The sequence below is a fragment of the Corythoichthys intestinalis genome, chromosome 1 (assembly GCF_030265065.1).
Source record: "Corythoichthys intestinalis isolate RoL2023-P3 chromosome 1, ASM3026506v1, whole genome shotgun sequence".
NCBI lineage: Eukaryota > Metazoa > Chordata > Actinopteri > Syngnathiformes > Syngnathidae > Corythoichthys > Corythoichthys intestinalis.
The window spans coordinates 55,371,811-55,660,168 of NC_080395.1; the positions used below are offsets into that span (position 1 = coordinate 55,371,811).

Sequence of the window (288,358 nt, forward strand, 5' to 3'; positions counted from 1 at the left end):
AAAATGCTCCTGTTTAATTCAGGTTTGAAGTACAGTAGATGGCAGAGAAAATCTAAGTAAGAATGAATGATTGAATGAGCATGCTTGTGGACTTTTTGTTCTTATAAATTTTTATTATATATATATATATATATATATATATATATTAGGGCTGTCAAACGATTAAAATTTTTAAGCGAGTTAATTACAGCTTAAAAATTTATTAATCGTAATTAATCGCAATTCAAACCATCTATAAAATATGCCATATTTTTCTGTAAATTATATATATAGTCAGTAAAATAAATTGTTGGAATGGAAAGATAAGACACAATATGGATACATACATTCAACATACGGTACATAAGGACTGTAGTGGGCATTTCACTCTACTGTCATTTAAATCTGTCAATGCTGTCCTCACTCCGAAGCGTCTACTTTTTCCAAAGCTAAACAGCTAGTGAACGACGCCTTAATAATCAGACTTCTTCCTTTTTCATCTGATTTATTAATAAAATAGCCTCAAACCATTGTCCTCTTTAGACCGTCGTAAAACTACAAGAAAAAGTACACAAGCATTGCATTAGCAACAACGTTAGCTTAGCACGCTATACAGGTTCACTAGACATAAACAAAAAGCGTCTCATACAAAAAATATAACATTTCGCTTACTAACACATTATGTACATTCTTTACAACAACCATACTTACGGACAAATCTTGTCCAAGGATCATATAAGCACAACATTACAACGTAGGCGTCAGCCCGAGACGTCGTGCAGCCATATTGAACTGGCAAGAAAACAATAAACCATGTCGCAAAGCGACTACAAGTGTTCGCTGTTAGACAGCACAAAAAGCCTTGCTGTAAAACTTACCAAAAGGCAGAATACTGTCTGAGCGGGGACATGTGTGTTAATTGCGTAAAATATTTTAACGTGATGAATTTAAAAAATTAATTACCGCGCGTTAACGCGATAATTTTGACAGCCCTAATATATACATACATATATATATAAAAAAATCAGTTGGTTCCTCTCTCATTGTCAGATATGCACACAGACGCACATACAAACACACACACATGTGATCAAGGTGGGGCACCCAGGAGAGAAGTGCCAGGGCCATTTTTTGGTTCCAGTCCACCTCTGGTACTGGTTACAGTGGTATGAAAAAGTATCTGAACCACCACCACCAAAGATGACGCCTAGAGTTCAGCGCAGAATACTCAGAGGTAAAAAGAACCCTACAGTGTCTGCTAAAGACTTACAGAAATTACTGGCACAGTCCATTATCTATGTGCACACATAAACTATATGTAAAACTATGGCCAAGAATGGTGTTCATGGGAGGACTCCACGGAGGAAGCCACTGCTGTCTAAAAAAAAAACATTGTCCCCCGTTTATTGTTCGCAAAAAGGCACTTGGACACTCCAAGTTTTGGCAAAATATTTTGTGGACTGATGAAACCAAAGTTGGATTGTTTGGGACGAACACACAACGTCATGTGTGGAGGAAAAATGGAACAGGTCACCAACATCAACACCTCATCCCCACCGTGAAGCCTCGTGGAGGGAGCATCATGATTTGGGGCTGTTTTTGCTCCCTCAGGGCCTGGACAACTTGCAAACATTAATGGAAGAATAAATTCAAAAGTTTATCAGGATGTTTTGCAAGAAAACCCGAGGCCATCTGTCAGACAGTTGAAGCTAAAAAGAAGATGGAAGCATAAAAAAGACAATGATCTAAAACAGAAGTAAATCAAACTTCAGAATAGTTTCAGAAGAACAAAATACACGTACTGGAGTGGCCAAGTCAAAGTCCAGACTTGAACCCCATTGAGATGCTGTGGCATGACCTAAATACAGCGATTCATGCCAAACATCCCAGGAATCTGACTAAACTACAGCAGTTTTGTAGAGAAGAATGGGCCAAGATTAGTCCTGATCAATGTGCCAGACTGATATGCAGCTGCAGGAAGCGTCTCGTTGAAGATATTGCAGCCAGAGGGGGGGCCACAAAGTATCAAATGTGATGGTTCACTTACTTATTTTTCCCTTTTCTGTCATTGTTTCCAAGCTATCCTCATTAAAATATGAAAACCTATAAATGCTCGGGTGGCTTTAGTTAAAGAAGAGTTGGTTTTTTTTCATCTGTTTGATTTTGATTTTGAGTTCAGATCACATTTGATGGTGATTTTATGCAGAAATGTGAGAAATTCCAAAAAGTTCAGATACTTTTTCATACCGCTGTACGTGCATATACTTGTCTCAACCACCGATCACTGCTCCTCTCGCAGTGTTGAGGACTCTAACTTAAAAACAGAAAAGTCATGTTTCTGAGGCTGCTGCAAGTCATTTGGCAATGCATTAATGAAATTTAGATATTGGTGTTTTCATTGAGCAGGAAGCCAAAAGAGATCCCTGTTGCTGCTAAGCACAAATGTATTTAACCAACTAAAATAATTTAATTCTGCGCAAGATTCGATGTGATAAAAATCAATAGCCTGCTTAATAAGCCATGTCATAAAATTTTATAACCTTGAATAGGCTTATCACATTTAAACCTTCCTTGTCAAGACTAGAAGAGAAGCATCCAAAGGTAAGGGAGTGCTGGCTATTTTCATGATTCTGAAAAGTAAAATGGTGAATTGAAATACATGAATTCAATCATTTTTAGGAAACTTTCAGCCACATCTTATCTTTTTTTTTTTTTTTTTTTTTTTTTAAACCCAGGTTAAAACATTATTTCATCATCTATAGTTGCTATGTGCATCCGAAATATATTCCTGAAGTATATTCCCAAATTTCGCTATTCAGTTGTGAGCTAGTTTGGTGTTGTCACAGCAACTTGGCAACGGTTCACTCTTTTACCCAATGAAATGGTGCTTTTATCATAATAAGTAACATTTTATTGAAGTTTTTATCCATTTTGGTCAAACGGTAGGTCAGCTTTAGCCAGTATTATAACTTTGTGGGCAAAGCCTCCTGTCCCTATTGTAAATAAAATGAATCCATCTATCACGTAGGTTCTGCCTCTGGAGTTATGTGCGAAGAAGAAAAAAAGTCGATTTTCTCTTTTAACAGTTTCTGTAATCCTCTTAAATGAACAGGATATGACGACACACAATTCAGGAGCAAAAATAAAACACATTTTCAGCTAAGCCAAATACATTTAGTAATTAATGAACAATTAAAAGCAGGTTGGCCTGGACCTCGTTTCATGAGCGCACCATAATGCCCTCGATAAGATTCAATCCAGACCTTCCTACGCAAACACTTTTTGTTATTTCAAATGCGAATAGGCAGGCTGACGCCAGCCCATATGTTGACCATGTAAGTGGCTCACAAGTGTAAATTTCACTATCCAATTGCACTCGGGTCACAATAACGTTATCTGCTTATGACCTTGATACAGAGAGGAAGCTGAGAGCTCCCATTCATAGCTTATCCGAATAGAGTCATAGGTTACAGACACTGAGTATGACTAACAATTTGGAAATGAAAAGACCAAGTAAAACTAGGCCTGCAAGCAGGACTGAACGGGCCCTCGCAGTTTGGCGCAACTCGGACGCCACGCAAACTCGGACGGCATGCAGGTCGGGGTGGTGGCAGACAGCCCCCCTCTACATCTCCCAAGTTATCACTGTTCAAAATATGTGGAGAGAGAAAATGATGACAGTCATAATCACTTTCCTTTTGGACCCTTCTGCTTTACCCAAACCTCAATAATTTTCATCAGCCATCTCAACACGTCTTAAGGCTTCCCTTATGCAGGTTTGAGGTTGATTGATTTTTTTTTTTCCCTTAGAGGAGGAGTGTGTCCCGTAAAAAAGTGTGTTTCCTGTTCCCACTAGGAGGCGCCAGGCACAATTGGTAATATTTCAATCCAGTCCTGTTCAGGCTGGGATACCTCACACACATGCCAGATTTAAAAGAGATTGAACGTTGTATGAGGGAGTTATCAGTCATTATCCGAATTTGGCGTTTAGCCGAAAAAATGAACGACTTTGGCACCTCGCCTAGGTCAGGCCCGTGAATGAAAACACACCATTTTGATAAATTAAGATTTCATTTGTCTCATGAACAGTCTCGCCAATTTTGAGGATGATCAAACTAATTCCCTCCGTGCCAAGGTCTTAAATGTGCACACTGTAAATCGATAAAAATTTCTCATTCAATCCCAAATACCCGATTTCCTGTAGGATTTGGAATGTGTGTGCAAGAGACTTTGTGGAGCAGTTTTGCACAAGGTTTTGACTCTCCGAATTTCATCACTCTATGTTAAAAAAACCTAAATGGAGAGGCCTTTTTGAAAAATTCAAGGGGGCGCCACTGAGCCATTTTGTTACATTTTTCCGTAACATTGCAAGATTATCGAACGTTATCCAAAGCCGCATGTATGTGCAAATTTTGGTGAGTTTTTGTGCATATTCAAGCCTCCAAATGTAAACTCCTACTGTGAACCCATGAAAATTTCACATTCGATCCAAAATACCTGATTTCCTGTAGGATTTGGAATATGGGTGCAAGAGACTTTTTGGAGCAGTTTTGCATAAGGTACCTACTCCCCAAATTTCCTTGCTCTATGTTGAAAAAACCCAATAGGAAAGGCCTTTTTTAAAACTTATTTCTGTCGCCACTAGTTGGCACTGTAGAGTTGATGCAAATGACCCCTACAAGAACCTTCAGGGTATGACTCTCAACAAACACGGGACGTTTGGCGCAGATATGTTGTATATCTGCCGAGTTATGACTGTTCAAAGTTTTTGGCGAGACAAATTGTTGACGGTCATTTTCACTTCCAGTTTGGACCTCACCGCTTCAACAAAACCTCAATATTTTTCATCAGGCACCTGAACACATGTCTTGAGGCTCCCCTGAAACAGGTTTGAGGTCAACAGAATTTTTTTCCCTTGGAGGAGGAACCTGTCTCGTAAAAAAAGGCATTTCCTATTCTCACTAGGGGGCGCTAGGCCTAATGGGTAATATTTCAATGCACTCGTGTTAAGGGTGGGATACCGCACATACATGCCAGATATGAAAAAGATTGAACGTTGTGTCAAGGAACTATTAGTCATTTACTGAATTTGTCATTTTGCCGAAAAAATGGACGACTTTGGCACCACGCCCAGGTCAAACCCGTGAATGAAAACGCACCATTTTAAAAATTTCAGATCTCATATGTCTCCTGAACAGTCTCACCAATTTTGAAGTTCATTCAACTAACTCCCTCGACGAAAAGGTCTCAAATGTGCACCCTGTAAATCAATAAAAATTTCATATTCGATCCAAAATAACCGATTTCCTGTTGGGTTTGGAATATGGGTGTAAATGCTTTTTTGGAGCGGTTTTGGACAAGGTATAGACTCCCCAAATTTCATTGCTCTACGCTGACAGACCCTAATGTTATAGGCCAATTTTAAAATTTCAAGGGGGCGCCACTGAGCCATCTTGTTACATTTTTTTGCAACGTTGCAAAATTATCGAAATTTACAAGTTTCCGCACGTATGTGCAAATTTTGGTGACTTTTCGTGCATGTTCAGGCCTCCAAATTGGCCGTTTTCATTTGCCCTGAAAAAAAAATAAATAAAAAAAAATAATCCTTTGCAAAACAATAGGGCCTTCGCACGCTTAGTGCTCGGGCCCTAATGAACAAATATGTGGGAATAAATATATTCATGTGTTACAATGAAAAAACACTGGTTGTGGGACGCACAAGATGTTTTGGACACACACTACTGAAGCCGATGCCCCTGATGGCTTTAGCCCACAACACTGATTAGCATCAAGACTGGCTCGGAGGAGGTGGTAACGCATCATTTGGCCAACTACCACTGACCCTCGAATAAAGACACACTGAAGAAGATTCAACCACTCAGAAGAAAGCAACTGTGAACAAAGTTCAACATGTCTGTGCTGGGTTAGAGGAAGAATGAGGGATAATAGGTCAAGGGAGCGAAGGTAGGACCTTTAGTTTGGAAGTGGGAGCTCAGTCTTTGTGTTGTAGAAAAGTTACAGAGGTACAAAATCGTTCATTTTAAGTTACAGGGTCAGACACCAAAATTAATGGACTTTTTTGGGGGAGCAAATAAAGGGTTCCTCTTTGTCAACAGTTCCATATACTTAAGTTAAATAGTGTGAGAAAGAATCATCTTTAACTTGAGCAACCGCACTGCAGACAGTCACCAGACACTCATGTTTTGCTCTCAAGGCTGGGCACTATTTCGCAACTGGTTTCCATGATCTACATCACTATTGGCAACTAAGTAGAGTGGTATAATTTGATTTTGAGTGCAAAAATGCTCCAGGTTTGATTCCCATGACTGGCATAGAAATATGGGTTGATGGAGGAAATGTCTGTTCTCCTCCTGGACAGCCACAATGTCACAGCGAAGGTGCCCATGTCCTTAAAACTCTGTTAATCTCTCCCTGTTTATATACATTTTAGTTGCTATGCGCTGACTGTATTCCGCCATTATATTTTGTGGCTATATTTGAAACGTGAATATTTAGTGTTAATGGATGGATGGTTAGTTTGGGTACACTGTAAATTAGAAAAATCTAGTTAAAAAAAACAAGAAAACATTAGATTTATTGTAAAATACTGGAAGCTGTGGTTGCCAGAATTGTACTGTTTAAAAAAACAAACAAAAAAATCTTAATGTCATGTTAACAACAAGCTAACAAAAAAGAACTACATTTTGCCTGTTGTTGTACTGTACCATGTTGTAGCCATGTTGCCGCTGTGTTGTGGAAGGTATGTTCTTCTTGTCCCTGCATTTTCATGTGTCCGGTGCGCAAAAAATACTAAAGCTAAAATCTTGCACATGAAACGACTTGTTGCCTTTGATATTGTGTATTAAGATGATGAATGTAATTATGATGATTCTTAATATTAATTACGACAACTACTGTGGTGGCAACAAATGCTATCTGCTGCTAGCCTGTTGCTAATCAGTACGTGTAGAATGGCTCAATTATGTCAACACAGAAATGCAAGTATTAGCAGTTTTTTGTTTGTTCGTTTAGAGGTGGAAAACGCTGTTGGGCAAGCAAAGACAAGTTAATGTGCCTCACAACAACACTTACTGTACGTTGGACATATATCAAGACTACCTGTGTTCTACTCGGGGGCTGCCGAGAGGCTGGGGCTGGGAGACTTTGGCTAGCCTTGTGGTCGGCCGCCAGCTCGATCCCGAGATCCAACTACGAGCTCTTTAACTGCAACTTTAAGGTACGCTTTTGGAGCTGGAATTGCTGGGGACAGCGGGAGAAAGCCCGTCTGGAGGCCGCCGAGGGTCTCCGTAATGTCGGGTGAAAGTTTGACGAGGCTCCGTCTGTATGCGCCGCCTCCGCAATGTTCTTTTTAATAATTTTAAAAATGTTGATTTATAGACCTGTTTTACACATGCAACAATTGGTTTAAATAAAACAAGAAATTGAATCATGTTGTCCAAATGTTTTATTGCGATCAATATCTGCAATAAAAAAGAGTGACACACTATTTTGTTTATATGTACATACCTTGTAGTATTTCCTTGTAACAACAAAATTTGTGTCAGCTCTTCTGCATTCGGCATTTGTAATATTTGTAATTTGACCTCATTTTGTTCACTCAAGTGGCCGGCTTATCAATCTACACCTCACTTCAACACAGGCTGACAGGTTGTTATAATTTTGTACACGAATGATCAACGAAGTGATAAGAACAATCCTACAATCTTTTAGGTTTTTCATTAGGTTGAAATCACATTGCAGCTGGTTTCGATTTAAGGCGTATGGTGAGGTAGATCCACACTGGCGCTTTGAAGCTGGACGCTGTTCAAAACATTCCACTTCAAACCATATGTACAGTGGGGAGAACAAGTATTTGATACACAGTCAATGGGAAAACCCATTGGCAGTGTATCAAATACTTGTTCTCCCCACTGTATAGGTGCTTCCAGGAGTTCACACAAAGCAGAGAAAGTCTCGGAGTCTCATCTACGTCGTGCTGAATCCATTTTTGGATATTCCGTGGGTTCCTTTGGTTTGATTTTGCAGTTTTAACTTTGTCAACACACTGCTTACTTCAACCGAAATTCATGTTGTTCTTTGTAAACCGGAGGTTCGGAGCAGAAATTTTCCAAGATGGCACCGCCCATGTTTCGCTCAGGAAACTTGTCTATAATTTTTTTTTTTTTAATAGTGAAAGATAAGAGAAAGTGAACGATAAAAGAAACGGGTTGATGACTCCCCCCATTATAGCTGATTGTACAGATACTTTGTGTGAAAAAGAATATTAAGTTCTTACCCCCGTGATTTTCAGTTTTTTTAAAAAAAATATTCAAAGAGCTACCATAAGTTTCAATTACTGAAGCACTGTACCTTTCTCATGGTTTTCTTGTTATTTTAACGGTAAAAGTTTTACCGTTATTTTCAGTTTTTAAAGAAATCTACATAAAGCTACCATAAATTTCAATTACTGAAGCACTATACCCGGGGTCCTAAATTAGTGGACCGCGGTCCACGACAGGACCACTGCATACCTCTCTGCGGACCCAGAGCAAATGTCACTTAAAAAAAAAAAAATTCTAAACATATATTATTTGTATGAATCGGTGATCTATTGCTATGCACTACTATTCTATCGCTAAATTCTGTTTAATTTTTAGTCAAATATCTTCCATGTTCCCACTTCTGTTGTCATCTCTATGACAATGATGTGCTGATTGGTTGAGAGAGGCTGCATGCTACTAGCTAGAGTGGACGGACCGCGGCAGTGTGAAACACGGGTCGCTCCCTGCACTTTGCAATCTGTTTGTTTACATGCCAACTGTGGCAAACTGAATCTAACAAAATGTCATGCTGAAAGTTGGCCACGAGACGAAAAGTGGACAACGAAAATCGCTGTTTCAATGAGGAATGGAGCTACAAATATGCGTCCATTTTACTAACTGCAAGTTCCAAAACCTATGTACTTAATATGCTTAAAGACAATTGTGCATTTATGCTGTGAAAATGTGAAACGCCATTATGTTAAAGAGCACAGCTCTTTTGAAGTTTCTTCCTAAATCAGAATTGAGAAGGCAAGAAATTAACAGGTTGAAGCAGTCATAGCAAGAGTCTGTCAGGGAAACCGGGCAGGCAGGTGGTGTGGACCCAAATGCAGGGAAACAAAAGGCAGGTGGTGGTGAACTCAAAAAACGTTTTAATAATAACTAACAAAAGCACAAAGTACAACCAAAAGTACTGGGGATAAAAAATGCAAGGTTTAAACAAAACTTACTTTATCGGAGGAACCAATACACGAGGGCTTGGACAGGACTTCGACATCGACGTTGACATAGACAATGACGCAACAAGGAGTGAAAAGAAACTGGTAGCTTATACACACACACACACACACACACACAGCCTTGTTTTTCTGTCATTGTAGGGACACCTGACAAGACCGTGCATTATGGGGACCACCCTTTCTGAATGTCGTAGAGAGCTGAAAAAAATCAGGGAGCATCCTCGAAAATTGTACAATGCAAAAATCACTTTAAATTTCCATTTAGACAAAGTATAGAGGCATCGACCTGACTACAGACCGACTTATGGGGACATTTTTTCGTTTTCGTCACTTATGGGGTCAATAACGATACACAATACCTGTTTTTTATCCCTTCCTGGGTACCGCTTACACAAACCTCAGATCATACTTACTTCTGGGGTCAGTAACTTTACACACTGACCGGTTTTTCCTCTCTTCTTGGTACCGCTTACACAAACGTCAGATCATACCTTCTTCTGGGGTCAGTAACTATGCACACCATCTGTTTTTCTCCCTTTCTGGGTACCAGTTAGAAAAACGTCAGATCATGCCTACTTCTGGGGACGGTAATAATGCACACCACCCACACAAATGTCAGATCATTGTGACTTTGTGGAACCACTCTATGTCACCCGAAGAACATGCCGTAAAACTACTAATTGACCAGGTAGTATTAAGTTTTTTTTATATGTGCATTTTCTTCAGTGACCATTGATGTGTCAAAACTGACACATAATATTTTAATGGAATGTGCCTTAAAACTTTTTTTTTTTCCTCTTGGCATTAAGTTATTCTTTGTCTTGGACTTCTGATATTCAATTTCTGTAGTAACTTTGCACAGGTTGTTCTAGCATTGCTCAAATAAATCACTGCATAGCCATATAAGAACTACAGTGATCCCTCGCTACATTGCGCCCTCAGTCCATCGCTGATATTTCCTTGCTAAACAGCAAGTTGATTTGAGAGGACTCAGTCAATGAAGAATTTAAAGAATTATACTGTTATAGTAAACTATACTCTTTCCAATGCTAAATCTGAGTAAAAGCATTGAACACACACAAAAAAGAATTTTTTTTTTTTTTTAATGTAAATAAGCTACACATCTACTTCGCCGATTTCGATTATAATGGGGGGATCCCCTTTAACCACGAAAAACGAGGGATCATTGTATATCACTGCATTAATTACGATACATTTGCAGTTTAAATTCTACCTTATGTTGGATAAAAATTTACTGGAATTTCAGACTGTACACTACGGTTCAAAAGTTTGGGGTTCAAACAATCAGCAATATTTACAAATAATTGGTTGTTTACATAGGCTGCACTCGACTTTTAGCCGCAGGAGTGCACTTTAGGTTCTAAAAATCCATAGATAGGCAACACTTGACCGTAAACCGCAAGTCGAAGGGGGGGTTATAGTTCGAAAAGTTTTAGCCAGTAACAGTGAAGTGCAACATGCACAAGGTAAGTCATCGTCTTTATTCTCTCTTAACTGCTGTATCGCTTCAAAACAGACGAAACAAGTGCAAACAGTTATACACAAACTTAACTATCAATGGCATATGCAAAAGACCAAACACTTTGCAAAAGAAAAGCACGAATGCAACCTGCCACAACACGATCCCCAATTTCTAAAGCGCGATTGCAAACTGGCAAAAGCAAGAACCCCAATTGCCACAGCACAACTTCAAAAGGATGACACAGAAGTTAAAAAAAAAAAAGGACGACACTTCGTGTATTGCTATATGTGCTTTGTGACCATCTGTACAGACCTCCGTGAAGTCCCTCCACCCCATCAGTCGCAAATTTATATGAAAATGTCAATCATTTGTGCTGTAAAAAATGTTGTTTATGCTGGTATCATTTTATATATATTTAGATATGAATTTCCAGTGAGGATGTCATAACTCCCATGGCTCACGGAGCGTATCAAGTCTCAATAACGAGGGTGTCAATAACGAGCAGAAACGAATTCGGGTCCATTTTGTAGTGAATGGGGGGGCTTGAGATTTGAATTACGAGTGATGACGTCACCCTCAGCTCCTCATTAACCGCAAAATGGACCAGAAGTGCCATTCGTTCCTGATACGTTCGTGCTAGTTGTTTGGACAGCCCTCTGTTATTGAGAGTTGATAAGCTCCGTCAGCCATGGGAGTTATGACGTCTTCACTCGAAATTAATATCTCAATATCTATAAAACGATCGCAGCACAAACGACAATTTTTTACAGCACAAACAATTGACACCATTTTTTAAATCAAAATGGGAGGTTGATTGACCTCAAACCTATAAGAGAAATATTGCAACAATAGCAGGACACAAAAAAAAAAAAAAAACGCACAAACTATTGCCATCATTTTTATATAAATTTTCATCTGATGGGGCAACTTCACGGAGGTCTGTAGAGATGGTCACAAAGCACATATAGCAATATAAAAAGGGTCACCATATATAACCCCTACATCCCCCTAAACTCTCCTTTTGAGATCTGTGATCTTGTTTTTAATGTAAAATTTTACTGCTGACCAATGCCTGTTTTTGAGTGCTACTTGTTCCTTTTTAAGGCAGTCATCGCAGTCGCTCTTCCGTGGAACACGGCAGGTAGTGATGAATGACATCATATGCTTCTCAACAGCCAAGACCTCTTTCTTCCATGGCTTCTTTTTAACCGGTTGTCGACCTTTACAAAAACAAACATTCATCATTAAATTTGTTTCAAATTAGTCAAGTCATTTAGTCCATGACACGCTGTTCTAAATATGGCTGTTGCGTAGTGCACAGTCAACTAGCCCAAGCACTGTAAATGTACTAGCACATCACAATATCATTTCCAAAATAAATGAAAATATATATACAGTATATCTGAAAAGTTAATTAGAGAAATAAACATTGAAATCAACATTAAAAACATCTCAGGAAACTTACCTTTTCCTTTTTTGGGTGACTTTTGTTTCCGTTTGGTGGACTGACGTTTGGGTATATGCTGAGGAGATGGTCCATCAACGTGCATAACAGATGGCATCGAGGAGGCTTTTGAGGTATTTGTAAGGTGAAACAAATCTTTGATGATATCCTTCTTAACGAGAGAGTCGACACATTGCAAACCTTCACTCTCATCTGATTCCTCACTTGTGCCTGGAATATATTCATCTCCACTGTCCTCTGAGGTGGAGTAAAGAAGCTCTCCATTACCGTCAATTTCATTTCCCACCTAGAAAAAAAAACTTATAAAGGAAAGAAGGCAGACGACCAATGAAAAGACTCAACACAATTCCTAATACTAGAGCTGGGAATCTTTGGGCACCTAACGATTTGATTACGATTCAGAGGCTCAGATTCGATTATAAAACGATTATTGATGCACCCCACTCTTTTTTTTTTTTTTTTTTTAAATTACTTTTGTACATTAGTTCCAAAATTGTTCAAAAATCCTCTCAGGCTAAACCAAACTACTGTTTCAATATCAAGTTAACATATAGCAGTAAACAAATATACAAAAATAACAGTAAATTAAAAAACTCCAGTCCCCATTCTATATCAGCAGCTTTAAACTACTTTCAATTAATTTAATGTTGTGAATCAACCGTTAAAGTTGTTAAAATTGCTCCTGTTATTCCATAATTTCTCTTTTGTCTACTTTCAACATGTAAAAGTTTTAAAACTATTTTAAAGATAGATTCAAGTCAATATTTTACCGATTTAGGAGTATTTTAGATAAAAAGTTAATTAGGTTCGCTTGGAAGGTTCGCAACAACAGCCTTGCAGGGAAGTGTACTGCTTTAAGATGGCGGCCGTTACTAACGCCCGCATCTAGTTTTTTTTTAGATGTGCTGGTAACGATACCGAAGCTATAATGCATCTAGTCCTATATAAATGATATCTACCGTAACATAATGTGGCTTGTAGCAGCTTTTCGGCAGCAGTCAGGTATGTTGTTGTTGTTTTTTTTATCTCGTAGCATGAGTTGAGCTAGAGCCGTGAGTTGAGCATTGGCGTTACCCGAGGGGCCGGGTAATGAGAGGCATTATGTTTAGCTACTCTCGCTCCGTCCCTAATTGCGTACCGAAGACCGCGCGGCGCGCTGAGTGTGTCGTACTTCTGCTTTACTTGGCATATTTCAATAATCGGAATTTGGATGTTTGTGAATCGTTCTCGAATCTTCCACGGCCGAATCGCGAATAATCTAAGAATCGGAAATTTTGCACACTTCTACCTAATACATACCTGATAACGACTAAGTGTGCTGTTGACCTGCATACATTTAGTTCTCCTGAGCTTTGGGATAGTACTTTGGTAAAGATTTATGGATAGCTCCTGGGATTCATCAGAATCAGTGTAGTTAACCAAACCCATATTGTGCAGGTTTTTTTTGTCCATGGGAAAAGAATGGTTTGAATCCAATTTCTAAAGAACAAAGAAACCATGAATTGCTGAATACCGTCACAGAGGAAAGAGGTCTACACACAAATATCAAAAACGGTATATATCCAACATTGAAAAACAAAAAGTACCTTCACTTCTGACTTCGTAGGTCCTAGAGAGGAATGCTCGGTGGTGCTTGACATCTCAAATTCCGGAGATTCACTTAAATTCAACTGTACGTCCTGTCAACAAGTTGAGATTTAGGTTGACAATATTTACAATGAGGAGCAGAAGTATTTGCATCCACTTACAAAATAGGTAGAGGTCTGATATTTCAATCATAGATGCATTTCCACTTATACAGACAATCTAAAAAAATCCGGAACTCACATTGTGTAATTTTTTAAATTTATTTGTAATTTATTGAGGTTCATAAGTATTTGTACCCCTGAGAATCAGCAATAGTTATAACTAGAGCCGTCCCGACTAGTCGATGTCATCGATGACGTAATTGCGTCGACGGGTAATGACGGGTTAAAATTTTTTTTAATGCGGATAAAGTTTAGAATGGCGGGCGCTCGCGATGCAAGCGGTTGTTACTGGCACCTCCAAGGGGGCCGCTGTTATTTCAATGTGACCGCCAATGTCAGATTGAGCAAATAGGAAGAAAGTGGACGAGCGAGAGAGAGGGAGCGAGAGAGAGGGAGTTGGAAAAGTTTGTGGGTATCGCGGAGTTGAGTGGCTGCATCCCCCACATTTTTGTTTTGGTCAATAAAAGTATCTAAAGAGCTATCCGACGCCTCTCGGTGTTTTTATGCACGCCGCCGCCTTCCGGAGGAGGAAATCAGACGAACAGACGACAACGAACCAAGTGAATCACTGGTTCACTTGTCAGTACGGCGAGGAGTTAAAAACACCGCCAATTACCAAAAGGGCAGAATTGGTAACACCTGAAAGTGGCAAAAAGCCCAAAAACCGGACCAGAATAGCCAGAGCCTGGAATTATTTCAAGGAAAATATGGAGGGTGCCACCGTGTGTACTCTTTGCTAAGCTGGGCTCACATACCATGGTAGCACATCGGCTATGAACGAACACTTGAAGCGCAGTCACTAGTGGTGCAACGGTTTGCGGTTCAAAGCCGAACCGTATGGTTCGGCCAGTACGGTTCAATACGCCTTTATGAACCGCGCCTTTTCGGTTTTGCAATTAATGTATTCTGAACGCTTGTGGAATGAATTGATCGGCCTCTGTGTGCCTGTGTGTGACATGAAGCACCGCTGTGGAGAAATTCCCGCCCCGCAAGTAAATGTCGGATCGCTGTCAAGCACCTGTGTAATAGAAGCAGAGAGCGGGGCAAATACTTATGAACCCCAGTAAATTATAATTGAATTATAGAAAAATCATACAATGCCAGTTGCGTTTTTTTAATTTATTTTTTTAAACTATATCTCCATAAGTGGAAATGCATCTATGAATGACATTTTAATCCTCTATTTACTTAAGGGGTGAACTCACAAGGAGTGCAAATACTTCTGCACCTCACTGTACTTGCTACAGATTTTCTACCAATTTTTAAGCATTAGCAATCCATGAGAACATTTATTTTATCAGTTTGACTGTCTCAGTATAGCTGATGCCAAGTCGCTTTATCTTGATGTATTTTATCCATTTTGTTTGCTAACAATATAGTGTGCAATGGACCCCAGGAGAGCCAGGAAGTACTGAAAGTCCCCCAAATAAAAAGCTGCAGTGGATGGTAATGTTGTAGATTATTTCAGACTAAGAGTTTATACAACTTCTGTTATTATTTCAATAAACTCATGATGAAACAGGTTATCAAATAGTATTTAAAAAAAAAAAAAAAAAATACTTTACGGGGTCCCCACAAACATTGTGAAACCTGACACACACCCACTAAGCTGGGCTGGGCTGTACTGTATTTCAAGTCTCGAACAATTGGCTGAAGTCAGATAAACTGCAGCTTTAAAGCACAAGCGATACATACCTCCATTGCAGCGTCTGTAGATTTCGGAGACTGTTGCTCTCTGGTTCTGGAGATCCCAACCTCAAAATATTCAGTCACAGTGGAATGGCTTCCTCCATCCTGATCAACAAGTTGAGAATTCATTAACAAACATCAAATGTATATCTCTATGCATTTTAAGATTTAGCCATATACAACAACAAAATTCCATAACTCAGTTGAATCCACTCACTATGGCCGATTCAAAATCACTTTTATCGTGATGCATTTGTTCTTTTTTTGACTAGCATTTTATCCATTTGAGTATTAATGAAAACAATAATGTGTTAGGGACCACATCAGTGCCCGACATGTCCTAAACGTCTCCCAAATTAACAGCTGCAGTGGCTGGTAATGTTGTAGATTATTTAAGACTAAGGGTATATACAACTTCTGTTATTATTTCAATAAACTCATGATGAAACAGGTTATTAAATACTATTTTTAAAAACAAAATAAATAACTTTACGGGGTCCCCACAATCATTGTAAAACCTGACACACACCCACTAAGCTGGGCTTGGGTGTACTATATTTCAAGACTCGAACAATTGGCTGAAGTCAGACAAACTTTAGCTTTAAAGCACAAGCGATGCATACCTCCATTGCAGCGTCTGTAGATTTCGGAGACTGTTGCTCTCTGGTTCTGGAGATCCCAACTTCAGAATATTCAGTCACAGTGGAATGGCTTCCTCCATCCTGATCAACAAGTTGAGAATATAATTCATTAACAAACATCAAATGTATATCTCTATGCATTTTAAGATTTAGCCATATACAACAACAAAATTCCATAACTCAGTTGAATCCACTCACTATGGCCGATTCAAAATCACTTTTATCGTGATGCATTTGTTCTTTTTTTGACTAGCATTTTATTCATTTGAGGTTTAATGAAAACAATAATGTGTTAGGGACCACATCAGTGCCCGACATGTCCTAAACGTCTCCCAAATTAACAGCTGCAGTGGCTTGTAATGTTGTAGATTATTTCAGACTAAGGGTATATACAACTTCTGTTATTATTTCAATAAACTCATGATGAAAAAGGTTATTAAATAGTATTTTTAAAAACAAAATAAATAACTTTACGGGGTCCCCACAAACATTGTAAAACCTGACACACACCCACTAAGCTGGGCTGGGCTGTACTGTATTTCAAGTCTCGAACAATTGGCTGAAGTTAGATAAACTGCAGCTTTAAAGCACAAGCGATGCATACCTCCTTTGCAGCGTCTGTAGATTTCGGAGACTGTTGCTCTCTGTTTCTGGAGATCCCAACCTCAGAATATTCAGTCACAGTGGAATGGCTTCCTCCATCCTGATCAACAAGTTGAGAATATAATTCATTAACAAACATCAAATGTATATCTCTATGCATTTTAAGATTTAGCCATATACAACAACAACATTCCATAACTCAGTTGAATCCACTCACTATGGCCGATTCAAAATCACTTTTATCGTGATGCATTTGTTCTTTTTTTGACTAGCATTTTATTCATTTGAGGATTAATGAAAACAATAATGTGTTAGGGACCACATCAGTGCCCGACATGTCCTAAACGTCTCCCAAATTAACAGCTGCAGTGGCTGGTAATGTTGTAGATTATTTAAGACTAAGGGTATAAACAACTTCTGTTATTATTTCAATAAACTCATGATGAAACAGGTTATTAAATAGTATTTTTAAAAACAAAATAAATAACTTTACGGGGTCCCCACAATCATTGTAAAACCTGACACACACCCACTAAGCTGGGCTTGGGTGTACTATATTTCAAGACTCGAACAATTGGCTGAAGTCAGACAAACTGTAGCTTTAAAGCACAAGCGATGCATACCTCCATTGCAGCGTCTGTAGATTTCGGAGACTGTTGCTCTCTGGTTCTGGAGATCCCAACCTCAGAATATTCAGTCACAGTGGAATGGCTTCCTCCATCCTGATCAACAAGTTGAGAATATAATTCATTAACAAACATCAAATGTATATCTCTATGCATTTTAAGATTTAGCCATATACAACAACAAAATTCCATAACTCAGTTGAATCCACTCACTATGGCCGATTCAAAATCACTTTTATCGTGATGCATTTGCTCTTTTTTTGACTAGCATTTTATTCATTTGAGGTTTAATGAAAACAATAATGTGTTAGGGACCACATCAGTGCCCGACATGTCCTAAACGTCTCCCAAATTAACAGCTGCAGTGGCTGGTAATGTTGTAGATTATTTAAGACTAAGGGTATATACAACTTCTGTTATTATTGCAATAAACTCATGATGAAACAGGTTATTAAATAGTATTTTTAAAAACAAAATAAATAACTTTACGGGGTCCCCACAAACATTGTAAAACCTGACACACACACACACTAAGCTGGGCTGGGCTGGACTGTATTTCAAGTCTCGAACAATTGGCTGAAGTCAGATAAACTGCAGCTTTAAAGCACAAGCGATGCATACCTCCATTGCAGCGTGTGTAGATTTCGGAGACTGTTGCTCTCTGTTTCTGGAGATCCCAACCTCAGAATATTCAGTCACAGTGGAATGGCTTCCTCCATCCTGATCAACAAGTTGAGAATATAATTCATTAACAAACATCAAATGTATATCTCTATGCATTTTAAGATTTAGCCATATACAACAACAAAATTCCATAACTCAGTTGAATCCACTCACTATGGCAGATTCAAAATCACTTTTATTGTGATGCATTTGTTCTCTTTTTGACTAGCATTTTATTCATTTGAGGTTTAATGAAAACAATAATGTGTTAGGGATCACATCAGTGCCCGACATGTCCTAAACGTCTCCCAAATTAACAGCTGCAGTGGCTGGTAATGTTGAAGATTATTTCAGACTAAGGGTATATACAACTTCTGTTATTATTTCAATAAACTCATGATGAAACAGGTTATTAAATAGTATTTTTAAAAACAAAATAAATAACTTTACGGGGTCCCCACAATCATTGTAAAACCTGACACACACCCACTAAGCTGGGCTTGGGTGTACTATATTTCAAGACTCGAACAATTGGCTGAAGTCAGACAAACTGTAGCTTTAAAGCACAAGCGATGCATACCTCCATTGCAGCGTCTGTAGATTTCGGAGACTGTTGCTCTCTGGTTCTGGAGATCCCAACCTCAGAATATTCAGTCACAGTGGAATGGCTTCCTCCATCCTGATCAACAAGTTGAGAATATAATTCATTAACAAACATCAAATGTATATCTCTATGCATTTTAAGATTTAGCCATATACAACAACAAAATTCCATAACTCAGTTGAATCCACTCACTATGGCCGATTCAAAATCACTTTTATCGTGATGCATTTGCTCTTTTTTTGACTAGCATTTTATTCATTTGAGGTTTAATGAAAACAATAATGTGTTAGGGACCACATCAGTGCCCGACATGTCCTAAACGTCTCCCAAATTAACAGCTGCAGTGGCTGGTAATGTAGATTATTTAAGACTAAGGGTATATACAACTTCTGTTATTATTGCAATAAACTCATGATGAAACAGGTTATTAAATAGTATTTTTAAAAACAAAATAAATAACTTTACGGGGTCCCCACAAACATTGTAAAACCTGACACACACACACACTAAGCTGGGCTGGGCTGGACTGTATTTCAAGTCTCGAACAATTGGCTGAAGTCAGATAAACTGCAGCTTTAAAGCACAAGCGATGCATACCTCCATTGCAGCGTGTGTAGATTTCGGAGACTGTTGCTCTCTGTTTCTGGAGATCCCAACCTCAGAATATTCAGTCACAGTGGAATGGCTTCCTCCATCCTGATCAACAAGTTGAGAATATAATTCATTAACAAACATCAAATGTATATCTCTATGCATTTTAAGATTTAGCCATATACAACAACAAAATTCCATAACTCAGTTGAATCCACTCACTATGGCAGATTCAAAATCACTTTTATCGTGATGCGTTTGTTCTCTTTTTGACTAGCATTTTATTCATTTGAGGTTTAATGAAAACAATAATGTGTTAGGGATCACATCAGTGCCCGACATGTCCTAAACGTCTCCCAAATTAACAGCTGCAGTGGCTGGTAATGTTGAAGATTATTTCAGACTAAGGGTATATACAACTTCTGTTATTATTTCAATAAACTCATGATGAAACAGGTTATTAAATAGTATTTTTAAAAACAAAATAAATAACTTTACGGGGTCCCCACAATCATTGTAAAACCTGACACACACCCACTAAGCTGGGCTTGGGTGTACTATATTTCAAGACTCGAACAATTGGCTGAAGTCAGACAAACTGTAGCTTTAAAGCACAAGCGATGCATACCTCCATTGCAGCGTCTGTAGATTTCGGAGACTGTTGCTCTCTGGTTCTGGAGATCCCAACCTCAGAATATTCAGTCACAGTGGAATGGCTTCCTCCATCCTGATCAACAAGTTGAGAATATAATTCATTAACAAACATCAAATGTATATCTCTATGCATTTTAAGATTTAGCCATATACAACAACAAAATTCCATAACTCAGTTGAATCCACTCACTATGGCCGATTCAAAATCACTTTTATCGTGATGCATTTGTTCTTTTTTTGACTAGCATTTTATTCATTTGAGGTTTAATGAAAACAATAATGTGTTAGGGACCACATCAGTGCCCGACATGTCCTAAACGTCTCCCAAATTAACAGCTGCAGTGGCTGGTAATGTTGTAGATTATTTAAGACTAAGGGTATATACAACTTCTGTTATTATTGCAATAAACTCATGATGAAACAGGTTATTAAATTGTATTTTTAAAAACAAAATAAATAACTTTACGGGGTCCCCACAAACATTGTAAAACCTGACACACACACACACTAAGCTGGGCTGGGCTGGACTGTATTTCAAGTCTCGAACAATTGGCTGAAGTCAGATAAACTGCAGCTTTAAAGCACAAGCGATGCATACCTCCATTGCAGCGTGTGTAGATTTCGGAGACTGTTGCTCTCTGTTTCTGGAGATCCCAACCTCAGAATATTCAGTCACAGTGGAATGGCTTCCTCCATCCTGATCAACAAGTTGAGAATATAATTCATTAACAAACATCAAATGTATATCTCTATGCATTTTAAGATTTAGCCATATACAACAACAAAATTCCATAACTCAGTTGAATCCACTCACTATGGCAGATTCAAAATCACTTTTATCGTGATGCATTTGTTCTCTTTTTGACTAGCATTTTATTCATTTGAGGTTTAATGAAAACAATAATGTGTTAGGGATCACATCAGTGCCCGACATGTCCTAAACGTCTCCCAAATTAACAGCTGCAGTGGCTGGTAATGTTGAAGATTATTTCAGACTAAGGGTATATACAACTTCTGTTATTATTTCAATAAACTCATGATGAAACAGGTTATTAAATAGTATTTTTAAAAACAAAATAAATAACTTTACGGGGTCCCCACAATCATTGTAAAACCTGACACACACCCACTAAGCTGGGCTTGGGTGTACTATATTTCAAGACTCGAACAATTGGCTGAAGTCAGACAAACTGTAGCTTTAAAGCACAAGCGATGCATACCTCCATTGCAGCGTCTGTAGATTTCGGAGACTGTTGCTCTCTGGTTCTGGAGATCCCAACCTCAGAATATTCAGTCACAGTGGAATGGCTTCCTCCATCCTGATCAACAAGTTGAGAATATAATTCATTAACAAACATCAAATGTATATCTCTATGCATTTTAAGATTTAGCCATATACAACAACAAAATTCCATAACTCAGTTGAATCCACTCACTATGGCCGATTCAAAATCACTTTTATCGTGATGCATTTGTTCTTTTTTTGACTAGCATTTTATTCATTTGAGGTTTAATGAAAACAATAATGTGTTAGGGACCACATCAGTGCCCGACATGTCCTAAACGTCTCCCAAATTAACAGCTGCAGTGGCTGGTAATGTTGAAGATTATTTCAGACTAAGGGTATATACAACTTCTGTTATTATTTCAATAAACTCATGATGAAACAGGTTATTAAATAGTATTTTTAAAAACAAAATAAATAACTTCACGGGGTCCCCACAATCATTGTAAAACCTGACACACACCCACTAAGCTGGGCTTGAGTGTACTATATTTCAAGACTCGAACAATTGGCTGAAGTCAGACAAACTGTAGTTTTAAAGCACAAGCGATGCATACCTCCATTGCAGCGTCTGTAGATTTCGGAGACTGTTGCTCTCTGGTTCTGGAGATCCCAACCTCAGAATATTCAGTCACAGTGGAATGGCTTCCTCCATCCTGATCAACAAGTTGAGAATATAATTCATTAACAAACATCAAATGTATATCTCTATGCATTTTAAGATTTAGCCATATACAACAACAAAATTCCATAACTCAGTTGAATCCACTCACTATGGCCGATTCAAAATCACTTTTATGGTGATGCATTTGTTCTTTTTTTGACTAGCATTTTATTCATTTGAGGTTTAATGAAAACAATAATGTGTTAGGGACCACATCAGTGCCCGACATATCCTAAACGTCTCCCAAATTAACAGCTGCAGTGGCTGGTAATGTTGTAGATTATTTAAGACTAAGGGTATATACAACTTCTGTTATTATTTCAATAAACTCATGATGAAACAGGTTATTAAATAGTATTTTTAAAAACAAAATAAATAACTTTACGGGGTCCCCACAATCATTGTAAAACCTGACACACACCCACTAAGCTGGGCTTGGGTGTACTATATTTCAAGACTCGAACAATTGGCTGAAGTCAGACAAACTTTAGCTTTAAAGCACAAGCGATGCATACCTCCATTGCAGCGTCTGTAGATTTCGGAGACTGTTGCTCTCTGGTTCTGGAGATCCCAACCTCAGAATATTCAGTCACAGTGGAATGGCTTCCTCCATCCTGATCAACAAGTTGAGAATATAACTCATTAACAAACATCAAATGTATATCTCTATGCATTTTAAGATTTAGCCATATACAACAACAAAAATCCATAACTCAGTTGAATCCACTCACTATGGCCGATTCAAAATCACTTTTATCGTGATGCATTTGTTCTCTTTTTGACTAGCATTTTATTCATTTGAGGTTTAATGAAAACAATAACGTGTTAGGGACCACATCAGTGCCCGACATGTCCTAAACGTCTCCCAAATTAACAGCTGCAGTGGCTGGTAATGTTGTAGATTATTTAAGACTAAGGGTATATACAACTTCTGTTATTATTTCAATAAACTCATGATGAAACAGGTTATTAAATAGTATTTTTAAAAACAAAATAAATAACTTTACGGGGTCCCCACAAACATTGTAAAACCTGACACACACCCACTAAGCTGGGCTGGGCTGGACTGTATTTCAAGTCTCGAACAATTGGCTGAAGTCAGATAAACTGCAGCTTTAAAGCACAAGCGATGCATACCTCCATTGCAGCGTGTGTAGATTTCGGAGACTGTTGCTCTCTGGTTCTGGAGACCCCAACCTCAGAATATTCAGTCACAGTGGAATGGCTTCCTCCAACCTAATCAACAAGTGGAGAAGTAATATAAACCATTAACCAATATGAGACAAACTGCAGCTTTAAAGCACATGCTATGCATACCTCCATATCCGAGTCTTTAGATTGTGGAGGCTGCTCTCTGGTCCTGGAAATTTCACTCTCAGCAGTTTTCGTCACAGTCGATTGTCCTTTGTCCTGATCCGCAAATGGAGACATACAATTTCTATTAATGTGATCATGCGATAAGGAGGAAAACAACTTTTAAATTAGTTTGTGGTTAGCCTACAAACAGTCAACCTGTTTACCATAAAATGAAAACAAACTGGAAACCCCAACATTTGAGGGACCAAAGCTCTGTTGCAAGTTATTTTTATGTCTGATACTTATTTGACAAACCTTTTTCCTCCAAGGCCAGTCCGCTGGTCCGTAGTCATAAGTTATCTCTTCACCAATGTCAAGGTCTCTTTGTGCAAATAAACACAGGTGAGGCTTGCCCTCTGTCACAATCATCTTCATTTTACAATTTGGGTGCTTGTGGTCATCATTGACCAGTCTTCCGAGACTGCCATCTTCTTTGGCAGCATCAATGCTTAAAAGACAATATGAAAAAAAATATATATAAAATATATAGAATATACAGTATATACACATTTAAAAGGGGAAGGGAAATGCACAATTGGGTCATATTATAATATATATATAATAACATATATATCCTCAGAGATCAAGTGATTTTTCTCAAGACAATTTATGTCTTATGGCATTGATTTTCACCTGAACAGTTAAAACACTGAATGCATGAAAAAATAAAAATCTGATAACTGCAATCTTAGCCTCACCACCAAGTTTTTTCTTGCCAGCGGAAATCAAAGACAAAGACTCTTCCTGTTCCATAGTCCATCTTTCTCTTTTGGGATTCATCCCAATCTATTAAATCTCCTCTGTACTCCACCACAAAATCTTCTTTCCTGAAAGGGGCTTTGGTAAATACTCCTCGACCTTGTATGAACAAAAACAAAGGTTTGTAGCTTCATCTTCATAATTTTGACACAATTACTATGGAAAAAAAAAAAAAAAAAAAAAAAAAAAAAAAAAAGAGTAGCAAGATCATCATTTGTACCACCATTTACTCTACAATGCCCTGATCACATTTTTGCACCTAAATCGGAGTCACCCCATTTTGAGGATTTGACAATTCCTGGTCACGATACAATAACAGGGCAATGTATTAAGATTAAGCCTGAACGATATATCATTTAAACATCTCCATCGCGAAGTGCATATGAGCGATAGTTTTATTTTTTTTTAATCCACAAATTTATGTTGGTTCATGCTTTCTCGGTCCCGAGCTGATCGCTTTAGTGTCACTCGTGCTCCCTCCATCCCTCTCCCAGCTCTATGTTCCTCTGCACAGTTGCTTATTAAAGTTAACGATGGTTGTGTTTGATCTTGCCACTGAAGCGGACTTCAAATGCACCAGATGTTTCAGTCATTGTTTAACTTGTTAAGCACTTCTTGCAAGAAGGAAGCGTGCGTTGGAATGAATGTGTGTGTGTGGAAACGTTCGAGGTAGCCGGTCTTCTAAGGGGTTTTCTTTGTACACCTGTTGTGTCTTGGAAATGAACGCCAATAGTGATTCTGCAGCCAAGGTAGATAAACAGAAGCATTTACTAAAGCACTTTATTCTTGTTTAAAAATGATTAGGTGGGACAGTTACATTTAAAACTGATCATCATTATTTCATTTGAAATGCTTAAAACCCATTTTTTAAAATATTTAGATACATTTTTTAAAGCATACTTTGGGGAAAAAAGTGAAAAACATGTCTAATATCTCTTTCCAATGCTAAAAAAATAGGTATAAATAAGTATTTTTAATATCACAATATATTGCAATCCCCCCAAAAATCGCAGCAATGTTTCTTCCAATATCGTTCAGGCCTAATTAAGATTAAAAAAAAAAAAAAAGGTAGAACTAGTTAATGTAAAAAAATTTCATATTCCAGATATCACTCTTGTATGATGATCTTATCATTAACGTCCTGCAACAGCCAGCAGAACATTCTATTTGTGGTACATATGCTTCTGCTGTTTCTGGATTTGTTGAAATATATACTTTTGTTTTTGTAATATCTGTGTACAACTGGATTGGTTTGTTATCAAGTTGTTTAGTGCAAACCGTTGTTTGGAAAATTAGGAAAATTAGTGAAAAAATAATTTGTTTACCTGAATAGCCTGGTGTTTGGGAAAAAAAAAAAAAAAAAAAAATAGAATTAAGATTGAACATTTGACGATACATCGCAGTATAGGAGATAAATGTGGACAAAATTGTTACTACCCTTTATATTAAAAAAAAAACAAAAAAAAACATATTCAGACATGGGCTGATAACTAGTTTCAAAGGATACCAAGGTTTTAAAATGTCTAATTATCCGATTGTTAGATGAGCTATTTCAATATTATTGGCTGCTTTTAAACCCTAACAAACGTTCTCGCTGAGCTTATGGTGTTGACAGTTCGCAGGAATCAAATCAGCTTCTCAAAGCCGAAGGACATGCTGTTTTGTTAATACGAATCTTAGGCACACAACACAGTTGTTCAATGTAATTGCGTATAGAGCCGTCCCAAGTAGTCGATGACATTGATGACGTACTGTAAATGGGTCGGTTAGCACAACATACTGTTGAATGTTGATAATGTGAATACATCGACACGAGCATACAGTCAATTGTTAACAAATATGCACTGCTAAAATGGCATAAGCTTGGGATCCCAGTGTTTCGGGCAGGGGATAAGAGTTACGTTTGTTATAGTGGTTTTTAGTTTTTATGTTTGTAGAACAGCGGTAACCAATATGGTGCCCGTCGTCATCAGGTGCCCTGCCCCCCAAAAAACAAATAAGTAGTCGACACTTTTAAAAATAGCTCACCAGTGATGCAATATTGTTAGTTCTCGATTCAACAATTTAAACTTGGTCTGAGCATTTTTTTTCAGTACAAAATATTCTACATATTGTTTGAGAAAACATGAATAATGTAAACAAATTATCAAAATAATGCATTTTAGATTTCTATTTTGATACCGTAATATTTGTACTCAAGGTTATCATACGGTAAGAAACTGATTTTGGCCCATGCCTGTACCCAATGGTCATTTAAAGTTAACCATATACGGATTTCCAATTTTTGGCACTGTTACATGCATAGGGTTAGCCAGCAATACAGTCAGCCACCATGAGAATTTGGCTGTTTTCAGGAGCATGAAGTTACTACATAAAGTTGCTTGAAAAGGTAAATTTTAAGCAATTTCCACAAAAATTGCCTTGCGCACCTCATAAAATGACATAAGGCAGGGGTTGGCAACCCAAAATGTTGACTCATGAAGACTCATATTGAACCAAAAAAAAAAAACCATGTCTGGAACCGCAAAAAATTACATATTAGCCTTATAATGAAGGCAACACATGCTGTACGAATCTATATTAGATATGTTAGCCAATGACCAAAATGACAAAGTTGGCTACAAATAGATCATGAGCCTTCATCATGAAATGTTTATTTTTCCTGCAGTGCATCCTATTGAGAATGACGCACCACGTGACTACTCTGTTGTACGATGCTACCTCAACTTTGAACTTCATCACAATATTAATGAATTGAATAAATGTTTGTGTCATGATTTTCCTACTACAGAAACCATATTAAAACAAAAAATATATTTACCTCCCCCATCTTTTTCAGACATTTTTCAAGAAGCTCCACGGAGCCACTAGGACAGTGCTAAAGAACCGCATGCAGCTCTAGAGCCGCGGGTTGCCGACCGCTGACATAAGGCGATTAAAAAATATATATATCACCGAAAAAAATAATGCAAGGCCACATTTAAATAATTTGAAAAAAATCTAAATAAATACTCTTTGAGATTTAGACACGTCTGACTTGAACTAAAACGCTAAGAAGTCAACTCGGATACAGTAAAACAAAAACAATAACTTACAGTATATCTCAGTGAACATTTTAATACCATACAGTACCTTTAAAAGAACTGATGTACTTCTTCTCCAACTCGAGAGTCTTATCCAGACCCATTAAAGCATGTTCAATGGCATCCTGTTTTGGTGATTTCCTGCTTCTCAGGGAAGGCATTGCCAATTCTGAAAAATAAAATATAATGATTTTACACATTATTGGTATTATAGGCTAAATTTCTGCCTGCTGCCACACCAATTTGTAATTTTCTTTAAACAATGTAGCTGCATTACATAGCTTTCTTAGCGCTTTTATAAAAGAGTTACACTATAATGCAAAACTATCTTGTTAAATTTGTCCACGCAAGAGGGTATACGTTAATGTCCTACATAGCATATTGCTAGTTTGCATAGAGGTGCTTCAATAAAAACGTTTTGGCTACTATGCTAAGCTAGCTCACTAAAGTAAGTCCTTGCAGCACATACATACCGGCACTGAATTTCTGCACTAACTGCATAGCATAGTTGTCTTATATGCTTATATAAATCGTTATCGCTACAATGCTAAATTAGTTGGTTAAATTACGTGCGCCTCAGAGCAAGGCCAATTATGTGCTAAATGCTACCATCACAACGAAGCTGCTTATTTTAAACGTTTTATTTTTAACTATACCATCACTCCAATCAAGGAGAGTGTATATTGGGTCAAAATAACACTTACCTCTGCGTTAAAACAGGTAGTATATGTACTTTAATCAGGGTGACTTTCCAAAAGTTGCACTTCCTCCTCTCATTCAATTGTTCTCATCTGCAATGCATTGGGCGGTGCTTAATCAGTCTTCCCGCGCCAGCTGTGAACGTCAATATGTTTTAACCCCTTCAGACTTGCTGCGGGAGGACATGATGCGTGCGCATCTCTAAACCAATAAATACAGTGAATTCAGTTGCAATTGTCACTTCTGGGAGATGATTGTATGAAACTTTACCCATTGAAATCAAATCATGAGTAGTGAGAAGCCCTCTTTGCTATTTTTGGCTCTTTCAAAACGAATAACGTAAAGTGCCCGTTTGTCATCAAAAACACATTAACATAAAAAATGACCAATAAAAACTTTAAATAACCAAACCAAAAAATTGCACTTTGTTGTGGTGTTTGAGTAAAAATCAGGGCAGATTGTATTATTTTTTTCCCATCAGTAAAACTGCGGGTCTGAAGGGGTCTCACTGTAACTTTAATTAATGTGTGGTTGTTAATAATTATATTTGAGTGACCTTTTTCAGGAAACACAATTTACATAAGAAGAGTTCATTTCCAAAAGCACGTCTTAAAATACACACACACACACACATATATATATATATATATATATATATATATATATATATAAATTCAAAAAATTGTTTGCTTTTACTCAAATTTCTGGTAAAACCTGTAATAACACTGAATAAAAAAGGGTATGTTGGGTAAAGCACAAAAATCAAGGTTATCACTCATAGCAGTCGCATGCTAAGAGTTAATTGCAATAAGTCGTGACAGACAGACAGATAGTGTGGTGACCCTTTGTTGTTTGACATAATTCACCCATCGTACTGGTGTGTCCATTTGGCCGAGCGCGTTACCGGCTACGTCACAGTCACGGACAGATACTTTAGAGCTGCGCGCGTTCTGGCTGAGTTCAGAGTTCACAGAAAGCAGCAGAGTTCCTAGCGAGTTACAAGAGACACATGAGCCGCCGAGCACGGCAAATAAGACTCCATCCAACGTCTTACCGCTTACCCTGGTGACCCCGACGAGCCTCGCTGAAGTCTCAGAGGCATTTTTGAACACTTTAAGCAATGGCGGACGCTAGCTTTTTCGAGCTGGCGACGTTTAATGAGTCTTCTGCGGCCGCGTTGTTCGCGTTCGCGGAGGAGCAGTTCGTCCTCCGTGGTATTTCCAACGACACCATCCGCTTCTACCACGTGGTAGCCGCGCTCGGGTACTCGACGGCGGTCAGAGCACAGCACTTCATAGTCTTTCCGCCGAGACGTCGCACGTCTCGACCTCTTCCTCGACCGCAGCTGAGCAACGCGTGCCGCCTCTCTTGGCGTCCGCTTCTCCGGCCTCGCCTGGGCGGAGCTGCGCGACGCGCTCCTCGTCCTGGACGGGCGCCCGATCGTCCTGCTCGGTCGTCCACCGCCTTGCATCCTGGTCGTCGCTTTTGGTCGCCCGCCGCCTGGCATCCTGGGCGTCCTCCAGACTGTTCTGCTCAGACTTCCCGCGTCCGGCGTCCTGGACGGCCGCCTGACCGTCTGTTCGGTCGTTTTCCACTGACGCCCCGGCAGAGCAACTCATGCATTCCGTTCTTTTGATTCGGGTTGCGCCTGGCGTCCTGTGTGGGTGAATTCTGGGGGGACCTGTGGGGTGACCCTTTGTTGTTTGACATAATTCACCCATCGTACTTGTGTGTCCATTTGGCCGAGCGCGTTACCGGCTACGTCACAGTCACGTGACAGACACTTTAGAGCCGTGCGCGTTCCGGCTGAGTTCAGAGTTCACAGAGAGCAGCAGAGTTCCTAGCGAGTTACAAGAAACACATGAGCCGCCGAGCACAGGAAATAAGACTCCATCCAACGTCTTACCGCTACGATAGATAGATAGATAGATAGATAGATAGATAGATAGATAGATAGATAGATAGATAGATAGATAGATAGATAGATAGATAGATAGATAGATAGATAGATAGATAGATAGATAGATAGATAGATAGATAGATAGATAGATAGATAGATAGATGATGTGTTTTTCCCGTCAACATAGTATACATACATAACATACTGCCCGATTAAGATTACTTTAAGATTTTTTTTCAAAAGCAGTTCTATTCTTTCTCCACGTGGTTATTCTGGTTGACTTGGCAAGGTAGGCAGACTTTTGTGGAGGGTATGAAAACCATATAGTGTTTATCTGAATGTTTTGGGGGAAAACAGCCACTTTCCCATTCATCTTCACTGTATTTCAAATAAATACAACAACTCATTTGGCAATTAGCCCCAGAAATTGGACTGAGCTCTGTGGCTGCCATTGATAAGAAAAATAAATTATTATTTTTAACTGTAAGGGTGAGAAGCAAACGATCATGTTTCTGTGCCATTAACAGCAGCAGATGTCCAATCAATTTTGACAGGCAGGGCAACCATTGGCTGCTAACTCACTCAATCAAATATATATGTATATATATATAACACCATTATAACACTATGGTGTTAAATACAAATCATATCAGCCATCCATCGGTCTTCTTTGAGGTCGGGTCACAGGGACAGCAGCTTCAGCATCCCATACCATACTGTTTCCTCTGCTAGTTTGTCGGTCATCCCAAGGCCAGCTACAGTAGATCCACCTGCAATTCGCACCCACATCTTTTGTTTTCTCACTAGTAAAGGAGACCTAGTTTTAGACTGGCGGTCCAATCGGGCTGGAAGGGCTGTGGCGGGCCCTGCCACCGGAGCCTCGGGGAGTGGGGTTTGCACCCCCACCCTATTAAATTCTCGCCGCAAAGCCTTTCGGACCCCCGCCGGCTGATGAGGGGGCCAGTAACCAGGTTGGTGAGGGCACGCCTCGCGTCGCAGTGGCGCTGAGGAGTCATCCACTGGACCTCGACGCTCTCGGCTGATTCTGAGGCGTTCGGTACGGGTGGACGCTGGATGGACGCCTGGAACAAGCTCTCACTCCAAGATGATGCCAGCGTGTCTGCCTTGTCTTTTGAGCTTGCCAGGTTGGGCATCGCTGTAGTCGCCTTCATCGACCAGGCAGTGGCCAGATCAAGGTAGGTGGTTACACCTATGACTGGTCGGGTCGAGCCGAAGGTCGGCGCACCGAGGGTTTGGCCATTGTGGTGGCCAACAGGGGGGCTTCGCAGGTCAGGGAGGTCATGCTGGTCTCAGAGCGTACCATGAGGGTGCGACCCGCTCACTCGGTGGGCGTTATGTTGTTTGTTGCAGTGTACGCTCCAACCAGGGAAAGTGAGCTTCCAAAGAAGGGAGCCTTCTACACTGAGCTTGAATCGGCGATGGATGCTGTTCCAAAGAGAGACACAAGGATCGTGCTTGGCGACTTCAACACTGTCACTCGTACGTCATGGGACGGCTAGGAGTCATGTCTCGGTCCTCACAGCTCTGGAACGTGTCCCCAAGGGAATCTGTGACGACAACTCCGAGAGGCTGCTCGACTTTGCAGTAAGTCGCGGTCTTCGGGTTGGAGGGTCGTGGTTCACGAGGCCGAATTTACGGACCTGGTATTCTAATACTGGCCGAACTGCGAAGGAGCTCGATCATGTACTCGTGGACGGAACTGTCGTCTCTTCCAGAGTGGCCAGTTCTTCAGCACTGACCATCAGTTGCTGGTAGCGACACTGAAGCTACAGCTATGGGCATGCCGCATTGCGCGACGGCCAGCCAAATTCGGCTGGATGTCGGAAGCCTGCGCGACCCCCGGGTGGCAGACGCGCACTCCAAAAACCTGACAGAATGGCTTGGGCGACTGGGCGTTGTGGGGGAGGCGCAGGATATGTGGACTGGCTTCAGGGACTGTGTCCGGGCGACAGCTAGTGACAGCATCCCAAAGTTGCCCGGGGCCATCGGAGTGGGCTTTCGGAAGCGACGTTAAACATCATCGACGAGAGCCGCAAGGCAAGACTTGACCACAATTCCGAGCCCTACAGGCAGCTGAGGAGAAAGCCCATCTGCACAGTTCATGGGGAGCAGGAGGACACACATTCCGGCGACGCTCGTCTGGTTTTCTAAGTCATCCACGAGCTGCGTTCCTCTGCCTCCCGTCCAAGCTGCACGGTGGTTCTAGCTGCTGATGGCACAGTCCTGTCGGAAGAGGACGCCCCGTGGCGCTGGGTTTAGTACTTTGAGGAGCTGCGTGGGGCCGAGCCTCCCAGCTGAGAGCTCCCCGCCAAGGGCATTGCATGCCTGACGCCTGACCCACTGGTCAACATTGTTGTGCCAACCCTTGAGGATGTCCGAAAGGCTGTTGGCCAGTTGGGGGATGGGAGTGCACCAGGCAACTGCGGTGTCTACGGATAGACGCTTAAAGCTGGGCCGACGCCGCCCTGCGGGAGTTGCAGGCACTCATCTGCTCCGTTTGGAGCTCGGGTGACATTCGAGAGTGCAGCAACCACCACAGGGTCACCCGCCTCTCAGTGCCCGGCAAAGCCTTCACACATGTACTTCTGAACAGGATACGTCAGCAGCTACTCGATCACCAGCGTCCTGAATAGTCTGGGCTCACACCAAAGAAGTCCACTGTCGACCGCATCCTAGCACTTCGCGTTTTTTCAGAGCGACTTCTTGAATATGAGAAGGAAGTATTAGCTGCCTATGTCGATTTCAGGAAGGCGTTGGAGTCAGTGAGTAGAGACGCTTTGTGGAGACTTTTGGAGCTCCGCAGCATTCCACTGCACCTTGTTCTCATCCCGGCTCTGTACTCTGGAACAGAGGGTGCTGTGTAGTAGCTGGAAGAGAATCTTGCGAATGTAAGGGTACCGGGCCGGGAAGGCGCCCGGACCTACGCTAGGAGATCAGCCGCTGAGTGGAGCGCGAGGGTGAACGCAGCGAAGCGTCTTCCTTGCACGTGTCCCCACACCTGACCTCACCTGAATGACAGCAAGACCCGGAGGGGCATGATTGAGAGTAACCCCAAACACCCCCAGATCAGCTCCTGAGTGGTTTTTAATGCCTGGAAATCTGCGCTCATTGCATATCAATATTTATACAATGTCTAAGCATAAAGAAGTCCATATGTCCATTTGGCACCTGGACACCTTAGGCCGCAGCTCAATTAATGACTTTGTAGTCGTGTCATTAGGCCTGCGGCTGAATGTCATGGACGCTCGGGTGAAGAGAGAGGTGGAGCTGTCAACTGATCACATTATGAGTTGGCTCCAGTGGTAGGAAAAGATGCCAGTCTGGAAAATCTGAATGTTTTGTGAGGTAGGGCTCCACACGTTTTGCATTGCTTGCATTGGTGTGCCTAACTTTTTTTTTGGATGCACCAGCACAAAATCTAGGACCCATATTTTTCATTGCATCGCATTTGATGCCATACTTTGTAGAAATTGCTTGTCGTAATGAAGTGCTTCAGTGAGTTTAGATTGAACATTTTAATTTAAGACATTGAAAAACAACAAAATCCAAATAAGTGCTTCTGCTTAAAGTCCGTCACTGAACAGAATTTGAGAATTTCAAACTTCCTAAAACTTCTAAAATCCTAGATGGTTAGCAAATTTAGGATAAAGGAAACATTGTTTTTCCGATTGTTTACGCTTTCAGTTTCCAAAAAGGATCAGTTTTCATTCAGAATTAAAGGTAAACTCCAAACATGGTAAAACTGACTAGTTATTTGAATAAACGTTGAGATGTGCATGAAACATTTTCGAGATATCATCTCGTGTATTCATAAGCATAAAATGGTAATGAACCACCTACACCTTTCACCCATGGCTTGAAAAATTGGATCATTTTACGCTTTCATCTGTTGGGAAAGATCCGCAAAAGTTTGTTAAAAAACGCGAAGGTGTCTTGTGAATGAATGTATAAGTTTTAATACACATAATTTATATAACTCAAAGTGTTGTATATATTAAAGCTTTTACCTGAGAGGGATTTTTGTATTATTGTAGTTGCGCAATGTGTCCCCACAACAGATCAAAAACTGGGTGATCTGTGTGTGCCCACAATGACATAAAAACAAGACAAGTTTGTTCTGTGTATGTCCACACAATGGCATAAAAACAAGACAAGTGTGTGAAAGTGTGCGTAACTGTGTGTAGATGCAGTACCATGTTCTGTCTACAGGGGCAGCACTGAGCACACACACTTCACACAAAAAAGTTGGTTTTCGTGTATTGTGGGTAAAGCGCTGAAATTTTGACAGAACGTCTATCTAGTCATTTTATCACTATATCAATGATAAAAATTGTGGGGTCCAGGGTTTTGGTCCCCACAAGTTTTTTGGTCCCCACACTATGACTGGGCTGTCAGGTGTTGGTCCCCACAATGTAGCAAAGACAAACACACACACACACACACACACACACACACACACACACACACACACAGACAAGGGGTAACGACAACGAGGAACAGGTGAGCACAGGAGGATGCAGATTGGAGGATACACTAGGAGGCACAACAGGTGAAATCAATGGTCAATCACAGGGACAAGTCACACTCGGAGAAAACCAACACAAAACCTAACAGAACCCCCTCCCCCCCAAGGGAAGGATCCCAGACGTCCCGAAGAAAACAAAGTCCCAAACACGGCGAGAAGAAGGATGCTGGGAGGAGGCAGCAACATTAGCCCGTCAGGGCTAGTCAGGCGGGCGTCCAGGACGCCAACCGTGGGCCGATCGCACGGGTTGATCAGGCGGGCGCCCGGGCGAGGTAGGACTGTCGTTCATGCCACCAAGCTGTGGCAGGAAGCAGGAAGCAACGTCGTCGTCGTCGTGAGGATAGTCAGGCACGCAGTCGTCGTCGGAGTTGGGCGGACCAGGCACGGAGTCGTCGTCGGAGTCGGGCGGACCAGGAACTGCGTCGTCGGAGTCGGGCGGACCAGGAACTGAGTCGTCGTCGTCGTCGGAGTCGGGCGGACCAGGAACTGAGTCGTCGTCGTCATCGTCGGGCGGACCAGGAACCGAGTCGTCGTCGTCGGGCGGACCAGGAACCGAGTCGTCGTCATCAGGCGGACCAGGAATCGAGTCGTCGTCATCGGAGTCGGTCGGACCAGGAACCGAGTTGTTGTCGTCGGAGTCGGTCGGACCAGGAACCGAGTCGTCGGCGGCGGAGTCGGGCAGACCAGGAACCGAGTCGTCGGCGGTGGAGTCGGGCGGACCAGGAACTGAGTCGTCGTCGTCGGAGTCGGGCGGACCAGGAACTGAGTCGTTGTCGTCGGAGTCGGGCGGACCAGGAACTGAGTCGTCGTAGTCGGGCGGACCAGGAACTGAGTCGTCGTCGCCAGCAGCGGAGTCGTCGGAGTCTGCTGGCGGGACAGCAGCGGAGTCACAGGAGAAAACAGGAGTGGTCGGCGCGGGCAGCACTTGACTGCGGGGAGTCGGCGCGGGAGGCACATGACTGCGGGGAGTCGGCGCGGAAGGCACTTGACTGCGGGGAGTTGGCGCGGGAGGCACTTGACTGCGGGGAGTCGGCTCGGGCACCGGAACAGAGGCAGACGGCGAGGCGCTGGGATGGGGACTAGGCGATGAGGTGCCGGGATGGGCACCTCGGGCAGCTTTGACATCGGCGCAGGAGACACGGGAGCTTCGGGAAGCCACGACGTCGGCACCGCCATACGCCGTCGGCATTGACGACCACGCCAAGGCCTTTGGCAAATGCCTTCTGGTGGCAGGGGTGGCAGAACAGCCTCATTAGGCCACAATGAGCCTGGGCGACCCCGCAGACCACCACGGGGGGGTCCCCGATAGATGGCCCAACGGGATCCCAGGTAGGAGTCTTTGGCTCGGAGCTCTGAACAAGACACAGAGTGTGGAGAGTGGAAGGAAAAACAACCAGGGGAAACAGAGGGCGTAAAATCAAAATCCGGGTCAGAGTCAGAATCAGAATATAGGAGAGTCTAACAAAATGTGCTGTGGTCGGCAGGTGGGCTGAGTTTGGCCTGATGGCCGTCGGCGTGCCTCCCGAAAATGGATCTTTCCCGCTGGGTCCACAATTGTTTGCGTCATTCTGTCAGGGAAACCGGGCAGGCAGGTGGTGTGGACCCAAATGCAGGGAAACAAAAGGCAGCAAGGCAGGTGGTGGTGAACTCAAAAAACGTTTTAATAATACCTAACAAAAGCACAAAGTACAACCAAAAGTACTGGGGATCAAAAATGCAAGGTTCAAACAAAACTTACTTTATCGGAGGAACTAATACACGAGGGCTTGGACAGGACTTCGACATCAACGTTGACATAGACAATGACGCAACAAGGAGTGAAAAGAAACTGGGAGCTTTGATACACACACACAGACAAGGGGAAACGACACAACGAGGAACAGGTGAGCACAGGAGGATGCAGATTGGAGGATACACTAGGAGGCACAACAGATGAACTCAATGGGCAATCACAGGGGCAAGTCACACTAGGCGAAAACCAACACAAAACCTAACAGAGTCAAGCAAGGTTATTGTTAAATCTATGACACAACAACAAATTGCAACGGAGTGCTCACTCAAAGTGTCGTGGGTGTTGGCCAAACATAAGAAGTCTTTCTCTGAAGGAGAAATAATAAAAGGTTGCATGACTGAAGTGATGACAGCAATGTTCGAAGGAAAATAAAAGGAGGAAATGACTATGGGGTTATAATGCTGACACTATAACAAATCTCGCTCCCAGATTCATCAACCACAAGACGCACTGAAGTACTGGCTGATGATGTGAGTAAACAGCTTTGTGACCCCCAAATGCCATTTGTCTCATCGAGCAGTGTTTTACAGTTAAAGTTACTGTCAATAATTATTATGTTTGCACCTTAATGACAGAGCTTGTTATTTATGTTCAGTACATGTACTGTACTACTTGCACGTTTTCTTTTTTGTCCAGCAATGTTTTACAGTTACAAAATTTACTGTCAATAGTTATTTTTTGCACCTTAATGACAGATCTTGTCAATTATTTAGTGTACATGTGTAAACATTGTACTTGCATGTTTTTTTTGTATTTTTATTCTCAGTCAAGAAAATGTTTTGTCAGTTTATTTTATTTTAATCAGAATGTGCATTGTATTTTTGTTTGGTCAAAAGAAAACCACCTTTACCACCTTCGACCTGCCTTGTACTTGACCGACATTAATAAATGGACCCATGCTTGTATGAAAAAAAAACAAACAATTGTGGACCTTCAAGATTTTGATTTAAGGACCCCTGCACTATACCCTTTCCTCGGTTTTCTTGTTATTTTAACGGTAAAAGTCTAGCAACCACAGCTGCCAGTATTTTACAAAAACTTTAATGTCTGATTGTCTGTCTGTCAATCATACAGTATTTTGTCTTTAGAACATACTGGTCCTTCTCAAAAAATTAGCATATTGTGATAAAGTACATTATTTTGTGTAATGTACTGATAAACATTAGACTTTCATACATTTTAGATTCAAGCCTTTTATTGGTTTAATATTGATGATTTTGGCAAAAATCCCTGTCTCGAAAAATTAGCAAATCATGAAAAGGTACTCTAAAGAAGCTACTAGCCTAATCATCTGAATCAACAAATTACCTCAAAACCCCTGCGAAAGATTTATGAGGCTTTTTAAAACTCCCAGCCTGGTTCATTACTCAAAACCGCAATCATGGGCAAGACTGCCGACCTGACTGCTGTCCAGAAGGCCATCATTGACACTCTCAAGCAAGAGGCTAAGACACAGAAAGACATTTCTGAGCGAATAGGCTGTTCCCAGAGTGCTGTATCAAGGCACCTCAGTGGGAAGTCTGTGGGAAGGAAAAAGTGTGGCAGGTAATGCTGCACAACAAGAAGAGGTGACCGCACCCTGAGAAAGATTGTGGAGAACGGCCGATTCCAGACCTTGGGTGACCTGCAGAAACAGTGGACTGAGTCTGGAGTAGAAACATCCAGAGCCACCTTGCACAGATGTGTGCTGGAAATGGGCTACAGGTGCCGCATTCCCCAGGTCAAGCCACTTTTGAACCTGAAACAGCGGCAGAAGCGCCTGACCTGGGCTACAGAGAAGCAGCACTGGACTTTTGCTCAGTGGTCCAAAGTACTTTTTTCAGATGAAAGCAAATTTTGTATGTCATTCGGAAATCAAGGCGCCAGAGTTTGGAGGAAGACTGGGGAGAAGGAAATGCCAGCATGCCTGAAGTCCAGTGTCAAGCACCCACGGTCAGTGATGGTCTGGGGTGCCATTTCAGCTGCTGGTGTTGGTTGCCTGTGTTTTATCAAGGGCAGGGTCAATGCAGCTAGCTGGAGCACTTCATGCTTCCATCTGCTGAAAAGCTTTATGTAGATGAAGATTTGATTTTTCAGCATGACCCAGCACCTGCTCACAGTGCCAAAAACACTGGTAAATGGTTTACTGACCATGGCATTACTGTGCTCAATTGGCCTGCCAACTCTCCTGACCTGAACTCTATAGAGAATCTGTGGGATATTGTGAAGAGGGAGTTGAGAGACACCAGACCCAACACTGTGGATGAGTTTAAGGCCGCTATCGAAGCATCATGGGCCTCCATAACACCTCAGCAGTGCCACAGGCTGATTGCCTCCATGCCACGCCGCACTGAAGCAGTCATTTCTGTTAAAGGATTCCCGACCAAGTATTGAGTGCATAGCTGATATAATTAAATGAAGGTTGATTTTTTTTTTTTTTTTAAATTAAAAAACACCTTTTTGTATTGGTCGAATGAATTATGCAAATTTTAGAGATAGGGACTTTTGGTTTTTCTTGACTTTTTTTTGCCAAAATCATCAATATTAAAACAATAAAAGGCTCGAACTACTTCAGTTCCTTGTAATGAATCTAAAATATATGAAAGTCTAATGTTTATCAGTACATTACAGAAAATAATGAACTTGATCACAATATGCAATTTTTTTTTAGAAGGACTAGTACATTCAAACTGCCGACGATGAATGAAGGCAGCACGGTGACTTCCTCGAGCGCCCTTCTCCGCGCTCTCCCTCCCACCCGCGCAACTCACCACGCGTGTGCCCGCCGGTGAGGGCGCGCGCACGGGAGGTGGCTGGGGGTTGTGCTCGCTCCTGCTCTCTGACCCCAGTGGCAACTCCGATTCACTACACTCTGCGCCGTCGGTGGGAGGCTTCTCTCTCTCTCCCCTCCCGCTTGTCTGTCAGAGTCTCTCGTCCGCCACCCCCTCGCTCTCCTTGTCTGGTTTCTTTGCACAGAAGCCAGCCGAGGTCCCACCGGGTCGAAGGTTCTGCCCTACCTGCACAATACCTCTGCCACTCCGGACCGCCGCCGAGCTCTACCCCGCCTGCTCTCCTCTGCTGCCGCATGGACTCTTGTCTCTCAACCGCGTAGAGGGCGACCCCGACCCGACGCTCTTCCTCCGGCTTGACTAAAATAAAAAATAAAAAACCTGCAAGACGAAGGTATAGGATCCTTTCCTCTCGAATATGAAAGCAACGGAAGAGGGACTAAGGGTAGAAAGGGGAGACGAACGACAACGTTCGCTGATAGCGTTACAAAGCCATCGTTTTGAGGTGGCTTGTCATTTCCGTGGAGGAACAAGAGATTAGCGCGGGGCTGTCTTGACACTGACCACCTTCGGGGGCTTTTTAGGAGACCCGGGACCAGAGTTCAGGACTAAACGGACCTTTCTGTTTGTGTAGCAGGCGGTAGTGTTTAGCCGCACATAGCACACACATCGCCAGCGTGCCTGATCGAAAGGGTCAATTTATCCGCCGTCACCCCCGTTTTGTTGCTTTACCGGGGTGCTTTCCAAGCGGAAAGTTGAAGCCTATGCGGTTTGCGGTGCACACTACACGGACACCAAATGTGTGCGCACCGGCGTCACAGCCAATCGGTTCGAGTGAGGAGCTGCGAGGCAACAGAAATCAGATTAGAAAAAAGGAACTGTCGGGGAAGGTTTAGCACGCTAGGCTAGAGGGCTAGTCGCTGCTACTGTAGCCATAATGTAGAGATAGTTTGAGTAGCAACGCGCGTATACGTACAGTACGTACACGCGCGCACATGTATCGAAGCATAGACAGTTTGGAGCACAAATGCTTAGCTTGCGTTTTCAAAAAAAGTCTAGTTTTGTTTTTAGGTGTCATATTGTAGGAGTGTAGAAATACTGTTAAAGTACTGCATCTAATTGTATTTTGATCAGTTGAAATAATTCAGCGAAGACAGGATTTTTTTTGCATAATTTGCTATATTGTTATTGAAGATCTAATGGAAAATAGCCTAGGTGCAGCTTTGTAAGAAGCCGTCCTCAGATTGTCCTCTCAGTTCTGGGACATTCACAAGGAACTGCAACCACACAAAATACCCTTTTGATCATAGGAATTTTTTGTTGAACATTCATGCTTTATCTCTAAGTGGGAAAACTTATTGGCATTAAATAGCTACTGGGGGAAAAAGGAAATATTGACACCCCCCACACACTGTATTTTCAAGGAATGAGTTGCAGTTAGATATATTGATAAGGCACATTCTCAGCTGACCCAGGATTAGGGATATAGATTGTTTAGGATGGTTTCTTGTTGCTGTAATTGACATGCATTTTAACAAATTCAGTAAATGCATGCAACCATTAAATCAGCCAAGAGCTGTTGATTTCCCTCCAAAAAGATGACAGACTGTAAATTGAGGGCAGTCTTCTTTTTATATTCCCCAACCCCTCTAATACGGTTGTGTATGCATCAGGGGCCGTCGTATAAAACACTTGTCAAACCCTTCACTTCAGTGGGCACTTTACGACCAGTCAGGGAGGTCAGGCAGGAGGGAGGCTCAGGGTCCAAGCAGACACAACTGTCGCGGTGAGTGAGTTCTGGAGATGCATGGCCACACTTCTTTTAGCTGCGTTATCCTCAAAGACGTTAATAATTTATTTTGGCTTCTTTAAAAACAGTTACGGTTATGCAAGAATATTTTAGAGGTTCCCACATGGGATTCAGTGCAACAGGGCAATTTTAGAAGGTAGGGAAAACAAAAGTTTAATTTTTGTGGGGTGTGCAAATTCAGACGTGCCGTGTTTCTTGATTTCATTTTTTTATGATGACGTTTTGCAACTGCTATACCGGACCCAGTAGCTTTTGTTTCATTAAATGTCAACAGGCTGATACCTGAATATGAAGTGTTCTTATTTCAATCCTTTTCTTAAAAGCAAAGCAGTTATTGACGGATGATAAGTAATGATGTGTAGTTTACTGAGCATTTTGTTTATTCTTTTTGCTTTGATTTTTTTAAAGTATGCTTAGACATGCAATAAGATGTTCTTTACAATTGTGTTTATAAATGTTTGTAGTTAAATAGTTAGTTGCAAATGCAGTCTTTGACCAATTATAATTAGTTGAACATAATGGCTTGTGTTTAGTTTTAGTTCATTTTTCTCCCTTGCCTTTGACATCTTTTCGTTTATTCGTACAGCCGGCAAAGTGCTGGGTCGGTGAGCCGGGTGTTTGCTGTCGCAGCTGCTGTGGGTGACTTCCTGGGCTTTTTCTGAGCCGCTCCAAAGGATGTCCGCTGCACGCATTGCTGCTGAATCCCGGTGAACAAACGGCGTCTCATGTCCTCACGTTGGAAGGATGGCTCATGGCAAAGTGACCATCACAGTGGATGAGTACAGCTCCAACCCAACACAGGCCTTCACACACTACAATATCAACCAGAGCCGCTTCCAGCCTCCACACGTCCACATGTAAGTGCACGCCTGACACACATCATAGCACACCTGTCAAGTGCCTGAAAACAAAACTTGTTCCAAGTGTTTCCTGCATAATATTTGGAAAAAAAAATGTTGACTCTTAAAAGCACAGTAGATTTAATAATGGTTATATTTTGTAAAACAACAGCCTTCTACTGCAATTTTTTTTAAAAAACTGTAACAACTACGAAAAACTAGTGCTAAGTCAAATGTAAAGCACATAGAGAAATTGCACTTAATCACAATTGAAATCTAAATCTAAATTTGATTTTCTCTTAATTTTTTTGTTTTACACAACACACTCAATAAAACGTGTTTAGTTTTTGTGTTGATACATTTGATTTGCGGTTTATTATCATATTATTTTGCAGATCATTTGTATTTTTTAGATTCACTTCTTATGGGTTTAAGATGAAAATAAATGCTGTACTGTTGTACAACTTGGATGCGTAAAAAATGTGTCACATAGATGTGGCCAGTTTAGCAAGATCAAGGTGTCTAGAATTTGGGATTGAAAATAGGACAGTTGCCTTCTGCTTGTTGCTGGCAGTGTTGACATACTGCTCCCACAGTATTGTTTTGGAATTTCTGTGAACTGTGAGAAGGGCTGGCGGCAGAGCAAGTGTTGGTCCCTCCAATGTGGAAAAGGAGACAAGGTCACCTAGCAGTTTATGTTATGTCAGTCCGTTTTAATGGTTGGCGCAGGGGGAAATAAATCAAGCCAAATACCTCAATTTGAATTAAGGGTAACCATGCCGGACAGCACAAGACACATTCTGGTGGGATGTCTGAGCCTGCTCACTGAATTTATCTCCCGCTAGAGTTTAGTTTCATACCTCTCTGATTCAAACTGACAGGTTTCGTCGCAGTTTCTTTATGGTGTCGTGGTGTGTTTCATCTCAGCCTTTTAATGGCAGTGTTGCACCAATTGACTGTGCTTTTCAATGGGTTTGAGAAGACGCAAGGAAAAATGGTATGGCATATGTTAAAGACCCAAACGAAGGTGAAAGTGTGGATGTTTCCTGTGAAGGTGGAGGAAAAATAAAAGTGTTCTGCATTGTCACCTCACCACCTCGAATTGAAATTGAAACAGAGTACGGTGATGCACATATTTCAGACATTAGCCTTGCTGGTGAAAGACCAATTTGGCTAATCAAAACTGTCCTCTTCAAACGCCTTGCCTGATTAAAGTTAACTTAGCCTCAGTTCGGCCGAAACAAACACCTGCATGGGGGCCGTCCACATCAACTCAACAATTGTGCTTCAAATTTGTAGTTCAATTTCAACAAAAAGTAAGTTTAGTCATATAGGCCACTTTGTCTGGCTTTTGAAATCAGTTACAATTATCCGAGATCTCAAGTTAGCCTGCTAATATTTAACAACAAAGATTTTGGATATTATTGTTTCTTATCAAATTCTCCTATTTATTAAGCTAAATAAAGCCGACTATTTCCTTCCTGATAATTATTAACAATTAACAGCTGATGCAAACAAAATTATAGCTTTACCATTTCAATCTATTTTGTAATCATGCATTTGAGATAAAAACAGTCATTCGTGTCACTCCAAGATTTCAGGACCCAGCGCCAACCTTACAATCTTATATCTTTTACTGATTTGACGTTGTAAATATTTTGGAAATTTTATTTATTTTAAATGTTTATTCCGGTTTCTTTGCTGTAATTTGATTAAAGTAGAGGACCCTGTTAGGAAGGGATGGGATAGGGCACGGGGCCTCTCTCTAGATACGCGTTTGGATAAATGCATTAGACTGTTTCCTGGCTTTCACAGAGGCAGCAGTGTTTTATGCTGTCATTCTAAAACTCAGACTGGGAACCCCATGATCACAGGCATACACACTGAGCCCATCCCCCCCGCTATGTTTAAATGCTTATAGAATACACACTCTGCACTAGAAAAGGAAAGGCTTATTTATATGTGAGTGATAATGATTCGACTTGCTCGAGGTTCCTCTCTTGGTGCATCCAAAGTATTTGTGAATTAAAGAAAAAAGGAGGGAAAACAAAAACTCAAGTGAGACAGTTGCTTCGCTTTTGAAATACAATCCCTCTTTCTGCCCCCCACTCCTTTCCTAGAGGGAGTATTTAGATTTTGTTTTAGAGTACAGCAGTACCTTTTGTGAAGCCCAAAAGGTATCTCTCTATGAAATACATACGTATGAAAACATGCATGTCACAGTGGCAGTAATGCTTTGTAATGTGACCCTGAAGTCCATGGTCATTCCAGGCATCATGGGACGTCTGTCTGTGCCTGGAAGTGAGCGACAGACCGAGTCCAGGTCTGGTTTATTTTTCTGTGCAGACTCAGTGTGTGAGTGTGTGTGTGTTTTCTTCTTGCTTCAGCCCCCTCGCCATCGTCTCGTGAAATGAAATGCTCAACAACTTGGAACATATGCTTCGAGTTGGGACACTAATGGCTTCCAATCCAATTTAAGTAGAATGTGGGCCAGACTGCAAGCCTAAAATACAAACAGACACAAAAAAAAGCAAAGAAGAACTTGATGTCTGATAGCACAAGTCTTAAATCGAAACTATGACAGCCAATGGACAAAGCTTTACCTGAAATTCTACCGAGGCTCAATGTTTTTAGATAAGACAGTTGCAATTTTTTAGGTAGAAAATGCGTTTTCATTTTAATTCACAATTTTATTCAACCCAAGCTTCATTGCAAAATTCACTATGTACGGTATATATGTATGTGCACTATTTACATATGGCACAGAAATTGCACAATACTATCAAAACATTTCCATCTTTCACAGTAGCTGTGTAACAGGGGTCCCCAAATTACGGTATCCGGCCCGCGGCCACAAAAAAAAAAAAAAAAAAAAAAAATTCTTCAATAGTGTTATTAATTTCCTGGCTTTTTTCTGTGAAGACCCCAGAGAGGGTTATTTGGTTATTATCTATTTAATTAATAGTGTTATATATATATATATATATATATATATATATATATATATATATATATATATATATATGTTATATTATATTATTTTTATTTTATTCACTTTTGTTCCGTGAAGAATCCAGAAAGGGTTATTTGATTGTGGCTTTCTGAAAAACAATACATTTTTACATTTAGGCACTCCTACAATCATCACACCTTTTCTGTTACAAACTGAACCCAGCCCCTCATCAGAGAAGGGAAAAGTTATGTGGACCTCACAGGAAAAAGTTTGAGGACCCCTGCTGTGTGAGGTAGTCCTCAAAATGTTTTTTCATTGGTCACATTGGTTTACATTGTAAACATGCATTCAATAGACCTACTGAATGCAGACAAAAAAAAGAAACATGAAATGCAATATATTGCATTAAACGAAACTAGTGCTGCAACGATTAATCGATTTAACTCGAGTATTGGATTAGAAAAAAATATTTGAATTAAATTTTGTTGCTTCGAGTATTCGTTTAATTAAAGTGGCGTTTTAATGGTTTGTTTTGAAAGTGTTTGCATTCGGTTTTCTTGATTAAGGTGGATACGCTGCCCTCTTTTCTGCCTCTTTTCTTATGGCTGAACAAAAGAGCCAACTGCTCCCTGTTAAGACCAAAGTAAGCTAAGTTTTTGTTTGAGCTAATGTTTTTGATTGCGTTCATAATTTAGTTTATAGGTATATTGAACCGTTTTTTGTGGGAATATGTGTCTGAAAAATTTGTTAAGAGCACTGTAAAAAAAAACAACTTTTTATAGCATTTAAGCTAACGAACTTTTTCTATGTAAATTAGCCAATTTTTTTTTTCTTGTACGTAGATCCTCATTTAAAAAAACAAAATTATACTGTTTGAGGCTCAGCTCATGTATTTGAATTTGTCATGTTCCTTATCCGATTACTCGATTATTCGAACTAACTAGTCCATCGATTAATCGACTACTAAAATATTCGATAGCTGCAGCCCTAAACGAAACAATTAAAACTGAATACAGATTATCCACTTGTTTTAAACGTTACTGCTGACTGCCGAGAAAATATAAACATTCTGTCAGGCAATTGAATGCAATTTCTTTTCTTATTTTAAACGCAATAAAATATGTGATATGATTTTGCTCTTTTAGAAGCAAAGTGCTTTTGTTTGAAAAGCTTACAACGGAAGTAACCGCACATTCACGTCTGGCTGACTAACTCAGTGCTACATTAATCTTTACTGGATGTAGACATGTGGCGATTACTGGTTTCAAGGTATACCGTGGTATGAAAACATCAAGGTTTCAAAATCGCAAAAATCTTCCATCATACCGTCCCTAAGGTATTAGCAATTTTTATGTCCCAAAAATGCATGGAGAAATCCCTCGCTTGCAGCTGCAAGGCTCAACCACCCCCACCCCACCGGTTGTTGCTCAGTGGCAGTGAGTCAGCTGTGCTAGATGATGGCTGGAGGAGGTGAAACTCCTGAATGTTTTTCCCCCCATCGAAGAAAACAAAATCGATGTTATGGAAATACTTTGGCTACAGAAAAGTTACAGACAGCCGCCGCTTAGAGGATGAGGGCCAACCGACATGTAAAACATGTTTGCGAAGGGTGGCGGCTGATACAAAATTAAACAAAAATTAACGATTGTTGCTCAGTGTCAGTGAGTCAGCAGTGCTGCACAATGGCTGGAGGAGATGTAACTCATGAACTTTTTCCCCCATCGAAGAAAATGAAATCGCTGGTATGGCAATACTTCAGCAACAGAAATGTTACAGACGGCTGCGGCTTGAGAGCCAACCGACATGTTGGTGGCTGCCGAGGAGGCAATAACTCCAATATGATTTCGCATAATACAAAATTTAAGGTTAGTAAACACAGTCATGAATGTTTCCCAACAGCTATGAGCGTTACTCCAGCGTCTTTAGAGTGTCTAGCGGTGGTAAAACGTGTTTTTTTTCTCTCTGACAACTGTCTGTGTTGAGAGAGTGTGCGTATAATGTAAACATGATACAAGTCATACACACGTTGTTTTTATGGAAAATAATTCAATTATTTTTGTTGTGATGAATGTAGAGCTGTGGGTTTAGGCTCACCTAAAGGACTGCATTTATTTTAATTTTATTTAGAATAATTTGTTATTTATTTTTATTTATTTTACCTTAACATTACACTTATGTTCCAATTTGCTAATGTTTTGAAAAATAAAAATCCTGTTCAATGGAAAAAAGTTTTTTTTTTGTTTTTTTTTAAACCCCAGATATCTCGGAATACGTTTTAGAGCTGTAATTGCAATACTGGGATACCGTGAAACCGTGATATTTTGGCTTAAGGTTATCATTCCATCAGAATATCATACTATATCATACAAATGCCTAACGTTAGAGGCTTACGACATACAAAAGTACCTGTATACAGGGTATGCACGGGTCCTTGAAATCCTTGAAAATGTTTGGATGTTCATGTCATGTTTTCAAGGTTTGAAAAATGCTTGAATTTTGCGTCGTCCTTGAAAATGCTTGGAAGTGTTAGGCACACAATATATTTTTGGACCCCTCCCAGAAATATGAGTTATTAAATGAGGTAAAATGAAATAAATTTGCTTCATTGCTGCTACACGCTTGTTCTGAAGTTGCTTTCCTTTGATGTCCTGCGTCACATCGAGTACAGTGCGTTTGAGTCCGTGCGTGAGTAGTTTCAAGTTTAATCAAGCAAACAGTATACATTAGGGATGGCCCTGATCCGATCACATGATCGGAAATTGGGCATTTTTCAGAGGATCAGAATCAGGTGAAAAAGATCAGGGTTTTTAATTTAAAAAAAAAAAAAGAAGATTAAAAAAAATTTAAGAGCTAAAAAGTAAAATAATCCATAAAATACAATGACATTGCGAAAAGATCAAGAAACAACAAGGCTGCCCAAATTTATGCACTTTGCTTCTTTTGTTTGAATTATTATTGCAAACTTTCTGTAACTCCTACAAACATTTTTTTTCTTCCTCTCAAATATTACTGAATTTGTATGCTATAATATTTAACTGAAATTGTTGATACATACAACCAATGATTTTTGTAAAGGAAAATCTGGCAAATAATCAGGGATGCCCAAACTGTTTCATACCAATTTAGCTGCCAAGTCATGGGCAGAGAAACAAGGTGTGGAGTTGTTGTAATGTATATCACAATTAGATTCCCCAAACCTTTTCAAAAATAGTCAGACACCATCAAATTTATTTGGTTGTTAAATTTCACACATGATGGTTGGTAAAGAATACAAGAGAGGCAACTTTTTTTTTTTTTTTTTTTGTGCGACCAACTTAACAGTTTTCCTTATGTCTACTTTAATACCCTTTTTACAGTAGCAAAAGTGTCTTCATAAAAATACAATTTTACATTCCCCTTTTATCTTAAGATTGTGCAAATGTATCTATCATTATGTTGATTCAAGTGTTGACTTTACATGAGGATCTCCTTAACGTACCTGTATGTTCAGTCAGACGTGTTTAGTTTCATTTTTTATTTTTCTAAGAGAATTATGCCCTCTGTAATTTTTTTTTTAACTAATAGGGGATCTCACTTGCTTTTTGAAGACCTACAGTATTGCCAATAGAGTAGAAACAGACAATGAACAGAGAAAAAAGGCTAAATAATCTCGATGTAAGTGATTAAGAAGACGATAATTTTTTTTCACTTATAGACAAAGTAACAGTCATAGAATAAATTGTACATGCATTAATGCAGCACATTGATTAAATTAGTCGTTCCCTGATTCATTCCTGCATTAGTACAATACCAACACAACCTTATCTGTACTGGTCAGCTTGTTAAAATATTTGTACCTCAACCAATAGAGGCGTGCGAAATTTCCGATTTTTAGATTATTCGCGATTCGGCCGTGGAAGATTAGAGAACGATTCACAAATATCCAAATTCCGATTATTGAATTATACCAGGTAAAGCGGAAATAAAACACAGTCAGCGCGGTCTTTGGGACGCAATTAGGAACGGACCAAGAGTAAATATCATGTTCAACTCATGCCGCTAAATAAAAAAACAATCATACCTGACTGCGGCTGACAGCCGCTACAAACAACACCCAGTTGCTACGAACATACGGCTACAGTAGATATCATATATATGTAGAACTAGATGCAAATGACAGACGACGTCGGTGTTACAACATGTATTATTGAACAGAGATGCGAAATGACAGACTGGCGTAAGTAAACATCGCCATCTTAAAGTAGTAGACCTCTCTAGAAGGCTCTGTTGTAGCGAACCTAATTAACTTTTTATCTAAAATACTCCTAAATCGGCAGAATCTTGTGTTGGATCTATCTTTAAATGATGAAATAGTTTTAAAACTTTGACAAAAGTAGACAGAAGGGAAATTATGGAATAACGGGAACAATTTTAACAACTGTAACAGTTGATTCACAACATTAAATAAATTGAATGTAGTTTAAAGCTGCTGATACAGAATGGGGACTGGAGTTTTTTTATTTACTGTTATTTTTGTATATTTGTTTACTATGTTAACTTGATACTGAAATAGTAGTTTGGTTTAGCCTGAGAGGATTTTTGAACAAAACATTTAACAAAAAAAAAAAAAAAAAAGGAGGGGGGGTACATCAATAATCGTTTTATAATCAAATCGGAGCCTCTGAATCGTAATCGAATCGTTAGTTGCCCAAAGATTCCCAGCTCTATCAACCAACATCCCAGCATACATTGTTTACCATCCTGTATGACTGGATTCCTCCCTAACTCTATTATGACATGTAGGCTATGCATTGTTGGGACTGGTTTGATCCACTGCAGCTAACATTTTTCTATTTCTTACACTGGAGTGCTACCACTACTTTGTTCACGTTACCCAATCTGTGAAAGTATAACACTGCACTCACACGTCAGCTTGCGCTACTGTATTCACATTCCACATAATTACAATGAATGGACTATGTTAACTTGATTCATTGCACATTCACAATTTCTCAAAGGGCTAAAGAGAAACGGGTTTTTGATTGAACAGTTACATGAATAATTTTTCTAACGGAAATACTCTTCTACTCTTCATGGCTGCCTCTGATAAGAAATATACACTGTATTAAAACTGCCATTTGTCACCCTCAGCAGGGCCGAGAGAGAGACCGAGAGAAATGTTACGTTATTCACCTGAACTGAATCCAATTGGGCATGCATTTTACTGACTGAATATAACACAGAAGGGCAAGCACCCTAAGAATAGAGTGTTTGATGATGTCCATGCATTCCTGACTTCAGGCCGGATGAGATTGTTTCAATGTCCCAATGAATGGCCATGTGACGAGCTGATTTGCTGTTTTGCTATACTCATAGCATTTTGTTTAATACTAATACACATTGGAAAATAGGGATGGGAATTGATAGGATTTTTACGATTCTGATTCCATTATCGATATTGCTTAACGACTGAATTCTTTATCGATTCTCTTATCGATTGTAATTTGGGGAAAAAGAAGAACAAACGTTTTGATTGGCATCGAGTTTGTTGAATCAGAAGTCACAAACTCACAACGAGGTCAAAAGAGGCCCAAATCCTCAACGTTAACTGTGGCAATAAGTGGCAAATACACAAGAATGTGTAACATTTTACTAAAACATTTTTCTAATAGAAATAAAAAATATTGGTATATATTGGCATATAGGTCATTGTTCTGCCTTTGGCTATATGTGTTAAAGTGTATTATTTACCATTATATTGAAATGCATACCTTTTAGTTTTTATGGTGCTTTCACACTCAAGTAGGGGCGCCCTTGCACTTCCTCACGCGAAGAAGAACGCGCTCATGTGAAGAAGAGCGCGCTTACACGCGAAGAAAAAGTGCCGCATTCAAGCGAGTGAGAGAGTTAGTGAGAGAGGGAAACATAACTACGAGCCTACATTTTTTGTTAATGTTTGTAAAATATCTACAGAGGCAACGCCTGTATGTATCATTTTTTTGTGTTGTTGTTGTGTGTTTCCACTCGTGAACGGACACTTAAATCCACTTGTGTAGTGGTTTGAACAATGTGCTAATGTTAGCGAATGCATGCTAACCAATTGTGTTATTACTGTATTAGCAGCTAATCATCGCTGATTTACGTTGATGCGAACCTTTTTGTTATTGGGGACGAAATTGATTTGTTTCATTTCTATTTTTAGTTTCACTCTTCAAGTAATGGTTGAATAAAGTCAGCAAATTATACCAACGTCTTCTGCATCGTCATTTGGGAGTTTAGCTAGCTGTATAGCCAGGACTGAGCCTTAGCGTCTTGGTGAGGACAGTGCAGTCGTATTCCCTCCCGATGCAGTTATCTCCACCTTGCAATGACTGCAAGTTGCTTTGTTGTAATTTTTCCTCTTGAAGTGAAGACACACTATCGAGTGTTTGAACCTACATGCTGTCATTGTTAAGTTTACGCTGCAATGCTCGTGCTAAACCATCGTAACCTTTCATTTTCACCCTCTTTCCTGGTGAAGTGTAGCCACACTTTGGAGCGAGTGGTTCTTGGCGCCATGCTAGTTTGATGCGTCTGGACACCAAGACACGTCACGACGCAATACGCGTCTTTAGGAATCGTTAAAGGGATCGTTAAGGCTTTTTCATTTTGATGTCGAGGCATCGAAACACTAGGAACCGGTTCGGAATTGGAATCGGATTTCGATTCCCATCCATATTGGAAAAGGCTGTTTATGCACAAACCAAAACTAGTACTAATTTTAGTATTTTTTAGGGCTGTCAAACGATTAAAATTTTTAATCGAGTTAATTACAGCTTAAAAATTAATTAATCGTAATTAATCGCAATTAATCGCAATTCAAACCATCTATAAAATATGCCATATTTTTCTGTAAATTATATATACATTCTGTAAAATAATTTGTTGGAATGGAAAGATAAGACACAAGATGGATATATACATTCAACATACGGTACATAAGGACTGTAGTGGGCATTTCACTCTACTGTCATTTAAATCTGTCTATGCTGTCCTCACTCCGAAGCGTCTACTTTTTCCAAAGCTAGACAGCTAGTGAACGACGCCTTAATAATCAGACTTCTTCCTTTTTCATCTGATTCATTAATAAAATGGCCTCAAACCACTGTCCTCTTTAGACCGTAGTGAAACTACAAAAAAAAAAGTACACAAGCATTGCATTAGCAACAACGTTAGCTTAGCACGCTATACAGGTTCACTAAACATAAACAAAAAGCGTGTCATACAAAAAATATAACATTTCGCTTACTAACATAATATGTACATTCTTTACAACAACCATACTTACGGACAAATCTTGTCCAAGGGTCGCAAAGCGACCACAAGAGTTCGCTGTTAGACAGCATAAAAAACCTTGCTGTAAAACTTACCAAAAGGCAGAATACTGTCTGAGCGGGACATGTGCGTTAATTGCGTCAAATATTTTAACGTGATTAATTTAAAAAATTAATTACCGCGCGTTAACGCGATAATTTTGACAGCCCTAGTATTTTTATCAATCATAATGGATATTTACACACAAACCCTGGGGGAGCAGTTACAGACAAACAATACAACAATGCTGACTGGCATTTGCTGCTTGCTACCAAAATAAGTTATATTACTGATGCTCTAGCTCTGTATGTCAATTAATATTAGGTAAAAAATGGGTAGACAGAGTCAAATTTTTCACTTATACAGTGGTATGACAAAGTATCTGAACCTTTTGGAATTTCTCACATTTCTGTATAAAATATCCATCAAATGATATCTGATGTTTGTCAAAATCACACAGATGTAAAAAAGTGTCTGCTTTAACCAGAGGTGAAAGTGGCTAGAATTTCTTGCCAGAACTCCCTGACGTGAAGGTCGCCACGGAGCCAGAATTTATTTTGTATGTATTTATTTTTTTTATTTTTTTCGGGGGTGGGGGGGTGGGGGTGGGGTTAAAACCTCTTGAACTACTGAAATGCAAAGAAAACTGTTTTAGCACAGTTATTTCTATAACACTTACAAAAACTGATTTTCATTCAAAATTGTATTTTTTCAATGATTTGCAAAATAAAAGTTAACAAAGACAGCAATAACCCCAACAATCTCCTAATTTTTATTTTCCCTCATTTCCTCACATACTAAATGCCAAATCTCAATTTGAACTATTTAAGAACAAAAATTGAACTTAATGTAAACATTTTTTTAATAAGATATAAGTAACATACATTCAGAAAAATAATTACAAAGACTTATTATGCAGAGTGAAATGGAATACAGTGGTACCTCTACATACGATCGCTTCGACACACAAACTTTTCGACATCCGACGTAAAATTTGACTCGCCATTTGTTTTTACATCCGACGACATGCTCGAAATACGACGACAATGGCAGCACCGCAGACGAATGCACGGCGGATTTTCTTGTGTGACAAATCAACACAGGTTTCAGAAAAGGTTGGTACAGGTGGTGAAACAAGGAAAAAGTTGACGCTTACCTTCTAAATGAAGATGCAAATGACAGAAAAATATGAGCGTGGGGTGAAATGGCTCAACAATACATCTCCACGGTCCTCCTCCGACCATCGTTCGCCATTCTTTATAAGTTAAGCTGACAATTCTTATTGTGGTAACATCTCCAGAGAAATCGCCAGCTTCGCCACGTTTTCATCATTTCTTTCACAACTTATTCAACACAAAAAGCCTGCTGTCTGCCGCAATTGACGATGTTCTCAAGAAAGCATTGAAAGCGAAAGTAAACTCTCACCCGCTCCCCTCCCTCTTTGTCACGTCAGCCCCGCGGTGCCTTCAGGTACAGAAAAAAAGTCCGCCTTATTAGAACCCGTTTCGTTACACTATTACAGGAATTATTATTATTATATTATTAATCCGATTTTTATTTATTATTTATTTGTTTTGCTATATGTAATTGCCATTTGTAATAGTACCAGCAGTATTTTTTAAGGATTTAGTGCAGGTTTTTGGGCTGTGGAACGAATTAATGGAATTATAATGTATTCCTATGGGAAAATCCTGCTCGACATACGACCATTTCGACTTACAAACAAGGTCCTGGAACGGATTAACTTCGTATGTAGAGGTACCACTGTATATTTTAAAGATCACGCAAACATTGACATTCCTCATAAGGAAATGAATCAATAGCCTAACATCAATGACCAAATTAGGGCTGTCAAACGATTAAAAATTTTAATCGAGTTAATCACAGCTTAAAAATTAATTAATCGTAATTAATCGCAATTCAAACCATCTATAAAATATGCCATATTTTTATGTAAATTATTGTTAGTATGGAAAGATAAGACACAAGACGGATATACTGTATATATATATATTCAACATACTGTACATAAGTACTGTATTTGTTTATTATAACAATAAATCAAAAAGATGGCATTAACATTATTAACATTCTGTTAAAGCGATCCATGGATAGAAAGACTTGTTGTTCTTAAAAGATAAATGTTAGTACAAGTTATACTAATTTTATAATGAAACCTCTCTTAATGTTTTCGTTTAATAAAATTTGTAAAATTTTCTATCAAAAAATAAACTAGTAGCTCGCCATTGTTGTCAGTAATTACACAATGATCATGGTGCTGAAACCTATAAAATCAGTCACACCCAAGCGCCAGCAGAGGGCAACAAAACACCAAAAAACACAAGTAACAAGTGGACATGACACTGTGCTGTCATTTTAATCTGTTTGGGCGGGGCATATGCGTTAAATGCGTCAAATATTTTAACTTGATTAATTTAAAAAATTAATTACCACCCATTAATGCGATAATTTTGACAGCCCTAGAACAAATATAAGTCCAAAGTGCACATTGACAGCCAAGATGTACTGAACCTCCCCATCAGAGCAAATAAAACTAAATATGATAAATATGCCTCCTCAACTCTTTCGTTGCTCTTAAAGATTTGATCTATTTTATGTTGCATTGCCCTTTTTTGTCGCATCAATTCAACAACTTTTTTTTTTTTTTGCTGTTCCAGAAAACATGCACAGCCTCTCTGCTGATCACATGTCAGTATGTCAGCCAATTGAACGGATAAATGAGTCCAGGCGTTTTGCTTTGCTGTGTGCATTCGCACATTGACGTGACTCATCATTGTCAGAAATCGGTGGAAACGGATTACGCTACAGAAGCACTGTATAATGCTAGTTGTTAACACTCGTGTATGTAAATCTGATGTTGGTAGATTGTTTTCTTCTTGGAGATGAAATGCATGTGTGGCAGCTTAGCATTTTTTTTTTTTTTTTTTTTTTAAACATAGCATTTTGACAGTTGCCGTCATATTTTCAGAAACAAAGCACCGTGTACTGGAACAGCATTCCGGCCCTGAATCTTATACCGGAACTGCGTTCTGGCCCTGAATCTTATACCGGAACTGCGTTCCTGACCGTTCTGGCCCACTTTCACCCCTGGCTTTAACTAAACCCACCCAAACATGTATAGGTTTTCATATTTTTGTTGAGGATTTTTAAATTTATTAATTTAATAGGGACAGTGTACATTGATGAACATCTAAAAGATATAAATATGGCAGATTGTAGCAACAAAAAAAAAAAAAATGCCAATTTACATCCGCAGTCCCTAAGCAGGTAACACAAAAAGACAAAGAACAAAAGATTACAATAAAACTGTACAGTACAATAGATTACTAAGAACTTAAAAGTCAGTGATTGCAGGACTGGTTTACTTTCAACCACTGCTTGAGCTGAGTTTTAAAAGTTCGTATCGTGGGATAGCATAAATCTGTATGTATAAATCTGGGAAAGGAAACAAAACCATCTCTAAAAGTCTGGAAGTTCATCAATTGACAGTCATAGAAGTTGTCTAAAAATGGAGAGAGTTTGGCACTGTTGCACCTTTCCCAAGGGGTGGCCGTCCACCAAAGATGACACCAAGAGTTCAGTGCAGAATACTCAGAGAGGTAAAAAAAGAACCCTGAAGTCTCTACTTCAGACTTACAGAAATCACTGGCACAGTCCAATATCTCTGGGCACACATCAACTATGTGTAAAATTGTGGCCAAGAATGGTGTTCATGGGAGGACTCGATGGAGGAAACCACTGCTGTCTAAAAAAAAACATTGTTGCTCGTTTAATGTTCGCAAAAAGGCACCTGGACACGACAGAGAAATTTTGGCTAAATATTTTGTGGACTGATTAAATCAAAGTTGAATTGTTTGGGAGTAACACACAACGTCATGTGTGGAGGAAAAATGGAACAGCTCACCAACATCAACACCTCATCCCTACCGTGAAGCATGGTGGAGGGAGCATCATGATTTGGGGCTGTTTTGCTGCCTCAGGGCCTGAAGAATTTGCATTCATTAATGGAAGAATGAATTCAAAAGTTTATCAGGATGTTTTGCAGGAAAACCTGAGGCCGCCTGTCAGACAGTTGAAACTAAAGAGAGGATGGTTGTGCAACAAGACAATGATCCAAAACAAAGAAGTAAATCAACTTCAGAATGGTTTCAGAAGAACAATATACACGTTCCGGAGTGGCCAAGTCAAAGTCAAGACTTGAACCCCATTGAGATGCTGTGGCATGACGTAAAGAGAGCGATTCATGCCAGGCATCCCAGGAATCTGACTGAATTGCAGCTACAGGAAGCGTCTGGTTGAAGTTATTGCTGCTTAAGGGGGTGCCACAAAATATTAAATGTGATGGTTCTCTTACTTATTTTTCCCCCTTCTGTCATTGTTTGCATAATATTCTCATTAAAATATGAAACCTATAAATGTTTGGGTGGTTTTAGTTAAAGCAGACACGTTTTTTTTTTAATCTGTGTGATTTTGATAAAGATTAGATCACATTTGATGGGGATTTTATGCAGAAATGTGAGAAATTCCAAAAGGTTCAGATACTTTTCCATACCACTGTATGGCTCATTAGCCACGTTTACATGCTGACTTTTATTCATACCGATTCAAATCATTCCGAATGGAAATTTCAGATCAGCTGTTTACATGTCACTTCATCTATTCCGATCCAGCGTTTACATGTGACTGCCTTTATTCCGAAAGGACGTTTGACAACTGCTGTCTGACATGCGCAGATTAATCAAAACAAAGCGTTACGTTGCAAAACATGGAGATCGATCGTCGGAGTGCTGCTGTTTTAACTTTAACCCACTTGTTGTGTTTGTGGGGTCGTATCCGCTTCTGCTGTTTTGCTCTTTTGCCTTGTAGTAGCCGGTTTTCCACCGGTTTCTAATCTGGTCAACGCTCCGGTCTATTCGGGCTTCGTGTAACCTCTCGTGAACTTTTTTAAATAGTTCACTGTTCCTCATTTTACGCCCGTCTAAGCGAGCAATTATATTCAATTCTTTTAAAGTTTGAATTAAATACAATCTTTCCGCCGGACTCCAATTAGGTGCGCTGTGCTTGGAAGCCATGTTGCAAGTGACGTTACTTAGGTCACAAAGTGACGTCACCACGTCAGTACGGAGCATGTGCAGAAAGAACGCAACCAGACACCATTCCGCTTCCCTGTTTACATGATATAATTTTACTTCTAATCGGTTTGGGAAAAGGAATATTCCACCCGTGTGAATCGGAATGAAATTCCATTTGGTTTGGGCCTGTTCATTCCGAATGAGGTGTTTATATGGAACACATTTATTCGGTTTGAACAAATATTCCGATTGTAATTGGAATATTTGGCTCCATGTAAACGTGGCAATTGTTTTGCCTAGCATGTGCCGTTAATTGTCGTTAAATATCATTAATGTGGAGGAGCTTTTGTAACTGCAACTCTTGACCCACTTCACTCTCCAAAAATGGTTGGGAATGGTGATATGTAGTGTTAAGTGATGGTTGATATTGTGCAGTTCTGTGTTTTGTGAGCATTTTTGGGAGACTTTTGGGGATTTTGTTTGGTGCTTGCCTGGCATTATGGCGCACATTTCTGACCAAATCATCTCCCCCTAAAATTGCAATGGAGATAAAGTGCCCCAAGGCTTGCCCATTGCTTTCAATTTGATAAGTTATGAAAATGTTTACTTTGTTATCGTTAGTATGTTTTATGGACATGTCATTAATGGAAGGCACCGTGCAGTGGAACAAGTATTTCAAACCTGTAATTTTATTTACCCTAACAAAAAAGGATTGAGTCATAACTAGCAATCAAGGACACATAAAAGGGTTGTGACAACAATATGAACTAATGCTATGTTCACACGGCAGGTCAATTGCAATTTTTTTTTTTTTGCCCATATGCTCCATGTACCTGACATTTTCATGCAGTATGAACAGTCCAATTCTGATGTTTTCAAATCCAACCTGGGCCTTTTTCATATGTGGGTATAAATTGGATCTGTATCCCATGTCTATCCACTATTAACACTAATCCATACACATACATTTATATGTTATGAACAAGTGAAATAAGTCACCACTGTTCACCAAACAAACAGCAGCTGTTATTGAGAGCTGGTGGACAAAAGACACAAAAAATAACATAATGCATGTGATGTTATCAGGTAATAAAAAAAAGTTGGTTCCGGTAGCAGGAAATCCTCAAAAATTGCCACAAAAGTGTGACAGCTGAGCCTTCCCAAAGGGACCATATCTACTTCTGTAAACACTGCAATACACGACGATGTGTCACACGTGTCGCGGTGCGCCTGCGTGTGGCATCATGGACGCGTTTCCTTCGCACTGCAAGTCACATATGTTTGTGGGTACACAACGATATTGGAATTAACCACAAAAAAAAAAAAAGTCTGACTTGGGCATCATGCCCCGGGGTGTAAACATAGCTTTAATTATAATTTGGTGTGTTTCAGATCCTCACATTTTACACAATTTTCATGGAGGCCTACATGTTAATTTTGGAGTAAAAATGTAAGATTTTTTTATATTCTGTATGCTTCTGTAAAAATGTAAAAAAAAATAAAAAAAAAAAAATAAAAAAAAAAAACTTATTTTGTTGTCTCTTCACACAGTATATGGACAATTAGTCCGCAATCATGGAAAGAATGCAAGACCTTGTAGTTAAAATATTGCCATATGTGAAGCCTGATGAATATTAAGGTTTACTTAATTACAAGTGTCGAAGAGAAGTATTTGTTTGTCATAATGCCACTTTCACGCCACATATCAATACAAACTATAGGTGTGTGTGAAATAAAAATGCCTGATTAACTAACCTTACCTTGATAATATTTTATGTATTGAGTAATCTATATATATTTCAATTGGATAACGTCTACCATTTTATTCGTGCAAGTCTGTATCTATATACAACGTACTTAGCGGTGGTGTTCACATCATGCTTGTCTTTACAATATTCCTCCCACCAGCCCTGCAGCTATGCAGACTGTCAGTAGCACAATTAAGGCCTCAGCCATAATGAAAGGGGCATTAGCAGGAGCAATTTATTTCCCAATGTAGTGCCAGAAGGTTTTCCTGGTTTTGATTTTCCAACATGGGGCTCTTTGTGTGCTACACTTCTCCATAATGGCAAGAATAACGGGAGGCATGAGGACAACTCATGCTGGCTGAACAAATGAAAAATAGAAAGGGGTCCTCAAAGCGGAGCGGAATATTCTAATCATTAGAATATTTTTGCAGTTTATTTGTCTGTTATTGTGCCATTTTTGTAATCAATCTACAGCTACTTTATTCATGTGCTTTTGCACTAAGGTCTATTTGGGGATTCTTGTTTTGCTTGTTTTTGTCCGCCACCTTCGCCGCTTTCACTTCCCTTGTGCATACCCACCTCCAGTTGCCATCCCCCATCCCTTATTCCTGTGTTCATTTTGTTCTTCTGAAGTTTATTGAATTAGCTCAGACAGCTGAAACGCACAAGATAAGAGAGGCGTGCTCTGTGCTTCTCCCTGAGAAATGCTTTTGCACCAAGGATGAGTGAGTGGCATGTTTGGGGCTGAGTCAATTGGATGGGGAGGGGGACTGATGCTGAGGTTGTAGAAGCAGGAAATGGGCAACATTGTTATTAGACATTTCCACTAAGTGATGATGAAAATATAAGGTCAGTAAGAGAGTTCATCGTATTGTACAGAGCCAGCGACTGGTGTACACATATACTAGTACAGCAGTACATACATTTTTATGATGACTAAATACAAGCACTTGCATGAAACCAGGATCGAAGTGATTAAGTGTCCTTTTCTCGTTTATTTAGGAAATTAACTTCAGAAGTTCTATTTTTTTATTTATTTATTCATTTTTTAAATCAATTACTGTAGTTTATATTTTATGTATAGGATGCTGATTTTTTTTTTTTTTAACACAATGGACTCTATTTGTGCGCACGCTACTATACATAATCAGAATATGAATAATATAGTTACAATACTGCATATAATTATCAGAATAATTCCAGTGCAAACATAATGATGAATCACAGATTTGTACATCAAATCTGTGTATGCGTGATTGAAGCACAAATCTGATCGCATGCACTGTTGGTGTAAGCAGGCCAGTGCTATTTTAACTGCACTTACATTCTTGTTACTTAAGGCCACAAAATAGTTTCAGATTTGTAATTCTCTTGACCTCAATTTCTATTCATTTGTTGTTAGAAATGCGTAGAATATATATATTAAAAAAAAAAAAAAAAAAAAAAAGCTTTTAAGTGGATTGCATGTGTTGAAACATGGCAAACAACATTAATATTGCTACATGCGTGTCTAGCTGTGATGGCCTGTGAACAAGTCAATGCACAACTTGATCCTCTTTATCACGTATGAACAGGTCATCTTTAGTTGACTACTAGTCTATTTTCACATCCCCTTTTGACCCAAGAGGTATTAAGGGTCTGCTTGGTTTATTGATGACAAATCATTAGCAGGATAACTCCATTAGCATGAAAGTGCTGCGAGTGTGAAGATTAGAAGTGCAGGAGGTAAATCACAAAACACTGGAGAGCAGCTGGTTGAGATGGAAAGTTTGCGAAGATTCTGCTAGGCAGGTGTTTTTGTGTTTTTTTGGTTTTTTTTTCAGAGAAGTTGGCTGTTTTGGGTAGTGAGTAGGCAGTTACGAAACCCGTTAAACCAGAATCGACACACTGGAGGTACCAAAAGCCATCCTGTCCAAACCAAAAGCCTGCTTGAATGATTAGAAACTGCAAACAAATGTGCAGAATCCCAAAATAATATTGGACTTCAGTTCGGTTTCCCTACTGGTAATAACACCTTGAACCGCGTAGTGTTTCATTACTTTGCTAATGTTTCTCGAAGATAGACTTATATAAAGAAAAAAAACTTTCATACTTTCACACAGAATTTCCTACATGAAATATTCTATAAATGTGACCATTGCTAAATCCTTAAAATAGTTTCAACAACAATTTTACATGTATATAAACTGTACCTAAAGAGTGAGTTAGTGTGTAACTATTTTTCCTCATGACCTCCATTAAAATTGTAGATTTGAAAACAAATGCACAATATGTAGTCAGTGAGCAAGCAGCACTATCTAGTGCCTGAAGACGCTGGAGACTTATCTGCAAAACTTATGCATTGGCAAAGCAGTGCAATCAATCATAGTGCTTATGTGGCTTCTTACCGAGCTCAGTGAGTCAGCGAGTGACAGAGATGTTGACCTCCTTATCTGCTGCCAGTTTAATGTCACATTTTAAGGAGCGAGCTCATGCTGAACTTTGACATTGTTTGCTTGTGTATTTTTCTAAAGGCCACAAAGCCAAGTGTTCTGGTCAAATTAAATATCCTCCTGTAGACAGCAGAAGGCTCCCCTCTACCAAGTACTGATTGATACAGTACTGTACAAGGAATCCAACCAATGGCCCAACTTTATTTTAGTTTCCATGACTTTGTTGAGACATTTTACAGTTTTTGATATTATGAAAATTATTGGTTCCTACTCAATGATAGAAGTGAAAGTTTTTCTCACCTGACAAATTAAATAGGAAGATAAAATGGACCATTACCTATATAGCTCTTCATATAAGCGTCGGACAGTTTAAAAATTTTAAAACTTTTTTTTTTTTTCACATATTTATTTATTTGCACATGATATGTATATTTCATGATAAATTCTTTGTAAAAGTAATGCAAGTTTTTTTGTGGGAAAACGTTTTTGGCAGGGGTTACGTTTCAAAATTGGTTTTAGATACTTCCTTTTTCTACTTTTACTACTCCTTTTTAGAGCTGTCCCGACTAGTCGACATAGTCGACGTCATCGATGACGTAAATCCGTCGACGAGCACAACATCCCGTCGACGGTTAATGAAGGGTTAAAAAAATATATGCGTGGAAAGTTAGAATGTCGGATGCTCTGTTTGTAAGCGGGGAAAGCGGCACAAAGCCAAAAAAAGCGCACCAGAGTGTCCAAAACATTGACTTATTTCAAAGAAACTAAGGAGAGTACACTCTTCTGTCCTGTCTCTTCAGTGCCAAGCTTGGCTGCACGTCGGCCGTGAATAAACACCTCAAGCGCCTTCACGCAGTTTGTAATTTTTTTTTTATTCTCCATTTTTTGTACACCAGAGAGTGCTGTCGCCTTACTAAATAATAATGTTTCATTGACAATGGGCCTGTAAGTGCTATTAGTATTGTTCTTAATGCTAATTGAAAGATTTATTTCATGTTATGGTTTATTTTATGGTATAGAAAATTATATAAGGTTAAAAGGTCATAAATATATACAGTATACACAGTGATTGCACTCAAGGGAGAGATTGTCAATGATAAGGTAATAAGGTAAAGGCAATTCATATAGGCAATTCATTGATATATAAATAAGGTTTAAAAGGAAAAAGGTGAAAAGTTTTTGTTAATTTCTAATTGTGTTGCTTTATTTGTGTTCACCGTAGCTCTTACACTGTGTTTACATCAAGGATGGAATAAAAGTTGTAAACCATCAGTTTAAGAGACCATCTTTTCAATCGGGATGCTACACTAGTTAATTCTATCAGCGTTTGAACTCATTGTTTATTTGTGATTTATTATTGTTATTTACGTGTTTATTTGTACTTTAATAAATGATTTGAGTGTTCCAATATGTTTTTTGTGAATTGATAAGCGTCAACAAAAATTTCATTGCTAAATTAGTAAAAAAAAAATTTTTTTTTTTAATTATTAGATTAGTCGATTAATCGTAAAACTAGTCGGCTGACTAATCAGGAGAAAATTAGTCGTTTGGGACAGCCCTACTCCTTTTACTACTCCTTTTTAGATAGTTTACTCTCTGCCTGTTTTTATGTAATGTTTGTATACCGATTCAAAAGTTTTATTAATAAAGGTTTGTTGTGTACTGTATTTTTCGGACTATAAGTCCGAAAATATAAGTCGCACCAGCCCAAAAATGGGCAATGAAGAGGAGAAAAAACCATCCGAGATAGCAGACCGACATTGAATAAACAATGATTTTTCCATCAAAATCATCAGTATGGTTGACACTATCGTTGAAAAAATGTTGTTCTATGGTATGTCAGGCCATGGTTGGGTTAACATTGGTTTATAGTTGATGAACGAATGTTGACAAATAGTTGATTTATGATTGACCGGGAAATATGATTGAAAAGTCATTGAATTATGGATAAGCGGATGTTTTGGTCGAAAACATAACATTGATTCAGCGTTGTTCCAACATTATTAATAAACGAAATGACGTTTAGGTTTTGTAAGGATTTCAACATTAAAACAATATTAATTGAGGGTGCAAAAGTGACGTTGGTTCAACGATATAAGATCGACAGCGGAATGTTGATCCAACAGCTTTTCAACGTCAGTCTGCTATCTGGGATATACTGTGAGTCGCACCGGAGTATAAGTCGCATTTTTGGGGGAAATTTACCTGCTAAATCCAACACATAGAACAGATAGGTCCTCTTGAAAGGTAATTTGAAATAAAAATACAATAGAGAAAAACATGCTGAATAAGTGTACAGTATGATAATGTTACATGATGCATGAACAACGAAATGCGAACGTGGCTGGTATGTTAACATAACATAGCTTTTAAGAGTTATTCAGATAACTATAGCATAAAGAACATGCAAACAAGTTTACCAAACCATCAGTGTCACTCCAAAACACCAAAATAACATGTGAAATGATATAATAATGTGTTACTAATTCCACACACAAATCACTCCAGAGTATAAGTCGCACCCCCAGCCAAACTATGGAAAAAAAAAAAAAAAAACCTGCGACTTAGTCCGAAAAATATGGTAGTTGTTTTTTTTTGGTTGTTTTTTTTTTGTTTTTTGTTTTTTTTGCCTGCTCCAATGTCCTACTGGATTTGAGAGTGTGCTTCTCCCCTAGAAAGCAGTCTCATACCTCCTCTTTCCAGCTCTTTACCCTCTGCAGCCTTTTCTCTAAAGCCATGCTGATGTACAGACGTAAACACAAATCGTAATGCTAATAACCTTCCGATAATCTTGCACAGCTTTATTGTTTTACCCCCTGCTCCAGAACATCAATTCTTTATTCTGAGTTTCTCAGTTTATCGTCGATCAGACATTAATATTGAACCTCTGGATTGTCATATTATAATATAATGGATGCCTCCCTTTGTGAGTGTGAAACAATCCCAGTACTATTATGGCTCAGACCTGCTCGAGTTGATATGGGCTGGTGGTATTTACTTACGTTCACTGAATGGATTGTTTTTCAAAGGAAAAGGAAAAGAGAATGTGTGTTTGTCTGGTTGTTTTAATATGTATATGCAGGTTGTGGAAATACTGTTTGTGTGTAGGTTTCATCATCCTGTACAGTTCTGCATGTCTTTTTTTTCCCATGACACTGTCAATACCTGTAAAATTGCATGACGTTCATGCATCACAGACTACCAAACTTAATCAGTAGCTACACTCCAATATTCCTTGCTGCTCTGCCGGCTTGGCATTTCTTTAGGTGTGTATTTGCGATTACACCCACTCATTTAGCTGCAAAGTCTATTGCACGTACTATTATCTTTGAGTTCTTTTTCTTACTCTGCTCCCAGATGTTCAATACACACTTGACCCTGTAAAGTCATATTCATGATTTATTTCTAAATACAAATGTGTTTGATAATGATAAGTGCTGAAAACATTTGCAAAAATTGAGAACTGTTAAGTAGTTTTCTGAGATATAGCGTTGAACACTTTTTCCATCTCCTCAGTCGTTTTTTTTTTTTTGGGGGGGGGGCTTGTCTAAATTGGAGCTTGATGACACAAACAGAACTGGCACAAGTAGGCTCTCCCCCACTGTCTCAGGGCTAAGCGCCATTATTGGTTGCTTGGCACAATTACCACTTTATTACTGACATTAACTTGGCCCATTTATACTTGTACAATGTTCAGTTAGTCATCGTGCGATGCCTAAAACCCCCTTACCCCGCCATCCCCCCCAAAATAATAAACATCTAAAGTTTCTTGTGTTATTTGGGCAACTGTTTCTTTGCCGTGTTTTGCCATGGGCAGTGAAACGGATGGATGTGCGGCGTCAGTGGTTACTAGCTGGCCATTTGCATGTCGTTGCATAAAGATTCATAAATAGTAGGGGGGAATTTAACTAGAGCGTGCGGGGCATCACAAACTTAGCAACTCTGGGTGTACCAGAGTTGTTTACAGTTTTGCCAAAGGTTGCCTGACTAGATCAGACTTCTGCATTTCCAAGAAGAAAATCTGGGCGTTCCAAAATCTGCAACACCTGATGGGAAAACATGGCTAAACTCAATGAGTCACTCAACTGAGTCTTTTTTTCGGGCCAGAACCATCTAAATGACATGAGGGCAGCTATCAAATCCATCTTGGTGTCCATTACATGTATGCAGTGCCACAGGTTGACCCCCTCAATGCCAGTGTGCATTAATGCAGTAATTAATGCAAAAGGCCCAACCAAGTATTTTAAAGTGCCTGTGACACGATAAAAAAATCTTTAAATAGCAATTATTGGAATTGAAATCATATTTTGAGACGGTTCGACTATATACAACAATTTGGCAAAGCGCAGATGATGAGAAATGAGTCTTTTCATCTGCTGTATACCTCCTCCTGTCATTATAACGCAATGGCGACTCCATCTGGGTGATGACATCGGCGGAGTAGCCATTTCAGCGGATTTGGAATTCAGCCCAATGGAGGAGGAAGCATTTTTTAGCGATTCTGGTTTAAGTGTGGATCTTTCAAGTGATATTGTCGATCCAGAGGAAGCCTGTGGCATACAGCTATACAGTATATGTTTGAGTCGTATTTGGAGGAGGAGAAGGATTAAGAACGACAACAAACACAAGGCTGATGGTCAGCGCATACTGTTAAAATGTCATCATTTTTTTCTCTCTACTCCAATATTTTTACAGGATATCCTTTGTATCTAAGTATTTTTCCCCGATTGCTAAATAAATTGTATGGTCATGACAAATGAGTCTTGTGCTAAACGGAATATGGAATATTAAAAATGCATTCATTCAGTATGACAGGGAAAAATTACTGCATGATGGTCAAAACTGCCGATTTCTTAAACCTCCAAAATGTTATTTTATGCCAACGGAGTTAGTCCGGCATTTGTCATTTCCCAGCGGGGACTTTGAGACAAAGGAAGAGTGTTAATAAAAGAGGAGTGTGAGAGGTAGGCTACATGCTATCCTGAACCGAGTGGCTCTTCCAAGTCTCTTCCTCGCCTTTCGAAAACGAAAAATCACACAAAACTACCCCGACTCATGTCCCACAAGGCAGCAAGGGTGATAGCCTTCACCGATCGGCCAGCCCCTGGCGGTGAGCAAGTTTCGGCTTATCGTTCCCTTGCTGCGGCCCCGGCAGGAGTGCTCATGGCCGGGGACGTAGCTGGGGAATGAACGCCGAAAATGGCGCATTCTCGGTGGACAAACTGGCCGACATCGGAGTGCGTCGGCTGCCCGAGCCCAAGCCGAGGATAGCGCTCTCTCGGCGAGCACACGAAGAGGGCCGAGAGGGTTGGAAGTCTCTACACGGTCGCAGATGAGAGCATCGGCTGAGGGAGGTGGCCCCTCTCGCCTTCTCAGTGGTTAGGGAGCATTGCCACCCACAAAATGCAAGCCACTTCCTTATTAAAACGGGTGCCATGATCCAAGTATTTGCGATAATAAATAATATAACACGTAGCTTACTCACTTCCTCGTCCGTCCAATGATCGCTCCATTGTCATGCTTGTTTTGCCCATTCTTCGCGGTGAACAGGGATCTTTTTGAAACCCAGAAAGGCTCACCCCACTCTCCCTGGTGCAGCAACAGAAGCCTGCAGCACATTGGGCTGCTGTGACGCGAAAAATAAACAAAATAACCTGCGAAATCAGCTGGATTCACAGTCCTTTTGCATAGCCATACCATTTATCGCTGCATTATGAAGATGATGTCTCCCTTTAAAGCAGTACTTCTCAAATAGTGCCCCCCCCAGGGGGGCGCAGAGCAATGCTAGGGGTGGCGCATGTGACCTCGAGGATTTTTGATTTTGATTGATTCTTTTTCACCGAAAACGTGCCGAATATTGCCAACAATCGTCCCGCTTTGTCAGTGTTATATCAGTAAACCAGTGAGCACTGTTAGCATGCTCGGTGAAAATAAACCCACACCATTAGAAAGGAAGTGAAACTGTGAGCAGCGAAAATAAAAACTGTCCTTCTGTCCAAAGACACTTTTCTTCTATTCAGTTTTGTTTTTTCGGTCAAATATTTTGGGATATTGTCCTCATGAGTTAATGTTTCTAATCAACTTGAATTTGTTATTATTTACTGATTTTATTATATTTTATCTTTCAGTATCAAATGGTCAATAATGTTTTTACAGTTTGGATGTGACTTTTAAATTCAGGCAAATTGATGCGCGTTAAGGCGGCACGGTGGCTGAGTGGTTAGCACGTCTGCCTCACAGTTCTGAGATCAAGGGTTCAATCCCGGGCTTCGGCCTTCCTGTGTGGAGTTTACATGTTCTCCCCGTGCCTGCGTGGGTTTCCTCCGGGAACTCCGGTTTCCTCCCACATCCCAAAAACATGCATGGTAGGCTGATTGAACACTCTAAATTGTCCGTAGGTGTGAGTGTGTGCGAGAATGGTTGTATGTCTCCTTGTGCCCTGCGATTGGCTGGCAACCAGTTCAGGGTGTCCCCTGCCTACTGCCCGTAGTTAGCTGGGATAGGCTCCAGCACCTCCGCGACCCTCGTGAGGAATGAGCGGCATGGAAAATGAATGAATGATGCGCTTTAAGTCTTCTGTTACATACAAAACAATGTTAATAAAGTTAGACTTTATTATGAGTTGATCTATGTTACTTTTTTTCTTTAATAGAAAAAAAGAACACAATGTTTGGCAGAGGCGTACTTATAATAGTAATATTATTGACAAATGATACTATTTACATTGGCGGCAGAGAGTTTGGGAGGGTGTGAAACATTTACATCTTCCTTGGGGGGGGGGGGGGGGGGGTAACAGAAAATAATTGAGAAACACTGGTTTAAAGTAACATTCGCTTTATTCCTCAATCCGAAACCATGGCCAGAGAGCTATCCTTTTTGTAGTGCAGGATTCAAAAAATTGAATAAATATATAGATTGCTTCTGCACACATCCAAGTGGTCCATTTTATTCAGGAGCATAAAAAAATGAATGTAATATGAAATAAACATGCTTTTTGTGTCACAGGCACTTTAAGCATTTGTCCTTAAAACATACATTTTTGAGTGGTCTTTTATGATATCTAAGTTTTTCGAGATACTGAATCTTAGCTTTTCATGAACTCAAAGCCATAATATATATATATTTTTTTTAAACTACAAGAGTAGGTTTGAAATCATTCACTGTGTGTAATGAATTCATATAAAATAACAACTTCACTCTGAATAAATGACAACTAATGTTGATGTATCCGCTACATCCTAATTGGATGGGATGCTCTTGTACTGTATGTCTCAAGTCACCTGATCTCAACCAGATTTAGATCGTAATTTTAAAGAAACAGAATGCGATCTCTAACACCCCAAATACGGTACTCATGTAAACTTAAAAAAAAAAAAATCTGTGAAGCATTGGAACTGATAACTTAGTTTTCTTTTGTTGTTATTAATAACTTTGTCACAATAATCCAGTGCTCGCGATGTGGTTTGTGCATATAAACAAACACTGATAACAGATGGTGGTTGCAGACTGTATGATTGCTTCATACTGCAGACAGTGGCCAGTTTGTCTGCGGTTTGACTATTATTGACATGACCTAGCGGATGACAGAAAAACAGAACTACAGATTCCAGGCAATTTGGGATACCCTTTATCATGTTGTATTCTCTGCACCACACAAAACAGTACCTCCGATTTGCTTTTACGAATGCTGTCACCTTTTTCCTGCAAAAATTATTTTGTGTATCTGCGTTTGTTTTCCATCTCTGCTAATCATCTCTCCCCCAGCCCTTTGATTCCATCAGCCTCTTTTGCCAATAGTCATGCCATTTTTGTGCTTGCATGCATGGTAACTGTCTGTATGCACACACATGCGTTTGTCAGCTTGAAGATTGCAGCGTTGATTATATGTCTGATGTTGTCAACCGAGTGACATCCCTTCTAATGAAATAATGGTCTCGTGGCGGAGTGGTGGAGCATTGCGCATTGTAGATGTCAATTACACTCTCTGTGATTTTCTTTCCATTTGAAAAGGAAAAAATGTTTTTCTTTCTTTTTAACCAGCATGCCCACATTGAACAAAAAATTCTGAATAAAAGCATAGTTTCCAGGCACATTTCAGGCTAAGTGGTTTTTTTTTTTCTTAGAAAATGGATAGAAAAGACATTAATGCACCAGCACTTTAGCCGTCCTACCACAAAGCAGCCATTGCCCTCCTTTTGTGCTCCAATCAACACAACGGTTGGTTGTCTTCCATGGCAAATGACACTTCTTTCACTGTTTTAATAGCTCCTTTCTTTCAAATGGCTTTTGCTGGAGTGTGTGTATTATTCTGTAGCCCAGTAGTATATTTTGTACATCACGTTCTTTTTTAAAGTTTTCAAATTAGCACACATACAGAATGTTTCCATCAAATGTTGTGCTGAAAAATATGAGCAATGCTACTAGTAGCATGTTTTGCATCTCGCAAAGATGAATTGTGTAACCATGGTAGGACAGTAGGACTAAAGAATCTATGCCAAATGATATTCTAAATAGAAGTAAAGGCATTATTTGATAAAATGTGCTGCATCTAAACACCAATGGAACTGGGTTGAATATTATATTACATTATATATTCTGTTCCTCTTTTTTTTTTTTTTTTTTGGCTGGTGTCTTACTGGCAATTTTCAAGTAACATTCTTGGACATTCACAATTGTTTGTGCTTTCAGGGTGGATCCAATTCCCTATGACACTCCAAAACCAGCCGGCCACACCAGATTTGTGTGCGTATCAGACACACACTCGCGTACAGATGGCATTCAGATGCCCTATGGCGATGTGCTGCTGCATATGGGTGACTTCACGGAGCTTGGCCTGCCCTCCGAGGTCAAGAAGTTTAACGACTGGCTAGGTACTAAGTTGCTTAAACACCCTCAATCATAACCATATACTGCATACATTGTTTTAGCTTGCTGACATGCACAGGTTTTTATGTCTACTTTATGGCTATAGAAACACTGCTGTGATACAGACACAAGTCACATTGCACACATAACAAGCATGGACCACACAATGAACCCCTGCCCCGCCTGCATGACCTCACAACTGGTACGCTTAAGTGTCTAGTTTAACCTTTGCGACCCAACACCCTGGATCAGTTAACATTTGACCTTTATCACCGACCACATGCTGTGGAAGGGAGTGGGTCTGTGTTTGACTGCGCACACAAAACTTAAGCATTTATCTTTGGCTTGTTTTTGAACTAACACAAAATATGAGTTTTCACCTCATCAGATAAAGAATTGAGCAAGTTCAAATATTGCTAAAGCTTTTATTTATTTCATTCTTCAAACATTAATATTTGTTGTTTTGTTTTGTGTGTTTCAGTACAAATTGAAGACATCATGCAGGATTTACTGTAATTTCCGCACTTTAGAGCTCACCTGACTATAAAATAACACTTCCCAGATTTCACTAAATTTAAGAAGAAAATCCACATGTCCGCCATACCTGGCTATAAATTGCAGGTATCCCTGTCTTAATATGAGTTATTTAAATGGAGAGATGCCATACTGAGACATTTGATTGGTTAACAAAATATTTTTGCTCAAATGAACATCAACACGCGGAGTTGCATCCTTCTCATTCATATGTAGCGCCCTGTCAGCGGAGCCAGACACAAGTCCCACTCATGTTCTCTGAGGCACTGAAACCAGGAAAACACACAACTTTAAAAATAAAACAAAACAGGTTATTACATCGATGAAATAAAATCCTATAGAACCCAAGGCTAAAGGCTGTTTGCGCTAGCCTTAGCATGGCAGCTTTGTTGTAGCACAGTGGTGCTATCCATCATCTTTAAATCTCTCTAACCCCCCACAGCTAGCCTTAAATGGTTCATCTATAATGGCATCAAGCATCGGAGGGAGCCTTCGTCGGCAGCAAAGTCCTCTGAGTGCTGGTTGAAAATTGATATTTGGAACTAGCAAAGCATCGTTTCTTCATAGCGAACAATGGCAGCTAAGAAATCTAACCATCAATTCAGTCAGGATGTCCTAACATTCACTGTGCACCTTAAGTGTCTCTTCTTTAGTGGCACCAAGCATATTCTCTTCACAACAAGTCAGCAGATAGCCTAACGTAACCCTTCTCACAAACAGAGTTTTTGAAAGTATGGAGACAATCTACTCGTTGGGTGCGTTGCACAATAACCACCGAGCGCGCTGAGATACACACAGCAACTCAAAAATGTTTTCAAACACTCATGCAAGATGGTAGAGACTTTGATCGCATCCCAAATGACAATGTCATCATGACGCTAGACTTAAAAAAATAAACAAATTACGAGAAAACATGAAGCGTGTTTATCAAAAAATAAATAAATAAATAAACCATTAGACACTTTGTTGTTAAAACTGCAGGTTTCAAATGGAGGGAAAATGTAGCAGCATGAAAGGGTTAAAAATCTCAATGAAGGTATATTGTATGCCCAGTGTTACTAAGGCTATTAATAACATTTTAACCAATAAATACACTAACAATCAATAGTAGCTAAACGGCAACAGTAAAACAAACTGGTTTTCATAGACAATAAAAGATTTTATATTGTGCAGCTCTCATAATACTGGTGTATTGTTTCAGGGGGAAAGAAGCACTTTTTCCCCAAAACATTCTTTCTCAGACCATAAGAATAATCCACAATAGGCATGTGCAGGTATGAGATTCTGACAGTATGATAACCTTAAGCCAAATATCACGGTTTCAAGGTATCACGGTATTGCAATTACAGCTCTAAAATTTGTGACTTTGAGATATCTGGGTTAAAAAATATAATAATTAAAATAAAACCTGTTTTTTTATTTTCAAAATATATTAGCAAATTGGAACATAAATATGTTAAACTTAAAAAATAAAATAATTACTAAAATATTCTAAATGGAATTAAAAGAAATGCAGTCCTTTAGGTGAGCCTAAACCCACAGCCATAGCTCAATATTATTACCTTTCAGAACAAAAATAATTTATTTCCATGAAAAAAAAACTTGTGTATGACTCGTATCATGTTAAAATTATACACACACTTTTTCTCAACAAAGACAGTTGCCAGAGAGAAGAAAAAAAACACATGTTTTACCACCACTAGACACCCTAAAGACGCTGTAGTTAACTCTTGTAGATGGTGGGAAACATTCATGACAGTGTTCACTAACCTTAAATTTTGTATAATGCGAAGTCATATTAAAGTAGACGTAGAACGTTAGTAGTAGACGTAGTAGTAGAAGTATTGCCTCCTCGGCAGCCACCCTCCCCAAACATGTTCTACATGTCGGTTGGCCCTCTTCTTCTAAGCCGCAACCGTCTGTAAGTTTTCTTTAGCCGAACTATTGCCATACCAGCGATTGCATTTTCTTTGATGGGGAAAAAGTTCAGGAGTTACACCTTCCCCAGCCATTGTGTACCACAGCTGACTCACTGACACTGAGCAACAATCGGTGGGGGACAGGTGAGCCTTACAGCTGCAAGGGGAGATTTCTCCATGCATTTTTGGGGCATAAAAATTAGCTGATACCTTAGGGACGGTATGACGGCAAATTTTTGCGGTTTTGAAACCTTGACGTTGTCATACCACGGTATAACTTGAAACCGGTAATCGGCACATGTCTAGGTGTGACTGAGTGCTTTGACTTTTTGTTCTGCTTCAGTATTTATTATATGTAAATCACATGCATAACATCTGTACATACTTCAAGAGCATGCTAAAAAATGAGGAAGAGTGGAAGAAAAGAAAAGGGGAAAGACTGGTGGAAAAAGAAACTTAAAGAAGGAGAACAGAAGGGTGATAAAGGCCAGACCTTTCGGTTGAGTGCTCAATCGGCTAGAATAAAGTAGTAAGTTAGTTTTGTGCTGCCGAGAGGGAGCAGGGACAAATCACCCAGACAGAGAAGCACAAAAAGGTCACTGGAGACATTGAATGATGAGGGGATGAGAATAGTAATAGATGTTCATCGCTATAAAGTTCAGGTTCACATGTTTCCAGCCGCCCAGTGTCTGCTGAGATGGATAGTGGTCTGCTGTGGTCAAGCAGAACTATTAGATGTTCTTGTAACCTCTATGACTGTGTGTTAGAGCTATCACGGACAGACAGCCCATTCACAAGAGTTGCATTCTATTTAAACTGTTAATTTTACTATTGTACGATTCCCCCTTTAATTGCATCAAAAATTTCTCTGCTACACAACACTGGAAACAGTACATGACCAAAATGCAGGTATGCAATGACAAGAAGGTTTTCCTCTGCGTAAATTCTTTAATTATGTGATTTGTAAATACTGGTATTTGCCCTTTGTATACTAGTATATTTTGAAAAGTTCCTAGAAAAGTTAATTGGAATGTACAAAATTAGGAACTTCGTAAAAAAACAACAAAAAAACAACATCATAAATTCAGACTAGAAGATGCGTGTCAGTTCGACATTGCCACTTAAGTTGTGTTCAAAGTCTCTAAAGAAATGCACAAGTGTTCCCTAATAACAACACTCTTGAGCTCCTCTGTATATCCAAGCTTGATTGGTCTTCAAAGCACCCTCGGAAGAGATTGTCCAAGTTGCCTCCTTAATTTATGGTCGCATTCCAAAAACCCAATAATCAGGTGTGGTGTACATACAGTATATGGATTTTTTTTTTTCAAATTTAATTTCTTTTCGGTTTACAGTCAGGTGTAGTATAAGTGCAAGTGCGGAAATTACCATAATTAAAATTTTCATCTACCACATTACTGTAAAACACATTACATGACAGTATTTCTTATGAGACGAGTTGCTTAGTGACACTGTACTACGCTAAAGATTTGGGGCTGTGCCTCATCAATTTGTTTGTTTTTGTCCCAGGTGGCCTTCCATATGAGTTTAAGGTGGTAATCGCGGGTAACCATGAGCTGACCTTTGATAAGGACTTTATGGCTGAACTGGTCAAGCAGGATTACTACCGTTTCCCTTCAGTCTCCAAACTCAAACCAGAGGACTTTGACAATGTCCAGTCGCTACTCACAAACTGTGTGTACCTGCAGGATTCTGACGTCACCATAAAGGGATTCCGGATATACGGCACACCATGGTAAGACCAAAGACTCTAAACCTTTTATTAGTAGACCAAAGGCATCCTTGCTGCTTCTTCTTTTAATCTTTGCTGAGTCACATTTACTTCCCATAGTGTTCAAAATCCCCAAGTGGTGGAAGGGTGCTCTACTGTCTGTCTGTGTTTGGCTGTCTTCCAGCTCCCCTCCCTACTTTTCACTTCTGTACGCTCTAACAAGGGCCTCACTTACATGGAAGATGCTATTCCCAGCTCGTGCATTCCTTTATGAGCTCAGGACCCTCGCCTGCCCCGGCTTACATTACACCTGTGTAATGACACATACTTAGGTGATATGCATGGTACGGTCAATCGGCTCTCATATGGAAACAACTTTGGAAGGCAGTCTGATTGTTGGTGGAATGTTGGAAGCAGCATTCAACAAACTTGGCTATGAGGTGTGTGTTAAAATAAGAAGTGTTTGTGACGAGAAAGTGTTTACTGTTTTGATGGATGAGATCACTGCTACATTGAGGGTATGGCAATATAACCCAAATAAAAGCATTGCAAGGTTTACTCCATGATTTCTGTTTAATTTCACTGTTCATAATGCTGAAAATAATTCTCCTAGCTCCTTACAACTCCATAAAACAGGCATTGCTAAATAAATCAGATAAGAAGCATGTCCTAGCATGGCAGATTGACAAAAATGTAAAAAATAAATAAATAAATAAATGAATAAATAAAAACTGTCATTGGATAGGATATGCATCTAATTCAGCCACTTCAACATGTTCTTGGGTTTTGAAATTATTTTACTTGCATTTTGTTACAATTCTAAATTGGACCAAATAAATCGGTTTTATATTGTTTACCTGTTTACAACATAAGTTTACAGTATATGTGATTGGCTCATTATTATCCAGATGAAAGAAACTTCCGTTTGAACCTGCATGGCTGCTTGTTTGTTATTGTGTTCAAGGATTTGGTACTGTCTGCTCAGTGGTTCTCACAAGTCTGGTCCAGGCTTAAAATAAACATGTAGGTCATCCTTTTGCAGTTATAATTAGCCAGGCTGGCGCCTTGCCTGAGAAATAGTGGAGTATTTAGTTAAAGAGTAGGTCATATCCTAATGTTTTACTAACATCACAGCGACAGGAAAACGAGATTACTCTAGTTTTGTCCATCCTTCCACCTTTCCTTCCTTGTGTTTGAAAGGCAGGATGCTGCCTTTCCTCCCTTGTGGGTGTTTAGTGTGAGGGCTGGTAAGTGTCTGTTGTGACAGCTGGGAGTCTCATGAGAGGCGCCGTGGACAGCTTGGCCACCCCCTGTTACCCCTCCTTGCCATCTACACCTCCTTCACACCCATATGCCACTGTGGCCTGAGGTCTGGCCCGCTTGTCCGATGTGAGGTCTCACTTAGCCACGTAGTGACCCTTCACTTCATCAGTAGCTCACCATATCACCGCCTGGGTGGTCGCACACCCTCTGAGGTCCTCATCTTCCAACATAAAGTATAGTGTCAATCAAGCCCTTTTTGATTAAAGTCTACTCAGCTGCTGCTACATTTTTAAATTTACTCATTGCATTTTTATGTTGGATGAAAGCCTACATTTTATTTAAACAAATACAAAATAGTTTTACAGTATTCAATAAATTAAAGTAAGAACACTCCTAAATAAACATCTGTGAATTTGACGTGATGAGGCCGATGGTTTTGAGGGTTGGGGCCTTTTGGGGTCCTGTGCAATAATACGCGCTTTGCGTGTAACCACCTGTTTTAGGTGTGAGTGATTGGAGCTGGGGAGGTTTCTCATTTTGGAGGCATTGTGTGCAGAGCGTGTACCCAGCCTCCTAATCAATCCTTGAAGAATTAAAAGAGACAATGAAAAATACATCTTTGAATCAGAAAGAAATGGAGGAGAATAAAAGATGTTTTGATTCTGAGGATAGTAGGGACTGCTAGCCTTCGTTTTTGTGAATTTCAGTCATGCAGTCAGTTCAAAACTCAGTTTATTATCTAACTGTATAGTTGTGGGTTGTGTTCTAGCAGCAATAAGTAGTAAATTTTTGATATTATCATAAGATTTGAAGAAGTGTATAGCCATAATAAACACCTAGATATTAAGGGATTCTAGACTTGTGAATGTGGATATTATATAGTGCTCCACATTAATAAAGCACAGAGCAAAATCCATTTGGAGTTTAGCAAGTTCTAGTGTTTAAGTAGTCGATTGAAGTCATTAGGAACTTTGACAGGAGGGGGAAATACTTTCCTACACAAGAATATATGGTGTCTTCCATTTTCCTCTGAAGTCAGAGCTAGAAATAATGTCACTGTCGAGTTAGAAGCCTTCCGGTTACTAAGTCTGAAATAAGATGGTGATCTCCACAAATGTTATTCTCGTACCTGCCTTGCCCGAATAAAAATACTTCTAAAGAAAAGACGGGACGCCAGGAAGAGGTTGTGACCATAGATACAGTATGAAAACGCGATACGCCTGAGCAGTATAGTAGTAGCATTGCGTGGCTATGTGAGGGGCATTTTGGGGAGGTTGGCGATGACGTTTGCATCAGATGTATGATGAATGATACACACCTGGACAAAATTGTTAACAAAAGGAAAACCCTCAATGGTTATTGAAATCACTTGAAATGTACCTACTATAAGAAACAACACATTTTAAAACATTGTAAAGACAAGAACAATAGACATCAGCCACTAGAGGTACACAATAATTATCGGTCCGATAATAGGAATTATGACGTCATCCCAATAAATCCGATAACACTATTAATAGGCCTGATAATATATATTTTTGGCACAGTGTCAGTTGATTGGGATGTGTGCGTTTGTTTCCGCTTATGTTTTGCCAGTATGCAAAGTTGTGTTACTGTTCAAGAGGCCGTATTTTTCCATCACTGAGTGATAAACCTTACTATGGCAATTAGCAAATGTTTGCAGTTTACAGTGTTATGTTTACAAGTTATTGAGAGGCCTTTTGGTTATTGATAGGCTTGCAGTCCTAGAATTTCCAGGTTAAGAAAGTCTCCTCTCCTGTTGCACCAATTGTTTTATCTGCGGACAAAGCACAATGCCTGTTGGGTTTATGTTTGTTTTAGTTCAGTGCTCATTGTTCAGGGAACACATCTTCGATGATATTGACTAATTGATTGTGATTTACTCAAATTATATTTATTTTAAAAAATAAAAATGGCCACTTTATTTAAAGTTAAAACTGTTCTTGTCTTTGTTTTTTTTCCCCATTATAATAATGTTCATGTCATCATGAAAATTCTGGTCAGGTCAAAGGCAAATCTATGCTGAATCCACCGCTTGTATTTTTGACCTACAGGTGTTCAAAAACTCAGGTGAATATACTAGTATATTTAATAATTATATGGATATCGTGCACCCCTATCAGCCACTCAAAAGAATTATAAAATGGCCTGGGGAGAGAACACATGATATTTTGTTTCCTTTTGAGGCAATCAAAATTAGACTACAAGATTGTTAACAGGTATTTTGACCCATTCCTAGTGAGCAGGCAAACTGTTCCATTTGTGTCAGGTTTGAAGGGTTTCTTCTCCAGATGGTATGTTTTATCTCCTGTCACAGGTAATCAATGGGATTTAGGGCCGTTTAGATAGTGACTCTCCGGGAATACGAAAAATTTCAAATTTGCATTTACATGGTTCCGTCTCCATTCGAACAATGCCGTAATTCCACATGAAAACGATGTACTTTTCATGCCAGGCCGTTGGTGGCAGTGCAGATTTTCAAGGCGAGCGCCAATGATGCACTTTGATCTAGAGGTGCACGATAATTATCGGTCCGATAATAGGAATTATGACGTCATCCCAATAAATTTGATAACAATATATGTTATCGGGCCTATTAATAATATTTTTGGCACGGTGTCGGATTGGGATGTGTGCGTTTGTTTCCACTCCTGTTTTACCAGTATACAAAGTTTTGTTACTGTTCTAGAGGCTGTATTTTTCCTTAACTGAGTTATAAACCTTAATATGGCAATTAGCAATTGTTTGCATTTTACAGTGTTATATTTACAAGTTCTTGAGAGGCCTTTTGGTTTTTGATAGGCTTGCTTTTCTATAATTGCCAGGTTAAGAAAGTTGTTGCATGGACCAAGACGACAAAAGTCTCCTTTCCTGTTGCACTGAATGTTTTGCTGACAAAGCACAATACCTGTTGTCGTTAGTTTTTGGTCAGTGCTCATTGATCAGGGGAACACATAGTCAATGATATTGACTGATTGATTGTGATTGACTCAAATTATATTTATTTGAAAAAATTTATATGGGCACTTTATTTGAAGTCAGAACTGTTCTTGTCTTTGTTTTGTTCATTATAACAATGTTCATGTCATCATGAAAATTCTGGTTCGGTCAAAGGCAAATCTATGCTAATTCAACCACTAGTATTTTTGACCTACAGGTGTTCAGGTGAATATGCATGAAAAATTACATATATATGTTATCGGTTATCGTATCGGTATCGGCCTTGAGGAGCAGGAAGTTATCGATATCAGTATCGGTTTCAAAAAATGGATATCGTGCACCCCTACAAGCTCCTCAGCCTAAAAGACAACATACCCACCCTCTCTTAACAGTGGCATTTTTCTTATGCTCCAAAAGGCACAAAAATGGAAACATTCAACATATTTAAATTAAAAATATTATAAAAACAGTAAATTAGAAACCGACGATCCGCCATTTGTTGTTTTTAATGTTTAATAGCACCGCTGCGCACGCCCAATGTGACGTGTGCGAGTGCTTACGTCATCGAAGCGAAGGGTGTTTCCATTCATATGAATTTGCTGCGACCCCCCCCGAATCGAATCGTTCCACTTTGGAGGCAGGATTTGGAGATTTGTGTCTTTGCCAACACCATATGAACGCGAGGCCATTCCGCTACTCAGTCATTGTGTCTTCGTGTCGCAGAGTCCCCATGTAAACTGCCCCTTAGATTGGGCCTCATAGTAGGGAACTTCAGAGTTGTCCATTGCTTTTCTCCTTGCCATTTTTGAGTGTTTTTGGCCATGTTTTGGGTTGTTATACCGTTAGAAGACTGGCAATTGAGACCAAGCTTTCTAACACGAGGCTACATATTTTCTCCAGAATGCCTTGGTAGTCTTGAGATTTTATTTTACAGTACCTTTCACAGATGTTCCAGATGGAGCAGGTAGCCCCATTACCAATATTCCCTCTAAACTGCGCGCATGCGTAATCGCGCACTGCTTGCACACTCAGAGCACAAGAAAATCTATGCCGCGCACAAAATGAAATTCAACAGAAATGTATTAATTAAAATCTGATTTTAGAACTGATATAATCTAGTCAATTAGACCAATAATACTGTTTTCTGGACCATTTCGCAGCATAACTCAATGAGCGACAGGTGTCTAGCCAATAATATGATACAATTAACTTACTCTACATAGCCAATCATAGCATTGACAGTGTTTGCATATGTGCGCACCGTATAAGTTAGCTGGCATCCACTCATCAAGCAAAAAAAAAAAAAGAAATGTTCTTTTACGATGGTGTGTGGCCACAGTGTACACATCTGATGTTGCTCACAGTGGTCCACGGTGTGCTCAGGGAATTTGTGTGTCTGCTCAGACACAAAAGAAAAAAAATTGAGGGAACATTGCCCATAACAAAACCATGTTTCACAGCACGTATTCTGTTCTTTTCTTGGTATGCTTAATTATTGCATCCATCAGCTGAATCCTTTTCACCTGATTCAGATCCTCTGAAAAATGGCCCTGTCGGCCCGATTTCCGATCACGTGATAGGATTGGGGGCATCCCTTATAATAATATAAAGCTTAACTTTAATAGCATACCTGATCTAATAGTTGAGGAAACAATAAATAATATATTGTCTAGGCTACTTCAAGACAATTTGCAAGTGCACATAATGAAGTCGGTACTCGTTTTGGCTTGATTATGTATCTCCTCAGAAACTAGACTGGCTTAAATAGAAGCAGTCTGCCATGAAAGACACAACACACTGTTTAATGACAGATGCATAACAGACCAAATACCTCAACCTTCTTTTTCCAGACTTTACAGACACGCACCCTTACACAGAAAAGATGAGCAGGTCTCTGCACCTTGTCAGTCAAACCTCTTAAAGGTAAACTGAAGATCTGTTTGTGTTGGAAAGTTGATGGTTTTGTTTAAATACAACTGTTTCCTTGCTCAGGCAATGACCTTGAGGACCAAGCTTGTTTATTTGGTGAAAATTTAAAATCATGTCACATTTTCTGTCCTATAAAATCCTGTTTTTCAGAGGATCGGAATCAGGTGAAAAGGATAGGGTTTTTAATTATTTTTTTTAAGGGCTACAAAGTAACAAAATCAGAAATACAATGGCATTGCCAAAAGAAACAAAAACTATATACGTTTTATACACAACACTTCCAGAAAAAGCAGGAAATACTGTGAACACTACAGTATTGTAACATGTTCGGAACTTTTAAGGAAAAAAAACGGGTATCCGACCGGGTCTCTGTGTCAAAATCAAGTGACCTGTACTCAGGTGCAAATATATGCGATCGGGACATCCCTACTTTTTACTCATTACCAGGATGAGACACAAATAAAATCTATATGGCGGAAAACACAGACAAGACTGAAAAAGCAGTTTCTGCTCTTGCACTCCTCTTTAAAAGAAACTGCAGTATTTCAAGCCAAAACAACTGTTGTGTTTGATAGAACAATATGTCTATTAGTGGTGTGCAAAATTTCCGATTCTTAGATTATTCGCGATTCGGCCGTGGAAGATTCGAGAACGATTCACAAGCATCCAAATTCCGATTATTGAAATATGCGAAGTAAAGTGGAAGTACACAACACTCAGCGCGCCGCGGGGTCTTCGGGACGGAACGGAGCGAGAGTAGCTAAACATCATGCTTCCCATTACCCGGCCCCTCGGGTAATGCCAATGTTCAACTCACGGCTCTAGCTCAACTCATGCAACGAGATAAAAAAACACAACAACATACCTGACTGCTGCTGAAAAGCTGCTCGAAAGTACATCCATATAATGTTACGGTGGATATCATTTATATAGGACTAGATGCAATATAGATTTGGTAGTGTTAGCAGCACATCTACAAAAAGCTAGATGCGGGCGTTATAAACGGCCGCCATCTTGAAGCAGTACACTTTCCTGCAAGGCTGTTGTAGCGAACCTTCCAAACAAACCTAATTAACTTTTTATCTAAAATACTCCTAAATCGGTAAAATATTGACTTGAATCTATCTTTAAAATAGTTTTAAAACTTTCAGATGTCGAAAGTAGACAAAAGGGAAATTATGGAATAACGGGAGCAATTTTAACAAATTTAATGGTTGATTCACAACATTAAATTAATTGAATGTAGTTTAAAGCTGCTGATACAGAATGGGGACTGGAGTTTTTTATTTAATGTTATTTTTGTATATTTGTTTACTGCTGTATGTTAACTTGATACTGAAATAGTAGTGTGGTTTAGCCTGAGAGTATTTTTGAACAATTTTGGAACTAATGTACAAAACATTAAAAAAAAGAGAGAAAAAAGGAGGGGGGTGCATCAATAATCGTTTTATAATCGAATCAGAGCCTCTGAATCGTAATCGTAATCGAATCGTTAGGTGTCCAAAGATTCCCAGCTCTAATGTCTATATACTGCCATAGCAGATTCATGGCGCATTAAGGCCCCAAACTATTTTTAATTTGTCCGTTTTACCCTGAAAACCCCCGTTTACAGACGTCGCGCAACCGCTTTTGTTTCAACCCAGCCATAAAACGAAGATAATTAATTATATTTATTATTCAAAATGTCTGTCGTTTTTAGCTTAGAATCATTTTTTGATGTCACATATTTCATTAAAAAAAAAAAAACGACTTTAAAGAACTATTCACTCACATATTTTAAACTTTTAAACAAATTATGTCACAATGAAAAAAATGGAGTCTGTAAAAAAGTCATGAATAACGACCTCATAACTATCGCTTAATCGTATTTTTTTCGTTACTGTCGCATGTCCCCCAATATTTTAGATGATAAATAATTGATCCAAACAAAGAAAAATTGGGGGGGGGGGGGAACTGTTTAAAAGGGTAATTATACGAAAAAGAACATCTCGACCACTTCTTGATGTGTGCGATTTCTGCATCGCGACCCTTGTTATATTACCATGTTTCACCCGTAAAATAAAATTTTTAAAAATCCAGCTGTGTCCATTCACAGCTCTGACATGACACTCAGTGATACATGCTTCGTGGAGTTTTTGGATCGAAACAAGGTAAGTACGCGATAATATCTCGTTAAAGTCATGGCGTCTGTAATTCTGCTCTCGCGTGCTCTCACCTCCAGATAGGGTTTTGCTGTTTAAAAAACGTTTTTTTTTTTAAATGCCCTCCTTTTCAAAATTTTTCTTCCCCCAGAAAATTGAGATTTTAAGCTTTCAAATGATGTATCACACATGCATATGGCACAATTTTGAAAGTTGGCTAAATTGGGGGTCTCAGAGCGGAACTTCGAGTCACAAGTGTTTTCCGCCATATATCAACATTTTAAAATGGAGTGCACGCCTATAGTGCTTTTCTGCAATACATCCTGCGTTATACGGTGCCAAACCTGCTTTATACGCGGCATGTTTTGCCTGCAACTTTATCCCCAGATTTAATTTTGTTAAGATTGGAATGACATACATTTGACAAGATCCCTTGCTGTGGTTGATGGTAGAACATGGGTTGGGGTGGTTGCAAATTTTGAGTCATTGTAACGTCATCCTCGATAGTGTAAACTGAGCTAGCCTGACAAAGGTGTCTACTTTAATTTCCATAATAACATAGACAACTTTTTTTTTTTTTAAGATCCGTACATTGCAGGAATGGGCTACTTGCCTTTCCTCCCTGAAAAAAAGCAGATTTTATATCACTTTAGCTGAAAAAAACAGTCTAATTAGTCAGCATTCCTAGTTCAATATTGCTACTATCATGACTTTTAATATGTCATATTTCTGGGATCTGTGGCACTATTTAGATCTGCATTCAATCAGAACACAGAAAAGTAAAGAAACAATTTAAAATACATGTAGAATTTGTAGTCTGGTTTTACATCCCTCAAGATATCGATTGGAAGTTGTCTGACATTATTGTAAAAATGGACGATTGTGTTTGTGGGTGTGCGTATGTGCATGTGCTTGTGCATGCGCACATGCCAAAGGCAGCAGATAAAATCCAACTTCCCTTATTTGCTCTCTGAAGCGCACCTCGGGGGATACTAGAGGGCCAAATGCAGATTTGTCATTTGCAGATTTTAGTGTTATTCATGTATTCATTTTTTGCTGTAAAGGTCAACTGTGTGTGTGTGTGTGTGTGTGCGGGGGGGCTGCGCGTGCATTAATGTATTGTATGAAAGAAAGTGAGAGGAAAAGTAAGAGAAAGCCAGTAATTCTACTCTAGTGTATTTATGTCCGTACAATATTGTTTCCCAACCTGAAAATGGGCACATGTGGTGGCAAAAAAAGGTACCCTAAACCCTTTGGATTATCTCCATAATTTCTGCATAAATTGGTCATAAAACATTGTCTTTTCTGCAATAAATAGGAAACATAAACAAGCGCAATCTCCTTAAAGTAATACCACAAAAACAATTATGTTTTCATATTCATATTGAAAATAGCATGTCACATTCACCAGACAGGTGGGAAAAAGTACTGTAAGCAGATAAGATATGTGTGATCTGGATGAACTCTGAATGTGGAGCTCAGCAAGCTCAGCTCAGGTGTGCGGTGTGAATATTCTAATGTCACACAATCTCAATTGACTTAAGTTTAGAATTTAGACTGGCCACTATATAACACGTAATTTTTTTTCTAAAGTAATTTGGACTTTTATATGATACCTGCATCAAGTACCTAGATACCGGTACTGAAAGGGTGCCAATAGGAAAAAAACACTTTTACAAAATAATAATTTTCTTGAGAATTGCTGTGAATTTGAAACAGACACAACACTCTACTGTAAATACCTTTTATTCATATTATTCAAAATATTAAGATGGTCTTTATTTATTTATTTATTTTACCTTAACACGTGCATACATAAAATTGAACTCCGTTATATCAAGATATGTGTTTGCATAGAGGGTAGCAGTGCTGTATGCTGTTTTGTTGATCGCATTTTAGTTCATTCAATGTAAAAGAAACCGTTGAACTGGAATGTCAAGCAAATGTCTTAATTTAATTGCTAATGACTGGCGCCTTGCCTGAGAAATAGTGGAGTAATAATGACATTGTGTTGCTGGGGGGGGGCATGTGTTGTGGTCTAACTTTTTTACAAATAACCAAGTACCATGTTAAGTACTACAAGGTATGAAAAAAGAAGATTCTCATTCGACTTTCCTACTGTATTTGAAGGCAAGTATTTGAAATGTGTCACAACCTGTCGCTCTTTTAGTCTGCAAAAATTGGATGATTCTAAGCTACATGTTTTGTCATATTTGAAGTGTTTCCGCCTTGTGCCTCAGATGCTTTAGATTTTAAAACAAGCTTTGCGATCAGACTTTGGGGGAATGACTGGCTAGGACTGATTCTAGGGTGTGCCGTGCAAATATATTACTGTATTTAGAGTAGTACAGATTGATTTTGGTGAACACCCGGGTGAAATCATAAAAGAATTATATAAAATTTTGAGAGGGATTTCCTACAGCTGCAATTAATCTGAGTAAAACAACTTGATGGTTTCCTTTTCTAAGAGTCACTGTGAAGTTCAATATGTTTGTATTGAGATATGAATCACCGAATATTGAACCATTTTTAGACAATCCGTGTCTTTATTTTAGATTGACTTCGTTGATTACATTGTTGAAAACAGCCAACAATTGCATCTCAGATGTGACTAGAAAAATAAAACTACAAATTCACTGCTTCGACACAAAAAACTTGATCTTATTTAAAAAAAAAAAATTAGGGCTGTCAAAATTATCGCGTTAACGGGCGGTAATTAATTTTTTAAATTAATCACGTTAAAATATTTGACGCAATTAACGCACATGTCCCGCTCAGACAATATTCTGCCTTTTGGTAAGTTTTACAGCAAGGCTTTTTGTGCTGTCTAACAGCGAACTCTTGTGGTCGCTTTGCGACATGGTTTATTGTTTTCTTGCCAGTTCAATATGGCTGCACGATGTCTCGGGCTGACGCCTACGTTGTACTGTTGTGCTTATATGATCCTTGTACAAGATTTGTCCGTAAGTATGGTCGTTGTAAAGAATGTACATATTCTGTTAGTAAGCGAAATGTTATATTTTTTGTATGAGACGCTTTTTATGTTTAGTGAACCTGTATAGCATGCTAAGCTAATGTTGTTGCTAATGCAATGCTTGTGTACTTTTTTTGTGGTTTTACAACGGTCCAAAGAGGACAATGGTTTGAGGCCATTTTATTAATAAATCAGATGAAAAAGGAAGAAGTCTGATTATTAAGGCGTCGTTCACTAGCTGTCTAGCTTTGGAAAAAGTAGACGCTTCGGAGTGAGGACAGCATAGACAGATTTAAATGACAGTAGAGTGAAATGCCCACTACAGTCCTTATGTACCGTATGTTGAATGTATATATCCATCTTGTGTCTTATCTTTCCATTCCAACAATTTATTTTACAGAATATATATATAATTTACAAAAAAATATGGCATATTTTATAGATGGTTTGAATTGCAATTAATTGCGAATAATTAATTTTTAAGCTGTAATTAGCTCGATTAAAAATTTTAATCGTTTGACAGCCCTAAATATATATATATTAGAGTGATGCCTATAATGCATTTTTCAGCCGATACCGATAACCGATAATTTCCTCCTCGTTCTAACCGATAACCGATAATGTCAAGCCGATAATTCTATTAAAAGATTTATGTAAAATTTTAAAGTATACACAAAAGAAAATATTACTGTGCAGAAATATAATTTATTGCTCTTTTTTTTTCAACATAAAATATGAACAAGTATTCAATTCCAACATCTAAATAATGACAGATTGTCTGACATTGTGTAATGGTAAACTTTTGGCAACAATTACTTACAGAGTAAATACCTAAGTTGCACAAAAATGCCTTTAAAAGTAAGCCATTCCTAACATATATAGCGTTAATACACTGCAAAACACACCTCCTTAAAACTAGTCAGTTTTAAGTGTAAATCTATTGGAAATAAGTGAAATTATCTGCCAGCGCTTCAAGTGTATTTCTCTCAGATTTCTTAGAAGAAAAATAGCTAGCTGAAAATAATCTTAACAGCCTTATTTTGAGCAATACATTATTATACTTAATACTAAAAAAAAAACTTGGAAGAAGAAAAGATTTTGAATAATATTTGTGGCTACAGAATATTATTGTTATTTCATTACAACAGGAATGTGCATATTTAAATTGATAAGTGTTAATAAGTGCCAATAAGTTTTGATTATCTACTGTGACTGTAATTGAGCAGACAAATAAGTTAAATTAATTTGAAAAGTGCTAATGTTATATGCTTTGTTGCACACTGTGAAAATGATTAACTCAAAAGAGCGAGATGTCATGTACCCATTCTGCAGCGCTTTGTTTACTTTTGCGGCACTCACGACATTTGCTTTACAGCAGCCAAACTGATACAGGGCAGTACGATTTGGATGGAGTTGGAGCTCGCATCTCCGTGCGTGTTGTTTTGTGCCCGAGTTTTGTTAAGCCGAAAATAAAGGCAGCGTTACAAAGTCATCTGACCGCTCATCATTTTACATACTGAATGCATTATTGACTGGCTGACTTAGTTTTCTCCATGTTTAAATTATCATCTAACCACTGTGCCGTCATGATAAGCTTGCTTATTGGACATCACTTTTCCAAATGTCCGTGGTGAAAATGTGATTGGCATGTTTTTCATGAAGAATGGTTGTCGTATAAACTGCATTATTTTTTTATCCAGGGCTTTGGCTCTCGGGACATTTCGGTAATAAAAAAATCGTGTCTCGTCTCGGCGGCGGCGGCTATGTTCGTACCGGATAATCCGCCCGCACTGGCCGGTTCGCCGCGGCGTATTCGAGGCCTGGCTCTGCTCGCACGCCGTGGGGAACGCTCGAGAAACTGGGGTGTTTGCCGGAGGTCCTGAAGCCGGGGAACCGGCGCTCTGCCCGCCCCGCTAACGGCGCGGCGGCGGCAGCCTGCCGGACCGGCCAGAGCGGCGGGCTCCGTCGGAAGACGGCTACTTGCAGACTATCGGTCTCCAGTCGTGCCGGTGTTTAGCCTTAGATGCGAGTTTATCATCCGCCTTGTGCTGCTTTCCCAAACAACCCGACTCTGTAATGTCACAAGCCCCGTAGTTTAGCTTGCGTTTACAATAGCTTTAGCATTCCCGCGAGCAACAGCCTCGTATTCGTTCCAAAAATCTTTGTGATGCAGTTTTAAATGGATGCTGGGTTAATGGTTTTGAATGAGGACGCTTTCTTTCGGCCTCATGGAACTTCTGCGGTGCATGTTTCGCAGATGGCGAGAGCGTTGTTTTTTTAGTAACAGCCGCCATAATATTCAACTATTTCTTGTCGTGTAATCCACCTCCTCAACCCCTCCTCCCTCAGGGGCTTCAGAGAGGGGAGGGGTTGTGGAGGCGGCGTGCTGAATTCTTCGGTTGTGCACATTTGGAGGCTAAATCAAGTATATAATTATCGGATTGCGTTACCGGTTGAATTTTTTTTATTATCTGGATTATCTGTGTGACGTCATAATTGCCATTATCGGCTGATAATTATCGGCGACCGATATTATCGTGTATCTTTGATATATATATGTATATATATATATTTCTTAACTAAATTACGCTTGATAACACACATCACTTAAAAGTTAGGTGTTTTTCCCCAAATATTTCAATTGAATTTCTGTTTCCACGAGCTACTTTTAAGTTCTAGTTAAGTTATAAGTTGGTCTAAACCAGTGGTCTCCAAACTATTCCACATAGGGCCGCAGTGGGTGCAGTATTTCACTCCAACAAAACAAGACCACATCTTTTCACCAATCTGGTGTTTTGTAAATGTAATCAGTTGAGTGCAGGTGCGGCTTGTTTTAGTAGAAACCTCATTGGTTAAAAGGTCTGTGCTTGATCGGTATGAACAAAAACCAGGACCCACAGCGGCCCTCGAGGACCGGTTTGGAGACCCCTGGTCTAAACTGTAAGTCCTGATAAGTTTTTGCGTTTTTGCAGTGTTCAAAATATATGTATGATACCTGCTGTATTGGAGCACATTAGGCACCAGTGCTACTTGGTGTTTCATCCATCAATGACAATCGAGCTAAAATTGACAGTTAGCTTTATTTATTTATTTTTTAATTTTACACCCACATCACTCTACAGCACTGTGTTTTTACAGATTAAATAAAGCCTGTATGAAAGACACATTAGCCACGCATTAACAGTAGTCATACTTAATAGAAAGCTGGCTCTCCGCAGGGCTAACGCTATGTTAGCAAGGTACAGTAAAGATAATCTTATTTGATAACGCTACGTTAACTTAGTTTTTCCTTGTCCCGACTATCGCTCCTCTGTGGTGCCTTCGGTGGAGCGGGGGCTAGGCGGGCAAGTCATGCGGTGGCGCCCGGCCCGGGTTTCGGGGGCGGTCATCGGTCACGGGGTCCAGCGGGGGCTGCGGGTAGCCGGGGCCGGGCGGGGGTAGTGTTATGCAAGCGCTGTCTTACAGTGATTACATGAAATAGTGTTCGTCTTGGTCTCCAGCTTGAAATGCTTCCTCACTTTTGACATTTTCTGCCTTTTCTTGGTGCATTTCTCTTGGCTTGTGTCGGCTTCTTCTTCGTTATCTCTATATTCATGAATGGTTGAAATTAAATATTTCCGCCGCTGCTTTTTTGTTCCGGTACGTGCGTGACGTCAGGGCGTTGTGCAGCATTATAAGTAGTCCGGGCAATACGTGATGCTTAGAGTTGGCAAAATTAAACGATTCCTCAAGGCAAATAAAATTCCTCGATCAACTTTTAAACTCGAGTTACTCGAGTTATTCATGTAATCATTTCAGCTCTACAAATTTGATTTAAAAATAATAATAAAAAAATAAAAGAAAGTTGATTCCAAGGTCGTATTCATTTTATATCGTATTCTGTCAAAATTTTCGGACCAGTCATGGAAAAAAATTACCTGAACACCCTGTTTTCTTCATTTTCTTCCTCATTTTAAAGCCTGGTACCCTTCAATCTGTATCATATGATGAACAGATAAACATGAAAAATTGATTTTTGTTATTTTCAAGAGAACTATGGAAAATGGTAAGATGTCAACTCGTAAATTGAACATTTGTGAGCTATTTTCGTTGTTGGCATTGCATTTTTCCAAAAAATGGACTAATAACTTTAGTTTTACTGGACTTGAAAATTAAATTGAAAAAGAAATTGGAACTGCATTACTGTATATTTATGGTCAATACGAACAAGTCGGGCAAATTTTTTTCAACTATGTGTGGCTTTTCATGTACAACAAAAAATTTGGGGACCAAAAAAAAAAAAAACATTTACTGTGTACAGCAGGTGTGCTCACAATTTTTTGCTCCAAGATCTTTTTTTCAAGGCGACAATGTCCCATAGTCCCACTATCTACCTTTTTCTTCATTCGACTGGCTGCCCTGTGTGTCAATCAAGTGATGGGATGGAGGATAGGCTCATGTCATTTTTCTTTTTTTTTGGGATGCCACAAGCTACCCACACTAGCGTTGCGATGGACGTAATGACTACCCCTCCCTGGTGTACAGTCTACATGCGAGTATCCCTAAAATATATGCTGCTGCCAAGGTACTGTCGCTGTAGTTTCAGAACTTTTTTAAAATTAATTTTCCATTGGCAGCAGTGTCATGTTAATTCCAGTCGTATTTCAGGATTAATGAGATAATGATGTATTGATCATGAATATGAATCTATATTTAATGGAGCATAAAATCGTGAAACAACTGTTGACAAGGATGGATTATGGTAGAAGTTGCTGCTGCTTTATTATGGATAGGATGCTTCTCTATCTCTTTGCTGCTCTTGCAAATGTATGCTTCTGTTTCAGTGAGGTCAGAACACATCGCCCTGAACATGGGGAAACTAGTTCTGCTGCTTAAATTTGTGCGTGTTCAGCCGCACATTTATGTGCATAGGTGTCAGGTTTTTCACCTGTGTGTTAGCTGAGCAAATGAAGGGTTAAGTGATGGATTTGTAATGGTGACCCCACTTTTTGCAGTATGTCGACCTGTAGCATTCCTTGCTGAATGAGTCACCCTACATCCTGCGCTGCACATACACAAGCTAACCTGTTCCTCATTTGGCTCTTATGCACTGTACGGCCTGTTTCACATCTCACTGAGTGCTCACTGAATGGCCCTACCCCCACACCAAGGTAAGCCCCCAATATGTCAAAGGGAGAGTGATGAGTCCTCGGCACTGCCTAATAAAGCTCTCCTCAGTGGCCTTGTGCACATCAGTCACCAGGCAGTGAGGCAGGGGTCTCCATCCATATTTCAATATGGAAAAGGGCTGACGAAGTCAAACTGTTCGGTTTGAAAAGTTGAATGTATATTTTATTGCATTGAAATGCACATGCACAATAACTTCAAATGCAATTAAAAAATTTTTGTTATACTGTAGTGCATATCGGCCACCAGTGCTGCTTGACCCCCAACAGTATCATGTTGAATAACCTTATGTTAACAAAGTTAACCAGTCTTTGTGTTTTCCATGGTCTCTGAAAATTGAAATCACTCATGCACAAGTCATGACATTACCGTACTCAATGTAGTATCTGGCTTGAAGGTCTTTTATTCCATGCCAATGTCTTTTCGTTTGTAGTGCATAACGTTCAGTGGGATGATGAACTTTGTTTCATGAATGAATCAATGATATAACTCTGATGATGAACGAATTATATGTGCAGTATTCCTACATTCTCTGTGACTTACCATTATTGGTTTGCCAAGTGCTTTAATATACAATTCTGATACTAAAACAAAAATGTTATGTATTTTTATTGTTATTATTATCTTATACCTGTATACAATTCATTTTGTCAATGTGTCAAGGGCACACTCAGCTGCAGCTATGTCATCCTCAGTTAATGTAAATTTGATGAGGACATGGTTAGCAAGCAATTTAGTATTATAGCTAACATCTTATTGTGCAAAATATAGTTTTAATATCACTGTCCATTTTAAAATTTTAGTTGGGTCTCAAATTTCATTTGAATGTTTTTATTACATTAAGGCAACCTCACCCTATTTTTATTTAGTCAAGGTTTAGTTGACTAGATGTGAAGTATTTTAGTCTTTATCTTATTTCAAGATATTATATTTGTCTAGTTCAGTCAACAAAAACGTTTTAACCATTCAGTTTTTTTTTTTTTTTTTTGTCAACAAATGATTCAGAGCATATTAATCTAAATTTAGATCATTTCAAATAACATTTCGCATTTCGTTTAATAAACACACAATTTTATAGATTTATGTTGCATGTTTATGTTTTTAAACAAAACAATTTAAACATAAAAGGCTGAATTTCAATAAATATATTACTGACTTATCAATCTGGAACAGAAGAACAATGTCAGGACAGATGTACATGATAGCACAGGAAATCCAAGTGTTCAACTACAATAAACGGTTCCTTTCAAAACCACCAAATTTTGTCAAAAGTTGCCCACATTTTATCAATACGCTCAATAGCTCAAAATCATCCACCTTGACAACCTTCTGCTGTGGAGGGATAATAGTCCAAGTGCAGTTTTCTTTTTAACAACAGACAAACAAAGGTCAGTGATGTGCCTTTTTCCTGGTTAACAGCAGAGATCTGTCATCTCTCAGATGCAACCGGAGGGTCACTTTTCTGTCTTTGATATTTATTCTTTCTCGTGTCACATGTGACCTCTTACTGGCTTAAACCTTCACAGTGGCAACGCGACTTTACGATAGTGCTGAAAGGTCTATGAAGTGTGAGCTTTTTTTCAATAATGTGCGACTAAGCTGTCTTGAAGATGTTTGCTGGGAAAATGTGAGGAAGCATTTGAATTTGTGAAACGATTTTTTTGAAATTGTGAGCGACACATTGATGAGAAACATTATTAAATGTTCTTAGAAGATCAAATAAGGCCAGGGTGAGCAGCAGAGGCAACAAATAAATGTGGAAATATATCCATTATTTAAGGAAATCAATCATAGTATATTTTCATTTTTTATATTTTGTTGTCTTATTTATCGTAATTTCTGCACTATAGTGCGCACCTATAGCCGCACAGCCAGAATGTCACAAAATGTAGTGGAAAAATCCAAATATACGCCGCACTTGACTATAAGCCACATGTGTCCATGTCTTAATATGGGCTATTTACATGGAGAGATGTTACAGAAAAATATTTGATTCATCAAAAATATATTTATGAAGCAAATGAATATCAATACACCGAGTGCATTCTCCGCATGCAGCTGCCTGTAGAGGGAGCTTCACACCAAAATTTCTACGCATGTTCTCTGAGTCAGTCTGACCATAAAACACTTAACTTAAAAAAATCACCATATTTACAGAGAAGAAACATAAAATCCACTATTCCTTGATCTCTATACTTGCAGCAAATTAAGTCCTCTCAAAAATCTTCATCTTAGGCGATTTGATTAACTCACGGCTAACGGCTATCAGTGCTAGCTTAGCATCTTTGTTGTAGCACACTGTGGGTATCCCTCCTCTTTAAATCTCTTAAAACACCCACGACTAGTTTTAAGCTGTTAATTATGTAACGGCGACAAGCATCAAAAGGAGCCCTCATCGACAATAAAGTCCTCTGAGTGCTAATTGAAACTGGCCAATCGTCCCTTGCATTGCATCCTCTCGTGGTAGTAGGTTGCTTACTCCGTGAAAAAAAAAAAACAAAGCAAGGGACACCTCATTGGTAGGCCCGGTAAGTCTCCCTTTAGTTCTCTTTTGATGTTTTTATTATTTGACTCAAACCTGAATTAGTTGGGTGTATGTTTGAGGGATATAGGCACATTGGAAATCAATAATTATCAGCAATGTATTTTTAACACAATATTTAAAAAAATATATACTACTAAATATATACTACAATGAAATTGTATGTATTATATGTATTATATAAATTATATGTATGAAATTCTCAAATTAAAACTGTATAATTAAACCCTTACAGTCCTGAGCCCTTTTGTGTATGTTTTTTTTTGTTTTGTTTGTTTTTTGTTTTTTTTTTAACCTATAAATTGCATGTGAAAATGTTCATCATACCCTTGGTATCATGTTTGGTATAATTTTCTCAGAACAGCTCCATCTATATAAAATCTAATTATTATAATATAACCCTTTAAATTACAATATTAGGCCAATAAATACACAAAAAAATAATCAAATTCCGACTTAAATATACATAAATACGTGAAGCGTCACCACATCCCATCCAATAGATATTTTCTATCAAATAAAACGAGCATACCTCCGGTTTTCTGTGGTCTATCGGTGCCAAATTAAACTTGGAGAGAGTTTCCTCACTTTCAAGTGCCCTATGCTTTACAGCACTTGAAAGACGCCACGTGATTGATCACACAAGGCTTGATCATAGGACTCGTGAAGGTTAATATACAAGGCAGAATATTTTGTGCAGTAAGAAATTGCAAACATTAAAAAAATTATAACTTCTATGCCGCATTATTTTATTGTAATTGTGATACTCGTATGCTCATTGATCACAGGAGAGGAGGGGGACTACGTTTGCCGACATATTCTTAAAAAGTATTTGTTGGTTCTCCAAATCGGATATTTTTGGGTTTCATAATACGGGACATAGCGCGTCCCTTGTACACTTAATAGAGGGCATGTACTTTTATTTCTAAATAGGGGACAAATCTTTTTCAAGGGACTGTTGGCAACCCTATAGCAAACCATGGATATCCATCCTTTTAAAATTATTTTGTATTGGTACATAGCTGTGAATGGAGCACTAATAATCTAAAGAAAAATACGTAAAAAAATAGTCTTACAATCCATGGACTTTAATGGTTCTTCTGTTGTAGAACCAAAGGTCTTCTCTTGACAACAAGATAGTATTTACATGGAAAAAGGTCGCCTTCTCACAATCTGAGTTTTTAGAATGCTAACTCAAAGCGAACGATGCATTTGCGTTGGAGCACACGAGAAGAGTATTGTCACAATTTCATCATGACGTGCAGGGCCGCGGAGTGAAATTAAGTAAAAAAAAAAAAAAAAAAAAAACTATATTTTATTATGCATGTATTCGTACATATAGTTTAGAAATAAAAAATCTTTCACGAGCCATGAAAGAACTTGCACATTTGAGAGACTTTTGGAAGGATGTTTGGACAATGTAGTTTGAGGTAACTGACGTACAGTTTAAAGACGAATAACTGACTTGAAAACAGAAGACAAATTGAAAATGCGACTAAAAAATGCAAGTTTAATGAAGAGGAGGAGGAAAATTAGTGTAATAAAGTACAATACAGTTAGTTTCTTAAATATTTAATGGACTGTCAATGTCTTTTTGTCATTGCAACATTCTATGGTCTTGCCTACGCCTCTGTGTGTCCAAGCCATTTCTTTCATCTTTAATTTATTTCGCTGTTGAATTTCTCCACTTTTTACCACTGGTCACTTTGTTTGTACAAAGCAGAAGTGGAATTAAGCCTGAAAAGCTATTAACTATTTCCAATTAACATTCCAAAAGGCGCCACAGAAGCATGTTTGGCATAAGCTGCATTCAGAAGAACAATGCACTTCAAATGTGCTGTTTTACTTAAATGTGTCAACAATCTTCCCTGCTCTACCATCTGTCCAGGAATTGGATGAAAAATAACATTGGTGCTTTTGTGCCATGTGAATTGAAAGTGTGCTGCAGTCCTGGAACTGCTGCAGCAATTCTTTTAATTAAAGCAGGAAATAATTGTTGTCAAGTAAATGCACTGAGACATGTGAGAGAGAGGCTGAGCGAGAGACGAAAAGAAAGCCAGCAGGAGGAATACAGTGGGGGATTAAAGACAGTGAGCGAGTGTTACAGACTCCTGGCCAGCTTGCTGCTGTAATGAACATTAGGGCTGCAGCATAAATTTAATGACCTGTGAAACAAACAGCGTGGCTGAGACCAATGCCTCTGAATGCTAAGTGGCTCTATCATTAATACTAGTTCAGCCATGCCATTATGTAAACACACTATATGTCTCTTTTGCCCGTAAACCTGTAAAACACAAGGTAGAAATGCAATGATGTTGCACACCCTCTATAGTCCTTTGTAAACAAGTCATGCCTCCTTATGTACCTGCTCAATTAATGGTTTCCCTCCAGTCAATTGACTAGTTATCATGGATAGTAGAGGTGCAAAATTTCTATTAAATTTTGGTTTTGGTGATCACAATTTGATTTTGAATCAATTTTTGATTATCAATTTTTTATTTCACAGAATTTTGTTGAAAGTTGAGTAAAGGTTTTTAATTAAATTTGATATAATACCGTGGTATAAAAAAATACCTGAACCTCTTGGAATTTATCTTATTTCGGCATAGAATCACCATCAAATGTGATCTGACCTTTGTCATAATCACACACATGTAAAAACTGTGTCAGCTTTAACTAAAACCACCTAAACATTTATAGGGTTTTATATTTTATTAAGGATAGCATGCAAACAATGACAGAAGGGGGGAAATAAGTAAGTGAACCATTTGCCTAAGGAGACTAATAGAGCAATGGAAATCAATTTTTACCAAACAATTCAAGTGTGTGCCCAATCACTGATGAGTGGTTTAAAGCTGCCCTTCCCACTATAAAACAAAGAATTAGAGGTGTGCGAAATTTCCGATTCTCAGATTATTCGCGATTCGGCTGTGGAAGATTCGAGAACGATTCACAAACGTCCAAATATCGATTATTGAAATATGTCAAGTAAAGCGGAAGTAAAACACAGTCAGCGCGCCGCGCGGTCTTCGGGACACAATGAGGAACAGAGCAAGAGTAGCTAACATCATGCTTGTCATTACCCGGCCCCTCGGGTAATGCCAATGCTCAACTCACGGCTCTAGCTCAACTCATGCCGCGAGATAAAAATACAATAATACCTGACTGCTGCCGACAGCCGCTACAAACTACGTCCATATCATGTTACGGTAGATATCATATTTCTATAGGACTAGATGCAAAATACTCGGTGGCGTTAGCAGCACATGTACAGAAAGCTAGATGCGAGCGTTAGTAAACGGCCGCCATCCTAAAGCAGTAGAGTTCCCTGCAAAGCTGTTGTAGCGAACCTTCCAAGCGAACCTAATTAACTTTTTACCTAAAATACTCCTAAATTGGTAAAATATTAACTTGAATCTATCTTTAAAATAGTTTTAAAACTTTCACATGTCGAAAGTAGACAAAAGGGAAATTATGGAATAACGGGAGCAATTTGAACAACTTTAACGGTTGATTCACAACATAAAATTAATTGAATGTAGTTTAAAGCTGCTGATACAGAATGAGGATTTGAGTATATTATTTATTGTTTTTAACTGTTAACTTGAAATAATCGTTTATTTAAGCCTGCGAGGCTTGCTTTTTTTTTTTTTTTTTTTTTAAATAACAGTTTTTGTAACTAATGTACAAAACATTAAAAGCAGCTAATAGCGGGGGGGGGGGGGGGTGTCATCAATAATCGATTTAAATCGAATCGTAGCCTCTGAATCGTAATCGAACCGTTAGGTGGTCAAAGATTCCCACCTCTAGTAAGAATTGTCTTGATGAGAAGCATTGTCTGATGTTCATCATGGCTCAGTCAAAAAAGCTTTCTTAAGACCTGCGATCAAGGATTGCTGATTTTTATAAAGCTGGGAAAGGATACAAAACCATCTCTAAAAGTCTGGATGTTCATCATTCGACAGTCAGATAAGTTGTCTACAAATGGAGAGAGTTTGGCACTGTTGCTTCACTCCCACGGAGTGACCGTCCACCAAGGTGACACCAAGAGTTCAGCACAGAATACTCAGAGAGGTGAAAAAGAACCCTAGAATGTCTACTAAAGACATACAGAAATCACTGGAATGGTCCAATATCTCTGTGCACACATCAGCTATATGTAAAACTATGTTCAAGAATGGTGTTCATGTCAGGACTCCACGGGGGAAGCCACGGCAGTCTTAAAAAAAAAAAAAAAAACATTGTTGCGCGTTTAATGTAGGGCTGCAGCTATTGAATATTTTAGTAATCGAGTAATCGACTGAAAATTATATCGATTAATCGAGTAAACGGATAAAACATTTTTTTAGGTAAAGAGCAATTATAAAAATAGATGAGAAAACAAGACATTTAATCTAATATTGAACCATTTTCAGTCGATCAATGTCTTTATTTCCGATGTACATTGTTGAAAACAGCCAACAACTGCATCTCAAATGTGACTAAAAAAAAGAAAAAAAGACTAATTCACTGCTTTCACTCAAAAAACTAAAGGAGCTTATTAAAAAAAAATATATATTTCTTACCTAAAAACGTCATTACGCTTGATAACACATCACTTAAAAGTTAGGTGTTTTTCCCACGTGTTTCTATTGAATTTGTGTCAAGCTATAAGTTCTAGTTAAGTTTTAGGTTAGTCTAAACTGTAAGTCCTGATAGTATTTTGAGTTTTTGCAGTGTTTAAAATAAATGCTGTGCTGTACTGGAGCACATTAGGCACTAGAGCTACTTGGTGTTTTATCCAGCAATGACCAGTGAGCTAAAATTGACAGTTAGCATTATTAAGTTTTTATTTTACACCCTACTCACTCTACAGTGCTGTTTTCACAGATTAAATAAAGCCTGTATGTAAGAGCTAGCCACACATCGACAGTGGTCATAATGAATAGAAACCTAGCCCTCCGCAGGAATAACGTTACGTGAGCGAGTGACAGTAACGTTCATCTTATTTATGAGCGCTGAGAAGTGTACTGCTTTAAGATGGCGGCTGTTTAATTAATGCCGCCGAGTCGGTCATTTCGCATCTAGTTCTACGTGCATGTGATATCTATGACACGCATCAGACGCTACCTGCTATCACCGTAGCAACATGCGGGAGAGTTTTTAGCAACGTCGGCACAGTTTGTAACGGCTGTCGGCTGCAGTAAGGTATTTATTTTTATTGCTCCTTCTTCTACGCACGTGACGTCAGCGCGTTGTCCCGCATTATAAGGAGTCCGGGCAAAACGTGATGCTTAGAGCTGGCAAATTTAAACGATTCCTCGAGGTGAATAAAATTACTTGGATCAGTTTTTAAACTCGAGTTGCTCTAATATTCGTTTCAGCTCTAGTTTAATGTTCATAAAAAGGCACTTGGACACTCCACGGGAGTTTTGGCAAAATATGTTGTGGACTGATGAAACAAAAGTTGAATTATTTGGGAGTAACACAGAACGTCATGTGTGGAGGAAAAATGGAACAGCTCACATCAACATCAACACCTCATCCCCACCGTGAAGCATGGTGGAGGGAGCATCATGATTTGGGGCTGTTTGCTGCCTCAGAGCCTGGACAACTTGCAATCATTAATGGAAGAATGAATTCAAAAGTTTATCAGGATGTTTTGCGGAAAACGTGAGGCAGTCTCACAGACAGTTTACACTAAAAAAAAAGGATGAATGCTGCAACAAGACAATGATCCAAAACACAGAAGTAAATCAACTTCAGAATGGTTTCAGAAGAATAAAATACACGTTCTGGAGTGGCCAAGTCAAAGTCCAGACTTGAATCCCATTGAGATGCTGTGGCATAACCTAAAGACAGCTGTTCATGCTAGACATCCAGGAATCTGACTGAACTACAGCAGTTTTGTAGAGAAGAATGGTCCAAGATTAGTCCTGATCGATGTGCCAGACAGATCTGCAGCTACAGGAAGCGTCCGGTTGAAGTTATTGCTGCCAATGGGGGGGCACAAAATATTAAATGTGATGGTTCACTTACTTATTTGTTCCCCCTTATGTCATTGTTTGCATACTATCCTCATTAAAATATGAAAACCTATTAATATTTGGGTGTTTTTAGTTAAAGCAGACACTGTTTTTTCATCTGTTTGATTTTGATAAAGATCAGATCACATTTGATGCTGATCTTATGCAGAAATGTGAGAAATTCCAAAAGGCTCTGATAGTTTTTCATACCACTGCATTACTGTTAAGCCAATAGGACACATGCACTGCATACAAAGTCATTTTAATTGAGTACTGTCAGTTACCAGTGCCCTATAAAAAATTGTTTCCATATTTGAAAAATAAATTTGCCTTCAAGCACACGTTATAAAAATAAAATTATGTCAATCATATTTGTAGTCTTTGATAACACCTTTTCACTTGGCTTTTTAAAGTAAATTAAATTAATAAACAAAAATCTGCAAAAATCATGTGGATTAAATGCCCAAGCCAAGTTAGGTTGGTGTGCAATACAGTACAATAGCCGTGAGACACAAAAGGAGAGCCACAGCAAGGTCATACAGATTGACAAGAACTGCACTGTGGATGTTGCTTTTGTAAAGTCTGGTAAGAAACATAGTAATGTGCGCTGCAAATGGCCAATCTTTAAATTTAATATTATTATCGCTTGAAGCAGTACCACCTGGTAGGGCATGCTCAATTCGCTTTACTAGCATACACTCCACCCCAAGACAAAAAAAAAAAATATTGCAAAAGACTTGCTACCGGTAAACTCAAAATATGGAATTCAAGTGGATGACTGGAAGTAATGGACCCTCTTAACCTAATTCGTCTGACAGTTTTTTTTTTTTGTTTTAATGTACTCTATCGTGTACACATGTTGACAAAGTAAATGCTTAAAAAGGTTTAGAGGGAGCATTTAAAGCGCAAGACAAGACCTTGATCAAGTGCAGCCTACTGGAAAGAATCTTGTATAATAACATGAAAAGACACAGATTTTATTTTTCTGATGTGTAGTACGGACAAATGTGTACATAATAACCAATATTTTGCAGAAGTACACAAAGTAGCCGTTGTCAGACATTTAAATGCTATGCGTATTTCAATGCCCCATACACGCTTTAATGGACCGAGAAAGTGATGCAGTCTGAGTCCCAGACGAAGAAAGACGGAGATTATTGCACAGGTACAGAAAGTATAGCGTATGTGCCTTTTTTCTTAGCTACTTTTTACCTGATTCAAGTATATCTGCGTTTATGTGCTGTACACACGAAGCGTGGCTGTCGTCATGTTTGTTATGAAATGACTGCTCACACAAGCGGTGTCATTTATGGTATTTAAACATTATTTTCTCCATTTTCATAGTTCTACGAAATTAGTCATTTGCATATTTGGATTATTTGAGCAACCATCTTTCACATGACGGTCATTTATGCTAGGTCTTGTTTTTTATCTTTGCTTTAAGATTAAAACAATAGTTATTTGTTTTATACAGTGGGGCAAATAAGTATTTAGTCAACCACTAATTGTGCAAGTTCTCCGACTTGAAAATATTAGAGAGGCCTGTAATTGTCAACATGGGTAAACGTCAACCATGAGAGACAGAATGTTGGGAAAAAACCCCAGAAAATATCATTGTTTGATTTTTAAAGAATTTATTTGCAAATCATGGTGGAAAATAAGTATTTGGTCAGTACCAATAGTTTATCTCAATACTTTGTTATGTACCCTTTGTTGGCAATAACGGAGGCCAAACGTTTTCTGTAACTCTTCTCAAGCCTTCCACACACTGTTGCTGGTATTTTGGCCCATTCCTACATTCAGATCTCCTCTAGAGCAGTGATGTTTTGGGGCTGTCGTTTGGCAACACGGACTTTCAACTCCCTCCTCACCCCGTGGCGTCAAAATTATAACAAGAACGGGGAGCAAAAATCCCAGAACCACACGGGGGGACCTAGAGAATGACCTACTGTTACGGGCCAAAGATGGCTCGCGAAAGGCGTAACATAAAACAATCCACACAAATATACAAGTGGACACAAATTTATTTACACAATAATCAAACTCGCAATGAATATGTACAAAAATGCCGAGGAAGCGTGACTTCAGGGTAAGCCCAGGCCAAAACAACAAACAAAAGGAATTACACTCAAACCCCACCCGCTAACTAAGCCCTGATCATGTAAAAGGAACAAAGAAAAGACAGCTTCTAACCTAACTTCCTACTCTATACAAAACAGGAGAAAACGGGTTGAACAGAAATGGCGACATACCCTTACTTGCTTCAGTGCTCTTATTTACAGTGGTGAACAAAAACGATCCAATAATGAATAAACACAAAAGACCTCACCGAAAAAGCGGGAGTGTATCAAAGTAGCGATCGAATGCAAACGAGAGTGAATGGCGAGCAAATAGCTGGTGAGGAGGACCGCGACAGAATACTGTCAAATGCGACCTCTCAGAGCGTTGACAGCAGCAGGTTTAAGAAGCGTGGCGCCTTTTTCCGTGGCCAATCAGCGGCGGTGACGTCGTCGGTCCGTCCCGCGTCGATCAGCTGTCGTCACAGTGGGAGGGGAAGCAGCCAGCTGGTGGAGGCAACGATCAGCTGACTGGAAGAACCTCAGAAAATTAACTATTAAACGGCCAAGGGCCGTCACACCTACAGAGAGCTGGGACCAGAGTAACAAAGGCTACTATCAGTAACACAATGCGCCACCAGGGACTCAAATCCTGCACTGCCAGACGTGTCCCCCTGCTGAAGAAAGTACACGTCCAGGCCCGTCTGCGGTTCGCTAGAGAGCATTTGGATGATCCAGAAGAGGACTGGGAGAATGTGTTATGGTCAGATGAAACCAAAATACAACTTTTTGGTAGAAACACAGGTTCTCGTGTCAGGAGGAAAAACAATACTGAATTGCACCATACCCACTGTGAAGCATGGGGGTGGAAACATCATGCTTTGGGGCTGTTTTTTTGCAAAGGGACCAGGATGACTGATCTGTATAAAGGAAAGAATCAATGGGGCCATGTATTGAGAGATTTTGATTGAAAATCTCCTTCCATCAGCAAGAGCATTAAAGATGAGATGTAGCTGGGTCTTTCAGCATGACAATCATCCCAAACACACAGCCAGGGCAACAAAGGAGTGGCTTCGTAAGAAGCATTTCAAGGTCCTGGAGTGGCCTAGCCAGTCTCCAGATCTCAACCCCATAGAAAATCTGTGGAGGGAGTTGAAAGTCCGTGTTGCCCAACGACAGCCCCAAAGCATCACGGCTCTAGAGGAGATCTGCATGGAGAAATGGGCCAAAATACCAGCAACAGTGTGTGAAAAGCTTGTGAAGAGTTACTGAAAACGTTTGGCCTCCGTTATTGCCAACAAAGGGTACATAACAAAGTATTGAGATGAACTTTTGGTATTGACCAAATGCTTATTTTCCACCATGATTTGCAAATGAATTCTTTAAAAATCAAACTGTGATTTTCTGGGGGGTTTTTTGTTTTTTGTTTTTTTTTCCACATTCTGTCTCTCATGGTTGAGGTTTACCCATGTTGACAAGTGGGAGAATTTGCACAATTAGTGGATGACTAAATACTTATTTGCCCCACTGTATGTGATGATGTACAGTACATCGATAAGACTAATGCAAAAAAAATATTGAGATGGATTTTTTATTCTGTACATACAGTGGCATGAAAAGTTTTGGGCATGCGGATGCCCAAAATTTAGCTGGATCTCATTAAACGTGTAGATGTGCGTTTTTGTGTTGCATAATATAATTTCAAATTTTTGAAATCCATATAAACACTCAACTCATTGCAAACAAAGCAGATGCTACCCAAGCTTTCACTGAAACTTCATAAAACTTCCACTTTTTCATTTGGATGTGTAGATAGTCAAACCATTCCTGTAACCCTTCCGCCTTGACAATCTAAACTTTTCATAGTTTGGCAGAATGTGGCGAGGTGAAGAAATTGTTTGGTGTGTCTAATGTCCTTCTCCTTCCATTTCTCATGTTTTAAATATTGTCTTCCCACTCTGTATACGGTTAGTTAGGGCTGTATATCAGGTTCAGAAGGAGCGCTCAGGTTGTGATTATAAGTAATACAAACTTAATCAAAAGATCGAGCACTATAGGGAGCAGGTGGGGAACTATAGTAGCCCAGAGCTAGCCAGATGTCGTCAACATGAGGACGGATACATGGCATGGGCATGCTGCTCTAGGCGATAAAATGCAATCACTATCCACTGGAAGTGAGCCCAAGACGGCTCAGTAACCAGCCGGGGAGTACGTAGCAATCAGTCTCTCACTCCGAACCCGACCGCAGGCTACCGACTTATTCCAGCGAGAAGATGCTAAAAACTCCCGGCTTCATCAGCATCAATACGTGGTAAAAGGCTAGCAATTGTGTATATGTGTGACATCTAAATCTGTCCATCCGTTTGGTCGCAATGTGCGCTGCTAAATCAATGGCTCAATAGTCTTGTTTTATGCTGCACGCTGTGCTTCCTGCTTTGAGTGGATAAATATTCTGGCCTTGTTTTATTTTTAATTGTTATCACTTTTCTTGGCTGAAACACTGGTTTGATGTTAGGTTTTGTAAGATTGGTAACCCATTGCAATAGGGTATTTCTCTCAATACTCTTGTGAAAAGTTATTAGCCTTATGTATGTATTTATTTGAAGGGCAATGTTTAATTTTGATATCAATTTTGTCTTTGTGCTAAAATGTAATTTATTTTCAACAACAACTTCATTTTAGATATGTTGATTTAGATAACAAAACAACCTAGACTTTTGTTGACAAAACTGCATATTAAGTCTTCAAAAATCAGTGTTGTTAATCTTACTGAAAAAAAGTAATTAATTATAGTTACAAATTACTTCTCCCAAAAAGTAATTGCGTTAGTAACTCAATTACCTGAATGTAAGAGTAATTAGTTACTTGGCAAAGTAATTGGTGATAATTACTTTTTTTTTTCCTCAAAAAAAAAAAAAAAACATTGGCCACACTATGTGAAGTTTTTTTGTGAAGGTTTTTGGTACAATTGGCCCGAGCCCAATTCTTTACCCTAATTTACCCTTCACCCTGAATCAACTGTTAAAAGTTGTTAAAATTGCTCCCATTATTGCATTAGTTCCCTTCTCTCTACTTTCGACAAATGAAAGTTTTAAAACTTTCATTTTGACTTTTTGTTGATTTTTTTGTTGATTTTGACTTCAAGTCAAGATTTTGCCAATTTAGAAGTATTTTAGATAAAAAGTTACTTAGGTTCGTTAGGAAGGTTCTCTACAAAAGAGCCGTAATAAAAGGTCTACTGCTTTAAGATGGCGGCTGTTTACTAATGCATCTAGTGCCGTGTCTGTCATTTTGCATCTAGTTATATCTATATACAGTATAATATGTGTAAAGGCTAATACTGTATGTAAACTTTACCTTCCCTTTCTTATACTCATTTAGTCCACCTTGCTTAGCTGGTTTCAGCGTGTTACAAATGCCAGTAATCCGTGGGGTCCCTTTAGTGCTACATAAAATAATCATTTACTTAAAATTTCAAATAATTTTACAGTGGTTTAATCTTTTTTTTTTTTTCTTTTTTTTTCCCTCTCTCTCTAATCTTTAACAGCTTTTTAGTTAACAAAAAAAAAAAACAAGCACCCAAGCAGCGCTAGTTGCCAAAAGAAAGTAAAGCAGGGTAAATTACAAATAAAATAATTATACCTGCCTGGTATGATCATCAAATTAGACAGTTTGTCTAATCATTTTAAACCAGTAATAATGACCCAATAATAACTATAGAGACAAAGATGGCAACAAAATTAACATAGATTATAAAAATATGCTAACATTGTTGATAACTAAATGCATAATTATTGTATATGGAATAGTTACTTAGCCTCCTCTTTGGTCAACATGATGTTGTGTGGCCAAAAACGTAGCTGTGTGATGTATGTTGAGAGCTATCATTCAATTCAGTAATGACAGCTTTATAAACAGAAGGGCAGTCTACTGACGGCTTTCTGCTCAGCTGTGATAGCATTCACATTATCCTGCTGCACTTCCCTTTCTTCCTGCTGACCTCTCCACAGATCTCTGAGGCAAGACTAAGGCACCGCTTACCTCAATTTGCCCTGCTTTAGACCGCAGTATATACTAGTAGATGATCATAACATCCAGACGTCAAAATAACGTTATTGATTGACTTATTCGTTAGTTGGTCAGTAAGTAACATTATTTTTTTCATGTTGCTGTAGATTCTCACACAAATACAGAAAAGAAAATCCTCACCAACAGCATTGTTATTTGGTAAGGCTAATCTTCCCTAATCAAACCATGCACTTTATCAATTATCAATGAAAGTAGATACAAGTCCATCACGTTTCAAATTATTATGCTCATACAGTGGTACCTCGAGACACGGTCGCTTCGACACACGATCTTTTTGACATCCAACATAAAATTTGACTCGCCGTTTGTTGCTACTTCCGACGACATGCTCGAAATACGACGATTTTTACAGCGCCGCAGTTTCTTTGTTTTGCCGGAAGATGGAAGCACGGCTGATTTTCTTGTGAGAGAAATCAACACTGGATCCAAAAAGATTAGTGCAGGTGGAAAAAAAAGAAAAGGTGACACTTACCATTGAAATGAAGATGTAAATTAAGCAAAATATAAGCATGGTGTGTGCATCCATGAAATGGGTCGACAATAGGCCCGTAGAATGTCGATCTCGGCCGGCAGTCCTCCTCCGTTCGCCAGTCTTTATAAGTTAAGGTGACAATTCTTATTGTGGTAACATCGTCAAAGACATCGCCAGCTTAGTCAGGTTTCTAATCATTTATTCCATAAACTTGTGCAACACTGACGCCAGCATCAAAACAGAAAGTAAAATAGAACCTCGCTCTCTTGCTCACAGTCACGTCAGCCCCACGGTGCGTTCAGGTACAGCAAAAAAAGTCCGCCACGTCAGAATCCGATTCGTTACATTATTGCAGGTATTATTATAACTATTATATTATTATTACTATTCTGATTTTTCATAATTTATTTGTTTTGCTCTTTGTAATTGCTATTTGCAATAGTAACAGCAGTATTTATTAAGGATCTAGTGTAGGTTTCTGGACTGTGGAACAAATTAATGGAATTATAAGGTATTCTTATGGGAAAATCCTGCTCGACATACGACCATTTTGACTTACAAACAAGGTCCTGGAACGAATTAACTTCATATGTAGAGGTACTGTACCACTGTATTTTCTATTAGGTTTGGATGTAAATATGTTCCAGGTTTTGCCTATGCGAGTGGTTTACCAAGGTGTTCAAGTAAAAAAATTCATCTGTCTTTTTAACGCTCCCGCTGACACAGTTGGTGTATGACTGGTGAGAGTGCAAGAGATATTTTGGTCTGCCTGCCTGCAATAATGGAAACTGGTCAGCCTTGGTAGACGCAGACAGGCCCTCAAGGGGCTGCTTGAACATGCACTACCTCTTCAAAATAGGTGTGCAACCAAATCATTTGCTAATTTTGACATCCTTGTTTTGGCAAGATCAAGCTGGAATTAAAATTTGAGAGTAATTAATTATTCTATGTGCGTGTCAGATACATGTCATTTTGTATTTATGTCTGCGCTCTCGTATACTACGTACATGTTTCGTGTATTCTCTGTTCCAACTATTTGTGTATAAACCCTGGAGACCAACAATACCAGTTTGTGTGCTTTCCTGTGCCTATTGTTGCTGCTGCGTCTCAGTGCCCTCACTAACATCCACTCGTTGTAAGGTCAAGACAATAGCTGCAGACAGAGTGGCATGTATCTGCACTGCTTTGACCCAGCGGCCCTTCCTGTTGCCTTTAACACCCCCTCTGCTCCCCATACCCTCGATCTTTGACCTCTACAGCAAAGACTGTCAGCCTGTTATGCTTGTACAAGGCACGGTGTGCTCTCAGCGTCTCAGGTCTGTGTGAAAACCAGCAGCTTTCTTTTCCCATCTTTCTCTGGAGGAAAGTTGTGTGCATTGAGAGCAAAAAACTTTTATATGCAAAACAACAGTGTAGCTTCATTTGAAGCTTTTAAAACAGAATCAAGGTCACCCATTAGAAAAAAAAGATCATGGAATAACACAAAGTTAAATTGTTGTAGATTTTGTTTTGGGAAAAACCTTTTTTGTCTTCTTTGTCTAGCTGAATTTGATGTCTGATACGCATCTAATGGAAACATTCATCTATTCAAATCTTTCAATGTCACATCGGTCTATCGATGTTGCTTGAAAATCCAAGGTTTTATTTGCAATGTTCATACCACTTTTCTCTTGTATAGTATAAGATGAATTCAGTGGGGGCAAAAAAATCTTTTCAGCCTGTTTTTGAACAAGGTCAGGCTTTCAAACATTGGCTTTCTAATATGAGAACAGGTGCAGGCTCGTCATGACCTTCATTGATGAGCTTTGTTTGGTACAACAGGCAGAGAACTTCAATTGATTCTTTGTTTAAATGATTGTAAACCTGATGTGGCAGGAATACAAAATGTCTACATTAGACCTTTTCTACTGATATGACTTGATTGAGTAATCAAATTTATAGATGAATTATTTTTACAGCGTCTCACCCAGTTACTGTTCTTTGATCACACAGATCGGTGGAATTTGACTTAGAAAAGTGCCATAAAGATGTGTTGGAATCATCTGGAGCAAAGTGTATGTTCTGTTAATAATAGGGATGTAATGTAATGTAACCGTTTCGGTACAGGCTGCTCGGTTCGGAACGGAGGCGTACCGAACGAGTTTCTCACGTAATGTAAAGTGCTGTCAAATTAAGCGCATTAACGGGCGGTAATTAATTTTTTGAATTAATCACGTTAAAATATTTGACACATTTAACGCAAGCGCGGAATGCCCGCTCATGCATCCCATAATCTCACTGTTAATTACGCCCCACGGACGGCTCGCTAAGGGCGTAACATAAAACGAGCCACACACACAAGTTGCAAGTGGACACAAATTTATTCACACAAGTCGAACTCGCAATGAACAAAATATACAAAATACGGAAGGAGCTGGCTTCAGCGTAAGCCCAGACCAAAACAACAAACAAAATGAAACTACACTTAAACCCACCCGCTAAGTAAACCCTGATCGTAAAAATGAAATTAAAAAAAAGACAGCCACTACCCTGGCTTCTACACTAAACAAACCGGGTTGAACGAAAACGGCAGTTTACCTCTACTGCTGCGCGTTGCTCTGATTTACAGTGGTGAACAAAAACGATCCAATAACGAATGAACACAAAATACCTCACCGAAAAAGCGGGAGTGTAACAAAATAGGGATCAAATGCACAGGTGAATGAATGGCGAGGAAACAGCTGGCGAGGAGGCACGCGGCACATATGCTGTCAAATGCGAACTCTGAGTGTTGACTGTAAAACGACGAGCGGTCAGATGACTTTTGTTAACGCTGCCTTTATTTGGTTAACAAGACTCAGGCACAATACAACACACACGCAGGAATGCGAGCTCAAACAACGGCCTAATACAGTAGTACTACCTTGTATCGGCTTAGCTGCCGTAAAGCAAGTGTCGTTATATCCGCAAATGTAAACAAAGGGCTGCACAATGGATACATGACAGACAGTGGCTAGTTTCTGAAGTTGGCACCCTTCTTCGTGTGGCCCATCAGCGGTGGCGACGTGGTCTGCTCGTCCGGCGTCAATCAGAGTACGTCACGTTGGGAGGGGAGGCAGCCAGCTGGCGGACGCGACGATCAGCTGACGGATAGTCTCAAAAAAGATAACAATTAAACGGCCAGGGCCGTCGCACCACTCAGAAGTGCAGTGAGCAGCGTGGGTAAGGGTTAAATGTACCCTAATTTTCGGACTATAAGCCGCTACTTTTTTCCCTCATTTTGAATCTTGTGGTTTATAGTCCAGTGCGGCTTATTTGTTGATTTATTTGGGTTAACAGGTAACACTTTATTTGACAGCGGCATCATAAGACTGTCATAAGAACATCATAATTATGACATGACACTATCATGGGCATTACTGAATGCTTATGACAGATGTCAATATGTGTCATGTGGCATATTATTTCACCAACTCCATTTATGTCCAGCTCAGATCTTTTACGGCCATTCAAAAGTGAGATAATTTGCTGGATGACACTAACCGACCTCTATTATAAGCATTCATTAATGCTTATGACATTGTCATGTAATAATTATGACTGTCATATGACAGTATTATGGCACCACTATCCAAGAAAATCTTACCAAATACCATAACTAGCAATTGATGAAACAACTGGAACAGTAACTGAAGAAATAATTAGCACAGAACATGATTGTTATTTACATCTGTAGCACCGCAATGCATGCTAGGAGGAATGTTGGATGACAACAGTGTTAAAAGCAGGTGGCAGCAAAGGTTGACTGTCTCCCCCAAGGGAGCAGTGATGGCCAAATGAAGCTTTTAGAAACAATAAGGCTTTGCACCCAATTGTTTCAAAGCTTAATGGTGGTTCATTTGGTCTCATGACAGTCCTATGATGCCATTGTCAAATGAAGTGTTACCAGTTAATATATTTTGGTGTAAATATCCCATAATACAATGAGGACAACTGCGGCTTATAGTCCAGGCTTATCGATGAACAAATGCCGTATTCGTGTCAAATTTGGTGGGTGGCGGCTTATAGTCCAGAAATTACGGTAAACATGGAAAAAAATCAGGTTGGGCCTCTGGGTGGGGAATTCAAATTAAAAAAGAATATAGATGAAACAACTCTCAGAAAATGTAAATACGTTGGTTTGCCTAGAGGATGAGTGGAAGAGGGCCACATTTATGTGTACACTACACACACTGTGCACACATTATTAAAAAAAATTGTTACTGTTCTAGGGCTCTGTTGTGTGTTTGTTTTTGCAGAGAAAAAGAAAATGTCTTCAACAGAAAGAATGTTAATGTTAATGCCATCTTGTGGATTTATTGTTAAAATCAACAAATACAGTACTTATGTACAGTATGTTGAATGTACGTATATATCCGTCTTGTGTCTTATCTTTCCATTCCAAAAATAATTTACAGAAAAATATGCCATAAGAGATGGTTTGAATCGCGATTAATTACGATTAATTCATTTTTAAGCTGTGATTAACTCAATTAAAAATTTTAATCGTTTGACAGCCCTTACCTAACCCTTATTTTTCGAGGCTGTGGTCATAAAGTTAATATGAGAAACTTGAAACTGATCAGTGTTGCAACTGTTTAATTTTGCACATCAGATATTTTTTTTAAAGAAAAAGTCTTAGCCAATGTTATTTATTTTTATTTTGTTTTTCAAAATATCTACATTTCAGAATATTGTATTTTCTATTTTTGAGCAGAATTCTAGCTTTGTATAGGCTAATGTTCCTATTGTTGAAAGCACAAAAGTGTGTAATAAACAACTAGCCAATTTATATTTTGCATTTTGTTTTCTTACTGTACCGAAAATGAACTGAACCGTGACCTCAAAACCAAGGTACGTACCAAACCAAGATTTTTGTGTACCGTTACACCCCTAGTTAATAGGAGGTTAAAATTGTGCATTAATGTAAAATTATTAGATATTTTAGTAGTTTCTCAAAAAATCCTTCTGGATTGAGTAGACGTTCATCTTAAAATCAATATACTGTACATTCACAGCTAGTTATGCACGATAATACTTATTTCAACCAATACCGGTAAACAATAATTTCCTCCCCCTTCCAGCCGATAACCGATAATGTCAAGCCGATAATTCTATTAAAAGATATATGTAAAATGTTAAAGTATACACAACAGTAAATGTTACTGTGCAAAAATATAATCTAGTGCTATTTTTTCCAGATCAAATGTGAACGAGTAATGAATTCAAACATTTGTAGCTTTTGGCAACAGAGTAAATACATAAGTTGCACAAAAATGCCTTTAAAAGTAAGCCATACCTAACACACATACATTACTACACAGCAAAAACACACCTCCTTCAAACTAGTTAAATTCCTTGTTTGCAGTGTAAATCTATTGGAAATAAGTGAAAATATCTTCCAGCGCTTCTAGTAAATTTCCCTCAGATTTCATGAAATAAGAAAAATAGCTAGCTGAAAATAAGCTTAACATCCTTATTTAAAGCAAAAAAATATGATATTTAATCTTAAAAAAGCAGCTGGTTTGTCAGAAATGTTCTTTATTCAAGAATAGATATGGTTCAAAATATTATTTGACAACAAATTTTGCTTGAATTAGATGAAAAATGACCAGTTTTTAGCTGTATGGGCTTAAGGACAAATAGTAATATTTACTTTAAGAAAACTTTATTTTCTTTAACACTCAAAACAAGTTGGAGAATATTTTTCTAGATTTAACAAAAAATAATCTGATTAAGACGTTATAAATTTGCAGTGTGTGGAGTGTGATTTAGTCCATGTTGAAATGGCCATCTAACCAATGTGCCATCATGCTAAGCATGTTTACTTGACTAACATCACTTGTCCAAATGTCCGTGGTGAAATTGATGTGATCAGCGTGTTTTTTACGAAAAATGGTGGTCATACAAGGCAGGTTAGCATGCGTCTGAAAAATAGCGGCGGCTCGGTATCTAATAGCGGGGCTTCAGATGCTGAAAGGCATGTCCACGATGATAAACGGCTGGTCTCCAAAGGCTATAAAGTGCATTATTTTTTCATCCAGGGCTTTGGCTCTCAGGTCACTTCGGTCAAAACGTCTCTGCATGTCAAAAGCATCTCCGATCGTCACAAGCCCCGTAGCTTTCCATTTTTTTAAGGCACCACTATTAGCTTTAGACTTGACGAAAGCGGCAGCCTCGTATTCGTTCCACAAATTTTTGTGATGCAGCTTTGAATGGCTGATCAGGTTTGTGGTGTTGATTGAGGAGGCTTTCTTTCCACCTTGTGGAACTTCTGCAGATGGCGAGAGCCCTATTTGTTTCACACACGGAAAGTTAACCCACACTGGTGACGGGCCTGCCATGATATCTGCTGGTTCAAGCATGCCATGTGACGTGTCACTCATACGACAAGGGTTTCAAAGGGAGGAGGGGTTGAGGTGGCGGTACAGAATTGGACAAAACTGCGTCGATTGCGCACATTCGGAGGCTAAATCAAGTATGCAGTATAATTATCAGATTACATTATAGGTTGATTTTTTTTTTTTTATCTGAATTATCTGTGTGACGTCATAATTGCCATTATCAGTAACCAATATTATCGTGCATCTTTACAGCAAGTAGGCCCGGTTTTTCAAGCCATCTTGGGGAGAGTTGGTGAGTTTTACCAGTTTGTTACTTGGTGTATTTAAAGCAAGAGGATGACAGTATTGCCTCCAAATGAAATATGCACATTTTGTTTAGAATGTGGTGCATCCTAGGGAATAATCACATTGGATCACAAATCAACAGTGTGTGAATTATTGCTTTGGAATTTTAAAAAAAATGGTGTTCTGGCACAACTTGTCCGCTGTGCGGGTTAAGTTGGAGAAAGTGGTTTCGCACCATTTGGTTGGTTTGTCAGCTACCTTCACTCCAGAAGAACAAAAAGACACAGAAGAAAGTGATTATTATCATACATATTATACTGTATCATTTTTGTAGAGATTAGTCTGAGAGAAGGCTTCAAATTAGTCTTCAGTGGCGAGTTGGGAATGAAACTAAGCCTGGAATTCTTTTTTTTTTCTTCACCAAATTTCTCAGCTCCTTCATTTCCCAGATATATGACCCTTGCTGCCTCCCTTCACTTCACTTGTCCCCGCCACCCTCCCGTTTGCTTTGTTCTCCTGGATCAAGTTCACAGAGGTCGGGGCTGGAGAAGGGTAATGGGACCCATGGCCCTGTGTCTCAGAGCAGGTTGAATAGGTCTTTGCCCCTGCCCCCCTATCTCCCATACGGGCTTCATGAATAGGACCCTGATTCCTCCTCTTTTTATTAGTCTGGTTTCTTGTTTCAGTGGACTTGCCCAGCCTTCTAGACTTCCATATCCATGTTCCCATAACACCTCACTCCTCTTCCTGAGATTCACCTGTCACATTCACAAGCAAACACGGACCAGGAACATTTCAGCCATTGCTCCACACGAACAGATTTTATTAGATCACACTCTGTTCACAAGCCTCCAGACACAAATATTTCACATAAATAGTTTTCTGCCATCAGTGAGTCTTCTGCTGAACACGCTGTTAGTTCCATCTATATTTTATAGCAACACTGCTTTCTGTTATCACTTCTTCTACTGGGTGTGTGATTGCAGCACAATTCACTATATAGTCTCTCTCGCTTTCAATCACATAGTTTTATGTTGTTGTTGTCAATCAACACAGTGAGGAGGAAATTGTGTTTTAATGGCTTCCCATTAACTTAACCAGCTCATTGTTGTATTGCCTGACAAAATCACCACAAATCAGACTTTATGAGAGATTTATGTCATCTTAACTGTCACTGGATGTAAGCAAATGCTTAAATGAGCCAGATGGCGTAGCTGTAGGATTACGCTGTAAATAATCTAATGGGATGTAATGTAGCGTAATACACTGGGCAATAATTGTTACCTTAAAATTATATATTTCTTATCAATAACCTCTAAGGTCAAATCAATTTTTTTTTTAAAGGTTTGGAGACTAATCATCAATCTATTCTCTGTACCACTTATTCTCACAGGAGCCTATCCCTTCTATTGGTTTTGAATTTAGGTAGCTATTATTGGTCTTACCATGTTTGATATTTAGAAGAAATACTTAAATTAGAACTAATGGAATTGAAAGTGTAACCTGAAAAGCAGTATATAACTGAGTTATAATAATGAATCAACCAATGTGATTAGGGGAAGCCATCATTTACAAGAAGCCATTGTTAGTTTGATCGAACTCATCCGCGTGCATAACTGTTAGGTATCTATGCCTATCTGTGTTTAATGTTTGGGACAGTACCCCAACAGATCAGTGTTTCCCAACTATTAGTCTGCTAAGGCACTCATTTTGCATTAAAAAAATCTCGAAGCTCACACTTTAGTAAAAACATCACAGTATTCATACTAAAATAATGATCATCTTTCCTTTTAGTATTATCATAGTATCTAATGTGATTTTTACACCAGCCAATTAGTCAACTAATCGCTAAACTAATCGGTAATTAATTGACTATTGACTGCTATAAAAGAAGTCATTTGTGGCAGTCTGAGTCATTAATGGTTCTGATGCACTACACTATAAAGGCTTGATCTGTGTGCACCTGTACGAGTGTAAAATTGCAGTTGGTAATACACTGCTACAACATTGGACACCCCCCCCCCCCCCGATCCCCCCAAAACAAACAAACAAGCAAACACACACAAACACAGAATGACAGACCTGTGTGTTGTGAATTGCTTGAAGCTGCCAGGTCAGTAAGAGCAGCTGTGTTTGCTACGAAGCATCTGCTGGCTCAGACAGTGGTTGTTTTACGTTTCTGGTCTGCAGGTCAAACTGCAGCTGGCTCCATCTCGGCATGGAGGCAAACCCTGGGGAGAGTGCTTGTGTAGGTGTGTACACGTTTTTGCGCCAAGATGTCCCCATGGTTGTAGCCTTTCCTAAGCGGGCTAAGTCCTGTGCCCAACCCTTTGCGTCTTGGCTTTGGCTGCATGGCTGCAGAAAGATTAATCCATTCCACACTCCATCAGTCACTAGGCACAGGTTATTAGTGCTGGGACAGAGCACACACACACAAACACCCTTCACCCTTGTGACTTCACTTTGCACCCTGTCCCCAAAGTTAGCAAAGGTGGCCTTGGTGTTGAGAGGCCATTTGTCAAAAGCCTCCACTTGGCTCCTTTTAATAAGGCTACCTGGGCTCTGAGATTACACACGCACACAAACACCCACATGCATGCACACACCCACACGGTTTGTGCACTGCTTTGCACATACCCACTGAGTGTCAGGTAGTGCACCCCGTGAGGCTTATAAAAGTCCCATTAACATGGCCCTCCTCATTGGTTCTGACAGGTTGATCAATTAGACCCCACCCTTCGCTGACCTCAGGGTCTCTCTAACTCAAGAAGCTAGCAAGGATGGATCGCTGGTCCTGCACACACTCACGCAAACACTCACCTCTTCCTTGTTATCTGGTCATTGTGCAGTTTGTTTGTGCCAACATGTGTCCGGCACCATGGTGATATTCAATTGTGCAGTAGGTCTCTGGCTTTTAAAAGTCATTGATCAGAGTGTGCCTGACTTTTGGTATGATCTTATCTGTATTTTGACTAAAGCGCGCACACTCATCTGTTTTGTGACGCAAAGTTTTCTCCGCTTGTGTGTTAGAAATAGAGTAAATGTGCAAGATACAGTAGCTAAACTAAAAGAGAATTCTTCATGGGTTCACCTGTAGGTGTGGTCATTCTAGAGATTTTTTTTTCTCTTTATGAAGTACACTATCTGGGTTGAGAGAGTACTAAATTTCTGAATAGCAATCTTTTCAAATGCTTCTAAATCGTCGAACAAAGACATATACATTTAAATAATTGATTCGAAAAGCCCACAATGCCGCTTCTCACAAATTGTGTTCTTTTTGCGCTGTTTAAGTCTAGTTTGTAAAGCATAGGATGCTGTTTGAAATGTCACAGTCATTTTGACGCACCAAATTAGAGAGCCGCTGGAAATCTTTCTTTTTTTAATGTAAATTTCAACCTAAACTTAACCGCAGATCGAATGAGGCGCTTGCCAAGTTAAATAAACAAAAGTTGAAGAGATTTGATGCTAAATAATTACTTTGACTTATTACATTGATTAAATTGAATACAATTTCTATATTAAGGCTGCAACAACTAATAGATTAAAATCAATAAATTATTTTTTGTGTTTAATGTGAGGCTGCGCGCTCCAGTGATTAGAAGAAGAGAGAGAGTTCACTGCTCCACTCAGGTTGGGTTGTTGAATCAATAACATTACGAAGTGTCGAGAGTTAGATTGTCGTATGTGTTGTTAGATCCAGTGTGCCTCCGTCAGAAGTGAGTCAATGAAGTCAATTGTATTGTTTGTATCCTTTGTTGATGAAACTATTACTTAGCGTGAAGCAAGTTAGCAATTATGCTAATCATTGTCCGTGTTGTATTGTGTTTTGGAGAAACATATTAGCACTTGAGTTATTGTTGTAGTAAAGTTGTCTCATTTCTTTTTATAAAGAAACCACACACATAACCCCATTCATATAACAGCTTAGCGTCTCATTTTAACGCAAACTCATTCACTGCATTCAAACTGTAAATTGTCATACAAGAGTGTTTGCTTGGAAATTGGATTTGGATTGTATTTATGAACAACTGTTTGAAGAAAACTGATTCATTACAGTCTGCCTCCTTCATTTTTTTTTTTTTTTTTTTTAAAGAAAATAATGAGTAATTGACACAATTTATATCAACACTTTGCCCACAAGAAAAAAAAAAGGGTAACTCTATAATAACTATCCGTTTTACTAGTTAATAAATCATTAGTAAACTGTTGATAAATGATTTATTGTTGATTTGTGAAGTATTTGTTAACAGTTTGTTAAGCATTTATAGGGTGTTCGAATATGGTTGACCCCATTCTAAATGCCCATGCTAGTTGTTGGATCCTAATAAAACTATATACACTTTATGTTGAAGGTCATATGTTTTATTGGTTAAATATACAAAGAAAATTACAAATATTTGTTGGTTCTATGGCAGATTTTCATATATGTGCAACATGAGCGCTGCCTGCAAAATGCCTTGTTAAAATGCCTTTTCTTTTGAAGTGAACGGCATTTCTTAACCTGAAAAGATAGAAATGCCAAACGTTACACACAAAAACTTGAAAAGTTTCTACACAAACTGTTTCAGGTTAAGAACACCCTGTAAATGCTTAACAAACTGTTAACAAATACTTCACAAATCAACAATAAATCATTTATCAACAGTTTACTAATGATCTATTAACTAGTAAAACGGATAGTTATTATAAAGTGTTACCAAAAGATGTCAATTAGTAGCCCTTCTTTTATTTGAATAGACAGGACTTTTGTTTAGGATTTGTATACTGAACATTTTTTATTTATTTGTGTTTCATACTCAGAACTTTAATTTAAAACTTTTTAATGAGGTTTCTATACTAAAAACAGTACAGTTGTAGACTACAGTTAAGTCAGGAAACTGTAATAAAATATTTTTCAAGGAAATAGTCATCCATTTTGTCTACTTTGTTACTTACAATATGCCTATATAAAAGTTAAAGCATGAAGGTAATTGAAAAAAAAAAAATATCCAATTAGTCGTTTAATTAGTCGATTTTAAAAATAAACGTTAGTTGCAGCCCTATTCAATATGCAATATCGCACAAAACCATTATACGTAAATTTCTCGCTCATCCAATTTTCAAAATTCTTCTTGTGCTCAGGTTGAAATTGCCTTTCTAGATTGACCAGGGCTTTTGACACACTGATTTTTTGGAAAATCAATCAGGGAATGTTGTCATTAAAGATTTTCCTGGGCAAACACTTTCTCTTCATCAGTCTGCTCAGTCCCAACTACACTAAAAGAGCATTTGTATAATGTCTATACCTGTATAATATGATGGTTCACTGGCTATCTTGACATGCTCATTTGCATGTGGTTTGCAAGTTACGCGGTCATTCTGCGGTCTTCTGTGTTGAGGCCTTTTTGTACTCCCGCATCAACGCGCGCATTGCATCCGCACGAGTCTTCTGCGTCGCCCAAGGCGCATACGTTGAAAATTGCGTTGTATTTGTAACAAAAACAGTAGAATTCCAAGGAAGTTAACTTGTGATTGGTCCATTTAGCCACATGCTGTGATGAAATACTTAGCTTTTTCTGGCCAAGCTTGGGTCCACGATCCTGACAAAAGCAAATACAGCATCTGTGTCAGCAAACTCTTCCCGTTGCCATCAGGAGTCAGGGTCAACTTTTTACAGTATAATCGGCTATAAAATTATTACGAAACACCAACCTGGGGTGTCCTAACCAATTAGCACCATAGCGACACCTCTGACTTAGACGCAGTGACAACAGCAAGAATGTGAAAAAAAAGTACAGGATGGCAGTCCTCATAGGCTTTTTGTTGTTATTTTGGATGTTACGATGGTTTTCAATCACAATTCATTGTGGCCTTGTACGCTCATTTTAGTAAAACAATAAGGTCCTCCGGTGCCAAGTGTTGGAAGGTATTGTTGGCTGCCTGGGGACCCAGAAAGAGGTTAACAGCAGAGTCGAGCCCTGGGAGAGACACGACGTCCTAATGATGTCCAACAGCTTAATTGAATATTGGCGTTCTGCACATGGGGGCTAAATTGCTTCTGTCTGCATCACCTCCGCTGCAGGCTGATTTTTAACCTATTTCCACCATTTGATTCCCTGGAGGATCATTAAATGTGCCTGTTACCACGGTTACCAGCCTTTGTGCTTGGGATGCTTTTTGTGTGTCAGAGCCAAATACTATTATTTGAGTTATAGAAGATTCTTCTTTCTTCTTGTGTTACTTTTTCTTGCGGGTTAATGTATTTTATATCATAGTGAGCTTGTAGACGCTTCTCCTGAGTTTCCATGGCAACAAGCTCCAGATGGCAAGTGTCAATAAGACATGACGGAGCTCTAAATAGTCTCACTCTGGGAAAGTATGGACATATACTGTTTTCACTTTACGGGCATAATACTACTGAACTTGTATCCTTCGTAACTATATACAGTACTGGAATATATCATTCTAGAATCCCCTGAGGTGCATGCAATGTGCAGACTACACACACTTAAACAGCCGTGCGCATGAATGAGGTTGTGTCCACGCTGCACAGGAAACCATCTCCTTTTTATTTGACTGCGATGTCATTAATCTTGTTGGGGGTAACAAATGCACTTGCATGGAAGGTGTATTTCACATGCAGACATCTGACAATGGGGCTATTGTGGTAGCGGCTGCAGCGCCCTGCTCTGCATTCAGTCAGGACCTTTGGCTTGGCTCTGGAGCTGCAGCTCATGTCAGGGGTTTATGTTTCATCTGCCAGATGAATGCGTTTATGCAGCACGGAGCATGTGAAAGACCCTGCAAAAATCCCACTCCTTATGTCTTTCCTAGACTATTTTTCTCCTCAGTAGTGAGGGCAAATAAATGTGTTTTGCCATTTTTCAAGGTTTGGCCTTGTTGCCATTATTAGTCTGACAAATCCTCCGCTGGTGTTTCATGTGTGTATCCAAGCGAGTAGGCCGGCTCAGCTCTGATTCACGGCTTTCTAAGATTCTCCCCGCTGCCACTGCAGCCGCCCTATTTCCCTCGCAGAAGTGCTTAGTCGTCCCAGTAATCCATTAGACTTCCATTAGCTCTGATTTGTGTGATTAGTTCTAATTAATCAGTTGAGTCTGTGGCCTTCGCTCCCCTCACTCCTCACGTTGAATTTTTAACCTCATTTCTCAGCACTCCGCTGAGCGAGCCAATCGAAGAGCGGGCTTCGTAGCTGCCTTTGTCTCCCAGTGCACGCACGCATTTTCCAAATCCAGAGCTGTGACATGCTCCTTTCTTAACCACCTAGAAGATGTCTAAATAATTTAGTATGTTCTTTTGAATTTAGGAGCTGCCTAGAGCTACTGATAGCACATTTTACAGCCTTTAGAGTTTGTTTGCTCTTACCCACTCTGCTGCAGTAAGTATTGAGCAGCCAGGTGACCCCATCTTTCATTGTAACAGGACTTATTGATGTTTTCAAAGCCCTCATTTCCCCTTTGTGCTTATGCTAAACACAGAGGCATCTTTAAGAGGCTGTCAAAGAATAGCAGGGTCCAAATCATGTCGTCTTTAGCAAATATCAACTTCTGGTTTGTGGCTTTGCTGCGGTATTTTCTGTAGTACTGTAGGATGATAATCTATCTTCCTTCCCCCTCTTGTCAGCGCTCTATTGCTATTACCACTATTGTGATAAATGAAGCCTCTATTCATCAAGCACCATCTACTCAATTTCTCTCTGTCCTCCCGCACGTGCGAAGACCCTCCGCACGCTTTGTTTTACTTCTTCATCAGTTTCCATCCATCCATCCCACACTCTAGTCAACTAGATGGAGGCTCTCTTTGTGTCTGCCAGGGAAGTCGCAGCTTGTCACCCCCGAGCTTGCACACTCTGATCCAAGCTGCCGGAGGTGGCCCGGCTGCTGTCAATCAATCTGGAAGCGGGTTGCTGAAGGGCTGGGGAGGGTGTGATGTTGACACATGACAAGCACTCCCTACTGTTTAGATATTCGCTCTTTATTTTTGGAATGTGGACGTGTGTCCTTGAATTGGAAGCGCCCTCAGGGATGGAAGTGCGCTCGCATCATTCTGCTGAGAGATCAGCATAAATAATTTGCTCCATGTATCTTTTGTATTTCAATGGTTTCACATTGAAGTGTTTCGAGGGACACCGAGATGAACTGATGATGAATACAATAGAGCTGAAATGATTACTCGAATAATTCGAGTAACTCGATTTTAAAAAATTGATCGAGGTATTTTCTCCACCTTTTAATTTTGCCAGCTTTAGGGTTGACGTTTTGCACAACGCGATGACGTTACGTACGTACAGGAAAAAGACAGAGGCGCCGGATATATTGAAATTCAAACATGCATGAATATAGTGGTAACGACGAAGAAGCCGACGAAACCAAAGAGAAAGGCACCAAGAAAAGGTAGAAAATGTCAAGTGTGGGAGCAATTAAAGCTGGGCACCAAGGCAAACACTGTTTTATGTATGTATATGACAGCGCTGTGCTATACTCAATGCTGCAACTCCACCGAAGGCACCCGGTTTACTCCAAGAGCGGAGGAGCGATACTCGGGACAAGGTAAAATTAGGTTAACGTAGCGCTAATAAATAAAATTAACGTTACTGTACCTTGCCAGCATAATGTTAGCCCTTTGTGTCGATTGGAAACCATCAGTCAGAGCGAACCAAATTCACGTGTGGAGTCCCTCAAGGGTCAATTCTTGGACCACTCTTATTTAACATCTATATGCTTCCCCTAGCTCAGATTATGGAACAGTAGGACATCTCCTATCACACTTATGCAGATGACACACAACTCTACATTTCTGTGTCCCCACATGATTATAGTCCCTTAGTCTCCCTGAGTAAATGCATTCATCAAATCAATGAATGGATGTGCCAGAATGTTCTCCACTTAAATGTGGAGAAGACAGAAGTGATCATTTGGGCTAAAAAAGGAAAGGTCAAAGAAAAGCAGGCACCTTAGCACAATGTCACTTACTGCTACAAATCAAGTCAGAAACCTTGGCGTAATTATTGACTTAGACCTAAAATGTGATAGCCATCTAAAGTTCATCACTAAATCTGCTTATTACCACCTAAAAAATATAGCTAGAATTAAGGAGCTTCTGACTCAACAAGACATGGAAAACTTATGCATGCTTTCATTTTCAGCAGATTGGACTGTTGCAACGGTATATTTACAGGTCTTGATAAAAAATTAGTCAGGAAGCTGCAGCTAGTACAGAATGCTGCAGCCAGAGTCCTCACAAATACAAGGAGACTGGAGCACATCACACGGGTTAGAAATCGTTACACTGGCTTCCAGTGAGTCAAAGGATAGACTATAAAATACTACTGCTCGTCTACAAAACACTTAATGGCCTTGGACCAAAACACATGCTTGATTTGTTAGATTCCTATGAAACATCTAGTTCCCTAAGGTTGTCTGGAACCGGTCTCCTGTATGTTCCAAGAACAAGAACCAAGCAGGGTGAGGCAGCATTTAGTTATTATGCTCCTCACCTCTGGAACAAGTTACCTGAAGTTCTGAAGTATGCTCAAACTGTTAGCTCCTTTAAATCAGGGCTAAAAATGCTTTTGTTTTGCACTGCATATCCATAAATGTCTATATATCTCAATCTATTTGCTTTCTTTTCCTCCTGTGCTTATCTATATTGCTGATTTCAATTATTGTTAGTCGTAGTAGTATTTTTATTTTTTTATTTTATTTATTTATTTTTTTAATTCTATTTGTGATTAAATGTGATTTTTATGCATAATTTTATTTCCTATTTCGATTGTCTTTGGTTTTATGTTCTATTGATTAGAATGTGATTTTTATGACCTTCATGCGATGTAAAGCACTTTGAATTGCCTTTTGTTGAATTGTGCTAAATAAATAAATTTGCCTTGCCTTGCCTTGCCTTTCGGAGGGCTAGGTTTCTATTAATTATGACTACTGTCGATGCGTGGCTAACGCGTATTTCATACAGGCTTTATTTAATCTAACAGCACTGTACAGTAATGATTAATGAAGGTGTTAAATACAAACATAATAAAGTTACTGTCAATTTTAGCTCAGTAGTCATTGATGGATAAAACACCAAGTAGGACTGGTGCCTAATGTGCTCCAATACAACAGGTATCATACATCTATTTTGAACACGGCAAAAACTCAAAATTTTATCAGGACTTACAATTTAAACTAACTTAAAACTTAACTAGAACTTAAAATTAGCTTGACACGTATGGAAATTCAATTGAAACAGGTGGGAAAAACAGCTACCTTTTACATGATGTGTTTTATCAAGCTTAATGACATTTTTAAGTAAGAAATAAGATTTTTTTTTTAAGATCTTAAGTTTAAGTTTTTTGAGTGAAAGCAGTGATTTTTTGTAGTCACATCTGAAATGCAATTGTTGACTGTTTTCAACAATGCACATCTAAAATAAAGACATTAATTGTCTAAAAATGGTTCAATATTAGGTGAAATGTCTTGTTTTCTCGTGTATATTTATATTTGGTCATTATCCACTGTATAAAAAATGTTTTATCCGATTACTCGATTAATCAATGGAATTTTCAGAATACTCGAGAACTAAAATATTCGATAGCTGCAGCACTAAAATACAATCTGTTCTGCAATGTCGTTGACGCAAGCTCCCCCACGTGTGTTTTGCAGGTCTCCGTGGTTCAACGGCTGGGGCTTCAATTTACCTCGGGGCCAATCCCTACTGGATAAATGGAACCTCGTCCCAGAAGGCGTCGACATCCTGATGACCCACGGCCCTCCGCTTGGTAAGTCCAATTAAGCAATCACAGCACCCCTACAAACACTGTATCTAATGGGTTTGTAGCTCATTGTTTCAAATTTGCACGCGTGTAAACCGAAGGTGCTGCAGCTGTCGAAAGAGTAGCCAAGCGACCCCTGAACACACTTCAAAATACAATATTTGGATTTGACTTTATGAAAGGAACAAACCTGTATTGTTGATTTTATCACCACAGACTGATTGTGTTTTCTCTCAGGGTGTTTAGCCTCACTTGTTTTTTTTTTTTCTCCCCCGCCTTTTTTCTTTGTTGTGTTCTCCATCTGGTTTTATTGAGTGATTTCCTTCCCCCCGCCTATTGAGGGGCTGCTGCTGCTGCTGCTGCCGCTTCTGGGTTTGATTGCATGGAAACTTCATTTTGTACTACTGTGACAGATTCCCTAAACAAGCAGGGATCAGATTTTGGTTTGAGGCTGGCTCAAGAAATAGAAACATCAATACTGCATGCCTGTCAAAAATAATGTTTTTTTTTTATTTTTATTATTATTATTATTATTATTAATAAAGGTTTTTTAGAAATTGAGTTGGCTAAGAAGGGTATTTTCTGGGCTTTGGACTAATTTAGCTTGAGGAACTGTAAAGCTAAGTTAACGATCAAATTATTGGTTAGTGCTTTTCTTTTCATAGTAATGTAAATTTAATCAAATATGAAAAGGTACAAGAAAATTACTACAGTTTTAACATTAAATGCTGAAAAAAATAAAAACAGATTCAGCGACATTTAAAACAAGCCACATATATGACAGTGTCAAAGTAATGAAAAGTTCATGACAAGCTAGTTTTGAATGTTATTGGTGATCCTAATTTTAGCAGCCACAAAAAAATTAACTCAATTGTGGCGATTATTCAATTTCAAAAAAGCTACACATCTAATCAAGCACCTCCTCAAACATTTGTCAGTCGACTACTTTCTTAAGCTGCCATGGTAACAAACGTTTGTATGTACACTTACAACACAATATGGCTAGGTTCAGACTGCAGGTCTTAATACACAAATTCGAATTTTCCGATCCTTGTTTTTCCGACTCGAGTAAAGCATTAATTTGAAGGTATGAACGGGACAAGTCGCATAGAAGTGGACCATTTCAAATCTGATCTGGGTCACTTTTGTATGTGGATTAAATCGGACCTGGGCCACATTTTTCCAGAATGTGGCGGCGGTCTCAACTGTCAAGTCTCGCAAATCGGAATTCATGCAGCAATTCAGCAGCGAAGAGCGAGCGCGGCATGCTGGACGGCAGCGATGTGGTTATGCATTACCGTTAGCGCCTAGCTTGAACTCTGCTATTATTAAGGAGGCTTGAACACAGTCATAAAAAAATTAAAGGAAGAAAATGATATGCCTGGAAATGCTCGGTTTTCTTTCACCAGATGAGCAATATTTTAGTATTGCTTACACGGCAGAGTCTGGGCAAACTGATGCACACACGCACAGTGCGTACATGCCTTCTATCAATCTATATAAACTTTGAATATAAGACTAAAAGGGGCTTCTATTGTCTGGTATTTGTGTCCTCTTTTTGGAAATCAGAATATGATCACCCTCAAATGATGTTCAGCCAGCATGTGTTGTCATTTGTTTTGATGCTTCTGCGCATGTGGGTCAGTTTGCTTAGCACGTGTCGGACTGCGAAATAGTGCGCATGCGTAATATTTGAACGGGATCGATGGACAAAGGAAGTCTGAACTGGCACGCCAAAAAAACAGATATGACAAAAAATCTGAATTGTGCTTTAAGACCGTTTTTTAACCTTTTCTGAGTCTCACAGCACACCACAGACCCAAAAATGTTCCAAAATTACTTGCTGTACAGTATATGTAATTATAAAATAATTTCTCAATATTTCTACTTGCTCAGTATGAAACTTGAGCATGTTTAGATGAACCAAAAGTCGATATCCTGGCAGGAATTGAAGAAAGACACACACAAAGCTCTTTTTCAACAACTCTGTCTCTCTGTTTTTATCTTCTATAGCAGTTAGGCTTGAAAAGCTCAGAATTATCAGACAGGGGGACTATAGCAATGTCTTTAACCACATCAGGGCCGAGCACTTTGCTGAGAATGGCTTTACAGGCAGGTAGTATTAATGTCTCTGTCACAGTGTGGAACTTTTTGGTTTCAGCAACAAGTTAAGCAACAATGCTTTGGGGGTTTTCTCATTTACCTTTGTAGTTTTTCTCAAAAAAGTTGCCTGTTTCTCTGTGTTTTCAAGAAGGCGAACTGAATAGTCCATCGACTTGTTTTGAAGCGACGGGTGTTTCGTTTGGAGATGAAGTTTAAGCTCGCTTGGCAAGCTGCTTGTGTCGCGTTCAAGAACTGCTCGGATTTCCAGCCATCAGCAACCTTACTGTCATCGACAATCTGTTGGAATAAAACACAGGGGGAGGATTGACGGTCATTACTTATGGATAAGACTGAAAGGACGCTTTCGTGTATATCGACACTTGACGAGTCTGATCAAATGATGTACAGTAGACGCGCTGGGGTCCACATTGTCGCAGACAGCAAGGTGGCTGATGGCTAGAAATCCGAGCAGTTCTGGAACGCGACTCGAGCAATATCTCGCTCATCTGTACACTAACGAAACCGAAACCTTCCACCTACTCCTTCCATCCTACTGCAATTCCACCCGACAACGTAAAAAAAAAAAAAAAAAATGCAATATTGGAAAATTCACGGCACACTAGTGTGCAGCGGCACACCGGTTTAAAAACACTGCTTTAAGACATGCCGTCTGAACCTAGCCTATAAAAGAGAGTGAAAGAATGAATGTACAGTATGTATCATTTATACATTATTTTCGTAGGTTATTCATATTATTAATATTTTATTTACATGCTTCAAACGATCCTTTAATGTTGGAATGATAAAATATGCATTTATAGGGTTTTATATACACTTATTGAACATTATATATACTGTGATACCTCTACTTACGACATTAATTCGTTCTGGAAGTAGTCTAGTAACCCAAAGATTTTGTAAATAGATACGCGTTTTACATGTAAATGCCGTACTCCGTTCCAACCACTACTGACACGCCACATTAAATTTTATAATTAGGATATAACCGGGATCAAACAACAGCCAAACACATTTGAATCATTCCATATACCTAACCGTTAATACCTGTAATGAAGTAGATAATAGAACAAATGGGGAAAAAAATAAATAAATGTATATCTTACCTTTCGAGTGAGGTAATGTCTTCTTTCACGAGATCGAGGGTGCCTATATCACACTTCCTGACACAAAAACACGAGGAGACCTATGCTCTAATGTGCTACTAATTTAATGAACCATCTGTTGGTTTTAAAAAAACTCTTCATGAGACAAAATCACGTGCTCGTGGCTTGTGCTCTTTTGGCTCAGATGTCGGCTTGAGGCCGCTATATCAGCAACACCATCGCGCCTGTGCACGTCGTCATACTACGATACGACACCCAAATTGAAACGTCATCAACAATAGGTCAAAAGGAGAGTGGGATTCCATTGCTAAGCAATATGGGACAGATTATGACCAATAGAGCAGCAGGATCTTGAAAATGACATTTAAAAGCAGGAAGTACATACGTATCTTTTACCGTATTGTATAGTATTTTTGCCTCTCGTAACCTGAAATTTCTTCCTCAAAAAGAAGCAACATTTTCTCGTTAAAACATGTCGTAACCTGAAAATAACGTTTGTAGAGACGTTCGTAGGTAGAGGTACTACTGTACGTTAAAAAAAAATGTTTAAAATAGGGGGGAGTAACATTACAGTGGTACCTCGACATACGATCGCTTCGACACACGATCTTTTCGACATCCGACTTAAAATTTGACTTGCCATTTGTGTTTACATCTGACGACATGCTCGAAATACGACGATTTTGACAGCGCCGCAGTTTCTTTGTTTTCCCATAAGATTGACGAACGGTTGATTTTCTTGTGAAAGAAATCAACATTGGTTTCAAGAATGTTCGTGCCGGTGGTGAAAAAAAGGGAAAAAGGTGATGCCAAATGAAGATGAAAATGATAGAAAAATATGACCGTGATGCATCGGTGAACTGGCTCGACAATACGGCCGTAGAATGTCTACAATCTCACAACAACAGAACATTAAAAGACAAAGTAAAATCTGTGCCGCACCTATCTCACCACACGGTGCGTTCAGGTACACCACGCAAAACGCAGCCGCCACATTAGAACCCGATTTGTTACATTATTACAGGTATTATCATTGTTATTACTATTATTAGATTATTATTCCGATTTTGATTTGTTATTAGTTTGTTTTGCTCTGTGTAATTGCTATATGCAATCGTACCAGCAGTATTTATTTATGATTTAGTGAATGAATGTAGGTTTTCGGGCTGTAGCTATGAATTAATGGAATGATAATGTAGTCTTATGAGAAAATCCTGCTCAACATACAACCATTTCGACTTACAAACAAAATCCTGGAACAAATTAATTTGTACTTTGCTGTTTTTTTACTTCACGCAGTAACTTCTAATCCCATTTAACAGCGATAATTGAGGGATCATTGCATTCATATTCATTTTCGTTTGTCATTTTAAAGTAAAAAAAATAAATAAATAAATAAATCTATTAATTTTAACGTTTATTTTACCCTGAAAACTGGTTTGTTTCTGAAAAGTATAGCAGTAAGAATAAAAATGGTTTCCCTAACATAATAAACCATTGTGATTCATGATTGAGATTTCAATATTGATCCCAAAAAAAAAAACGACATTGGGGTTTTTATTTTGTGAATACCTACAGTGGGGAGAACAAGTATTTGATACACTGCCAATGGGAAATCCCATTGGCAGTGTATCAAATAATTGTTCTCCCCACTGTACTTCACAGTTAAATCTTTGGTTTAGGATGTGGACTCAATACTCACAGGTGATTTTTCCTAATAGCGGGATCTCCACTATATATCACTAACATTCTTGCGCACTCATCACACTCCTATCTGACCTATTTTACCTCTTCTCATCCTTCGGTATCCCCTCCCTACGTATCGAGATAGAAATGTTACTTACAGTAGATAGCATGTATATTCAGTCATGTTTTCTTATCACTATTCCCTCTGTTCTTTCTTTCCTCTGTCCCCTCTAACCCTTTTTGTCCAGCTGCATTTTCGGAATAAACAACACAATATAAACAACCACAACGGGAGTACACCAATGTCTCACATTAAAACTGTTCAAGCATTTACAGATACTGGCTAGGTTCAGTTTTATTTGGATTAAAGCTTGATGAAAATAATAATTTGGATTAAAGCTTGATGAAAATAATAATGCATCACGTACATACCTCATTCGGAATATTCTACCCCGATCCAGCCCATTGCGATTAAGATTCTATTCCGAACGAGAGGGGTGGTTTAAGTCATGGTGATGGTCCAATCGGCGCACATGAATACATTTTATTCCAAAATTTCGGAACAAACCATCTTTACCTGTGTGTTTCTTTCCTGTGACTGGATTTGGCTTTTATCATATTTATCAATCATGTTGTACCACGTACTATGGGCCATCTCTGCTTCTGGTGCTTGGAGGTGTAGTTGCTTACATGTAACCAGTCCATCAACATGCAAAAATAGGAACTTATATGTTAGCTGTACATCAGTAAACCAACACCCCCGTCACCATAAATTACAACCATAAATGTAACCGGACCATTAGTCTGTCAGTGCACACACACAAACACACACGCCTCCGTCCATGAAAAAAATTCTCTTCCATATTACTTTGTTGTTGGCCTAATTTGATGACAATAAAAATTCATTATCTATCGCAGAATAATCATGAATGTGGACATAAAGTAATAATAATACTAATAATATGCTCATACAGTAGGTATGTTTCTGAGTAAAAAAGATCTCCTGGGTGATGGGAATGATGGCTTCATATGTGTGTGACAGTAAATAAATACTGACAGTTACAGTTGATAAGAATCAAAAGTTCCTAGTGCTAACCCTTGAGATTCCATGGGGGGGGGTCTAAAATTATATGAATTATTAGGGTTTTTTTTATTTGCTAAGAGCAGCACACCTTTTTACTTTGAAATGCACCTTCACCCTTCACACCAGTTCAAGCAGCACCAGGTAACTTTTCAACCTTCATAAAATATTTTCATAACATTTGTAATATGTCAACTGACAACAAGTTGGATGACAGTTGAATGGCTTTCACCGGCACTAACTAATTTTGAGGAGGATGGCAGGATCCCTGCCACACAAAAAAGGAGGAGTCTGAGGAGGAAAAAAAAGGGAGGCTACCAGGATTTTACGACACTGTGCGGGTGTGTGCTGTTCCTAATGGGAAACACAACGCTGGTCCTCATGGGAAACGCAGTCTTCCTTAAAGCAGAACACTACCGCTTCGGTCCACCGGGGTCGCTAAAATCGACCAAAACTGAAAAGCTATCAAGTGTTGCTTTAAGCAACAAGACCCATCGCCAATAGCTGCTTCCCCCAGGTTGTGGAATAGCCCGTCCCCTGAAAACCACACCATTACGAATCTAGGCCTTTTTAAAACGCGGTTAAAGACCCACTTTTACAGCCTCGTCATTTCTCCAGACTAGGGTAGCCTGTTTATATTTCTTAAGGGTTTTAATATTTTCTTATTTAATCTGTTTTATTTGCTGTTTCGACTTTTAGCGCAATGCGTTTTTTTTTTTTTTTTTTTTTTTTTTTTTTTTCTCATTGTCATTGTTTAATACTTTCCTTCCTTATATTTATCTTTTTTTTTTTTTTATTATTAACTATTTTTAGCGTTGATGTCATGCACTTTGAGGACCTTTGATTTAAAATATGATTTGATTCGATTTTAATAGCAATAATGGAAATTTGCAAATCAGAGAACTCAAACTGTATTATGAAAAATATTGCATTAAATGATTGATCATTTTTTGTTTTAAATCAGTCTAATTTGGTGCCTGATTGTGTGAGTGCAGGTTTCCGAGACTGGGTTCCTAAAGAGCTGCAGAGGGTCGGCTGTGTGGAGCTGCTCAACACGGTCCAGAAGAGGGTGCGACCCAAACTCCATGCCTTTGGTGGCATTCATGAAGGTACACTGTCATCTTTCACTAATTTTTTTGTCAATAAACTTCAAACGTTTTAGTCCATGAATAAATAGATAAATAAAAGCTTTCCAACAATTTCGAATGAACATGACAGACGAGCATATACAGCGGGGCAAATAAGTATTTAGTCAACCACTAATTGTGCAAGTTCTCCCACTTGAAAATATTAGAAAGGCCTGTAATTGTCAACATGGGTAAACCTCAACCATGAGAGACAGAATGTGGAGGAAAAAAAACGAAAATCACATTGTTTGATTATTAAAGAATTTATTTGCAAATCGTGGGGGAAAATAAGGATTTGGTCAATACCAAAAGTTCACCGTTCATTGCCAAACATTTTCTGTAACTCTTCACAAGCTTTTCACACACTGTTGCTGGTATTTTGGCCCATTCCTCTATGCAGATCTCCTGTAGAGCAGTGATGTTTTGGGGCTGTCATTGGGCAACACGGACTTTCAACTCCCTCCACAGATTTTCTATATGGTTGAGATTTGGAGACTGGCTAGGCCACTCCAGGACCTTGAAATGCTTCTTACGAAGCCACTCCTTTGTTGCCCTGGCTGTGTGTTTGGGATCATCGTCGATGCAATTCAGTATTCGTTCTTCTCCAAACACGAGAACCTGTGTTTCTACCAAAAAGTTCTATTTTGGTTTCATCTGACCATAACACATTCTCCCAGTCCTCTTCTGGATCATCCAAATGCTCTCTAGCGAACCGCAGACGGGCCTGGACGTGTCCTGGCTTCAGCAGGGGGACACGTCTGGCAGTGCAGGATTTGAGTCCCTGGTGGCGCATTGTGTTACTGATAGTAGCCTTTGTTACTGGGGTCCCATCTTTCTGTAGGTCATTCACTAGGTCCCCCAGTGTGGTTCTGGGATTTTTGCTCACCGCTCTTGTTATCATTTTGACACCACGGGGTGAGATCTTGCATGGAGCCCCAGATTGAGGGAGATTATCAGTGGTCTTGTATGTCTTTCATTTTCTAATAATTGGTCCCACAGTTGATTTCTTTACACCAAGCGTTTTACCTATTGCAGATTCAGTCTTCCCAGCCTGTTGCAGGTCTACAATTTTGTCTCTAGTGTCCTTCGACAGCTCTTTGCTCTTGGCCATAGTGGAATTTGGAGTGTGACTGACTGAGCTTGTGGACAGGTGTCTTTTATACCGATAATGAGTTGAAACAGGTGCCATTAATACAAGTAACGAGTGGAGCCTCGTTACACCTCTTTAGACCTTGTTAGAAGAAGTTAGACCTCTTTGACAGGCCGAAATCTTGCTTGTTTGTAGGTGACCAAATACTTATTTCCCACTCTAATTTGGAAATAAATTCTTTAAAAATCAAACAATGTGATTTTCTGTTTTTTTTTTTTGTCTTTCACATTCTGTCCCTCATGGTTGAGGTTTACCCATGTTGACAATTACAGGCCTCTCCATTTTTTCAAGTCGGAGAACTTGCACAGTTGGTGGTTGACTAAATACTTATTTGCCCCACTGTAGCTGGATTAACTGCTTGACTCCATCCACTGTTGTTTTTGCCAGCCATTTTAATTTTCATCTTAGTCTGTCGTTTGGATAAAAATGCTTACTAGTCTGTGTCATATTTTAGTCACTTCAAAATGTGTTCGTCCTCATCTAGTTTTAGTCAACAAAAACTCAAGTTTCGTCTGGTTTGAGTCGACAATTCTCAAAATGTTTTTGTCAATAAACTTCAAACGTTTTAGGCCATGAATAAATAGATAAATAAAAGCTTTCCAACAATTTCGAATGAACATGACAGACGAGCACATAACTGTAGAGTCTACAATGACAGCCATTTTCATGATGATGAAACACACTCAGTAGGAGAACATTACATTTTTGCAAATAATCAAACTCACCTGGACGCCACAAACTGTATGTAAAATGTTTTCCAAGAGTTTAAGAAGACACCGAGTCACTGCGCTGAAGCTAACGCGAACGCTATGCTAACACTACACGTTAGTTTAGTGTGTGATGATCATTCAGCACAGACCTTTAAAGTAGGGTTGGGAATCTCTGGCATGAAGCCGATTCGATATGTATCTAGATACACAGGTTACGATTCGATTAAAAAACGATATATTTTTAAGGCCGAGCGATTCGATAAGATTCGATACAGTTTAAGAACGATACGGTTCGATACAGAGTGAAAACGATACGATAGTAAACATTTGTTGTGTGTGCTCGTACAGTATTTTAAAAATATAAAAAAGACCACATTTTTTAATAGCAAAATTAACAAAATTTCATACCAATATTCTGTTTGATCTTTTTATGAGAAAAAAAAATAAGGCTTACTATATGACTGTCATTTTGTTGGATGGGATTGATAATACAATGAAACTCCAGTCACAGATAACAATAAAGTGCAGTAATTCAATTACTGTATTTCCTGGTGTTTTTAACACAAGAGGTAAGTAATTTAAGTGCAAACTTTCACTGTAAATATCTTACACACAAAAAATATTAATTATATGCAGCAGCTCATGAAAAAAAATTAAACCTGCTAGTGTTAACATAAATAAATAATAAATTATGCTTTACGACTAGTATAAGTGGAGGAATAAAAACATGGCATTTTAGACAGGTCAATAATCATTACCTGAACCTAATACACAGCAAAGTCATTCACTTATGCCTGTGCTTCCTCATTTTTTATTGCTCATCACTGACCATATCTTTTTTGAAGGACAGATTTTTCTTGAGGAAGATCAACTAATCCACATGTTCATGTTTAAGCAGACTGCGTTTCGTGGAAGCAATATGCTACCCTTTCCAGCATTGTAGTGGGTTATTTTTCAGGGTTAAAACTCACGATTTCTGTACCACTTCACACAAGCTCTGTCCCATGCGAACAGATCTGGCTGCCTTCATCACTTCAAAGTCCGACTTTTGTTTTCCTGGGTGCATTGAAAATAAATCACAGCACGTCGCTGCCGTCGGTGTTTAGACTGTCCATTGTTTTAGCATGTTGCTTCGTTGCCACTACTAGTTTCGTTTTGGGCTGTGAAGAAATTGCAACGGAGCGTGCGTTACAGTGGTTTCGTTAGCTCTCGCGCTGTTATGACACTTCCGTGACGATCGGGTAATGACGGCGACTAGTAGCGGTTCTGCCGAAATGCACGGGAAGTTCTGGCAACCATGACTGTGAGTAGTGCTTGTCCATATTATATCATGCGTGCGGTCTCGATCTAAGTGTGCGCTGTGTGAAGAATGTTGCGCACTTGTGCCATTCACTGAAAGACACAAGCGCAGCATGTGAAGTAAAAGCTAAATTATCATATTAAGCAATGCATTGAACTAGTCATTAGAAGCCGATTCTTGTGCTCGCGATAGCCGAATTCTATCTCTGTTATCGGTTCACTGAATATTTAATGGCTAATTACTGTCGAATGGTAACTTTACTATCGATACATCTGTATCTCTCACCTGGAAAACCGGATATCCGGTCGTATCGGTTTATCGTTCTCAAGCTTACTTTAAAGGCTAAGGCAACATGGCAAATCTAGCCAAGATAAGAAAGCAAAACTTACCAAGCAGCACCTCACACATATATTTCACAAAATGAGCCTGGGATGGGCACAGGCTTACTCACCGGTAGGAGTGGGAACCTCTTGGTACCTCACAATATGATACGATTTGCGATACAAAGCTCACGATAACGATGAGCTGACGATATGGCGATACAACGGTTATCGATACATTGGTCAAGAAATCATTCTAGGATATTCTACAAACAACTAATGAACAGAAAAACAAGCTTCTGCTGTGATTTGGAGTGAGTTTATCACTTGTAGACGTCCAATCCATTTGAAGTGGGAGGGTGGCAGCGAATGAACGAACGGATTGAACGTCTATGGCCGTCAGTGACAGCCAATGCCAGGCAATGAGGTAATTTTGGGCCATTTAAGGTTATTTACCTGTTGATTTTTAGTTACTTTCTGTTGATTTTGGAGTATTTTATGGGTCACTTCCTGTTTATTTTGAGTTACAGAACAGGAAGTGACTTGGGAATCACCCGAATCAACAGGCAGTAACTGAAACTCAACAGGAAATGACCTGTAAATGCCCTAAAATGAACAGCAAGTGACCTGTAAATGCCCTGAAAATCGGACAGGATAACTGTAAATGCTCTGGTTTCGAATGAACAAACGTTCCCAGTCAAAACGATTGGGCGTTGAGCACCATCAATGCAGCTTTATAAAAGTTAACTGAGACACTTTTTTTTTTTTTTTTTTAAATAGTGACACCTTTTTAAACGATATCTCGATTCTTGGCAGGAGCGTATCGATAACCTTTTGGGATAAAAAGTATCACGATATATCAGCATTTCAATATTTTGTCATACCCCTACTCACCGGTGAGTAAGCGTGTGTGTTGGGGGGGGGGATCATCATGTCACTTGAGTAACACAACCAAACAGTGCTAAATGTGTTCCAACTACACGTACAATATGAAAAAAATCACACATTGTAAATTTGTGACGGAATCTATGGCGAATTTTCATTTCGTTCTCGTGTCGTCAGACGACAACTGGCATCCATCTTGTTATGTTTTAGTCGCCCAAGACACGTTTTCAGCGCGTCACCGTCATGAAAAAATTGTTCGTTGACAAAATATTTTCGTTATCGTCATCGTTGATAAAAACAACTCTGACTCCAACCCAAAATTATTAAGACATTTTTTCCTAATAGCAGAATGTTAACACATCATACTGTCCATCTCAGTGGTTTCACTGCTTACCTGAAGTTATATGACGTTGTTGCGATATCTGTTGCAGGCTATGGCATCATGACAGATGGTTACACAACGTTCATCAACGCGTCAACCTGCACCGTCAGCTTTCAGCCGACCAACCCACCCATCGTCTTTGACCTGCCTAACCCTTCCAGCTCCTGAGACCAGAAGAAAGGGGGGTGGGCTGTATTTGGAAATAAGATTTTTTTTTTTCTAAAAATATGTCAATAGAAAAAAAAAAGAAAAAAGAATGTGTCTTTGCAAACTGTTGGTCCTCTCCAAGATGTTGAAAATATTTGGAGACGTGTTGGGATAGAATGGGTGATGGAGATATAAAAGGAGAATATTAGTGTTCTTTTTTTTTTTTCTTTATGTTGGTCTTCTGTGATTCTGTTTGCTAAACACAATCAATGTTTGGCAGATTTCACAAAAAGGCTTTCTTTTCAATTGATGTTTTTTGTTGATTATGAGCCAACTTTTTCGCACTATGTCATCTTACAAACTTCACTTTTCATCTCACGGTTGCACATTGTTGCTTTTCATCACAGGAAGAAAAAGCCGTTGCCATGAAATGCAGGAATTGAATTATTTTTGGGAGGGGAACACCAGTATTCTCCTTTTGCCATGGTGAGGGAGGGAGGGGGGGGGGGGGTTGTGATTAAACAATCTTGCTCTTGATAAATATTAGTCAGATCTGTAAGATAAACGAAGCTTTGTGAATTTGTACAATTTCTTTGTTCGATTTACGTTGACCAGACAATGGATGCCATCTATGTTTTGTGGTTATATCATCTTTTTTGGGTTTAGTTTATATTTTTGTTAGTTTTTTTTTTTTTTTCTTTTCTTTTCTCGTCCGTTGTGCTTTCTGCTGACAGGGCCGCTGCCTTAAACTAGCTTTAATGTTCTCAGCTAGAGCTCCACTCTTTCTCTCGGTCTACGAGGTCAGAGAGAAAAAAAAAGTCCTTATTTATTGTCCAATTTCCCCGCTAGACAACAACGAAATGACGCAGGGACCGAAAGCTATTGAATCACAGCTTAAACGTTTACATTATAGTCCATCCCCTTCAATGACTCCTGATCTAATTTGGAAGGTTTATGTATAAAAATATGTATATTATATATTCATGTTGTAAGACGTCTGTATTAAAGTTGTGTTTGAAGGAGGGGGAAAATTACTTTCACCTTTTTTTTGATGGTCTCCAAAAATTTAAAGTTGTTTTTGCATCTTCATTTGGGATGAGAGGAAATGAAAAGTTTCAGAATCACAATCCATCAGGTGCTGCTTTTCCCAGCAACGCTCCTGCCTAAACATGCTTAAATTGTCCTTTCAAGTGTCAATCTGATAGTTATTTTGTGTTTTATTGCTTTGTTTTTCTAATTTTGCACTGTGTAAATGCAATCTTGCTAGCACAAAAAAATTGTTGCCAATAGTAGTTTCAACTTTGCTGCTGTAAATGCTCTTTTCATGCTCGCTCTGTCTATCTCTCTGGCTTTCTCTGATTGTATGGAAATGTTAGTCCTCTCTTTTCAGTTCATTGTGATATATTTAGCTGCCTTTATATGCAAATAAAATTGCAGATTTTTACTTACGCAAGCGTGTCGGCATTTAAAGTTACCAAACCTTTTTTTAAAGTGTCCCTTTTGACGTGCAGTAATGTTCAGTTCCCAAAGAAGATACATTTCTAAATGCCACTCACATCGTGTTGTGAAGGCTCTACTTAGACACCGACCTGCAAAGTAAAAAGTTTTACTGAATGTCAACTTTCAGACTTGTTGTGAGTGTAGATTTTATTAGAAAAGTTGAATGATTCACAATCATTTATAAATTAGATTAGCAAATTGGTTTATTTAAAAGATTTTACTTGTCTTTCTTTCTTTCCAATCTGCAGTGTAATAGTGCATGAATTCAACTTTACGGGAATTAATTTGCCACCATAAAGCCTTTAAATGTCCAAGAACATGTCTGGGGTATTTAACCTTTATTTATCCAGGTAAGGCAATTGAGAACATTCTCATTTTCTATGTTGACTGTGGTTGCTTACAGTAAAATGAAAGCAAATTCTAATTAAGACTCTCACAACCAAAGTATCTGTCAAGTGCATAATGTTATTTGTGCTAGCATCTGCAAGGTCAAATATATTCATTTTCTTTACTGCTTGTCCTCATTCATTTCCTGGACTGATCGCCTTATAAGCATTATATACAGTACAAATAAACATCTACCATGCATGTCTCAGAATGTGGGCGGAAGCCGAGTATTCGCAGAAAAGGCGCAAGCACCGAGAGAACATGAATACGCTCACTATTGTGCAATATTGAATTAAGTTTTTTAACTTATGACCTTCTCTTTGCCACATTAAGTTCGTTAAGGATAACTTATATAAACGGTATACTTCTCTGGTGACCCTACAAAAAAGCGAAACTTTTGCAACATTAATACCTTGAACATTTGATTCATATTATTCCAGAAAGTTATGTGTAAAACCCCAAACATGACATTTCAACACTCAGCTAATGGCAGTCTCTCTCCATAACCCATTGGTGCTTGTGATGTTATATTTCATATCATTACATTCACCAACAACAGAAAATATGGAACATCAAGTGTACAAAGCCAAGATAAAACATTTTTGGAGCTCAGCTGTAATGATTTCATCAGGTTTCCCTCCTTTCCACCTCTCGCCAACGCACATCTAGGCTAGTCCAAAAATAAAACCAGCTTGACTCGTAAGGCGCCTCTGCCAGCCTTTTTTCCCACCAACCCCCGTCTCTCGTCACCACAACATCAAAGCGGCCCAACCAATTAGCTATTCCCCGAAACAAGAGCGGCGTAGCATGGCCCCGCACCCACCAGATCCCTGCGCACATTACCATAATCCAGTCTAATCATATTAACACGGGCCGCAGATGAGCAGGGGGAGACATGGCTGCAAACAGGCACCTCTAGTCTGCATTGAGAGGCTGTCTCTGTAGGCTTGGGGATCTAATAAATACTCTCATGTATGCCATGACCCTTTAATGGAGCACAACACTCTTCTCAGTCTAGCAGCTCAACACTTCTAAACTCTATGGTCATGCAAAAGATTATAGCAGTGTATAAAAAAAGCCTGCATTTAGGTGCTTTCACTTTCACATCTTGAAAATTATAGGAATGATCCACATAAACGGAGACTTAAAAGGAGACTGGGGACAAAGTGTAGTCATGCTAAGGTGTGCATCCACAAAAACTCAATGAAGCGCTGCTTACCTCTGAAGTGTGTCTGTGTGTGTGTTGGGTTCAAAACATGTTGATGACCCCGAAATGCAGTGTCAGCAATAAAATAAACTTACAAAATATTTATATGAGTATAATAAGTATTTGAATAGCCTATGATTTTACAAGTTCTCCCACTTGGAAATGATGGGCGGGTTTGAAATTTTCATGGTAGGTACATGTCCACTGTGAGAGACAATCATAAAAATAAAAAAAAAATCCAGAAATCACAGTGTGTGATTTTTTTTTAACAATTTGTTTGTATTATACTGCTGGAAATAAGTATTTGAACACCTGAGAAAATCAATGTCAATATTTGGTAGAGCAGCCTTAGATTACAATTACAGAGGTCAAAGGTTTCCTTTAACTTTTCACCATGTTTGCACGGACTGCAGCAGGGATTTTGCACCTCTGCTCCACACAGACCTTTTCTAGATCAATCATGTTTCTGGACTGTCACTGAGAAACATAGAGTTTGAGCTTCCAACAAAGATTTTCTATTGGGTTTAAGTATGGAGACTGGCTAGGTCCCTCCAGAACCTTGATATACTTTTTACGAAGCCACTCCTTGGTTATTCTGGCTGTCTGCTTCGGAATATTGTCATGTTAGAAGACCCAGTCACGGCCAATTTTCAATTCTCTAACTGAGGGAAGGAGGTTTTTCCCCAAAATCTCACAATACATGGCCCTTGTCATGCTCTCCTTAATACAGTGCAGTCGTCCAGTCCCATGTGCAGAAAAACACCCCCAAAGCACGATGCTACCACCCCCATGCTTCACAGTCGGGATGGTGTTCTTGGCATGGTACTCATTATTATTCTTCCTCCAAACACTATCAGTGGAATTAAGACCAAATAGTTCAATTTTGATCTGATATGACCACATGACTTTCTTCCATGACTTTCTCTGGATCATCTAAATGGTAATTGACAAACTTGAAACAGGCCTGGACATGTGCTGGTTTAAGCAAGAGAACCTTCCGTGTCATGCCTGAGTTTAAGCCATGTCATCTTAGTGTATTACCAACAGTATAAATGAAAATGGTGGACCCAGCTCCTTTCAGGTTATAGACCAGCTCCTCCTGTGTAGTTCTTGGCTAATTCCTCATCATTCTTAGGATCATTGCGACCCTACGAGGTAGACCTTGCATGGAGCCCCAGTCCGAGGGACATTGACAGTCATGTTTAGCTTCTTCCATTTTCCAATAATTGCTCCAACTGTATATCTTATATCACCAAGCTGCTTGGCAATTGTCCCGTAACTCTTTCCAGCCTTATAGGTGTCTAAAATTCTGTCCCTGGTGTGTTTGGACAGCTCTCTGGGGTGTGGACAGGTGTTTATTTGCCAGTAACCGTCTCGAACAGGTCAAAAAGTCAGACTCAAAAAGTCCACCTCCACTCCACCTACCGGTATTTAGGAGAATAAGTGGAGGTGGGACTTTTTAAAGGCGACTGACAGGTCTTTGAAGCTCACACCTCTAGCGAATAGACAGATGTTCAAATACTTATTTGCAGCAGTCTAATACAAATAAATTGTGAAAAACTCATACACTTTGATTTATGTATTTTTCATAGATTGTCTCACACACACTCTTACACTGTGATTTCTGGATTTTTTTTTTTTTTTTTAATTGGATTTTCTCACACACACATCATTTCTAAGTTGGAGAACTTGCAAAATCGCAGGGTGTTCAAATACTTATTTTCCTTACTGTATATATAAACGTATATATGCACATCTTGACACTGTTCATGTTCAATCCTTGGTTCAAGCACAGTTGTTGAACCTTTTCAAAGGTTAGGTTTAAAGAAATTCAAAATATCAATCTTGCCTCCTCAGGTGTAGTTTTGGCTAAGCAAAGCAAAGGACTGTCTCTCAGATGCTGGTCACATGATCTGTTCAAACAATAATTTTGACCCATTATGAAATTCTTTTTAGGATTCTTGTTTCCTTTCTGTTGTTTGTTGTATTGCTTTACAACTTTTACAGACATACTTTTTTACGGCTAGGTATTTATTTTAAAGGGGAAGTTCTGAATTTTTTAAATTAGGCTTAATCTTTGAGTTAGCTGGGTTTACTTAATTTAACTGACAAACTCCAAGAAATTTGTTGAAATCAACTCCACTGACTAATTGAACACCCGCTAACTCGAAGATTGAGCCTTATGTCAAAAATTCTGAACTTTCCCTTTATATTCATTTATAGGGAATTCCACTATGGTGTTTCAGCCAGAGGGTTGACGGTGCTAGACCTAGAAGTTCATGTCATGGAATAACATTGGTGTTGAAGTGGAATTGAGTCTTTAGTTAAAAAGTAGTTTTCTCTCTTCATTTGATATAATATCAATTGATAAGCTATTAATTTTTCACAAGTCCAAATGTTGTCATCTTGGAATATGCACGAGCCATCAGATAACAAAAAATTCCATCTATCCATTCTTTTTTTTTCTATGCTGTTTGTCGGTGAAACAGTTATGGGTGAGCTGGAGTTGATCCGAGCTGATCAATACATCTTCAAAAAGATTCAATCAATCACGCAAGCAAACAACCAATCCCACTTATAAAATTTAGACTGTTAAATTTAGATTTTAGATTTAGAATTTAGATTTAGTTGTTTTGTTTTTTTTAATAGAAGCCTGGGAAAATGTAGAAAAGTCTAACATCTAGACACTGAATCTTAGAACAGTGTAGCCCTTCTGCTACATGCAGTATCTGATATAGATAAATGCACCATCTGGTGTTTTGTGTAGACACCGTCAAGCACTGCGAATCATACCAAGTAAGTTTGAAGGGTTAAAAGGTACTTTCAATGTGAATCTCTGACTGAAACATTGTATTTGAAAAAAATCTCTTAAAATCCCAATTTAAGGGGGGGGGGGGGGGGGGTAAACTGGAAACGTGTTAATTTTTGTTTCGAATTGTTTTGTCAGGTAGCCACTCGCAATATAATAATGGATCTTATTTTCTAAATAGAGAGAGAGAGCAAAAGAAGTAATTAAGAATAAAATACACTGAGGTTGTTATTTCTGTTATGGAACCAACAAATGGGGAACATTGCTGATGAATGTTGCAAATAATCTTTAAATTATAAAATAACTTAAAGCGATTACTATGTATATCTCATGTAAATTTGATTTTCCTTTTTAAACACTTCTAGTTGTATGTTTTTAAAATTACATATTTAAACTGTTTTATCTAATTTGGCATTTTGGATCTTGAACTAAACTATTTCTTTCATTCGATTCAGAAGCAAGTCAATGTCGTAGTGATGCTTTGTCATCGGCGATGTAAAGCCACAAGGGAAGTACTCATCATTTGCCACAATTCAACCGATCCACCTGCGATAATCACGCATTGTTGGCAAGGTTGAGGGGTCAATTCACTCCGAGTTCAATCAGCGCTCCTTTAGAAGTCATAATGGTAGGAGAGGTGGCGGCATCAATTCATTCTGCAGTGGAATAATTAATTTGGAAAATAATTAGCAGAGCTGCATCATTAGCCGCTGAACTTTCCATATAATTAAATCAGGTTTTACACTGGCAAGTAACTACATTAAACCTGAACGCCTCACTGATTTACACATGTCCTTATGTGCGCTGTAAATTTCCATTTATATGTGTGTGTGGGTATTTAATTTGACAATGTTAATTTCTTTTGCATGCCAGATAATTGATGCATCACAATGAAACAACTTTATATTCAGTGGGATAGAAAGTAGCACCGGAAGAACGAAGCTTCAGTCTTATACTTTGAGGAATTATTTCATACTCATTGCACTGGAGCCAAGTGATCTCCAGATTACAGTAAGGCTGCATATGCGTTCCAATTAAGTGGTGCATGCAGTGACTTTGCAACACACACACACACGATGCCTGCAATGTGGCTGCTAAGAGTATGTGTTGATCAGTATGAATCAGCAGCAGATGAAGGCTAGCACTCAACATCAGCCACAACACTTTTAAAAACTAATATATATATATATATATATATAGTTAAATGTAGTTAGTGTTTTGGTTTTGTCATGTCACATCTTAAATTAGAGACCTGAGGACACTAATAAAAGGGCCAAGCTAAAACAATATATTGAATATAATGAAATACTAGTAATATTCTGTCATGTCAACGCTGATACTGTTTCCCCAGAAAAAAACTCCTATGATATTAAGTGGTTTATCATTCATCACATTTTTGTAAGCCATCCTTTTATCATGAGTTGTTACAAGGCACGTAATTACTCTGAAAAGAGCTACCAGGAATAGATGAAACTATTGCCGGTGGGTGTGGAATGTATCCTCAACAGAATATGAGATCAATATACAATGCATTGTGAAATAAATAAGTAAATAAATAAATAGATGATAATGTTGACCAACACTTAAAGGTCAAGTAACGTGAAAATAAAAATGTCTAAGCAACTTGTCATACCACCGAGAATAGCATTGTTTACAAACCTGCCACATTCCAATAAATTAGAAAAATTACTATGACAAAGTCAGAATGGGTCCGAACAGTCCCGGGCTGGCTCACCCTTGATGTTAATGCATTACACACTGAGGATATGGGGCGGCCGGGGTCGGTCGGGTGGGTGGGTGAAGTGACAGTTGCCTCCCTGCCGCAGGCCTCACCATTCCCGCACCTCTTTTAAATCACCACATAAATTATACTCCATGAGGGAGGTAGGACGAGTGGGATGTGCGTCTGGGAAGAACTTCCACGTGGCCGTCCACTGCCCTCTCAGGTGGACTCTCCTGTTTAAATGCATACACTGCACTACCCCCACTCCCCAAACAATCCCATCATGGTGCTGGGTAGTGGCTGCCAGTTGGGATCTGGCAGCCACGGTAATAGGGCAGTAGCTGGGTCCCATATTTTTATTTATGGCGAGACGTCCTCCTCTTCGCGTGGGCTGTTGGTTGCGGAGGTCGAGATCGGGGTTCCAGTCCCGTAGTGGCCTCTCGGTGTTCTTCTGCTTCCGCCTTCCTCTTTCTGTTCTACCCGGGAATCTTCCTTGGGCCTCAGCGCACATCGCCGGCTGGGCCTAGTGGGTCATCGGGGTTCCCGCCATGTGCCGCGTCGGTTGAGGGGTTACATTAGTGGCTGGTGGTCCGGGTGGTGGCGTGGACGGGCGTGGAGGACGACGGCGCGGGGGTGGCACGTCCCCTCATTCCTTCCCTGAGGGCCGGTTAATGGGGGCGCGGATGGTTCAGGAGGTCCCTTTGGTGGAGCTGCAGGAGGAGAGTTGGCACTCGGCCCCCCAATTGGCTGGCCATGGGACAGCAACATTTCCACTTTTCTGCAGGACTATCACACGTCTGACTGGGCTCACGCATGACTAGGTAGAATTAGACAAACTCAAGTAGAGATATTGTTGGCGCCAGGATTAGGGATCAGGCGGCAAAGAATACGACGTCAACATATCCACACTTACATTTGAGTCACATAATACAGGGTTCCACACCACACATTGCTGATTTGTGTACGCTCAAGCCCGCCTAACCACATCTCTTTTTGACTCAACCTGTCAACTCCCCTCCTCTTTCTCCTCTGTTATCAGGCACCCAACATGGTGTCCACAGGTAACGATACCTAACGATACCACCACTATTTTCATAGGAAGCATAGGCATGTAATGTATTTCCAGTTGTTGTTTGTTCTTCTACTCTTCTGTCTGTTTCCTTCCTTTTCTGCCCCCCCTCCCCTATAAACAATTCCTGTTCAAAGAGAAATAAAAAAAAAAAAAACTCACTGTAACAAGCCTTCAAAAATACAGTGTGAGCGTGTCCACCAAATACACACACAAAAAAATGTTGAACCAAAGTTCATCGTTCAAAAAAATTAACGTTTAGTTCTGTTCTTTCTTCTCCCCAATAATTCCTGTAAGCAATTATTGACGGAGTTGATATAGAACCAAAGACAGCAAATATTTTATCCACGTTAACACTGAACTGTAAAATTAATCTTCATATTCAGTTTCAAATCTGCGTCGGTACTGACCTGTTAGTAAAACTCGCTCAAATGTTGGTACTGGGCCGATGTTCTGTCAGATTTTGCACCGCATCAGAAATGGCAACTTTGTGGTTCTGTGCATGCACACAACTTTACAAACGGCCACGAATACATAAAGAAAGAAATATGTACTTACGTTTGGTCATGGACGTACACGAAGAATAAAAGCTTCGGGAGCAAAAGCTACCATATTTACTAAAGCAACACAGCCATGGCAGTCAGCATGGGTTGCCAGGTTGGATAGGTTACCGATATTAAGGTTTGTTTTCTAATAGTGTTTCTAGCCTATGGTTTTATCTCTAGTTTTGTCAGAAAAGCTCTAATCCTGAATTCATGAACGAGGTTATGAACGCCGCTCACATCCGCTGGAATGAGTGCGTTCACAGTAACGTTCATCAGACAGAAAAATGATGTGTTCAATTCACGTTCCCCCAAAATATGAAGGTGTTCATGAACGATTGTTCGGTGAACACGTTCATACACAACACTGCTCCTGTACAAATGTATACGCTCAAGTTTACTGTAAAGGATGTCGATTGAGTCACAGCCTGATTAGTGTGCCTCTGTTAGCAGATCTCCCTGAAGTGTCAGTGTCATTTGGTTCCATGGCCTGTGGACTAGAAAGCTAGCAGGTTAGCAAGGCTCACAAGCCCTCAAACTCATTAGCCTGCAGCCTTTCTTTTATTCATTATATAACCTCTTTCTTATGCTAATACCCCTAATACAGACCCTGCCAATAACAGAAAACTTAACAGAGAAGCAGGTGAGGGTCTGGCCTAAGGGTAAGAGCCCTACGAGATTTCTTTGCATGCACTGACAAAGCCACGTCCAACAAGACTTCCATGTGCAACACACCCGTGCACCGACACGGAGAAATAAGTTGCTTCTGTCTCTACATCTATTAATGAATGTATGGAGGTGCCCAGCACACTGAAGGTAGGCTATGCTGAATTCAAAATTTGCTGGTGTAGCTGGGTTTCAAAATAAGCCCATGGTCACAAAGCCTGGGGCCTCTTCCAAAAACCCACAAACACATGAAGATGTGGCAAGGAATACAATCCAGTGTGAGTGTTTTGTGTGTTTCTCATATATATATTGCGGAAAACACAGACAAGCCTGAAAAAGCAGTTTCTGCTCTTGCACTCCTCTTTAAAAGAAACTGCTGTATTTTAAGCCAAAAGAACTGTTGTGTTTGATAGAACAATATGTCTATATGCTGCCATAGCAGATTCATGGCGCAAAAAGCCCCCGAACTATTTTTAACTTGTCCGTTTTACCCTGAAAACCCCCGTTTACAGACGTCGCGCAACCGCTTTTGTTTCAACCCAGCCATAAAACGAAGGTAATTAATTATATTCATTTTTCAAAATGTCTGTCGTTTTTAGCTTAGAATCATTAATTGATGTGTCATATTTCGATTAAAAAAAAAAAAATAATAAAGACTTTAAAAAATTATTCACTCACATATTTTATACTTTTAAACAAACTTATGTCACAATGAAAAAAAACAGCGTCTGTAAAAAAGTCACGGATATCTGATTCATAACTATCGCTTAATTGCATTTTTTTTGTTACTGTCGCATTTTCTCCGATATGTTAGATGATAAATAATCGATCCAAACAAAGAAAAAAAAAAAAAAAAAACGTTTAATTGGGTCAATAAATGAAAAAGAAAAGATGAGTTAAAACTGAATATGTCCTCAATCAAAATCACGTGATTGGAAATCGGGCCTGTTCACATAATTTTAAGAGAATCAGAATTGCGCAAAAAAAAAAAAAAAAAGAAATCGGGTTTTAAAATGTATTTGTATTTGTTTTTTTTTAGTGTTAACTCATTGGCTCCCATTGTGGGAAATAGACGTTCATAACTATCGCTTAATTGCATTTTTTTGTTACTGTCGCATTTTCTCCGATATGTTAGATGATAAATAATCGACCCAAACAAAGAAAAATAGAAAAAAAAAACGTTTAATAGGGTCAATATATGAAAAAGAAAAGATGAGTTAAAACTGAAGATGTCCTCAATCAAAATCACGTGATTGGAAATCGGGCCCGTTCACATAATTTTCAGGGAATCAGAATTGCAAAAAAAAAAAAAAAAAAATCGTGTTTTAAAATGTATTTATTTATTTATTTATTTATTTGTGTTAACTCATTGGCTCCCATTGTGGGAAATAGACGTTCATAACTATCGCTTAATTGCACTTTTTGTTACTGTCGCATTTTCTCCGATATGTTAGATGATAAATAATCGACCCAAACAAAGAAAAATAGAAGAAAAAAAACGTGTAATAGGGTCAATATTAGGGCTGTCAAAATTATCGCGTTAACGCGCGGTAATTAATTTTTTTAAATTAATCACGTTAAAATATTTGACGCAATTAACGCAAATGTCCCGCTCAGACAGTATTCTGCCTTTTGGTAAGTTTTACAGCAAGGCTTTTTGTGCTGTCTAACAGCGAACTCTTGTGGTCGCTTTGCGACATGGTTTATTGTTTACTTGCCAGTTCAATATGGCTGCACGACGTCTCGGGCTGACGCCTGCGTTGTAATGTTGTGCTTATATGATCCTTGGACAAGATTTGTCCGTAAGTATGGTTGTTGTAAAGAATGTACATATTATGTTAGTAAACGAAATGTTATATTTTTGTATGAGACGCTTTTTGTTTATGTTTAGTGAACCTGTATAGCGTGCTAAGCAACGTTGTTGCTAATGCAATGCTTGTGTACTTTTTTTTTGTAGTTTTACGACGGTCTAAAGAGGACAATGGTTTGAGGCTATTTTATTAATAAATCAGATGAAAAAGGAAGAAGTCTGATTATTAAGGCGTCGTTCACTAGCTGTCTAGCTTTGGAAAAAGTAGACGTGTCGGAGTGAGGACAGCATAGACAGATTTAAATGACAGTAGAGTGAAATGCCCACTACAGTCCTTATGTACCGTATATTGAATGTATATATCCATCTTGTGTCTTATCTTTCCATTCCAACAATTTATTTTACAAAACATATATATATTATTTACAGAAAAATATGGCATATTTTATAGATGGTTTGAATTGCGATTAATTGCGATTAATTACAATTCATTTTTAAGCTGTAATTAACTCGATTAAAAATTTTAATCGTTTGACAGCCCTAGTCAATATATGAAAAAGAAAAGATGAGTTAAAACTGAAGATGTCCTCAATCAAAATCACGTGATTGGAAATCGGGCCCATTCACATAATTTTCAGAGAATCAGAATTGTGTAAAAAAAAAATTTTTTTTTTAAATCGTGTTTTAAAATGTATTTATTTGTTTTTGTTTTTTTAGTGTTAACTCATTGGCTGCCATTGAGGGAGATAGACGTCCAATCCAATTTGACTGTGGTGCTAGCAGCAATCGTTTGCTCAGTTTATCACACAGGCTAATTTTATTTTTTATATAGGGTATTTTTTAAAACAAAATATTTAAACTTAATTTGTTTGCAATCTTTGAGATTTGTGATTTGTTTTCGCTTGGTTGTGACCACAGTTTTAACCCTTTTATGTGGTTATAAAGTTGGGATATTGTTGCCAAATTGATTAAAAAAAAAGTTTTTTTTAAAGTAATCTCCAATCATATTGGCAGATATTCAAAATTAAGGAAATTGGACTCACATGTAAAAATATGTGATCGGAACATCCCAAGCATCAATATACTGAATTTATGAAAATTTTATTGTATTGCACAGTAATGCTTTGAGATACAAGTTTAGACCATGTGAAATGGGTGCAAGCAGGTGCCTTGCATGTCGTGGAAATCTCCTTCCTGATGCTTTCAAGACAGCACACTAGCAGCAAGAGACCCTAGTGGTTATCTTGCTCTCCTGCCATTCTGGCCGCACTGGCAGCATGGATTCGAGTCATGACCTGGTCGAGGGGGACAGATCACGTCGCCGGTGCTGTTCAGACTGGTTACATTGGTGCAGTGACCCGGATCGGGAGTCAAGGTTTCGAGGGATGATTGTAACAGGTGCAACCAAGCGCGTTGTATGCAGAGGAAACCTCCCTTCCGTACCTTCAAGATAGCGGCAAGAGATGCTATTCTGGGCTTTTACCCTAGAGGTTATCGTGCTGTCCTGCCGCGCTGGCCGCACAGGTCCGAGTCCTGACATACTCGAGGAGGACAGGGTGTGTCGCCGGTGTGGTTTAGACCATTTTCACATGCTTGCAGCTCAGAACTCTGGATCATTGCTCTCTGTTGATATTAAAGGAAATTTATAGAGCTTCCTAAAATTGTGGCTTGTCTGTGTATTCAGAATTGTACAAGAACATGTAAAAATTTCATTTCGGAAATAAAAGTATTCACCTACTGTATATAGTGATTTGAAACAAATTAGTACAATATTATTATTCCTTTCAGCCTCGTTCAAATACTGTACATAATTTATAGTTTAATGTCCAGTTTGATGCTAAAAATCTTGAACAGTCCTTTTGTGGCACAAATAATGGTACTCTATTCTCTTGTATTCTCTAGGCATATTTTATGGGGACCTTACCGTACATTCCAACTACTTGCTGCATCCCACTTTACACTCACAGAAAGAAAAAAAATATTAATTGATTGAATGGCTGTATGCCTTTGGCTTCTCACACTATACTTGAAACATCACTATTTTCTTTCATGAAATAATTCCGATTCAAAACTTGGAGGCGAAGTATCACATTTTTTGTCAATATGAAAACACTGCAGTAGCTTCAGATGAATTTGTCAATCAGCAGCTGATTGCTTAGAATAGTAGGGAAAACAAGAAATTAAGCCGCTTGTTGATAGAAGCACTTGTACATGAACAGGCAAACAGACTGAGAGAACAGCAGTACGGCTCAGAGGTCAATACTTCATTAATGTCGCATTAATGCCTTCAAGCGGATTCATTCAGTGGCGCCCTTTCTTACACAACGCGTGTATTAATAGGAGGGATGGAGGGAGTCCCTCAGCAGGATATGCTGAATGCCAGATGGAGGAGGCATCGCAGCTCTGCTGGCTTGGTGTATCTCAGTCATTGCCAGAGATGACAACTAACATCGGCGAATGGTCAAAAGGTCACAGGGAGAGGCATAGCATTTGGACACGGATCAATAACCCAACATCAATAACAACAGGGAGCATTAAGACTCATCTGTAAATGTTTAATCCTATTTGTTGCTGCACAATAGTCCTGCTCACCATTATTGGCACCCCTCCATTTTTTTGCATAATCTCTACAATTTCTCCAGAAATACAAGGACATTTACAAATTTATATAATCAACATTTTAACAAGGGGGGAGGGTTATCAAGTGAATAATTTTTATTCCAAACTATGTATTGTACTGGACAATTATATGTGCCAATAACGGTGAACAGGACTGTATCATGATCCTTTCTGAAGGAAGTAGACACCAAATTTGCGCATCCGGTAAGTCAGAATGTAACAAAGCCATTACAAACCCATAAAATGGCGTGCTACGAGTTTAATTAAATCTTGTATAGGTTGTTATTTAAAAAAAGAAAGAAAGAAAGAAAACACTTCGACAGCATGAATACAAATGCAAATTCCAACAAATATGGCCGTTGGACAGTGTAGACCATTAATAAAAAAAAAAAAATAATAATAATTCAGTTTGATAACACCATGTAACATATATTTTGTTCTCAGGTTCTGAGTAGTATTTACTGATTTGTTTCGTCACATTGACATATAAACAAAATTTTGTTTGTTTGTTCCCGAAAAAGTTTGGGCTTGTGGTCATGACTATGAAATTCTATTTTCCTCTTTTCTTTACTGTTATACTTTCTAATGCTTATACAGTGTATCACAAAAATGAGTATACTTCTCGCATTTCTGCCGATATTTAAGTATATATTTTCATGGGACAACACTGACAAAATGACACTTTGACACAATGTAAAGTAGTCTGTGCACAGCTAATATAATATTTTCCCCTCAAAATAACTCAAAATATAGCCATTAATATCTAAACCCCTGGCAACAAAAGTGAGCACACCCTTTAGTGAAAGTTGTCAATATTACCATACAGTACAACATGTCAACTGTCAATATTTTGTGTGGCCACCACTATTATCCAGAACTTCCTTTACTCTCCTAGCCATGGAGTTGACCAGAGCTTCACAGGTTGCTACTGGAATGCTCTTCCACTCCTCCATGACGACGTTGCGGAGCTGCCGAATGTTTGAGACTTTGAGCACCTCAACCTTCCGCTCGAGGGTCCCCCAAAGATGTGCTACTGGGTTCAAGGGAGACATGGAGACATGCTTGGAGGTGTGTTTGGGGTCAATGTCATGCTGGAACACTACCGTGCGACCCAATTTCTGGAGGGAGGGGATCATGCTCTGCTGCAGTATTTCACAGTACATGTTGGAGTTCATGTTTCCCTCAATGGACTGTCACACCTGCAGCACTCATGCAGCCCCAGACCATGACATTCCCACCACCATGGTTGACTGTAGGCATGACACACTTATCTTTGTGCTCCTCACCTGGTCGCCGCCACACATGCTTGAGACCATTGGAACCAAACAAATTAATCTTCGTCTCATCAGACCATAGGACATGGTCCCAGTAATCCATGTGCTTTGTTGACATGTCTTCAGCAAACTGTTTGTGCGCTTTCTTGTGTACCGTCTTCAGAAGAGGCTTCCTGCTGGGGTGACAGAAATGCACACCACTTTGATGTAGAGTACGGCATATGGTCTGGCTGACCCCCCACCTCTTCAATCTCTGCAGCAATGCTGACAGCACTCCTGTAACGAGTCACATGACATTTTGGAGGGAAAATGACGAGCAGTACTCAATTTGGACGTTTAGGGATGTACGTAGTTCCCATGCGGTGTACTCATTTTTGTTGCCAGGGGTTTTGAGATTAATGGCTATATTTTGAGTTTATTTTGAGGGGAAAATATATTAACTCTATGATATAAGCTGCACACGGACTACTTTTCATTGTGTCAAAGTGTCATTTTGTCACTGTTGTCCCATGAAAAGATATACTTAAATATCGGCAGAAATGAGAGGGGTGTACTCACTTTTGTGATACACTGTATTTACAGGGGTTTGACAAAAAAATGGAAACACCTTTAAAAGATAAACAAAAAGTAATTTAATATGGTGTAGGTCCACCTTTTTGGGCAATTACAGCCTGAATTCTCCGTGGTATTGAGTCATAAAACTTGTGAATTGTTTCCAAAGGAATTTCAAGCCATTCTTCAGTTAGAATATCCTCTAACTCTTTTGGAGACGATGGCATTGGAAATCAATGTCTTAATTGAAACTCTAAAACTGACCAAAATACTCAATAATGTTCAAGTCTGTGGATTGTGCCTGCCATACGAGATTCTCAACTTAATTAGAATGTTCCTCATGCCATTCTTTAACAATTCCACTGCTGGCCAAAAGTATTGGCACCCTTGCAGTTCTGTCAGATAATGCTCAATTTTGATGATTGCAATTACAAATGCTTTGGTGGTAATATCGTCATTAATTTTGCTTGCAATGAAAAAACACAAAATAGAATGAGAAAAAAAAATCAAATCATTATTTTACACAAAACTCCAAAAATTTGCCAGACAAAAGTATTGGCACCCTTTGAAAAATCATGTGATGCTTCTCTATTTTGTGTAATTAACAGTACCTGTTACTTACCTGTGGCACATAACAGGTGGTGATAATAACTAAATCACATGTGCAGCCAGTTAAAATGGATTAAAGTTGACTCAACCTCTGTCTTGTGCCCTTGTGTGTACCACATTGAGCATGGGGGGAAAAAAACAAAGAATTGTTTGAGGACTTGAGAAGCAAAATTGTGAGGAAGCATGAGCAATCTCAAAGCTACAGGTCCATCTCCAAAGACCTGAATGTTCCTGTGTCTGCTGTGTGTAGTGTCATCAATAAGTGTAAAGCCCATTGCATCGTGGCTAACCTCCCTAGATGTGGAGGGAAAAGAAAAATTGACGAGATATTTCTACTAAAGATTGTGCGGATGGTGGATAAAGAACCTCGACTAACATCCAAACAAGTTCAAGCTGTCCTGCAGTCCGAGGGTACAACAGTGTCAACCCGTACTATCCGTCGACGTCTGAATGAAAAGGGACTCTATGGTAGGATACCCAGGAAGACCCCACTTCTGACCTAGAGACATAAGACAGCCAGGGAGTTTCCCAAAACTTACCTGAGAAAGCCAAAAATGTTTTGGAAGAATGTTCTCTGGTCAGATGAGATAAAAGTAGAGTTTTTTGGGAAAAGGCATCGACATAGAGTTTACAAGGAAAAAAACAAGACCTTTAAAGAAAAGAACACGGCCCGTTTTTTGGAGTTTCGTGTGTTAGGTGTTTCCAATGTTTTGTCCAACCACTGTAAGTATGTACATTTTCCTCATTTTATAGATTTTGTTTGTCCAGAAACACAAAGAAACAAACTTTTAACAAATATTTTCGGCATAACTAGGAAGTAAAATCGGAATTTTTAAATATAGTCTCTTATTTTAGCAAAATCAAACTTTTACCTTTTTAGTGGCACTTTTTTCATTTAGTCTGGACCCAAGCAACACAAATAAAATGATTACAAGCCAGGAATAAAATTTGTATTTTTTTCCTCCTAACATGGTGTTATTTGACAATAATTTTCAAATTTTATTCAATCAAGTGAGTGTTGGATAGGTTGAAAAACATTACAGTGGCAGGTGAGCATGCCTTCCTGTGCATATTGAGAAATACCTTTACCATCCAAAACTACTTCATTTTGAAAAAAAAAATGCAAACATTTTGATTGACACATTCAAATTGATATTACGAATATGTTTATGTATTATAGTAAAAAAACAGTACAGCAAACCGACATACCAAGCAAAAAAAACCCAAAAAATTAAAATGCACTTTTAAGCATACAACTTTTTGTATTTTGTAGTATTTATGTATAATGATAATTTATAATGATTATGAAAATGTTAATTTCTTTTTTAAAATTAAAAAGATTTATTTAAATTTAAAGTGTGAGTTTTATTTACAGTATTTTCAATATTGTAACTGATTTTGTCCTATTTGTAAACCTTACCTATAACAAGTAAACAATTCCACAAAATCTTCACAGGCTATTATGCAAAATGTGCATTCCACTATATCATTTATAGTAACTGGATACACACAAACTAAAGTACAGCACAATGCAGCCACTTATTACAGTAAAGCCAAAGAGATCCAACAGTGAAAGAGTATCTGTGGAGGTCTTTTCATTTAATCCTAAGGAATTCCTGTGAAATGGCCTTTTGGCGCCAGTCTTTCAGCCCGTATTCCAATGACTCAAACCCCCTCCGACACACACACACGCATTACATACACACGTTGAGACTCACCACAACACACCCCACCTGTTGGAGTTGGCACACTCTGTCACAGTGTTTGCCCTGCTGGTTAACAGCAGTCACTCGACATGAAGTGTCTCCTCTTCTCTCGCCACCTCTACCTTCAGGTGACAAAGGATGCACTTCCATCTCAGTGATAGCAACTTAATTGGGTATGATAACCCCAATGTCACTGTTGTTCACCCAGACACACTTTTTTCTCCACTCCACGCAGGGAATTACAATGTGTTTGAGCGTCCAATTCTTCATCACATGCAGCAAGCATGCGTGTATACCAATTATGCTTTTAGAAATGATAAAAATATAATATTGTTATGATATTTATCGACACATGTGCTTTAAAATGTTGCCTGTGTTAATGGGTAAAAATACAGCGGCCACTGAAATACCTTTTAAAGATATAGGATTCAAGATTAGGCCTGACGAAGACCACTGAAGAAGAGTCCAATGTTTTGCTTCAATTCTTGATTAGCAACTGACCTAACACTTTTTAACACTGAGTAGCATATTTCTCAAGAATACGCTGACAGTCTTGAGATTTGATGGTGCCGTGCACAGATTCACGCTGTGCCAGATGTAGTAAAACAGTAAAAAATCCTTCATATTTCACAGATGGTACATTGTACTTTTTTGTGCATTTATTGGAGAAGTTCCCAAATTTTGGGGCTCATGTGTGAATCATTAAAATTTGTCTTGATTCTGTAATGAACAGCAAGCCATTGATGTGGATCACAATCACAGACTCAGAGACAAGGAATAGTAAATATGTTTGTATTAACGTAATTTTTGGACTATAAGGCACACCTGACTATAAGCCACCACCCACCAAATATGACACAAAAACAAAATTTGTTCAAAGATAAGCCGCACTGGAGTATAACACGCAGCTGTCCTCGCTGAATTATGGGGTATTTACACCGAAAGATATTAACAGGTAACACTTTATTTGACAGCGGCATCATAAGACCAAATTAACCATGATTCATTACTTCAAGAAACTTCATTTGGCCATCATCGCTTCCTTGCAGGAGACAGTAACCTCTGCTGCCAACTGCTGTCAACACTGTTGTCGTCCAATGTGCGTCCTGACATGCATTGCAGCGATACAGCTGTAAATAACAATTAAAATTCATGTTCTGTGCTAATTATTCCTTCGGTTACTGTTCCAGTTGTTACATTAATTGCTACTTATGGTATTTGGTAACACTTTATTTGACAGTGGCGTCATAATTATGACATGACATTGCCATGAGCATTAATCACTGCTTATGGCAGATATCATTTTGTGTCATTCGACAAATTATCTCACTTTAGAATGGATGTAAAAGATCGGATCTGGACATAAATGGAGTTCGTGACATAATTTGCCGAATGACACAAAATGACATCTGTCATATGCATTCATTCATCTCCGTGACAGTGTCATGTCTTATTTATGACAGTCTTATGGCAGTTTTATGATGCCACTGTCAAATAAAGTGCTACCTATTAACCCAATAAATCAACAAATAAGCCGCGCTGGACTATAAACTAGAGGATTCAAAATGAGAGAAAAAAGTAGCGATTTATAATCCGAAAATTACGGTAATAAAAAGAAGTACAACCAAGGGAGCGCGCCAAAAAACGCAATTTTAGCAAAGTGCAACTAAGGGAGCACACCAGAAAATGTGAGTATAGCAAAGTACAACAGAAAATAGAACACAAAAAAACCAAAGCGATCAAACTAGGATACAACTATAGGAAGGTTGGGGAGCACGAAGATGATGAGGCGCACAGCGGTAAGCAAGGCAATTGTCTGCATTAACTAATAGACACAGGTGTTCTTAAATACAGCCAGTGGCAGTTCTAGGATTTTTCTGAAACAGGGGCCAAGCCACATATAACCTTCAGGGGTCCAAGTGTCACTGCCATCAGTGTTTGTTTTGGTCAACAAAGCAATACGTAGATAAGTGGAACTCATTTTGAGCCTGAGAGTTTCATGCTTCAGACTGGCCCACCTTATATGGTGACCTACCGTATTGAAATAATGTACTTACTGTATATCACTCTGTCAAGCGATTGAAATTTAAAGCATTTAACTGACAGCTTTACCAAAAATATATATTAAAACCGGCCCTCTAGGACCAAACGTCAGGCCGGCCCACCAGGATTTATTCCGGTCCTTGAGATTAGCCACTCCGGGCCTGACACAGATTATCCTGCATGTGGTGGTAAAAACATCTTTGCTTGAGCAAAGATGAACCAGTAAAGTTTTGTAATACAGTGATCCCTTGTTTTTCGTGGTTAATGGGTAAGTGAAAAACCGCGAAGTAGTGTGTTCAATGTATTTATTCAGATTTAGCATTGGAAAGAGATGCATATAAGACATGGTTTTTTTTCACTTTTTTTTCCCCAAAGTATAATTTAAGAAAATATGTATACATATATACTAATATATACTTTATTTTAAGCACTTCAAATGTAATAATTATGATAAGTTTTAAACATGTTACTGTCCCACCGAATTATTTTTAAACAAGAATAAAGCAATGTAGTAGAAAAATGCTTGGCTTTAATAAATTCTTCTGTTACCTCCCTTGGCTGTGACTCTTGGAGTGACATGTGGGAAAATATGAACTGCTCAGGATCACTTTTAACATGTGGCGTTTATTGCCGACAACACAACACGTCCAGCTGCCTTGAACGTCGCCACACACAGACATTCATTCCAGTGCGCGCTTCCTTATTCCTTAACAGGTTAAACAATGATTGACGAATTCGGCGCTTTAGAAGCTCGTGACTCTGGCAAGATCAAACACAAACATCTGTCAACATCGTTAACATTAATTAGCCACTCCAGTGCAGTGCTGCAGTGCCTGACGAACAAAGAGTAGGGAGAGGGAGGGAGGGAGGGCGCGATCGGCTGGAGACAGATCATCTGTAGTTTTTTTTTTTTTAACTGAAAAAAAATCCGCAATGGACTGTAGCGGGTAAGTAAGTAGCGAGTGATCACGGTAATTCATATTTAATCATACTAAGTGCAAGTAAAAATACAATGCAATATCCTATACATTACAATAATTTTGTTGAATTTTTGGAAAAGCCATTTTAAACACGAAAAACATAATTAATATTTAACATACTCTAGAAACAACATTATCTAATTCTCTCTCACTTCAGAAAAGAATGATTTGCTGATTGCCATGTTTTGTGCTAAAATGTGAACTAAAGCACTTCAGGGGCCATTCAAATTAGAGGTGGGGCCAGTGCCCCTGTGCCCACGACCCTAAACTGCCACTAAATGCAGTGTGCTCCTAATGTGCCACAGGTGTGTAGCATAACCCCACCCATCCAGCTCAATCAGATGCTGGAATAATGAAAAAAATAATAACTGATAACAAAAACATGACAAATTATAAAGTGTTTTGATTTTACTTACTAAATGTGTGTTAAAAGCTTTGGTCAGTCAAAAAGTCAAAAAATGTCATTGATTGCATTCATTTAATAATAGAATGTTAACATAACTAGCGGTAATTGCTCTTGTTTAAGGTAGAAAACATTTTTAATATGACTAGAATGTTAGCCAAAGTTCCAAAGTGTGAAAGATCATGGATTGTTTTAACTACTATGCAGATTCTTTGGTTTTTAATCTTTACAATGTGAAGAATGTACTTAATTTTGCTTTTACTCACGAATGACATCCACCTTTGATTCATATTTTTTAGCACATTTTTAGTTCAAGAAATAATATATATATATATTATACATGTGAACATACTGTAGATGTTCCGTAAGCACTGGTGGCACTTTTCTATTATAGCATTTTACCTCGGCAAACCTTGACAAGTCGACACTGAAATAGAAATGTGCTGACATGAAAGTCATCTTGTCATCAAAAGAACTTATTTGTGTGCCCTGACGTGGCCTTCATTGGGGAAAAACACTTGATTCTTTTCATAATCATATTAATCTCCCAGCAGCCAGCTAGGTCGTTTGACTCCTTGAATGCGTTTGAATTCAGCTTATTAAAAAAGATCTGTTCTCTAAACGCAAGCCAAGAAAATGTTTTATTAATTGGTTTCTGTTGTTTTATTTACCTGAAAGATGGAGCTCGCCCGCAGTGTTTCCTCCCGCTGGGTATAACAGCGCTGTGGCCTTGAGACCCCAGTTGAATCATTTAATTAACCGTGCTTCTTCTTTTTTTTTGCCATGTAGGTGCATGGCCTCCTTTTTAATTGAATGTCTGTCTGTGTCATTACTGTCTTTGTTCACACAAAGGGAAGATCGGGATGTACGCGTCGGTGCCGAACTCTATTGATCAAACTGTGATACACAAAACACAAAGCAGGCTTGTCTGGGTCCAAACATGCTAGCGACAACGTGTGCCTTGGCATTCAGGTAACTAATTAACGTGTCGCAATTATCTTACAAGTTGTCAGATAGAACCAAGAAGACAAACAGATGCAAAATATGAATGGAGTGCTTTCTGCCAGTGTGATGGGCACAGCAATCCTGAATGTGCAGCAAAGGTCAAGTTGACTTTGTTCACGTGCTAATGAAATCACTGATAATTATGATGTTTGTGAAAAGCACAGGGGAGTGATTCGGTTGCAGTCTACAAAGCCATGAAGAATTTCTAGCATATTTTTGTGGGCGCAAGTGGCTGAAAGCGCACTCGTCATTGTTCCGGTTGCTGTGCAACACTCTCATTCTTGTAAGAATGGCGAATGGAGGAAGTAAACTAATTGCTCCTCCGGCTTGCCAAAAAAAAAGGTGAGGATCTCGTGCTGACCCCGAAAGACGAGGGTTATACTTGGAATGTATTATCATGATCTTATTTCTGACTAATGACTGGCGTTGTTTACATGCGTACCTGCAATTTGGAATGCGGGACAATTAAATGTCAACTATTCAATGATAATATCACATGGTAGAAGAAATTACCGAGAACCAAGTACACTCACCACAAACTGCATCCTATAAGATATTATATGTTCTTAATATACATGGCAGCCAGCTGTCTCTCAGTAAATGCAGAGTTACTCCTCAGTTTAAGATTTTGAACAGAACATGTCTGCTACTAGGCTGAATCCTTCAATTTTATATTAAAGACCCAGGCAGACAGCAGTAGCTAATCTTGTGAGAAATGAAGTATGGATCATCAAATATAATCTACTTACTTCATATTTTCTGCAGCTTAGCTCACATGCCCAAGAGAAGAAAAACCAATCAAGCACTAAGTGACTGTAAAAGACACATAAGAACCTGCGAAATTGTCAAAAACTTGGAAACCTACAACTTGGCCTCCACACAAGCACAAGAGTAAATGACTTAAAGCAGTGGTCTCCAAACTATTCCACATAGGGCCGCAGTGGGTGCAGGATTTCACTCCAACAAAACAAGACCACACCTTTTCACCTATCTGGTGTTCTATAAGTGTAATCAGTTGATTGCAGTCAGGTGCTGCTTGTTTTAGTAGAAACCCCATTGGTTAAAAGGTCTGTACTTGATCGGTATTAACAAAAACCAGGACCCACAGCGGCCACTTGAGGACCGGTTTGGAGACCCCTGACTTAAAGAACGTAAGAATTCATTATGTTAATAGTAATAATAATCATACTAAGACAATAGTACAAATAGTACTAACGACACCAACAACAATGATAATTTTTGACATGAAAGCCGTTTTTAGATGAGTGTATATTATGAAAAACATTTTATCCCACATAAAAATGGGTTCCATACACCCATCCGGCTCTCCACTATTTTGTTTAGCAATTGTGCAGCAGGTAGCTGTCAGGATCAGTCTGCAGGAGGCACAACAATCTCAATTACTTCAACACTGTTCAAACCAAACATCAAGCTGCGGTTCATTCGTGTGACCACCTGATCGCAATCATCCGGAACGATGAAACATTTGTCCCATTTTGTGTTTCCTGGGGCTCAAAATGTTATATCGTCATCAGAGCTGGGTAGAGTAGCCAAAAATTTTACTCAAGTAAGAGTAGTGTTGCTTCTAAATAATATTACTCAAGTAAAAATAAATATAGTCATCCCCGAATTTCCTGAAGTACAATTAAAAAAATTATCAGTTGAAAAGAATACGCAAGTCATGAGTAACATTGTGAGTAACTGCGTTCAATGTCTGATTTTTAATTTTTTTTTTTTTTTTTTTTTTCCCAGCACAACTTCATCTATATGAACGGTTATTATTATACTGTACTACAGCCTTTGTTATATGGGCCTTTTTTGACGGACCGGCTTGTGTGACAGAAAATTGCAGTAAATACAAAATAAAACGACGGGGCTAAAAACAAACATTGAATGCAGGGAAAATGTAACTCACCATACTCTAAACTAACCATTTTTAACAGCGGCCTCTCCTAAAGCTTGACAGCAAATATCCTTGGTCGCAGGAATAATGAGTTCTTCTCCAATAGTGAAAGGTTTCTTGGCTTTACCAACGCGATTAGGCACGAGGGATGATGTTCTCAGTCCACTCACTTTTGTTGCCTCGTTTGCTAGATTTTAACCAGTTATTATGCAGAATGGACTTGTTTGTAGGCTCCTGTTCTGGCTCAGCAGGTGACCTTTTCCCTGTAAAAAAAAGCTGTCCAAAGACGTCGTTGCCCACAGCACACAGCTAGGCATGTGCCGGTATGATATTTTGACGGTACGATAACCGTGAGCAAAAATACTGCGGTTTCACGGTATCACGGTATTGCAATTATAGCTCAAAAAAATTTTGAGAGGTATGGGTTAAAAAAAAATTTTCCATTGAACAGGATTTTTTTTTAAGACCATAGTTGCAAATTGGAACATGAACATATTGTTAAAATAAATAAATTATCAATTAAAAAAATATTTTAAATAAAATTAAAATAAATATAACTTATAGACTATACTCTCAGCCACAGCTCAAGTTGCTCAAGATTAGAGCAAGAACAAAATAATTTCTATAAAAAAGTAAAAACACTTCTGAATAAAATTTTTAAAAATTTATACCGAATGACTTTTTTTTGGAGGGTGGAAAAGCTTAAGTGAAGTTTCGCCATTTTCAGCCACCGTGTCAACTCTTGTCTACATGATGTCATGCCTTTGTGTTAAAAAGAACATAAAGAATTCATAAGTTAGTTAAAAATTTATAAGTTAGTTAAAATGTCAATATTGTTGTGGAAAGGTTTCATCTAAAAAAAAAAATTTTTTTTTTAAACATTGGGATTGAGACCTCGCCTTGATCCAGCTAACGTGGATTAGTGCTTAAGGCAAGATCATCTTTTTCGCAATTAGCGATCTTTGACGCTATCACTTTTTCCCCTTCATTCAAGCGAATCAAGCTTGTTTTCTCACTCTGCGGCTGTAACACTCAACGAAGTTGCTCTCCCAGCTAAGCCTAGGCTAACATTCATCTTTGTAAGCTTTTAGTTAGTTTGTATATTGAATTTGAAAGGAAAACGTGTGTTTTGTTTTTGGCAAACTTTTTCCATGGTGCCAATCTGTTGAAGCTACTCACATGGAAAAATCTAATTGTACAACATTTTAAATGTATTCATTTTGTATATTACACTTACCACGATTTGAGAGCTCAATAAATTGAAGAACAGTACGCCTTATGTTTGGAGTATTTGTTTTTGGGTTAGCTGGCTGTCTAGCCGATAGCGTCACTTTCACACACAGCAACAAACAGGAGGGGGTGAGGGCTGCTGCGCCAAGCCGCTTCTGGCTGCATTTTTGACAGAAGAAAAATAGCAAATACCGTACTACAGTCTGACGGAAAATTTTAGTGGTTTTGAAACCGCAACGTTTTCACACCACGGTAAACCGTGAAACCGGTAACCGGTACATGCCTACACACAGTCAACAGGAGCTAGTGTTACTGTTTACATTGACTGACAATGCACTGCTATAGGTGTGCAAACGCCACAGTAATGGCGGCCAACCAGTAGAGGGTGACGTACGCAAATCTCTACTCAGATTAGTCAAGAGGCCCAGGCCAGATTGCGGTCGTTACAAATTATTAATTATTTCTCTGCAGCGCGGTTGCAAATGCACCACCGACTGGTAACGGTTCCTGGCCTGATTGTTGGGGATCCCTGGTGAGTTGCTGAGCCTTTTACATGACCGTATTATGCCAAACAAATGACACAAAAATCATCAAATTTAATATAGAACACTATGACACATTACCCATCCAAAGAGCACGAGTTAGAGAAAAACCTCCAAATGGTATAATGGAGTCATGTGTTTATTGTTGCGTCATCTAATTGGTGAAACTGATAATGCAACTGTCGGCATCTCTGGCAAAAATAAAGTCAATATGTAAATAAAAAGGAAAAATCTAACGACTCTCGTGTAGCCAAAGTAGATGAATAAGAGTAGTGTTTCTTCACAAATCTACCCAAGTAAAAGTCAAAAGTATTGTGTGGTAAAACTACTCTATGAAGTAAAGTACATTTTTCTCAAAAAGTTCCTCAAACAAATGTTACAGAGTCAATTTAACGCATTACTACTCACCTCTGATCCTCATGCTATTTCAATTATATTAGTCACAACAAATGTTAGGTGTTGTGGAATAATGTCTTTTGGCTTTCTTGTGAGTAGAAAAGAGAATCTGTAGCATTTTATATTTCCTGTATTAGCCTGAATTAGTCTGCAATAAAAACATAAAAGCTTGCAGCTGACAGGAGGTTTACAATTTCACAAGTATTCATCGAATATAAAAAGGTACCAATTCAAGGTGTACCTAGTAAGATCTGATGTTTAAGTGACTAATGCAGAAAAACATTAAGCAGATTAGTGAAAGCCTTGAAAGACATTTAAGTATTTGATGCCAAATACCATTTAACGCCATTTTTGTTATTATGAGAGGTCTTTGCATGCAGGAAAACACTCGGAGCAGTTGTCAATCGCTTTCAACTTCATCCAACATAAAAAAATATATATCCACAATATCAGCCATTTCATATTTCATAAATGAGCATCTTAATAAATTTGAATATTGTAGAAAACAATTTTAATTTTTGAATTGAAAACTTAACTGCATATACAGCATTAAATGGATGCAAATTCCTTAAAGGGACCCACGGATAGAAAGACATGTAGATTTTAAAAGATTAATGTTAGTACGAGTCATAATAATTTGATATTAAAACCCCTCGCTATGTTTTCATTTTATTAAAATTTGTAAAATTAGTTTAACTAGTAGGTCGCCATTGTTGTTGACGTCGCTGGGTGGCTACGTCACATGGCCACGCTGCCAGGCTTCCACAGTGTCACTCTTTAACTACATAAAAATGTCGTCCGTTCTGCCTTTCCAATTTGAACCTGAGCGGAACATTAATGAGTAGGACAGCCCTGTCGATATTTCACAAAACGAGCAGCAAAAGCAAAATAAACAGGAAAGACGGGATGAGACGAGAGAAGCGTTCATGTGTCAAGTTCGCTAGTGACAGCACTCTCCTGCTATATTAACGGAGCAGGAGAGTGTTTGATGTCAAAAAAAGTTTGCAGATCTTCACGGAACACTATTGTGTGATCCAACTTGTTCCAATATAATTATGGAGATAGTTAGCATCCAGAGTTGTCGTGTGCTTTACATATGAATATGGTATACAGTGAAACACAGCGGTTTGATCATTATTGCGGATATCCCATGCACCACAGCACACGAAAACGTTGATGCAGTTTGCCTCCACCGAGATGCCTCAGTGACGAGAGAATGCCGTCTTACCTTATTGTTGTCATGTGAAAGAACTGTCCAGATTGTTGATCATCCTTGCGGTGTTCTCAGATTTATCAGATTTATTAGATGTTGCTCCCGAAGTTTGCTTCCCGGTAAATAAGCGACACGGAAAACGAATGAATTAATGTATTAAACTTAGTTTGATTGCAGGCTATTTGTATCATTTTCTGCCCAACAGATTATAATGATGCCTTATTTTGCACATTGAGATCTAAGAAGACTGTTGTGTATTTTATTTGTACTTATGGCGCGTGAGACACATTGTGAGCAAACGTGATTCTCTTTTTATTCCACTCCGCACTGACGCTGCATGAAGGGAGGGTTCAAGACCACACCTTTGGCAACAATAAAGAAACACCACAAAGACCATGTTATTTTTTCTACATTGATTGTACGTGTATTGTTTATTTATCTATTAGCCGCAATCAGTAACTCAAGTCCTCAGACAAAAAACAACAAACTGTCCGCGAATGCGGAAGCGAAGCTTGACCACAAAGCAGACAACAATAGCAGAGGGATTGCGTATAAGGGTTTGTTGAACACACACAAAAACACAAAATCGCGAAAAGGGAGACAAAAAAAAGGGTCCGTGACAGCAGGTCGGGGGGGGGGGGGGGGGGTAATCCCGGTGAGAGTCCATAATAGGAAGGCGAAAAATAAAATAATGGACCCAAATACCTGCACATGTCGGAGGATTCCAAAAACCGGGACAGCAGACAAATGAAAAAATGTGGAAATTGGAAGGGCAGCACCGACGACATGTTTATGTACCCTGTTGGTCCGAATATAAGACGGTGTTTTTTTTCCTTGAAATAAGACTGAAAAAGAGGGGGTCGTCTTATATTCGCGGTCTAGTCATTATACCCATTCACGACGCTAGATGGCGTCAGATATCATTGAAGCGATGTTCTGTCATGACAGATCTCAGCTACTCTCAAGTTTAACCAGTTTGCATTTATTTTATTGCAATGTTTTTCCTTATTCAGATTTGTTTCGAGACTAGTTACAGTTAGACTTCACTTTGATGGTTAATGCAGTTATTGCAGTTTTGTTGTTTTATCCCAAAAGATTGGTTTATTTACATTTCAAAAACCAGAAGCCATTCATTTACGAATGTGATTGCACTTTAGTTTACATATTTAAATGTTCAGATATTAAGATTTGAATGAGGCAAAATAACATGCTTTTTCTCTCAAATATATTGTTATAATCATTTGTTTCTGATGTACTGTAATTATTTTCTGTCTAAAAATTAATTTGGTGTTCAAAAAGTATTTTTTCAAACTTGAGTCTTGAAAAAGAGGGCGTCGTCTTATAATCGGGGCCATCTTATGTTCGGGCCAATACGGTATTTAAGGAGTGACACTGTGTAAGTCAGCAGCGTGGCCATGTGACGTCACCGCCCTGTGAAGTCAACAACGGTGAGCTACTAGGTAAACAAATTTTACAAATGTTATTAAAACGAAAACATTAGGAGGGTTTTTAATATCAAATTATTTTAACTCTTACTAACATTTATCTTTTAAGAACTACACGTCTTTCTATCCGTGGCTCCCATTATGCCTCTTCTTATGTTCATTTGCCAGCAAGAGCAATGATGTACCCAGGTCAGCTTGACCGGGTACATGTTTAATTAATTAAAATATGTCTGTTTTTTTTTTTTTAAATACTTATATTTTTAAACCCAAGAAAGGATATCTTAAACAGAACAACTCCTTCCTAATTTTCTTCATTAAATCAAATTCAGATTTGTTCTCGGAAATTTTTCAAATTGAGTTTTTTTTTTTTTTTTAAAGATTTTTTTAGATCACCTAATTCAGGGGCCTCCAAACTAGTCCTCAAGGGCAGCTGCGGATCCTGGTTTATGTTTCTACTGATCGGGCACAGATATTTTAACCAATGAGGTTTCAGTTAATACAAGCAGCCCCTGACTGCAGTCAACTGATTACACTTATAAGACACCAGATTGGTGAAAAGGTATTGTCTTGTTTTATTGGAATGAAATCCAATCCTGCACCCACTGTGGCCCTATGTGGAATTGTTTGAAGACCCCTGATTTAAGTTATTGAGATTCACCTGTACATTTCTATCACCAGAACTTTAGAAAGAAGTACAAACATTCAGACCACTATGTGAGTTATAACCACAACGACTGTCCAAATCTATTTGGGTTTAACATGATGAGATGATGAGGTCCAGGAACTTTAGGGGCATTATCTGCAGTGCTGAGCATATCTAATGAGAACCTTTTAAATCCCTGAACTACATGTACAAAGAGGTAAAATGTCCTGGAACTTAAATGTGGGTCAACACAATGATTTAAACAATAACAAAGCGAATTCAGCTCTAGATTTGTAGGTTGTTGCATTGACTAAAAGGCTGATGAGTTTTGGAACGCTTACTTCCCTTCAAATGGTCACTCTTTTAATTATTTCCTTCCTTTGTGAATTGATTTAAATCATTTGCTCTTACAGGAAGGTGCACACGAACACATACTAGTCCACAGTAGCTTCATTCCCAGAATTTGACACATGCTTTCATTGAAGTGAGCAGCTGTTCGATACTGCTAAGGAAGGATAGGGATTGACTGTGGCATAATTACACAAACCCCTGCATGAATTTGGTCCTAATTAAAGCCAAACACTTAACCCATGGTAAAGCTAAATGGAGAAGGGCAGATCAATGCTATGAGGCGGTTTTTCCTTTCTTGAGCAGACGCCAGTCTTCTCCCAAACAGGCGCATCACGTATGCAATGCAGCTCCTTGAGGATAATTACAGTGAAAGGGAAGCCTCAGCACTCGGGGACCAGTCAGGTGGTTGTACCTCTAGCCTTCATCATGCAAACCTCTTCTGGGAAACATGCAGCGTACATTCATATGCTAAGGCATGCAAGATTGCACACACAGTCTACTATTCTTGTCAGACTATTTCTCTGATTCAGACTATGTGCTGTAAATCGAAGTCATGCATCGTGCGTTCTGATACACAATGTGCCTTTGTCACAATTTGAAGCAGTTCTCAAGCGTCTTGATAACATGTGACATAACATTCTTGTTTAAGTCGGCTGAAATTAGCGCATTTTTAGGTTATCACCCTGCTGTTTATTTTATTTATTTATTTTTATTTTTATTTTTTTGGTAAGGTGCACCTCAATATAAGCCTCCACCCACCAAATTTGACATGAAAACTTCATTTATACTAGAAGCCGCACTGGACTACAAGCTGCAGCTGTCCTCACTGCATCATGGGATATTAACACCAAAAGATATCAACCGGTAACACTTTTTTTTTGACAGCGGCATCATAAGACTGTCATAAGACCAAATGAAGCTTGAACCAATTGGCTGCAAAGCTTCATTGCTTCAAGAAGCTTTGGCCATTACTGCTCCCTTGGGGGAGGCAGTCAACCTCTGCTGCCACCTGCTGTCAACATTGTTGTCATCCAACATTCCTCCTAGCATGCATTGCATCACTACAGACGTAAATAACAATCAAAATTCATGTTCTTGGCTAATTATTTCCTCAGATGCTGTTGCAGTTGTGTCATTAAGTGCTAGATATGGTATTTGTTAACACTTTATTTGACATAAGACCGTCATAATTATGAAATAACACTGCTATGAGCATTAATGAATGCTCATGAGGGATGTTATTTACTGTCATCCGGCAAATTATCTCACCTTTGAATGGATGTAAAAGATTTGAGCTGGACATAAATGGAGTTAGTGACATAATTTGCCGGAAGACACTTAATGACATCTGTCATAAGAATTCATTAATTTCCACGATAGTGTCATAATTATGACTGTCTTATGATGCCGCTGTACGATAAAGTGTTACCTATAAATCCTAATTAATCAACAAATAAGCCGCACTGGACTATAAGCAGCAGGATTCTACACAAGGGAAAAAAGTAGCGGCTTATAGTCCGAAAATTACGGGAGTTTAGGTATCCTTTTGGGACTTTGACTGGAGCCTCAGTTTTGCGACAAGAGTGTCTTTATCAGTAGAATCCCCAGTTGGAATGTATGAAGCACAACATCAAAGACAATTCGAATCTGTGTGGCATAAATGTGACACACCACCACGAAACCGATTGATACGAAGGCACACTGCTGACTTTTTAAAATTTGAACATAACTGAGTTTTACACAATTGCTTGCTTTCTTGTTTGATAGAACATATAACACAAAATTAGCAGGTTAATGGTGTAAAAGTGAATGAACTCTAATAAATGCTGCCATACAGTATGTACTGTATATTTTGAATGAACTCGATTACATTTAGGGACATCAGCAAGTCTTTGAAGCATTAAATGAACCACTTTCTGACAGGTTGCAACATCTTTTTTCATTCTTCAAGAATGACCTGTTTTAGGGTCGTGATGTTGGATGGAGAATGATTCTGTTGTCTCGTCAGAATTTCCCACATACTATATCCTTAATCAGGTTCAGGTCAGGAGGCATACTTGGCCACTGAAACACTTTGACTCTGTTCTTCTTTAGAAATGCTACTGTGGCCTTGACTGTGTGCATGGGGTGTTTGTCATGCTGGCAAACTGAACGACAACCAACAGCATGGGGTGATGGTGGTGGCATCTTTTAAAATATAACAGTATATATCTCAGAATTCATGTTTCCATCAACTCATGCACACTTCGTATAAGAACAATGCCAACACCATGTTTTACTGTCAGCACTACACACACCCCAGTTTGGCTTTCTAATCCTTGAGTCAACTGTGAGAACTTGCATAGTGACATTTTTTCTACCTTTTTCATCTGGTGGCGCTTTGTTGAGGTGTTTAACTTCCTTGGATAGCTTGGATGTCCTACATGATTGCCTTTTCATCTCTTTTAAATTTCTGCACCACTTTTTTGACTGACAAGTAAAGCTTCCCTGATCTTCTTCTAGCCCTCCCCCTTTCTGTGTAAAGAAATTATTTTCATTCCGGTGTCTTGAGACATTTCTCATCTATGTGGTGCCATTGCTGACAGCATGAACTGTTGAGGGGTTTCCTCAATAGTCAACACCTCTTTTATAGTCAGCTGTCTTCTCACCACCTGTGTAATGAGTATCTAGAGCATTTTGTCTGTTTTTGCCCCAATGTTTTGATGGGGGTGTATTAATTTCTGCTGTTTGAAATTTACAGATTTGTCAAAACAATTTCTTCTTGGAATGTGTGAATTGGGAAAATTGCTCTAAATCCCATGTTTGCAGGATTACTTTTGCAGTGTAGTTTGCTTTTTAAAATGTTGTTTCTTAAAAGAAAATTAACCTAATGTTATGTAAGTTCTGAATCACATTTTCTGAAATAAACTAGTTTAATTTTCGCTTTGTGGGTGGGCAGGACCACCAGAGAACCTAGTATTTGTACTTATACATAAATAAGTGTGGGTGTTTTTACATGATTTAGAAAGAGAATCCTGTTTCAAGACTTCCTCAAATCTCGAGACTCCCTTTCTACATACCCACACAACAAATCTCTATAATTCAGCTTTGGTAGAACAACCAACACAGGGATTTTGTTTCGCACCAAGCCTTATAAGCACATTTGTTCTCGTTTTCTGCCTTTGTAATTTTAATGTTGGTTTGTTTCTTTCAAACACTCTTATAAAGGTGAAGCAAATTTGAGAGTGACAAATCTGAGCAAAATGCATTCAGTCATACTAAATGATTTAAAGCATGTCTTAAATTGTAACATGCAGTATGGGTTTTATGGTATTTTTAAATATAGTTCTCAAGTTCAAGTTTAATAAAAAGTTGGAGTAGTCTTTACGCTGGTATCAGAAAATCTGTTCGCGTACTTACTTGTTTGAAACTATCTGACGTGATTTTTCCCCCCCCATGAATAAGACCCTCTGTTCTTCCCAACTGTCAACGCTGATCTTTACCAGGAAGCACCACAACCAAGTGCAACTACAAGGACATGAGTCTCCGTTTGTTTTTCACCTGTCAGCACCCTACTTTGGAATGCTATGTGTAGATATGGCTGCAGGAAATTCAATCCGCAACATAGAGGCACAACGAAAACAGAATAAAGCGGCATTAAGCCATGGCCATGTATAGGTCTCGACTGGTAGGTTTTCTAACCCTCAAGTAGAATAAAAAAGAAGCTGCAAGAATGTCATTATTCTTATTGACTGAAAACGAAGTGAAGCTCCAAAACAAACGCTTGATTTTATTTTCCTACCTAAGAATGACAAGCTACAACTATATATTGTGGTGGGGAAAAAATCAATTTCTGCATGAGAAGAATTGTTGAATGACAACTGAGAAGCAGTTTGCAATATTCCGACTTCTACAAAACTTCGTTCCAAAGTTGCATTGTGTCATTTGTCTTTTTGTTGTTTACTGACATTGTAGCGCATCGATCCACAAATGGAGTATTCACAAACAAGTCCTGTTGCAACACCAAAAGCCAATTATAATAATACATTTACTCATCTATAGAAAAGACACAAAATGTTTCTCATCACCCGTGAAGCCATAAATTTAGAGTTACAGCCACTGTCTTAAGGACATGGAGATGGGCACACGCTGCCTCCCTTTTGTCTGGCCCATTGACATGTAAATGTCCTCCTGCTATAAGGCATCAGCAGAAAGCAGGGGAAGAAAAAAGTCCACTGAATTGAAATGTCAATAGTAATTTTTGGCATGCGAGGGACATCTGAGAGTCAGAAGCTGCCTCCCGGGAGAAATGTAAAATAGAAGAGATGGAGGGAAGTACTGAGAAAGTGCAGGGAGGGTGGTTGCATGAAGGGGAGGGTGGAAAATGGAGGGGTGGAAGATATAGTAAAGGGGCAGATAATGCAGGGGCCTGTGCAATGGACAAGAGGAGGGAGGGGCTAATAGCAGTCAGAAGGTAAGCTGTCAGAGAAAAAACAGGGCAGGGGCATTTGATGGGGGGAGGAAAAAAGAGGAGACGAATATGGGAGACAGATGAAGAAAGATGGAGGGGGAGCTTGTGTCCTCCTCTGGGAATGTCTCCCCATCCTCCTCCACTGATGGACAGTCAGAAATACCACAAGAGCCACCTCCCGTAATGACTTGATGAATGAGCTCCCCGCCAGCCCACCACCTTCGCACCTCCTCCCCCGCCACACTTCGCCCTCTCGCCATCCCCCAGTACAAAATCACATAGCAGTACTCTGGCATGGTATACGCATTTACACCACTTCATCATATTTGCATACAGCATCCGCAGTATGATATCCGGAACCTGTAATTCTGCCCCGTATCACGTTTTCTATAAATATAGAGCAAGCCATATACAGAATTTGTTTTCATTAAAGAATGTGCTTTTATTATGACTGATTGCCGGAACTCAGCCACTCCTTGTGTATGTTTGTTCTTCTTTCTCTCGTGACTCTGCAGTAAAAACATTGTGTGCTTGGCCCAGCCAAGTCATTAATAGTGGATTTTGCAATCAATGGCTCTGGTTCTGTCTTGTTTGTCCAATCAATGTAAAGATCGTGGCCATCTGTGGTCCTCTGTGTACTAAAACAACCCTCTTAAAAAACAAAATAGGCCAGAATGATCTTTCAAATACCCACTACGGAAGTTGCAACTTGTAACACCATTAGAACAGTAAACACTTAAGATCACACGCACATTGTTGATTACTAAATATATTTTGTTGTTTTAACGAGGTAAAAAAGACACTTTAAACTGTGTTAGAAGAATCTTACAAGGAAAGATATAATGAAAGGTGTGCTTTTTATTTGTTTGTATGCAAATACAAGGCTCTCTGGAGGGCCTGCCAACCCATCAAGTGTGAAATTAAACAACCAAGCAAACTTTTGTTAGTGTCCTATTTCTGAAAATGTGTCTGCAAGCAATTCATTCAGAATTTCAAACCCACTGTATTATACCAGAAAAGCTAACACAACGTGTGGCAGTAGCTTGAAATTGCCAATTAGTGAGCTAACTCTTTTCCACTGCACATTGCACACAGTAAGTTTCTATACTGTAGACCCATTCACAGTGTGGGGATCAGTTTTCTGAAATAATAATGTAAACGCCACTATCTGCAAAAACCTTCCTGCGCTGTCGGAACAAGACCTACTGACAACCAACAACAATAGAGAATTTACGTTTCTACGTGTGCTTGCTGGCTGCAGTCAGGATACAAATTGTGTTAAAGAGAAAAAATGGCAGCAAGAACCTGAGATGCAGCTGCAATTTAGACACTGTTGGCTGTGTAACTACCCACTCAACCAATGAGTAGATCATAATTAAAAAAGCAATCAGTTTGAAGATGCCTCTACCGTAGAAACAAGCGTAACTTTTTAGTAGACAATATTTTCCTCAAGGAAATACCTTTATTGGCAAGGGAGGGGTTCATTGATGTCATGAAAAATAATTCCAAAGAAATTTTATTCCACCATCTGGCATCTGAGAAGGGGAAACGGTACACAATAAAAACTGCGCACCATGTAGTTGGGGGATTGCTGACCTCTACTCAGGACGTTCTGAGTTAGAGGGCCGAAATACTTTGGAGAACTTCTCAATTCCACTGACATTCCTTCTCTTGGGGAAGTGGAGACTGGGGACACTGAAGTCCTATCTCTGGAGCAGAAGTCACCGAGGTAGTTGCAGTGTATCACAAAAGTGAGTACACCCCTCGCATTTCTGCAGATATTTAAGTATATCTTTTCATGGGACAACACTGACAAAATGACACTTTTGACACAATGAAAAGTAGTCTGTGTGCATCTTACCCTCCAAAATGTCATGTGACTCGTTACAGGAGTGCTGTCAGCAGTGCTGCAGACATTGAAGAGGTGGGGGATTAGCCTGTTAGTGCTCAGACCATATCCCATACTCTACATCAAATTGGTGTGCATGGCTATCACCCCAGAAGGAAGCCACTGAAGACAGTACATAAGAAAGTCCGCAAACAGTTTGCTGAAGACATATCAATAAAGCACATGGATTACTGGAACCATGTCCTATGGTCTGATGAGACGAAGATTAATTTGTTTGGCTCCGATGGTCTCAAGCATGTGTGGCAGCGACCAGGTGAGGAGTACAAAGTCTGTCATGCCTACAGTCAAGCATGGTGGTGAGAATGACCCCCCAACTCTTCAGTCTCTGCAGCAATGCTGACAGCACTCCTGTAACGAGTCACATGACATTTTGGAGGGAAAATGACAAGCAGTACTCAATTTGGACATTTAGGGATGTACGTAGTTCCCATGCGGTGTACTTACTTTTGTAGTCAGGGGTTTTGATATAAATGGCTATATTTTGAGTTATTTTGAGGAGAAAATAAATTAACTCTATTATACAAGCTGCACACAGACTACTTTTCAATGTCTCAAAGTGTCATTTTGTCAGCGTTGTCCCATGAAAAGATATACTTAAAGATATACTTATACATCTGCAGAAATGCAAGGGGTGTACTCACTTTTGTGATACACTGTAAAAAGCTCTTCAATGTCAAGGGCCCGGGGGGTGGGGGGGATATGAGATCCGCAAGGAGCATTTGAAGCAAAACCTGTGTAACATTGCGTGAACATCATGGACAGTACCTCCAGTTTGGGCAGTCCGGTGTCGTGGTCCCCGTTTTTGAAGACTCAGGGCACTTTCACATTAGACCAAGAGGACCAGGGTCCGGTTGGAGAGTTACCTCACAACAACACTTGCAAATGACTTGTTGAAAAGGTTCAGCATTTACACTGCGCCAACCGAACTTTACGAGTAGCATCACGTGGACGAAAGGCGCGCTCATTGATTGGACGAATAGAAGAGGATATACAGTGGTACCTCGACATACAATCGCTTCGACACACGATCTTTTTGACATTTGACGTAAAATTTGACTTGCCATTTGTTTCTACATCCGACGACATGCTCAAAATGCGACAACATGCCAACACCGCAGACAGACGGGCGGCGGATTTTCTTGTGAGAGAAATCAACACAGGTTTCAAAAAGGTTGGTATGGGTGGTGAAATAAGGAAAAAGGTGACGCTTATCATTGAAATGACGATACAAATGATAGAAAAATATGAGCGTGGGGTGCGCATCCGTGAACTGGTACAACAATACAGCCGTGGAATGTCTACGATCTCCACAGTCCTCCTCCGACTAACGTTCGCCAGTCTTTTTAAGTTAAGGTTACAATTATTATTTGTGGTAACATCGCCAAAGAAATCGCCAGCTTCTTCAAGTTTTTATAATCTATTTCAGAACTTGTCCAGCACAAAACGCCTACTGTCCGCTGCAGTTGAAGATGTTCTCAACAAAACATTAAAGTGAAAGTAAACTCTCTACCGCACCGCTCCATCTCTGTCACGTCAGCCACACTGTGCGTTCAGGTACAACAAAAAACGTCCCTCACATTAGAACCAGATTCATTGCATTATTACAGGAATTATTAGTATTATTATATTATTATTCCGATTTTTATTTAATAATTTATTTGTTTTGCCATGTGTAATTGCCATTTGTAATAGTCCCAGCAGTATTTATTAAGGATTGAGTGTAGATCTTTGGGCTGTGGAACGAATTAATGGATTTATAATGTATTCCTATGGGAAAATCCTGCTCGACATACGACCATTTCGACTTACAAACAAGGTCCTGGAATGAATCAACTTCGGATGTACCTCCCTCCTGGGAAGGAACGGAGTGAAGAGCGTCACAGCGTGGTGTTGTGTGGCTTAGCATTATATTTACATGTTAAACAGTATATATATTTTTCAATTTATTATTACTGTCCTTTATTTTCCAATGATAATATAACCGTGCACCTGTATGTGTCATTTTTTTGTCAATTGACTGTTTTGTGTAGCAGATGTTTGTATGCATGTAAGTTTTGAAAAGAAAAAAAAAAAATCTTGTATAGCATAGCATAGCAAGTTGCCGCTCAGCCAGCGGCAGGGTCGCTCCCTCCCGACTCAAGCGAGCTGCAGTATATAAAAAAATGCATTGGGCAAAATTAAACCACGAAAGGGAACTGTGTGGTACCCCAAGTCACACAGGCACGCGATCGCTCTGACTTTCGTAACTTCTTGGACTGTCGCATTGTCGCCACTTCCAGGTGAGAGAGACTCACAAAACAGCCTCTGTGAGAGGCTGCTGCTGTCTCTGTTTCTGTCACTCTCACACAGTATGTTCAGCAACAGCTTAGAAAACACACCTGCCACATTAGAACTTGATTCTGTGTATCAAATGCAACTGCTTCGCTCACCAAAACAATATTTGTCCATGGTTGGTCTATTATCTTGCCATTGTTGATTTTGAATCACGTGCACGCTGTACTTCCACTTCCAAGGATGCCCTGTGTGTACCCTCATAGCTTGGAGCATCACAGCTCCACGCTGTAAAAACGCAAAACCGCACCCTGCTCCAGTTGCATTCAAAAGCGAAGCAGGGTGCACTTAAAGCAGACAGAGACCCACGATTTTTAAGCGGACCTGAATTAATTTGTTTCGTCCGAACTAGAGTTCGGATGCGCATTCACATTAACAAAAGAAAGCCGACTATCTGAGAAAAAGAACTCTGGTCCGTTTAACATGAACCAAACAGTGCTAGTGTGAAAGCACCCTCAGACGGTGTGTTCCAACTACAGTGGGATCACACTCATTACCCTTATTGGTAAGATACAATAAGGGATACTGGACAGGAGGTTCTGTTGGGAAGACGATTTTCAAATTCAGAAAGAGTAGTGTGGTTTTCGTGATAGTGTCACGGATTGAGGGCAGGCAGGTGGTGTGGACCCAAATGCAGGGAAACAAAAACGCAGCAAGGCAGGTGGCGGTGAACTCAAAAAACGTTTTAATAATAACTAACAAAAAACACAGAGTACAACGAAAAGGACTGAGGATCAAAAAGGCAATGTTCAAACAAAACTTACTTAATCGGAGGGCTTGGTACACGAGGGCTTGGACAGGACTTGACATCGACATTGACAATGACGCAACAAGGAGTGAAAAGAAACTGGGAGCTTATATACACACACAGACAAGGGATAACGAGACAACGAGGAACAGGTGGATGACACAGAAGAATGCAGGTTGGAGGATACACTAGGAGCTGGCACAAGTAGGTGAAATCAATGAGCAATCACAGAAACACACTTGGAGGGAACCAACGCAAAACCTAACAGATAGCTAGGGAACAGTGGACTAGCTGTACACAATCAGGGTTCTCAAGGGTGCATGTGAGTTTCCCTAACTGGTTTTAGTTGTAATTTGTTCATTTGGAGAAGGTTGTGTCTCTCAGTCCTTTGGTTTTTGCCCCCTTTGTGTGGCACGATGGATGCCTCAATTAGCTGTTTATCCCTATATAACCTGTGTATGGTGTGCAATTCTTTCCAGTTAGGGTTGGACTTAGTCCGCCAAGGCTACCCTCTATCACTGATTCTATTCATAACGTTTATGGACATAATACGTAGGCGCAGCCGAGGCAAGTAGGGGTTGGATTTGGTGGCATTATATTGGGGCTAAATCTCAAGATGCTGCTCGTTCACATTAAAAAGAAGTGGGTACCTCTTTGGTGGGGTGTACCAGGCATGTCCAACTGAGAGGATGCCCTAGAGATGACCAGAACACAATGGGGGGACTAACTTCCGGTTGCGCTTGGAACATCCTGAAAGAGCTGGACTAACTGACTGGGGAGAGGGACGTCTAAGTTTTCTAGCTTAAGCTGCTAGCCATTCAACCTGATTTAAGATAAAGAAGTAGAAGATGGATGGATGGATGGATTGTGAAATGTTGCCCAAAACAAAGGCTAAGCAACCGGGCAGGCTAACATTAAGGAGAGATCATATTACCAAGTAGCTTATAATTATCTAGGCCAGGTTTTCTGGTGACGAAAGAAAAGGTAGTATTTCCTTTATTTGTTGCCATTGAGTTAGTTGTCCTTCAAGAAAACATACAAACATATATTTATGTGACCCAGAGGTTTCATGTTGAAAGAGGCCATAGTACAAGCCTCTTGAAGACAAATAGCACAAGCTCACGACAACAGAAATGACAGTGTGTGCTCACATTGGTAGGAAGAAATAAGAAAGGGAATGTGTAGTTACGAAGACTTACAAAAATGTTTGAAGCAGCAAAAGGTAAAGGAATGGTGAGTACAATGTGTGTATGCATAAGATACTTTTCATCAGACTGGAGGCTGAGGGATGATTCTACAATTGGTGAACTCTCAGTTCAGAGTTTAGTCAGTGCTTTCCACACATGCGTACATGCATTGTACCTGTGCAACATAAGCTTCTTTCACCTCACCTTGTGTCTATTCTTGATTTTTTTTTTTTCCCCTTGCACTCGCTGTCCCTCCAGGCCACTTTTTGCTGCAGTGCAAAGCAGAGAGACAATCTCAGTGATGCAAGACAGGAGATTTGTCATTTTAAAGTGTGGGTCAAACTGCTTCTCTGGCTATTGATTGGCTTGTCCTCCTCTATTACTCTGTGTTATGTATGGCTTCCTTTGTCAGGGGTGCGACAGCCACAAACACATTCACCTCTAGCACCTTCGATCTGACATAAAGATTCGCAGCATGCTGCCTGCTGGACTAGTACCGCTAGAGAAGAGCAAGCCATCATAGACTTAGCAGCCATACTTTTAAAGCATTGACCTGGAAACACAGCCTTGTCTTATTCTAACACAAGGTTAGATGTGTTTTTGGTTAGATTTTTTTTACAACCCAAAAAATCTATTTAGTATGTTTTTACATTGTGTGAGTAGGTGAAACGCTGTTAATATTTCAATTTATTTCCGAAGCTGGACCAAACAATCGTAATGAATGAGCTACTGCTGCCCAATCTTAACCTGATCTGCTTTTTAATCTTTTTACAACATATTTTAGATGGGAAACTTGAATTACATATAACAGCTATTTTAATAGGACCTGTAAATTAGCATAATGGATAAAAAAGCTTACTGGTATGTCACTTAATCAATACAGTACGATATCAGTGAATGTTGGAGTGGTATGCTCGCTTGACTCAAACTGCACTAAAGAGCACCTTAGAATTATCCTAAGATCATTAAAGTGCAGTGTGCCGGAGAGTATTTGATTTTTTTCCTCAACCAAAGCAGTAGTGTTAATAAGATAAAAAAATAAAATAAATTAAGTATTTGGAAGGGGTTACAGCATTTTTTATTTCAGAAGATTGTAGACAAAGTTCACTGAAAACTGATTTTTGAGCCATGATAAATTGTTGCTTTCTGAAGTGGGGATATGGGTGCTTGAGTTTGTGTGGACACCTAAATGGAACGGTGTTGAGCTTGTTGCAAAATCGAATAATTAGTCATTTGAAGGACTCTTGTATTTTTTTCATTACCACCATGAAACATGTTATTAAAAGATCAATTAGTTAAGCACCTACTGCAGTGTGGTTGTAGATACTGAGTTGTCCATGTGTGAGCCAGCTAGGAACTAAATGACGGTAAATTAAGACCATGTAAAGCTAACTATTCATCAATCCATACATGAATTTTCTGTCACACTTGTCCTTATTAGATTCATGGGTGAGTTGTAGCCTATGGCAAATGCTAATTGACTTTGGGCAAGAGGCAAAAGAACAAACGGCAATGGATATCAGCCTGACTGGATGAACAGGCACCATGCAGTGCTGAGCAATAAGGTTCATTGAGTGATGAGGCAAAAGGAAATTAATCAACTTTACACAGTTGATACTGAAAGGATTTTTTTTTTTTTTTTTTTTTTTTTATGTTGTTGGCGAAGAACGAAGTGATAAGAACAATTATACAATCTTTTAGGTATATCCTTAGGTTTCACACATCCTTAATTACTTTTCTGCAGCTGGTTTCAATTTCAGGCGTATGGTAAATCCACACTGGCGCTTTGAAGCTGGACGCTATTAAAAACATTCCACTTTAAACCATACATATAGGCGCTTCCAGAAGTTGACGCACAACACAGGAAGTCTGGAGTCTCATCTACGTTGTGCTGAATCCATTTTTGGAGATTCCGTGGGTTCTTTCGGTTTGATTTTGCAGTTTCAACTTTGTCAACGCACTGCTTACTTCAGCCGAAATTCATGTTGTTCTTTCTAAACCGGAAGTTCAGAGGAGAGCCCATATTTTGCTCAGGAAACTTGTCTATAGGTGTACCGCTCAAAACAGTGCGTTTCCTTGTACACTGACCAGCAGCTAGCTAACATTGAATGTCCTCCAATAAAACACAAGGCCTTTTCTTGGTTTTTATGTGAAGTATGAAGTAATTTGTTTAAGCTACAAGTATAGGTGAGCTTCCATACAGCAGGATTTATTAACAAATTTTGTTCATATACAGTAGCTTTAACTATGAAGTAATTTGTTTAAGCTACAAGTATAGATGAGCTTCCATACAGCAGGACTTATTAACAAATTGCGTTCATATAGCTTTTCCACTTATACACACAGATAGTTGCAAAATATAGTTTCCAAGGCAGAAACGGAACGGAACCCTCCAACCCTCTTTCTTTCTTTCGTTCTTTGTTTTTTTTTTTTTCAAAAGCATTCTGATCAATTCAAGTCAATTTTATGGCACTTTAAATACGCCACGTAATTGAGGATATAAATTCTAATATTCACTCACTGAACATGGCAATCCTTCCTGCCTGCTCTGCACCTGTGAGGTGTTACATGCCAAAGTTTCCACAGTTACGTGTTGCTGTCGTATCACACAGTGTAAATTGCATTCTTACCACTTTTGTTGTAATCCTCTGCCATTTGAGGCCGCGAGCTCGTTGCATTTTTTAAAAAATGCTATTTTTGTACATTTTCAGCTTCTTTTACGAGTGGTCTTATTTTTTTCGGCTCCACCCTTGCTCCTTTTGTCCTTGATCTGAGCACAGAGCTAGTAGCTAATTTGGCTCAAAACAGACTCCGATTAGCGGGGGGAGCTGCATGTTTTATTTTTCACCCGCACACGTCAGGACACATCTTTTAAAAAAAATCTGTAAGTAACACTCACTCAATGAATTAATACAAATACAAATACAAAAAATTATATTAGTATTAAAAGTGTGTAAAACCCGGACCGGCCCTCCTGGCCAGCCGGCCTACCGGGATTCGTCCCGATCCTCCCGATTAGCCACTTCGGGCATGCTGCTTACGTAAGAATGTCTACACCACTTTCTCAAACTTCTGTCATTATTTAAGTCATGTTTAAATCTCAAGTCCAAAAGTCCAAGCGCTTTTTTTCGTAGGATGCTCAAGTGTGCACTGGTATGAAAAGCTACATAAGTGCACTCTCATAGCATATGTTCTGGAATTTGGTCACCCACTCTGCACAAACCTGGGTGTACCCAGTACAGCGAGGGTGTGTCCTTGCAGATATGCCAGATTCAAGTGAAAATTTCGTGGACCTCTACCATGCCGCCTAGGAGGCAATCTAAGGCGATGTTGGTGAGCATACAATCAATTATATCTGCAGCTCCAATAGCATTTGTGGACAGCGTGCATGGAACCCTGTGAATCATTGTATAAATCAATTCTTTAAATGAATTGTTAATTTCACCTCGACTATTTTCTTAAAATCGGCACACTGCCAACTACTGGAGTGGCATGCATTACAGCAAAATATGTTCTTTATGTTGGTTTGTGAAATCAGTCAACTTTGTTTTTAACTTTGTTGGGGTAGCGTGGCTCAGTGGTAGAGTAGTTGTCCCCCACCCTAGAGGTTGTGGGTTCGATTCTCTGCCCTGATGAACTCTCCTAAGTATCATTGAGCAAGATACTGAACCCCACATTGCAGTCACCAGTGCTGCGTCACCAATAGGTAGATGGCAATATAGTGTAAAGCGCGTTGAGCACCTTGAAAGGTGGAAAAGCGCTATACAAATATAACACCATTTACAAGTACAGTGGGGCAAATATGTATTTAGGCAACCACTAATTGTGCAAGTTCTCCCACTTGAAAATATTAGAGAGGCCTGCAATTATTAACATGGGTAAACCTCAACCATGGGAGACAGAATGTGGAAAAAAAAAAACAGAAAATCACATTGTTTGATTTTTAAAGAATTTATTTGCAAATCATGGTGGAAAATAAGGATTTAGTCAATACCAAAAGTTCATCTCAATACTTTGTGATGTACCCTTTGTTGGCAATAACGGAGGCCAAACATTTTCTGTAACTCTTCACAAGCTTTTCACACACTGTTTCTGGTATTTTGGCCCATTCCTCCATGCAGATCTCCTCTAGAGCAGTGATGTCCTGGGGCTGTCGTTGGGCAACACGGACTTTCAACTCTCTCCACAGATTTTCTATGGGGTTGAGTTCTGGAGACTGGCTAGGCCACGCCAGGATGTTGAAATACTTCTTACAAAGCCACTCCTTTGTTGCCCTGGCTGTGTGTTTGGGATCATTGTCATGCTGAAAGACCCAGCCACGTCTCATCTTCAATGCCCTTGCTGATGGAAGGAGATTTTCACTCAAAATCTCTCGATACATGGCCCCATTCATTCTTTCCCTTACACAGATCAATCGTCCTGGTCCCTTTGCAGAAAAACAGCCCCAAAGCATGATGTTTCCACCCCCATACTTCACAGTGGGTATTGTGCAATTCAGCATTCTTTTTCCTCCAAACAAGAGAACCTGTGTTTCTACCAAAAAGTTCTATTTTGGTTTCATCTGACCATTACACATTCTCCCAGTCCTCTTCTGGATCATCCAAATGCTCTCTAGCGAACCGCAGACGGGGCTGGACGTGTACTGACTTCAGCAGGGGGACACATCTGGCAGTGCAGGATTTGAGTCCCTGGCGGCGCATTGTGTTACTGATAGCAGCCTTTGTTACTGTGGTCCCAGCTCTCTGTAGGTCATTCACTCGGTTCCCCCGTGTGGTTCTGGGATTTTTGCTCCCCGTTCTTGTTGTCATTTTGACGGCACGGGGTGAGGAGGGAGTTGAAAGTCCGTGTTGCCCAACGACAGCCCCAAAACATCACTGCTCTAGAGGAGATCTGCATGGAGGAATGGGCCAAACTACTAGCAACAGTATGTGAAAAGCTCGTGAAGAGTTACAGAAAACATTTGGCCTCCGTTATTGCCAACAAAGGGTACATAACAAAGTATTGAGATGAACTTTTGGTATAGACCAAATACTTATTTTCCACCATGATTTGCAAATAAATTCTTTAAAAAATCAAACAATGTGATTTTCTGGGTTTTTTTTCACATTCGGTCTCTCATGGTTGAGGTTTACCCATGCTGACAATTACAGGCCTCTCTAATATTTTCAAGTGGGTGGGACTTGCACAATTAGTGGTTGACTAAATACTTATTTGTCCCACTGTATAACACCATAACTAGGTGGTTATAACGTAACTTCATGTGAAAATGGTAATTAAATTGGAAAAGTGATACAATGTGTGTTTCCATCCCTGACTGATTCTTGTGCAGAATCCTGGCAGTCTATGACGAGACAGCGATGGACCTTTTACATAATGCATGAGCGCCAACACACGTGGGCCTGGCTCTGCTGAATCAGCTGCTGTAGAACATCAGCGCCTCGACTGATCTGCGCGGACGACGTCCCGCAGAGGCTACCAAAGACATGTGGCCTGTGACGCCCACCCCACCCCCCGACGAGAGCACTTGATCACCCAAGTAACCTTTTGCATGAGTGCACTCAATCTGCCATTGCAGACATAGTGCAGACAGAGAGCATTAGGTGGGATTATCACCCCCACTGCCCTTTGTTGTTGGGATGTCCATCCCTCGCCAATTTGCCCTGACCCCTCCCCTAGCAACCCCCACCCCAGTTCCTCCGTGCTCTGCACCACCCAAGTGCTGCTACACAGAGAGGCTGTTCACTAGAAGACCCAGAGCAGAATGCCCAACCTCTGTAGCCCACTTTCACGACCACACGCAAGGACACTCTCACGCAAATTAAACCAAACACACAAAGACACACACCGAGGGTGAAATAATGGGGATGCTTCCTCCACATTTATGACGAACAGGAATGCAGATTTGGCACATCCGCAGAAATGTAATATATGAATCAAAAGAAATTGGGTGATTTTATTTCTGAGGAAAACAAATCTCAAAATCTTCAAACTGTGTGTCTAGCTCGATTACTCATATTTCCCAACCTGATATCTCACAGGAATTGTAACGAAGCTACCATTTTACCCTCTTTCATAGTCACTGGAGAAATCCCAGAACTAATCAATTTTCTATTAGCAGGAGTTGATCTGCCTGCTGAATTTCACATGCTTGGAATATTTTGCTGAGGTTGTTGATAGAGGAAGTCAAGAGAAGTTTTTCTCATGTGCTCATGTGACAGAACAAGAACGAGTCATGACCCAAATCGCTAGGGTCCATCGAGTAATGGCACGGCTAAATTTCCTGAGGCCAAAGGGGAGCAAATTTCAACCAGGACAGGAGGCTTGGCCAAGGCTTTGGCAGAGGGAGGGCTCACATCCAGTCTTATGTGAAGGCTTTTACAAGAGTTATGGATGTAAGCACCAACTTTTCAAACCAAATGTCTTTCAGACACAAATAGAAAGAAAATATTAAAGATATTGGCAAAACAGCCTTGCCTCAAAGGTCAAAACTGCTCTGATCAGATTAATGAAATGAGTTTGCTCACTGAAAAATGGGTAGAGCTATTCCTCCAGTGTAGCTTCCTCACAAATGGAAATATCTTGGTTCAATCAATCGCAAAGGTAATGATAAAGTGTCCTTGACCAGAATGTTGAATATTTCCACTTACAGTTTGCAAATGATCAAGTTACTTCCTAGAATGCATTCCCCAACCATCAGTGCTACGACAAGAAACTTTGTAAAATTTCTTGAGTACCTCAAGGTTGAAAAATACCAGTTACTTTTTCCATTTTAGTATTCAGTGAATAGTCCTATAAAATTGGATGTGACTAGATATTGAGGTCACATTCGTATGAATACTAGCTTTTCAAGGCAATCGATATAAATCCCTATTCCACTCAGTCTTGTTTTAAAAGAAAGCACCTGACAAATTGTATGAAATTTTATCTGTCTGTCTGTCTATATTATAAATAATGTATTGAATTTATACGTAATACAGTGGCTGGTTTGCTACACAATCAAAATTGTTGCCAACAAAAAGCCTTTGACAGGACAGGTATTTTTTTTAAAAATATTTTGACATGCTGTCATTTCATTATAGCACAAAGAGCAGTTATCCACAAAAGAAAGTAAAACTACTCAATCTTTGAATAATCCTGACAAACAACAAAGGTTGCATTATAGTACTGTTCCCTAAGGGTCTTCTTCTGCTTTAATTACTTATGGCTGGCAAAATCTTGAGATATGTGGTTGCTTTCTAGTATACTGATTAAGAAATTTCACTCTTTTATTTTATTATTTAGTTCAAATAATAGTTATGATTATGTTGATTGTAAACCATTTAAAGCAGAAAATAACATACATTGTGTTCCAAATTATTGTGCATGTAATCTTTGTCAGATTTCCTTAAATATATATTTTCCTACAGAAAAAAGCAAAATCATGGCGGTGTGGTGGCAGAGTGGTTAGCACTTCCGCCTCACAGTTCTGAGATCAAGGGTTTAAATCCCGGGCTCCGGGCTTCCTCTGTGGAGTTTGCATGTTCTCCCCGTGTTTTCTCCGGGTTTTCCGGTTTCCTCCCACATCCCAAAAACATGCATGGTAAGCTGATTGAACACTCCAAATTGTCCCTAGGTATGAGTGTCCGCGCGAGTGGTTGTTCGTCTCCTTGTGCCCTGCGATTGGCTGGCAACCGTTTCAGGGTGTCCATAGTTATCTGGGATTGGCTCCAGCAACCCTGTGACCCTCGTGAGGAAAAGCAGCTCGGAAGATGAATTAATGAATGGATAAAATCACAAAGTCAACATAATTTTAAATTCATTAACTGCTGGAGAATAATTCCGCTATTAAAAAAAAAAAACCCTCAATGATAAACAACCCCTCCCCATAAAAAACAATCATAATAATAATATTACAATTAATGACAACATGCAGCTTAAGGAGGCCACATTTACCGGTACTTTAAAGCTAAATTATAAATCATCAGAGGTGACAAACTGAAGAACCCTTTATTTAATTACATAATTTTTACACAAAATATTCTCTATTTGTTGACCAGCTAATTGGCTTTTTTATGGTAAAACACAAAAATAGCGACACAATTTTGTAATTCATTCAATTCGCAATAGGCACATTTTTCGATAACTAAGACCTTACAATTTTAAGATTCCGGTGTACTGTGCTGAATTCACTGTATCATATTATCCAATATTGCTACAATGTTAAGCACACACAGGCAAGGGAAGAGGTATGAAATTGGATTCACCTTTTTCATTCCATTGGCCATGCTTAACTGATTTTACTCCACCAGCCTGGATTCCACACAAGCCGGGGGTCACTATTTAATGTCTCCCTAACCGATCCTCTCTCTCTGTTCATCCTGTGAAGGCACACAATAATCCTATCTTGTAATTTGCCTCTGTCCCTGAACCCCGAAGATGAAGCTCTTGTCCTCCCTGAACTCTGACCGAACAGTCGGAGCTTCTTCACCTAGGGCATCATTTAGCTGCTTTTATCTAGCACCATTCATCAGCTCTAGCCTTGCAGGTCCTCAGTCTCTCTCGTGCGTAACTGTTCATATTTAAACTGATTTACTCATACAAGTGTCTGAAACTGTCCATAAAAAGAGAATAATTTCACTTGATTAAAAGTCATGCCCACCACCAGCCCTTAACTAGTGTGACCATGGTAGAGAGTTAAAGGGGTCAGGCAAGGGTTTCCCCACATTTAGTGTTTAGGGTCGACCGTCCACAGGCCCTCTGTAAGGGTTTTTGTTTCGGTTCCCTGTAGTTTCTACCCTGGTCCGATGTGTCGACCAATCATCTGCCTCTTGTGACACCCACCTGTTAAAAAAAAAAAAAAAAAAGTTGAAATTGTCATTTTCATTGGAGGAAGTAATTTTTCAAAATGGGGGGGATTCGCCCTTGTTTCATGTCAAGGAAATTTACAATGGTTGTTTTTTTTTGGGGGGGGGGGGGTTACTACTTAAGCCTGAGTTATACTCCTGCGTTGCGGTGACGGCGAAGTGATTACGGCGTCAATGAGCATTCGATAATTCTGCGGTGAGGGAACACGTTGCTCTGTAATTCACCGCCAAGCCGCTAGAGGGGTATGGCATTATGTTTGTACGGTTTTGGGGCATGCTTGTTGACTTCCGCGAGTCTAGTTTAACGGAGAAAAAAATAAACAATGCCAAATGGAAGCTTAAATGTAAATCTTCTGCTCATCAGCATTGAATAAATGTTGATTATATAAATGTTGAGGGGTAGGCGACGCAGAAGACGGTTTCGAGGCGGTCTGGCTGACTTTTGATGCCGCACAGAGAGTTCTAGACTCGGGTGGAGACAGATAGTTGTGGGGGCTAGCTTCAAACTGGTGTCGAGCACTGCGTCCAAGGTCTGCAAAGCCCTCCAGCCCGATTTGTTTGCCGTGTCCTACAACTAGACAGTGGGAAGCCATAGCAGATTTCTGGCGTCTATGGAACTTCCCAAACTGCGTTGGGAGCCTTGATTTTAACGTTATCATAAAAAGCACTGAGGCACTCTCAATCAGTGATGTTGTATCGTGTGTGAACTGTCTGTTATTGAAAATTAAAGATCAAAACAACTCTTTTGACACCAAACCTGTGCTTTATTCTTCATATACTTGAAGTGTGACACATAAATAAGTCACAGACTCACAGCAAACATATGTACCCAATAAATGTTGAAGTGTACCAACCAAAAATACGACATAAAGTTATAAAAAGTTGGCAGTTTTTGACCGACTGGGTCACCGCTTCGTGTGGCCACTCGATTCCGAACACACACGTCTCGGTGGTTCTTCCATTTAATTTTTTTTTCAATCGCCGACCTTGCCATTTAGCAATCATAATAATGTCTTGACGAGACATACTCTTCGATGATACTTGGTCCATTTTTGCATGGAGAAAAATAATGTTCACAATGGCGGTGATTTCGCGCGGAACCGGAAACAACAGTCTGAGCGTACCAATCACAGTCCATTTACCCCACGTTATATGCGTTGACGTGACGCTAGGCTGACGCGAGGGTTTGAAAAATCAATAGGAGTGCGTCAGGCTACAGCGCAGGTTCGTAAATCGGGTCTTCCTTGACGGCGCAGGTCTGACGCGGAAGTATAACTCGGCTTTTAGTCTATAGACCCCAATCACGTGACGTCCCAACTCCGCCCCCTTGACTGTTGCCGCCATATTGTCCGTCAGGTCATCGTGTTTAGATATTACCGCTACGTACATTCCTCCTATTACTGCGTGTTTTTCTGCTTGTCTAAGGAATCACTGCCTAGTGAACGAACCCAAAAACCTTCCTGACAATCTTTAACATTGATTAATCAAAATGGTGAAGGCATGTGTGGCGGTTGGTTGCAGTAACAGATAAGATAAAGGGTCATTTTAGTAGTTATTGTGTGCCCATTGTTAAAAGGGTAAATCTCTAAAGCAGCACGGTTTGTTTATCTCGGTCCATGATGCGTTTGTGTCGACAGCCATCAGACAGCGGCGAAAACATTAAGTCGTGATGCCAACACGATCACAGACATCATCAGACGGAGACTACCAAGCTCGTCGCCACGGTCGCGCAGCAAGAAGGTGATCGCAACAACAGGTGTTGTGCTGAAAAATAGCCGCCCTGCGTGAAATGTCCCCCCCTGACGGGAGTGCCCACACGGAAACAACTTTCTTGTACCGTTAATATGTATTATTTTACACTGCTTGAACTAATAAATGTCATACCTGTGTGATTGTCATTGGGATATGGTCGTGAAAACCTGTAGACTAATACATTTCTGTTCAAAGATGGCTATGTGGCCCAGTCCACGATTTGTTACTAAAATACAGTACTAATATTTTGTGTAATTTATTTTAAACTAATCTTACAGTCGTAAATCCATTACTGTAATGCGTCCATGAAAACATTTGATGTTTTCACGTCAATAAAGCGTTATAAATAAGCGCTCTCGTCAGGGGGGACATTTCACACGGGGCAGCTATTTTTCGGCACACACCGGCTCGTTGTCCATCAAGTTTCATTTTACAATCGTGACAAAGGTGACGCTCAGCTGACCAAATGTCGGGTTATATTCGGGCCGGTGCCGATTTTGGGTACCCGACTCCTCATCGTTACATAAACTGGAATATGATTGGAAATTTTGTGGTGTCAGGACAAGCTCTGACGCACGGGACGGGACAGGACGGGAGGAAACATTGGTTTGGGCATCAAATATGGATCTGGTGACTGGATCAACCGAAGCTTTTCCAAATAACGGCTTATATACATATCATCCAATGAGTTTACAGCGTCTGAAAGCAACGGGGCTTCCATAATTTGCATGTGAATCCACCTTTAGAAACTACGATCATTGACAATACGGACACACAATGACGGACAATATGGCGGCACAATACAGCGATCACGTGAATGTGTGACGTTGGTGATTGGGGTCTATAGACAGGTTTCCTGAGTGAAAATTGGGCGGCGCCATCTTTGACATTTTCTGCCATGGACTTCTGGTTTATACAGAACACCATGAATTGCGGTTGAAGTAGACAAAGTTGTAAATTGCCAAAACAATCCAGAGGAACCAACTGAATCTCCAAGAATGGAATCAGCACGACGTATGAGATTCCAGGACTTTCTGTGCTGTGCTGTGCTGTGCTGTGCTTGGTTGAATGAACTCCTGGAAGCGCCTATATATTTGCTTGGATGTGGAAAGTTTTGAACAGCGTCCAGCTTCAAAACGCCAGTGTGCATCTACCTCGCCATATGCCTTAAATCGAAATCAGCAGCAGATTAAAGATAGACTTGCATCTTTAACCCTAAAGGATGAACCTAAAAGATTATATGTTTGTTCACATCACTTCATTGAGAAAATTCAAACAATTTGTGCAGCCTGTGTTGACATAGAGGTGTAGATTGATATGCCGGCCACTTGAGTGACCAAAATGAGGCGAAATTACAAATAATATTACAGTTGCCGAATGCTGAAGGGCTGACACAGATTTTGTTGTTACAAGGTAATACTATAAGGTAATTTTCATCTAGTTAGGTTTAATTATGGTATTATAAGCTCATCGGACATGTACATATAAACACAAATAGTTTGTCATTTTTTATTGCAGATATTGATCGCAATTAAACTTTTGGATAACATGATTCTATTTCTTGTTTTATTTAAAACAATTGGTGCATGTGCAAAAAAGGTCAAATCACAAATTATAAAATTATTAGAAAAATATTAACATAGGTGGTAGATCAAGCCTTCCATTATCAAAGTAGAATGCACGTGGACTCGATATATGTCCATCAACGTCAGTGTTGTTGTGAGGCACATCGAGTTGTCCTTCCTTGCCTAACAGCGTTTTCCACCTTTAAACAAACGAACACAAAATGTGCAACACTTGAATTTATGCATTTAGGGTAAAAAAGCCCCTGTATGACCTGTATGATCAGAGCTTTTCAGTTCCCTAATTGCAATTAAATAATAAAATACAAAACCATTTTGGTTGTGGCGACTCTTATCCATTTCTTCATGTTGTCCTCCTATGTTGTGATGATGGCAGATGAATGCGGCATTTCAAAATGCCGTATTTGAGGAATTTTGATGAGTAATGCCACTGAAAAATGTGTCCACTGTTGTTTTGGTTAAAGATAGTGTAAAAAGGAAGTCGCGAGCAGAAACGCAGAAGTAAAACGGAAGTACCACCGGGTAGCCACACTAAGTCACATGGTTGCTTACCATCATATGCTATTGTTTAGGCACAACTAGATTCATTGCCTGATTACTATTCATCCTTCACGCAGCCGCTGGAAACAAAAATGTTGTTTAATCCATCTACAGGTGACAGGGAGATCATGATTTCATGACGTTGTGCGGGTGTGTGCTGGTCCTCATGGGAAACCCAGTTTTCCTTACGGCAAAACACTACTGTTTTTGTCCACCGGCGTTGCTAAAATCGACCAAAACTGAAAAGTTACCTTTAAGTAGAGTTGTCCGATATTATCGGGTAGCCGATTATATTGGCCGATAAAAGCATTTTAAGATATCGGATAATATCGACGTTGGTTTTTCATTATCGGTTTTTGACCAATATGAACATGGCAGTGCTGTTTTCTGCAGTTTTTTTTTTTTTTAACACCAGATTATTGGGGGGGGGGGCTTATTATCTTAATAGGCCTAACAACGCTCTCTGCATACAGTAAGGAGCAGAGGTATTTGCACCTCTTGTTATCCCACTTAAAAAATAGGTAGAAGTCTAAAATTTCAATCATAGATACATTTCCACTCATAGAGACGTAATCTTAAAAAAAAAAAAGAAATCACATTGTATGATTTTTAAAAATAATTTATTTGTAATATACTGGGGTTCACAAGTATTTGTACCTCTGAAAGTCAGTAATAATTATGACACTGAAAGAGTTGTCAAAAAAAGTGCCTTAAAAAAAGTCGACCTTTTCCCCATGAGTGACAACCCACCCACCAGCGGTTTGAGCTCATTATTGTCACCTGTGCAACCCACAGTCGGTCATAATCAAACTGCTACCATGGGCAAGACTAAAGAGCTGTCCAAAGACACCAGAGACAGAATATTAGACCTCTACAAGCCTGGACAGGGTTACGGGGCAGTTGCCAAGCAGCTTGGTGATGTAAGATCCACCGTTGGAGCAAATTTTAGAAAATGGAAGAAGTTAAACATGACTGTCAATCTCTCTCAGACTGGGGTTCCATGCAAGATCTATTTCGTACGGTCTCAATGGTCCTAAGAATGGTGAGCAATCAGCCAAGAACTACAGAAGAGGAGCTGGTCAATGACCTGAAAGGAGCTGGGACCACCATTTCCAATGTTACTGTTCGTAATACACTAAGACGTCATGGTTTAAAATCATACATGGCACAGATGACTCCCTTGCTTAAACCAACGCATGTCCAGGCCCGTTTTATGTTTGTCAATGACCATTTGGATAATCCAGAGGAGTCATGGGAGAAAGTCATGTGGTCATATCAGATCAAAATGAAACTTATTGGTCTTAATTCCCCTCATAGTGTTTTTGAGGAAGAAGAATGATGAGTACCATCCCAAGAACATCGTCCCTACTGTGAAGCATGGGAATGGCAGCATCATGCTTGGGGGTGTTTTTCTGCATATGGGAATAGACGACTGCGCTGTATTAAGGAGAGGATGGCCGGGCCATGTATTGTGAGATTTTTGGGAATAACCTCCTCCCCTCAGTTAAAGCATTGAAAATGGGTCGTGACTGGGTCTTCCAACATGACAATGGCCTGAAGCAGACAGCCAGAATAACCAAGGATTGGCTTCGTAAAAGCATATTAAGGTTCTGGAGTGGCCTAGCCATTCTCCAGACCTCAATCCAATAGAAAATCCTTGGATGGAGCTGAAACTTTGTGTTTCTCAACGACAGCCCCGAAACCTCACAGACCTAGAGAAGATTTGTATGGAGGAAGAAAGTGTCTGACCTCTGTTATTGCAAACAAAGGCTTCTGCACTAAATAGTAGCACTGATTTTCTCAGGGGTACAAATACTTATGAACCATAGTAAATTACAAATAAATGATTGACTCTATAAGAGGAAATGCATTTATGACTGAAATGTCAGACCTCTACCTATTTTCTAAGTGGGTGAACTTGCAAAATCAAAGGGGTGCAAATATTTTTCCTCATTATATATGATATCTATGCACTAGAGCAGGGGTTCCCAACCTATTCCACTAAGGCACACTGTGGGTGCAGGATTTCATTCTTACCAAACAAGATGACAACACTTTTTCCCCAATCTGGTGTTTTACAAGTGCAATCAGTTGATTGCAGTCAGGTGTGGCTTGTTTTAGCAGAAGCCTCATTGGTTCAACTGTCTCTGCTGGATCGGCTGGAACAAAAACCAGGACCCACAGTGTGCCTTGAGGACTGGGTTGAAAACCCCTGCACTAGAGCACCGAGGAAAGAGTGGTTTGACAAAGTCATGATGATGGGAGATTAAGGTGAATTACCTTTACTTGGTAAGTTTACTGTCTGAAGAATTACATGGCATGACATAGGGCGACTAGCCAACTACTTAAAAAAGTGGCTCTTGTGGCGATGTCGCTCCAGACAAAGATAGAATTAGGCTAGGTTCTGACCGCAGATCTTAATGCACAAATCCAATTTTTTCGTGTTTTTCTGACTTGAGTGAGGCATTAACTTGACAGTCTGAACGGGATAAGTCGCACAGAAGTGGACCATTTTTAATCTGGTCTAAGTCACTTTCGTATGTGGTTGAAATCTGATCTGGGCCACATTTTTCCAGAATGTGGCTGCAGTCTGAACTTTCAAGTTTCCCAAATCGGAATTCATGCAGCTATTACGTCAGCAAAGAGCGAGAGATCAGGGAGCTGCAGCAGCGATGGAGCTGTGCATTAGCACCTAGCTTGAACTCAGCAGGAGGCTTGAACACAGTCACAAGAGAGAAAAAGGATTTTAAAAAAGTATAAGCCTGAGAATGCATGGTTTCCTTTTGTGCGCCAAATGAGCAATATTTCAATGTTGCTTATATGTCCAAGGGTCGGGGCAAATTGACCGTATGTGTGCGCGTCACTCACGCACAGTGCGTGCATGAGTTCTATCATTTCATATAAACTTTGAATATAAGACTAAACGGGGATTATTTATGTCTGTTATTTGTGTCCTCTTTTTGGAAATCAGGATATGATCACCCGAGAGTGACGTAGAGCCAGCATGTGTAGTCATTTGTTTTGATGTTTCTGCGAATGCGGATCTCTTTGCTCAGCGCATGTAGGACTGTTAGTGTTAGGGCCCAAATACACCAGATGCATCATCATTCCGGGTTTGGTCCGGCTCCGGCAAAAAAGCGCCGGAGCCAATCCATTCCCATTATATCCTATTGTTCAACGTATACCGGCCGCGTCAGTGCTCCGGATTGACTGCGGACCATCTCCAGCGTACCACAGCCCACCAGATGGTTTAGGCTATTTTGTGTTTTTGCTGGAAACGTATCCAACAAAATGGGCGGAGCCAGGCCAGGAGTCAACAACCCAGTTGCTTATTGACGGTTAAACACCAGCGAACATGGACGAAGAACACTCCATCATGGAGGTGGAAAGTCACAAAGTGATTTATGATGCAGCAGATCATTATTATAAAGACAACATTAAAAAGGAAGCTGCATGCTGTCCTATTATTTGTGTTTTTCTGGCAATGATATCAAACACACGACGTGCTGACAACTTTGTTTTTATTAACACATGGCGCTAACAACACTTCCTCAACCTGTGGCTCTTGGTAGACTGTCGCTTTCTCACTCTCACATGAACAAAACAAGATCACCGTTGCGTGTGCTGCAGGGTGCCTCGGAAAACATAAAATCAGAATATTACACATGGAACGCCATAGCAGAAGCTATGAGGGGACAGTGAGTTTTTTTATGCAAGTTATGTAATTTAAAAGAGTAATTACATATTAGATAATGGTCGGGTGTCACAAACAAAACACAACAAAACGTCAACAGCTGATGGGGTAGGCTACAGACTAGACGGACAAAAAGAGTGAAAAAAAATACAGCGTATCTGGAAGTGGTCCCACCGCAGAAATTATCGTGCCCGGCGCACACACAATGTTGGCTTGTATACACAGTCGAGGGAGAAAAGTAAGAGAGAATAGAGAGACGCCTACAAGTTTCGATCTGGTGGTCTATTCAAGACGTTTCTCTTTTCTCTTTCCTACATTTTACTTGACTTTTCATAGAAAAAAACAACAATTTGCACTGGGCACGGGAATCTGCAGTGATGAGACACCAATTCCATGTATGCTGTTATTTAGTTCGTGTAGTATATAATTGGCTATCCATTTTATAAATATTACCGATTATTTAACAGATGTTTATAACAGCTCTATGAGATGCTATGTGCTATATTTTTTAAAAATGTGCTCAAAGATGTAAGCTCACCGACACAACCAAGGGGATAATAGCCCCCCCACCTCCACACCCCACACACCCACACATGGAGACCTGATTTCAACATGATGCAGTCAATCTGGAATTAAGAGACAAACACAATTAAAATACCAATATGTAAGGAAAAAGTGTGCTCTCTCTCTCTCTCTCTCTCTCTCTCTGCTTCTCTGATGAGTACAGACTCCATGTGTGTCGTTGTTTTAAATGCCACATAGTCGCGCGCGATCACGCGAGAGCTAACGACGGGACGGAGTTGGCGCACCACAGCCGTGCGCAGCCGGTATGTTTTGCCTATTTTTGACGTACTGCGGGGCACGCAGTCAACACAGAGCCGTGCCGGACCCGGAACGAAGATGCGCCCGGTGTATTTGCACCCTTAGTGTGCATGCGTAATACATGCAAGGGCAAAAAAACGGAATTGTGCATTAAGACCTGCGGTATGAACCTAGCCTTAGTTTCCACGGTGTCCCCGAGAACTGCTGCAGATTTGAAAAAAGTATCCAAATGTTGAGTCTCCAGACAATAACAATTAGTCTCCAGCAGACTAACATAAACAAAAAGTGGTTAATTTAATCTCGTGAAGAAACCTCAGACTGAAATGGAACAGAATAGTTTACGTACAGATGCGCGTGTATAAGGCAAAACCATTTGTTTCTTTAGAGACTGAAGATATTCCAAACACTGCAGCATTTAACACTGTTGGCTCACACTCAAACAATTTTGTGCGGGCACAAACACACACACACGTTTTATTATAATAATTAACTTGCATCGGACCTGGTCTTCTCATTTTCATAAGGTTATATCTCTAGAGAGTTGAGTTAAGTGCTCAGTAAACGATGCATATTAGTGGATTTCTTCCCCCAATTCTCATTAGGATCAAATAGTTAACGGTCTGGTTCGGTTAGACATGTACACTCTTTTCAATTTTCATACCAGCTGTGCCTCAAACGGACTGACGATTTTTATGTCAATGCTGCTGTGTTTACAATGATTGCAATTGTTAATAGTGGACTGTAGTTTCTGCTCATAGATTTTTTATTTTCCAATTTTGGTTCGCAGTGTTGCCTATTTCACATCCACTTGCCTGAAAGTTCATGCTGCCTGAAGCGTCACCAAGAAGTATTTGAGAGTGTTTTGGACACTAATTCCATACCAGACATTTGTAACATACTAAAAATTTGTTGTTTTTGAAAGTGTACAAATGTGCCAAATTGAAACCATTTATGAGGCTTCAGTGGCATTGAACAACAGTCTTAAGAGTCTCAAGTCTTAAATGAATGCTTCTCTCCATTGTCAGAGATCCACTTCCATGTTTTCATTGGATGACCCTGCTTCCTTTCAACTGCCTCTGACACCTTATGCTGTCTTTGGGTGTGTGTGGTGGTGGGGGTGTGAGTATTTACTTATCTATTTACAGTTCAAATACACTACAAGGCTAATTACCAGGAAATTAGCCGTAAAATGGGGAAAAAATGCTGATGGTGAATTAACATTGAGAGTTTTTTCTCAAAAGTTGTGACTATAATTACAGTAATAAATTGTATAATTCAAACAACCTGATAACGCAAACGGGGGGGGGGGGGGGGGCAGGTGTCCTGCCTAAAACTTTTGCACAGTACTGTATATATATATATATATATATATATATATATATATATATAAAATCATAATATGGCCCAAACACAAAAAGCATAGCTTCAATCAAAGAAAACTTTTTCAATGAAAAATTAAGTGTTCAAATGCAAATTTTTCAATGTCAAATATTTTTCGCATGCAAAAACTTTTTCTATGATTGAAATTTTTCTTTTTTTTTTTTTTTTAATTGAAGTGATTTTTCATTTTGAAAATCTATATATATTTTAAGCAACTTATTTTTTGATGGAATAATAAAGAAAAAAATGTCCAAAATGTGGCCCAAACACAAATCAACATTACTTCAATTAAAAAGGTTCTTCAATCAAAAAAAGGGGAAAAAAACAATAATCAAAGAAAAATAGCTTTCACGTGCATTTTGTTTTTTAGTTTCAAATTTATTTTTACATTCAAACACTTTTGCTGATTGAAGCGACTTTTTTTTTTTTTTTGATTGAAAGTACATATTTTGATTGAAGCAACATTTTTTTTTTTTTTTAAATTGAAGCCACTTTTTTTTTTTTTATTGAATAATAAAGACACAAATCTTCCTCCATATGGGTCCGCCCAGGGGATACAATTTTTGACTGGGGTAACTATATTAACCACGACACCGGCGGGCGTACCAAATTCAATGGATGACGATCTTGGCGAAAAGTATTGCCTAAGCAGCCTGATTTAGAATTATAGGAAACAAAAACGCTCATTGTCAACTTATTTTAAATATTCTTGTAAGTTAATTTTATTGCTGACACAGCGTTTTGGGGTCATCAACATATTGTGCCCCCCAGCCCCAAAAGTCAAACTCCACCTATGGCCTCAACTGTTGCAATGTAGTGTAATTAAATGTAATGTATAGTGTTTTTGACTTCTATATCAATGTATATGTGTGCTACTGATTTGTGTTTTCCATTCATAATTCGCCATAGTTATGATTTATGACACTACGTCTGCGTTATGTCAGATTTTGGTTGCATCACCTTGGGTAAGAAATTCCTGAAAATGCTTTGTGTAGTTGTTTGTTTCCATTCCTTGAACAATGGCGCCATCTACTGTTTACTTGGAAGTGCAAGCCTATGTTGTTTAGTATGATACTGTACTGTTAAATACAAACAGACGACAAAATAAGTGCTATAATGGCATACTTTGCTTTCTTTCAAATATTCTGTCACATAATTAAATTGTCTCTGTGTTCAACTGTCAAGTAAAATATTGGATTGCGGGGGAGTGGTTAGATTTTGTTGGCTTTCATGTTGTTTTCTTATTTCATTCTTCCTTTTGCGGTCAGAAAGTAAAAATGTGTTTGCCCAACATTGTGTTTTTTTTTTATCCTGCCATATTGTGACCAACATTGTGTGTGTGTTGTTGTTGTTTTTTTAATCCTGCCAGATTGTGACATCTAAATACTGTTCAATTGTAAACTACTCCATCAGCATCAATATGAGTTTGCAGTCGTATTTGGGGGGGAAAATACACGTTATTCTGCTTTCGAAATAAAGACTCATTCATTTATAAATTAAATTCAAATTTATAAAGTTTTTGGCATTGTTCAACGTATTGTAAAACGTGATTGGGGGGGGGGGGAACAAGCCAACGTTATAACATAAAAATTCATAAGCAATATACTGTAGTTGGCTAAAATATTGCTGTCGGTGTTTTACTTTTATTCCGAAAGGTACAGAACGGTAGTAGAATCTTGACTCTGGCCTGACCAGCAGGACGAACTTTCTTCGGTGATCATTCCTTTCACAACAAAATGGGCTGGAGCAAAGGGGGCAAAGTAAGTCTGTTTATATCAAATTTGTGTTACCTTGACTTACATTGCGGGTTATAGGTTACAATATAACTATTTTAAGCATATTTTTGTTTGTCACCATCGCATTCCTGCTTGTGGGCTGGTATCATGAAGGCGGAAAAACCTGTCCTTCCCGAGAATCAACTGTCAGTGTTAGCTTCAGCTCGCTAACCTCATGCTAGTAGCACCACATTAATTAAAAAGGTGTGCTATCTAGTTTACTGACATTGACGTTTTAGTGCGCAAAACTGCTTCCTCGTTCTGGACTGTAGGTTCTGCTCATAGATCTTTTGTTTAATTTTGGTTCGCAGTGTTACCTGTTTCACACACAAGTTGGGTGGGAGGGGACTGACACTAGTTAAAGTGTACAATACGTTCAAAGGCATCTTCCTCATACTATCGAGTTTTGGTCGGAGGGGACTGACACTATTGAACGTGTACAATCCATTCAAATGCATATTCCGCATACTATGGCTTAAATTGAATGATGGACCATCATTTCCTGAGGACTGAATTGCACACGAGACGTTTCCCTCAAATGAGCTTGTCAGTATCTGCCAGTATTCATTTACTAAACCAAAGCCAAATGACTCTACTCTAGGGTTACTAGGTAGGAAAGCTGGTGATGGATGGGGTCGATGAGGCATCATGAAATGGTCCGACACATTGCAAATCTGTATTGATACTGTTTCAATACTGTGTCACTAAATATTGCCACCCGCTGGACGTTAAAAACCCCATACAGGCAACCTGGTTGACTTAAAGGTGCACAATGTTGGATTGATGGCCGAAAATGGTACTGTCTAAAACTAAATCAAAATATTGACAAGTAGGGATGCCCCAATCGCATATTTTTGCATCTGAGTCACCTGATTCGGAGAAGTTTTAAACATGTTACTGTCCCACCGTCCCGCCTTATTAATGTGAATTATTTTTTCAACCATAACAACATAGAAAAATGCTTGTGTCTATGAACCCTTAAAGGCCCGGGCCTATTATGTCCGATTTTTAAAGATACACGATAATATCGGTCGCCGATAATTATCGGCCGATAATGGCAATTATGACGTCACACAGATAATCCAGATAATAAAAAAAATTCAACCGATAATGCAATCCGATAATTATATACTTGATTTAGCCTCCAAATGTGCACAACCGAAGAGTTCAGCACGCCGCCTCCTCAACCCCTCCCCTCTCTGAAGCCCCTGAGGGAGGAGGGGTTGAGGAGGCGGAGTTACACGACAAGAAATAGTTGAATATTATGGCGGCTGTTACTAAAAAGAATGACGCTCTCGCCATCTGCGAAACATGTACCACAGAAGTTCCAAGAGGCCGAAAGAAAGCGTCCTCATTCAAAACCACTAACCCAGCATCCATTTAAAACTGCATCACAAAGATTTTTGGAACGAATACGAGGCTGCTGCTAGCGGGAATGCTAAAGCTATTGTAAACACTAAGTTAAACTACGGGCCTTGTGACGATACAGAGTCGGGTTGTTTGGGAAAGCAGCCCAAGGCGGGTGGTAAACTCACATCTAAGGCTAAACACCGGCACGACTGGAGACCGATAGTCGGCAATTAGCCGTCTTCCGACGGAGCCCGCCGCTCTGGCCGGTCCGGTTCCCCGGCTTCAGGACCTCCGGCGAACACCCCGGTTTCTTGAGCGTTCACTCACGGCGTGTGAGCAGAGCCAGGCCCCGAATACGCCGCGGCGTACCGGCCGGTGTGGGCGGATCATCCGGTACGAACGTAGCCGTCGCCGAGACCAGACACGATTTTTTTTAACCGAAATGACCCGAGAGCCAAAGCCCTGGATAAAAAAATAAGGCAGTTTATACGACCACCATTCTTCATGAAAAACATGCCAATCACATTTTCACCGCGTACATTTGGGAAAGTGATGTCCAGTAAGCAAGCTTATCATGACGGCACAGTGGTTAGATGATAATTTAAACATGGAGAAAACGAAGTCAGGCAGTCAATTATGCATTCAGTTTGTAAAATGACGAGCGGTCAGATGACTTTGTAACGCTGCCTTTATTTTCGGCTTAACAAAACTCAGGCACAAAACAACACGCACGGAGATGCGAGCTCCAACTCCATCCAAATAGTACTGCCGTGTATCAGTTTAGCTGCTGTAACGCAAATGTCGTGAGTGCCGCAAAAGTAAACAAAGCGCTGCAGAATGGGTACATGACATCTCGCTCTTTTGAGTTAATCATTTTCACAGTGTGCAACAAAGCATATAACATTAGCAATCACTTTTCAAAATAATTTAACTTATTTATCTTCTCAATTACAGTCACAGTAGATAATCAAAACTTATTGGCACTTATTAACACTTATCAATTTAAATATGCACATTCCTGTTGTAATGAAACAACAATAATATTCTGTAGCCACAAGTATTATTCAAAATCTTTTCTTCTTCCAAGTTTTTTTTTAGGATTAAGTATAATAATGTTTTGCTTAAAATAAGGCTGTTAAGATTATTTTCAGCTAGCTATTTTTCTTCCAAAAAATCTGAGAGACATACACTTGAAGCGCTGGCAGACAATTTCACTCATTTCCAATAGATTTACACTTAAAACTGACTAGTTTTAAGGAGGTGTGTTTTGCAGTGTATTAATGTTATATATGTTAGGAATGGCTTACTTTTAAAGGCATTTTTGTGCAACTTAGGTATTTACTCTGTAAGTAATTGTTGCTAAAAATTTACCATTACACAATGTCAGGAAATCTGTCATTATTTAGATGTTGGAATTGACGAATTGTTCATATTTTATGTTGAAAAAAAAGAGCAATAAATTATATTTTTTCACATTAATATTTTCTTTTGTGTGTACTTTAAAATTTTACATAAATCTTTTAATAGAATTATCGGCTCGACATTATCGGTTATCGGTTGGATTGAGGAGGAAATTATCGGTTATCGGTATCGGTTGAAAAATGTATTATCGTGCATCACTACCGATTTTGTATTCCTTTGATATTGCCTCAAAGAAAAAAATGTTCACATAGGGCTAGTTGGGTCCATTTTTTAAGGACACCATAACAAGTTTAACTGATCTATTCTTCCATGACCAATTATAATCAACATTTTGGACCCAAAAAGACAAAAAAAAAAAAAAAAATGTAGAAATTTGTAATATTGATGTCACATTGACAACCAAACATGCTCGACGACCTGTTTTGAAGCTTCATCATATTTATTCAGCTTGTTTTGATAGACATAAAAAAAATGAGACAATAGTTTTATATTTGATAATTCAACAGAAACAGCAGGTATGGTCGTAGGTGTTTTTGTCCTTTCTACATACAGTACTGTGGTCAAAACAGGTTATATAGGGTCCTCAGTTAGCGGACCGCGGTCCACAACCGGACCACGGCACACCTCTCTGCGGACCCAGAGCAAATGGCACTTTTCAAAAAAACAGAAAAACGGAGAAAATTGCACTGTTAAAAGTGAAAATGTGAAACACCATTATTTTAAAGAGCACAGCTCTTTTGAAGAGAAGTTTCCTCCAAATCAGAATTGAGAAGGCAAGAAATTAACAGATTTAAGTAGTCATATCAAGAGTCAAGCAAGGTTATTGTTAAATCTATGACACAACAAATGACAACAAATGACAACAAAAATCAAACAAATCTCACTCCCAGAGTCATCAACCACACGACGCAATGAAGTACTGGCTGATGATGTGAGTAAACAGCTTTGTGACCCCCAAATGCCATTTGTCTCATTGAGCAGTGTTTTACAGTTAAAGTTACTGTCAATAATTATTATGTTTGCACCTTAATGACAGAGCTTGTTATTTATGTTCAGTACATGTACTGTACTACTTGCACATGTTTTCTTTTTTGTCCAGCAGTGTTTTACAGTTACAAAGTGTACTGTCAATAGTTATTGTTTGCACCTAAATGACAGATCTTGTCAATTATTTAGTGTACATGTGTAAACGTTGTACTTGCATTTTTTAAAAATGTTTTTATTCTAAGTAAGGACAATGTTTTGTTAATGTTTTTTTATTTAATCAAAATGTGCTTTGTATTTTTGTTTGGTCAAATGAAAACCACCTTTACCACCTTCGACCTGCCTGGAACTTGACCGACATTAATAAATGGACCCATGCTTGTATGAAAAAAACAATTGTGGACCTTCAAGATTTGTATTTGTGGACCCCTGCTGTAGACCAACTGTGAAAAATATAAAGTCATGTGAAAAAATAAGGACACCTCATTAAATATTCAGTTCTTTATTAAGAAATGTTCACGTATCAATGTATGATCCTGTTTTTCTTTATCTCTAAAAAAGACAGTGATTTAATAGCAGCTAAACAACAAAAATTAACATTATTTTACTCACTAAACCAAATTTATCAACAAAAATGTTTTCTGGATTTTGACTGATTTTGCAAGGCCCACAGAAAATTCTGTTCTATTGCTATATAAACATGGAACCCACCAAAAGAAAGATTAGACTCTCTTCTTTCAGCAGAAAAAAAAGTAAGTTCATATCTTTTTCTATTCTTTAGAAATCAGCATTAGAAAATAGCTTAGTTTGAGCAATTTTCCAATTTCTGATGAAAAAACGGAGAAAATGAGCTTTTTGTAAACGCATACATTTCAAACATAACTTTGACTTTAATGCAGTTTTTTTTTTTGCATTAGTTACATCCCAAACATCTGAATAATGTTTTTCTTTTACAAAATATCATAATGAACAGGACAAATAGAGCTTTTGATACCAAAGTAAAAATTTGTTTACAAATGACTACTGAGAGATGACACCTGTTTTCGCCGAGATGACGCCGTTGTCGCCGTGTCTGCCGTGTAAACTTTTCCCTCAGTGTTGTCTGTCTCACAAAGATGGATTATTTTTTAATCTCTGCGGGGTCTGCTTGGCGAGCCCACTGCACGGTGGTCTCAGTCGTTTTGCTCCATCGTCCAGAGTCTGGCATTCCAGGCGTCCTCTCGGTGGTTTTGTTCGGTTGTCCGCCGCCTGGCATACTGCCGCCAGTGCTCCGACCGTGCTGCCTGGCCTTTCATTGCCGTTGAATCGGGTTGCGGGTCTTTACAAAATGCGCTACTGCCCTCCAGTGGCCAGTTTTATTGCTTTAAGATGGGTTTGGAGCTTTGTTTTTTGTTTCTCAGCTAGATCGCAAGCTATAGATTCTTCTTGGGAAAAAAAAAACGCAAAAGACGTATGAATACGTTTTTGGGACAATGAAGTATTTAAAAATAGAACGTATTTATACGTTTCTGGGAGCAAATGCGTTAATGGGATTAAGATCTGGGCTTTGGCTCGGCCAATCCAGGGCTCATTTCTTCCTTTTCAGCGAGTCCTTTCCTGGTATGTTTTGGGTCATTGTCATTTTGCAGGGTCCAGTTTGGCTTCAGCTATATTTTTTTTTACAGAAGATGTCCCATGTTCCTCAAGCACCCTCTGATAAACGATAGAATTCATGGTGGAATCTATGATGGTAAGCTGGCCAGGTCCTGCTGTAGCAAAGCATCCCCAAACTATGACATGCTTCACAGTTGGTATGAGGTTATTTTCCTGGAATGCTGTATTGGGTTTACGCCAAACATGTAATCTGTTCTGGTTTCCAAATAATTCAATTTTAGATTCATCTGTCCAAAGAAAATTATTCCAGAAGTCCTGGTCTTTGTCTACATTTACTCTGGTAAACTTCAGTCTGGCCTTCATTTTCTTTGCACACCTCCCATTAAGGTTAAACTTGTGAAGTCTTTTTCTGATTGTAGAGGCATGCACTTTCACATCAACAGTAGCAAGAGCCTGCTCTAGGCCCCGTGATGATTTTAGGATTTTGGGAGACTTCTTATAGCATCTTGTGGTCTGCTCTTGGAGTGAACTTGCTTGGATGGCCAGACCTGGGCATGTTGGCAGTTGTTTGGAATGTCCAACACTTGTAGACTATTTTCTGGACAGTGGAATGGCTGATTTTATATTCTTTTGAGATCTTTTGAAATCCCTTACCAGACTCATAAGCGTCTACAATCTTCTTTCTGAAGGCTTCAGACAGCTTCTTTGATCTCACCATGGTGTTTTCACTCACTTCTGTATTCTGAATTGAAGAGTGGGGCAAACTTTCTTCAGACTGATGTCAAAGACTGGTAGATGACTACAAAAAGCGTCTCACTGAAGTTATTTCAGCCAATGGGGGTTTTTGATGGTGGGGAGTCCTAACTTTTTCCTCAGAATATGCAGTTTTGTGTATAGATTTGGTTTCATGAGTAAAACAATGTTATTTTTTGTTGTTTACCTGCTATGAAATCACTTTCTGTTTCAGAGATAAAGAAAAACAAGGTCAGACATTGATATTTGAATGCTTCTTAATAAAGATATGAATATTTAATTGGGTGTCCTAATTTTTTCACATGACAGTATGTACCATCTAACACAAAAAGGGTTTGGAGGATATCTCTTTGTGGGTTAGGTACTGCACCCATCACCTTAACAAAGCCATATACATACTATCAAGTTTCTCAAACGCACACATCTATTTTCAAATTTAAAAATTGGTTGAGGGAAAAAGAAATGTCAGATTGAGAAAAAGTATTTTAAAAAAATATGAACCATAAACCAGTTCAGGTCAGTTTCTTCAGCCATGCCACTCAGTTTCATCCTGGGACAAGACACCGGGCTACGTCACAAAGCCCACATTTTCAGGGGGTATCGGTCCTCCTTCCATCCTCGCACTGCTGTCACAGCACGCTTCTCACTTGCCGAACCATCCAAAGAAAATGACGACAAATCCGGCACATCCTCTTTCTTGAGTTGATGAAATAACGCAATTGCTTGCTCTAAATCTAGTTTTCAATTCATTCCGCACATTTCATGAAGTGGCTCGCACAAACCAAACGGCCGTCGCTTGCTACCTCGCCTCCTTTTCATTAGGTGGCGCCTCGGTGACGCATCAGTGTTGCTGGACTCATTACTAAGAAAAGCCAAATGTTGTCTACATTAACATTTTTCACTTCTTTTGTGATTGGATTGTTGCAGAGTCAGAGTAATACACATGACAGCTGTCACCACGGACATTCGGATCATTCTCACAGTCACGGGCCGAGAGCAGCGGCCTTCAGCGGCATGGATCTCCCGTTCGTGCCCGGTTTTCATGAAAAGTTTGGCAACAATACAGATGATGCAATGGACCTAAGTCAACAGCCAAAGAAACGGTCGCACCTAGATGACAGCAATAGCTGGGACATAGTGAAGGCATCACAGTAAGTCTTATCATACGGTCACTGCAATTAATGGAAGCGTTTATTTGTTATTTATTCTAAAACCTCATTCAGTTCCAAATATCATTTGAAGTCATGAATTATTTTTATAAGAATAGTTCCTCAGTGCTTGGCCTTTCAATTATTCATCTTCTGTACTGCTTATCCTCACAAGGGTTGTGGGGGTTACTGGAACCTATCCCAGTTAACTGTGAGCAGGAGGCAGGGTACTCCCTTAACTGGTTGCCACCCAATTGCAGGTGCTTGATCCGAATATTGTTAAATATTTCAACCTTCGCAATCAGGAAGTATGAGAAAAATTCTCTGCAGAGCCAAACTGTTCTGTTTAGTAAACCTGATTTGTGAATGCATTGCCACCCCATTTTATCACTCTAGGGCCCCTTTCAGACATACACTGATCTCCGGTTAAATCCCGGGATTTAAAGAGTAGCCCTAATATCTGAAAGCAATTTCCCAGGTCGTCTGACACCGACATTAACCGGTTCGCGTCCTGGTATACTGTCCGAGATTTACCAGGGACACGGCATGTGTGAAAGCAGCCATGTAATTCTCGGGTCACAGCACGCAGGCTGATGACGTAAATATCCTGACGGGCCGATCGTCATTTCCTCTTTCTTTGCAGTAAGACGAAAAGCAGTAAACAAACATCGCAATTATCAACATGGCAAACTGGAACTATGGCAAAATTAAAGTAGAATCACAACAAAATTAAATTACGACTGGATATTAGAGCCAAGGAAGAGACAGTCAATCTTTGGAAATGTGTGGTTTATTTTGTTTCCGATGCTGACCAAAATTGACGTAATCTCACCCTCCCCGCACAGAGAACACAGTGTAATCCGGTGTTCTGTCAAAATTAGCTCCCTTATAAAATTTTGCTCCCAAAGCTTTTGTGGCGCTGAAAAAGCCATCTTTTACATTCAGTTGGACTCTCAATGTTATCCAAAGGTGCTAACTAAACTATATGCATCATAAACATACATGCGCAACACAAAAATGGCGTAAACTAATACTTAACGACACGGCGAAGTCGTTAACAGTGAGAGCGCGGGTTACAGTTGCTGTGTGAAGCTAACATGGTAGGATGTGTCTGAGAACTTTTGTACATGTCTTTACATGATCAAACTTAAGTAAATATTCCTTTCTTTAAAGAAAGTTTGTAGTGTTTACTTTGGAATCGCTGCATTCGCGGCCATTTTTAATGTTACGCACATGCGCAAAACCGCAAGGTAGCAATTTTTGATGGGTTGCAAAATTTGTCAGAACACCGGCACTGCTAATGATAATGGCTGTAAGAGCCATATTCCTGATGTGTGTTATCATTTGTAATTTTACTCCTTGCCACTTGGGGCTGTAAGTTGTGTCTCTCTACTGACCTGGAGTCAGCCAGGTGTTGGTAGTTAGGAGGGCAAGCAGTTTTTGACTGTGGATTAGTGTAACGGCAAGAAAGGAATGTACTCATTTTGTTTGTTTGGTTGTGAATACGTTTTTGTGTCTTTTGGTTTGCTTCTTTTATTTGGAAGAAGTGCTTTTGAGTTAAGTTACAAGATGCCAGCAAAATAAACAATTGGAACTGAGATATGGACTCGCTGGTGTTTGCTTCGTATCTTAAACTGCACTGGGCGCACGTCATCATCACAATCCCCTATCATCCAGTACTTGACTGGGAACAGGGCCTCAGCGTGGCTGCAAAGTTGTGGGTGTAAAAAGCAAGTGTGAAAGTGGTATCGTATTTGCCATTTTAAAAAAATAACAGATGGATTGCTCACAAACATTTATAGTTTTGGATTCATAAGAATCACTTGCTTTTGTAATATTATGCTTAATAAGTAAGCAGGCACTCTAGAGGCCCAACTAATTGTATACAAGCAATTAAAAAGAAACATTTAAATGTTCCCTTGAGAAGCAAACACCTCTTCAATTCCTCTCCTTTTCCCCCTCAAGAGTACAGGGAGGACTGAATATTATTTGTTTCTACGCCACGCTTGTGGCCACACAAAGTAGCAATAAAATCTAAGCAATAGTATCTTAGATCTTTGCTTCAGAATTATTTTCTGCCCTTATGAGGAGGAAATATTTTTCTCCCCCTCCCACAACTACTATAAATGGTATCATTCATCTACAGTTATTATTACACATATCTATATACAAATTGAAAAGATTGATTGTGAAACTAATATAGCATTGGGAAAAAAATATTTAATAAAAATATTTATATTTTTATAATATTTATTCCTTTGTGAACGCACAATGACTCCTGGGATATGTAGTTTTTTGTGGTGCTTTCCGTTTTGAAAACGGACAAGAAATAATGTAAATATGGACATAAACATACGGTCAATACAGCGTTTTAATGTTTATTTATGAGAGCTATAAAACTCATTTGACATTATCTCTCGTTTTACATGGTCGATTGACTTCAAGTAAAAACGGGCGCGGACCTCAACTTCTGCACTTTCAAACGAGACCAGCCAGTTTACAGCGTGACGAGGTTTCAAAGATGATATGCGTAATGTGTTGCCGCTAACATGTCCGGTTTTAAAGGGTTTTAAAAAAAAAAGTTCATGCATTTAATAATATTACTCTTATGCTCGCTTCGCAATGTTGAGTTTTTCACCTTCTGAGTAAGTTTCAGTGATTTTTGAGGACATCATTGATGAGTATGTTGTGCTTCCCAAAGGTTCGGCATCTTGGACCGGTGTAAGGAGCTGGTGGAAGCTGGATATGATGTCAAGCAGCTGGACAAGGAGAATGTTTCTCTGTTGCACTGGGCGGCTATAAACAATCGCTTGGAGCTGGTGAAGTATGAAGATGCGCAGGGTTTTTTTGTTTTCTTTTGTCTTCTGTCAGGTTGGCATGATATTTAAAATAATCACAGATGTCAAATCAGTAAGCAAACTAGCATGACTGCATTTAGAGTTTGTAGAAGATGGATTTTTGTACAATGGCTAATTTTATCCCTGGATTTCTTGTGTTTTTGTAGGTACTACATTTCTAAAGGAGCAATAGTTGACCAGCTCGGAGGAGACCTAAACTCTACACCACTTCATTGGGCTGTAAGGTAGTATCATCTGAATTAGTTTGCATTTTAGTCCCCACTGTTTGCAAATTATTGGGCAAATATCAATTAATAACAATTTTGGTAATATTAGATTGTGGCATTATGTCCAGTTTTTGTTTTTTTGTCTTTGTTCTGTAAAGCACTTTTTTTTTGTGTGTGTGTGTGATCAGGCAGGGCCACCTTCCCATGGTAATTCAGCTGATAAGGTACGGAGCAGATCCCTCCATTGCAGACGGCGAAGGTTATCGTGCTCTTCACCTCGCCATTCTCTTCCAACACATGGCCATAGCAGCTTATCTTATGGCCAAGGGACAGGTTAGAGACGAGACGCAATATATACGTTACACTTTGGTCTACGGCACTTTTTATGCTTAGTCATGTTTTACATTTTTGTCATTCTCCTACCAGGAAGTTGACTTACCTGACTGCAATGGACAATCTCCCCTGATGTTAGCAGCCCAGAAGATTATTGGGTACACTAACACTTTGTGCAAATAATTCACAAACTGACCTTTCTAATTAACCGATTCAGTTCCATGTATTGGGGTGTACCTCGAACTTGCGAACAGCCTAAATCTTTAATTCTAATATTTAAAACATCCTAACAAGAGAAACATGCTAAAACATGCGACCTCGAACTTCTGAACAGCCTAAATCTTTAATTTTAATATTTAAAACATCCTAACAAGAGAAACATGCTAAAACATGCATTTTAGGTTTAATGAAGACTAAATTGTCCATAAATGTGGATAGTTGTTTCTCAACCTGCTTCTTGCTCAAAGTCAGCTGACTCCAGCTGATCTCTGACCCTAATAAGGAAAATTGTATAAAAAATGGGTGAAAATATCATGTCCAAATGCCCAAATACTTAGGTTGACCACTTCTAGAAAAGCTGATCGATTGTAATTGCCCAACAATTCAAAGTGATTCTTAAAAAGGGATATTAAAAAGAAAAACACTTTTGTTTTTATGTTACAGGCCTGAGCCTACCAGCTTTCTGATCAAAAACAATGCCTCGGTCAGCGCAATGGACAAAGTGAACAGGAACACTCCGCTTCACTGTGCTGTGCTGGCGGGGAACGTAGACGCTGCAGATGTCCTGCTGAAGGCTGGAGCGAGTTTGGATCTCCAAAACACCAACGTGAGCCTTTTGCCTGCCCAGTGGGTTTCATGGGAGAGTGAGAGAAAAATGACTGGGTGCAATTAGACACAGTCAGGTAGAGACATTGTCGCTGCCAGGAATAGCGATCAGGTAGCATAAAATAGGATGTCAACATACACACACATAAAGGTGGTTTACATAATACTAAGCTCCCCACCTTACATTCCTGGAATTGTGTACGCTCCACCCCGCCTAATCACGTCTCGTTTCAACTTAACTTCCCTCCTCTTTCTCCTCTCTTATCAGTCCCCCCCCCCCCCCCCCCCACACACACACACACACACACATGGTGTCTGCGGGTAAATATAGGTAAAGATAGCACCGCTATGTTCACAGCTAGCATAGGCGGTCAATAATGTAATTTTTGTTGTTGTTTGTTCTTCCCGTTCCATCTTCCTGTCCTCCCTGAACCCCTTCCTGTTCGCTGCTTTACTCCTCATGAATGAAACAGAATGAACAACCATAATGGTAGTATATCAAACTCCATTGTGATGTACTAAAACTGTTCAAACCACAAGGACACTCATATTCCTATTCTCCCTGTCTAAGCAGCTCAGCAGGGCAGGTTAAAAGAAAAAAAAATAAAATCACTTTAGAGTTGAGGATGTACACACTGGAACACATCAATATTCATGCATTTCGTCATGCTGTATTTGGGAAAAACATATTTTTTGAAGGTTCGTGTTAAAAAAAAAATATGAATGGCAGCAGTGCTAGAAACTGAAAAAGAGTTAAATCGCTAAATCTCCAGTGGACGTGACATCAGCCCTTTCTGTTCAAAGAGCCCACACATAACGATCGCAATCGCTGACCACTACCATTGGTGATCCAGACTGTAACCTACATTCTTGCAAATTTCAGCACCCTGCTTTCTCTTGCATTAACCCCACAAGGGGGCTCGTCTATCTGTCACCAGACCACTACTGATTGCCGATTCCTCAAGCAAACCAGTTTTCCGACTGGTTTTCCTTGTATATTTCATATTCATGTTCCCTTTCTTCCAACTTTCCCCCAGGGCCACACGCCTCTCGACCTTGCTCACCAGGTGCACAGCCCCCTGCTTATCTATGTGCTCAACCAAGCCAAACAGGAGAGGAGCCACGCCAACTCACGCTGTTTACGAATTGCCATCAAATACAGGGTACGCAGACTCTTAAGAACAAATATCTTTTTCAAACATACCACTGCTCTGTTGTTTCAGTATATACATTTTAGTCATGTCATTTTTGCTTTTTCCCTCTAGGTGTTCCTGCAATTTTTGCTGTCCACTGCCATGTTTGGCTGCTTGGGTGCCATACTGGATATGAATACAGACTCATGGTTGCTCAAAGCGATCCTGCTAGCATGCGTGGTCGGTGCAATCAGTTTGGCCACAAGGTTCAGACCGATTTGCTCTCATAATTATGTCTATGAAGTTTCTTCACAATGTACTTGTTTTTTACCCACAAAGAAATGAATTGACAAATATTTGGTTTTATTAATTTAATAATCTTTTCATGCGCAAATTGTTTTCCTAAATATAATTGTTTTTCTTAAATATTTTCATGACGTTCATATGGGAAAGGGGGCTCAAACTTGCAGCCCGTGGGACTTTTTTTTTTTTTTTTGGCGGCCCCCATTTAATAGACTTGCAAAAAAGACAGTACATCCTGATTCAGATTCATCATGCAGTACCATCTCGCAAACGTCAATTTTCCAACCACTTCCTCGGTCATCTGATGTCCGAGCCAATCAGGAGAAAGAGGCGGGAGCTGCAAATTTTACCGGGAAGCAGTTATCTAGTTGAATAAAATGTCGGAGTGTAAAATGGTTCTTATAGATAGCTCAATTTCTAAAGTTTTTTCAGAAATCTACTTAATTCCTTTATTAAAAGAAGAGAGAAAAACGTCACATAAAGCTTTTTTTGACATGAAACAATGTTTTTGCTCTTCCGCAAACCAATGCATCACATTGTGGCTTAATGTGGATTGGACGCCTCATGATGGCAAGCTAATCAGGGGAAAGGGGAAGGCTGCAGACGTGACTGGAATTGACTATCTGCTTGAATACTCTGGCGGAATGCAAATTTTTTTCAGAAATGACATAATTTTCCCATTAAAAGAGGAAAGAAAATCACTGAAAGCTTTTTTGACAAGTTTTTGCGATTGTGACGTCAAGCGCCATCGTCAATCAGCAGCCGTTTATTCTTTTTGAAGGTTCCTCCCATAAAACCGGTCTCTATTGGATCTTTCCCAGATTGATTGTGAAACATATTCATAGCGGATGTATTTAAGATACAATCTGGCGTGCCAGGTTACCCATTTGACATCCAATTGTCATATTTGTGTTGTCGCACCTATTTTGCGATGGGCAATACAGTAATATATGTTATTTACTGTATATATATCGTTAAAATGAATAAATCAATTAATTGACAGATAAATTTTAGGGAAAAAAATCTATAATTTAAATAGTAATTTAAAAAAACGCAAATAAAAACCCATAAATTAAATAAAAAAATAAAATCATTAAAACTTCATAAAATTTAAACAAATTGTAATAAATTGAAAAAAAAAAAAAAACAGTAAAGACAATTCAAAATATGAGTCGCTCATGTATATTTTGCTTTGGGAATTTTATTTTTTGTTTTGCTTTATGAATCTCTCGTGAGCTCACATAGCTTAACTCTTTGGCTGTCATTGATAGCCATGGACGTTCAATCCTTTTTGAATGAGAGGGGCTGGAAGCGATCATATGATCGCTTTCAGTCTATTGCCGCCAATAGGTTTTGTAAGAATTTCCTTCTGTTTGTGTCTCAACAGGAATTTCCCCAAAGAAGTATTTCAGTCACTTCTACCGGCGACAACTCTCATGGCCTCCATCTTCTGGATGCTTGTCACGTGGTGCCTCTGGTTCCTACCTGATATCCTTTTTGTTTGCAGTTGCAGTAGAGCAGTGGTTCTGGTACGCTGCTCCCTCTAATAGTATAAGAAGGATCGTCTGAATTAAATGTTCAAATTACATTTTTCTTTTCCAGTACAGTCATTTATCAAGTACGGTTTAGTACTATTCAACAAACTACAAAAGATACATGTTTTTAATTTTTACAATTGTCTCCCAAGTGTAATACCATTTAATGCAATCCTTAAGTATGTTACCATGTTTTCCCACAACCAAAAAAAAAAAAAAAATCACAGTGTTAATGCTTATATTGTTGCGTATAAAATAAAATTCTCTACCTTATTTTAGGCCTACTCAACTTGGCTTTGATGGCGATGCTAGGAAAGCCAAGTACTTTTTAAAGTGGTACTTGCGGTAAAATGTTTTATAACCCTAAAAGACAATTTAGTCTTTTATTGTGATCAGTGCTGATTGATTTTTTTTTCCTCAACTTTGAGCCAACATGGCCATAGCGTCACAGTCCAAGTTCTTTTCACGTTGAACGCGACCGCTCTGCTCTACTACTACCTCCGTGCCTGCAGGACTGACCCTGGCTTTGTCAAGGCAACTGAAGAGGAGAAGAAAATGGTTCGCGTTTGTTGTTTTTGAGGATGCCACTCTTCAATGAACAACACTGTTATGCTTTGTGTTTTTTTGCCTCTACAGAATGTGTTGGTGTTGGCTGAGGCCGGCTGCCTCGACCCCAGTATATTCTGCACTTCCTGCATGGTGAGGTTTTGACATGATTACTCAATCACCAGAGCAGTACAACCTGTACATGTTGTCAATGCTCTGAATATCTCAGATAAAGAAACCAGTTCGAGCAAGCCACTGCCAGAGATGTGACGCCTGTGTAGCGAAGCAGGACCATCACTCTGTCTGGACAAACACCTGCATTGGTATGGCACACTTTAGGCTTTTGTGACAGTAGCATGGTAGCCTCACAAAAGTCTTTTGTTTCTTCTCTTTGATTCATATTTAGTTTGACAGAAAAACTGGACTGTGAGTTGAATAGCTTAAAGACTTATTTTGTTTGTTTATTTGGTAATAAATTGTTCAATATTTGCTAAACCACTGCTTTTTGGGAAGTCTGAAGAAGACAGTTCGTTCCTACAGTCATTGACTGTATTCGTACCTCAATAATTTGCTTACAGATGAAAACTTTTGGCCAAACGACTGCTTCCATCTAAAATAATAATAATAACAATAAGTAAAACAAAATTGTACAAGCTTTAGCATCGTGTGCAGAGGACCACATATTTGGAATGAACTTGATGAAATGCTAAAAATGTCACATTCCATCTTCATATTCAAGAAAAAAACTCATTTATGTTTAAGGGTTAACTCGACTACTGTACGTGACATCAAATCCAATGTAATCAGGATACTGAGAATGTCTATGGTTAATTGTGTATCTGTGTGTTGTTTTCTCCATGTCTGTGGAGATATCTGGCCAGTATCTTATATTTGTGGTAAACTGGGCCCCTACTAAAAGCTTTAAGTAACTTCCTTGGATTGTCCCTTCCACACATCTAATTGTATAACATTTACCTGTTTGTATACATGATGTGTTGTATTTTCAGATGACTTGTGAATAAATTGAAATTAAATTAGGTCAATGATAATAAAGAGTAATGCCAGTTATAGACCAACACCTCAACACCAACACCTGCTGTGGGTCCTTTTGTTCCAACTGGCCCAGTGCAGACCATTAACCAGCGAGGTTTCTTCTGAAACTAGCACTACCTGACTACAGTCAACTGCACTTGTAACACCAAATTTGTGAAAAGCACTCCTTCGGTTGAAATTAAATCCTCCATCCACTACTGCCCTTTGCAAAATAGTTTGGAAACCCTGCTGTAGTCCATGTACCCCTGATGTCTGATATTTATCAGCGTTGGAGCCTCTGAAGTGTTTCCAGTGAAGAATAGTAGAATCCTGATCGTGTTGTGAAGAAATGTAGCTGAAATTGTTCTTTCTAAATAGAAATCAGCTTCATGTGGAATTTCTCAAGTGAATACAGTTTGACTAAAAAAAAATTTTTTTCTATGTTGTAGGTGCTAGGAACCATCTTTACTTTGTCCTCTTCGTGCTCTCTCTTTTACTAATGGGCATCTGGATGTTCTACGGCTGTCTTGTGTGTGAGTCATTGACTGCACAGTCACGATATCACACTCTTGCTTTCCTGTTTCCACCAAGCAGTACAGTTTTTGTGGGATCGCAAAACATTTGGAAGGGCACAATACATCACGATGTGTCATTAACCCTCTGAGTCCTGAGATCACGCCAGCGTAATCAATCATGTAGTTTCTTCAAAGTGTCATTAAAAAAAAAAATTCACACATCGAGCAGACATCAACATTACGCAAAGTGTTGGTTTCAAACTGTCCCAGTTTTATTTGGCACCAATAGACCATGGAAACCGGCCATATAATCGTTTTATGATGGTAGAAAATGTTGATCATGATTGTGCACTCGAGGGCACTCATGTACTTGGGACAAGACTTCTGATGCTTCCTTTCTGTATATTTCTCCAGTCGCAATTTGATGATTTTGGTGTATTTTTTGACCTAATATGGTAATGCAATTGTTCAGAGTGTAAAAATAGCAGTTCATATACATGACGACGTGCTGAGAAAAAAATATACCATAGGCGCATAGAGCAAATTAATCAGCAGGATTGTACTCACTCTCATAGTTCAGCCTCTACATCAAAGTTCCTGAAGGCAAAGAAGGTTAAGGTGCTCCAGGGCTGGCCAGCCCAGTCATTAGACATGAATATTTTTGAGCACGTCTGGGGGTAAGATGAAGGAGGAGATTTTGAAGATGAAACCAAAGAATTGATGAACTCTTGAGAGTCCTGCAAGACTGCTTTCTTTGCCATTCCAAACGACTTCATCACTAAGTTTAGTCATTGCTAAGATTAATGGATGTTCTCCAAGCTCAGGGAGTCACATGATATTAATGTTTCTTCCCCCCCAAGACACCTAGACTTTATGTTCTGATCTTATTGTAACATATTTGTATTTTCAAAATAATTTATGGTAGAAATTATACTTTTTTTGTATATTACAAGACTTTTGTCCTTTCAAAAACATGTTATGGGCTTTACCAAGCCCTGTACTTCACACTACTTTTTGACTCTTTCATTTTGCAGTTGCTGTTATGTGAAAGCCCTTGACATTAAAATTAACCTTTTATTGTAAGAATGAAACATTTTAAGTCACTATGTCCTTATGCTACAAGACTTTTGTCAGGGACTGTAAAGACAAAATAAAAAGTTTGTTAATGCTGGCAAAAGGGTGCCAAAAAGGCTCAGGACCTTAAGGGTTAATTTGACCATTTCTCTTTGCCACCTTAGGGTGTTTTAGACAGAGCTCAAAAACTGATAATATGTGTTTTTCAAGCAACAGGTAGAGGTCGTGGTTCCATATAAAAATATTTGTCAATAGGGAACCATGTATAAGCGGGGGATTCAATGTCAGCAGGTTGTCGCGGATCACCAATGGCCTTTGTGCTTTTGTTCCCAGACTGGTCGACACACTGCATGCCGCGTATTGAGGGGCACGGTGTGGTGGCAGTAGCCTTTGCAGTGGTCGACTGCTCTCCGTGGTTGCTGTGCGTCTTCTTGTTGGCCTTGTACCACACCTGCTGGTCCAGCTTCATCCTGCTCCTGCAGCTTTACCAGGTGAGGCACGTCAAGATGTCATCGTACAGCTCAGTCTGGCGCATTTCACAACGCTTTATACATTTTGGTCCAGATCGCCTTCCTCGGACTGACTACAGCTGAGAGGATGAGCTTGTTAATGCATGCAAGAAAACATGGACAAACCTTGTCCTTGTCCCAAAATCCGTACAAGTAAGTTGTCATTAAGTTACTGTTTACTGATTTTGACCCCGTGGCGGTATTAATTTTGCATTTATAATTACACGCCGTCTCGCCATAGTTTGGGAGTTGTGCGGAACCTGGCGTCCTTCTTCAAGCTGCGATGCTGCGGCCTCTTCAAACCGGCCATCATCGACTGGACGCAGCAGTTTCCACCGGGCCGTGACCAGCACTTGTTCAGACCCACGGACATGGTGTAATGCTCAAGTGTGGAACAAGTGGCTTTGGACCAAAAAGCACAGTCTATTTATTTTTCTAACTGATCTAAAAGCTCATTTTGAAGTAAAACCACTCCAGTGAATGGACCAAAAAAAGCAATGTCTTGATATTTTTGGCTTTTTGTAATGCCTGCTGCCTTTTTGACCTGTGGAAGTCGAATCACTCGCTAATAGTTGTAAAATTATTAAGTTTATTCATGCATCAAGCCTTTTTTAATGTTCTCTGAGGGTACAAATCTTTATATATGTGCCAAGTCTGATTTGTATGAATAGCACGTTTCATAATAAAAGACAACTATGATACTTCAATTCGGCGACATGTGTATTCTTAATTAGCTGTGTTGACACTGTACGTAGTTCCATAATACCGAAGGTTTATAAAAACGTTTTTACTTTGCTGTATCCTAAGAAAATACCCAGTATAGGGTTTATGTGGGTCATTGAAAAGCGTTAAAAGTCATTAAATGAATTTTGTCAAAATTCAGGCCCTAAAAAACATTGAATGGCCGAAGAATTAAAAACTATTTAAACTTGATGTCTTTGGGTATGGGTGTTTATGCTTCTCAGTTTTGCTATAAGAGCTACATTATCTTAAGATGTACCGGTAGCTACTATGGTCGCTAATTTTAGGCCTGAAGTATACCCATTAATGGGCTACTAGTATTCCTCTCCAAGCTCTCCTCCATGCAAGCATAGCCTTCCTGAGCCTTGTGTTCCCACTGGAACGGACGTTGCATCAAGCTGTTTGTTGCAGTTAAGTTGCATTTGTATTTTCAGCTATTAAAAATATTTATTGTTTAACGCTTTTGTGTGCGTAAAACTCAAACGGTATTTAAAAAAATAGGGAAAAAAAGGATCTATGTACAACAAAAGAACAATTTGCTAACTTACATAGCAAAAGTCCGCTATCACAAATGCTATAAAATGCTAACTTTTTTTTTTTTTTTTAACACTGCTCTTAACAAATGGTACAGACATACTGTATATTCCCACAAAAAAACAGCTAAATATATCTATACACTAAATTATGAATGCATTAAAAAAAACATTAGCTCAAACAAAAACTTCGCTTATGTTGGTCTTAACAGTGGGCGGTTGGATTCAGTCATGTGAAATGAGGCAGACCGGAGGGCAGTGTATCCACCCTAAGCAATAAAACTAAATGCAAACACTTTCAAAAGAAACCATTACAACCACACTTTAATTAAACAATTACTCGAAGCAATAAAATTTAATTTGAATGTTTTTTTTCTAATTGAATCCTTGAGTTAATCGATTAATCGATGCAGCACTAATCAGCAATGTATTTTTAATACAAAATATACGACAATAAAATTCACATCTGTCCTGCTAAATTTAAAATAAAATAATAATTAAAATAATTTAACCCTTAAGGTTAAGCCATGTGCATGTATGAGTTTTTTTTTGTGTGTGTAAAACTTTTAGAAAGTGAAAACAAATTCGAAAAACTTTTTTTTTCTTTTTTAACAACTAAGGTGCGTTCAAAGTCCGCTCAGTAATATAATAACATTTTCGCAAACTATCACTCCAAATATAATGTGGAAATAAATGAAATTGACAGAACACAAAAATATATTACAATTAGTAAAAAATAATGCACACAGAAAAGAAAACAAATGATCATCATTTTGAGCATGGCTTCTCTCAAACCTCATCTCCCAACTTTTATGTTGTCTTCCGTTATCTTCATGGCAAGCGACAGTACCTTGACTAATGAGATAAGTGAAATTTCATCTTGTCATTGTTCCGTAAGCTCTTTGGTCAAAAGGCAAGAAGGCGGGTGAGTGCGTTTCCCTGCATATTTTGTAAAGCACCATATCAGTATCCATTCCTTCTACAAAAAAGACACTATTTTATGATAATATGGGAAAAAGCGCGTACATTGAAAGAGCAATGCGGGGCGCTTACTTTTGTTTCTGAATAACGGAAAATTCCGTTTTTCAAGGGATGATTGGCGACACTAAGCATGTGCATTAAATTACCTTATCTTCTGCACTATAAGGCGCACCTAAAAGCCTTAAATTTTCTCAAAAGCTGACAGTGCACCTTATAATCCGGTGCACCTTGTCTATGAATCACGTATAGTCATAGGCGTTTTTGGTTTTTATACATTCTCTGGTCAAATACAGTGCATACATTGCAAAACAATGAAAAAATAATAACCCATCTAACACAAAAAAGGTGACTGTGGAAAAGAAGTTCCCCTCCACTATGTGATATAAATGTTGCACTACATGTTTTACCTTGCTGTTGTGTTGCTGTTTTGTTGACATTCCCTTTAGCGCAGCACCGTCTAATGGGTGCATAAAATAACCCCAGCCTCTACTGTAGCGTTTATTCTATGCACCTTATAATGCGGTGCGCCTTATACCGTAATTTCTGGACTACAAGCCACGACTTTTTTCCTCATTTTGGATCCTGCGGCGTGTGCAATGATGCGGCCAATTTTTGCATTTTTCTGACGGCCGCCCGTGGCGCTCGAGCATGGAATGTGGGAGTGAGACACGTGGAATATAAGTGTCGAGGAAGACGCTAGTTTGCACTATGACCGGTGGTTTAACTTTGTACGCTGTGCATGAATAGAGGTGGCGGACCCTCGTCTTTGTGCATGAGTAGAATTGGCAGATCTGCATCATAGAGAACGCTAGAAAAAATTAGATTGGCCATCCGAGTTGTTTGGGAAGTTTTGACGACTCGTGGCGAGAGATTGTTTGCCAAGACTCGCCTCATGCGAAGAGCAGCTATTGCACAGGTATGCCGGGGGAGCCTGGCAGCGTGAAGCAGTGGGAAAGAAGTCCGCCATCACCAACGGGTTTCAAGGGGCCAGTCTGCTGCGTTCCGAAGAGGACGTCACGGGCTCAAGAGTGAATATGCCTCATTATAGGGAGACATTGAAGGCGACGGCGAAGGAAGACTGAGTAGGTGCGTGGCGAAGTGTATCTGGGCGTCTTCATATACGACACTGATGGTGAAGACTTCCATGGTTTGAGTGCACAGGAGGAAGATGATTGCCTGGTACACCAGACTCACCGCTGTTCCAGCTATTGAGTCTGGCCACCATTCACGCGGATACAATTTCCAGGGCGGAGCAAGCCACAGCAAACAGACAGCGGAGTGGACCAATCAGCAACGGGCAGACGTGACGTTAGTAAAATGGCGAGGGCAGGACGAGGGACTTGCGCGCGGAAGTAAACATACGAAGAGAGCGGAGTTTATCCGACATGGCTAGCGCGAGACAGACTGTTGTCAATGACTCGTGTCCATGTGTTTTTGGTAATTTAAAACTGATTTTATCGTGGATTGGAACATATTCTCGGCTCTCCCGTTCACCATCTGTGTTGTTGAAGAGACGACTTTCGACGCGCAAGAGTGACTTTGCTCGTGAAGAACACGTCACGCAAATAAACGAATCTGATTTGTCGATTGATTTTGTACCTGCTCGAAAGGCCGTTAATGGGATGGTTCCCAGACTATTTCTCTCAGTGTTTGAAAAATACAGGAAGAATAGTCTGGCAGAGCCAGGCAAGGAAGATGAAGATTGCTAACAAAGACTTTCATGTTTTTAATAACCAGCCCAATTTGTGCTGTACCGCCGTGCTGATGCTACAGTGCCTTGATAAAGTATGCGGCCCCCTTGAATCTTGCAACTTTTCGCCACATTTCAGGCTTCAAACATAAAGATATGAAATTTAATTTTTTTGTCAAGAATCAACAACAAGTGGGACACAATCGTGAAGTGGAACAACATTTATTGGATAATTTAAACTTTTTTAACAAATAAAAAACTGAAAAGTGGGGTGTGCAATATTATTCGGCCCCTTTACTTTCAGTGCAGCAAACTCAGTGAGGATCTCTGAATGATCCAATGTTGTCCTAAATGACCGATGATGATAAATAGAATCCACCTGTGTGTAATCAAGTCTCCGTATAAATGCACCTGCTCTGTGATAGTCTCAGGGTTCTGTTTAAAGTGGAGAGAGCATTATGAAAACCAAGGAACACACCAGGCAGGGATACTGTTGTGGACAAGTTTAAAGCCGGATTTGGATACAAAAAGATTTCCCAAGCTTGAAACATCTCAAGGAGCACTGTGCAAGCCATCATATTGAAATGGAAGGAGCATCAGTCCACTGCAAATCTACCAAGACCCGGCCGTCCTTCCAAAATTTTTCTCAAACAAGGAGAAAACTGATCAGAGATGCAGCCAAGAGGCCCATGATCACTCTGGATGAACTGCAGAGATCTACAGCTGAGGTGGGAGAGTCTGTCCATAGGACAACAATACACTGCACAAATCTGGCCTTTATGGAAGAGTGGCAAGAAGAAAGCCATTTCTCAAAGATATCCATAAAAAGTCTTGTTTAAAGTTTGCCACAAGCCACTTGGGAGACACACCAAACATGTGGAAGAAGGTGCTCTGGTCAGATGAAACCAAAATTGAACTTTTTGGCCACAATGCAAAACGATATGTTTGGCGTAAAAGCAACACAGCCCATCACCCTGAACACACCATCCCCACTGTCAAACATGGTGGTGGCAGCATCATGGTTTGGGCCTGCTTTTCTTCAGCAGGGACAGAGAAGATGGTTAAAATTGATGGGAAGATGGATGCAGCCAAATACAGGAACATTCTGGAAGAAAACCTGTTGGTATCTGCACAAGACCTGAGACTGGGACGGAGATTTATCTTCCAACAGGACAATGATCCAAAACATAAAGCCAAATCTACAATGGAATGGTTCAAAAATAAACGTATCCAGGTGTTAGAATGGCCAAGTCAAAGTCCAGAACTGAATCCAATCGAGAATCTGTGGAAAGAGCTGAAGACTGCTGTTCACAAACACTCTCCATCCAACCTCACTGAGCTCGAGCTGTTTTGCAAGGAAGAATGGGCAAGAATGTCAGTCTCTCGATGTGCAAAACTGATAGAAACATACCCCAAGCGACTTGCAGCTGTAATTGGAGCAAAAGGTGGCGCTACAAAGTATTAACGCAAGGGGGCCGAATAATATTGCACGCCTCACTTTTCAGTTTTTTATTTGTTAAAAAAGTTTAAATTATCCAATAAATTTTGTTCCACTTCACGATTGTGTCCCACTTGTTGTTGATTCTTGACAAAAAATTAAAATTTTATATCTTTATGTTTGAAGCCTGAAATGTGGCAAAAGGTTGCAAGGTTCAAGGGGACCGAATACTTTTGCAAGGCACTGTATGTAACTTCCGTGCCGCTGCTCTATAACTGCCGAGTTTGCTGGTGCTGTTTGGAATGAAAAGTTAAGGTGTGTTATTAAAATTCTGAAAACTGTGTATTTCTTTGTCAACATCTCATGTTACTAAGTGGGCACACGCGGCTAGTAGTCAGGAGAGGCTTATGTAAGTACAAAATGGGTTTTCCTTTAAAAATGTACTGGGTGAGGCTTGTAATTAGGGGCGCCCAATAGTCCAAAAATTACGGTATATGGAAAAGGTTTTAAAATATGTCATTCATTGAAGGTGCGCCTTATAATCCGGTGCGCCTTATAGTGCGTAAAATACGGTAGTTTAAAGCATTAAATGAGATTTCCTGATACCTGTAGAAACCCTGCAATACCTGATGATATAATAGACAATGAAAAGCAAAACAAAAAAAAGACACTATTGTTACATACACAGATGTTCGTCACTCAGTCCACCTATAACTATGTCAATAATTGGGTGGCACTGGCATTCACAGGCTCCTGTATTTTTTTCAATAACATGCTCCTTTGCAAATTGTTCAACAGTTCATACAAACTATAATTAGAGCACGAGGCTACAAACTAGCCCTTAAGTCATGTACAGACTGTTGTTTAATAGCTGACTACACAGTTAACATTTTTATTGATTTATACATTGTTAGAATCTTCCACAAACTGCACTTCTAACAAAACATTTTGCCCAAAGTCAGGTGGGAAAAGTTCCAGCTCACCTATGAGCTAATCAGTGACAAACACTGAAAAATTGCTGAAGAAACATTTTGGTACAAACATGGCTCATCACAAACAAAGCGAAGCAAAGTTAATGACTTGATAGTAGCTGTTGTTGTGTTAACAGTAATAGTTTAAGGCTATTTAATTCTTCACAACTACCACACAGTGTTCAGTCTCGTTCCTCCAACATGGCGGCATTTCCAAGTCCAAATCCTTTTGGGCCAAAGTTTTTGGCGTAGCAAACTTGGGAGAAATAAGAGTGCAAGTAGGGTTATTATATTTTTAAAGTTAATAAGTTTGAGACAACGGGACGCAATATACTGTACCTTTACAGTATATCTCTCCATCCTTGTCGGTCACTGTGGTCGACTCCAGACTTTTACCACACATAGCACAGCGGAAGCACGTTTTATGCCAAGGCTGCAGACATGTACGCATTATTATACGGTACATTTCCTGTTAAATTTATCTCATTTTCCTTTCACATAAACAATAACTTGTGATTAAAAAATTGGCTCTTAAAGCAACACTAGGTAAGTTTTCAACCTTCATAAAATATTTTCATCACATTTGTGATATGTCGACTGACAACTAGTTGAATGACACCTCTTTTACAGTATATCTTGAGGGGGTCTGTATCACTTTTACTGGCACTAATTAACTTTGAGGAGGGTGGCAGGACACCTGCCACACAAAAAAACTATGAATGTACTGACTGCTTTACGGAATACGTCACCTCCCCCTTTCCCTATTCGTTATAAAGACGGAAGTCGATGCAAACGCTTTCGCGCAAATTCTGCAAAGATGGCAGAGCCAAAAGAGACAAAAAGTTTTGTCTGAGGAGGGAAAAAAGGCAGGCTGCCAGGATATACAGAATAAACATTGGCCCGGCTTTCAAACGCTGACGTGACACCCCGCCACCTCAACCTAACTTTTCAGTGCTGACAAGTTCGGTTGGGGTGGGGGGGTTAGCCACACTAAGTCACACAGTTGCTAACCGTCATTTGCTATTGTTTAGCCACAACTGGATTCATTACCTAATTATTATTCATCCTTCACACAGCCGCTGGAAACATAAATATTGTTTAATCCATCTGCAGGCGACCAGGAGATTGATTTTTGATTGATTGACAATTTTAAGACACTGTGGGTGTGTGGTGGTCCTAATGGGAAACACAGTCTTCCTTCAGCAAAAAACACTCCCGCTTTTGTCCACCGGTGTAGCTAAAATCGACCAAAACTGAAAAGTTACCAAGTGTGGCTTTAAGCCTTTAGAATCAGTGACTATAATTTAACAGGAAAATATACAGTATAGGGAGTGACAACCAATAATACAGAGGTACATCTACTTACAAAGGTCTCTACATACAGAATTTTTAGGTTAAGACACACCTCAACGGGAAAACATTGCCTCTTGATACGAAACAAATTTCAGGATATGAAAGGCAAAAATACTGGTACTCACAGCTCCCAGAGTTTACTGAACGTAACATCCTTACAGCTGCTCTGCCATTGGCTATTGCCTAGCATTCCTGGCATCCAATTGGCTAAAAGGGACCTCTACTGTATGTGTATGTGTGTATGCAATCGTCCTCTTCATTCGCCCCTCATTTTACATGAATGTATGAACTTTTATTCATTACGCTATTCTTGGTATTTTACATAATGCACAATTCAGATTTAATGTTTATTGTGCAATAACCTAATTATAACATGTATTTGTTACATGTTTTGATGCATTATAAAAGATTTATGTCTAAATTGTTGGGTGCCTTGGAACGGATTATGGCATTTACATGGAAAATGCGTCTCTACTTACAGAATTTTCAAGTTAATAAACTACTTGCAGAACCAATTAATTCTGTAAGTAGAGGTACCACTGTATATGATGTTGAGAGGATACCGCGCAGTGACTCCGAGTCCTTACCTTCCCGGCTCCCATCACCTTTTCTGCTGCATACACAGCTTTGGAGCAACGAGGACAGCGATCAGAGCCTCCAAACTTCGTGGAAAACTTGTTAGATGTGGAGTTGGTCGAGGATTGCCGTGGTTTAGATCTAAAAAAGATAGGACGTGTCGTTTGGTTGTAATACAAATGGGTAATTCCAGAATTGAAGGAGTTTATGTCCTACTCTTAAAATGTTAAACAATATACATCTAAGATACTAACACATGCTGTTTGTGAATGTACTTTTAGTTAAAATGGAATTTTTAATTTCTCTTTGGTATTATGTTTTTTCACCGCTGTCTCTTGTGACTGTGGGAACAACCGCTGCTACAAGACAATATGCGCATTTTTATATTTATTATCTGTATGACAGTACTACAAGTAGTACAATTTAATTTCTCCTAATGGGGATTAATCAAGTAATTCAATCACTATCATGCAAGACTTACATGATATGCTTGATTTTTTATTTTTCATCAGTTTCATCAAGTTGGGCCAAAGAAGGGCTGTTATGTGCTATTTTTCATACTTTTAGAACATAGTTGTTTTTGATTGACTGTCTCACTCTACCTCATGCAACCCTGATATGCAATATAATCGGAATTAGAATTCAGTCATTCATTATTTCATTTTCTGAGCCGCTTATCTTCACAAGGGTCACGGGGGTGCTGAAACCAATCCCATCTAATCATGAGCAGTAGGTGGGGTACATTCTGACTCAGTTGCCAGCCAATCGCAGGTCACAAGGAGAGGAACAACCATTTGCGCACACACTCATACCTATGGACAATTTTAGAGTGTTCGATCAGCCTACCATGCGTGTTTTTAGGATTTGAGGGAAAACCTGAGTACCCAGAGTAAACCCACGCAGGCACAGGAAGAACATGCAAACCCCACACAAGAAGGCCGAAGCCCGGGATTGAACCCTTGATCTCAGAACCGTGAGGCGGATGTGCTAACCACTCTGCCGCCGAATAAGAATATTATTATGATTATTTTCTTTACTTTTTTTTACACAAGCAAATTTGTCCTCCTGGTCAGTTGTAACAACTCGATAAACAGCAAGACTACTCCACAGAAAAAACTAACAACTAATCTGTCATTTGTACAGATTAGCATCCCTGCTACTGTGATTATGCCAAATATTGTAAACACCAATAAATCATTTAACAACATTTTTACCATTGAGCTGTAAGATGAGCAGAGCACGCCTTTCACAGTTTATCACACATTATTGGTGTATGTATTTGGAGCAGAAAATTGGAAACAAGTAGGTTCTTTTTTTTCTTTCTTTCTTTCTTTTAAGAATTTTGAGCCCAAACATCCTCCAATTCTGAAAGGACCCAGTATATATTAAAAAACTCATTCGGATTAGTGTTGAACTAATTTGCATCATATGAAATAGAGGGATCATACTCATCGGGCTGGAGATCAACATGCTTTCCAACAGGATCGGAACTCAGCGCTCCAGCCCCTTGCCCGTACCCATAACCTTTCGGCCCATATTTTTTGCCGTAGCAAGATTTGCAGTAGATCTCAGACTCGTGCGCTGCTACTGTGGTGCTGTCCAGTCCTTTTCTGCAGCTCACTGTGCAAAGAAACAAATAGACTGTGACGACGGGCGGAGTATGGAGACATCTACAGTCATGTGAAAAAATTAGGACACCTCATTAAATATTCAGTTCTTTACTAAGAAATGTTCACATATCCAATGTCTGTTCATTTTTATTCATCTCTGGAAAAGAAAGTTATTTAATTGCAGGTAAACAACAAAAATTAACATCGTTTTACCCATTAAACATAATACATCAACAAAAATGCATATCCTAACTGAGAAAAAAGTTAAGACACCCTCCCACCTAATAGCTAGTGTTACCCCCATTTGCTGAAATAACTTCAGTGAGACGCTTTTTTTAGCCATCTACCAGTCTTTGACATCAGTCTGAAGAAAGTTTGAACACTCCTCAACGCAGAATACTTTCAACAGTGACTGACTGTTGAAGTGTGAGAGAACACCATGGTGAAATCAAAGGAGCTGTCTGAGGCCTTCAGAAAGAAAATTGTAGATGCTTACGAGACTGATAAGGGATTTCAAAAGAATATAAAATCATCCATTCCACTGTCCGGAAAATAGTCTAGTGGAGGATATTCAAAACAACTGTCAACATGCCCAGGTCTAGCTGTCCAAGCAAGTTCACCCCGAGAGCAGACCGCAAGATGCTAAAAGAAGTCTCCAAAAACCCTAAAATGTCATCACTGGACCGACAGCAAGCTCTTGCTAATGTTGATGTGAAAGTGCATGCCCCTACAATCAGAAACAGACTTCACAAGTTTAACCTTCATGGGAGGTCTGCAAGGAGAAAACCTTTGCTCTCCAAGAAGAACGTTAAGGCCAGACTGAAATTTCCCAGAGTGAATGTAGACAAAGACCAAGCCTTCTAGAATAATGTTCTTTGGACAGATGAATCTAAAATTAAATTATTTGGACACCAGAACAGAGGACATGTTTGGCTTAAACCCCATACAGCATTCTAGGAAAAGAACCTCATTCCAACTGTGAAGCATGGAGATGGAAGTGTTATGGTTTGGGGATGCTTTGCAGGACCTGGCCAGTTCACCATCATAGAATCCACCATCAATTCATCGTGTATCAGAGGGTGCTTAAGCAACATGTGAGATCATCTGTGAAAAAAATTAAAGCTGAAGCGAAACTGGACCCTGCAATATAACAATGACCCAAAACATACCAGTAAAATCCACCAAGGACTGGCTGAAAAAAAACAAAAAAAAACTCAAACATCTCACATCTGAAAGTATTCTACGTTGAGGAGTGGGGAAAACGTTCTTCAGACCGATGTTAAAGACTGGTAGATGGCTACAAAAAGCGTCTCACTGAAGTTAAGGGGGTAAAAGAGGGTAACATTAGCTATAAGGTGGTAGGGTGTCCTAACTTTGTCCTCAGTTAGAATATGCATTTTTGATGCTATATTTGGTTTAATGAGTAAAACAATGTTAATTTTTGTTGTTTACCTGCAATTAAATCACTTTCTTTTCCAGAGATAAAGAAAAACAAGATTTAATGGGGTGCCCTAATTTTTTCACATGACTGTATTTTTAACATTTTCAATCACTTTATCTACAGGAAGGAGAAATACACTTGAATCATGCTTGGCTATTAAGGCTGTGTGACTGGGTCTGGACAGGGTGTCCCATTGGAGTGCTGGTTAAACAAAGCCAGCACCGAGTATGCTTTATCAGTCAGCAGAGTCATTACGCATACTTCAATGTGTTGTGTTTCTATTCATAGCCAGAGATGCAAGTGCGAGGTGAAGCTTTGGGAAAAGTCGAATTGAGAAGAGAGTGATGAGCTTATCTCAGAGACCTTTCAGATGTCCCACTGGAACAAAGTAGTCATCGCACAGTCTGTGGCTGAAACCGAATCTTGTGTGTATAAACAAATACGGTGAAAAATAGGCAGGGTGCACAGCCTCAGCTGGTGTTGTAACCCCCCCCCCCCACACACACACACACAAGCACGACATTAGTAACATTTCTGACAGCTTTTGTTTCACAGAGCCTCCTTGTTATGTTTTTTTCTCAATTAGTTTGCAATTGGTTGGTTTGAAGCCATTGAGCCTCGTCTTAATACATGTTTTTAAGTAGGATGGAGAAAGAGTAGATTCATCAATTACAACTTTGATGGTTACAGTCCTAATAATAGATCTAGGCTATCTATCTTTAAAATTCTTACAATGAGGTCAGGACAAAAGAAATGCTTTCTTACTGCAGATGAAACAGGTTTTATGGAAGCTTCTCCCATTACACTGGATCTCCTCCGCATGATAGACAGTTTTCTCGCAGGCTGCACACTTTGCGCCACCTCCCCAGTTTGGCATCTTGATCAAAAACACATATATGTGCACGTCACTGTTTTGAAATACTTGTGTAAACTGTTAGTAGGACTTTATTAACACTACACATGCACTGTCTTCGAGGGCAAAAACATTGACAAAAAGTGTTTCTTTTTTTTCTTTCTTTTTAGGAAATCCTTCCTGCTTTGTCTGTTGCTCACAAGAAGACCTTGCTCATAATCTATTTCTAAATGTGTTTGATGGGCTTGTCGTCAGGGTGCTCATCTAACCACGCCTTTTTGGACCTCGCTTTGTTCAGTGGGACACTGTCCTGCGGAAATGGCAACAAGGACCCCCAAATACAGGATGTCCCCTTAAGTGGTGCATGCATATATTAAAAGGTCAGCTTCACTGATTTATTAAGAAATGTGTACCTACACAAACACCTACTCATTTAATTATGCTATAAGACTGTCATTATAATCCATGAGACCAGTCATGAATATGAATAAATGCTTACGACAGATGCAGAAGTGTTTAGTTACGTGTTACATTTACTCTGTGACATTTACTTGTGGAACTTTTTGAGTAAATGTACAAGAGTAGTTTTACTAAGTCATACTATTTACTTTCACTTGAGTAGATCTGTGAAGAACAAACGCTACCGTTACTCCGCTACTTTGAGCTACAATTGTCGTTACATTTTTCCTCTTTTATCTATATATTAGATTTTTTTTTTTTTTTTGCCAGCGTGCCAACAGTAGCTCTACCAGTTTCCCCAATGAGACGTCAACAATAATAACATGACTCCATTATACCAATCAGACTCAAGCTTGCCGTTCTATGATCATGCCGGCCTGTTCAATCACTCATGCTCTTTGGACAAATGAAGCTTCAGTCCTGTAGATTTTTTTTCTCTCGCTGGAATTCAATGGGTTTTTTTGTATTTATTTGCCCTAATGCGGTTATGTCATAGGTTATAATACAGTATAATAGTAACAGTTCATATCGATAAAAAAAATGCCATTGTTAAAAAAAAAAATTTTTTTTAAATCATACATCTTAAGGCGTTACTCACAATGTTACTCATTAGTTGAGTACTCTTTTCACCAAATACGTTTTTACTTGTACTTGAGTACATTTTTTGGATGACTACTTTTACACTTACTTGAGTAATATTATTTTGAAGTAACGCTACTCTTACTTGAGTACATTTTTTTGGCTACTCTACCGTCATCTGGACAGATGTCACTAGCTGTTGACAGGTGTCATGTTGTAATTATGACAGTCTGATGGCACTGTCATAAGGAGCATTCAAATAAAGTGCTACTCAAAAGTTTAAGGCGAAATAGAATATTCTTAGTTTAGTTTTTTTCACCCTTTGTCATTATTTTGTTTATTGTTACTGTGAATTCAATCAGCAAGTACGTAAAAAAATGTAAGTGAACATGTATGCCTATTAATAAAGATAATGCAAGATTTACAGAAAATTGATTTCCAATAGGGACAAAAAAGCAGTCTTTTGTTTAATTGTATTTACTTATTTGAGTCTACTATCAGTTTGGTATCCGACAAAAGACTTGGATGTTCCCAAAAGGTCTTTTCCCAGCAAGTACCTATTCCCACTCCCATCAGTGCATGTCCAATACCTCACAGCTATGGTATGAAGTTCCATGAATAGAAACTTAGAAAGTACAAAAGCCAAGATCTTGATATTAAAAAAAAAAAAAAAAAAAATACTGCTACTACTACAGCAAACCAACAAGTAATGCGGTTGTCGTATAAAGTAAATCAGAGCTTACCTTGATTCACGTCTGCGTGCTTCTGTCCCACAGAGGCATTGTATGTTCCAGCTGGCTTAAATAAGGCCTTCTCAGCATCAGCAATGACGCGTACATGAAAGTAACCTCCTAAAATAACTTGTGATTGAGCCAACCCCTCTGACCCTTCATCACAGGCTGAGTGGGGCCCTGACCGTCAGCGCGCTAACATTTGTTGTGGATTTACCGAGTGAGACGGGAGCCAGCACTCACAGCTGCATGGAGGTTTCAGGATTACCTACAAACAATAAATGGTGGACACTGTGTAGAAGTGACTGGCCGCATATTCCCGTCTAAATACGATCCATACGGATGAGTGCGCGTTACCGTACCGATGTGCAATCACAAAATGCTTTGTAAGAATTTAAATTGACTCATATAAACAGGATAATCCGTTTTCTGAATGACAGTTTAGTGTGGAAAAGATTTTGGAAAATTAATTCATCCCTAAGGAATTTAATCAAAAACCAAGGGCGTAGTTTGCATTGGGACGGTCGGGACATAACACAACCAACTTTTCAGGATGCTCAAATTGTTCCCACCAACCTTCAAGCAAATTTACATGCATTATATAATGAGTTCTGTTATACAGGTAATTTAAATTGTCTTCCCATATGTTGTAAGGATTTAATTGACCCTACCGTTATTAAATGAATCATTTAAATATTTTCAAACTTACATTTACCCCTTTTCACTTCCAGAATGTGCTGAATTTTCCCCCCTCAAACGCTGATTGGCTGATGACTTGACCTACCCCCAACACACAAACGCATGCTCACAGTCACACAGCCCCAACAGAAATACATGTTGACAACATGCCACCACCTCCGCCCTCTTTGAAGAGGAGTGAGATTAGAATTTTTTTTTTTAGCCAGCAGCAGATACTGTAAGTAATTTAAAAAGACGCCAATGTTGTGGAGGTGGGAAACACATCACCAACTTTACTACTGAAAGTCCGACCTGCATCAGAGTTAGCATACCATTAAACTGCGTGAACTTGGTCCATCCATCCATCCATCCATCCATCCATCCATCCATCCATCCATCCATCCATCCATCCATCCATCCATCCATCCATCCATCCATCATCTTCCGCTTGTTTCGGGGTCGGATTGCGGGGGCAGCAGCTTTAACAGGGAAGCCCAGACTTCCCTCTCCCCAGCCACTTCAACCAGCTCCTCCGGCGGGATCCTAAGGCATTCCCAGGCCAGCCGAGAGACATAGTCCCTCCAGTAGGGTGTCCCAGGCACCCTATATAAAATCACATATTAACAGATTCGGACTCGCACACCCCTTCATTGTATTCCACTTGCTAAAAGAACCGAGCACACGAAATTTCACTCCCATAGCTGGTTGCTAAGGCTTCCCTCATTGACATTCCTACTGGACTGGCAGTGGTTAACGTGTCGGTCTCGCACTGTTCTGACTAATGATCGCTTCTCTCCCAGACCGATTGTCTACCTTGCACAATTCACATTGGACAAGGTGTTACATGCACTGGTGCAATACAACTGGATAGTAGAAATACAACTAAAGACAGGGAAGTGACAGCTGCACTACTGGAAGCTGGCCTTGTCAGCCGTGGGCAATTGGTGGCGGTGATGTTCGACGACCTGAAAGATGAGCTGCCGCTCGTCTTCGTCCTTCGTCAGGCACTGGTTGAAGTCGGTCGCCAGCTTCACCGCTTGCTCGGCAACATCATTCACCGACTTCAGCTCGGACACGACAACTGGAACTTCCCGCAGATCCACGACTGTAGCTGGGAGAGGCAGCTTCAGGCAGTGGAACAGGTTCTGCGACCTCCGGGTGATGAAGTCGCCCAGGTCAGCCCTCTTGAGTGTAAGGGTCCTCCTTCCTTCCAGCCGCCGCAGTTCCTTCCCTTTCTCCTGAGCCTCGTAAAGGTTGTGCAGCATCTTGGCCTTCTCCTCTTCCTCGGTCTTCGTTGAAAACATCGCCAGGGGGGCCAAGTCCTTGCTCAAGTACCAGACATGCCCACGGAACTTCTTGAGAGCAGCCGAGCCGACTTCACTGTCAACAGCTGTGTATCTGTCCAGCTCCTCGCACATCTCCAGGTCGTTGACAGGTGCATCGACGGTCACTGGAGCTTCGAACCACCGCTTGAGGTAGACCGTCACTGCGAACACGTTGATCTTGCGCAGAGCTCTTGCTTCATGTGGAGTGAGTTGGAACTGCTTCCGGAAGATGTAGATTTTCAGCGAGCAGATGCCTTTGGCCATCCATCGAGCCCGGTGGTACGCCCCAGGCCGGTTGTAGCAGACAACTATGTCCCGGGGCCTGTGAGGAAGAAGCGGGCAAGGAGAAGGAACTCGTGGTAGTCGTCCCTGTGGTGGGTGGTCTCCAGCTGGCTGTCGATAAACCTGACGACTTCGTCCTGCTTGAGACGCACCCACTCGGAGAGGTTGTCGTTCTGATCGTCGTCAAAGGGAGATGCCTTCGAGTGGTCCAGAAAATTCCATTCTGCTTTGAAGCGGACGAACAGGGAAATATCAGGGCCAGAGGATCGGAAGAAGAGGTCGAAGACAGCCGCGATGACCAGTTCCTTGCTATGATCGCTTGAAAGTACAATTTTCTCGAAGTAAAGTCACATTCTATCAGAAAAAGACTTGCTTAAACCACCTCCCACGTGGTAAGCTTCCCAAATCCGATGGGTTTTTCCAGAATTGGTGATATTTTGGGGGGAAATCCCCCCCCCTTCGAGTTTCAGATAGCTTTTCTGGATCGGCCACTCTCAAAACCAGGTCAAGGCAACACTGCATACGTTCTATGCATTTGAGTGCAAATGGACAGTTGAAAACAGATCAGGACGACGCCCCTACCCGGCTGGCCCCTGTATACGGCATAGCAGACATTACATGTGCTCTGAGGGAACCCTAAATATTAAGCGATCATTGTGAATTTTTTCTCACAGTACTTTGGCAAGAAGTGGAATGCATTGAGAGGGTGTGCGAGATTAGTTTCCTGGATTTACTTTTTTGGGACACCCTACCCTCCAGCGTGTCCTTGGTCGTCCCTGGGGCCTCCCGCCGGTGGGACATGCCCAGAACGCCTCTCCAGGGAGGCGTCCAGGAGGCATCCGAACCAGATGCCCGAGCCACTTCAGCTGGCTCCTCTCTACGCTCGACGCCGAGTCCCTCCCGAATGACCGAGCTTCTCACCCTATCTCTAAGGGAGAGCCCGGACACCCTGCGGAGGAAACTCATTTTGGCCGCTTGTATCCGAGATCTTGTTTTTTCGGTCACGACCCACAGCTCGTGACCATAGGTGAGGGTAGGAACGTAGATCGACCGGTAAATTGAGAGCTTTGCCTTTCGGCTCAGCTCCTTCTTCACCACTATACGGACCGGTGCAGAGTCCGCATTACTGCAGACGCTGCACCGATCCGCCTATCGATCTCTCGCTCCCTCCTACCGTCACTCGTGAACAAGATCCCAAGATACTTGAACTCCTCCACTTGGGGCAGGATCTCATCCCCGACCCGGAGAGGACACTCCACCCTTTTCCGACTGAGGACCATGGTCTCGGATTTGGAGGTTCTGATCTTCATCCCAACCGCTTCACACTCAGCTGCGAACCGCTCCAGTGAGAGTTGGAGGCCACGGCTTGATGAAGCCAACAGCACTACATCATCTGCAAAAAGCAGAGATTCAATGCTGAGGTCACCAAACCGGACGCCCTCAACGCTTCGGCTGCGCCTAGAAATTCTGTCCATAAAAATTATGAACAGAATCGGTGACAAAGGGCAGCCTTGGCGGAGTCCAACCCTCACTGGGAACGAACTCGACTTACTGCCAGCAATGAGGACCAAACTCTGACACCAGTCGTACAGAGACCGAACAGCCCTTACCAAGGGGCTCGGTACCCCGTACTCCTGGAGCACCCCCCACAGGACTCCCCGAGGCACACGGTCAAACGCCTTCTCCAGATCCACAAAACACATGTAGACTGGTTGGGCGAACTCCCATGCACCCTCGAGGACCCTGCCGAGGGTGTAGAGCTGGTCCACTGTTCCATGGCCGTGACGAAAACCACACTGGTCCTCCTGAATCCGAGATTCGACTTCTCGACGGACTCTCCTCTCCAGCACCCCTGAATAGACTTTACCAGGGAGGCTGAGGAGTGTGATCCCTCTATAATCGGAACACACCCTCCGGTCCCCCTTCTTAAAAAGGGGGACCAACACCCCGGTCTGCCAATCCAGAGGCACTGTCCCTGATGTCCATGTGATGTTGTTGAGGCGTGTCAGCCACGACAGCCCCACAACATCCAGAGCCTTTAGGAACTCCGGGCGGATCTCATCTACCCCCGGGGTCTTGCCACCGAGGAGTTTTCCAACTGCCTGTGACTTCGACCCAAGAGATCGACGAGCCCACCTCGGAGTCCCCAGACTCTGCTTCCTCAAAGGAAGGCGTGTCGTTGGAACTTGACCTGTAACCTGTAAAACTCGAGTAGGAAGCTGCTTAGAGAAGTGTTCTTCTGTTTTGTGTTTTCTGCTGTTAACGTTAATTAAACGGGGAGAAATGTAGTGAACTTTGCTAGAACCTATAGAACCAGAAAAACGTGAGCAAAAAACTGCTTAGAAAGAGACAGGTGCGGCATAACATCATTTGTTGCTCACACAACACAACATAATTAACTATGTACATTAAAAAAAAGTTTTTGGGGATGCTGCGAGCTACCCACGCTAGCATTGCGAGCGACTGGTCGAACGTGATTGACGTAATGAGCACCCCTGATTTAGCATATCAATGAATTAGGTTCATATTTGTGACCCCCGTTCACCCAATATGTTTGGTCCATCCCGTGCAAAATGTGTACAGTACATGCAGGTTATGCTGTTATATTGTCCCTACCAATGTTCAGACCAAACCTATGTCCTTGTCAAAAACTCACATATTAATTCAACACTTGATTCTTTTCTTCCGGGCTTGATTCTATTTAGGATCAATCAGCCAATTGTTTTTTTTTTTTTTTGGAGTACATCTTTTGCATATTATTTGCAAAACACTTGAAACTCAGCCAGATTAGATGGAGCATTTGACAATGGTATTTTCAGATCTTGCCACATATTCATAATTCGATTTAGGTTTGGACTTTGACTGGGCGATACATACAAATGAATGTTTTGCTTTAAAACTTTCTATTGTAACCATGGCTTCATGTTTATGGTCCTTGTCCTGGTGGAAGGTGACTTGCCGCCCCCGTCTAGTTTTGCAAACTCCAAGCGGGTTTCTTCAAAGATTGCCCTGTATTTAGCTCCATCCATCTTCCCGTCAACTCTGCTGGTCATCCCTGTCCTTACTAAAGAGAAGCACCCCAGAGCATGATGCATCCACCATCATTTGCACATCACGTTTCGGTTTCAAATGAGTAAAAATAAATAAATAATAATATACACAAATTTCTCCCCACTTCGCAATTGTATGTTAGTGTTGTGTTAGTTTTTCACATACCCCCCCCCCCCTCCCAAATGTTTGTGTTCATAACGTCATTAAAAAAGTGGCAATTTTCAAGGGGTATGAATACTTTTTCAAATCACTGTATTAACAATACAGTAGTAACTTAATTACTTTAATTATGGAAAACACAGATAACAAATGACACAGACTAGTCACATAAGCTTAGAAAATGTTTTTAAATTATTTAACAGTTCACTTAGAACATCATAAAGAAGCTTGTTTCAGTATAAATTAAGTAAAGAATCAAAATGTCTGATTAAGTTTACGTTGAATTTGGCAGAAATATTTGCGTTCTCATTATTTCCATTTCAAAAGGTTATTTATAAACATGTACATTTGTGCAACCGTATTTTCTTTTTAATATTACCTGGCACATAATAATTATTGTAGTTTCCATTAACACTTTTCAGCCAAAACAAGGCATGAGTTGGTATCAATACAGTGCACACATTCAAGTTTCTTCATCTTTAACATTTCAGTGAAACAATCGCATCACCCTTATTTGGACAATTAAAAACAAATCAAAAACAACAACCAAGCATAATGCGGTCCTGAATGGCAAGTGCTAAATGGCTTTAAAATCTCATTTGCACAACTGCACAGGTTTTTGTTCAGAGGTAATGACTACTGTCAGATGCTAAACACAGAACTGGCGAAAAATAAACCCTAAAACAGCCGCCGTCGCCGCCACCACACCGTAGGCATAAAACCACCTAAACAAATATATACAGTACAGACATTTAGAGTGTGTCTTCAGTGTTGACATCCAGTTTCCTTTGAGGGACGTAAACGGTTTTAGGGGCCCGCTGTCCATTGGGGGAAACTACTGCGGTAGCCAGGGGAGACAAGGGGCCCGGTGTATGGAAGAAGCTGTGCTGGGGAAGCCCCGTTCCTTTGGGTGTAGTCATTAGAGGCTAGAGCAAGGAGGAAGCAGACAGTGTTGATGTTAGGTTTTGCCTCATTAGACTTTTTCAATCATTCACTGCTAATGACTACAATCACTAACAGACCCCCACCCTTTTCAAAGTAATCTATTACTGGTAATGGCTGTGAATTAATTATTATTAAAGTAAATTAAAAAACGATTGGTTAAGCCAAAGTGTCCAATTTTGCAGAAATACTAGACAGAGTGTGGGGGGAAAATGTCTACCAGAATTCATTTTATTGTCTAATCTAAGTCCGCCTTCTAACAAACAAATTTGGCATATTATAATGTAAAATGTTTATATTATAAAAATAAACTCCGATAGCTCAGATTATTACATTGGATTATTGTTATTATTTATTTTTTTAGAAAAATGTATATACCGTATTGGCCCGAATATAAGGCGGTGTTTCTCGTTTTTTGCATAGAAATAAGACATTCGCAGACAGATATTCGCAGTGTAGACATTATACCCATTCACGACGCTAGATGGCACCAGATATCATTGATGCGATGTTCTGTTTTGACAGATCTAAGCTACTCTCAAGCTTAACCAGTTTGCATTTATTTTATTGCAATGTTTTTCCTTATTCAGATTTAGTTTGAGACTACAGTTAGTTAGACTTCACTTTGATGGTTAATGCAGTTATTGCAATTTTGCTGTTTTATCACAATAGATTGGTTTATTTACATTTCAAAAACCAGAAGCCATTCATTGACGAACGTGATTGCACTTTAGTTTACATATTTAAAGGTTCAGATATTAAGATTTGAATGAGGCAAAATAACATGCTTTTTCTCTCAAATATATTGTTATAATCATTTGTTTCGGATGTACTGTAATTATTTTCTGTATAAAAATTAGTTTGGTGTTCAAAAAGTCTATTTTTCAAACTTGAGTCTTGAAAAAGAGGGGGTCGTCTTATAATCAGTGCCGTCTTATATTCGGGCCAATACGTTAATATGCAGAGGTGCACGATAATTATTGGATTGATAATTATCGGTCCAATAATAGGAATTATGACGTCATCCCAATAAATCCAATAACATTATTAATAGGCCCGATAATAAACTGTATAATGTTTTTGGCACGGTGCTGTTGGATTGGGATGTGTGCGTTTGTTTCCACTCCTGTTTTGCCAGTATGCAAAGTTTTGTTATTGTTCTAGAGGCCGTATTTTTCCATCACTGATTAATAAACCTTACTATGGCAATTAGCAAATGTTTTTATTGAGAAGCCTTTTGGATATTGATAGGTTTGCTGTCTTATAATGCCTGGTTAAGAAAGGTGTTTCATGGGCCAAAACCACAAAAGACTCCTCTCCTGTTGCACCAAAAGTTGTATCTGTTGACAAAGCACAATACCTGTTGAGTTTATGTTTGTTTTAGTTCAGTGCTCATTTTTCAGGGGAACACATCGTCAATGACATTGACTGATTGTGATCGACTCAAATTATATTTATTTGAAAAAAATTAATATGGTCACTTTATTTGAAGTCAAAACTGTTGTTGTCTTTGTTTTGTTCATTATAATAATGTTCATGTCATCATGAAAATTCTGGTTAAGTAAAGGCAAATCAATGCTGAATCCACCACTAGTACTTTTTACCTACTACAGGTGTTCAAACACTCAGGTGAATATACATTTACAAATTATATATATATTATCGGTTATCGTAACTGTATCGGCAGGAAGTTATCGGTATCGGTTTCAAAAAATGGATATCGTGCACCCCTATAAATATGTAAAACAAAATACTGAACTTCATGTCAGGTTTTGATCCCTCAGCTGATGGGAGAGTATTGTTTAAGTGATCAGTTGACAAGACAGCTCCCACAAACATTGCGTCGTGCCTTCCCTTTCACTGTGATAAACTCAAACACACGCTGCGTTCTAACGCCAAGATTTGGGTGGAAACAGGACGAAGGTTTAACTGCATACAAGCAGGCAGGAGTGTCTCGAGAGTGATTTGGTCGAGAATTCAAGGTAATTCTTACATTAAATAGCACCAGGCATGCACTTTGAAACATTATGGGAAAAAAAAATCAATGGATAAAATTGGTGTAACTTTGGCATGAAATAGAGCCGGTGTTCTGCCAAAATCACCTACATCGGCGAAACGTCCTACATGAGTCGAATTTGACACCCAAAGTACTACCGTGCGCTCTAAACTTGTTTTGTTTGAATGCATACCGGCAGAACGTACTAAAAAAATGCCTTAAGAAAAAAGTTCAATGTAGCTATATCAAATAAGGACTGTTTAAATACGCTACATGACTAATGTGGTCAACTGCTTCAAAGCTAACACAAAAAAACACGATGATTAAATGTAGGATAGGGTAATACATGCAAAAAGTATTTTTGAGGCAATGAAAAGGTACTAAAAAACTAAATAAAAACAAAAATACTGAGTACTCGCCGCTTCTAACCGATATGCGCATGCGTGTGGATGCTTACGCAAGCGCGCTGAGCATTGTGCAGGACATTTCGCCGCGTAGTCGGTGAATCGAAAATTTAACGTTACCGAAATTCTTCACGATGACAGACGTACTTTTGACCATGTCGGTAAATTCTGTAATTTAATAATAAAATAAAATTAATAATTTCATCCCGCTTTGAGGCTGGGTTGTTCATTGTTCGGCTATGTTCATTCCCCTTTAAGAAAGCAGTCAGTGTGCTTACGTATGAAGTGACGTGGTTATCAAGAAGCCAAACAAACAGAGGCTTCGCCAAACTTTCACCCGACATTAAGTAGCCTCTTGGCGGCCTCCAGACGGGCTTTCACCCGCTGTCCTCCCTGGTTTTCACGATTTCAGGAAAGGGTGCTTTCAGTGCTTTCTACTGGTAGCCAGGCCACAGGCTAACGCTAGTATCTAACTCTACAAATGAACGTAATAGATTCGGATAGCAGCTCTAACCTTGTCGGAACAGCTGAACTTAATGAGTGGATTGGGCACGAACTGCATCTAGCAATTATTAGGGCTGCAGCTATCGAATATTTTAGTTATCGAGTAATCGACTGAAAATTCTATCGATTAATCGAGTAATCGGATAAAACAAATATATTTTTAGGTGAAGAGCAATTATAAATATACATGAGAAAACAAGACATTTCATCTAATCTTGAACCATTTTCAGTCGAATAATGTCTTTATTTTCGATGTATATTGTTTAAAACAGCCAACAATTGCATCTCAGATGTAGCTAGAATTAAAAAAAAAAAGTCTAATTCACTGCTTTCACTCAAAAAACCTTTAGATCTTATTATATATATATATATATATATATATATATATATATATATATATATATATATATATATATATATATATATATATATATGTGTGTGTGTGTGTGTGTGTGTTAGGGCTGTCAAAATTATTGTGTTAACGCGTGGTAATTAATTTTTTAAATTAATCATGTTAAAATATTTGACGCAATTAACGCACATGTCCCACTAAGACAGTATTCTGCTTTTTGGTAAGTTTTACAGCAAGGCTTTTTGTGCTGTCTAACAGCGAACTCTTGTGGTCGCTTTGAGACATGGTTTGTTTTCTTGCCAGTTCAATATGGCTGCACGACTTCTCGGGCTGACGCCTACGTTGTAATGTTGTGCTTATATGATCCTTTGACAAGATTTGTCCGTAAGTATGGTTATTGTCAAGAATGTACATATTATGTTAGTAAGCGAAATGTTATATTTTTTGTATGAGACGCTTTTTGTCTATGTTTAGTGAACCTGTATAGCGTGCTAAGCTAACGTTGTTGCTAATGCAATGCTTGTGTATTTTTTTTTGTAGTTTTACGACTGTCTAAAGAGGACAATGGTTTGAGGCTTTTTTATTAATAAATCAGACGAAAAAGGAAGAAGTCTGATTATTAAGGCGTCGTTCACTATCTGTCTAGCTTTGGAAAAAGTAGACGCTTCGGAGTGAGGACAGTATAGACAGATTTAAATGACAGTAGAGTGAAATGCCCACTACAGTCCTTATGTACCGTATGTTGAATGTATATATCCATCTTGTGTCTTATCTTTCCATTCCAACAATTTATTTTACAGAATATATATATAATTTACGAAAAAATATGGCATATTTTATAGATGGTTTGAATTGCGATTAATTGCAATTAATTACGATTAATTAATTTTTAAGCTGTAATTAACTCGATTAAAAATTTTAATCGTTTGACAGCCCTAATATATATATAAATATATATATCTACCTAAAAATGCCGTTAGGCTTGATAACACACATCACTTAAAAGTTAGGATTTTTGCCCACGTGTTTCAATGTAATTTCTATTTTTGACAAGCCATTTTTAAGTTCTAGTAAAGCTCTAAGTTACCGTAGTCTAAACTGTAAGTCCGAATAGGATTTTGAGTTTTTGCAATGTTCAAAATAAATGTATGATACAGGCTGTATTGGAGCACAATTAGGGACCATTGCTACTTGGTGTTTTATCCAGCAATGACTACTGAGCTAAAATTGATAGTTAGCATTATTGAGTTTTTTATTTTACACCCTCATCACTCCACATCGCTAAGTTATGTTAAAGCCTGTATGTAAGACACGTTAGCCACGCATCGACAGTGGTCATAATTAATAGAAACCTAGCCCTCCGCAGGGCTAACGTTACGTGAGCCCACAGTAACGTTAATCTTATTTATTAGCGCTTAGCGCTCTTTATTAGCACTCTACTGCTTTAAAATGGCGGCTGTTTACTAACGCTGCCCAGACGCGGCCGAGTCTGTCATTTCGCATCCAGTTCAACATACATGTGATCTCTATGAGACTCATCAGACGCTACCTGCTACCAACGTAGCATCGTGCGGGCTAGTATTTAGCAACGTCGGCGTCGTTTGTAGCGGCTGTCGGCTGCAGTAAGTTTTTTTTTTTGCTTCTTCCTCTACTCATGTTACATCAGCGCGTTGTCCCGCATTAAAAGTAGTCCGAGCAAAACGTGATGCTTAGAGCTGTCAAAATAAACGATTACTCGAGGTGAATAAATTTACTCGGATCGGTTTTTAAACTCGAGTTACTCGAGTATTCGTTTCAGCTCTAATTAGTATGTCGCGTTATTTTGTATCTCTGTATGTATGTGTGATTTCTCTGATAGCTTTTATGATGGTAAAGCATTCAGCATAAAGTACAATCCAACAGTGAAATCTATAATATAGCCGTTTAATGGCCACAGCTATTTTTCTGTATGTGCTTGCTGTATTCTGTGCCATTACTGCCATCATAAAATCTTAAATGTTTCATTGGCATAAGAGCAGTCTAGCTCTAGATGTGTGTGTGCATGTATTAAAAAATGCTCTGGAGAAAAAAACCTGAAACCTTGAAGTAAACACCTGTGTTGAGTAATTATGTCACAGCAACCATTAATGATAAGTTGACTGTTTAAAGTGTACTGTTCAAGCTGTAGTCATTTGTGTTACAATGACGTTTGCACAGTCGTCGTATTGATTTTTCTAATGTTGTACATTGTTCAAGTCATACAAGCTGTTAAAAATGTTCATACTTGAATTCTTTTTGTTTACAATAAATTTGTATATATACAGGGGTGCACATAATTTTTTTGCCCAGGTTCTCAGAGGAGGACCTGGAGATGCGACTTGGTCCTCATTGAGCTTGAGAGCCGACCCGCTTGATGCAATAAAATTATGACAAGCTTTACTTGGAGCCAATTACCTTAAATTAATTTTATTAACAATTAACACTTGATTAACATCAACTGGCACAACAAAGTTGCCATTACTCATTAAGTGAAATGTAAAGACATATACAGGGGTACCGCATATTTTTTTTGCCTCCCACATTAACTCAAAGCCTTTGTAAAAGTGGGATGTCCACCTCTTAAGAGCTCATTGAACGTGCATGTTTAGCTTTGTGAAATGCGAGCAAAAACACGTTTGTCAGTGCATGGCGCTGTTCTCTATTAATTTTATTCCGCCACTTGTCCATAGGGCGAGTAGGGTCCTGTCTGGCATCGATAGTTTGCTTAATTGCCATCATGCTCTCTGTTTTTTTCGTGATTTTCAAAGTTTGGATGGCTGAAATTCTTTGACCCTACATAAAATGCGCTGCTCTTATCGGCGACATTGAGATTCTCACGGCAAGTTTAGCACCACATTTCCATGAGAGCATCATTTGCTTCTAGCCATGGTACCTCCTGCAGCCACTTTTCAGCAAAAGTCCTTTTTTTCGGTAGCTCTGGTGACGTCTCTGTCGTCTGCAGTGTTGTTAATTTTACTTTAAAAAAATTAATTAATTACAGTTACAAAGTACTTCTCCCAAAAAGTAATTGCGTTAGTAACTCAGTTACCTGAATGTTAGAGTAATTAGTTACTTGAAAAAGTAACTAGTGGTAATTTTCTTTTTTTTTCTGAAAAAAAAACAAAACAAAAACAGGTCACGCAATGTGAAGTTTAAAGGGTTTGGGGGACAATTGGCCCTAGCCGAATTCTTTACCCTCCACTTAACTAGACACAAGGGTATTGCGATAACTAGATAGTAACCTTTGCTATGTGTGGAAGTCATTTAAAGTTGTGAATCAACCGTTAAAGTTGTTAAAATTGCTCCAGTTATTTCATTAGTTCCCTTCTGTCTACTTTAAACATGTGTAAGTTTTAAAACTGTTTCATCATTTAAAGATAGATTTAAGTTAAGATTTTGCCGATTTAGGAGCATTTTAGATTTAAAAAAAAAAAGTTACTTAGGTTCGCTATGAAGGATCTCTACATCAGAGCCTTCCTGAGAGGTCTACTACTTTAAGATGGCGGCTGTTTACCAATGCATGTAGTCATTAAAAAATGTTGCCAATGCAGCTGTGTCTGTCAATTGCATCTAGTTCTATAATATGATATCTACCGTGTCATGTGGGCGTAGTTTGTCGGCTATGGCTACAGTCAGATATTATTGAAGCCACCAAGCATCGCGGTTGCAACGGCGTCTTCCCCACTCCTGCTCTGCTCTCTCGTCTCCGTGAGTCCGTTTCTCTCAGACTTTTTTTATTCAACCAACTTAGTAACGCATAGTAACGCACGCCTTTACCGCCTCAGTAACGGTAACGGCGTTGCCAAGATAAGAAAAGCAATTAATTAGATTACTCATTACTGAAAAAAATAATGCCGTTAGTAACGCCGTTATATTGTAACGCCGTTATTAACAACACTGGTCGTCTGTCTGTCTTTTGACGGGTGTGGGGGAACACGGAAATAATTATTCAGTGGGACCTGCCTCTTTGACAAAAAAAATAAATAAAATAAAATAAAATAAAAAACTGCCTCTTTGACATTTTGAGAAGAGATTTTCTCGTGTCCGCCGCAAATACAGTGGTCAGCCATTGGTACGCAAAAGCGTATTGAAGCCGTCGAGGGCCAACGCATTTGTCTACGTCCAGTACGCATGCGCGCATGCGGACCACTTATGTGCACCCCTGTATACAGTGCTGCTCAAAAGTTTGTGAACCCCCTCAACATTTTGGAATTTTCTATTATTTCAACCTGATTTCCTAATCAATCAATTCAGTAGTTTTTTTTTTGTTTTTTTAACAGTTGTGTTGTCGAGACTAAATTAAAAAGAGTTTTCATCAACTGATGTAGGTGCAAAATTGAACTGTTTGGTCACAACCAAAACCGCCATGTCTGGCGAAAAGTCAACACTGCATACCACCAAAAGAACCTTCTCCCAACAGTGAAGCATGGAGGTGGGAATGTCAAGATCTGGGCTTGCTTTTCATCCTCAGGACCTGGACAACTCCACATAGTCCAGGGAATCATGAATTCTGAGGAATATTGTCAAATCCTAGAACATAACCTGACGCCATCTGTTTTGAAGTTAAAGCTTGGCAGAAGGTGGATCATGCAACATGATAATGATCCAAAGCATTCCAGCAATACAACCAAGGAATGGCTGAAAAAGAAGAAGATTCGTGTTCTGGACTGGCCCAGTCAAAGTCCTGACCTAAATCCCATTGAAATGCTGTGGCGGGACCTGAAGCGAGCAGTTCATGCCAGACGCCCATCAAACCTCTCTCAACTGACTGCGTTCTGCAAGGAAGAATGGGCAAAAATCCCCCAAAGTAGATGTGAGAGGCTGATTAGTCACTACAGAAACCGTTTGGTTGAGGTAATCTCTGCAAAAGGAGGCGCAATATCCTATTAACTGAAGGGGTTCACATACTTTTGCACACATGATATCTGAGTTTTTCTTAAATCAACCACTTTTGTTAAATAAAGAATGACAATATAACTATTTCTTTTGTTTCAGTCCATTATTTGGAATGTCAGTATTGTGGATTTGGTATAACTTAACATTTAATAAGGTTATTTTAGTTTTTTTTACAAAAAATCTGACCATCGCTGTGGGGTTCACAAACTTTCGAGCAGCACTGTATATATAATGTTTAGACTGCATGTACAATTGTTAAATATGTTAAATTGAAAGCTGGTAAATGAATCAACGAGAAATGGTTAATTTGTGTTTCATGCATTGATTCAGATTTTCAAATTGTATAACAGTCTGCTTGTGCGAATTTATCGTCATTTATCGTAATTTACCATGATACGTACTTAGGGCCATATCGCTCCGCCCAAGCTTGAAATATTTACATAAAATAATGACGGCCTGTTTTTGCTTTTAACCAAGAGTCTAAACTCTTTTACGTTCATATGGATAGAAATTCAGCGATTTAAACATTTATTTACAAGAATTTTCAACTTAAAAAGCTGTTTCATGACGGCCGCCTTGTTGGATGACACAATACTGTAACTTTTGCCTGAAATATTTAAGTAAAATGAACGAAAACTGTTTTTTTGCTTTTAACCAAGAATCTAACCTATTTTACGTTCATATCTATAGAAATTCCGCAATTTAACCATTAATTTACAAGAATTTTCAACTTAAAAAGCTTTTTGTTTCGTGACGGCCACCATATTAGATTACACAATACCGTAACTTTTGCTTGAAATATTTACGTAAAAGAATAATAACTGCCTGTTTTTTTTTTTTGCTTTACACCAGAATCTACTGTTTTATGTTCATATCGATAGTAATTCGGCGATTTAAGCATTTATTTACAAAAATTTTGAACTTGAAAACCTGTTTTGTGACAGCCGCCATTTTGTATCTCTACATATGGCATTTAAGTAGCTATTTCTGGCAAAAACTTATATGTTAAATACTGCTATTGATCCTGAAAATATAGGTTAATATATCTGCATTTGGGGATTTTTGTGCATCTAGCGCAAAATCTGAGAATTTTGAAGCCATTTTACGTTTTGTTATACTTACAGTATATGAAAAATAATTAATCAGGACTATTATGGAACGACTTTGAATTTTTCGATGCCGCTGCTCATGGACACTCATATATGTCTAAGGGAGGTGCCGGTTTTGGTTTTAGGTCGTTTATGGCTTTGGTTTGAAAAATTTTGAATTTTAAGTTTTGAAAATAAGCTCCCTACGTATCAGCCCCGTGTCTCGTGAACTGATAGCGAAGTCTTTGCTTCATCTTGTGTTGAAGCTGAGGAGTGCAACAGAATGTTGGCTGAAATCAAGCTTCATGTGCAAACCATATTCAATAAACTACCAGGCCAATGGGCTGTAGTTTGGACCCTCCTGAGCCTGACACTCCAATTTCATACCTGTTGAATACTGATTAGAGCCACTGATTGCGGGGACTGCTGGACTGTCATTGGCTTGATGAAAACCATCCCTCGCTGCTGCAAAGCCAGGGGGCTGATGACACCACTCGTCCGCTCAGGGGTCTGTAATGAGGCAAGGACGTTTCCAGGGGCAGAGCCCGAAATGAGACCCAAATTCTGCAGGGTGAAGTTTAGGATAGCAGGACTGGGACTTTGGAGGCGTTGGGCCTGCTGGGTCAAGTGCGGAGAGGTGGCTGCAGCGGCGTCATGTAGACGAAAGCTGGTGGGAGTCACTTCCTGGACAGCGGGTGGTCTGGATCCTGTTTGAGGGACAGCAGGATATGATAGGGCTTGTTTGTATTTGTTTTAAATGTACCTAGGCGTAATTGTGATTTGAATTTGATTCCAAGCCTTAGTCGGGTTTGGGATCTCTATTATGCAAATGGATATTCATGTGCTTTTTTTGTTAGGGATTTTTTTTTCTTTTTCTGCCATTTAGACTTCAAAGTCAAGACTAATCCAACGTGGATCTGACAAAAATTACATTCGGCATCAAGAACTTACAGTGATTATTTACTAAAAATCAGTAGGTAAAATGTGACGTTAGGTAAAAAAAACTGCATATTTGGGCTTTTACCTGCAGTTGGTGTTTTGTAGATGTAAGCAGGAGTTGAAGGCTTGTTAATTTCTCCTGCTGAGCCTGGATTCTCCTTGTACGTGACAATAGGCTGATGGGAGAGCGGGATCAGGTATCCTGCTGGTACTAAAGTCTGACATGGGCAAAGAAACAATGATCATCATACAAATGTTTTTTTCCTTCAGTGGCTTTGAGTGTGTGTGTTCACAATTCACATGTGGTATTCTTCACCTCTGTGCTAATTTGTCCGGGTGTGAGGGGCGCAGCTCTGACGGGCGTTAAACCCACTTCAGTGTCAGAGGTCACCGACTTGTCATCCTTGTCCAGGAAGGTCTCCAAACTATGCTCCAAAGTCTGCGCAATCACAGTGCTGCCCGGAGTGTTGATAAACTCTGGGTCCAGGTGGAGGGCGCGAGGCGAGGGCCGGCTGGAAAGCTGGCAGCTGCGTAGGGTCTTCACATGACCTTTAAAGACATGGCACTGCTTTGGGGAGGTGTCCTACAAGTAAGCCACAGAAAGTAAAGAATGAATATTTATGCAAAATATTGAATCATTCTTGCTCTTGCTTTCCACTACAGATGTGCGCTGTATACTGTGTTCCCTCCTTTTAAATCAGTTTAACCTACAATAAGCAAAACCACAGCTCACCTTATCTTATTCAGCCAATAAACATGGCTGACACGTGATGAGAAAGGCCTTCATTTCAATAAAATTCTTGACGAAACAGCAAAAATCCACTCAGTAGCTGATGAATTCTTTTTGGAGTCAAACGTAATACTGTACCTCATACAACTGTAATAGTCTTTTCAATCCTCCATTATGGCCTTCATTTTGCCACATTTGAATATTGAACGTTTAATACTTTTTAAGATCCAACAGCCACCATAAATACGCAGGGGGTTTACAATGGGCCCCAAAAATGAGTTTACATACAGCGTGATGAGCTAGTTTGTGACCCTTACCGTATGCAAGGAAACAATTAGTCCTAGGCACATGTTAATATTAAAGACAACATGTGTTTTACCTTAAAATAAGATACGGATGTGTCTAAATTGTAGAGAGTGAAAATAATGTACAGTATGCAAGTACATTATTTGTAAACATATGTGCAAGTATGTTTTTTACCTTGAGGTTAGAGTCAGTCCGTTTGACTTTGGGAGAACCGCTCTCAGCAGCCGAATCAGAGCACAACCTTTTGACCGACAAAGGGCTGCTGTCTGGTACCCTCGACGTCGGTTGGCTTTTAGCCGGAAATGGGACAGTCGGACTTTGTCCTGTCTTTTCCTCAAAGGTCATGGACCGAACAGCGTAACTTGTCGGTTGAGGGCTGGGTCTGAGGGAAGACTGGTGCAAATAGACAGCGTACGGTCCACCGCCCGGCTGCTGAGGTAAAATGACGGGGATGAGGGGTGAACACTGCGCTGGGATGTATGCAACACTGCCTGAGGGACGGGAGGACAGCAAGGTGCCGTGCACATTTGTATTGGCTACAGCCTCCTCATTTGGATTTGGGCATGTGACCCAAGGCGCTTTGACTGAGCTGGAGGTGGTTGGCTGGATCCTTACAACCGATGTGCTTGGCTCACCAGGAACTGCTTTTGGATCTTTGCCTCTTGTACTGAAGCAGAGGTAGGTACAACAAAGTGCATAATACATAACATGAGATACCCGGAGTGCAGTAACTGGTGCTTGAATGTCAATTTAATCTCTTGAATATTTAGGAAAGGTGGGCAAAATGACAACCAATTCAACTAACAATTCACATGATTTTTAAATCCTGTAATATTTGTCACATTCCTTTAACAAATTTTTGTTTTCATAAATAAGGATCATACACAGACGGAGATGCCAGTTACTTATTCTCGCATTTCAAGAATATTTTAGATATTTTGTTTGGGTCATTTCATTCGCTTTTAGCCAAAATAAACACACAAAAGCATATGGACTCCTTATGACACGAGTGCTTTTTTTATTTTTTATTAACTAAATTTGAGGTGTTGACACTACATCACTATTCCCATATACATTAATGTGAGTTTCAGTTACACCCAAAATTAGAAGAAATGCATTTTGTGAAATAATTAGGGATGTCCCCAGTCCGATAACATGATTGGAAAGCGGGACCGATCACGTCATTTTCGAGAGGATTGGGTTCTTTTAATGTATTTTTAAGTATTAAGTCAGTGGCTGGCAATGATGGCGATAGATGTCCAATCCAATTTGACTGGGGGGAATGGCAGCAATCGTTTCATCAATTTTGGGCCTTCATCACAGTCAATGGCAGTAAATCATGATCAATCAATTCCAGCCTTCCCAGTTCAAATAAATTTAAAGTCTATCATTGTCAATTGTAAGGTATGAATAGGGGTCAATAGGGATGTCCTGATCGCATATTTTTGCACCCGAGTTAGAGTCACCTGATTTTGACAATCTGCCGATACCTAGTCACAATTCCATACCGGAAAGAAAAAGTTTTAAACACGTGACTAGGGTTGTTCCGATCATGTTTTTTTGCTCCCGATCCGATCCCGATCGTTTTAGTATCTGCTGATCCCGATATTTCCAGATCCGATTGCTTTTTTTTGCTCCCGATTCAATTCCAACCATTCTTGATAATTTTTCCCGATCATATACATTTTGGCAATGCATTAAGAAAAAAATGAATAAAACTCAGATGAATATATTAGAGGTTAGATTTTGTGCCCGAACCCGACCCGACCCGAATGTCCACATTTTAAGCATTCACGTTCGGGTCACTTCGGGTCGGGCCGCCATGCCGGACTAATTTAAAAAAAAAAAAAAAAAAAAAAAAAAAAAAATGGAGAGCAGGCTCTCTGTATTGCGCTTCTGCTTGTGCGTGTGCACGAACGCCGTGGCGCCGGCCGCTTTTTATTCTTGTCCTCCCGCTGTACCGCTTGCGCACGGCCGAGGCGCCGCCCTCTCCTGTTCCCTCTCCTTGACAGAGAGGCGCGTCCATGTGAGAACAATATCCCACACACTCAAAAATATGTTTAACAAACTTTCCCAGCGTTATTTCGTTGTGTGAATGCTTTGATAATTCTCAAAAAAATATGTAGATTATTTAAACATTAAGAAAACTTGCGTTTTTTTCTGCCAACTCGAAGAAATGAAAATAAATTGCTGCTGCTGTGTTTTTTTCCGCGTCACTCCAAAAAAAAAAAAAAAAAGGAGAGCAGGCTCTCTGTATTGCGCTTTTGCTTGTGCGTGTGCACGAACGCCGTGGCGCCGGCCGCTCTTTATTCTTGTCCTCCCGCTGTACCGTTTGCGCACGGCCGAGGCGCCGCCCTCATTTTCATTTCCTTGTCAGAGAGGCGCGTCCATGTGAGAACAATATCCCACACACTCAGAAATATGTTTAACAAACTTTCCCAGCGTTATTTCGTTGTGTGAATGCTTTGATAATTCTCAAAAAAATATGTAGATTATTTAAACATTAAGAAAACTTGCGTTTTTTTTCTGCCAACTCGAAGAAATGAAAATAAATTGCTGCTGCTGCGTTTTTTCCGCGTCACTCAAAAAAAAAAAAAAAAAAAAAAAAAAATCAGGTTTTTCGGGCTCGGGCCTGCAAATCTAGTTAAGTGATCGAGCTCGGGCTGGGTCGGGCCTCAATACCAGCGGGCCGTGTCGGGTCGGGCTGGATTTTTTAGGCCCGAACTAGGCTCTAGAATATATACATTCAATATACAGTTCATAAGTACTGTATCTGTTTATTATGACAATAAATCCTCAAGATGGCACTTACATTATTAACATTCTTTCTGTGAGAGGGATCCACAGATAGAAAGACTTGTAATTCTTAAAGGATAAATGTGACTTCGTATATTGTGACTAAATATTGCCATCTAGTGTATTTGTTGAGCTTTCAGTAAATGATACTGTAGCCATTTAACTGTTCTGCCCAAATTCATGATGGGAAGTGCAACCATGACTGTGCGTAGTGGTACCAATTGATATATTCTCTGCGTTGGGAAATAACATAGGGTGATAAGAAAAAGATCAATTACTACCTTTCTTCCCCACATTGCTTCCCACGATATTTTTAATCGTAGGGAGAGGGATTGTAAGGCTTTAACCAATTAAAAAAAAGCTCCAAAGGCTGCCAAAATTCCCTCTACTCATTTTACGCTGCATTTTAGCTCTCTATATATATACATATATATATACATATATATACAGTGGTACCTCTACATACGATCGCTTCGACACACGAACTTTTCGACATCCGACGTAAAATTTGACTCGCCATTTGTTTCTACATCCGACGACATGCTCGAAATACGACGACAATGGCAGCACCGCAGACGAATGCACGGCGGATTTTCTTGTGTGACAAATCAACACTGGTTTCAGAAAAGGTTGGTACAGGTGGTGAAACAAGGAAAAAGTTGACGCTTACCTTCTAAATGAAGATGCAAATGACAGAAAAATATGAGCGTAGGGTGGGCATCCGTGAAATGGCTCAACAATACATCTCCACGGTCCTCCTCCGACCATCGTTCGCCAGTCTTATAAGTTAAGCTGACAATTCTTATTGTGGTAACATCTCCAGAGAAATCGCCAACTTCGCCACGTTTTTATCATTTATTTCACAACTTATTCAAAACAAAAACACCTTCTGTCTGCCGCAATTGACGGTGTTCTCAAGAAAACATTCAACGTGAAAGTGAAACTCAAGCTTACCGGTCTGTCTCTGGCACGTCAGCCCCGCGGTGCGTTCAGGGTCAGCAAAAAACGTACGCCACATTAGAACCCGATTCGTTACATTAATACAGGAATTATTATTATTCCAATTTTGATTTATAATTTATTTGTTTTGCTATGTGTAATTGCCATTTGTAATAGTACCAGCAGTATTTTTTAAGGATTTAGTGAAGGTTTTTGGGCTGTGGAACGAATTAATTGAATTATAATGTATTCCTATGGGAAAATCCTGCTCGACATACGACCATTTCGACTTACAAACAAGGTCCTGGAACGGATTAACTTCGTATGTAGAGGTACCACTGTGTATATATATATATATATATATATATATATATATATATATTAGGTAAAACGGCGTCATTACAGATTGAACGCGACAATGCGTGAGTGGGCCGTGCAGCGCATGCGTTAAATATTTTAACGTGATGAATTTAAAAAAAAAATTAATTACTGCCGTTAACGGGATAAATTTGATAACCCTACCTTAAGCCTAAACTAAAGACTCTGGATGAGTGTAACATATTATGTCTGTAACGTTAAATACAATTAGAAAATGATTTAATTAAAAAATATATAGAGATTAAAAAAAGGCACGTCCGATATTTTTTTGCCGATTCCGATTCTTTGAAAATGACGTGATCGGACCCGATCGATCGGCATCGACATCTCTACATGTGACTGTCCCACCGAATTATTTTTAAACAAGAATAACATAGAAAAATAATTTTCTTTATTAAATGCTTCATTGAGTGAGTCCTCACAAATCTGCTCAGGCTGCTGAGAACGCTTACACACACACAATGAGTTGCCACAGCACACTACACTACAATAAGCTCAATGATAATTGACACATGTGGTGTCTTTGAAATCAGCGCTCCCCTGCTTCTCTAAAAAGTTGCTATATGTTAAATATTCTTATTGATCCTGAAAATATAGGTGATTATCTCTGCATTTGGTGATTTGTGTGCATCTAGCATAAAATTTGATAATTTTATGGCCATTTTACGTTTTGTTATACTTGTATAGAAAATGATTAATGAGGATTTTATTAGGGAACGACTTTGATTTTTCTGATGTCCCTGCTCATGACTCATTTATGCCTAAGGGATGTGCCTGTTTGGGTTTTAGGTTACTAGCAGCTTTGGTTTTGAAAATATTTGAAGTTTAAGTTTTTGAAAAAAGGCCCCCTACGGATCGGCCCCGAGCCTTGTGTCCCGTCAAGTGATTGTGAAATCAATGCTTTAACAAGCAAACTCGGTGCACTGGTGAGCAAGAAAAGCAGCAGGAGCGAGAGTGGGAGGCTGTATACGGATGAAGCAGAGAAGTGTAAATATATTTTAATTAAAAAACCCAATTGTTTTCGTCTGATTCTGATCCTCTGAAAAATGGCACAATCGGCCCTATTTCGATTGGATCGGGACATCTCTGGAATTTAGGGCTACAAGGAACAAAATAATCCAGAGGTACGATTAGGGATGCCTCCGACCTGATCACATGATCAGAAATCGGGCCTGATTATGTAATTTAGAGACGATCAGAACTGAGTGAAAAAGATTGTGTTTTTAAGATTTTTTTTCTCAAATTTAGGGCAACAAAGCAAAAAAATAAGATGTACAAGAATGTCTTTTTTAAATTAAAAAAAAAGTTTTGTACTATGCAAAATTTTTTAAAGAACAGAATTGGGTGAAAAAGATTTTCTCTACTGGCTACAAAGCAAAACAATAATCAAGATGGACAATGATATTGTCAAAAGAAACAAAAAAATGGCATTTTTTGTAACAAATTATTAAATAAATGGATGAATTGGGTATCAAATCGGTACTCGGTATCGGCAGATGCTCAAAATAAGGCGAGTCAGACTCGAACACAGGTGCAAAAATATGTGATCGGGACAACTCTAGAAATAATTATAATGAGCAAATTTATGAATGGATTCTATGGTTTTTAGTAAAGTTGGGGAAATCACTATTAACTCATTCACTGCTAAAAGATCATGTCACAGGAGATTCCCTTCTTTCAAGCGCCACAGAATATTGTGTTCTTTGGCTACATGAACACAGAACTTACAAAGAAAAACCAGATTGCCATATTTCATCTTGGGGAAAAAAAAATGTTTAACTCTTTTTCGGTCTTTAGCTACGAACAGTTGAACATCATGAACAACATCGTTAAACGTCCTTGGTAAAGAATGAGTTAAATCAATTACTCTAGATTACACATAAGATTGGAACATTTTACCCTTTTCAATGTGATCTGGCTCATCTGTTTACACATTTTAAAAATCAAAATCAAATGTGTCTGTTGCTGAGCACAAAATATTTTCCCAAATAAAAGAATTCAAACTTACCGTGACTCCTGGTCAAGTTGAATCTTACATATGGCAGCAAGTTGGGCCATTTTGCTGGGGAAGTCACTATCATCTTAGGGCAGAAGAGAAGACCAATGATTAGGCAAATCAACATAGCAACCCCCCCACCCCCAAAAAAATTAAATAAAATTACTGAAGGCAGTCTTGGCAGGACTACTAGGGGCTGAGCTGATCTTTCGCCGGTCATCCTGAATGCTCTTAGCTAGCTTAATGAGAGAGGGATGCCGCGTAAAGCTCCGCTTAGAGCCAGGAGGTGACGAAAAAAGGTTTTTGGCACAGTTTTCTAAAGAGGAGCGGGACTCCAGGATCCTTTTCTTGTTGGGTGGACACAGGGAGGAATCAATTGCTACATCTGGAACAACAATTGAAGGTTGGAAAAAATGTGACGTATCTGAAAGCAACTAATGTATAATGTTTTATTCTATTGCTTATGTGCTGATGTTTTTTTCCATAATTCTACACCGTGCTCCCATACTCATACCAAGGGAACAACTCCAAACTACACTCCTAACGTTGATTGTGTTGATTAGATTGCTGCACGTTCAATAAAGCGAGTCAAAGCGCATTTCCGACTCCCTTCCTTCTTGTCTTCTGGCAAAGACATTACAGTATCATTCACAAATACAAAATTAGCTTTCATTGTGACACCAATAATACAAACCATACATGACGTTAGAACTAACTAACCCTCACGGTGGCAGTATTCTGGAGGTGTCTTGTTATGATTAAACAAATACTATAACATTTTGTTACACGTGAAAGATAGAGGTAATAACATAAGCACTTCCCTGCTTCCTGCAGTGGGAGATATAACTCTGATTCACCTGCGCAGTTATTTTTGTTTATGATTTATTGACAAAATATGGTCTAGAAGTGTTTCTTTTTGTCTATATTTCAATTCTGGACAAAGATGCGTAAAAACCAAGAGTTACGTCGCTAATGTATGAGGAGAACTCTGCCCTGTACCAGTAATTTTTCAAGTTGACTGTTGTATTTTAATGAAACATTAAAAACATACAGGACATGCATATTATATATGTATATTATACATGTCACCTCAGGACCCACCTTTGACTACAGGCCGTTTATTTGGGCCAACCCATTTAAATGCTGGTTTCTTCTTTTCTTCTGTCAGATGAACCTTTTCAATTAGTTTCAGACTCCGGAGCACATTAGCAATGTCATAAAGTCGTCGCACTTTAGCTGGAAGAATAACACAAACACACACGCTATTTATTTACAATTCATCTGACAGTAAAATGCCATCATCTGTGTCACAGAATGTTCATTCATAACCAAGGTGACTTTCAAATGACACTCACTCTTAAATTTGTTTTTATCCTGATCTGCACCCTGTTCCTCTCCGATCAGGATTTTAGCAGCGATATCCAGACTGACCACGGGAGGATTAGAAACAAGGAAGAGCATGACAAACTTCTGGCTCATCACTCTCAGAGATTTGTCCTTCCGACTGTTAACAGAGGCTGACAACAAACATAAAGGTTGTGAGATTTGTTTTTTCTCTCTCCAAATTTAAATATCAATTGCGCTCCAACTTTTCACCTGCTTTGAACTCCACTCCAGGAAGCTCCACAAAGCAGAGCTCCTTTCGTCTGTGTTTACTACTTTCCGTGTACATCAACTCAAGGTTCTCCTTCTCGTTACCATCAAAGTCCGATTCTTTATCCAAGAAGCGCTGTTTGATATACTGCATTTGCTGGCAATACATTTGCTCCTCACCCACCTGCTTGAGAATGGCCAAAGTCTGGGCCAGATTGGTCTGACCGTGCCATATGTAGCGATTCTTTGCAGAACGGCTCACCATGTGCAGGCTCTCGAGCACATTCATGATGTCATAAATGCGCCTGCGTTCTACATCTGTGCCAGAAAACAAAAATCGGAAACCATGAAAGCCAAAACTAACAACTTAGACCGAATAATAAGTGCCTATTCACACTAGTTGTATATTAATTCATATAGTTGACATACTAAGTTCAGTGGCCACGTCATCCAAGCAAATCTCGTTGTTAGCGGCTGGGTCTGGCCAATCCGGGCAACGGTCGAGGAATTTATGGCAGAGCAAACCTAGACTTTTATCTTTCCTGCTGATGATTTTCTCAGACTCGTCTCCATTTTCAAAATCCTACAAGAAGAATAAACACGTGTCATTAAAGTATATGGACGTCTGTCTCAACTGCACAATATGCATGATGAAATTATATACCTGTGCAGAATCGATAGCTTCATTTAATTCAGAAGGTGGGCACAGCCATTTCTCCCGGTTCCTAATCTCGGGGCTTGCAGCACTAATGAGCATTTTAAGGTTGGAAGTTGGTGTCCATGGATCGACGGACCCCGTTTCTCCTGCTTTTTTAGGAGTTGTGAGTGGGCCCATCGTAGCGTTGTGTAATTCCTGCGTGGTTTCCAAAGTCAAAAAAGAGAGGCTATAAATCCATCATCTGTTTTGAGATGAAAAAGAAAAGTAAATGTTATACAGGCTGATTAAAAAAAAAAATGGCCAAAATCATCACGCATTTATTCATTTTAAAATCATTGAAATAGACTAAATTAGCGGTCATTTGATACAGGAATTATCCTTATTCAACTGGGTGTCAATTTCAATTTGTCGGAATATCAGTCATTTATTTACGCTCAAAATGGCGACTCGGCAGAAGGCGTTTTGTGTGCCTGAAGCGCATTTTGAATTTTCATATCGGCTTGATGTTGTCCATGCCGCTGGTGGTGGTCACACTGAGCACTTGTAAAGCATGAAATAAAAACTTCACGTTATATACAAAACTTGTATCCAGTTAATTATGTTTTTTTCTTTATTATTATTATTATTTTTTTAAATATGCCTTTATCCTATACCTATCTTTTTGAATCACCCTGTATTTTAACGATTAACCCTTTATAAAATACAGTACTCTAATATTAGACTCATTGGCTGCCATTGATTGTTGTCAACCTTCCCTGTCAAAATACATTGGACATCTGCATCTAATGTAGTCAATGGCATGCGATGAGTTCAATAACATTTAATTTAAAAAAAAAAACACACACACACACACAACAAACTTTACTACGTTATTGGGGGCTATAACCAGAATGTATTTCTGTCATTATACATTTTAAATGTAAAATCAAAGAGTTAAAGGGTTAGGGTACCAACTTTGAAATGGTTTCCATCGGAAAAGTTCTCCCTCCACCCCCACCCTTCATCAAAGTACTTCAACTGGTGATAATAAATATTATCATAGAAATGCTGTAGCTCTACATTGATGTAGTAATTGGTAAAAACATAAAGTACTCTAATATTGTGCGCTTGCTGTTTCAGAATATACTATGAAACGCTGATAGTGCAACATACAATACTGTTACATTAAGCGACTGCCCAAATTGTTTGCGGGGTAATTAAAGACAAAATAAAATAAATATGAGGGAAAATACTACAAAAAAATAGGCCCTAAGTGACAAAATATCCGTCGAATCAACAGGCCGAAAAGTTGCGGTACTCCCGCCCTTTTAGTCTGAACGAGCCAATGAGCGCGCGCAAAACAGGAAGTCAACTGGGCGTCCCGCGCAGGTAAAATATTTTTTGAAATCCTTGGCGCCGAATCGTCCACGGCGTGAAAATAAGACTTTGGCTCTATAAGCAATGATATCACTAAATAGGAATTATCATAATCACAACATTTCCACCTATTAGTGTGCTGTATGCCATTTTTCTCCCCGCCACGAAACTGTAAAACAGTCAGCATGCACATTAACCCGCTTATACATATTGATGTTTTATCTTCTTCAAAACACACAAATGTGTAACGGTTCACTTCAAACACAAAATGACGAATGATCTATAAAACTATTAAACGACACAGACACTCACCAAAATGTACAAGAACCTGCTTACAAGAGAGTCTCCATTTTTAATCAAACGACTCCTCTTGTGTTCACTCCTGAGGTAAATCCAAAGGTTTTAAATGGGATTTGTACATTAGGAAAAGACGTGAAGGAACTACGAGTGACAGACAGCATCGAATGAGCTGAAGTTTCCGAAAAAGCCGCCACTTCTTGGTCAACGACCTCAGCGAATGGAAAGTTGAGTGGAGCAACGTAGTCTACTCTCGTGACAACGTTTGGCCCTCCCAGTCCCAGCATGCGTAATGACGTCACTTCCTCCCATGGTGACCTCGAAGGGTCAAGAGAAATTTGTTCAAAATCTAAAAGCATATTGTTACGTCAGATATTATAGAAATTTACCCTTCATGGGGTAAGTGACTATATTTTGTAATTAAGGAAAAAAAACTTTCCCCACTAAAGACCAGGCGCCCGCATGCATACTGTATGTGGACATCACACATTGTGTCATTTAGGCTAGAAGTTTCAAACTCATGTTGGTTTGCAGGCCACATTCATAGCAATTATATCATCTCATGTGGGCCGGACAAGTTTGTTTATATCATTTCGAGTTAACTCACTGGCTGCCATTGACGGCGATAGGCGTTCAATCCATTGGGACTGGGAGGGGGCGAATGAACGTTCCTTCTCCCCCTCCCACTCATCTAGCTCTGTCAACGGCACTGAAATATGAGAATTAATGAGAATTAGAAACAATTAGATAGTACAGTATTAGAAAAGCCAGTAAGGGTCTACTTACGTTTTTGTGAAACCAAGGTTGTATTGTTGTAGGAACCGATCGAGGAGCCGGGGAGTTCTTTTGCTTCACTCTCACAAAAGCGGTCCAGATCTTTGCAGAAGAAGGATTTTTCAGATTCCAATTCCATTATCGATATTGCTTAACCCTAACCCTAACCCTTCTGATTTGGGGAAAAAGAAGAACAAACATTTTGATTGACATCTAGTTTGTTTAATCAGAAGTCACAACCTTACAAACTCACAACAAGGTCAAAAGAGGCCCAAAGCCTTGATGGTAACTGTGGCAATATGTAGGTAACTGTGTCAAATAGACAAGAATGTGTACCATTTTACTGAAACATTTTTCTAATAGAAATAAAACAAATCCTCCTTTTTAAAAGGACACATGAGCTGATAGCACTCAAAAATATTAATAAAAAACAGATAAATACTGTCAAAGACATTAGAACAGTACATTGTGCAAATGTGCAAAATTAACAATTCTTTTGCAGAAAAACAAGCATGTCTGTGTTTTTCAGGTAGGATACGTGATCTTTCTGCATTTATGGTGTCTCCAGCAGTAGGGAACACCCTCTCAGATGGGGTGGAGAAAGCCTTCACACACAGAAAGTGTTCAGCTAGTCCAGACAGCAGGGGCAGAGTATCTCTTTTGTTGTCCTAAATATTAACAAGTTTATAATTAGGTTGGTGCAGAGCCATATAAAGAGAGTCGCGACACTCCCATAGGGATCCATTATACCACAGGTGTCAAACCGGTCCTCAAAGGGCCGCAGTGGGTACTGGATTTCATTCCAACCAAGCGAGATGAATACCTTTTCACCAATCTGGTGTCTTACAATTGTAATCAGTTGATTGCAGTTAGGTGCTGCTTATTTTAGCAGAAACCTCATTGGTTGAACTGTCTGTGCTGGATCTGTTGGAACAAAGACCAGGACCCACTGCGGCCCTTTGTGAAATCGGTTTGACACCCCTGCATTATACGATTTTACTTCCGGGCTTTCCGGGTTACGGAGCCTCAGGTAGTTCCAAACATGGCTTCGACAAGGGCGGACCGCATTTATACGAATAGCTGGCTGTCAAGTATATTCGGAGGTAAGTTGATGATAAAAATGGTCCCTTTTGAATTTTCAACAGTCTATATTCTATAAGAGCCTCTTTATAATGTATATGTTGAGCTTTATTTGTATGTGCGTGGCATAATTATACATATATTTTATCTTGGTGAGGAGCAATTTTCTCCTACTTTTTAACCTGACTCTGCTAACTGGGAATGTATCGCCAGGGATAAATTGATTACGGTAAGTTGCTACCTCTTTTAAACTCAACTCTTTTGGAGGCCCTTTGTGACGTTCACTCATCTATATTTGTAAATATTGGTAGACGACTGGCTTTCACGTGCTAATTGGCTCGATTTTGTAAGCATTGAACTAAGGTATCACCCTCATGGAAGAGTACTAAGTCAATGCATGACAACCTGTATTCTTTACACCAAAATGTTTGACATTATTATATTTTAGAGATCTGTATAGATTGAAAAGTGATGTCAATGACGAATGTTTTTTTTTTTAGGTCACATTGTCAAGATCTGCTTCTGCTGGGGACTGCTGCTGGTGCCTGCTGGCTGCGGGCACGAAGCCCATTTTTCAAATAGCAAAAAACATATTAAAAAAGCCTTTTATTTCATGTTTTGACAGCTGACCATTGCCATCCATGTTTTTTCTGCTGCTCTTGTTCTTTGGGGAAACCATGCTGCGCAACCAACCCTCACAGGCCTGATCTATAAAATGTTAGGTGTAAACAATGAACCATGACACCAATTTCACCAATTGTTCAATAAAAAATGTTTTTTCTTTATCAAAGGGTAATAAGTTGTTATTGTTATACAGTACATTACACAATGTTACAGAAAATAATAAAATCTTGTTCCTGTCTTGTAATCATTTTATTTGTGTTGCTTGGGTCCAAAGTAAATAAAAAATGCCTAAAAAAAGGTACAGGTTTAGTTTTGCTAAAATTAGAGGCTATATTCAAAATTTGAGTAAAGCGGGAAATATTTGTTAAACGTAATTTCTTTGTGTTTCAGGTCAAACTAAGTCTATAAAATAAAAAGGAAAATGTACACAAATATATATAGGCATTAGAAAGTACAACAGTAAAGAAAAGTGGAAAATAGAATTTAAAAGTTGTGACCTCCAACTTTTTGGGAAACAAATGTTTTTGTATGTCAAAGCAACGAAACAAACTAGGATGTGCCATTTAGAACTTAGGAACAAATTATGTTATACATGGTGTTATCTTTAATATATTACCACAGGCAGGTGAATCAGGGAAATCTAGAAATTCTCTGGAAAAACAGTATTCTTGTTGTGAAAAAAGAAAAACCTACATCATCTTGCATTTCAATGTAAAATTCGATTTCCCGTGCAAATGCTAAAACAAACATGGAACTTTCACTCCACATGGGAAAGTTCCCTTCTGCGTAACAGTTTACATAGTTTTCAGTTGTCGCCTTACCCCTCCAAATGTAAAACTACCATTTAAATATATGTTATAATGCAATGACATAATCAAACTAGTACTTAGATACACGATTTTATCCATTTTTCCATAAATGTCGCAATTACCGCTGTCAGTTCCATTGAAAACCACTACAGCGCTGTTTTTGCTTGGAACTACCCACACCCTGCAGGAACCACGTGACCATAGGCAGATCTACTATTCAGGCAGAGTAGGCGATCGCCTTAGGCCCCCAACCAGTAGGGGGCCCCCAACCAGATGCCCTTGCCCCAACGAGCAAGGGCTTGGGCCACCGGAGCCAGCAGCACCCCCAACTATTCGTCATGTATAATTATGTCAGCATACCAAACAAATAATTAACGAAACAAAAAAGAAAGCCATTTGAATGCTGCATTTGTATTATCTCTCCCCCACACATGCGCACTACAATGGACTGTTCCACGACAACGGACTGAGTATCAGTCGCTTAGCTTCAATTAGCACCGTTTAGCTTCGCTTAGCTCCCTTTAACATTGCTTAGCTCCGCTTAGCTGTTCGCTAGCTTCACTTAGCTCTCCCACATTTTTCACGCCACTAAGCTCGCTATTTTTACAGCTCACTTGTTACTTTGCACGTCGGCTATCGTTTATTTCGAACACATGAGCGAACATGCTCTCCATGAGAACCAAAGTGCAGTGTGGGAGACGTTGAGAACAGGCCGCTAATGCCTCTTTTAACTTTCTTCTTCTTCACACCGAACATAAAATACATGACAGCACACCCTGTGGCGAAACAATGCAGTAAAGTTCCAATCAGTCACACAATAAAACTCAACAGCTGGTTAACAGCATTTGCTAATGAAAAAAAAAAATCTATTAGTGACACCACAAGCAATGATGAAGAATGTTTTTTTTTTACGAATGTAAAGCTTTCGGTTAGCGGTTTAGCGAACGTACCTCCGGTGAACATTTCTAAATAAAAGCATGTCATGTTCGTCATATAAATAACGATTTCTGGAGTTTGTCCCACATACTTCAGAATACATATTATAATATGCAGAGTAAATACTACAGAATACAGATTCTACACTAAGAATAGCTTTCAAATGACACTCTTTATGACAAATATGATTGGCAATGAATAATTTATAATTATTATACTACATTTATTTATAGTAGTATACTATAATAATAATGCTAGAATTTTTTTTAAAGAATTGTTCTGAATAATGTTGGAAAGGCAAAGTCAGTGTTCTGAATCTGTTTACTTTCCATTCTTTTGCACTAGTAAATAGAGCTGGGAATCTTTGGGCACCTAACGATTCGATTACGATTCAGAGGCTCCGATTCGATTATAAAACGATTATTGATGCACCCTTCTCCTTTTTTTTTCTTTTCTTTTTTTTTTTTTTTAAATGTTTTGTACATTAGTTCCAAAATTGTTCAAAAATACTCTCAGGCTAAACCACACTACTATTTCAGTATCAAGTTAACATATAGCGGAAACAAATATACAAAAATAACATTAAATAAAAAACTCCAGTCCCCATTCTGTATCAGCCGCTTTAAACTACATTCAATTAATTTGATGTTGTGAATCAACCGTTAAATTTGTTAAAATTGCTCCCGTTATTCCATAATTTCCCTTTTGTCTACTTTCGACATGTGAAAGTTTTAAAACTATTTTAAAGATAGATTCAAGTCAATATTTTACCGATTTAGGAGTATTTTAGATAAAAAGTTAATTAGGTTTGCTTGGAAGGTTCGCTACAACAGCCTTGCAGGGAAGTGTACTGCTTTAAGATGGCGGCCGTTTATAACGTCCACATTTAGCTTTTTGTAGATGTGCTATTAACACTACCAAATCTAAAATGCATCTAGTCCTATATAAATGATATCCACCGTAACATTATATGGATGTACAGCTTTTCGGCAGCAGTCAGGTATGTTGTTGTGTTTTTTTATCTCGTCGCATGAGTTGAGCTAGAGCCGTGAGTTGAGCATTGGCATTACCCGAGGGGCCGGGTAATGGGAAGCATGATGTTTAGCTACTCTCGCTCCGTTCCGTCCCGAAGACCGCGCGGCGCGCTGAGTGTTGTGCACTTCCGCTTTACTTCGCATATTTCAATAATCGGAATTTGGATGTTTGTGAATCGTTCTCGAATCTTCCACGGCCGAATCGCGAATAATCTAAGAATCGGAAATTTTACACACCTCTACTAGTAAATACTATCAGCATTTAACCTCATTGTTTATTTGTGAATAATTATTGTTATTTACATGTTTATTTGTACTTTAATAAAGAATTTAAGTGTTCCAAAATGGTTTTGTGAATTAATAAGCTTCAACAAAAATTTCATTGCTAAATTAGTAAAAAAAAAAAAAAAAAAAAGAAAATTATTAGTCGACTAATCGTAAAACTAGTCGGCTGACTAATCAGGAGAAAAGTTGTCGTTTAGGACAGACCTAGTGTACCGGAACATATTTCCTCCACACCTTTTTCACCTTTTTAACCCCTGACCCATAAAGAGGGCCCCTGGATATGTTCACCTTAGGCCCCAAAATTGGCAAGTCCGCCACTGCACGTGACCACCTGCGGCGACATCAAAGAGTTTCGCGACTCTATTTATACGGCTATGTGTTGGTGTAATTACATAAGGATGGTTGGATCTCATACAATATAAGAGGAATTTTAGCACAATCCTCCGTTAACTTGGATTTGAAAAATCACCATCTTTAGAAAAATCACCATTTCGTTAAGTAGTCTCATGAACAATTACGTGGCCTGTGAAAATCACTGCAAAATCTCTCGGTGACGGTTCTCCAGATTAAACTTTGTGAGTACAGTTGACCCATGGAATTACTTGTGAATCCTTTTCAGATAATATTTCCGTTAGATTCTAAAAGCATGGCTCGACATGCTTCGTCACATGCCATAAACCGAATAAAAAGAGTTCTTCCTTTAAAGTCGGTAGGGTTTTAAACAACCATCTCCCTATGAACTCTGGTCCAAATTACTCTTCAACAATTTATATACGGTACTCTATAATAAAGTACTTTACTTGGGAGTGTATTTTAGAATTACTGGTTGGGCATACTAGTGGACAGAAAGGTGGTTGGGCCCAAGAAAATCCAGATTTTTTTTTTCTTGTTTTTCATTTTATTTCAAATCATTTGGAACTTCCAATCACTAACAAAGGCATATTTATAAGTCTTATGGAACACATTCGCTACCAAACACGTATGAATACGTCTTTTACTTTTTTTTGTTTTTGTTTTTTTGCGGGGGAGGATACATAAGGGTTTCAACAAAGGATTAACCTGGAGCGCAATTTTAATACCATCATGTTTTATTTCTTAATGTGTGCGTTCATATGTGTAACCGTAAGGCCACATAGATGCACGTATACACTAAATATACAGTCACATTGTTGCTGCTCAATTCCAACTCATATAAAGTGCTGGCCAAAAGTATTGGCACCCCTATAATTCTGACAGATAATGCTCAACTTCTCCCAGAAAATGATTGCAATTACAAATGCTTTGGTAGTAATATCTTCATTTATTTTGCTTGCAATGAAAAAACACAAAAGAGAATGAAAAAGAAATTAAAACATTATCATTTTACACAAACCTCCAAAAATGGGCCGAACAAAAGTATTGGCACCCTCAGCCTAATACTTGGGAGCACAACCTTTAACAGCATAACAACATAACTACGAAAAACGGCTTCCGGTGTCCATCATTGAGTTTCTTACAATGCTCTGCTGGAATTTTAGACCATTCTTCTTTGGCCAACTGTTCCAGGTCTCTGAGATTTGAAGAGTGCCTTCTCCAAACTGCCATTTTCAGATCTCTCCACAGGTGTTCTATGGGATTCAGGTCTGGACTCATTGCTGGCCACTTTATAAGTCTCCGGTTCGTTCTCTCAAACCATTTTCTAGTGATTTTTGAAGTGTGTTTTGGATCATTGTCCTGCTGGAAGACCCATGACCTCTGATGGAGACCCAGCTTTCTCACACTGGGCCCTACATTATGCTGCAAAATTGGTTGGCAGTATTCAGACTTCAAAATGCCATGTACATGGTCAAGCAGTCCAGTGCCAGAGGAAGCAAAGCAACCCCAAAACATCAGGGAACCTCCGCCATGTTTGACTGTGGGGACCGTGTTCTTTTCTTTGAAGGCCTTGTTTCTTTCCCTGTAAAGTCTTTGTTAATGCCTTTTCGCAAAAAGCTCTCGCATTCTTCCAAAACGTTTTTGGCCTTCTCAGATAAATTTTGGCTAACTCCAGCCTGGCTTTTCTATGTCTCTGGGTCAGAAGTGGGGTCTTCCTGGGTATCCGGCTATCATAGAGTCCCTTTTCATTCAGACGCCGATGGATAGTACGGGTTGGCACCGTTGTACCCTCGGACTGAAGGACAGCTTGAACTTGATTGGATGTTAGTCGAGGTTCTTTATCCACCATCCGCACAATCTTTCGTTGAAATCTCTTGTCAATTTTCTTTTTCGTCCACATCTAGGGAGGTTAGCCACAGTGCTATGGGCTTTACACTTATTGATGACACTGCGCACAGTAGACACAGGAATATTCAGGTCTTTGGAGATGGACTTGTAGCCTTGAGACTGCCCATGCTTCCTAACAATTTTGCTTCTCAAGTCCTCAGACAGTTCTTTGGTCTGCTTTCTTTTCTCCATGCTCAATGTGGTACACACAAGGACACAGGACAGACACTGAGTCAACTTTAATCCATTTTAATTGGCTGCAAGTAGGGCTGGGCGATATGGCCTTAAGTACGTATCACGATAAATTGAGCAGATTTACCTCGATAACGATAAATGACGATAAATTCGCCCAAGCAGACTGTTATATAATTTGAAAATTTGAATCAATGCATGGAATACAAATTAACCGTTTCTCGTTAAATTTATTTAACCAGCTTTCAATTTAACAATTGCACATGCAGTCTAAACATTAAGTATTGAAAAAAATCTTGTAAACAATAAGAATTCTAGTGTGAACATTTATAACAGCTTGTATGACTTGAAAAATGTACATCATTATAAAAATCAATATGACGACTGTGCAAACATGTCATTCAAACACAAATGACTTGCAGCTTTAACAGTACACGTCAGACAACTTATTGGTAATGGCTGCTGTGACATAATTATTCAACACAAGTGTTTACGTCAAGGTTTCAGTTTTTTTTTTTTTTTTTTCCCCGAAACATTTTTTAATACATGCACCCCCCACACAGACACAACCAGATTAAAGCTGTATTGCTCGGATGCCAATGAAACATTTAAGGTTTTATGATGGCAGAATAAAGCAAACGCATACAGAAAAATAGCTGTGGCCATTAAACTGTCATATTATATATAGGCTTCACTGTTAGATTATATGCTTTACCATCATGAAAGCTTTCAGAGAAATCACACAGAGATGCCAAATAACGCAACATGATGATTCCTACATGAAGTCCGTGCCCAGTCCACTCATTAATTTCAGCTGTTTCGACAAGGTTAGAGCCGCTGTCCGACTCTTTCACGTTCATTTGTAGCCGTTGTTAGCCATAGCGTTCGCCTGTGGCTTGGCTACCAGAAGAAAGCACTGAAAGCATCCTCTCCTGATATCGTGAGAACCAGTGAGGACAGCAGGTGAAAGCCCGTCTGGAACCCGCCAAGAGTTTACTTAATGTCGGGTGAAAGTTTGGCGAAGCTAACTTAAGCTCCACTCCATCCCGTTTACTTGTAGCCGCTAGCGTTAGCCTACCGGGCTTCTGTTTGATTGGCTTCCTGAAAACCACGGGACTCCATACGTAAGCACACTGTCTGCTTTCTTAAAGGGGAATGAACATAGCCAAACAACACAGCGTCAAAGCGGGATAAAAAGACCATATTTTCTTGTTTTATTAAATTACTGTATTTACTGACATGGTCAAAATTACGTCGGTCATCGTGAAGAATTTCGGTGACGGTAAATTTTCGGTTTACCGCCCTGCTCTAGCTGCAAGTGTGATTTAGTTATTACCAACACCTGTTATGTGCCCCAAGTAAGTAACCAGTGCTGTTAATTACACAAATTAGAGAAGCATCACATGATTTTTCAAAGGGTGCCAATACTTTTGTCGGGCCCATTTTTGGAGTTTTGTGTAAAATGATAATGATTTAATTCCTTTTTCATTCTCTTTTGTGTTTTTTCATTGCAAGCAAAATAAATGAAGATATTACTACCAAAGCATTTGTCATTGCAATCATTTTCTGGGAGAAATTGAGCATTATCTGACAGAATTGCAGGGGTGCTAATACTTTTGGTCAGCACTGTAGTTGACTTTCCATTATGGAAAAAAATGCTTGTGGTGTTATATTTGTAATGTATTTTTATTTTTGGTGATGTATGGCAATTTTTGAAGGGCTGTGTATGTTGTGATATACAGTACAGTAGTGGGAAAATATTGTTTAGATATTAGAGCTGTCACGAAAGCAAAAAAAAAATATCAGTGTCAAAGTCAAAGTTATGCTTGAAATGTCTTCTCACAAAAAGCTCTTTTTTCCCAGGAATTCTCCCCTGAAATCAAGCTTTTCCAAAATCTTCCTCATGTTCTTCTGCTTATAAGAATGGCAAAAGAGTAGAAACGAACTCTCATTTCGTTGGTTCTGTGTTCATGAAGCCATAGAACACAAAGTTCTGTGGCACTTCAAATATCAGTAAAACATTGAAAATGGCATGTTCAGAAGTGGATCTCTTGAAAAATGGCTGGGTGTGAAAGACTTCATTTGTCTCATAATTCATTTCATCCGGATCAGTTCCAGAAAAATAAGAATAAACATTTTTTCAATAGCATGAAAATGTTTATTATTTTGATTTGATTTATTTCGAACAGTAATAATGAAATGCAACAACAAGAGTGGAAAAAACAGCAACAACAATAATAACAGTAATGATAACAAAAGTAATAACAAATACATACATATATAGCTCGAAAAGGAGTGGGAAGTGGGTTTTTCAATTCACTTCTTAAAAATTCCATGAGAATACAGAAAATTTACTTTTCCATCCTAATACAGTATAATGGAAAGTTAATTAATACGATATCTAAAAGGAGGGTGGAGGGTGCACGCTAACCAAAATGTATATTTGAAAGAGTTGGGTGTTGTTGTCAATGTGTTCATTCATTCCTCATTCAATTCAGAGGTACTATTTTCCAAATGTCGTTTGTGTGTCTATTTTGTATGTTCAATATAACCACCTTCCAATGATGGAGATTGACCCTCTATTTCAGCTGGTTGTAGACAATGTGACTTTTTATAGGTGTGGTATCCTGTGGAGTAAACAGCAAGAATTCTTAATGTGTCATCATCACCATCATCATTTGATTGTCATTAACATTGTTCACTGCAGGTAAGTGACACCCTTGCATATTATTTCCATATTTTTCAATTGTAATCTTATAACTACAGGTAAAAGCTATTCCACACTATTCCAAGTTTAACAGGGCACCACATCACAAACTTGCAAGCTGTCACATCCCATTAACACTCACCTCCCACAAACAGGACAGATGCCACGAGCTGAAAGATGCTGTAGATGACTGGGAATGCAAACATGGCTTCCTTTTCAGCTGGTCCAAAGGACAACTGAATAATTGTGTTACACAACAGACTGTTCTGAATACCAGTCTCCACAGCAATTGTTCGGCACCTACACACACCAAAATACAGAATAACAGAACTACTTTGGATTTGTAATGAGGAGACGTACACTAAATACTTGTGATCAACAAATTATTTATTTGCCAACAGAGTGTTGCAATATGACAATATGGATCATAATTTTTTTTTTGCATCTTGCTTTATTAATATTTTATTCATTTAAGTGTACGGTATAAATAAAATATATATTTTATAAATAAACAGAAAATATCACAGAAATATTATTTCTTTTCTTAAAGAAAAATATACACTTTCTTATATTGTAAATCTTTATTAACAATTACAATTGTGGTAAATGCTTTTAATAGGTTTGAATTACGATGCAAGTTGGCAACATTTTTAAAGCTGTTTTTTATTTTTTTTAATTATTTTATTTTATTTTATTTTATTTTTAATTGTAATCATACCTGTGCCATGGTTGACCCACAAAGTAAGCCAAAAGGAAACTCATCCCAAAGCCAATAAAGGGGTAGATTGTTCCGATTATCCAAAGGTAGGGGCCATTGCTCCAGGAAGACTGGTAAAGAATCAGCCCAACCACAGAAATGATGACAAGGAAAACAACACCTGCAATGGTTCCAAACTGAACAGAAGACACACATGAAGTAAATATCACTTTATAGATTGGTTGGGAAAAAGAGCATGAGATCATTGCTAATCCCTACCTTGAGGATCTTTTTAGCATAGTGGGGCCATCTATGTTTAATGCACAGTCCAACAGTGACTGGAACAATGAAGGCTACAAGAGTGACACCTGAAGAAACCAGATTAGCGTGCCTTTTGCATTGTCTTTGTTTTTACAGGACCAGAACAAAACGAGTCTGACACAGCATAAAAGAGTGTAATTAACAAATAGGGATGAGAATTGATAGGATTTTTACGATTCCGATTCCATTATCGATATTGCTTAACGATTCGATTCTTTATCGATTCTCTTATCGATTCTAATTTGGGGAAAAAGAAAAAGAAACATTTTGATTGGCATCTAGTTAATGTAATCAGAAGTCACAACCTTACAAACTCACAGTGAGGTCAAAAGGGGCCCAAAGCCCCGATGTTAACTGTGGCAAATAGACAAGAATGTGTAACATTTTACTGAAACATTTTTCTAATAGAAATAAAAAATCCTCATTTTTAAAAGGACATATGAGCTGATCGCACTCAAAAATAATAATAATAAGAGATAAATACTGTCAAATACAACAGAACAGTACGTAGTGCAAATGTGCAAAATTAACAATTCTTTTGCAGAAAAATAAGCATGTCTGCTTGTCAGGTAGGATACGCGATCTTTCTGGATTTATGGTGTCTCCAGCAGTGGAGAACACCCTCTCAGATGGGGTGGAGAAAGCCTGCACACACAGAAAGTGTTCAGCTAGTCCAGACAGCAGGGGCAGAGTATCTCTTATGTTGTCCCAGATATTAACAAGTTTATATTTAGGTTGGTGTAATTACATAAGGATGGTTGGATCTCATACAACATAAGAGGAATTTTAGCACAATCCTCCATTAACTGGGATTTGTTAACTTCCTACACATAGTTGGGGTACTCTATGGAAAGGCCTTTTGATACTCAGTAGAATAAAAGTGGTTTGGGACCAATGGGACCATCCTATCTCAAATTACGGATGAAAATATGCTGATTGGCTTTCGTCGTCAGGTGCATTTCGGGAAGTACAGTAATTTGGAACATCCACTTCCGTTAGTCGTAGCAAAACAAAAATACCACCATCAGATGCGGAGGTATATACTTTTGTGTAAAATCAGTAGTCAGATTGGCCCGACGACCCACCAAATTCAAATTGTTCCGAAAACACCCCTGATTGGTGGACTACAGACCGAAATGAGTATTAAAATTGCTAATAAAATCGTTTAGGATTTTTTTAGATGCATATATGCTATATTTTTCTGAGTATTCGACAAGGAATACAATAGCTCCGTTAATAAACTTTTTTGGAAAAAAATAATTTCTTCAAGTAGTCTCATGAATAATGACGTGGCCTGTGAATATCAATGCATAATGACTCGGCCACAGTTCTCCAAATTATTAATGGGGAATGGTCATTCTTTGTATTATTACATGGTCTTATTGGCTGAATCGAACACAAGTAACATGCATAAATTGTGTGACATAGTTCTTGGAATCTATAAGAGAGTAATTCGATAGACTGTCAACAATGAAATTGAAACGCACGGAACCGGTTCTCGATTCCCATCCCTATTAACAAAATAAACCATTCTTATCTCGTGCACAAAAAAAGTATTTTGACGTGTTTGTAACCATCATGAGTAAAATATTTACCAATTGTATCATATGGAATTTGGATGGCGTCTGCCGAAGTCCAGATGGAGGTGTATATGAAAAGACATAGTGGCATCATTCCCATGGACAGTGTGGTGGAACAGGCTGTCATAGTAACACTGAAGGGAGTAAAAGTTAACAGTTCTTCTTTACATACGGTGGAAAACAGAGAAGACTGAAAAAGCAGTTTCTACTCTTGCACTCCTCTTTAAAAGAAACTGCTGTATTTTAAGCCAAAACAACTGTTGTGTTTGACAGAACAATATGTCTATATGCTGCCATAGCAGACTCATGGCGCATTAAGCCCCCAAACTATTTTTAATTTGTCCGTTTTACCCTGAAAACCCCCATTTACAGACGTTGCGCAACCGCTTTTGTTTCAACCCAGCCATAAAACGGAGGTAATTTATTAGATTTATTGTTCAAAATGTCTGTAGTTTTTATCTTAGAATCATTAATTGATGTCTCATACTTCGTTTAAAAAAAAAAACAAAAAAAAAACGACTTAAAAAAATTATTAATTCACATATTCATTCATTCATTCATTCATTCATTTTCCATGCCGCTGTTCCTCACGAGGGACATATTTTAAACTTTTAAACAAATTATGTCACAATGAAGAAAAATGCCGTCTGTAAAAAAGTCACGGATATCTACCTCATAACTATCGCGTAATTGTGTTTTTTTTCTTACTGTCGCATTTTCTCCGATATGTTAATCAGTGGTGTCCAAACTATTCCACATAGGGCCGCAGTGGGTGCTGGATTTCATTCCTACAAAACAAGATGGCATCTTTTCACCAATCTGATGTCTCAAAAGTGTAATCAGTTGATTGCAGTCTGGTGTTGCTTGTTTTAGCACAAACGTCATTGGTTGATCTGTCTGTGCTCGATTGGTGGGAACAAAAACCAGGACCCACAGTGGACACCCATGTGTTAGATGATAAATAATCAATCCAAAAAAAGAAAAATTGGAAAAAAACTTATAAAAGTGTAACTATATGAGAAAGAAAATCTCGACCACTCCTTGATGTCTGCGATTTCTGCATCACGATCCTTGTTATATGACCGTGTTTCACCCATAAAATCCCCCCCAAAAATCCAGCAGTGGCCATTCATAGCTGTGTCTTCACACTTGGTGATACATGCTACATGGAGTTTTTGGATCGAAACAAAGTAAGTACACGATAACATCTCGTTAATGTCATGGCGTCTGTAACCTCCAGATAGGATTTTGCTGTTTAAAAAACATTAAAAAAACAACAACAACAACAACAAAACTGCCCTCCTGTTCAAAAATTTTCTTCCCTCAGAAAATTGAGATTTTAAGCCTACCAATAATGTATCACACATGCATATCGGACAATTTTGAAAGTTGGCCAAATTGGGGGTCTCAGAACGAAACTTCAAGTCACCTGAGTGTTTTCCGCCATATATATATATATATATATATATTTTGTTTATTCATCACAAAATAATTTGAGGGAGTAGGGTGTGTGTGTATGTAAAAATAAATGCACTAAGAATGGTCCCACATTTTTGCTCAGTAATGTACAGTACATCAAGTTAATCGGATAATTTACCTAGATTCAGCCAAGACACGTATACATAACAACCTCTTACCTTAGGTCCATGTCTCCATCAAGCAAGCGACAGATAATATTGGAAATGGCGCCTCCAGGACAGCAACCCAGAATATTGATAGCAATTGCCTGAACAGGTAGCACATTAAATGCAAATGATAATGCAAAGGCAGTAAAAGGCATTATGCCGAATTGGCAGAGAAAACCAATAACGATGCCCCAGGGTCTCTTCAGGTGCCCCCAAAGTTTATGGGCATTCATAGAGCAGCCCATGGCAAGCATGATCATCGCTTGCATGACAGTGAAAACAATACTTAATGCCAGATTCAATTTTGCATTTAAGTCAGTGGTTGGCGCAAGGCAGTTAGCACCGGTGCAGATTGTGGCATCATCATCGCAGGCAGAAAGGTTTGCAGTTGTTTCCTTGAAGCTTGACATGCTGGAAATGTGGAAGAACTGTCTTTAGCCAGCCAACTTTGTTAGAAAACGTCGGATGCGGCAGCAATTCATAGACTTTGCTGGATTTAATCCTTTCTTTTTCATGATGATCCGAACTGCCCACCCCACTGCTCCTTGTGTCTTGTTTGCCAACTGCAAAATTGGTGGCAAGATAAGTTGGTGGAAAGAAGTTACACTATTTATGGTGTAAATGTTCAAAGATCATAGACACTGACACAGCTTTGATTTTTATGGTTGCACAATTCTTTACCTCAAAAGCCCTTTGGCCTCTTTAAATTTTATTGACAGTTAGGACTTGTCCAAACCTTGCAGGGTCTCTCGTGAAAAAATCTTTTGGGCACAAAAACCAAACGTTTGAAAAACCTCCGACCAAAGTGAAATTTCGTGATTTTCCCATTTAAAGTATCTGCATGTGATCACCAACAACCTGTTTGGAAATGGCGACAAATTATTTTCTCATATCACCAGGGGTGGGAAGAGTTCCAAAAATATTTACTCAATACATTGGTGAAATATTATCCAAGTTAAAGTGCTGGTGTAAAGATGTACTTAAAGTGCCTATGACAGCAAAAGGCATGTTTATTTCATATTTCACGCGGTATTTTATGCTCCTGGATGAAATGGACCGCTTGGATGTGTGTGAAAGCGATCTATTTATATATTCAATTTTTTTTAATCCAGCACCATGAAGATGAGTGACTTCTGGATTGAGGAGGAATGCGAATTTGACATCACCCGGGTCAGCATCTCACAAGGGAGCATTGCTTTATAGCATGCAGGTGGACTGCGGATTCAGCTGATTTTGCGGATTAATTCGTTCATTTTTTGCATCACGGCAGCCAAATGTGCTGCAGGTTTTTGTTGCTGCACCAGGATGAGGCATGTGAGCCTTTTTGGGTTTCAAAAAGTTCCCGTTCACCACGGAGATTGGCTAAAACAAGCTTGACAACTGTGGGACCATTGGACTTCCGAGGAAGTGAGTAAACTACATGTTTTGTATTATGTCAAATACTGGGATCATTGCACACGTTTTAATAAGGAGGTGGCTAGCATTTTGTGGCTGACAGTGCTCCTTGTCCACCAAGAAGGCCACTTGGCCAACGACCAGCGGCTTGTCGCACACACCCCTCGGTCCTTTTGCCGGCCGAGAATGCGCTTTCCTCGGCTTATGCTCGTGCAGCACACTGCTCTCGTCTGCGGTTCTCCATATCGTCCAGACTTCCAGCCCCTCTGCCCTATTCGTATGCCCGGGAATAGACCACTATCCTCGGGTTGGACTCGGGCAGCTACGCACTCCTCCGACGTTGGTTATTCTGCAGGTTCTTCCCCGGAAACGAGCACTCCTGCCCGCAGCAGGGGAACGACGAGCTGTAACTTGCTTGCCGCCGTGGGGTAGCCGATTGGTGAAGACAATCGACAACCTTGCCGCCGTGTGACATGGTCCGGGGTGGTTTTGTGTGATGTTTCGTTTTCGAAAGCCGAAAAAGATTGGAACAGCCGCTCGGCGGTCATTCTCCAGCTGCTTCCCAGGCAACGAGCACTCCTGCCCGCAGCAGGGGAACGACGACCTGTAACTTGCTCGCCGCCGTTCGGTAGCCGATCGGTGAAGACAATCGACAACACCTCAGCCGTGTAACATGATCCGGGGTTGTTTTGTGTGATTTCTCGTTTTCGAAAGGCAAGTATAAGACTTGGAAACGCCGCTCGGTTCGGGTTAGCATGTTGGCTAGCTGCCACACCTCCTGTTTTGTTTACGCTCTCTGAGCTGGGGCAGGGAAATGACAAAAGCCAGACTAACTGTGGTGGCATAAAATACGGTTTGGGAGGTGCAAGAAATCGACAGTTTTGACAATTATGCAGTAATTTTGCCCTGTCGTACTGAATAAATTCATTTTTAATATTTCATATTCCATGTTATTTGTCATGACCATACTATTTATTTAGCAACTGGGGAAAAATACTTAGATAAGAAGAATAGCCTGTAAAAATATTGGAGAAGAGAGATTGAAACAATGGCTCTCTTCGTCGCATTTTCCTCATTCTGAATCTTCCCCCTCAATGGGCTGTATTCTAAATCAGATGAACTCGTGACCATGCCGACATCATCCTCCAGCTGGGGACGCTAGAGCACTATAATGACAGGCGGGGCAAAACAGCAGATTAAAAGACTGATTTCTTGTTATCTTTGCTTTGCCAAATTGTTGTTTATAGTAGAATCATCTCAAAATATGATTCTAATTAACATAATAATGCTATTTTGACAGTGATTGGGGAACAAACAAACCCAATAATGCAGAGCTCAGAGCAGGTCCAAAAATCCTCAAGGTCAAAAGGTGTATCACGATCCAGGAAGACAGGATAACTAAAAAAAAAAAGGCTCATATGTTGCAGCGAGGGCTAACAAACTCGCAAAGAAACACAGGGCTGTGGGTGTATATGTAGGGAGGCTGTCTTAATGACCAGGTGTGCAGAACAGGTGGTAGGAATGAGTGCTGATGACAGGGAGGGGAAAAAAAAGGAAAAAGCATACAGGCCTGCAGTGGGGCACTAACAATTTAAGTATTTTTAATGCTGTCACAGGCTCTTTAAAGTACAAGTGGCTCATTTTAAATTTACTTAAAGTAAAAGTTATGACAGTATCTTATATCTCTCGTTTGTGGTCATGTGCGTATCCCAGAATTGTTCACGCACCGCCACTAGGGTTGGACTATGAATTTGATACATGCGCCGCCATATTGGTGTTGCTCGACCCATCACTGACAAAAGCCAAATATTATCTACATTAACATTTTTCACTTCTTTAGTGTTTGGAATGTTGCAGAGTCAAAGTACCGTAATACACACCACAACCGTCACCACGGACATTAGGATAATTCTCAAAGTCACGGGCCAAGAGCAGCGGCCTTCAACAGCATTGCAACAGCAACCGTTCGTGCCGGCTTTTCAGATGGGGCGTCTAGATAACAACAATGGACATAGTGAAGGCATCGCAGTAAGTCTTATCATACAGTTAATGGAAGCATTTATTAGTATATTTTGTGTTCTCTGTACCCTATATGTTGTTAAACTTCGTCCAGTTGTGACAATTATCCAGGAAACTTTCTATGAAATATCATTTGAAGTCATAAAATATTATTTATATGAGGTTAGTTCTTCAGTGCTTGGCCTGTCATTTATTAATCTTCTGTATCGCTTATCCTCACTAGGGTTGCGGTGGTTCCTGGAGCCTATCACAGCTAACCATGGGCAGAAGGCAGGGTGAACCCTGAACTGGTTGCCACCCAATTGCAGGTGCTTGGTCCCGTTAAATATTTCAACCTTCGCATTCTCCCGCAGCAACCAGGAAGTATGTGAAAAATTCTCTGCAGAAACAAACCGTTCAGTTTGCTAAACCTGATTTGTGAATCTAAATTGCCACCCCATTTCATCACTCTTAGGTCAGTGTTTCCATAACATTATTGAGCCAAGGCACCAATTTTGCTTCATTATCTAATGACATATTAAATAAAAATATTTTATAAAATTATAATTACTAAAATAAGGACATTCTCCATCATCTGAATTTGCCTATAAACTAATTAAATCATTTTCAAATCTCGACCTGTTTAAATGGAAATAAATCTCTGTACCTAAAAGACGTTTTGACTGATTCTCTTGAAATAATGGTAAATTTGGTTACACAGCTTTATTTTACCTTTAATCATTAAACAGTGTAGTCCGGCAGTGCTCATGATAATGGTCTTTACTCAGCATGGCTGCCAAGTTGTGAGTGTAGGAAACTAGTGTGAAAGTGGCATTATGTACATTCAAAATTATTATTTTTTAAATAATAAAAACGGATTGCTCACAAACATTTCCAGTTTTGAAGTCATCTCTGAAGAATCACTTGATTTTATAATACTATACAGTACTTGATAAACCCTATACTCATTTTGCATTTATGTTGGCTTTTAAAACGGGACCTGAGTTCAAATTTCTCACCATTAACATGTAAATGTGAACTGATGATACAGTAAAAATCCTTGAATAAAAATCCTTGAATGATTGAATCCTGAAGTAAGCAGGCACTCTAGAGGTCACACTGTTGACAAGCAATTAAAAAGAAACATTTAAATGTTCCCTTACGAAGCAAACACCTCTCTTTGATTCTTCTCCTTCCACCCCTCAAGAATACCAGGAGGACCGAAAATAATTTGTTTCTACTCCTTGCTTTTGGCCACACAAAAAAATCAATAAAATCAAAGAAATTGTATTTTATAACGGGGCGTCTGAATTATTTTCGGCTACACCACCCCTATGAAGAGGAAACATTTTTCTCCCCCTTTAGCAACACCTATAAAAAGTATAATTTGTCTGTAAGGTTATTATTAGAACAGTAAGATTGTTGCCAATAATTGGCACATTTTTGCGTATGAGCGTAATTGGTCTGTAATGTCAGTAAATGACAGACTTCTCATTTTTTTGGCTTCATACCACTCTCTGCCACCAATATTTGAAGACACAGTAAATGCCACCATCGTTTCTCAACCCTCCCTGCAGTCAAAATGAAGCCCAGCGCCACATACTATTCACCATAATGTCTGCTCCTAGCTCTCTGGAAAGTGTATATTTCCCATTAGCGCCCTCTCACCACTTTCTTTTATTTCTCACCCCGGTTAAATAAATATACATACTGGACTGTCTCAGAAAATTAGAATACACAATATTCTAATTTTCTGAGACAGTCCTGTACATTAATCCACCATTTAAAGCAGGGGTGTCCAAACTTTTTGCAAAGGGGACCAGATTTGGCGTGGTAAAAATGTGGGGGGCCGACCTTGGCTGACGTCCTTTACATAGAACAATATACAGGACTGTCTCAGAAAATTAGAATATTGTGTATTCTAATTTCCTGAGACAGTCCAGTACATACAGTGGGGCAAATAAGTATTTAGTCAACCACTAATTGTGCAAGTTCTCCCACTTGAAAATATTAGAGAGGCCTGTAATTGTCAAGATGGGTAAACCTCAACCATGAGAGACAGAATGTGGAAAACCCCCCCAGAATATCACATTGGTTGATTTTTAAAGAATTTATTTGCAAATCATGGTGGAAAATAAGTATTTGGTCTAAACCAAAAGTTCATCTATATACTTTGTTATGTGCCCTTGGTTGGCAATAACGGAGGCCAAACATTTTCTGTAACTCTTCACAAGCTTTTCACACACTGTTGCTGGTATTTTGGCCCATTCCTCAATGCACATCCCCTCTAGAGCAGTGATGTTTTGGGGCTGTCGTTGGGCAACATGGACTTTCAACTCCCTCCTCACCCCGTGGCATCAAAATGATAACAAGAACGGCGAGAAAAAAAACCCCATGACCACACGGGGGGACCTAGTGAATGACCTACAGAGAGCTGGGACCACAGTAACAAAGGCTACTATCAGTAACACAATGCGCCGCCAGGGACTCAAATCCTGCACTGCCAGACGTGTCGCCCTGCTGAAGAAAGTACACGTCCAGGCCCGTCTGCGGTTCGCTAGAGAGCATTTGGATGATCCAGAAGAGGACTGGGAGGATGTGTTATGGTCAATTGAAACCAAAATAGAACTTTTTGGTAGAAACACAGGTTCTCTTGTTTGGAGGAAAAAGAATACTGAATTGCACCATACCCACTGTGAAGCATGGGGGTTGAAACATCATGCTTTGGGGCTGTTTTTCTGCAAAGGGACCAGGATGACTGATCTGTGTAAAGGAAAGAATGAATGGGGCCATGTATGGAGAGATTTTGAGTGAAAAACTCCTTTCATCAGCAAGGGCATTGAAGATGAGACGTGGCTGGGTCTTTCAGTATGACAATGATCCCAAACACACAGCCAGGGCAACAAAGGAGTGGCTTCGTAAGAAGCATTTCAAGGTCCTGGTGTGGCCTAGCCAGCCTCCAGGTCTCAACCCCATAGAAAATCTGTGGAGGGCGGTTGAAAGTCCGTGTTGCCCAACGACAGCCCCAAAACATCACTGCTCTAGAGGAGATCTGCATGGAGGAATGGGCCAAAATACCAGCAACAGTGTGTTAAAAGCTTGTGAAGAGTTACAGAAAACGTTTGGCCTCCGTTATTGCCAACAAAGGGTACATAACAAAGTATTGAGATGAACTTTTGGTATTGACCAAATACTTATTTTCCACCATGATTTGCAAATAAAAATTATTTAAAAATCAAACAATGTGATTTTCTGTTTTTTTTTTTTTTTTCCACATTCTGTCTCTCATGGTTGAGGTTTAACCATGTTGACAATTACAGGCCTCTCTAATATTTTCAAGTGGGAGAACTTGCACAATTAGTGGTTGACTAAATACTTATTTGCCACACTGTATATATATTATATACGTATAGAACATGACAATGACAGAATGAGACTCATGAAGACTCTGCTATTACTAGTATCACTCATCCAACTGAGCGTCTACACAGTTTCCCACATTGATTTCAACATGTCAGGTTTTAACCCCTGAGCTAATGGAGAAGCACTGTTTAAGTGACGATCAAGTGTTGAAGTCTAACTGGAGGTGGCTGATATGAAGATGTTGAGGTTTTCTTTGGGAGTGACCAGATGGATGGTTATGGTATGGGCATGTCTAGAGGAGAGATAGTGGGTATATTGGCAAAAGGATACTGGATTTGCATATGCCAGGCAGGAGGTCTAGAGGACGACCAAAGAGGAGGTTTATGGATATAGTTAATGAGGACATGAAGGTAATTGGTGTGAGGGCAGAGGATGTAGACGACAGGGTTAGATGGAGAAAACTGATTCGCTGTAGCGACTCCTGAAGGGAAAAGCCGAGAGGAAAAGAAGACTGTGGGACAATAAAAACGAGGATGCAAGCCAAAGTTTGGAAATCCCTGGTTTAGGCCTACTGTCCTCAATAATATTCAAAATTTTCTCTGCTCCATTTTATCCACTCCATTTTATCAAGGATTTTGAATGAAACATACAGGCTTTCAACAGAGGCTAAGTCCTTTCATTTCAAATGAATCGGTTGTTTCTCTAAATTTTATTTTCGAAAGGCCAAATAGGCTCCAACAAACACCCTGTCGCCCACGCGGGGGAAACAAGCTTTGACGAAAGGACAGTTTTAGGGGCAGAAAAACAACATTTCCCTCTCACTTATAACAAAGTTGCGCTTTACTTCGTTTGGACGCTAAGTGACGGTAGAAGCTCGGTTTTTGGTGAGTCTCCATGGAAATGGACGAGCGTCTTGGAAGCTGTTGAGGCAGAGCAGCAAGTAAGTGACGTCATGTTATGGCCGTGATGAAGACCGTGCAGGACACTGATGCTTACTTTAGGGACGCGTAGTAATTTAAACAACTAATTCTTACCGTGGATTCATACAGATTATGTCGTTCTTTTTACCTAATTAAAAGGAATCAGCATGGCGTCCGCGACTAGTCCAGTATGTAGCCTACCCATAGTTGTACCCTGATCTTAAAAAGCACCCCCCTTCACCGGCCGAACCGAGGACAAGTGGGTCATAAAATAGAATGATTGGGTTCAAAAGAGAATGAAGATTAAAACCACTGCAATGAATACGGAACCGCACTGGATCTAAACGTAATTTTTGCAGCCTAGCCCCCTTGACACTTCCGACAGCACCTCAAAGCATCAGTTCCCTAATTCACAGACCAGAAAGAACAGCATCAGAGGGCACCTTCTCTACGAAAAAAATCAAAGAAGTTCCAGGTAGGAGTGACTTTTATGAGGAAAAAAATGAATGCAGTACAGTGTCTCCGCAGTTCATACAGTGTGTATTTTTTTTTCTAGCAGTTTCTAGAAAGCTCAGCCCAGACAGCAGAGTCTTCTGGAGGGATGCTGCAGCGAGTGAAGCGCAGATCACCGACAGGTCGGAACCCTTGAATTCCAAATTTGTAATTTTAATTTTAAAGAATAGAATAGAATTCAATAGAATAGAACTTTATTGTCATTGTCAGCAAGAACGTTGTGAACAACGAAATTTGACGTGGCACTCCAGTATAAGAATATGTATAAAAATTTAAAAAAAAAAAAAAAAGAATAAATAATAGGAAAATAGATACTTTAGGTCTGTAAGTGAGTAATTATAGTTGACTTGAACTGAATACTGTATGTTCAATACAGGAATAGTGCAATATGGTCCTGAAGTTAGCAGCGTCATTTGTGCAAAACAAGAATGAAATGCGAATAAAAGTTTGCAATAAATAGAAAAGTTGACATAGTAATGTGCAAGTTCACAGTTTAGTGCAGGTCACAAACACCAGTTGAAGAGCGTTTATGGAGAGTTCAGTTTTTGTGCATTATTAGGGTAGTAATGGCCCTGGGAAATCAGCTGTCTCTCAGCCTGTTAGTCCTTGTTTTATGGGACCTGTAGTGTTTGCCGGAGGGCAGCAGGTCACAGAGGGGGTGGCCAGGATGAGAGCGGTCCTTCATGATATTATTAGCTCTTTTTTGGTAGCAAGAGGAGGCGATGTCCTCGAGGCTGGGCAGAGAGCAGCCGATAATCTTCTGGGCTGTGTTGATGACTTTCTGTAAGGATCTCCTGTCTGCTTCTGTGCAACCAGCATACCACACTGTGATGCAGTAGGTCAGTATGCTCTCCACCGTGGCTCTGTAGAAAGACACCAGCAGCTTCTGTTCCAGGTGGTTCTTCTTGAGCACTCCCAAGAAGTGGAGTCGCTGCTGGGCCCTTTCTACCACTGCTCTGGCATTAGCAGACCAGGAGAGGTCGTCGGAAATATGCACCCCGAGTAGTTTGAAAGAATTGACTCTCTCCACGCACTCCCCATTGATGGCAAGTGGTGCTGGGTGTGTGCCTTTCTTTCTGAAGTCAAGTATGACTTCCTTAGTTTTTGTGGTGTTCAGAAGGAGGTTGTTCTCCGAACACCACACTGCCAGTCTCTCAACCTCCTCTCCGTACGCCACTTCATCCCCTCCAGAGATAAGGCCGACCAAGGTTGTGCTGTCGGCGAACTTAACGATTTTATTGGAGATGTGGGTCGGTGAGCAGTCTGAGGTGTAGAGGGTGAAAATTAGAGGACTCTGTACACATCTTTGAGGGGAGCCTGTGCTCAGCTTTAGAGTGGAAGAGACGTGGTGTCCAAGTTTCACAGACTGGGCGGTTAGATAGAAAGTCCATAATCCAGTGGCAGATGCCAGAGAATAGCCCCTGATGAGAGAGTTTCTCCACTAGAACTTCCGGGATAATGGTATTTAAAGCTTAGCTGAAGTCCAGAAAGAGCATCCTGACATAGGTCCCACGGTTCTCAAGGTGGCCTAGCGCGTTGTGGAGTGCAATGTTTATGGTGTCATCAGTGGAGCGGTTTGCCCTATAGGCAAACTGATGAGGGTCCAGTGTGGGGGACAGAAGGAGCTTGTCAACGGCACCTTTGCATTCACACATTGCAAGATTGGATTAGAGAAAAAAAAATATATATTTTTTTTAAATTTAAATCAAGCGTAACGTGAAAACTAAGCTTGAGAACGATAAATCGATACGACCGGATATCCGGTTTTCCAGGTGAGAGATACAGAAGTATCGATAGTAAAGTTACCATTCGACAGTAATTAGCCATTGAATACTCAGTGAACCGATAGTAGAGATAGAATTCGGCTATCGCGAGCACAAGAATCGGCTTCTAATGCCTAGTTCAATGCATTGCTTAATATTATAATTTAGCTTGTACTTCACATGCTGCGCTTGTGTCTATCAGTGAATGAAGCGCACTTGTCATTCAGTGAATGACACAAGGGCCCGTCATTCACCACACATCGCACACTTAGCTCGAGACCGCACGCATGATATAATATGGACAAGCACTAATCACAGTCGTGGTTGCCTCAACTTCCCATGCATTTCGGCAGAACCGCTACTAGTCGCCGTCATTACCCATCTTCACGGGCGTGTCATAACAACGCGAGAGCTAACGAAACCACTGTAACGCACGCTCCGTAGCAATTTCTTCACAGCCCAAAACGAAACTAGTAGTGGCAACGAAGCAACATGCTAAAACAATGGACAGTGTGATCACAGACGGCAGCGACGTGCTGTGATTGATTTTCAACGCACCCAGGAAAACAAAAGTCGGACTTTGAAGTGATGAAGGCAGCCACATCTGTTCGCATGGGACAGAGCTTGTGTGAAGTGTGGAGCGGTACAGAAATCGTAAGTTTTAACCCTGAGAAATAACCCAAAACAATGCTGGAAAGGGCGGCATATTGTTTCCACGAAACGCAGTCTACTTAAACATGAACATGTGGATTAGTTGATCTTCCTCAAGAAAAATCTGCCCTTCAAAAAAGATATGGACAGTGATGAGCAATAAAAAAATGAGGTAGCACAGGCATAAGTGAATGACTTTGCTGTGTATTTGGTTAAAGTAATGATTATTGACCTGTCTGTCTAAAATTGCATGTTTTTACTCCCCCAATTATACCAGTCGTAAAGCATAATTTATTATTTATTTATGATAACACGAGCAGGTTTAATTCTTTTTTTTTTAAAGAGCTGCTGCATATAATTAATATTTTTTGTTTGTAAGATGTTTACGTTGAAAGTTTGCTCTTAAATTACTTACCTCTTGTGTTAAAAACACCAGGAAATACAGTAATTTAATTACTACACTTTATTGTTGTCTGTGACTGGAGTTTTATTGTATTATCAATCCCATCCAACAAAATGACGGTCATATAGTAAGCCTTATTTTTTTTCTCATAAAAAAAATAAAACATAACATTGTTATGAAATTTTGTTGTTTAATTTTGCTATTAAAAATGTGGTCTTTTTTATATTTTTAAAATACTGTACGAACACACACAACAAATGTTTACGATCGTATCGTTTTCACTCTGTATCGAACCGTATCGTTCTTAAACTGTATAGAATCGCTCGGCCTTAAAAATGTATCGTTTTTTTAATCGAATCGTAACCTGTGTATCTAGATACATATCGAATCGGCTTCATGCCAGAGATTCCCAACCCTTGTGAAAACGTGGTAGCTGCCTGAGGTACCCACCTTAATTTCGACCTTAAATAGCTACTAAAACTATTTGTGTAATGTCATTACAACAGAAGCATTTATGAAACTTAGTTACACATTTGTTTCTCATTTGAGGTGACCTAATATTTATGACTACGTAGCCAGCGCCATACATACTACTATATCACGTTTGATGTTTTAATGTTTTTGCTCTGCATGTTTTTTTTTTTTTTTTTTCATACATACGTATCTCCTAGGATATTGAACACAAAAATGGACTGATTTAAAGCTAAATTAATGTAATACATCAGATACACCCTACCCAACTGGAGGTGGTGATGGAGTACAAGGTTACCTACAATATACACGCGATGTTGTATATAGTGGCAGTCACATGTTAATGTTGAAGTTACTAGCATTTGTCATTTTAACATTTGATGATTAATGCTTCAGTGGTTTACCTAAAACTCGAATAAGTCAATTTGTTAGTACTTCTAATGGCAAGAAAACCAACACAGGTTTTTGGCTACATCTAAATAAAAAGTTGTAAAAGTGCTTAAATTAATGTTTTTTGTTTTAGTTGATAAATGCAAAATGCTGCCTGGTGCCCTATCTAACTGAGCCAGAAAGAAAACTACATTGATCAAGTGTCCCGTTTTGGAGGTGACTAAGGTTGCATTTACACCTATTTATATGATGTGTAATTGTTCTTTGTTTTGTTTTTTGTTATACCATTTCCTTGTATTCTACACAAGCAGCTGTTCATTTCCAGTTCATTTCTTTTCTCGGCATTTGTTGTTCTTCTTAAATCGGCGTTTGCCACTTGGAAAACCAAGCGATAGCCCTTTTCGGACCAATTGGTGCATCCAAATGCTGCAACATATTATATTATATAGACTTAATCAAACAAGTAGTTAGATTTGTGATGTTATCCATTTTTACGATAAATGTTGCAATCACCGCTGTCAGTTCTAGGAGTGGGAACCTCTTGGTACCTCACGATACGGTACAATTTGTGATACAAAGCTCATGATAACGATGATCTGACGATATGGCGATACAACTATTATCGATACATTGGTCAGGAAATCATTCTAGGATTTCTTACAAATAACTAATAAACAGAAAAACAAGTTTCTGCTGTGAATTGGAATGATTTTATCGCTAGTAGACGTCCAATCCATTTGAACTGGGAGGGTGGCAGCGAATCAACATTCGTTCATTCACTGCCATTCCTCCCACTTCAAACGGATTGAACATCTATGGCCGTCAGTGGCAGCCAATGCGGCAATGGGGTAATTTTGGGCCATTTAAGGTCATTTACCTGTTGATTTTCAGTTACTTCCTGTTGATTTTGGGGTATTTTATGGGTCACTTCCTCTTTATTTAGAGTTACAGAACAGGACGTGACCTGGGAATCACCCAAATGAATAGGCAGCGACTCAAACTCAACAGGAAATGACATTTAAATGCCCTAAAATGAACAGCAAGTGACCTGAAATGGATTGGGCGTCGAGCACCGTCAATGGCAGCCTTAGAGTTATCTGAGACACTATTATGGTGGAAGATTTTGGTAGCAACTTGATGGCTCCTTTTTTTTTTTTTTTTTTAAACATTGACCACTTTTTAAAACGGTATCTCGATTCTTGACAGGCGCATATCGATAACCTTTTGGGATACAAAGTATCACGATGTATCACCATTTCGATAATTTGTCACACCCCTAGTCAGTTCCATAGAAAACCATTACAATGCTGCTGGTGCTTGGAACGATACACACCTACATGAACAACGTGAACATCCACAGCGAGATCAAAGAGTGTCGCACCTCTCTTTCTACATGGTTGTGGTCCAATCCATTGGGACAATGATGGGGCAAATGAATGTTCCTTCACCCCCTCTCAATTTCAAATGGATTGGACATCTAGCTCTGTCAACGGCACTGAAATATGAGCATTAACAGCCAAGTCAATGTATGTACGTCTATCGTTGTCAGTGGAAGTCAAAGAGTGCATTTTGGGTCACGTCATTGTAATTTTATGGTACTTATGGGTCACTTACTGTACATTTCGGGGTATCTCAGTGTCACTTCACACATTTTGGATCATTTCCTGTTGATTTTAGGGCATTTCTGGGCCACTTCCTGTTGATTTTGGGGAATTTCCAGGTTTTTCCTGTTGGTTTCAGGGCATTATTGGCCACTTCGTAGATAATTCATTGTCTGCCATTGATGCGCCAGACGTCAATTCCAATTTGACAGGGAGGGGCGAATGAACAAATGTGACTGCGGAAACAAAAGTGAGCCAAGTGCAGTTGTGCACAAATCGAGACGAAAACGAGACAATTTATGGGAAGTTCCCCTATGCGTTTGTTTGTAAAATATCGAAAATGAGGTAAATAATAGAGCGTTTCCCTTCTTGTTTGTGGACTGTCAGTCCAGTGCATGCAAATATACAGTGTGTACCTGTACTAACATATTTCAGTATCTTCGGGTTTGAAGTGCTTCTCACAAGTGTGCACTTTTTCGTTTTTGATCTGCTCCCTGAAATCCTGTTTAGTTTTTCATGCTTTCGTCATGAACATTCCTATTTCTGTAGGTCTGCACGAGCCTCTGCCATGGTCAAAACAGTTGACCACTGGCATTACTTGTGAATCCTTTTCAGATAATATTTCGGTTAGATTCTAAAGTCATGGCTCGACATTTTTAAAGTCTGTAGGGTTTCACAACCATCTTCCTATGAACTCTGGTCCAAGTTACTCTTCAACAATTTTTAAAGTACTTTACTTAATGGGCGTGTATTTAAGAATTACTATTTAGCCGTACTACTGGACAGAAAGGTGGCCCGTTGTATCCATGGCCCAAGGAGGGAGGGGGCCCAAGAAAATCCAGATTTTTTTTCTTGTTTTTCATTTAGTTTCAAATAATTTGGAATTTCCAATCACTGCCAAAGACATATTTACTATAAATGTCTTATGGAACACATTCGTAAACAATGACGTTTAAATACTTCTTTTGCTTTTATTTATTTATTTATTTTTATTGCGGGGGAGGCTACATAAGGGTTTGAGGTGACTCTTCAACAAAGGATTAACCTGGAACGCAATTTTAATGCCATCATGTTTTATTTCTTAATGTGTGCGTTCATGCGCGTAACTTCAAGGTCACGTATGTGCACACATGCACAAAATGTACATTTACATTGTTGCAGCTCAATTCCAACTCATTTAGTTGACTTCTCATTGTAAAAAATGCTTGTGGTGTTATATTTAAATCTTTTATTTTTGATGGTGTATGACCATTTTTGAAGGAGTGTGTATGTTTTGAAAAATAGTACAGTAGTGGGAAAATATGGTTTAGATATTAGAGCTGTCACAAAAGCACAAAAAATATTAGTGTCAAAGTCAAAGTTATGCTTGAAACATCTTTTCAAAAAAAGCTCTTTTTTCCTGGAATTCAGTCCGGAAATCAAGCTTTTCCAAAACCTTCCTCATGTTATACTGCTCATAACTAAAGAATGAAAAAGAGCAGAAACGAACTGTCATTTGGTAGGTTCTGTGTTCATGAAGCCATAGAACACAATGTTCTGCGGCACTTGAAATATCAGTCCCAAAAATCGAAAATGGCCTGTTCAGAAGGGGATATCTTGAAAAATGGCTGGGAGTGAAAGACTTATGTGTGAAATTATCAACACATTATTATATCATTTCACATGTTATTTTGGTGTTTTGGAGTGACACTGATGGTTTGGTAAACTTGTTAGCATGCTCTTTATGCTAAAGTTTTCTGAATAACTCTGAATCGCCATCGACTTATATTCCAGTGCGATTTATAGTCCAAAAAATACGGTAATCCAAACCAGAAAAATTTAAATAAAACATTTTTGAATAGCATGAAAAAGATTATTATATTTGATTTGATTTGATTTATTTCGAGCAGTAATAATGAAATACAACAGCAAGAGTGGAGAAAAAACAACAACAATAATAACAGTAATGATGATCATAACAAAAATAATCACAAATACATATATACTGTATGTAGCTTGAAAAGGAATGGGAAGAAGCCGAGCTGTTTTTGGGTCGCACCCTCAATTTACTCCTTAAAAATTCCATGAGAATACAGATAATTAACTTTTCCATCCTAATACAGTATAATGGAAAGGTAATTAATTTGATAATTAAGAGGAGGGTGCACGCTGACCAAAATGCATATATGAAAGAGCTGGGTGTTGTTGTCAAAGTGATATTTCATTCCTCATTCAATTAAGAGTGTGTGTCTATTTTGTATGTTCACTGCAGCCACCTTCCAATGATGGAAATTGACTCTCTATTTCAGCTGGTTGTAGACAATTTGACCTTTTATAGGTTTGGTATCCTGTGGAGTAAACAGCAAGAATTCTTCATGTATCATCATCACCATAATCATTTGATTGCCATTAACATTGTTCATAATCCTTAAACTCACTGTAGCTAAGTGACACCCTTGCATATGATTTCCATATTTTTAATTGTAATCTTATAACTACAGAGCTGATGTCAACAGGTACAAGCTCCCCCCATCATTTCATTAACTTTTATATTTACTAAGGCGCCACATTTGCTCATTACTGACTGGCCAACTTCAAGTTTAAACAGGGCACCATATCACAAACTTGCAAGCTGTCATATCCCATTCACACTCACCTCCCACAAACAGGACAGATGCCATGAGCTGAAAGATGCTGTAGATGATTGGGAATGCAAACATGGCTTCCTTTTCAGCTGGTCCAAAGGACAACTGAATAATTGTGTTACACAAAAGACTGTTCTGAATACCTGTCTCCACAGCAATTGTACGGCACCTACACACCCCAAAATACAGAATAACAATTACTTTGGATTTGTAATGAGAAGAAGTACACTAAATACTTTGTGATCAACAAATCATTATTAATAATTAAAGACTGGTGCAATTTGACAATATGGATCATAATTGCAATTAAAATGTCTATTGTACGATACAATCCTGCATCATGCACATAGATAAATTCTGTAACATTTTATCCACTTTGAAATACTTTTCATTTATATATTCTATAAGCATAAACATGAGTGTTACTTGAATCACTATGTTGCATTTACTAGTATTTTCACTTTATTACAATCCTTGAAAGATGGTTGTGATACCGGTCAGTTTAAAGAGTATTCATTCATAAACTTTGGCTAATGTATGAAGAATAATAATAAAAATAAACTGAGAAAATATCGCAGAAATTTCATACATTTTTTAAAGAAAAACATCACACTCATATTGTACATTGTACACCTCTATTAACAATTACAACTGTGATAGATACTTTTAATAGGTTTGAATTACTAGAGCAAGTTGGCAACATGTTTGTAATCATACCTGTGCCATGGTTGACCCACAAAGTAAGCCAAAAGGAAACCCATCCCAAAACCAATAAAGGGGTAGATTGTTCCAATTATCCAAAGGTAG

At 39.3% G+C, this 288,358-nt stretch overlaps 7 protein-coding genes across 10 annotated transcripts in view; 2 read left to right on the forward strand and 5 right to left on the reverse strand.

Moving 5' to 3' along the window:
- Window positions 1-9,362: 9,362 nt before the first annotated feature.
- Window positions 9,363-16,288, reverse strand: LOC130923819 (uncharacterized). The gene is made up of 6 exons (XM_057849879.1): window positions 16,268-16,288; window positions 15,651-15,749; window positions 13,794-13,886; window positions 13,507-13,686; window positions 12,208-12,493; window positions 9,363-11,962 (listed from the first exon to the last, which is right to left on the reverse strand). Exons 1-6 carry the CDS (start codon window positions 16,271-16,273, stop codon window positions 11,751-11,753), a joined length of 876 nt encoding a protein of 291 aa, XP_057705862.1. The 5' UTR covers window positions 16,274-16,288; the 3' UTR covers window positions 9,363-11,750.
- A 22,633-nt stretch (window positions 16,289-38,921) lies between these two features.
- On the forward strand, window positions 38,922-137,156 carry mpped2a (metallophosphoesterase domain containing 2a). Of its 2 annotated transcripts, none has more exons than XM_057835307.1 (7): window positions 38,922-39,272; window positions 41,275-41,545; window positions 69,774-69,955; window positions 73,931-74,156; window positions 123,031-123,146; window positions 130,130-130,243; window positions 135,058-137,156. In XM_057835307.1, exons 2-7 carry the CDS (start codon window positions 41,433-41,435, stop codon window positions 135,174-135,176), a joined length of 870 nt encoding a protein of 289 aa, XP_057691290.1. In that variant the 5' UTR covers window positions 38,922-39,272; window positions 41,275-41,432; the 3' UTR covers window positions 135,177-137,156. The 2 variants fall into 2 exon arrangements, with proteins under 2 accessions (XP_057691290.1, XP_057691295.1); XM_057835312.1 differs by lacking the exon at window positions 38,922-39,272 and adding an exon at window positions 39,544-40,664.
- Window positions 137,157-196,639: 59,483 nt separating this feature from the next.
- Window positions 196,640-215,628, forward strand: zdhhc13 (zinc finger DHHC-type palmitoyltransferase 13). Its single transcript, XM_057853363.1, has 17 exons — window positions 196,640-196,781; window positions 203,826-204,049; window positions 206,748-206,870; window positions 207,051-207,128; window positions 207,299-207,443; window positions 207,537-207,601; window positions 208,107-208,269; window positions 209,306-209,431; window positions 209,534-209,667; window positions 211,092-211,192; window positions 211,673-211,797; window positions 211,876-211,938; window positions 212,015-212,108; window positions 213,267-213,350; window positions 214,740-214,897; window positions 214,971-215,068; window positions 215,157-215,628. The coding sequence occupies exons 1-17, from the start codon at window positions 196,758-196,760 to the stop codon at window positions 215,293-215,295; spliced, it is 1,944 nt and encodes a 647-aa protein (XP_057709346.1). The 5' UTR covers window positions 196,640-196,757; the 3' UTR covers window positions 215,296-215,628.
- Window positions 215,629-220,620: 4,992 nt separating this feature from the next.
- Window positions 220,621-228,925, reverse strand: csrp3 (cysteine and glycine-rich protein 3 (cardiac LIM protein)). The gene is made up of 6 exons (XM_057843181.1): window positions 228,884-228,925; window positions 227,015-227,126; window positions 224,647-224,818; window positions 223,210-223,339; window positions 221,609-221,702; window positions 220,621-221,525 (listed from the first exon to the last, which is right to left on the reverse strand). Exons 2-6 carry the CDS (start codon window positions 227,124-227,126, stop codon window positions 221,452-221,454), a joined length of 582 nt encoding a protein of 193 aa, XP_057699164.1. The 5' UTR covers window positions 228,884-228,925; the 3' UTR covers window positions 220,621-221,451.
- A 5,623-nt stretch (window positions 228,926-234,548) lies between these two features.
- Window positions 234,549-257,541, reverse strand: e2f8 (E2F transcription factor 8). 3 transcript variants are annotated; one of them, XM_057831940.1, is made up of 14 exons: window positions 257,341-257,541; window positions 257,162-257,263; window positions 254,908-255,142; window positions 254,673-254,826; window positions 254,247-254,561; window positions 254,006-254,167; window positions 253,752-253,886; window positions 252,817-253,035; window positions 252,663-252,735; window positions 246,716-247,208; window positions 245,822-246,088; window positions 245,591-245,723; window positions 244,954-245,273; window positions 234,549-235,292 (listed from the first exon to the last, which is right to left on the reverse strand). In XM_057831940.1, the coding sequence occupies exons 3-14, from the start codon at window positions 255,076-255,078 to the stop codon at window positions 235,119-235,121; spliced, it is 2,616 nt and encodes an 871-aa protein (XP_057687923.1). In that variant the 5' UTR covers window positions 255,079-255,142; window positions 257,162-257,263; window positions 257,341-257,541; the 3' UTR covers window positions 234,549-235,118. The 3 variants fall into 3 exon arrangements, with proteins under 3 accessions (XP_057687923.1, XP_057687932.1, XP_057687912.1); XM_057831949.1 differs by lacking the exons at window positions 257,162-257,263; window positions 257,341-257,541 and adding an exon at window positions 256,570-256,819 and having other exon boundaries at window positions 254,908-255,096; XM_057831929.1 differs by lacking the exons at window positions 257,162-257,263; window positions 257,341-257,541 and adding an exon at window positions 256,570-256,819.
- An 8,707-nt stretch (window positions 257,542-266,248) lies between these two features.
- On the reverse strand, window positions 266,249-272,068 carry LOC130913392 (ileal sodium/bile acid cotransporter-like). The gene is made up of 6 exons (XM_057831990.1): window positions 271,472-272,068; window positions 269,850-269,968; window positions 268,213-268,301; window positions 267,955-268,130; window positions 267,379-267,536; window positions 266,249-267,156 (listed from the first exon to the last, which is right to left on the reverse strand). The coding sequence occupies exons 1-6, from the start codon at window positions 271,867-271,869 to the stop codon at window positions 267,059-267,061; spliced, it is 1,038 nt and encodes a 345-aa protein (XP_057687973.1). The 5' UTR covers window positions 271,870-272,068; the 3' UTR covers window positions 266,249-267,058.
- An 8,160-nt stretch (window positions 272,069-280,228) lies between these two features.
- Window positions 280,229-288,358, reverse strand: part of LOC130912330 (ileal sodium/bile acid cotransporter-like) — a 9,552-nt gene continuing 1,422 nt past the window's right edge. Inside the window, exons 4-8 of the mRNA XM_057830349.1 lie at window positions 288,269-288,358; window positions 287,563-287,720; window positions 287,183-287,254; window positions 281,151-281,287; window positions 280,229-281,014 (exon numbers count right to left, since the gene is read on the reverse strand). The exon at window positions 288,269-288,358 is cut by the window's right edge and continues 86 nt beyond it. Of these exons, the coding sequence (XP_057686332.1) occupies window positions 280,229-281,014; window positions 281,151-281,287; window positions 287,183-287,254; window positions 287,563-287,720; window positions 288,269-288,358 (1,243 nt within the window). The remainder of the gene's footprint in view (window positions 281,015-281,150; window positions 281,288-287,182; window positions 287,255-287,562; window positions 287,721-288,268) is intronic.

Bases quoted from the DNA above. Each gene is read 5' to 3' on its own strand.
- LOC130923819 (XM_057849879.1), bottom strand. The intron at 12,494-13,506 runs GTATGTATTAGG...TTTTTTTTCTAG, and splicing joins GCACACTTAGTCGTTATCAG to GTGGGAAATGAAATTGACGG. The intron at 11,963-12,207 runs GTAAGTTTCCTG...GTTTTTGTAAAG, and splicing joins GTCACCCAAAAAAGGAAAAG to GTCGACAACCGGTTAAAAAG.
- mpped2a (XM_057835307.1), top strand. From the start codon at position 41,433: ATGGCTCATGGCAAAGTGACCATCACAGTGGATGAGTACAGCTCCAAC. The intron at 69,956-73,930 runs GTACTAAGTTGC...TTTTTGTCCCAG, and splicing joins GAAGTTTAACGACTGGCTAG to GTGGCCTTCCATATGAGTTT. The intron at 74,157-123,030 runs GTAAGACCAAAG...TGTGTTTTGCAG, and splicing joins CGGATATACGGCACACCATG to GTCTCCGTGGTTCAACGGCT.
- zdhhc13 (XM_057853363.1), top strand. From the start codon at position 196,758: ATGGGCTGGAGCAAAGGGGGCAAA. The intron at 207,129-207,298 runs GTAGTATCATCT...GTGTGTGATCAG, and splicing joins CCACTTCATTGGGCTGTAAG to GCAGGGCCACCTTCCCATGG. The intron at 211,193-211,672 runs ATATCCTTTTTG...CTTTGAGCCAAC, and splicing joins GTGCCTCTGGTTCCTACCTG to ATGGCCATAGCGTCACAGTC.
- csrp3 (XM_057843181.1), bottom strand. From the start codon at position 227,126: ATGCCAAACTGGGGAGGTGGCGCAAAGTGTGCAGCCTGCGAGAAAACT. The intron at 221,703-223,209 runs GTAAGGACTCGG...ACATGTCTGCAG, and splicing joins AGGTGATGGGAGCCGGGAAG to CCTTGGCATAAAACGTGCTT. The intron at 221,526-221,608 runs GTACAGTATATT...ATTTCTCCCAAG, and splicing joins TGGAGAGATATACTGTAAAG to TTTGCTACGCCAAAAACTTT.
- e2f8 (XM_057831940.1), bottom strand. From the start codon at position 255,078: ATGGGCCCACTCACAACTCCTAAAAAAGCAGGAGAAACGGGGTCCGTC. The intron at 252,736-252,816 runs GTAATTTTATTT...TTCTGCCCTAAG, and splicing joins TCCTGCCAAGACTGCCTTCA to ATGATAGTGACTTCCCCAGC. The intron at 245,724-245,821 runs GTGAAGAATACC...TGCCCATGTCAG, and splicing joins CCGGACAAATTAGCACAGAG to ACTTTAGTACCAGCAGGATA.
- LOC130913392 (XM_057831990.1), bottom strand. From the start codon at position 271,869: ATGTCAAGCTTCAAGGAAACAACTGCAAACCTTTCTGCCTGCGATGAT. The intron at 268,302-269,849 runs GTAAATATTTTA...TGGTTTCTTCAG, and splicing joins AATTCCATATGATACAATTG to GTGTCACTCTTGTAGCCTTC. The intron at 268,131-268,212 runs GTAGGGATTAGC...TCTTCTGTTCAG, and splicing joins ATGCTAAAAAGATCCTCAAG to TTTGGAACCATTGCAGGTGT.